The sequence below is a fragment of the Manis javanica genome, chromosome 2 (assembly GCF_040802235.1).
Source record: "Manis javanica isolate MJ-LG chromosome 2, MJ_LKY, whole genome shotgun sequence".
Taxonomy (NCBI): Eukaryota; Metazoa; Chordata; class Mammalia; order Pholidota; family Manidae; genus Manis; species Manis javanica.
In genome coordinates, this window is record NC_133157.1 from 120,176,352 (window position 1) to 120,388,567 (window position 212,216).

Below are 212,216 nucleotides of genomic sequence, written 5' to 3' on the forward strand. Positions count from 1 at the left end.
CAGAGAAAGTCTGCATGCAGCAAGCCAGTCTCTGCCTGCCTCTGGGCCTCTCTGCCTACAGAGTCATCCCACACAACCTTTCTCTGGGCCTCTGTCCTTGGCGCTGCCACCACTCCAGCCTCTGCTCTGCTCTCATGCAGCCTTGCAGCTGTGCCACCGTGTCACCCAGAGCACTGGGCGGAGCTCTTTATATAGAGTCAATATCAATGTATTGCCCACATGTGTGTAGTGAGCTAGGCGAGAATCCTGGACACAGGAACTTTCATTTTATCCACAATCTGGATAAAGAAACTGAGACTCAGGAACACTGAAAAATGAAACCCAAAACAGGGATGGGATAACAGTAAATAAACAAAATAAGCCAAGCATGCACATCCTATCTCTGTCTGGTACAGATTTAAAATCTAAAACAGATATTCTAGGATCAACAAAATTGCAAAGGACCAATAGAATAGTATCAATAATCAACTAAAGTATGTATATCAATATAGAGTCCAAACTCCACTAGTTATAGTATTAGGAGAAACATAAACCAGATCAGAAAAACCAGTTCAAATTCTGAGTGCAAAACAAATGGCAAAGATAAGCAATGACTGAAAGGACTTATAATCAAAGTGGTGATTTTATAATCTTGTTCTAGAAGCCACCATACCCCTAATACCTCTCATTTTCATCAATGACGGAATTTCCATCAACTTGGGAAAGATAGTAACAGATCTTTTTTAGTTACTAACAGTTTGGCATCATCATGTGAATCTTCACATTCCTTAAGAAAAAGGTATCATTAATCCAGTTTTATAGATGAACAAGTCAACATTCAGGAATTAAGTAGCTTGAACCCAGGTCTGCCTGACTCCAAAGCCCATGTCCTATTTTTTTTAATTAAAATATTATTACATATAACACTGAGTTTAAGGTATAAACATGTTGGTTTTACATGTTTATATATTGCAATATGATTACCATGATAGCATTAGCTAACATGTCTACCACATCACATAATTATTTCTTTTTTGTAGTCAGAACAATTAAGATCTAGTCTCCTAGCAACTTTGAAGTTTATAATACAGTATTGTTGACTGTAATCACTATGCCATGCATTAGCTCTCCAGGACTCATTAATCTACTAGTTGCAAGTAAGTACCCTTAAACAGCATCTCCCCAATTCCCCCACCCCTAGACCCTGATATCACCTTTCTACTCTGTTTTTACTAATTAGCTTTTTTAGATTTCACATGTAAGTGATACCATACAGTATTTGTCTTTCTCTGTCTGACTTAATCCCATTTAGTATAATGCCTTCAAGGTCCATCCATATTGTTGCCAATGGCTGGGTTTCCTTCTTCTCATGACTAAGTAATATTATGTGTATGTATATATATACATATATATATATATATGTATATATACCTCATCTTCTTTATCTCTTTACAGACATTTTAGGTTCCTAATTTCCATATCATGCCTCTTGTAATAATGCTGTAGTGAACATGGGAATACAGGTGTCTTTTCAATAATCTGTTTTTATTTCCTTTGGATACATACTCAGAAGTTGAATTGCAGGATCATATGGTAGTTCCATTTTTAATTATTTGAGTAATCTCCATAGTATTTTCCATAGTTAAAGCCCATGCTCTTAATCACCGTCCTAAATTGTCCTGTAGCCTAGGTTGCTGGGTGACATCTACAGCTCAATGTGGTCAATCTTACAACAGTCCCCTAAGAGTTGAGAATTGGTCTATCATCTGATACTGATTTATTGTCTGTCTTTGTCTTGTTACTGGATCTAAGGAAAGGGGATACTGACAGTTGCCCTTCTTCACTGAATAATTGAGAGATAGAAGTGAAATAATATTTGTAATTTTGTAATTCCATCAGTCTGTTTTTTACAGATACTAGGTATCTTATCACCTAGTACTAGGTACATGGGGGTCAGAAATATAAATCATGACCCTTTTATTCTAGCTAAAGAGGCCAGAGACAGGCATCATATTAGTGATTGCTAAACAGTTTGATGTGGCCTGTGAATCCTCTGCTCTTCCACTAGAAAGCAGGGTCCACAAAAGCTTATTCACTGCTTCTCCCCAGAACCTTGAATGGAGCCAGGCATGAATCAAGCCTCCATAAGAATTTGTTAAATGAATAGTAATGAATTAGTCTATTCAGCCTAGAGCTAATGCACTTTGGGGACAAAATGCTATTGAAGTTTATTTTTAGAATCTAAAAACAAAGCATTGCTTTTAATGTGTATCATTTCCCATGTATATTTCTACATTTATAAATACTACACTATGAAAAATGGTATTATCTCATGAACCAAAAAAACAGCTACAGCCATCTTTGCTTGTCCTTCCCACATCTAATCACAGAATCAGAATATTGAAGATGGAGGAAATCAAACAGATACTTTGGTCAAATCTTCATTTGACATATGAGAAAACTGATCCAAAGAGAGCAAGCAGTTTGCCAACGGTCTCACCAGTTGCAGAACGAAAGCTTGAGTTCATGTGTTTAATGCCCAATTCAGTATGTTTTCCACAATATTCTGTCTCTCCACTTCCACATGCTATATTGTTCTTTCCAAAACATTACTCCCTCATCTCCTTTTAAGGTGACTTCATCCAGCCCCTTGCCGTCTTCTTGGGATTATGGCTGATTCTCTCTCTCTGCTTCCAGAACACCAATGCCGTTTCATTCAGGTGATGATTGCAACAAGCTCAATCATGTTGATGCCTTTTATGGAACAGTGTCAGTTGCCAGACTGTTTTCTGAGAACTTGACCTTCACTATCTGCAGTCCTGCTGCAGACAACCTCATACTTACCCTACATATTCATGCACACATACACACACACATACACTACTTTGCTACCACCCAATGATCCCAACCTCCAAGTAACTTTAGACTCCACTGATTCTTGCTCACATTTCCCCATACTTGACCCTTTATGATCAGACTCTCCTCATTTATTTCCTCTATTTATAGATAAGCTTTAAGAAGTCCATGGTGCCCATAATCATACATGCATCAGAATTAAAAATATATATACCCAAGTTGTAGAACTTCATCTTCTGAAAATACGGTGTGGGCAAGATAGCCTGAAACCTTCACACTAAAAATAGGTCATTATTTTTTAATCATCCTTTTAAGTGCAAAAATGAAATTAACAGGATAGAGAGATAAATTTTCAAGACAAGGAACAAAGCAGGAACACAAATGCATTTAGGGAAATTGGATATTGAAGCCACCTGTTACTTTGGGACACCTACTGATAACAGGTGACCCAGAGCAGAGATGAGTGACAAAGCCAGGAGCTCAGTCAGAGCAGGAAGTCAGATCACAGCCTTCTCCTGTCCTCCTCACAGATCATGCAGTGCTATAGCTTCAGAGAAAAGCATCAGTTTAGAAAAGGCATTGTCCTGGTAGGGGCAATCTCGAGGAAACATGACTGTGAGTGTAAGGAAGGAGGTGGCTTTCTGATCATTGTGTCCCCAGGAAGCCCTACACAAAGGTCTGGGACATAAATTTACTTCATTTGCAGCCTGGGAAACCACAAGCCATGAATTTCCTTCTAAACAGGCCCCAGCAGACTCGAGCAATTCCTCTGGAGGGCTGAAGCCTCAAACCATTTCGTTTTACAAGTAGGGTAACTTGCTCCAATGGATTAGATCTTCCAGTGTGGCTTGAACCACGGCAGAACTCATTTGGCCATGGTTGACCACCCTAGATCTCTTGAAAAAACACAGAGACAACTGGACCCCAAGATGGAAGGGGTTTTTCTTAATTCTTTGGATTCTAGAAGAATTGCCGGTGGCAACCATCACTTTGCATGCAAGTTGCTATCTCCTGAGGGCTCTGCAATTCTCATATATTTATACACAGATCTATTTACATTCAGTGCTTTAAAAATCAAGTTACATCATTAAATGTGTCCTGTCTGTCCAGTCAAAATTTGTACCTGGGTAGCCCAACCCCTGTGGGAGCAGCCTGCAGTCACCCTGCTGTCTGTCTGGGCTGCAGCAAGTTTGTTCAATTTAGGGAAGTAACAGCAAGAATTCTGCTTGGCCACGGGTCCAAGCACAGCAGTAACACTCATACAAGATTCCCAGCCTTCTCCTGTGTATATTCTAATTTTAGAGCCCAGAGGAGAGAGTGGTGTCATTAATTGGGTCCTTCAATCCCATTCATAGAAATAACTCAAAATTATAAACATCAGAGAACATATGAACAGAATGTTTATACTATGAATGGAGGAAAAGGCAGAGCATGGAGGAAGAGAGAGCAGTGGGCTAATCCCTAAGAAGATTGTCTTCTGGCAAATTCTTGAGGCTTTCCCTGTGGGACCAAAAGAAACTGCTTTGTGATAATTCAGTCCTTTCCCCTGTCTTCCCTTGCTTTTTCCCTCCTCCCCCAGATACACAGGGTATTTCTTAGAGTTCTGGTTGTGATCATTTCTCCCTGGGAGATATGGAAAGAACAAATGGTCAATTTTTAAAATGCACTTAATATATTATGAATCAAAAACATGAAATTTAACCCAACTTTACTGGTCATTGCTGACCTGCTGAAGAAGTGTTTCAGTTCTCAAAATTAATGTATTTTCTCTTAATCAAGATAAAACTGTTGTCCTTTATTATTATCAATATTATCATTAAAAGAAGAGTATGAGAAGAAGGCAAAAATGAAATATGACTTTATTTCTAATATTGGACATAAACTTTTGACAAACAGGCCCCTATTTACTATACTTACCATAAAAATAACATATTCCCATTATAAAAACAAATGTTAAAAAAGATGGAAGATTGTTAAAAATCCCACCATCCAGAGATAACTACCATAACACATTACACATTGCACATGCACATGCATGCATACACTTTTTTTCTGTAGATTATTATTTTTAGAATATGGAATTATACAAAAATTACTATTTTGAAAATGTTTCACTTAACATTACAGTTACCATTCTATGCAACCAAGATAAATTATAGCATAGTTTTAATGCCTGCATAGTATTTCATGATACAATTATACCATAATGTATTTAAACAATCTCAACAGAGCTTCATGTCATAGCACTGTTTGCAACAGTAAACATTGTACAGTGAATATTGCTGTGCTGAACATCCTAGACTTGTTTTATTATCATTTGGGGGTGAGTTCCTGAGAGAGGAAGAGTTGAAGTCTACATACTTTCTTTGAAGCATAGATACATGTTGTCAAGCTGTATGTATCTTTTCACATCAAAAAATACATTTCCACTGTCATATTAATGTCTTCATAGTATTCCATTGTATGGGAATATCACAATTTATTTTAATCAATACAATATTTAACTTATAGACAATGTTTTTGCTTTGCTATTGTAAGCAAAGCTGTAGAAACATCCTGGACTTGACTGATTACTTTTGCAGGAATTCCTGAGTGAAATTACAGGACCAAGAGTAAACGATTTTTTAAAAATACATGCACACAAGTGTTTAATGCCCTTAAAATGTTGTTCCAATTTATTCTCTCTTTGAAGGTAATTAGCCATTTGCAAATCCAGCATTTCCGGCCTCATGGCTTGTCAACACTGTGTATCTCTTGTAGGATCAGCCTCTGGATCTCTCTGAAGCACCCACCCCTTCACATGCCAATTTTCTTGTGATTCATAAAGAAAGTTCAAGTTTTCTTCCACTGCCAATGCCTGACACCTCTGCAGTTTCCAGAATTAGCAGCAGGTATCAAGGCGGAAGCCTGTAGCTCCTCTCTGGGAAGCAGCTTTCAAAAACTAAAGTACAGCAAGTTTCATATTGGTTTCCTGGTCTGCTATTACTTGGGTTCATTTTGTTTCCATTTTTAGCTTTATACCTGCCAGGATCAGAATCTTGAGTTATATATTGCCTGTTGACACAGAATTTAGGAAATTATTTCTAGCCAAGGTTCTTAATCCTGCTCCCAGAGTATTCACTTGCTTACTTTTTGCTTCTGTTTAACAGTGAAGCCAGAAAGCACAGGACACCCAACTCAGGAGCCTCCAGAGGCTTTATGAAATCATAGTAAGTCTTCCTGTTATCCAAGAAATGCATGGAAAATTGCTGCAAGTCACATTACTCTGTTGTACAAACTAATGCTGGATTGCTTGACTTTGTTTTAGATTTCTAAATGTCTTTCCCCTCTATTACCTACTACTCACCCAGAACTAATCTGAGGCTATTAGCCTTGGGCCAGAGGTTTGAGTGGGTGGGTTTGGTATAGAGGACCTTTGCCACAGAAGCTGTGTGGGAGGCATCACCTGGGGAGAAAACCCTGGTACTCAGAAGCATCTCTGCTTCCTGTCACCAGCCTATGAGTCAAGAGTTATACACTTAATATTTGTTGACTTCAGGAATTCATTTCCCATCCTCTCAAAATCTCTCTTCAGGTTATCTCCTGTTACTAGTGAATGAAAGCAGGAATCAAATGTGACTCATAGCAGGTAGGGGTTCATCACTTTTTTAATTGTGGCAAAATACACAACATAAAATTTATCATCGTAACCATTTTTAAGTGTACAGATTAAGTACGTTCGCATTGCTGTGCTACCATTACCAGCATCCATCCACAGGACTCTTCATATTGCAAAACAAAAATCCATACCCATGAAACAACACTCCCTGTTGCCCTTCTCTGGTGCATGTGGGTTTTCAGCCTAGGCAGCTGGAAGAATGGTGGGGCCCTTCCTTTCCTCTGCACTTACCATTGCCACTCATCTTTTGATGACAACCCCTTTGGTTTGTCCACACCATACTTCAATGCTTATTTTAACCTCATATTACAAATATTGTTATTTGGGGTCAGACATGGCGGTTTCTCTGTGACAGCCACCTCCAGACAACCCACTGTGATTTATCTAGTTTCAGAATTTTCCAAAGCCTACCTCAGGAAAGTAGTGTTTCTAATCCCCCAATAGCCAAAATTTAGGGTCATCTAAATTAAGCACTTAAATTTACTCTAAAAGTCATGACACCTATGGGCATGACCCAAAGGAGGACAAAGGAAATTGAAATATTAAGGAGTTTACTGTCACTGGTGTTTGTTTAGAGCAAAGTGCTTTGTTTTCATACATAGTCCCATTTCATCACCTCATCAGCCCCATCGGGTAGTTGCCATTATTGTCCCATTTTTCAGAAATGAGAAAACTCAAGTCTGAAAGGTAAAGCAACTTGGCAAATGTCAGGCAAATAGTCACAGTGTCTATCTCCAATTCTAAGAAAAAAATTCTTAAAGTTTTAGAAACCCCAAGTGTTGTAATTACTTCCTTGAAAAATAATTCCCATTGTACCAACCAGTTGTGCTTTGGCTACTATTTTGATTTGGTTGGAAGAGGTTTTAACCTAAATCTCTTTTCCAAAATTTATTTGCTTGGCTATTTGAATGACTGAAATCTTGAAACCTTGCTTAAACACTCTCATTTCTTCTTATATTGTTTTCATTATCTTACCATAACTCAGTATATATCTTCATCTTTGTTCCTATGCACAAATTTAACTGCTTGTTCAGCCATGGAAAACTGGATGTTCTTTTTCCCCTTAAATGATCCTAACTCCTTTCAGACCTGCTCTGGCTTATCTGCTTCTTTCTGCATTTCTGGGACAGCAATAATAAATGAAATACTGTATATTAAAGTGGTCAAATCTCATTCTGCCCTTTTTCCTCTACAGACTTTCCTCCAGCCCCTTCTGTTTATAACTGCCCCCCTTTCAGCACTTAGGACCTCAGCACATATGGTTACTGTAGGGACAAGTCAAAATTATAGAAAAAGTTTTGTTTTTATCTCTCACCTTTGCTTAACCCTACTTTTAACATTGACCAGCTAAGCATGACGACTTTTTCTAAAGTTTGCTCCTGGTAAGCTGGACCCCAGCATCCCTCATTGGGATCGGTCTGTGGCAGCTCCTCAGCCATGAGGCCTCCCTTGTCTTTCACAGGGACAGATGGCACACTCAGTGGGGGAGGAACAGAGCAGATGTGAGCAGCTATGTTCAGGTTGTGGGGGAGAGGCAGGAGGCCTGTGCTCCAGGAAAGCAGAAAACATCTGATTTCAAATTCCAGACTCCACTCATCTACTCAAGGGCCACACTGCAAACATCCTGTGAAACGCAGAATTCTGGAGTCTTGTGGAGAGAGGTGGTTCTCTCCTTATTTCCTGCTCACCTCATGTGGCATTAACTTTGTGAAATACTGTATTGAGGAGAAGAGCCTTGAGTCTTTGTAAAATCATGTGGAAATCTTCTGTCCACTTTAAACTGAATCCTTTTAAGTTATTACAGGTCTCAGTACTATTTAAGTCTTTGGAGAAGTGTGCATTTTCTTTTTGGTTTCTGAATAAGTTGTCTGACTCTGTAATTCACAAGGAGGAATGATTCCTCTACTTTCTGCTTCCCTCTGCTCATCCCTACTTTCTCCACATAGGATCCTCCTCTGCATGCATTTTTTTCAATCATTAAAGCTCTTTGACATGTATTATCACCAGCATGTTGGTACACCTACCTGCAGATCTCAGTGTAATGTTATAACCATATACTTTGCCATTGTATGTGATAAACTCTATAGATAACAGATCTGCATAGTTTTTTATCCCTTCCCCCAGACGTGGGCTGAAACCCCACCAGGGATTAAATTTGTGACTTGGCTTTTCTTCAGTGCTTAACATTCAGTCCTGCTGTGAGTCTCCCATTCTGCTCGTGTTCCTGGTTCTTAGCTGATAAGCTCTTCCTTCCCCTGTAATAGAAGCTTTGGAGACAGGAAAAATAGCAGTTTCCTGTTCCGCCTGAACTGTTTATTATGTTTAATTAACTCTTCTATGGTGATTTCTATTTCTGTTGGCCAGGACAACAGTCATTTAAAAAACTTAGCTTTCGGTGATGGATGACTTCTAAATTATTTACCAAATCAGGTCTGGCTTCGTGATTTACCCCACAAAAAAGACTGCTACCCAGTTACCCAGGAGGCCCCCATGGGTGGTGGTGGACTGAGTAGTTGGGCATCAAAGAGAGTTAAGTTCCCACTGTGGGAGTGAAAAGGCAGATGTGTTGCTGGCAGTGTCTGTGAGGCATACTTATGTGTGACAAACAGAAAGAAAAAATGGTGGTAGGCTGGTTAAGTGTCAAAGCATCATAAAAATGTAGGATATAATCCACAAAGAATTACCATGTTTTTAGGGACTTTCTTCACCTAATGTGAAATGAGATTTAAAGAAGAGATTGGCCAGCACATGCAGACTTTCTGATGTTGTTCCTGTATGTCTCTCTTATTCTTATCCACCTGGGAAATATCCTAAAAGTGCCTTCCTGAGAAAGTCTAGTCTTCTGGAAAATTGTTCTTCACTGTGGTAACAACCACAGACAGTGGGCATTGGAAAGTTAGGTAAACACCAGCTCTCCCGAGTACAAGGTAGAACCATGTGACAGGCCCAGGAGTGAGTCCAGGGATTACTGGTTTCTACCCTCATCAAGGAGGCATTAGCTTCCTTCATTCCTGGCGTGCAGGAATCCACGCAGCATCCACAGTCCAACAGAAGATGCTGAGGCACATGAATGACTGTCATGGAAAGAACAGCAGTTGAAGCCACCTCCACTTCATTTGAAAAGTTGAAACCTGCAGCATCCAAGGGCACCCCCGATAAGCACCACACAGGGCAGGTTTTAGTCAAAGCCCGCTGCTGCCCAAGAACCTTGTAGCCTTCAGAACAAGTCTAGTTCTGCAGTGGAGTAATGAGCACTACACAGAGAGCTGCTAGCACAGCAGGCTCTGTCACTGAATCCACACAACAACCCTAGGAGAGAAGTACTACTATTTTCATCCTCATTTTGCAAAAGAACACACTAAGGCAAGGAACATGAACTAACTCACCGAGGGTCGCATTGCTGGGGCCCAAGCCCCATCAGCCTGGAGTCAGCGCTCAGGCATGCCCCTACACCACCTGCCTCCACATCAAGAGGGCTTGTTGTGTATGGGCAGATACCAAAGAGCCTCCCAGTAAGGCTCCCGGGTGATGCATCATAATTTTAGAAAGGTATTGATTTGGGGATGGGTGAAAAAAGGAGTCTCTAGGTTGTGGGCTCTTATGCTCTGATGTTATCTGTAAACTTAGGAATCTTCTTTTATGCTACTATTGGACACTTTCCCACCAGGGTTCCTAGGAGTCAGCTGTCAGTGTGGACAGAGAAAGGACGTGGGCTCTTCCATGCAGACTGTGCTCTCAACCCTTTCCCCCTTCCCAACCCTTTCCTGACTCATGACTAAGTTTCTCTAGGTTCCTATTTCCCATTATTCCTTTCCAGCACAAACCATCCTCCTCAGGGAAATATACCCAGGACCACTGCTCATAAATCTACCAAAACCCTCACCTTAGGTGAGGGCAGATCTTTGAGAGGAGGGGTTGAGCAGATGGAGCGGGGAAACAATGCCTAACTCTCGCAAAGTGTTGACTCAAGAAGTTTTTATTTGGAAAGAAAATATTTTTATTTAGGCAAAAATGTTGCTGCTATGTAACAACTTTATTTAAAAATAATTGAGAGAATAACTTTTGAATATGTGCACCAAATCTAGTATTCCATGTAACAATTTACATTTCCTCTGAATTATTTCCAATCAACCAAATCTATTTATACAGCCAGTAGGTAACTTACTGTCATTGTTGAAAGTCAATTCTGAGCAAGGCATCGTTAGAATCCTGAGGCAGCCATGAAGATGTAGAAGAGGACATTCCTTCAAAGCACTTGCCCTCTGGGAAGAGAAGCTATTGCTGTGGGAAAGATGTCATCCTCAGACTTGAGATTTACTATTTTGAGTTTATTTTAAATGACTGAAGGATACCCTCTTTTGAGGAGAGGATTCTGGAGATTAGTGTACTTTCAGAGGTCAGAAGTTTACACAAACATTCCCGGACAGCAGTGCCAGATGTTGCGGTTTTTACTACTACAGACAGACTGCGGGCACTTTGGGCAGTGCAGACCAATTCACTTCAGAATCTGGCTTCTCACCTTTTCTATACATGGCCTAACTTACATGGATAAGGCAGTTGTTTCCAACACATGCTAACATGTAATTATAATAACTACCTCTATAAAGTAGTTAATGAATGGAGTGAGCCTTAGCTGTCAGAGAGCACTATGGGCTGTTGAGGTCACAGCAGAGGTAGGACTTGAACCTCCTCTTGAAGCGCTAGAAGGAATGGGAGGGTCAGCATTCACAAAGGTCCCAGGGTGGGAAGGCTCAAGCTCAGCTCAGGATCCAGGGAGTGCTGCCTGCCTGTCTGAAGTGGAATCTCTGAAGACTAGTGGTGGGAGGGAAACAAACTCAGAAGGGATAAGGGCAGATTGGAGAAGGTCTTGAGTTACCTTCTTCAACCTGGAGCGTGTAGTGAGGACTCAGTAAATCCTTGCTAATTTATTAATTAATCCAGTATAGCAGAGATATGTTTGGATTAATTGGAAGGAATTATTTCTTTAAGGTAAGACATGATTTTCTGCTTTGGTCAGTATATACTGAGCACCTGCTTTGTGGCAATATTTTTTCTACATCTGGGAATATGGCAGTGAGCTGGACAAAAGCCCCATTCTCATGGAACTCCTATTTTAGTGAGTTGGGTTAACAGATGGTAAGAAGCTGAATAACTCAGTATTAAGATCATCTTAGATAGCAATAGATGTTAGGAAGACAATAAAATATGGACAAAAACTTGGAGGAAGAGGGATATTTCAGATAGAGGGCAGTCAGAAGGACCTGTGATTAGGTGACATGACCAAGAACATGAAACACAGAATTGGTTCTGCACATATGCGTCCTCAGGATGCCTTTGCTCCTCTGTGGGGTTCACCTGTCCACCCAAACCTCCAGTACTAAGCGTGGAGGTGCCCTCTCTTGTACCTTCCTCACTTCTGCCAAGGTAATCTGTCTTACCCAGCCTAGTTGGGTGACAGGCTGGCCTATCCTGCTGTAGTTTTCTGCATTCTTATCTGTGAGACAGGATGGACTAGTTCTTTCATGGTCTCCGTCCAAACCGGGAGTTCTAGCATCCCATCATTTCCACGACTGCATTTCATGTTCAAAACTGCAGAAAAGATATTGGAACCATTTTAAAGGGTCCACTGGACATTTTTAGCTATTCTTGAACCTAGAACTGGAGTGATAGAACACGTAACTGCCAAGTTCAAGGGCTCTGAGTTGACATGGTAAATTGGCATCAGCACCTCCTTCTTCTAGTATGCTCTCATACATTCTAGAAGTTAGATTTTTTTTAATGACATTTCCAGACTTCCTCACAGCTAGGCTTCTGGGTGTGAGTTAGGTTATCCCAGTTAGATGCTCTTGGTGGAGATTTGGAAGGCAAAAGTGAGGCAGGTCTGTCTCTCTGCTGTTGGCAGCACTGGCCTGGAAGTTCTGGGCTATTCTGCAGCAGAGCTTCCTTGTGTCTAGACAGGACACTGACAGGAGAGCAGGGGAATCCCTGCTTCCTGACCCCTGGACCCAACAGCAGTGTGGGTTCCTGACTGAGGCAGAGGGACAGGGACACTGTCCTGGAAGCCTCATCTGGAGCCCCACCTCCAGCCCTTCCATGGATTTCATGAGGACCTAGTTCCCTTTAAAACATCTGCTTAAAAAGTTGGAGAGTTTTCTCTTCCCATGAACTGAGCCCTTACGGATGGAGACTCTCAACTATGATCAGAAGAAGGAAAAGCTCTTTCATGTCATGGCTACTAAAGTTTTTATTTTATTACATCTTTATTTCCAAATCAGTACAAGACCCATAGTTCCAACTGTATTATCAAGGTTCTCCAGAGACATACAACAAATACAGTAGATAGATAGGTATAGATAAAACAGTTTATTGTGAGGGATTGGCTCACACGATCATGGGAGCCTGAGAAGTCCCACGACCTGGAAGCGGGAGGACCAGGAAAGTTGGTGGCATGGCTCCCGTCCAAACCGGAAGGCCTGGGAACCAGGGGGCTGATGGTGCAAGTCCTGGTCTGGAGTCCAAAGGCCCAAGAACAAGGAGCACTGATGTCTCAGGGCAGAAGATGGATGTCCCAGCTCAGAGAGCAAATTCCTCCTCCACTACTTTTTCTACTCCAGCACTCAAAGGATTTGATGATGCCCACCCACATTGGTGAGGGCCATCTGCTTTACTCAGTTCACCAGTTCAAATGCTACTCCCTTCCCAAAACACCCTCAGACACACCCAGAAATAATGCTTACCAGCTTTCTGGATGTCCTTAGCTCAGTCAAGTTGACACATGAAAACAGCCATCACACTGAGAGCCCCAGCTCCCTAAGTAAAGAACCCTTTACCTCTGTCACTCCCATTACCCTTAGGGTTAAATACTCTCTTAGCAAGAGTATAGATAGGGTTCAGGAATATTTAGATTGGAATTATTTGCTCTGCATTTGTACACATTACTGGACAGAGGGATTAACAACCAGAATTTATAACATTAAGTGAGAATGCCACTGACTTAACAAATACACATTTGTGACACAAAATCTATTTATGAAAACAAGGACTCTTGTATTTGGACATAAAACCAGACCTTTCAAGGATTATGAAGGAATGATTTTTTCCCCTCCTTTTTGAAGAAAATCATTGGTTTTTCATCCAGTACTTTCCAAACAAAAAAGTTGAGAGTTTGAGCTGATTTTTGTTTGTTTGTTTTGAGTGAGGGTCTCTTTTTTGGTTTACTTTCTGAAGATTTCAGAAGAATACAACTGTAAAATATTAAAATTTTCATGAAACTTTAAAATATATACCTGTGAATTTCCTTGTCCACAAAAGTTTCCATGTTTAGAAGATGACAGTAGAATTGAATACCAGCAGCCAAATGCACTCCTGGTTAAGACTCATCAGAGGGGAATTTCAGAGGCAGACAGGGCAATACAATCTTTCAACCCTTTCATTCTATACAGAAAATGATTTAAGGCCATATTCAATGTAAATGAATCTAAACCTATTGCGTATTATTTGCCCAGAAAAATCACCCCACCCCCATTTCATGTCCATGGGGCCTGTAATGAAGATGACTATCGGTGGGAGAGACCCTTTATTTAATAATTAAATAGGACTAGGACATTAAGAGAAATGTCCTAGCTTTGGGTCAAGAGCCTCAAAATTAAACAGAGGGAAATGAAGAGGAAGGAAAAGGAAAAGAAAAGAATAAGAAAGTACCACTCAAAGAGTTAGCCTGAAAATGGACCAGAGATTGGGGGAATCTTAGGCCTCTAGCACAGCAAAGCTTTCCTTCCTGTTTCAGGGACAGAGTAAGCAGCAATACAAGAGTGCAATTAATGCTAATTACCCTCCCCATCTTCTCCATTATCTTCCTGTCTTTTCACTAACTCTAAATAAGTTTTCTATGAAAAAAAAAAGAATTCTATTTTCTGCCTTGTTGGATGTCCCTTCAAGTCTCTGAGGGTAGATCCAGTAGTCACAGACATTTCTTCCAGTTAGAACATAGAAGCTCACTGTCCTACTCTCCTTGAGCTCCCCTAGTCTATGTGACAATAATTCAGTGGACCAGCAAAGGGATGAGCTGGAAACGTCTTGCTCTAATGCAACAAGCTCGCCAAAAGAGAACATTGATCTAAAATGTATTGCTGAGCAACCAAATTCCCAGCCGCTAGTCAAGAGTTTTTGAATATTCTTTCCAACAGCCAAAACCTATTGAAGTGTCCTGGCCTCCTTTGGTCACTATGGGGCATTCAAAGCAGGTGTGATCGGATATTATGCGCCCAGAGATGCAGTCTGACAGGCTAATGTACATTTGCAACACCAGAATCTGACACCAGACATTCATTTATGGATTGACATATGGCTACTGAGCCACAAAAAGACAGGAAAGTGGGAGTGCGGGGTAAAGTGGAACATCAATTTCTTTTCAGTAATTTCTTCTGTTTTTTTTTCTTTTTCAAATGAATAGCAAATGAGTTCTGAAAAAACTCTGAGCCCTTACAATGTCCACCAATGGCTACATTTTATCTAATAAAAGCAACCACAAACAGAAGTAGGAATGTCCATGACACACTTCCTGATCTGTACAAACCTCATAGTAAGCATTGTTCACAGGCAGCTTTCTCCTCAGGGGCAGATGGGGGAGGCAGGCAAGGGACAGGGTGTAAAAGGGGAGAAGGAAGGACAGTATTTCTTGAAATAAATTCAGGCAATCAAAATCCCCCCACATAGGCACCAACATCAGGAAAGATTTCAACGTATTAAATAATCTTGGGCTAGGAAACCTTGACATAGAGCCTCTGAAATCAAGGTCTCTGGAAAATTCAGGCAGGAAAGGTTCTGTATCACAGAGGACTCGGAAATTGAAATCAAATGCTGCAGTCAGGCAACTTCTAAGCAATTTCAACTAAGTACAGTCATAATTCATCTTTAGTCAAACTGTGAGATCTTAATAGAAGTAACAGGAAAAGTTCTAGAAGGAAATAACACTTCTAATTTCCATTGTTCTGCAAGCATTCCTCTCAAGCTATGATTCCCAACCCCCCCACAGTTACTAAGTGGGAGTCTTATTGTTGGAACATGAAAAAAAGTAAACCCTATTCTTTTATTCTGGTAGAGCAAAAATGAGATTATTCAGTTCTTACATAACTCTGGGCAGATGATATGCAAGTGTACTTGTTGATTGAGCAGAATTTGTGCTTTCTTTGCCTCCCACCCAGTCACTGATGAGGGAATATACAGGTGATGAGGGAATGCTCATGGCCCTGACTCTTTTCTTGACTTTGAGACTAGCTTGCAAGGTGCACTGTTTGAAGAATTTAACTTTTCTGTTTCACAGTGGGCATCTGCAAAATGGGTGGAGGGTAGTGGTTCTGGAACTATTTATATAAGCCTTAGTGTTGCTATAAAGGTACACAAACATAAACTGCTACACCATCCACATAAATTTTTTTACACACACAGTAATAACCATTATACCTGAGCACCTACAATCATGATTGTGACCCAAACTTGATTTCTGTCTAAGACTCCTACTCTTAAAAGTTCTAGAACTCTATACTAGGATCACAAACACCAGTGTTTTGAGTAAAACAAAAAAAAACTTCAGAAAGAGTGGTATAGAACAGGGGTTTTGCTTTTTCTAAACTTCTTATTTTGGAATAATTAAGACTCATAAGTTGTTATAAAAATAGTGCAAAGTGGTCCCTTACACACTTACCTAGGCTCCCCCAGAACCTCAACTGAATATTTTATGTAACTGTAGTACATCAAACCAGGAAGTTAACATTTGGCACAGTACTATTCACTAGATACTGTTAACTAGATTCAGACTTTACTGGGATTAGAACAGGTTTTTAAGACCATATGGACACAACTGAAGGTAACTTGATTCATTTGCACAATTTATTCTTGGAGATGACATGGTACAGAGAATTTGAGTTTGCTGTTTTCAGACCTGGATATTTTGGGCAAATTGTTTATTGTCACTGAGTATCAGTTTGTTCATCTGTAAAATAGGAATACTAATACTCCCTAAGTACATTCTTATGAGAGATGATGCACCTATATGTCAGGCATATATTAGGAACCTCAAAAATAATAGTTTCCTTCATTGCCTCACGAAACCCTCATTCCCAACACTTCAGCAACCACGATTTTGTAGGGGTCCCAGGTAACCTCCTTATAATCAACCTGGTTCTTTTGTAGTTGTTGTTCAGTCTGGGCCTATCTCTTAAAATCCAACATCTCTGACAAAGGCCCATCAAAATATTTGAAGTGAGACATTTCAATTCTGGGATGGGCTTAATGCCACTTCTCTTAGAAGCAGTGAAACAAGAAAGTGCATAGACTTGAAAACTTTGGGGCCACACTGCTTGTGAAGCCACCCTCCACCCAACAGTTGTGTTTTGGATTCTTTGTGTTCCTACGGACTGGCACCCAAGGCTGAGCTCGCTGGTGATTGCATTCACTTCCCTCCCCAGGTTCTGAGGTGGACCCTGGAATGATAATAAGGCTTTCACAATGGGAGTCAGACGGAGGAGGGATCAGGCAATCTCTAATTGGGGGTTTTCTTTCTGCTTTCCTGTCTACCTGCCACCCTGTGCAGGTGTGCAATTTGTACTAATAGTAACATTGGTTTTGAGGATGCTGATAAAACCCATTTGGGCTTCTCTACTTCTTTGTTCTTATTGTATCTCACACTTACTTGTCTATCATAAGCCAACTGGGCAAGTGCCATCCTTCATTTGCTTTTTGGTACAGTGCCTGCCATGCCTTAATGCCCAATTAATAAAATTACAATAATAACCCTCCTATGGCCTAGTGTTCTGGAGGCAGGACAGGGCTGCTGGTGAGTCTGGAGTGGATTTCCTTAAAGCCTGGGTTCCCCACGGAGGTCCCAGGATCACTGCAGTGCTGGTTGAGAGATGGGGTGGAGTCAGGGGGAACATGAGGGTTGTATGGAGGAAGGCACAGACAGGAGATCCTTCCCAGTTGAGGAGGGAAGGTTGGAGTGGGGGGCTGGGAGAACATAACTACGCTTAAAGGAAGCCTGAGGTTTTTGTGAAGAGCTTTAACCTTGAGCCAGATGGACTGTTCTGTCTCAACCTTGGCTCAGCTACTGAACAGTTGAGTGCTTTGGACAAATTCCTTAACCCTCTGTTGCCTCTATCTTCTCATCTGTAAATGGGGATAACACTACCTCTTAGTATCATATACTGCGAAGACCAAAAGTGAAAAAAAGAAAGTACTAAAAAAGTACCCAGCATTTCAATAAATACAAGCTTCCTCCTTAACCTAACCTTAGAAATATCCGAGCACAATTCAACCTGGAGATATTCATCCGTCAGCACTTAGGCAGTGAAGGCCTACTGCAGCTTTTCCGGATTTAGGGATTCTGTTCCCGCTCACCTCCTTTAACGCTGGGTGCTGTGTGTTAAAACTACCTTAGGGCACACAGGCATTTGGGACGTGAAAGGTTGAAGGAGGGCGTTATACTGAAGAAACCAGGCAGGTCACGCCCTGAGATACGAATGCCACCTGAGGACCTTCAGTTAACCAGGTGCCAAAGCCTCAGTCTCGGAAGGCAGTTGATGCTTCTCCCAAGCTGCTGGAATGGGGCACCTGGCGCTGTTTCGGAACAGAAGGTGGCGTTCCCGCTGGCAGGGAGACGCGCGCGCGGGGCGGAAGTGGGGGGCGTCGCTCGCTGGCGGGAGCGGGGCTCGGGGACGCGCGGCCCCTACACCCGCGTGGCGCCGCGGCCGCCAGGTGGCACTACGGCCCGGGGCCTGGGCGCCGCCCGCGGGCGGGGCGCGAAGGGGTTAAAGAGTTGGCGGAGCCGCCGTCACCGCTCTTCGGGGAAACCCACCGGGGCGCGCGGAGGAGGGAGCGGTCGTGGGCTGCGGAGCCCGGCGCCGCGGGCGCGCGGCCAACCGAGCGGCGGGCCCGGCGCGCGCGTAGCCAGGCAACACAGAGAGAGACGCGACGCCCGGCCGCCCCTGACGCGCCGCTCCGTCCCGGTGGTCGGCGAGCGGGAGCCGCCCGGGGCCCTGTGGCACGGAGATGAGCAGGTCTGCGGCGCTCCTGCTCTGCTTGCTGTGCTGCAACGTCTGGAAGGCGGTGACCAAGACGCTGCGGGAGCCCGGCGCGGGAGTCCAAGGTGCGTGTCCCGGGGCCGTGGGCCGGCGGGCTTTGTGTCGCCCACGGGCCTGCGGCAGCGGCGGCGCGGGCGGGGAGGCACTCGGGCCGCATTGTGTCGGCGGCGGCCGGGGCCGGAGCCCCAGCCGCAACCGCAGCTCGGAGGCCTGCAGCCTCCGCGCCGCGCTCCCGAGGGGGCGGCGGCGCCCGGGGTCGTCGAGTGCCCGGGGCAGATGCGCCCTTAAGGGCCGGGGCCGGGACCCGGGGTGGGAGGTGCGGGTGGCTCCAGCTGTGGCTGCTTCGGATGGTTCATTTGGATGCAACCGAAGGTCCTTTCTTTTATGCCGTTAACACGGAAGCACGGATCCATCTCCGCCGCCGCCGCCCCCGCGAGAGTGGCTGCCCTGGGGTTGCCGCCGCCCGCTCCTCCCGGGATTCGGGTCCTAGAAGCCCGAGCGCGAAAGCTGTGTTCCGCCCTTTTGTTGTGGCGGGCGAGGGGGTGGCCGCCGCCCCTGGGGTGCTCCCAGTGCCCCGGGACCGCGAGGTCCACAGCCGCTGCCCGCCACCAGTCTGCCGCAGTTTGGGAAAGTTTCGGGGTCTCCTCTTCCTCCCTTTCTAACAGTATCTTTGCCAGTCCTTAAGGGATTTTCTCAGCGGCCCAGGAGTCACCCCCAAAAGGGGAGAAGGAATTGGAACTGGGAGGCCTTAAGCACTTAAAAAAAAATCATTTCCAGGTCATGTCGCTAGCTCATGCCTTTTGTCTAATATTTGGCCTCCGCAATTCTGCTTTCCAGCCCTGGGAGTAAGGTGATTGCCTCTGAAAATGGCCACAAGCCTGTCTTTTGTTTTTAAAACAAGAGTTTATTTTAAGGAAACCCTGAAGCTTCCTTTGCACGCGTTTGTGGGGACAAAATCTAGTGTTTCCCAGTTGCTTGCCTTTAAAAAAAGGTGAGGGAGGCCCCCCAGATGAGCATCTGCATCCACCCAGGACACCGCTGCTGGGCCTCTTAGATCTCTCAGGAAGGTTGCCCCGCGGCCACATAGACTCCCAGACTCCTTGCTGGTGACCTGTGCATGGCCTATAAAGTCTGCCCTGCAGAGGAATGTTCCATCCCAGCTCCATCTTCTTACTTGGTCCCTGACTTACCCCCTATCCACATCCTAAACCTCTGTAGGTGCCTGGGAGCAGAGATCCCTGGATGGACTTCCATTCCTGATGTTGTGACAGGGAAGATAGGGTCTGTCTACCCACAGTCTGCTGGTTTAGTTTGTTACCTACATGTTGAATTAAAGATTTTCATATTCATTACTTGCCATACATATCTTTTGCTGACATCTCTTTCATGCATTGCTTTTTCTATAGCTATGGCATAACAGGACTATTATGAATTGGTTATAAATTTAGTAATGTATATTACAGAAAGAGGGACATTGACAAGGTAAAAAAAGAGCCATGTCTCTTCATGTAGGAAGTGAGTGTTTGGGACATTAGACCATCAGTGTTGAATTATAGCCTCTCTCATTAATACTCTTCTGCGCTTTGAATCAGCTACTTTAAGGAATATGATATTTGTGTTTCAGTTAGGCCATTAATTCCAAAGAACAGGTTGAATTTTTGGTTTTGCACTTGAAATAGGAATATATAGAAACATTAAATTCATGTACTTAAAAAATAGAGAAAACCTACTAGGTTTAGGTCAAATAACACATTTCAAAGAGATCTTGGTGTACTAAAATCAGATTGGGTAACTAAATTCTCAGAATGGAATACTCTATGAAGTGGGTGAGAAGTGGTCAACCTGTGAGGATATTCACACCATGGCTAGAAGTATCTTAGTACATGGTATGGTTTCAGTGGAAGATCAAGTATCTTGGAATATTTTTTTCTCAAAGATTACTTCCTTGATTGGGTAGGATGGCTTTTTAAAGAGTTGAGCCCAGGACCTCTACTGGGTCTCACTACCTGGCATTTAGATTTTGAGCTAGTACCATTTTTAAGGGAATGGACAATTGCCCTTTCACATATAAAGATAATCTTTACCCCACTGAGTTCTTCATCTTGACACTTGTGACATATTTTTAAAATTCATGTCTTCTCTACTATCATGGATCACAAACAGTGGAGACAAATGCTACATCTGATTTCACTTTGCATTTTCCACAGCAGGTGGTAGATTGTTTTGTACATAGAGTTTAGGTGGTGCTGAGTGGATGAAGGGTTGAAGATAGCTAATCACGGTACGGTTTTACTATCTATCTTGCAACATGCATGCATTTTAAGAGGAAAACTTCAATGTTTATTTACCTTTTCCGAAAACTAATTAGTAGACTTTTGCTTTTACTGTAGAAATGTTACTTAAATCATATTTTGAACATGCATTGTGCACATGCAGATATTGCCTACCAACAGAATTTAGAAATTACAAAAAACCTGAAACACATAAATCATACACTACAGTATTCCCATTAGATTCCTGGAACTAAAATGACACCTTCTTTATTAAATGAATGTTACATCTTCAGAGGCAACTGATATATGCAAAATTTATTGGCATTCTTTGCTTTTTATATATTCAAGATAAAATTTAAGGTTAGGCTTCAGATTTTCTCTTCTTATTGTACCTTCTTTGAATCAGCAAAGGGATTTCAGAGGCAGTAGTTTTTTCAGTGAGGCCTTGATCGCTCATCATGAACTTGAACTAGTTCTACAATATGATTGTATGTTTTTATTGTTTTCATCTAAGTTTCTCTAAAGTGTTTATAGTGTCCAATTTTTTTCTGGGAATTTTACAGAAACTATTATTCAGAAGTATTGACTAATTTTGACTTTCTCCACCTCTGTAACAACTATGCACTGAGGCCAGCTTGATGGGGGCTCTCCTTGAAGAGCAGTAAGCTGTGCAGATGTACTCTGTAGAGACATATTTTTGAAACACAACTCTCACTCTCTGTGCCAAAAGAAAGGTCAGAGCTAGGTTAAGAGCTTTGTGCTCGGACTTATGTTGTATAATCTTTATTTTGCTGCTCATTATCTAATAGTAAGGTATTTTACAGTGATGTGCCAACTTATCGTTCATTTCAGAAAAGCTACAATTTGTCGTAACATTTGAGGTGAATGGTTGGCTGACCATCTTCTCTCTGAGAGGTCTGTTCTTTGCCAGACTCAAATTTCAGTTACTAGAACACCACAATCAGTTGAAAACCATGTTGGAATATAAGCTATCAGGGGGCTCATCCAACAAGCATGACTTATACTGACATTATATTAAGAGCATAACATCTACATAAAACCTATGGGTTCACATCCTGGGAAACTGCTGGACTTGGACTTGGACTCACAGAGGCTGCTGGGCTTCAATGCAAGCCAGGTGTGGGAACTCTCTGCAGAAGCAACAGCAATGTCAAGGGGATTTCTGGCAAAGCCTTTGAAAAGACATTATGAATTATTTTGTGTTCTATTTGTACTTGTCCTACAATAATACTTTGTAACTTACAATTTATTAGCTTAAAGTTCTAACCAAAAGAAAGAAATATTGCATGGATTTCTAAACTAATAGCTTGCAAATGAAAATACCTTCTAAGTTTTAATTAACTTCATTTTGAACAAATTACTGATATCTCTAAATCTAACTGCATGTTTAAAAAATATTAACTTAGTACTCTCAGTAAATACTACACACTAAAAAAGCACATGGAATAAGTTGTACAGACAACAGGCATGTATAATACTGTATATTGGGAAAAACTGGATAAAAAAAATTTCAGAAATCTAGATGGAAGATTTTTTCCTGTGCTAACACCTACCTTTTGTACTTCTTGTGAAACATTCCTAATGGAAATTTTCATATACTCCAATAATGCTATTATAGTTTGATCAAGTTACAGAGAAATATTGTAAACAAGTCATTTTCATTTGGTTTCACCAAATGTGACCTCAGGAGTTTTAAAGACCACAGTCCTGGCTAAATTATTCAGTCACAGGAAACACGGGACTGAATGTATTTTAACTGTATTTTTAAAATTAAGCTTTAGCACCCTAAATAGACCAGTTACTTGTATGAATAGTTTTTAAAGAAATTATGTAGGGTGACCCAAGAGTAGGCCTTATGTTAAGACAACACTATTTTTATAAAGTAAAACCTGTAAATAGGCAAGATTTGAGGCAATTAACCATTTTTAAAAGGGCTTCATAATAAATTTCCTTAAAATACACAGTTCAGTCAGAATATTTAAGATGACTCCATCTTCCTTTGATCAAGCCTGTGTTTGAAATGATTTGCCAGCCCCTCTTCCTCTTAGATTCCAGTCAGTCTGCAAATATTTGCTCTTTTTTCTTTCATTTACCCCTTACAGAACTTATTAATCAATGCAGATTCCAGTAATTAAACCCTTTTATGTGGGTGACTCCAACTTTTCTGTCTTTTGACTTGACCTGGTATCTTAGCTCTGTTTGTTTATACCCAAAAAAAGCAGCTAGATGTCTCCACTTCAGTGCACCAGGTGTACCTCAAACTCATTTTCCAATTTACTTCTCCAACCAAGCATACTTTAACTTTCCTGTTAGCTAGACCCCAAATCTGGATGTACCCTTGGATCCTTCCTCTATCTTGTAATCCACAGTCAGTGATCTTACAAGTGCATCCATATAGCACATTTATATAGATATCTTTAGATCAAGGTACGTCCATTTATATAGTATGGGGAGGATCTTGGAGGTTAAATTTATACTCTTTGTTTAGGAGACCAGGAAACCCAGACAAGAGAAGTTAGGTGACCTAAGATAACAGCATTCTCTCACCACACAGACCCTGTGGCAGGTAGAATAATGGCCCCCAGAGATGTCTATTTCCTTATCCCTGGAACCTGTGAATATATTACTTTACATGGCAGGAGGGACTTTGCAGAGCTATAAGGATCTTCAAATGGCAAGATTATTCTGGATCATTCTGGCAGGCAGATTGGAGTCAGAAAAGAGATGTGACAATGAAAACAGTTAAGGTCCAAGAGAGAATGAAGATGTTTCACTAATGGATATAAAAATGGAAGTAGGATTGTCTTAAGCCACTAAGATGTGGTAATTTGTTATAGTAGCAATAAGAAACGAATTCAGGCACATGTCAGAGGTTCTGTGGGTTTAGTTCCTGACCACTGCAGAAAAAGCTAGTCAGATGAATATTTCGGTTTCCCAGTGCATATCAAATTTCTGTTTACACTCTACTATAGTCTGTAAAATGTGCAATAGCTATGTATATACCTTAAAAACTATGTATATACCTTAATAAAATACTTTATTGCTAAAAAATGCTATCCATCATCTGAGCTTTTAGTGAGTCATGATCTTGACACCGATTTGAGCAAATGCTGTTGGAAAAGGGGCACCAATAGAGTTGCTTGATTCAGGGTTGTGACAAACCTTCAATTTGTAAAGTGAAAACACATTCAATAGAGTGAAACACAATGAAATGAGGTATGCCTGTACAGACACTGATGGCCAAAAACTGTGAAAAAAGATGTACTCATACAGTCAGGATAATGGTACAGTGAGGACCACTTTTGGGTACCAAGGTAATGAAGATAACATTTGGAGAAGTGCATGGAGTTTTTGCATCTGTTTAACAAAATTCAGCCAAATTGGAGCCATCTTGGGGATCCCCTCAAGGATGCTCCCCACCATCACCAAAATAACTTTTTTCTTCAGATAACTCCAGAGGGCTGTGACATTTACTTGTAAGCAAGGTGCATCAAATCCTCTGGGTTCCCCAGAGTTGGGATCATTCACACCCACAGGGAGAATATGTAGCTTCCCAACGCCCCCCCCCCCAACAAAAGCCACTTTTAGAAATCTTACTTGCTTTTAAATTTTTTCTAATTTTTTGTTGAAATGTATCTGTTGGTAACTAAATGATGTAAAAGAAAGTTGTGATTGAATGTCACCATAGGTCCCCAATGCCTTATATAGTCAAGTAATAGGGGACCCCTAGACCTAGAATGGCCTCCTAGGCTTTATCCAGAGGTGCAGGCACCTCCCCCCAACCCCCACCGCACTACTACTGTGACTCTCTTGGGCAAATAAGCCCCAAAAGTTTGTGCCTGGGACCATGTGAACAATTGAAGACACCCCAAAGCAGGCCAAGGGCAGGGTAGTGTGGAGACATCTGGGCAATTCTCGACACTGCACCTATTAAGGGGCACTGGAAGACTGAAACTGCTTGGTCACTGTTATTTCTCTCTCGCTGGGACCAAAAGTATTAGGTTCAGTAGAGCCCCTAGAGGGAAGCTCCGTGACATGTGGGCAGGTCCCAGAACAGCAGCTGAAAGGGTATCCCTGGCAGTTGGGTGGAATGGTGTGGGATGCAAACCTCGTGGACTGTGAGAAGAAGGGTGCTGAAGTGTCCTGGCTCAAGCCTTTGCCCAAAGGAACTGAACTCAAGAATGGGGAGAAGCTTGAACCTTCTCAATTTCAGGGCTTTGGTGGGAAAGTAGATAAATAATGGAGAAAGGAAGAGTTATTTTAAGACCTTACTTCCTGTTAACGTTTTGCACTTGTCTTCTTATCATAACCCATAAACATTCATTCAGTAAATCCTCTTTGCTTTCACCAAGCCTGCCTTAGCCCTCATCAGGCGCTTAGTGACAGCAACATGTCTTTATTTCTCTATTTTCATCTGTTTTTCCAAGTCAGGCACTCTCCACATGTCCACCTTCGAACACCATTTTATTCATGTTTCTCTCCTGCAGAGAAACATTTAATATTTTTCTGTTGCTTAAAGTATGAAGCCCAAATCACTACGTATAGACTTCACAACCTTCTTCCTTTCCTCACTTGCCTGTTCCAACTCTATCTCCTCTTCTTCTCCAGTTTAAGTCATTTTCTCCAGTTATCATCCCCTGGATGATTATTGTACATCCTCATTTCTCTTCACCTATAGCTGTGCTCCCCTTTTTTGCTCTTGAAATCCTAAATTTTGAGCATCTGCTGTATGAAGATGGTATGCTAAATACTTAATAGAGAAAAAAGGGTGGGGTAGGGGGAACAATGTAGTATTGGGTAAACTTGATTATTTAGAAGTCCTGATCCTCTGATATTTTATAATCCAAATGGAAAAGAAATGAAAAAAATAAGTAAGGACATCACTAAGATACTTTCTATGTAATTAGGCAAGAGTCTGTTGAGTAACATGAAACCCACTAATACTTGTATGACAAAGTCCAACTATAAGTTGTCTGTGATGTTTATGTCTAGATCTCTAAAGGATTTATCCACAGCAGGACATGGAAAGTTTAATTTTATAGAGCATAAATATATAGGACATCACTCAGTGCTCCTGAAAGTTAGAAGCTAGGTAAGAGATGTCCTTTTGATGATTAGATATTTAAGCAAGGACAGCATTGCTTGGACAATACTGGTGCTATAGTGATTTCCAGTGTTAATTGAAGCTCTTTGTAATAATTATAGGAAGTTAGGTAAAACTCATTATTTAAACAAGATAAGATGATCAGATATGCATTTGGTATGTTCATCAAATGTTTCAAACCCTTAATTTTATATAAAACATTTAAACACTAAAACATGAGAACTGTCAAGATCTTTTGAAATTGTGGGAAGTAGCAAATAGCATAGGAAAAGTGTGTGATTTGTTTTAAGCTGTACTCCACAGGGATAGAGAAATGTGGATTTATGAGGAGAGATAGCTATTTCCAAGTCAGATGAACATTTCACTTGCTTAGACTTACTTTTTTGAGCTCAGAATTTAAACAGAACATTTACTGAGTTTATAGTGAGTGGAATAATTTTTAATCCTGTTTTTAATGTAATTTTGACAGAGCTGAACTAAAGATAGTGAACTCATTTATTAAAACTATCATCAATCCATAAGGTAAGTCATATTAGGAAGACTACTGATTTCAAAGCAGTAAGTAGCAGCACATTCTCAATGGATGAGGTTCTTGTTTCTCTTCATACCAGTAGTATTAGTGTGTGGTTGTGGTTTGCTTCCTTTGTACAATTACAGCTTATATTTCTTGTCTTGGGGAGAAAGGTCAACAAGTAGCATTTTCTAAAAGAAATTTATCTTAACAGAGAATCAAAGCACATGTAACTTGGGTCTTAATATCTTATTCACAACATTTTATTTGCTAATTCCTAATGTGGTTGTTAATTATTATTTATAATTTTAGATGACTTTTAATAATATTTTATTAATTATTTGAATGAGTGCCATTATATTGATCATACTTCCTTACGAGGTAAAGGTGAGAAGGGATGCCTCAGTCCATTCAGGCTGCTAAGACAGAATACTATATAGACTGGGTGGCTTATAAATAACAGACATTTATTTCTTACAGCTTCAGTGGCTGGAAGTTCAAGATCAGGGTGCCAGCAGATTCAGTGAAAGCCCATTTTCTAGTTCATAGATGGTCACTTTTGCTGTGTCCTCACAAAGAAGAAGGCATAAGGGAGCTCTCTGGGGTGTCTTCTTAATAAGGACATTAATCCCATTCATAAGGTCTCCACTCTCATGACCTGTTAACCTCTCAAAGGCCCCATCTTCAAATACCATCACATTAAGGATTCGGTTTCACTATTTGAAATTTGGTGGGGGACACAAACATTCAGTATGTAGCAGGGGGATTATGAGATTTAGATGGGAAAAAAAAAACCTACAACAAAGCAAAACTCCCCATGGGCAGTAACTAGTGGTTAAAGTTAACAAAATGCAGAACGGAAACGAAGAACTGTATTTTTTTAATCATTGAGAAAAAGGCTTAGATCTCTTAAGTGACTGTAAGATTAGTCAAAAAGTGAGTGAAAAGTGACTTGGTTGCTAAAAGTGCTAGGGTTACCTGCCTTGATGAATGTGTGGTTTCCAGAAGGTGGGTTAGGACATAATCCTGCTATGTCTTGTGCTGGTCTGACCATTCTTGGAGAATTGTATTTGGTCCTAGACGCATTATTTAAGATTGCCTTTGACCCTCCAGAATACAGTCAAAGGAGAGCTTGAAATCAGGTTGCTTGGCTTACTATGCCGTAAGTATCCATACTACATGGTTATCCATCCATGATTCTAGCAAGTGCTGGGCTGGATCTGCAGGCTTCTGTGTTCACATCAGCAGACCCTCCTCCTGATTGGTCATCACAGGCTCACCCAGTAATAGCTGAACTGAGTTGACAGAGAGGAATGTCAGGCAAATTGTTGTTTTGTTTTTAAAAACCACGCAGCTAAATGGGTAGCTTCAGAGTCTTGTTTGTGAAAGATGGTTCAGTCCTCAAGAATATATGGTCTAGAGAAAAAGAAAGGTATAGGGAGACCTGTTGGGGAGCTTTGAATATATTAAGGCTATTGCATTAGTTTTCTATTGTTGCCTTCACAAATTATCCCAAATATAGCAGCTTAAAGCTGCACCCACTATTATCCTATAAGTACCATGGGTGGGAAATTTGGGTACAGCAAAGCTCCACTGAGTCTCTGTTTTGGGTCTCAAGAAGCCAAAATCAAAGCATCAGCAGGGCCATATTTGTTTTTGGAGGCTCTGGGGAAGAATTTGCTTCCAAACTCGGTCAGGTTGTAGTCCGAATTCAGTCTTTGCACAGGTAAGGCCGAGGTCCCTCTTTGCTGGCTGTCAGCCTGGCATCTTCTTATCTCTGTAAGGCCAACCTATAGCCTCTGTCACCTTGCTACTTCCACCCCTAAACTGGCATGTGGAGTCCTTGTCACACACCACATCTCTTGGATATCTACTCCTGCTGTGTCTCTCTGACCACAGCCAGAGAGGTCTCTGCTTTTAAGGGCTCATGTGATTAGATTAAGCCCTTCAGGTAATGCAGGAAATCTCCCTATCTAAAAGTCCATAACCCTAATTATGCCTGCAGGCCCCTTTGGCATTTAACATAACATATTTGCAGGTTTCAGGGGTGAGGGTGTGGATATTTTGGGGGGACTCATCCTATGTGTCACAGACATAATGTAGAGGGAAGGTCATGCCGTCTCCAGTGGGCACAGGGAAGGTCGAGGAGAGCGGGGAGAGGACTGCTCTCTCAGAGAGTCTCAGGACGGGTTCTGGATGAGTGACTTCTCTGTGCCGTCAGCCCTGAGACATTGGAACTCTGGCATGTGCAAGGAAAACCTAAGGCAGCTTATGCCATACCAAATGCTGTTGTTTAAAGTGGTCCTGAGTTTTTGTACTTTGACCCTGAAAACCTGGAAGGGATGTTTATTTCGATAGCTGTGATCCACTAAATTCTTTGAGTGGTACATAGTTACAGTATATCTGTTATACTAAATGTTAAGTCTGGGTAATATTGATGGACACTCTCCTGTTTTATTCGCTTAGACATGGAAAAATAATGATTAGCTGATGTGTACTGGGTGCTTATTCCATGCCAGTTATGCTGAGTACCTGAATGGATCATTTTATTTAATCTTCACATTAGTCCTGCAAGGTGTAAATATCAGTCTCATTTAAAAGAAGAGGAAAGTGACCAGCAAAGAAAGTCAAGCCAATTCATCCAAAGTCACATAAGTGGCAGGGTCCACTGTGTGGCAGGAGGCAGCCTGGCCTTCAGCCTCGGAGTGTGCTGCTTTATGACTCAGAGGATTAAATTATAATTTCACACAATTTTGATCCTCATGGCATTTCACCAGTAAATATAAGGGACCTGGTCATTTTTGTGAAGAAAGACAAAAATACCCCTTTGTGTGGTCCCTGTTTGCCTTGGAACCATGGAGAGCAACCTCGAGCAGTTGTTTACTGAGCAGCTCCTAAGGGCAAAGCTCTGTGTTTGGGATTGTGTGGGAACCAGATGTGAAGAAACGCTAAGGAGCTCACACAAATAACTTTCATGAACTCTCAAGAGAGGTCCAGTCGAGCAGGGTGGGATTTGGGGTTACTTCCAGCTGGGATTGGGGGAATCATCTGGTTTATGTTCAAAGCCCATTATATTTGGCAAACTTTTTCTATAATGAAAGAAACTTGTCAGAACCCAGCAGTTGGAGAATTGGGGGTAGGAAAGGATGTGGTTATTGTAAAACAGCCCTTCAGGTATGTTTGGGTTCATATAGCATAATGAGATGCCCTTATTCTCTTAGGGCAGCAAGTGAGACCTTTATTCACTCTTAAGTGCAAAATACCAGTATTTATTTGTTATTTGAACTTACTTGCAAAAGTTTAATCATTTTCACTCTTAAAAAAAAGAAGAAAAGCTTTCTAGTTCCTCTTTGCTTATACAAAGATCCTGAAAATAAATTTTTTAATGATGTTATTACAGGACTGTCACAGATTCATTCTGACTTATTTCATGGAAATATTCAACCATTCAAAAATTTTTAAGGGATTCTGCAGTGAATACCCATACTCACCACTTAGATTCTACAATTAACATTTGGTTATACTTGCTTTATTACTTACCTATCGATTCATTCATCCTTCTGTTCATCCATTGGCCCATCTTATTTTTTTATGCATTTTTGACACATTTTAAAGGTATCAGTTATCTAGTACCCTTTCTTCCAAATACTGCAGCATGCATATCATTAATTAGTGTTCAGTATCTTATGATTTTTCTTTTCTCATAGGAACATTTAAATACACAAATCTCAAGGGTTGACATGTGCAAACACTTGTGTAACCCCAAATCTCATCATGATGCAGAATGTTACCATCATTCCACAAAGTTTCCTCCTGTCCCTTCTCAGTAAATCCCAACAGGTATCCTTTAGAGGCAAGCACTGTTCTGATTTTTCCCACCATATAACTTTTTTGCCTGTTCTAGAACTTCACATGATTGGAATCATGCAGTATGTGCTGTGGCTTCTTTTATTCACCATAACATTTTTTGAGACCCATCAATTTGTTGCTTGTATCACTAGAGTTTATTTTTACGAATTAATAGTGTTCTGCTGGATGAACATTGAACAGTTTGTTTATCCATCTCCTGCTGATAGATGCACAAGTTGTTTCTGGTTTTTGGCTATTGTAAACACAGTTGCTGTAAACATTTTTATACAGTTCTGATGGACATGTGTTTTCATTGCTCTTGGGAAAATGTCTAGGAGATTGCTGGGTTATAGGGTAAGTGAATATGTTTAGTTTTGTAAGTGTTAGACCTTTTTCCAAACTGATTGTATCTTTCTATACTCCCACCAAAAGTATGCGAGAATTTCTGTTGCTCCATACTCTCACCAGTATTTGGTGGTGTCAGTGTTTTTAATTGTAGCCATTTTGTGGGTCTGTTTATGTATGATTGATAGATAGATGAACAGACAGGCAGATAGACAAACTATATAGTGCATACTTTTTATTTCCAAGCTGTAAATGGCTTTAGTTTTTGAAGATTGTTGGAGCACGTTTAGAAATCAAAGTTAAGGTTTCACCATTACACTTTTACTTACCTTCAACAATGTTTTAAGGGAGACTTTATTTTTATTTGATGTTTTATTAATTTATTAAAGTCTTTCACATGACCAAATTGTCTGCTCAATAAATATCCACCTGATCATACAGAATCACTTTATCATATACTTACCAGATCAGACATGGTACGTGTGTGTGTGTGTGTGTGTGTGTGTGTGTGTGTGTGTGTGTGAGTGAGGGAAGAGAAGGAATAGGAGAGAAAAACATTAACCCTTCCAGAGTCTAGATTTGCATATTGCCCATGAAAGATAGAGGTTATAAAGAACTGTTTTGATGCTTCTAGAAGTTACTTGGGACATTTCATTAACCTTTTGGAATAATTAGTGTATTGAGTCAATTCCTCAACATATTCTAATAGCCTTTTTTAAAAAAATGAAGTTAATAAAGTTCTAGACACTTCTGTTGACAGAAATCAGAAAATTTGAATCAGAATTGAGCATTCCAAGAGATAATCTACTATAAAAAGTGAAATTCCTTGAAGACTGAAAAAACTCACCTGAAGACTGAATATATAATTTGGAAATTTAGACAAGATAAGATTGTTACCTTATTTCCTCTGTGCCATGAACCTCTACAAATATACACTGGGCATTTCAAATGAATGTGCATGTCCACGCTGTGTAAACTTCATGGAACTGAGTTGTTGCAGAGATCCACGTCTGGGCTTGGGGAAGAAGTGGATGTTTGAGGCAGGTGCTCCTTTTTCAGTTACATTTCTTCTCTCATGTGGCCTTTCCTAACTTTTTCTGTTTCACAACCACTTGTCTTTAGGAACTATATCTGTGCAGAGAACAAAAATACCTGTGTACAGTTTCCCTGCTGTATGAACCATTGCCTTGTTAGTGGAGGTCTTTTCCCAAAGCCCTTTGTCTGGCTTCTTTGGACTTCTACACGGATAGACAGAGTTAGTGGCATAAATAGTCCTTTTGTTGTTTATCTTAAAATAGAGGTTCTATCAAGGTGAGGATTTTTGCCAATCTCAGAACATTTTCTTACTTCAGTGCCCATGAGATACATTTGTTCAGTCTGATTTCTGAATGTGGAACCTCAGAGTTTTTAGGGTGATGAATGTGGTGGAGTCATCCTGTGGGAACTGCTGTTCACTCTATTAGTTTGTCAGTACTTTTTGATATTAAGAAAATCTGTGATTATTTCAAGTCAGTAATAACAGAACAGTATTAGATAAATGCATCTATGTTACTCCAAATACTGTAATTCCAAAGGGCAGTATCTGCTTCTTAAGGGTGGCATAAAACGGGCTCCTTGTGTTTAATGTCATCTGATTATTTTAAAAAGTCCCATCTCATCAGAGGTTGGAGGTAAGTCGTTTAGATTCCTTGTTTAGAACAAAGTTTTTGACTTTTTGCCCGACTGGTCTAGCTCTTTCTTTGTTACCTACCATCTGCTGCCCATGTTTTTGAATGTGCAATAAAGCATGTGGAAAAGGATAGAAAAGTTAATGCATTCAACTGGTGAGGGTGGAGGACACAGTGTCTGCAGTCTGGTCAAGTTTATAGCCCATCTGCTGGAGCACAGGGAGCCCTTTTAAAATGTGGGTTTCCTCTCCAGGCTGTCTGTGTAGAGCCTCTTAGCCTCCAGATTGTCCAAATGTTAGTAGTGTGGCTGCAGGAAAATTGAGTCTCTCCTTCCCAAATGACTTCACTTGGCACACAGGGCATATACTCCATGCACATTTTTATGGATACATTTCTTCCTTTATGACAAATTTAAAGACTGGCCTAGTGAAATTAAACTCAGAAAGCTGATCCTTTTAGCTCACTCACCTCTTGGCAGAGCAAACTGTTAAAATGACTTTTAACAACACTTTGTATTTTCTTTAGAATTGATTTCTTGTGCTGTAACTTAGGTTTTTAGTTGTAGTTAAAATTGATAAAGGCCTCTGTTGTGTACTTTCCCTACTACTTTTTGCAAGTTTCTCTCTTTTTTTCTTACCACCTTGAACCTTGTTTGCCTTTGCAAATTTAAAAATAAAATCATTGCCTGTAATCACGTTTCTTTCAGTGTCTTGATGGAGATCTGTTAGATATGTTGCATTAGATATTAAACTTCTGCATTCATGTTAAAGTCCTAGACAAACGCTAAGTAAACAGGAGAAAAAAGTTAGTAGCTTTAGGACTGGGGATATTGTGTCTGTGTGCTCATTAGGTAGCATTTGGTTAACTAGGTAGGGCTCTTCCCTGCTCATATATTCCCATTTCTAAATTCAGAATCCTTACAGAGATGTTTACACGAGAGAATAGACTGGCAAGACTTGAAGATAGACATCCTGACCTTACTGTTTGCTGCTTCATGGCTGATGAGCTCTTCATGCTTCCACCCATCCACCATCCCACCATGCATCCATCTATATATCCATCCACCCTCCTTCCATCCAACAAAGAGTCTCTGCTTTCCTTACCTTTCACCACTGAAATGTTGATATTATTATCTGAAATTTGTATGTCTGTCATAGATTTTCAGGTGCTTCCAGATCCATTATCTGTTTTACTCATAATCCTGAGAGGTATTCTTGGATAAATTGTTGCTTTTTATATATGAAAAAAAAGTGTTACTTGAAGTCATGTGCTGGTACAGTGTGGGAGTGTTAAGGCCACACACACCTTCCTCCTCTCTCCCTTCAGCATGTCCCTTTCAGTTGTTCCAGGCGCTCACACTGTCTCAGCCACAGTTTCTGCACAGGCACACTCCAAGCTGAGCCACTGAGCCACCCAGTTTCTGGGCAGCATAACTGCTGCCCACCAAGCATAGCTCACTTATTTATAATGAAAATAGGCATTATCTGTCACTTCTTACAGTTCCAAGCTCTGGGGATCCAAAGATAATTCAGACCCAGTCCCTGCTTTTCAGGAACTGAAGTTCCTGTAGGGGAAGCACAGTTAAACAAAAACCATGGTAGGTAGGAGCAAAGTGTGTTGGGTGCAGAGGAGGCAATGATTAAGTGGGAAGTCAGGGAGGCCTCCCAGGGAAGTGGCTTTCCAGCCTGGGTTTGAAGGCTAAGAATTCACTGTGTAGAGAAAGGGAAAAAGGCCTTCCTTGGGCCACACTACCATCTGTGTGAATTGCAGCTTTATGGAAGGACAAGACAATAATGACATCACCCACAACTAAGCCTCCTGAGTTTATTTATAAAACATTTGAAATAGAGGTGTTTTTTTTCTTTTTGTGGCAGAATCATCAGTGGAGTTGCTGAGAGTGTGCTCATAAACTTACATCTCTTACATACCACAGGGTCATAATGAGGAGTGGGTATTATTCTGAATCTGTGGACTGGTTGCCATGTCTGATCTATCTTCCTCTCCCAGATCGTTATGAATCCTCCTTTATTCTGCTTGCTTGGTTAATCTTCAACCAGGTATTCCAACATCAAAGGGTCTGGCTTTTCTAGCGTAACTTCCCTCAACCCTACTTCTTCTGCCAGTCTCATGTAATTTATGTAGAACACAATTAGTCTCTGTTACTGACCTCCTCTATTGTCTTTCCTCACTCCTGTTCTTGCTTTTTCAATAGAATTAATAGAAAGTGTACACATCCAACCAAAAGGGTACAGAAAGTTCAACCTAGTTAAAATCAATTTCAGGAGAAGAAGGAAGAGACTTTGAAAATTGTTGAAAATAACCATTTAAACCCAGATCTAAGTTTATGTAGCGGTTATTGAATGTGCAGTGTTATTAATTTTTCCAAGTCCTAAAAGTATTCCAGGAAAGAAACTATTGTAGCTATGGTGTGGGAGCAATTCAGTTTCCATGGAAAGGGCCCCTCCAGGGGTCCTCCTGGGAGCCGTGGTAGAGATGTGTCAGTGTGTGGAGTGGCCTGTCGGCAATCAGGAATAGATTGGAGGTTCCTTCAGTAGTTGAAAGACAAGGGGCAGGGTGTTACAGGGAGAGCCTGGGCTTAAGTGCAGTTCATTAACTCACTTGCTCACAGTTTCTTATTCAATCCCTCCTACTATTTATATAAAATATATTCATGATCCCAGCTCTTCCTGAGTTACAATTTAGTGTATACAGTTAACTATTCAGTTACCAGGGCTGCTATGCCAGATGGAAACTATACTCAGGCCTGCTGCGGAACACCTGTCTAAGCACAACTGTGTGCATGCGGTCTTATTTTGTACCTTATATAGCTCCAACTTTGGCCCCTTCTGTATGTTCTAATTACATGTCATTTTTCTAGATAATGCTCTAAGTGACTTCCTCAATTGCTGTGAAAACACCAGTTTGCTAATGCATCAATTAACAGTTGTCACCAAAAGAGGGAAAAATTATATAATCATATCTGAAATTGAATATTTTCCATTTCCTCCTACCCTATTAGTGTATGTAATTTAAAGCTGACATTAGTTTAGATAGTATAAAGCCAAACTACTTGAAAAATTAAAACTTACGGATAAAGCAAAAGAAAACAGCTCTGGTATTTGAGAAAAAAGTTTAAATAAAACCAAAAAGTGTTATGAAATGAAATGTGATACAATGGAAAGTAGTACTTGAGATATATTTCCTGCGGCCACTTGCCTGGTCTCCATGTTACTTTTGGGTCTGGACTGACAACACAGGAAGCCAACCGATCTTGCTCATCCAGCCATTGCTTCCCACACTTCAGCTTGGATATGGATCCCTTGTAGGTCTCATTAAAAGCAGGGGTTTTTAACCTGGTTCAGTAGGTCTGCGGTGGCCCCTAAAATGGAGCAACTCCTGACTGTGATACTGATTTGTAGACCACACTTGGAGTAGGTTCCCCCCTGCGCATCTGATCCTCGTGTTCAGGGGCAGAGGGATGCCGACCCAGGAAGCCGCCTGTTGAATCTGGACTTTCATACACCTTGTCATGCTGCTGCTCCTGCCATCAGGGTATGAGCTGCTCTTTTTCCTTGGATTTTTAACTTCTCAGTTTAAGAAAGCTACTTAGAAAATTCATTCTCAGCTTATTCAAACCCTGGCTTCAAGGGAGGTAGCTGATTTAGTATATTCCCATGTTGGGGTGGAACACAAAGGACCTGGCAGGGATTGTGTCTTTTTCCGTGCAAGTATTCACTTGGTTACTTTATTCACACAATTAAAATGTTTATTTATTAAGTATGCATTATATACATAGTGAACTCTACATAGCTTCTAGTGATTCTAAGTGTAGGCTTTTGGCTTCCTTATCTTTGATCTGCCTGTAAGCAATACTGCGTGCATTTCTGACCTAATGGGGAACTAACAGGAAGCAACAGAAATATTGCTATTGCCTAGGTTCCAGTTTGCAGGTGATATTGAACTCCCTTTTTATAGTGTTTCTTTTTAAGTGGAGTGCAACTATTATAAACTGTAAAGCTTGCACATTTTTATTGATTTTATGTTCCTGATTTTTACTGTTGTGCAAACGGCATCTTGAACTAAGTCATTTATTGCCTGCTGTTTGGGGCCTCTTTAAAGAAATAATAGTTGATTATTGTTACTCAGACGGAGAGTGCCAGATTTTTTTTTCCATACTTTTTTAAAGGAGTTACAAATGACTAGATCTTTGAGTTGCTTGATTCAAAAGACATGGTTTTTGCACCACAGCTGGATAACTGCGGCAGGCTCTGCCAGCTGCCCCAAGCCGCCTTTTCCTCTTTGTCTCTGTGTGAAAGGTGGCTCAGGCACTGCTGAGGCAGCAGAATCGCCGAGTGACCTTTTCATAATTTGTTTCCCCGGAGATTCTTAGCTGCCTGCAGAGTCCCAGAAGACCTCAGAGGAGCCAGTAAAACAATGATATGTGCAAGTGCTTATATTTCTCAGTCATGGGGCTTTAATTTTTGTGTTGTGTTTTTAAATGAATGAGGTAGAGGTCAGTGCCCTGGTCCCTAACCCCTTGAAATGTTCATTTCCACTCGCCTAGATAAGAGCAAGCTGGGAGTTGGGGGCTCACAGAGGGATTATGAGGGAGAGGAAGCTGAGAAAAGGTGCCCCAGTCCTCTACACAGTGTTCCAGCTTTCAGGGCCCGGCCTGTGGCACCATCTCTTCATCTTAGGCAGACCCTGAGGCTTCTTCTACCGTAAGGACATCCCTGTGAAGCAGCCCTGGTGGCCCCAAAGCCTCCTCAACCTGCTTTATTTCTTTCATTCCATTGCCAGAAGGGTTGTTGTCTATTGCTCTGTCTCTCTACTTGCTCACCTCCCAAAGTCTTACCTTAATTAATCTCTGCTGGCTGTCCCCTGTTCCTCCCACTCACTCCACTGTTGCCAAACCCACTGGACATCCTGATTTGCTCTCCTTTGACACTGGTGCCTCCACCTCCATGATGTGCTGTTCTGACTTCCCTGGTGGCTGTCTCTCCAGTGTGTCACCTCCTGTGACCTGCCCTTTCTTAGTCCTTTGTGTCCCTCCTCTTCCTCTTGGGAGGAAGGTTTGACCCAGGGTTCCATCTCTCAACTCCTCAGAGCATCTGTGCTGCCCTTCAGCTTTAGTTTCCAGCTGTCTTCTTAATGGACTCCCAGGTCTCCATCCCCTCCATGCCCCAGGCTGAGCACAGGCCAGTTTGGTGGCTGGCTGTTGGGTGGCAGCCCAGTGCCATCACACTGATGTGCTTTTCACCAGCCACCCTTCCTGTCTGGAATGCTGCCTGCCTCACTTACTTCCCCTCCTCCTAAAGCATCAGGTGTCATCCCCTTTGGGTAGCCATCTCTGGTCCCCCTTCACTCCCAGGTCTGTGTACATGCCTCTGCTCTTTATTCAACATGTTTATTGAATGCTTCGGTGTTCCAGGCACTGTTCTAGGTGCTGAGGGGACAACAGGAAACTATCCCAAGCTTACAGTCCTATACTGAGCAGTTGTGTGCACACGTCCCTAATCCATCTGTCCTTCCATGAGGCCAGAAAGGCCTCCCCCTCATCTGGTCCTCAGCCTGTACTGAAAGAGCAAATCCGATTATGCCAATGTTCTTCCTTCTTTCTCCTTTTTCTACTATGTGTCTTTCTTCTATCTCTTGAAGGAGCAAAACAAGAAATAGAACTTCATAATTACAAGATTAGCCAGATAAAATTTCATCACTGTTTCTGGTTTCTACATAGAGTTTGTTGAAGTTTCTTGTGTGTGAGTGTGTGCGAGCTGAATACTTCCTTTGTTTGATAAATTTGCTCAGCTGCGGTCAACAACAAAATTCACTTCTGCTATGTCCTTTGTTCAGAACTGAAGAACTCAGTTCTTTGGAAAGTCACTGGGGGAAAGGGATATTCTCCTTATAGTTTATTCTAGATGGTCCCTATGCCTGTGGCTACCAAAGCATTTTGTTGGGAAGCAAACACAGGGCTTTCAAATTTTTTATCTTGTAATACCATCATCCCTTTCTTCCGAAAGAAAGCAGTACAATGCAGCAAAGCCAGACAGTTTGAGGCTATTACCAAGTACAGTAGCCAGAGAAAATATAGGACATTCAGTTAAGTGGCATTTCAGATAAGTAATGGGTAAATTTTTAGTATTAGTAAGCCCAAATATTGTATGGTACATAATTACACTAAAAAATGTTTTGTTTTTCTCTGAAATTCAAATGTAACTGGGTGTCGTGCATTTTTACTTGCTAAATCTGGCAACCTTTTTTACTGGCAGAAGGCAGTTGTTGGGATTAACCAATTTTAGCTCTCATTTGCAGTCATGGTGATACTTCAGAGGGACATCCCTGTATTTGGTGAAAGCTGCTGCTTCTGCCAACGTTAATGTCAGCCCCACTTCAGAGCACCTCTTTGCCCTCAGCTGGAGGATCAGCGAAGAGGCTTACTCCATAGCACCTCCAGGTGACACCCAGTTTAAGAGGGTGTTTGATCGAAAAGATGAGATCACAAATGGCAAGCCCGTCTTCCATCCTGGAGGTTGCTTGCCTGTTATAGAGGTGGAAGTTGTCTGGTAATGTAAATATATTCAGTTTAGTTAACCATTTATTAAGTGTTGCCTTTGTAAGGCAGAGTGGGGGAAACTGTGCCCACCTTCAAGGTACTCAGTCTCGGGAGGACCAAAGCATTCCCAATGGGGTCAATCCTGGATGGACATTATAATTACCTAGGAGCATTTTAAAGCAACATTGATGCCCAGGACGTACCCTAGAGATTCAAGTCAGGGGTCTGGTGTGGTCTCAACACTGGTAATTTTACCAAAGCTCTGTCTCTAATTTTGGTATTCAGCCATAGTTGAGACTTGCTTGTCTTAGCACCCTGTTCTGTCTTGAGGTACTCTCAGTGCCAGTGAGGAGGAGGAATAGCAAGTGACAAAGCCTTTGCTGTGGGCAAGCACATGGCAGATTCAATCCTGGGCCATGACTCAGAGGTGGAGCTTCCACGCTCTGCCAGTTGTGCCCCTAGGGGTCAGAACCCATGTGTGTGCCAATTGTGTTTTTAAAACCATTGATACGTGGGACTGGAAGAGGTCAGACTTGGCATACTGGAGTGCCTCAAATTGGAGTTCAGATTTTATGGAGATTTTTCCATGCATATTTTCCACTTGTCATTAATCCTTCATGCTGTGCAGTTTGTTGATGTAATTTTAGTGGCATTAACCTGGGATAGTTAAAGTGATGAATGTAACACTGAATATAATTAAGTACTAACTGATACAAGCCTGTCACAGTGACACTTGCTAACAGTTGCACAACACATGGACACACTAGGCTGCTGATTAGACCCTCTTCCAGTCAGGGTGCAGCCTGATTAAGTTAAACAGTTTGTCTTTTTGCTACAAGTGCTGAGGGGCGGCTGAGTCCCAGGGTGCAGTGGGCTGGGGTGGTCTGCAGATCGCCTGCGGTTTGTAGCCCCAAGGCAGGGTGGCTCCAGGTGTCCTCGAGTACTCCTGCATCTGAATCCTAGGGTGCTAGTTCAGTGTGCAGATTCCTGGGCTCTGCTGCACAGGGAGAGGGTCAGGATCCCTGGGGGAGGGCCTACAAATCCAGTAAATAACTACTCTGTGATTATGATACTGGGATCAAGGGGTTATTCCGAGCAGCATTTTAATGGTGGCAGACTGTGAAATCAGGCAGGGAGAGTCGCTGTTCCTCATCATCGTCATCACCCTCATTATTATTATTTCTGTGGCCCTCCCTGTATTTGGCACAGTGGGGTCTGACCTCTTTGCCTCTGCAGCAGGGTTCCTTTGCTGCCATGATGTGCTTGAGGGTATTGTGGGCATCCTCGGAAGTGCCACATGTCTCCTGCGTAATCTGCAGCGCTGCCAGCAACTCATGGTTTGGATACAGCTTGTCTGTCTGCTGTGCTGCCAGGGTATCACTTTTCCCTCTTTGGTACTTTTTTCCTATTGCTCTGAAAGCAGTTTGATTTTCTTAACTAACAGCAGAATCTTCCACATTGAACTCATAATTCCATGTATCTTGTCACAAATCTTCATTAACATAATAGAACTAAAAATAGTAGAGTGGCATTGCCAGCTATTGAAAAAAAATAAGGAAACTCTTGAATAAAGTTTTTAAAATTTATCTTGTGAAGCCTTTTTATTTTTTTGCCGATTTGGATCTTCTGGTGATTTAGAGAATGGTCTCTAACATATGGCCTTCCATCAGCTGAAAACAGGATTTCTTACACAAATTAGTAGTGTAAACCAGTTCTCAGATAGGTCTTTTTGTGAGCTAAGCAAAGGTGTTTTGATACCAAAACTGGAATATTTGGTATTATCTCCTGAATGGCTTCTCGTGGGCTCACTTGGCACTTCATACAGCCTCCAGTATGTCACCTGCCGTGTTTCAGAGGTAGATGCCCCTCACTGCTCAGTTCTCACTACCCAAATACACTCACCACCAAGACTTGCAGAAATGGTTATCCTAAATTCACTGGCCAGGCTGGGCACCCACTGATTGCATGCACCACTGTGTACACAGGTCTGTATGAGAGGTGCAAAGGTGGGTCCCAGGTCCACCATGTGTGTGATTTGATGCTTGCTCCAGGGTTTGGGCTTGAGGACAGAGGCAGGGATGGGCAGTAACACCAGCAGCTGGGCCTTTGGAGTAGTGGGTTCAGCACTTTTAGTTTGGTTGCTCAGACTGAGCCTGATGTTCTGCAACACATGGGACTTTGTAATGTTATTATGCAGATAGTTCAACATCGTGGTTATGAGCCTGGTGTGTGATAAGCCCCTTGTAGCTATGAGGGAAGCTAGCGACCCTCCTGTGTCCACATCAGCGGCCTCAGTCCTCCTTCCCTTTGCACATGCACAAGCAACAACAAAATTGCTTCCTGCCTCTTCCTCGAAATCACTTCTCAGTGTCTAGGAGTCCATTCTGATATGAATAATATACATGAGCGAGTGAATGAATGAGTGGGACAGAAGAGACAAATCTCCTTTAGAGAAGAATTCCAAATAAGCAATGTCAGTACTCCACCTTCAAGAGGCAAGAGGGGGAACATAACTCCCAACCCTTTAAGTGTGAACTGAGCAGAATGACTTTCAAAGAGGACAGTGGAAAGTGGGGTAAGTAACCTTACAGGCAGGCAGGTCCTCAAGGTCAGTGTCAACATTAAAAGCCATGTTAATAAAATGGCACCCTTGACAGGATGTGACAAGAAAGGCACTTCCACCTGTGGTCCTGCTCCCCAAACCCAGAATCCCCATCTAACCACAAGAAAACCCCCGTTTGAAGGACTGGCTATGAGATACCTGACCAGTACTCCTCAAAACGGTCCAGGAAAGAACAAGTCTGAAGAACTAACAGCCAGGAGGAGCCCGAGCAGACATGACCGCCAAATGTGGTGTCCTGGATGGATCCTGGATATGAGGGAAAAACCAAGGAAATCTGTGTAAAGGATGGGCTTAGGTTGATAGTAATGTATCCATCCATATTGGCTCATTAAATGTAACAAATGCACGTTCTAATGTAAGATGTTAGTAATGGGAAAAACTGGAGGAGAGGTATATGGGAACTTTCTCTACCATCTTTGCACTTTTTCTGTAACTGTAACACTGTTCTGAAATGAAAATGTACTAAATAATAAAATAATCCAAAGGAGGAAGGTAACTGTTGGTGCTGGGATGGAAGTGAAACAATTTTAGAAGGTGATGCTTACTAGGTAAAAAGACAAGTTTTATAGGAGGAAATATGTGTAAAGGATGGGCTTAGGTTGATAGTAATGTATCCATCCATATTGGCTCATTAAATGTAACAAATGCACGTTCTAATGTAAGATGTTAGTAATGGGAAAAACTGGAGGAGAGGTATATGGGAACTTTCTCTACCATCTTTGCACTTTTTCTGTAACTGTAACACTGTTCTGAAATGAAAATGTACTAAATAATAAAATAATCCAAAGGAGGAAGGTAACTGTTGGTGCTGGGATGGAAGTGAAACAATTTTAGAAGGTGATGCTTACTAGGTAAAAAGACAAGTTTTATAGGAGGAAATATGTGCCATATTTGAATTTCTGGGCTCTTAATACTCAGAATCTATTTCTCACAGATGTCATCAGTTTCCTTTTTTTAAAATTTCAGGTAAAATGGATATAAAATACTGGGTCTGCTTTATGAATTTATTTATGGGCATTAACAAGTATAATAATAAAAGCAAAAAATGTCAAAACAAACCATTAATCATGACAACAGAAGCAAAAGCAGCACCATAATTAATGACTTTTCTAATTACCATTTCCCATTCTTAATTCATTTTTTAGTCTGACATGCACATCATAAGCTTTTTTTATTTTTACACCTATTGTGAAAGAGCATACAAAACAGTGACTCTTCTACTCAACTGTTCCAGGGTTGAATTGGAATATGTTGAAATTCTACTAGTGTTTGAATAGATACCAGTTTTAAGAATACATTTTCTGTTACACATAATACTATTAACACTTCCCCTGTAGGAAATTTATTTTTTGAGTATCTGAGGCCCAGGTGAGCACACTTAATTTCTGTAGCTCTGAAACTCATGATCAGATCTCACTCATCTGCATCAGACCTCAGGATTAATTCCGAAGTATTTCAATGAAGATGTTTAATTGAATTGTTTGTATGGTATGCCTGCTAAGAAGAGTGTTTTGTTTTTTAAGTAAAAGCTTATCTAAAACCATGATGAATGAGCCATAACAATCTTGAAAGAGGATTTCTTTCAGCTAATTAAAGTGCCAGTTTTTTGTTTTTGTTTTTCCTATTTTCCAAAGGCTTTTGATGTATTTAAACTAAATACATCAGTTGAAGCCACCAAAAAGGGATCCAGTGACATGGAGTATAGTTTCGGAATCCCAGGGAAGTTTAAGGTACGAGTAAGAAGCTACAGATAAAATGGCATTTCTTACACACCTTCTTTAGGAGTTCATTATCCCTACTGACTCCATGAACCATAGACCTGAATTTTTTTGCATAGCTATATCATGTAATCTCACTGAAGGAAATACAGTTTATCAGATAACTTTGTGTTCTATTAAAAGATGAAAATTAAGTTTATTCATAGTCACCATTTTCTGGGTTGAGCATATTACATGTAACATTTCACTTTAAACACTAATAAAAGTCCACACAGTCCTTTTGCTAGCAAAACTCTGGTTTTGTTCAGGTGGCAGGGTAGGTGGGCTCAGCCTCAGGGCTGAGGTCAACCTGGCACAGGACTGGGTCTTGCTGGTAAGTGGCAGGCCGGGCCACCTCTTCCCTTCCTTTCTGCATGGCCGTTGTTGTGATGACCCACGTTCCAGCTTTGAGACTTTTGAGTAGGAATTGCTGGGACTTGATGCAGCTCCTACATCAAAACCCTTTGTACTTAACCTCTGATTAGTGCCTTTCCTCCAAGATAGGGCCATGAACCTCTGGAAGATAGCGGTGTCTGGAGCAAACCTGATCACAGATGAAGCTGTTTCAAAATTGCTGTGGGTGTAGTCTCTCTTCCCTTGCTTATAAAGCCAACTACCAATCCTGTCAGCTTAGGAGCCCACCCTTACGACCTCATTTAACCTCACCTCTTAAAAGCACTTATCTCCAATACATCCCATTGGGGGTTGGGGCTTCACCATAACATACATGACTTGAGGGAACAATTCCATTCATAGCACTCACCCACATGAGGTGACCCTGGGAAACCGAAAGCTTCGAGAATTCTAGCCAAGCCCAGTGCTGGCAGGTTGTCTGTGAGCTTAACACTTTGAAACCCAGCTGTGGCTCTGGCACCCAGACTCAGGCCCTTCCGGCCTGGCGCCCCCCTCGGGAGTACTCCTCAGATTGCTCATTGCTGACTTAGGAACCCCAGGATTTCAGCTCTCCTGGCAGCTGGCTGTCGGGCTTAAACATTGTATTTTCTTAAAGAAAATTCGGGAAGGTTTTATTTCCAGCATTAATTTCCACCTAGCCTGAGGATGTTGGGCCTAGACTTTTAGCAGTCGGTCCAGGCCAGTCCCCTGAGGAGGCCCGTGTTCTGCTCAGAGAGAACCCAGCCAGAGTGCAAATGAGTTATGGGTGTGAGAAAGCAGTTGTGATTTGTCAGTTCCCACCACATTTAGAAAATTCAACCCAGGACAGGGATCCCCAAATCCTTGAATTTGAAAGCCTATTTCTTACCAAAATGGCTTGTAGGTACCCCTTAACCATTGCATACACACTATCATTAAGTAGGGAAAATATGTTGGTCCTGTGATTGTTCTAACACTTTACATTTAATTGGATTTCATTAACTAAAATGGTATTTCTATAGAGCTGACAATAATGGGAAGGGGAGAGACAGTATTTTCTTGATTTTGAGGGACAGTGTTTCTTTGTTTTCTGACACTATCATATCACAGGCTCCCATTGATTATAAAACACCTGTTTCAGAAATACTAAAATAGGGTAGAAAAACTAAATCTTAAAATCAAGTAAATACATGTGACACAGGTTTTTCCGTCCACAGAAAGAGTTTCTGCATAGGACTCTTCACTCGTGCACACCCAAAGTGCTCTATGCTAGTGACCACCGATTTCAAGCATTCTCCCTCTTACATGTGGAAGGCAAATATATTTACTGATAAAACTGCCCTGTTTGTCCCCTTTTTCCTTCTTTTTTTTGGGTGGAGGGCTGAGTCTTTTTCAGGTTAGCCTTGCCTGGAGTGGCAATCAGAAAACACTTGGGGGTGACAGGTGCCCCCCAGATGGTGGCCTCGAATCCTAGTTCATCTCCGTGGGTTTCCCTCTGTCAGCTCTGTGTCTGAGGATACCACGCAGGTTGTCTCTGAGAACATCCTCTTTATATTCTGCCTTAGAATACTGCATTGTTGACTTGTGAATAAATTGAAGATTTCACAGTTGTCTGGTGTAAGGACCTCTGATAACAGACGCTCTACTAAGTTCCTGATTGTTGAGTAAGAATCTGAGGGCAATTGCAGAGATTACAAGAATTTCTATAACCAGTCAAGGTAAATAATGAAAGCTTAAACCAGTCAAAAACTTGAGTCTAGTAGAAGATAAACATGAACCTGACCTTTATTATCAGTCTTAGGAATTTATTTCTATTTCCTTCTTCTCTTTTTAATCTATATGAGAAGAAATAGCATCATATTTATAGATACCCACTTTCACTCCACCCTGGTGGAAACAGACATAAAGTACAGTTGTATGCAATCTTTGCTTTTGTTGAAAAGTTGGCACACACGCACAGGCCATTTTCTGGAGTCTCTAGCACAAATAAACGAAGATTGGGAAATCCCTTGTCACTTTCAGGCTGTGAATCAAATAAGTTTTTAAATTTTTTTCAAATCTCAATATTATTGCTATAAAGATTCTTGTAAATATTTAATGCTGTTTAAATTAAAATTTAGAAATGTCCCTTGGCCCACTTTTTGCTTTCTTTGTGTTTGAACATCCTGTTGAGGTACTTTAGGATCATGATTTTTAATTTATTTTCTAGTGACAAAATCTTTCCATTAAGCAAATAGATTTTTTGAAGCAGCATTTTTTTGTGTGTAAGTTAATTATTTTTAATTTTTTTCTTTTTATATTTTGACCCCCTTCACTCATTTCTCCCACTGTCCATTACCCCCAACCACTCATGGCTTGGTTTTGTTTTTGTTTTGTTTTGTTTTTTTGATTCCATGTATATATGAAATCATGCAGTATTTGTCTTTTTGTGTGACTTATTTCATTTAGCATAATGACTTCAAGGTCCATCCATTTTGTCACAAATGGCGAGATTTCATTTTTTTTTAACGGCTGAATAACATTTTGTGTATTTATATGTGTACGTATGTGTGTGTATATATATGTACACATGCACACACACCAGTTTCTTTTTTCCCTTTATCTACCAATGGACACTTAGGTTGTGTTTTTTAATTTATTTTTAATTGAGATATAATTGCTTTATAACAGATTAGTAGCCGTAGGTGGGCAACATAACAACTTGATATGTGTGTACCTGGTGAAATGATCACCACAGTAAGTCTGGTTAACATCCATCACCACCTGTATTTTTTTCTTGTGATGAGAACTTTAAAGATTTGTTCTCTTAACAACTGTCAAATATACAATACAGTATTGTTAGCTAGAGTCACCATGCTGTACATTACATCCCCAGGAGATATTCATCTTACAATTGGAAGTTTGTACCTTTTGACCACCTTCTCGCATTTTGCCCTCTCCTCCCTCCCCCTGCCTCAGCATTGACCAATCTGGTTTATTATTAGTCCAAACATTTTATGTTCTCCTCATAAAATAAATGAGAGCACTTTTAGAATGAGGTAATATGTTTGAGTGAGAAAGGACACATTTATGATAATTTAATGACACCGGTTATTTCAAGTTGGTAAGTTCTGTCTATGAAGTCTACAAAGACTTTATATTTGTATCATTTCCATGTGATAAGATTGGAGAACCATTTATGTGTGTATCATTCGAAAGCAAGCTTTGTGCAAGCAGTCCCCATATCAGAATCTATCCTTGTGTGGAAGAATGTAGCCTTGTCTCTTCTGCAGCCCAGCCAGCATTAAGAGAATAAAAACTCTGGCTTAAAAACATAAAAAGGAACTGTTCGGCACCACTGAAACTGAGGAAATGCTAAGTAAACCACATACTGTTTCTCATAACCTAGAAAGGAAAATACCGGATTGATCTTTGGTTATGTCTCTAAAAAGTGGAGCTTAAAATACGGATGCCTCAAAATGCTAGTACTAATTTTTAGGTACTCTGGGTAACAACATTTGAGCTCTTGACTCTTAATTGTAATTTAAAAAAATATGGAATCAGTGCTACTAATTAACAATGTACTTAACTTTTGAATGTGGGGAATCCCAGGTACCACCCAGAGACTTGTACCCTATGGATAAGACCTGGCTGCTGGAATGGAGAATAGCATGAAGGAGCTTATTCCTATAATTAGTTTTTAATATTCATGTATTGGTCATTCCATTTTTAGATCATGTAGAGGTCCTGTGTCTTAATCTTATGCTCTAATACAATATCTGAGGAAGACTTCTTTGGTCTCTACCTACCTGCTTTGATAGGCAGGAGATATTTCTTAAACTGGGAGAGACAAGGTGATAAAGTTTGGATTTGAGTTAAAAGACTGGGGTCTTCCACCTTCTGGCTCCTCCAGATTTTTAGTGAACTTGAGGAAATTACTCAGTTTTTCCAGAATTGTTTCTTCATTTGCAGTCATGCCTGATAATGCCTCCCGATCCACAGGAATATCATTGCATTCCTGTTGAGATCTTGCATGTGCAAATATGCTGCAGAGGCTTTCCCTACCACCATGAGTTCTTATGGAGTGCTTCTCAAGCAGTAGTGGAAAAGGTTTTAGTAGAAGGCCACCTATGGGTGGCATTTACATTTGTGCCGGAAGGAATTGACTGAAGGCTTTTGACTGGTGTACTGCTCTTGCCTTATTACTAGAGTGGTCTTATTAATAATGACTGAAAGACGTTTTAGTGCTTATCTGTGGAATCTGGATATCTGTTGCCTCGTCCCTGGACTGTTACGTAGAAGCTTTCTGGTTTGCCCATTTCATGGCCCCCAAAGAAATGGCTTTGTGTGCCTTTATAAACATTAGGGAATCCTGATCTTGACAACATAATAAAATAATGCAATCTGGAATAGATGAAGCCTGTTGTGTATACCAGCCATCTCTGAGGGGAAAAATATTTACCAAGCAAATTAAGCCTACAGACAATGTTTAGTGATATGCAGTGCCACCTATGCAATAAAAGGCTTATTTTAAATGCATCCTGTGGCAGGACTCTTTAGATTACAAGTAAAGAGAAATATTACTCAAGGATGGCTTAACCAATAAAGGTAGTATTGGTTTATGAAACTAAAAAGCCAAAAGGCATGGTGTGTACAGCAGGCAAATCTTGATATGACTTAGCAGTACCACTGCAGGTCCTGGTTCCTTTGCTCTGTCTGTTTTGTTTTCCATGGTGTCAGCTTTATTCTAAGCATCAAAGTGATCCCCAGATAGCTTCCTGTAGGTCTTAGGGCCTTATGTGCCCCCGTCCCAGCATCCCCTGAAGCTCTGCTCTTTATTATTACTGGATCTGCTCAGGTCACCTACCTAAGACAGAAATCGCAGTAGCAAAGGGGAATGGGCTGTGCTTGTTGCTGTAATGTATGACATGGATTATCACCCCTGGAGCCAAATAGAAACCCCAGCTTGAAATGGAAGATTCTAAGTCAAGAGAAGTCTTCCAACTGTCCCCATCTGCTCATTATGGCTGTTTGGTCAGGATTCCCATTGATAAACTCTTAGTTATTAGGTAGTTAGTATCATATTATAAACTCAGAAACAGGATACATATTCTGGGATTTAGCCATTCTTAAAGTTTAATTATACTCAATGGCTCCTGCAGAACACAGTAAGCTTTTGGAACCCCTGAGTCCCAGTAATACATGAAAAACCCTGAAGTAGACTAGAAGGATTTGGGGTACACAGTGTTGGGGGCAGAAGGGCCTGGAAAGAGGAAAAGAGAAGATGGAATGAGCCAGGCCTGGAAAAGAGGTGGGGGTTGGACCAACAGCAGAGAGAAAAGACCAGAAGGAGAGCTGGAGCCAAGGCACAGCCATCCAGGGGCAGTCAGGGAACCCGAAGTGGAGGTGGAAGGGGCAGAGTGCCCTGAGAGGAGTGGGAATGAGGCCAGCCGGGTCAGAGTCCTCACGGACCATGAGCCAAAGGAGGCAGCTCAGACTTAATGCAGACAACCAGTCAACTGTTGGGGGTCTTGAGCAGCAAGGTAATCTGCTAAGTTGTCTTGACTTTACCCTACAAAGTAGACAGTCATCCTCAGTTTACCAGCTGGTAGATTTGGGTGTCAGGAGCACTCCCAAGCCTGCCAGATTCACTAGTATTGCCAAACGGGACTTGAGGTTGGTGCCCAGGGTGGGCAGATGTATGGCCTCCAGGCCCCCCTGTCCACCATGCTGAGCTGCCCTGGATGCTGAATGCTTGTTTGGAGAATTTCCTTTTCAAACTGTTATCACCAGTGGAATTTGTAATGATCTGATTTTAATTCAATATTGCATAAACTATATAAGTGCAAAATGGAATTATCTTGTGAGACTAAATTGAAGCTTTGCAAAGATTCAGTAAAGACTAGCCATTGAAGAAAGGCATGTGTGTGACAACTGGAAAGGGGGGCAGTCATTAAAAGCAGAAGGATCCTGTGTGTCAGGTTGCTTTTCAACAGTTTTTTTCTTTTTGGTATCATTAATCTACAATTACATGAGGAACATTATGTTTACTAGACTCCCCCCTTCACCAAGTCCTCCCCACAAACCCCATTACAGTCACTGTCCATCAGTGTAGTAAGGTGCTGTAGAATCACTACTTGTCTTCTCTGTGTTGCACAGCCCTCCCCATGCCTCCCCCCCCACATTATACATGCTAATCGTGATGCCCCCTTTCTTTTCCTCCCCCCCTTATCCCTCCCTTACCACCCATCCTTCCCAGTCCCTTTCCCTTTGGTAACTGTTAGTCTGTTCTTGGGTTCTGTGAGTCTGCTACTGTTTTGTTCCTTCAGTTTTTTCTTTGTTCTTATACTCCACATATGAGTGAAATCATTTGGTACTTGTCTTTCTCCACCTGGCTTATTTCACTGAGCATAATACCCTCTAGCTCCATCCATGTTGTTGCAAATGGTAGGATTTGTTTTCTTCTTATGGCTGAATAATATTCCATTGTGTATATGTACCACATCTTCTTTATCCATTCATCTACCGATAGACACTTAGGTTGCTTCCATCTCTTGGCTATTGTAAATAGTCCTGTACTTTCTTTGTTTTGAAGTTTATTTTGTCTGATACAAGTACTGCAACACCTGCTTTTTTCTCCCTATTGTTTGCATGAAATATCTTTTTCCATCCCTTGACTTTTAGTCTGTGTATGTCTTTGGGTTTGAGGTGAGTCTCTTGTAAGCAGCATATAGATGGGTCTTGCTTTTTTATCCATTATGTTACTGTGTGTCTTTTGATTGGTGCATTCAGTCCATTTACATTTGGGGTGATTATTGAAAGATATGTACTTATTGCCATTGCAGGCGTTAGATTCATGGTTACCAAAGGTTCAAGGGAAGCTTCTGTACTATCTAGCCATCTAACTTACCTCTCTTATTAAGCTATTATAAACACAGTCTGATGATTCTTCATTTCTCTTCCTTCTTATTCTTCCTCCTCCATTCTTTATATGTCAGGTGTTCTATTCTGTACTCTTTTGTGTTTCCTTTGACTGCTTTTGTGAGTAGTTGATTTTATTTTTTGCCTGTAGTTAGTATTTGGTTGGTCTGCTTTCTTTGGTGGGATTTTATTTTCTCTGTTGACATCTATTTAGCCTTAGGAGTGCTTCTGTCTACAGCAGTCCCTTTAAGATATCCTGTAGAGGGGGGGAGGTTTGTGGGAGGCAAATTCCCTCAACTTTTGCTTGTCTGGGAATTGTTTAATCCCTCCTTCATATTTAAATGATAATCATGCTGGATACAGTATCCTTGGTTCAAGGCCCTTCTGTTTCATTGCATTAAATATATCATGCCATTCTCTTCTGGCCTGTTAAGGTTTCTGTTGAGAAGTCTGATGATAGCCTGATGGGTTTTCCTTTGTAGGTGACCTTTTTTCTCTCTCTGGCTGCCTTTAATGCTCTGCCCTTGTAGTTCTCACAGATGTAGACGTAGCCTGGCTGTTCTACTGTATCCACTGGTCTCTCTCTTAGGAATAATTGTATTTGTTGTATTATCAAAAATATATATGGTTTTGGGAGGAGATTTCTGCTGCCCTACTCATACCGCCATCTTGACTCCTCCCTTTTCACGGGTTTTTAAAAGTTCTCTCTTCACTTAAAGAGAACCTGGAAATTGTAGACAGTGCTTTCTGGGTACAGATTTTGCAAGAAAAGACATGGGGCTCCACCAGCTATTGAGGAAGAAAGAAAGGAGTGGAGAACACATCTTGTCTTTTAGTTTTAACAAGTTATTCCTGTTAGTTATTGATCATTAGCCAAATGTGTTACATGATATACCTCCAACTTTTCTCAAGTTTCATCACTTCCAGTGCTTTTCCATTTGTTGCAAGTGTTTGGATCTGAGGGACGAGTACTGGGTACAAGGCATCTACAGATGTTTTTAGTCAGAGAGCAGTTAGAAGTGCAAAGGCCTTTATTTAGTCCAGGTTGGCCTGCCTGTGATTTGTTATTAACTCCATGACTAAATTGTGGTTCCTATCACGACAGCAAGGAAATTGATGGGCTGGTTTGGTTTTTGTGCTTTTTTTATGGGTTCTTTTTTCCCCTCTCCCTTGCATCTAAGGCTTTAATAGACACTGGTGGTTAAGTAGATTTTAAGATTGTCAGTAGGAAACCTCTTAACCATTCCATGGGTAGATGTGTGTAATGTGAGTAAAACCACCAAAGAAACAAACAGTAAATCTCAGCTGAGTGTGCATGGTAGATGCATGGTGCATGAGGCGAAAGGTTGACTGGGATTAATGCCACCAGAAGTGCTTTAGTGCAGTGCAGCAATGCAGATTGCTGGAAGACTTTGGTTAAAATTTGAATATTAACAATAAATGTTACACTATGGTAATAAAGTATATTTTGTTACAATATATAAAGAACGTTTCCCCCAAAGGAGAAAGAGGATGAACCTCTTAAAGGTTAAAAACAAAACAAAACAAAACAAAAACCTTCTCTGAGAAAAGTATGGAAAAGAAATTGGGTCTCAGTTGGGCATGTGACAGATGCCTAGGTGTTAAATTCCCTGTTCATCAGAATCAGACATTATGCGTGTCAGTTACTGTCTCAAATCTTGCATATTTTGGAGTGGAGATTTAGACTCAGATCTGTCCTGCTTTCATTCATTTCATTTGCCACCTATTTATGAGGTTCAAGAATTTTAACTAGAAGCTACATGATACCACTCTTGCAAAACTAATTAATCACCAGCCTTCCCATTTTTGGTGCTCCATTTTGGTTTATGCTCTGTGTGGACTTTTTCACCATTATATTTTTAGCAGTACTGAATGTTGAAGCTTTTCCTGGCAAGTACATGGCTATTACTTTTAAAGAGTTTGCACTGGGTTGAAAGATTTTTTTAAATTGTTGAAACTACAGTAGGTACTATATCCCACAGAGATCTGAGTACCTTGTTCTTTTCTCCCAACTATATTAACTTCCCACTTACTTTAAGTAAAATTATAACACACAAGGTAGAAGTGCCTTTCAAAAGATTATTCTGATTGTGGAGGCATTTACATTGGGTTTATTTTAGCCTGATGCCATTATGCATTTTAAACTTATAGTCAGCTCTCCTTTTTCAAATCTGTAGGGTCCACCAAGTAAATTTCTGATTAAAAGTTGGCTTCTAGGGTTTGTCTACTTTCAAGGGGGAGAGCATCCTGTTATTGGATGAGTTATTGCCACCTTGAGGAGGTGCATTTTTCATTGCAAATTAAGATGGACATGCATTTTCATACATTAGGCTCTAGCAGCCTGGTAAAGGGGAGTCCATCTGGGGGCATAATCTCCATCAGCAAACCAGACCCAGACACTAAGACTAATTTCCCAGAATGACTCCACTCTGGGAGATTACTTAGTACCCAGCTTTCTTGTTACTTCTACCATCCTTATGCTTTTCACTGGAAACATTAATAATTGCTATTAAATGGTTTTGATAATAGTGTCTAATATTGTCAAGCAGGGATCAGTGTATTTGAATGAGTACAGTATCCTGTTGGAGGTAACTTATAGGTTGTATCTCCACCTGTGCCCTGCTGAAGTGTAGGTGAGTGGAATTAGCCTTAACCTTAATTAAAGCTATCTCCTTTAAATCCACTTGGGTGGAGCATGATGGAAAAAGTTAAAATAAGAATCATCTTTTTTAATGCACTTAAGATAAATAAGACTAGTCTGAGTGTTGGACAGCATTCTGGAAAAGAAAACCTGGTAGTGAACTAAATAGAAATCTCTTGGCAGCTGACTCTCTCTCCAGCTGTATTCAGTTATTGAACAGCTGTCAAAGAAAGCAAGGCATTATTTGTCCATTTAGAACAATTTCAGAAACTGTTTTTAACCCCCAGTGGTATTTTTCTGAGCCTTCTAATCTCTGCAAAGGTTTTAAAAGATCTAATAACCTATGCATGTATCAGGCCTGACATACCACCAGAGCATAAAGAAACACAGTTAGCATTCATGTAAAAGGAATTATAACCATTAGAGTTTTATTTCCTGCAAAATTTTGCACCATGGCACATAGTCATATGTAGCTGTCTTGGCTCATAGTCAGCAGCAGCATCTACTGTCTGTTTCTCAGCTACATGATAAATAATGTAAGATAAAAATCAGAGTAATATTTATTCCTTGCATAACTACAGAGCTGGCAACAACTATCCAGTCAATTCTATTCTAAACATTTCATCATTTGGAGGGGCTGGGTCTGTGTAGTTTTATGAGCTTATAATGATAAGAAATACAGTCAACATGATCTGTCTTTTTGATTTGAGGCACAAACCACTCAAAAAACCATTTTGAAGCATCAATTTTTTTTCTCTCTGATTTCATTAAAGGGTTTAGGTATCTGACTGGGAATGCTAATATTTGAATATATCAAAATTTTAGACTTAGAAAAATCCAAAATATGTGTTTTTCTTTGTGATTTAATGTTTGCCTAAATGTTCTTATTTTAGTGGAAGTTGTACAAATTGTATGACTGACTGTGAAACTGGGTCATAGCTTATAGTGAGAAAAAGGTTTAGGTCTTTTCTAAAACTCTAAGTGGAAACTGTAGTTTTCTCATTGCTCTGTTAGTAAGAAGTAATTCAGAGAAATGTCCTTTCAGGAATATGAATGAGAGGACAGACAGCCTACCAGAAAAAAAGACTTTGTTTCTTAAGACCCTTGGACGAAAGTATGTGTTTATTTTTATAAATGATGGTCTGGGGTCTGCCCAATTCCCGTTACCCTCAATTCTCTAAGCAGAGATTATCCTGCTGGGAGATCATATGAGCTACCTTATCTCTTACTTAAAGCATTGAATATTGTGTTTTGAATATATTCAGAAGAGTATATGGTATCCAGATTACCTTTCCCAAGTAGCAGACTTGAACATGTGAGGAAATTCTTTTATATAGTCGGCCTGATTGAGTCACCCACAAAATGACCAATTGTAAAATAAACCAGTGTGATTCTGACAGTGAAGTGACTTTGAATGCCAAAATTCCATCACCATTAAACTCTCCTTTCAAAGATGTTATCTAGAAACCATTTGATTTAGACAGATTAAAACTTGGCTAAATTACCTAAAATCTTTCTTCCCTCTCTCACTAATAACTTCCAGTGCATCCCCTGCACAATATTGCTATCATGATTTAGGGAGAAGAGAAGGTGATTTCTTATGGGCATAACTGCTGTATGGTCTAAAATGGTCCATGTCCTATAAAAAGTGAAGTATTTTTACCTGCTGTTTTCATTTCTTTAATTAGAAGCACCAGAGACGGAGGACATTATAAAAGTTCTTTGTTCTGTGCCTTCTTTGTGTTCTTGGATGAAGAGATTGTTTTTGTTTTTGTTGGTTCCACACTCCCACTCCACTCTTGAGAAAGAATCTTCCCCCCATATGTGTTCAAAATCCCTGGTCATGTCTTAATCTTTAAATGGGGAGAGATGTATCTTTTTTCTTTTGTGGCAAACAAAGGCTCTCTGTTGGAAAGAGCAAGTGATGGAAAAGAGCTTCTGTGACTCAGATCAATGCCCGTCCCATCCACAGGTTTGCCTGTGGAAATGGGCACATGTGCCATGCTTCCGGGAGTCTCATCACCATCCTGTTGCATCTTTCTATCCCTCCAGACATGTCCCCACACTTCAGCCTCCCTGGGTGTTCTCTGAACACCACGATGGTCTCCTTTACACTAACAGGGGGATGGGGTACACAACCCACTGGTGACTTTCTGGGACTTGTTCTTCTCTACCTTTTGCCTTCTTGGAAGTATTTAATCCCACTTGAACCACCATCAAGAGGCCTCTGAATTTTCCTCTTGTGCCTGTCAAAATCAGGATGTCACTCCTTTCCCAGGTATAGTTTGGGACTGCTCATCTTTTGCTTTTAGTAAGAGAGAAAGTATAAGTGTGATCCCCAAATAGTAAGAGTTTCTGTACCCCCAGAGTAATGGCCAGGGAGCTGTGCTTCCACAGTATCTATGCATGGACCCCTGGAAAGTCCTAAAGGGATGGAAAGAGGAAAAGCACACTTACAGGAAGGGACAAAATTAAGCACACTCTAAGAGAGGAGAAATAAGACCGCGTATACCTGGAAACTCCTAAAAATAACAAGTTGATATTCTGAAGCCTCTGAGAGGAACCAGTTTTAGCCCTTGATAGGGGATTTGGTCTGAGATTCCTGTCCCCCAGAGAGTGTCCTGAGTGACAAGGATTGCTTGGAACAAAGCAAATGTATTTCTCTGCAGTAGCCTGGAATTAACTGCCTTTTTTCTGTTTCAGCATGCTACCCACAGATACATAACTAGTTTCATGGCACTTCTCTGTGTGGCAATGGATTTGGTCACGGATCTGAGTAGCTGCTCCCATCCCAGCAGGACCAAGCTGGACTTCAGCTCCACCCAGGAGGAGTCCCTGATCTCTTTCCTCCTCCAGGTTCAATTGCTCTGGGAATTAAGGAGAAGGAGCCTGGCACTCCTGGTGTCCTACCTAACAACAAATTTAATCATGCCACTTTCCTGCTGAGAAAATTCTAAGGTTCCCCATCGCCAGGATCATTTGTCTCTGCACTTCTTAGACTACATACCTCTAGCTAAATGGGGCATGTGCTCCTACTTATAAATGCTATGTCATATGTATCCATATTAAATATTAGTACAACTGGATTTCTTTTTTAGTTAGAAATGTACACAAGTGGTTTTCACGCTGCCCTTTGACCGACCACGACCTCACAGGGTGAACCCAAACCTCCTCTGTGGCATTTGGCTCCTCTGCTTCTGACACAGCCCTGTGTCTCCACCTGTGCAGCTTGGTTTCACTCTCGTCTCCAGACAATTCATTCGGGCCTCTGTTCAGGCCTTCCTGGCCCTGCCGTCCTCACTTGCCCATTTCATTTGAGCCTTTCTTTCTACACACGGTTCACTTTTTAGAACATAACCTTTCTCTCCCCTGCATCCTTGAACCTTAAAGGTTGGTTTTTCTTCACACAAATGTCTACACCTTGTAATTTTTTGTCATCTTCCCCCAGAAGATACCTGTTTAGACAACTCTCCTATTAGACACCAAGTATCTCAAATGTTGGTCGAATATTTTCTATGTGTATCACACAGGACTGCTTCAAGACCCCTGAGGGACAGGACATCTTTTCTTTTACATTGTGTCAGACAGTACACGAGTCTATCTGTGGAATAAATTCCTAAAAGTAGAATTGCTTATCAAAGCATATGTGCATTTGTGACTTTGATGGATATTGCCAAACTGCCCTCCAGAGGACTTAAACCTGGGGGGGACTTTATGTTCCCCCCAGGAATGAATGTTGAATGCCCATTTGACAGAGCTATGCCAACACAGCATATCATCAAGCTTTTTAATTTTTGCCAGTCAGACAGGTAGAAAAATGGTACCTCATGGAGTTTTTTCTGTGATTCTGCTTAAACCTCCCCTCTTGTTAAGGATTAGAAAAGAAAGTTACTTTCTTCAGAGGTAAAAAGGGCTCCTTTGGCTGGAGTTCTGCCCCTCAGTCGCTGAATGACTAAAAGCTAGAATGACTTCTCAGAGGACCAAATGCAGCAGGGCCATAAGAAGTCCATCACCTAACAAACACTAACTTTGCAGTTTGGAAGGACACCAAAGCATGTCCTTCCAACACATGGAGGGTGAATGGCTTGGTGAGAAACTACCTGGTGGTGAGCAAGGCAGCCACCCTATGCATACCAGAGACAGCCCAGACAGTCCAAACAAAAAACAGCTCCTCAATAAACCAAGGAATGCCTGTCATTCACAACTGGCAAATTATGTACAAGGGTACTCGTAGTATTATTTATAATAATGAAAAACTAGAAACAACCTACAAGTCCAAAATAGGGAAAAATTATATGAGACATCCATATGGTGGAATGTTATGTAATCTTTAACGTAACATTTTTAGTGGCAAGGGAAAATATTTACATGCTAAATGTAAGTTAAAATGTAAACATATACATATAATATAACCTACTTACTATGTAAAGAAAAGTGGCAAAAAATCAAAAACAAAAATTAAACCTGACAGGAAGTATGCCAAAATGTTAGATATAGTTGCCTCTGGGCAATGGGGTTGTATGTGTAGGATTTTTTTTCTTTTTACTTCTTCATATTTTTTCTTTATTAATTTCCTACTTATATTAATGGTCAGCAGGGAAAGGTACAAATCTCAGCCCCCTCCAGCCCCTCCCCATCACCAATAAAAAGGATATCAGACTTTCTTAAGGCCCGAGCTTGAGACTAAGCAGGACACCAGGTTAGTCTCAGGGAAACAAAGATGGGTTGCCAATGTAATCAAGATCTCAGTGAGCCCAACTAGTTAGAACATAGTAAACTCTTTTAGTTGAGAGATGTGTTTCCTGAGACCTTTGTGAATAAATCTGTATTTGCTGATGTACTAAGTCTAGTAGAGTAATGGAATGATGTGGTATTAAAAGGTGATTTCTCTGGGACCCTGTCCCATTAGAGAAATTCAGTCCCAGTGTAGGAAGCTCAGCCATTTCTTATAATGATGATGAAGAGGATGACAATAGTACCCACTGACACGTGTGGAAGGCAAACTGTATGTCAGGCACAAATGTAAATGCTCTGTACTTATCACACCGTATAATTCATGTCAAGTACAATGTTTTAAGTAGTGTCATTGTTCCCATTTGGTAGACGGAGAAATGGAGACAAAGAGAGATTAGATAACTCACCCCAGTTACACAGCTAGTAAATGGCAGAGCTGTATAGCTCCAGAGTAGAAACCATTCTGCCTTTCTTTATCAGATTCATCCAAAGGATCAAAACAGGCCACAGGACAAGGGGAGGTAATGGGAACGCACTATATTTATATGTGTCCTGGTGGTGGTTGCAAGGGTGTGTACATCCATCAGGATTCATCCCACAGTACACTAAAGATGGTGGACTTTTTGCATCTAAATTATACCTAAATCAAGTGATTAAATAAGAAAGCCTGAGGGTAACCTCTTTTCCTAATTGCAAACTGGAGTTGGAATTTACCATTGTGATGGGGGAAAGGCAAGGCCAGTCCACAGCACAGCTCTCCTCCAGAAAAGAGATGGGCCCAGAGAGCTGAATCAGCCTCTTCCTGCTACCAAAGCCTTGCAGGCCTGGGTGGTGGGGCAGCTCACAGGGGTTGCTTCTGTCGGGTCTTACCTGAGCTCATTCAGCAGGAACATTGCCCCACGTGCTCCCTAACCTTTCTCCAGGCATGCCAGGAAGATGGGCCATTTGGGAGCCAGCTCCCACTCTGTAGCATTGGGATAAAATGCCTTGATCTGCCCCAGGGATGGGAGGGGTGCCAGAGTCCCTTGAACTTTTTCTGCAGAAATCACTTGGTGCTTACAGAGAACTCAATGCCACGTTAAGCCTGTGGTATTGGGTAGTTGGCCAGATGGGCCCAAAGGCCATCTTTATACAGTGAGCATGATTCACACCACAGGCAAATTATAGTTTTTCCCACATTGCCGGCCTTAAAAAGATTTACAAATAGACAACACTACAAAAGTGAAAGTGCATTGCCCAGGTCTGCTGTGTTTTTTAAAATGAATGTTCGATTAGTCAGCTGAATTAAATAATTCTAAAACATGCCAAATGGATTTCTCTTCTTTTTGGTTTTTTGCCAGTAATGTCAAGATCTGCACGAAGCTGATGGTGTGCTAGTTTAGGCCTGTGTTTTTATACCATTGTCTGTGGCATCCCGTCTGAAATTCTTTCCAGTCACAGGGTGCTGGTTTGTCGCACCACATACCGTGTGATCAGACTCTTGGCACACCTCCCTTGCATCATCGGGTTTTGGCAGTGGAAGTTGGCTTCTCTGGGTCTGATCAGGGAAGCACATTGTCAACAGGAAATATCTGCCAGTGAGACTGAGAAGACTTCAGGAAAGGAGGAGAGGCCAGATCCCAGCATGTTGTTATGTTCAGCTCCAGATGAAGGATGGAGGACAGGAGCAGTTCCTACTTACTCAGAATGTGGATGTGAGGAAGTTCTGCTCTGTACTGGCAGGAAACCAGTCACTCTCTTTCTGGAATGTACAGGCTTGCTTTTCTCAGATCACACACTCCTATAAATCCTGAAGTAGCTTCCATAAATACATTGTATTTTTTTTTCCAGATTTAAGGATGACTGTGAATAGTGAATGGAGTTTTCCACCCAGGAGGGCTATATTTTTCTTTACCTTTAGAATGTGAATGTGCATTTCTTAAGTTTTCCTTTTAGTTTGGATATGCTTTATTATAAAAGACTTGGAAATATGCAAAACCACAGAAGTTAAAATCTGCAAGTGCCCATGTCTCCTGTGTTTTAAAAATGGCCAGTTCCTTATCATCATAAAGTTCACTTGTTAAAGTACAACTAATTGATTTAGAGGCAGTCTGTGGTTTGGATATTGTCATCTCCAAATTCTGGCTAGGGTCTTAAGGTGGGAGACTGTTAATCTTTGGCTTTTGAGGCCCCAGTTAGGATAGTGGAGAGAAAGAAGTTATAGAAGGGAGACTTTAAGGTCAGGAAAGAGAGATTCTCTAATACCCAAAGCTTTCCAGTCAAGGAATAGGCAGATGCCCAGGGCAGGGAAGGTAGTGGTATACGCTAGAGGCATTTCAGCCTGGGGTGCTGGAATTCTCCCTCCTGACGCTACTGGAGTCTCCCAGTTTCCTTTCTCCAGCTGCTGGGTTTGGAACAGAGAAGTTTTACTGCCACGAAGCACTGTAGAGGAGATGCTCCTTCTGTTCAGAGTTAGAGTTCCAGATGTGTTTCCATGGAGGAAGAGACCATTCTAATCAAGTGCTACTAGACTCCAGGTCTCCAGAATTCGTTGCCTAGATGGATGCTGTGTTTCTGGCATTCAGGGAGAGGCGCAGCTAGTGCCAAAATGAAATCAGTGCTCTGCTTACTGCATCAGGAATGTCTCACTAAAAATTTTTAAAGTGCTGAACTCAGAACAGTAGTTGATTTACATCCTGGTGCTAAATTTTTAAAAAGGAGCAGTTCAGTTTGCAGAGGCCACTTCTGTGAACCTCAGCCCGACAGGCACAGCCCTCCAGGTGTAGAGAAATGGGGGAGAGGTGCCGAGAGAGTGGAACTGCGGGCACTGTGGTGTCGCCAACTTTACCCCACTGGCTCTGTGTTTACTCAGCTTCAGCAAAGCATTGTACACAAGGGGTTTTAGGGCCAAACAGTACTAGAAACCTCTCCACATAGCAACAGACTGATATCATATAGCTTAGCAGCGAAGTGGTAGTGAGATGACCTCCCTTTTGCCATTAAAAATGAGTAGTTTGTTTAAAGGAGGAAAATAAGGCATTTGTACAGAGAAGGCAAAGGTTACTTCATGCAGACAGAGACTTTAACCACCATTGGCTCCTTTTGCAGCAAACAGGTCATAATTAGAAAGGAATACAAATTTTAATTTTATTTTTTTCTATCTTATCCTCCATTCCAATTCATTGATATGGTAAATGTAAATGGAAAATGTTGAAATGATACATTGAGATTATACCTATGCTGGCAGAAAGCACACAAATGTCCCACATTGTGCTTATGAATATACAAGAAGTCTGCTCAGTCTTTTCAAACACAAATACTTAGACTCCAAGTGTAAAATAAGTGGACTTTTTTGAAAGTTATGAATGTGTATTGTTTGTAGGGATAGGGAGACCCATGTGGGCTCTAACTGCATGAAAACAGAGAAGAGGCTCAGAACTGGCATATGTCAGGGCAGCCCCTTCCTGCCTCCTTTGGGCGCCTGGCCCCTGTGCTGCATGTGCTCCGTTCCTTAGGAACTCTGTCCTTTGCTCCTGATGGTTAAGGTCCAGCTTGCCACAGCGCTGCTGCCCTGGCTTCCAGGCATAGGGAGGTAGAGAGAGAGGATCCTATGGAGGGTCGATGATTCACCCAACAGGTCTTTATACAGGAAGTAAGTTTTAAAGACAAGTCAGCTGGGGAGAGCTTTCAGTGCAGGTTGTAGCTGAGAGGGAGTGGCTCCTGCCTCTCTGCCAAGCGAGCCCAGGCAGGTCACACTGTAGTGCACAGCTAGGCCACACAACCAGACCAGTTTGCATGTCAATGCTGCCACCCCTAGGGTGTTTTTCAACTTCTTAGGCAAGGACATTACCTGTTTTATGTCAGGAGATCACTTCTCAGATCAAAAAGTAGAATGTATATGATAATTATTTGGAAACTATAATATCCTGTGCATATGTAAGACTTTTTAAAAAAAATCAATTTTGTTACGCTTTCCCAACAGAGTCCTCCCTCACCCAAGTTCTTTCCCTCAATACACACCCACCCCCATGCAGCATGTCAACAAATATTGGAAACTGGTCATACTTCTACACATTTGGTTGTTCAGGGTCAGAAAGAAAATTTATCAAGTACAATTGGCTAGTGAAGCTCAACTCTGGTAGATCCTAGAGCTGAAAGACAACATATCTGTTGCTGAAGAACAAATTCCAAAGACTTGCAAAGTTAGAGGTCAGAGTTTAGACATTAAATATATTTTTATGTTCTTTCCTCCTAATTAAATGTTTATCCTATCCTAAAGCACCATAATTTAATGATCACTGAAAGTTTTCTACATTAAAATATCAGCATTTTCCTGTGTTTTTTAACTAATAAAGACATAGAAAATGTAGATTTCCTTTAAGTCCTAAAGCAAGCATTCAGAAGATAGATTCTTCACCTCCAAGTATTTAGTTTTCTTCGTGGATTTAAATTCACATGCTATTGAGCATCTCATTTCTAATTTGGGCAAATTGTCAGCCAAGACTTTGTATGTTGTAGTTTGCTTTTGGTAGCTTTTAAATTGTGAGTTGTGAGCACATGTTCAGCTTAACTTGAATACTGATTATTTCAGTATATATGTGCATTAGAAAATAAGATAAACTTGCTTTGTGCTTGGCTTTGATCTGTGTCATATTCATGTTCAAGCTATCTATATTCATTAATTTATTATTTATAAATTATATAATAAGAAACAAGGAAAAAGACAGGATGTTCAGAGTTTAAAGTAAGACTAGGTTTTCAACAAGAAATAGTTGTTTGTGTTAAGATTATATTTGTTTTTTTAAAGTTGAAAAACTGGAGCAGTTATTTATGGAAATACTGATCAAAATAGACTTTGTCAAGATAACATATCTGAGCTGTTCCATATCTTTAAAAACTTTTTGCTTTTAAAAACTTAATGTTAGCAGATGCTTGTCTATTTACAAGACTTTCTCTTAAGAACCTGTCCCCCACCACCAGCAGTTACTAACTTTCACAATGAGGTAAAATTTTTGGTTTCCAGTTTATTACATTACATGCCCTTTCTAAGTAAATTTTGTGTACTCTGACTGTATGCTTGGATGTGGAGTACAATGTATGGCATTTGGTTTATTTGCATAACCACTGATTTTGAAAGATTAATTTATGAATATTGCCATCATGAAAATGACAAAATGTTTTATTCTTCTCTAATACTTAAAAATTTTCATTTCCCCACCTTGTCTCTGTGCTCCTAAATAAATACTAACTATTCACTGGTTGTTTGGAAAGGACACCTTGTCACAGTATTGGAAGAATGTATTCATGCGTTGTTGATGGTGGATGTTACTGTTTGGATGGGTCTTCCTCAAATTGTTTCCTATTTTAAGATGAAATCATAATTATTTAAGCCTGTGTGTGGCCTCTTATTCAAGCTCTTAAGAACCCCATATGTGTTCCACCAACGTCGTGAATTCAGTCCTCAAATGGCAGCCAACGGCACCAGGCGAGCAAGTGGGAAGTTGGAGGGTTTGTGCTGACTCACAACAGCCTGAAACACAAGTCAGGTACTGCCTGTTGAGGATACGTGAGTTTGTCATCCTTACGATGCAAGTTAGCATGTGAGAGCAGGAATAAGATCACCCAATGGAGACCATCTCAAAAGTACACTGGATCTAAGGGATCGTCTACACCCACTTCGCTGTCACAATCCAAAGGCCTGAAGAGAAACTGAGGTTCCCTCCAGAATTACTGTGGCCTGATGGAAAGCCTTGTTATTGAAGCTTGACCTGTAGAAGTGTTAGCCATAATGGACGTTTGCTGAATTTAGTTCCCATGAGAAGGTGGATAGGACCTAACTGAGCACAAGAATAGGAATCCAGAAGTAATTGCTGGTTCTCTGTGTGCAGGCTGTTGTATTTAGGATGCAGTTCTCTGCCATGCACTCATTTCTGTTTTGGGGTCATTCTTGAGAGTCTTCACCCCAAATCAGAGATAGTCTTGACATTCAACTTCAAGAGAACATCTCATCCTACAAAAGCTGAATAAATTACTCTAAATATACTGGTCTTGATTACAGGATGATTTACACATTTTTCCTCTGTATGATTTTAATATTTCAGTGTGACTTTTCCAAAGGAAAACCAAAATATTTCATGTTTTAGTCTCCATGAAACACCAAACATAAATCCATAACTGAAGATATTTTTTAGTCAAATGATTGAAAAATAAATGTGCTTCTGAGTATGAAGATAGGGATCAGCCCCCTGCAAGAAATACTCTGTAAGGTTGCTCACTAAAGTGATACCCATGACATGTTTCTCATTCTGTACCTGGTCTATGCTCTGCCTAGGTGGTTCTTTTGCCCAACAGTGTCCATGCTGTCAGGCCCCTCCCTTACGGTGTTTTGGTATCCATTCTACTAAGAAAGAGCATAGGCCTCTCTCCTCACCAGTGTTGAGAGAGGGTCTGTTCAAGTTCAGTTCTATCCCTCTTCCTATTTCCCTCTTCACCATCAGGCACATGCACATATGCACTAGCAGACCTCTCTGTAATCTCAGGGCCTGGAGTCATTACTCCTGCCGCCTACAGTCTCCCTCTGTTGCAGTCCACTTTGCATATTGTTTTAAAAGTCACTCTAATGCTCAGAAACCTTCAGTGATTTCTGCAGTTGAAAGTCTGCAGATTCACATTCACTGCCCAGATACATTTGGAAGTTTTACCTGTCCGAGAGTCTGGAAGGTTACTTGGAGGTTCATAAGGTCCGATCCTGAGGCCTCTATTATGCCTCTTTGAACAGTCATTTTCTCCTGTAACTGCTCGAGTATGTTCTGTGATATGGAACATACTGCTTATTCATGCAGCCAAGATTTTTAGAAAGGTCTTCCTCACAGCAAGTATGACTATAACTAGTTCTGTACCAGTGCTCTGTTCGTGACTTATTCTCAGCCAGGAAAACTTTGAGTCATCTACTGCTTTAAAACATAGATTTTATTATTATTCAGGTATACTGAGGCCAACAGATCAGGAGGTGATTGCCATTGGAAAGATAATTTGTTCCCAAGAGGAAGGGGCATAGCATGCCACAGGGAGAGGGCACATGAGGAAGCACCAGGGTCAGTTCGGGGCAGAGGGAGTGAGGGGAGGATGTGGAAAAGAGCCTGTACGGTGATTTTGGGGGCAAGGGATGGGTGAGGCAGAGTAAGCAGGCTGGGCAGGGTTAGGATTGGTTAGTTTGAATAATTTTAGCAGGCTCTGGGGCATAGGGGCTTCCTCTGGTTGTCTGATGTCTGGCCCCAGGGTGCTTAGGGCAGGCGGATGGGGACCTGAAGTGTGAGGTGGAGGAGGACAGGTTTGGGCTCTGGGTGGGCTAATTTGCAGGCAGGTGCTGGGAGACAGTAGTTTGCTATTTTAGGCATGATTGGCCCTGGGAAGGGCGGTCTCTCCAGGGTTATCAAAGCCCCAGGATGTCAAAGCATCGAAAACACAGACTAAAACAACACGGTTATTACACCTATTCACCTTTACAATCCACCTCAGTCACAGACTAGCTATGTAACCTTGAATGAGAACCTCACATTCCTCATCTATAAAATGAAGGATTAAAGATGATAGCTGGGAGCCCACTGTTTCCTCTGTGGGGATGAGGCCTCTGACACTTCCCATCACTTCCCCCACTGCCGGATTCTTTCAGTTCATGTTCCCAGTGAAAAGTGCACTAACCAGCACTCTCTCCCTGGCTAGTGCTCAAGGGAGGCTGGTCAGCAGTGGGAACAGCACTTTAAGCTCTTTCACAGGGTGGACTGTTCCGCCTAAACTGGTGTTCCTACTCCTTTGGCTGATGGGCTCTCTTTGGGATGTGATCATTGGCCTGCCACTCTCATAACTTTTGAATTCTTGGTCTGAGCCAAATGATTATTCAGTGTAGAATATACATCTGTGTCCCATTTGGCAGGTGACATTTAATAATGCCTTGTGAAGGAGAGCTAAAAAAAAATCGACTTCCAAGTATAAGACAAACTGTGGCAGCCATTGTATACTGCAACTTGGAAAAATAAATCTTTTTATGTTGCAGAATTATTAATTGAGTTGGTAGTGAACAGGAGTGTGAACTCTTATTTTTCAAGGCAAGAGTGGAAAATAAAATCCCTTTCTTGACATTGATGCCAATACATGAGCTATAAAGGGTAGAAAATGACATTTTAATCCATTTGGCCCAAATTAAGGATCATTCTATAAACTTAAACTGTATGGAAAATATTGTAGGTTGATGTTCACGATGGAAAAAAGTCACAAGGACCACTACGTTTTTGCTCAGAATAGTTAAGTTTTTTCCCCTCAGATGAAGCAGGAAATTTAAATTATGTTGTGAAAAGTTTTTAATTTCTTGGGAAACCACTCTAAATTGAATTTCATAAATGTTAATCAAAATATTATAAGGTTTTGTAATATGGAGGAGCAAACAAAACTTCCAGTGCTGTCTCATTAGTACAGAATTTATTCAAACATGTAAAAAGTAGAAGTGATATTTCACCAAACAAATGTACATTTTCAAATGTTAAGTGAATAGTGACTAGCAACTAATTAGCGTGGAATTTTAATTCTCCTCATGAGTTATTGCATGTGATGACCTAAATAAGGTTTGCCAACTCTTAAAGTGTAGAGGAAACTAAAATAAAATGATCAGTGCTTTAGAAACAAATAAAACACCCACCAGTGCTTGGAGCAGAACCTTCAGATTCTGCTGCTTCCCCGGTTTCCCATGGGGAGGCTGGGATACTGGAATGATCATGTTAAGCCAGGGGAGCAGAGTGGCAGGTAGATGCAATAGGTGCACTGGGAGGGGTGGTAGTGGTGAGATTTTGCCAAGCGAAAAGGGCAACTTTAGTCATCCCTGACAGGGTTATTCAAGAATTTGAAAAGCCATTGGTGAAAAAGCACCTTCGTAAGCTAAGAGGCTTTGCCCAAAACCTTGGACTGTCTTGTGTCTTGTTTTTCCTCTGGCTCTCCCGGCCCCTCTCCCAGGACCCTAGCCCAGTCCTTTTCTGCTTCAGTGCCTCCATAAACTGTAGACTTCCTTGGGTTCCTTAGAGGCTGTCAAAAGTCGTGAAGGGTCTGATATTCTGCCCTGCTTGGAAGCTGTTTAAGTCAGCCTGGTTTATAGGTGCTGATGGAAGACCCAGTACTTCCGGGTTTGAGGTGAAGGGCTTAGTATCACTCATGGTAGCAGTAGCCAGAGTATCAGTGTTCCTGAGCCCCATTCCCCACAGGGCAAGAGGGCTCATGGCACCTGCCCACACAATGGTGAGATAAATCATTACAGAAGAGAACCCTGAGCTTGGAACCCAAATCTTTTAGAATGGGCAGCAGGTATGCCTGCCCTCTGCTTGGAGGGCAACACTATTTATCTTACATGGCTGTTCACTAAGCAAATGTCCTTGAAGAGATAGTCCAGAACAAAGACTAGTCAGTGGCTTGCTCCCAAGAAATGCAGAAATATGAGAGCCTTGGAGAACTTCCTCATAACAATGGCTGCTCTGCTTGAATTCCTCCAGCTCCTTCTGACCTTGGGGATGTGAGTGGTGACTTGGAAGATGCATCTTCCATGAGCCTTCTCAGGAAGTCTTTCACAGACTTTCTAAAGACCATGATGATCCTCATTCAAGAGTACGATGTTGGGAAACAAAATGCTAATTATAAAAATCGCTAACTGAAGCCTCCCTGTGTGCTGTGCAATATGCTAATAAGCACTTTACCTGTATTGTCTCACTATTTGGCTATGAACATGCAGTCAGTACATACTTCCCTCCCCATCTAGTAGCCATGGATGTCATATCAAAGACCTGAAAGTGCCCTAACATAGTAAAGCTTCTTCTGAAACAGGAAATTTTAATAATAGGTTCACTGTAGTTTGTTGAGTATCTCTATTTCTTTGGAAAAATAAGCACATGTATATAATCACTGCATTGATTCAACTTAAGCTGCTTTAAGGACCTTTATCTTTCTTTCATAAAACTTCAAGTGCCAGAAAGCCTCACACACAGACTTGGGCCATTCACAGCCTTCCAGCAAGCCACTTCAGCTTGCCTTTTTTGCCACTTTTTTAAATTCTGAAAATGATTAATGAGTCAGCTTCCTTACCCACTGATTACTGCTCTTTCCCACTGAACATTTTCTAACTGGTCTCTTCTTAGAGAAATGACTTACTAAAAAAATATTTTTTAAAAAATAAGAAACATCTGAAGGCTTCTTTATTCAAAATAAATCATGTAATTTTTCTCTTGACCTAGACATAGACAAAAAACTATTAAGAATGCATATCTGTAGATAAAAGGAGATCTGGAAACACATAATGCACACAGAATTTTTCCTCCACCACATTCCCTTGGCAACCATTCTACTGGCATCTTCCAGCACATATTTAAAGCTTGGCTAAGGTGTGTATGTTAATTTTATAAACATGCTTAATATTGCTCATTAACTTCACACTTCTCAGATCCTTCCAGATTCTCCTGAGGGGACGTGGTGCCTTTGTGAAAATTTTAAACCACCAACAGAAGCCTTTTCAAGTGGTTTCTTATAGTGGTTTCCTTAGAGATACTTGTATGTCCTCTTGTCACCACAGTATTATATCATTATGATTCTCTTACTTCATTATGAATAATACTTTGCAACTTATAAACACATTCATTGTATTTACATTTCCATGTTATAGTTATATATATATATATATCTCTTTCCCATATAGATGACTAAAAATGGGGCTATTGTTAGGTTTATATATATGCATTGATATCTGTGGAAAAGTTCTTAATAGTTAGAACCACAGCCTTTTAATTTTTTAGCTATATTTGGGATTGTTCTGGTGTTTAATAACTGTTTCAGTTCTGTTTCTTTTGACCAGTTAAAGCATTGTTTTATTCTAAACTGGTTTGAATTTTTCTAAAGACACTTCCCCCAAGAAAAATAATCCTATTTTCATACTACTTTAAAGCTACATCTAAATGATCCCTACTATCACAAGAGAGGATTGCGATTGTGTCAGTTTAGTTCGTTCTCAAATAACTTGATAGGTGAGATTATAGGAACATTTTGAAATTATTTTGCTTGAGTCCACTTGTTTATATATGCCAGTTGTACAGTTGAATCAGAGAGATACAGCAATAGTTTTCAGATTATCCCAGGATATTTACCTGAATAACCCTTGATTAGTTGCAAGATTGTAGTTGCTTTATAATTGCTTTTTATAGCATAAACCTGCATGTGGAACCAGACCCTTGAAAGCCTCATTTTGTAGCTTGTGCAATATCAGAGAATGACTTCTGCCATTTAATGTATTGGTGAATGGAAAAACTTAACGGATCCTTATCCAAAAAGTTGTAAGAGGTTGGTTGTATTTGAGTATTACATTTTCTAGTTCCATTATATAGTGTTTCAGGTCAGGGGAAAACGGCATTCTGTCACTTGAAAACAGTGGGAAGTCAATGTCATACATGCATATATCATTTATTCTATATGTGTATATCATAGCTTCTTTAACTGCTGTACTTCTGTGAATGTCTATTGTGTATTTCAATATTCTTGGCAACTTGGTAACGTTGTTTAGAAAGTGTTGTTAATGGGATGATCATCATTTTGATCCTCATAGAGATTTCTTATGTGAGGAAGGAGAGCTGCACTCATTTATGGCCCAGAGATATCCTGGCAACCTCGCCAGGACAGAAGTATATGTACAGGAGGGACAGGCAGACAAGAGGGTAGAGGTGAGAGAATGTGTTGTGTGCAGAGCTTGTTGAGACTGTGATAGGGAGTAAGCCTGAAGCACATGCCCTGCAGAAGGTGGGCAGCTCATGTAAACAGCACTTTCTGGCTTCATGCGCAGATCTCTCCTCCTCCTTACTCCAAACTGAAGCTGTAACTCTTGAGTCTACAACGTAGCCATCTTCTCATGAAGTTCAGAATATGAGTCAGTTGCCAGAGACTGTTGAACACAAAAAGGCACAAAAAGGGATTCTAACTTCCCAAGGTCTGCAGCAGCAAATGTATCTCTTATATGCCTTTTCAAGTGAGGAGAAATTCAAAGGGGAAGGACAGAGATCATAATCCTCCACTGAAATTATGGGACACATTTCTAAGGAAACTGTCTGATGGGTGGGAATTCTGTATCAGATCTTGTGACCTCAGAATAATAGAGCAGTATTAGTGCAGCTCTGGGTACAGTCAATAGCAAATGGTGTCTGAGTAGAGAAGGGCTGCCGAGGGGATGGCCGTAGAACCAGGAGGGCCCAGTGCCCAGTGGAGGTGACCTCTGAAATATGCCGGCATTGTCCTATCTCTTCTTGATGATGGAATAGAAGTCTTGGTCTTTGCAAAACACCAAAAGACTATACTTTTAGAACTAAACACACAAGAACTGCCAGATTCTTTACTGCAGCTAGAAATTGGATGTAGGGGAGACCTGGGATGTACAAGTTGTAGCAGATTTTTATTGAGCTATGTTATGTTACATATAATAAGTAACATATTGCATATAATTATTATGTGATGTATAAGATATATTACATATAATATATACTGTTACATAATATGTTATATATAATACAGAATATGATATACATAATATAGAATATGTTCATATATAATAATATAACATAGTGTATATTAATATAGTAGAAAGAAAAATTGAATAACGTAAGGCACATACATACTGTGTGAAACTGAAGAAAATTTAAGAAAACTCTAGTGTAACCAAGTGCATTCTAATTCCATTAGATTACAAAGTAAGATAAACCTTTCACGTTTAGAAGAGAAATAAATGACTAGAAAGTGGACCCTTAACACGTTGGCCATCCTAGGATGTGCCTGTAATTGCTGTATAAAGACATGGAAATTCTGTAAATATACTGATACTGTAAAATGTCAGCACAAAGTAAAACAGGGCAAAATCTCTTAGAGCAAAGGTCTAGTAACATTCTAAAAATAACCTCTCATTTGGAAAATGTTTTTCAATAGTCAAGTAATTTTTTTTGTTTTATATAAGAGATGAAAAGCCATTTTTACTACCCTGAATTTGGATTAGATATATAGCTAATTATAGTGCTGGAAGCTGAAGTGGACTGAGTTGGTTTTCCATGCTTTCCCAGCCACATTTTTTTTCCGAGTAACTTGGAATAAAAGACTTTGCTTGACCTGCTGATGAGAATGTACTTCTTTCTGCAGGGCCGTATGGCCAACTCAGCAAACACTGGGTTCCCAACTGGGTGGGTTGCTGTGGGAACCAGCAGCTCTAAAAATTAAAAGCCCAGAATAAAGGCCAATTTGAGGGGATGTAAAAGGGAATGAAAAACAGTCAGAGGAGCCAACAATGTCATAGAAACAAACCAAAAAAAAAAAAAAAAGATGGAGTCCACAAACTGCACAATCCCTTCCAAGATGAAGCCAGGTTGTTAGAACAGGGAGGTTCAAACTGAAAATATAAGCAGTTCAAAGAGCAGGTGAAAGGTGTGCTCCTAGCTTTGTTTCCAGTGAAAACCACAAAGAACTTCATGATCTGGAGTGGTACCTGTTACCTTGTGATTGCCAGAGAGGGATTGAGAATGCTCATTTTGGAGTCTGTGTGAGAAGTTGTAAAATAAATGCAGAATTGGAACTCAGTCATTTGTAGAAAAATAACTCAAGGTATAAATTATTATTTGAAGACAAGGGGGGAGAAGGATAAACAAGGCATATGCTCTGCATGGCCTCTCAATGTTTGCAGGCAGGTTTGTTAAACACTGGTTGAGGGTTCTTCCTCGTACCTGTGAAGTATGGACCATCACTCCTTCCTCTTGTCCCTGCCATTACATTTGCACTAAATGTGCTACTTATGGGGCCCTCTCTCGAGCCAGCGATTTGAAGCAGCTTAAATCCAAAGCAGATAGAAAGGAAATGAGTAAAGACAATTCTGGACTAAAAGATAATGTTTCATTTTCTACCCACAAAGCAGATGCCCTTTGTACTATTTAAAATGGACTAGTTTGTGCCCACAAAGCCAAACTCTTGTTTTGGCCAAGAGCAAATTGTGATGGAGGAAGAATTCCTGCATGCTTGCTTCTTTCTTCTTGATTCTGCCACTGGCTGATGAAAATTTGAAATGAATGCTCTAGAGGCAGTGACTGAATTCCTGATAATGAAGTGATTTGCTGAGTAGGAGTGTGAAGCAAGAAGAGGCCTGAGCACACACTCCTGGGGCCTGCCCACTCTGAGCAGGCAGAATTGGAACCCAGGATGGGTACTGTGTCAGGGTTCTCCAGAGAAACAGAAGCAATTGGATGTGCGTATGTGTAGAAAGAGCTTTACTGAATAGAACTGGCTCACGAAATTATGGAGTTAGGCAAGTCCCAAGATCTACAAGGTGAGTTAGCAATCCCGAGACCCAGGAGACTGGACGGTGTAGTTCTCCAAAGACTGGCAGGCTTGAGACCTAGGAAGAGCCAATGTTTCCTTCGAATCTGAAAGCAGTAATTAGCCAAAGTCCCAGCTCAAAGGCTGGCAGACAGGGGGACCGTCTCCTTTACCTGGAAGAAGTTCAGCCTTTTTGTTCTATTCAGGCCTTCAACTGATTGGATGAGGCCCACCCATACTAGGGTGAGTGGCCTGCTTTACTCAGTCTACTGATTTAAATGTTACTCATCCAAAAACACCCCCACAGAAACACTCAGAATAATGCTTGACCAAATATCTGGGCACCCCATGACCCAGTAAGGTAGACATGTAAAATTAACCATCATAGACACTGAGAAGGAAGGCCAGAGGGTGGGTGGAGGACAAGCTGGGTACAGTTTCTAGGGGTAGTCCTCAGCCATAGAGTGTCGTACCAGGACACACTGAACCTAAGGAGTACAAACACTGTCAACCACTTAGCTAGTTCATCTAGAAAAGACATTCACTGAAGCTTTTAGGTAGCTTACAGAACTGTGGGGACAACAAGACTAGCAGCCAGGACAAGGCCCAGGCCATATGGATAGACTGAGCCAGGGACACCCCCCTGCCCTCCTGCATTGAGACAGGGCAGCTTGGTCTGTGGGCCCCAAACCAGGTGCCTCCTTCGTGTCCCTTTGATCAAAAGAAGGACCTGCTTCTTTATGTTTTCTGTCTTCTAAGTGAGAACCCAACAGGAGGGCATCAGATTAGCAGAGACAAAGTCCATTCCTCCATCTTAGCTTACAGGAAAGCCGGAAAAACAAGTTTCTGGCTCTGCCTTAGGCCAGAGGTGTGGTAGGGAAGCACCCTCAGATGGAGGAGGGCTGCTCAGAAGATGCTGGGGTGGCCACAAGGCCCAGCTGCCCGTGCCTCTCTCCTAGGCAGCAGTCCCCCAGAGCTCGATAAGCTGTGGTCACGCAGGACATTCCTGTACAGGCAGTGCCCATTCCAGCTGAACAGTATGGTCCATGGGTACCCCCTTTAATGTCACCCCTACATCACCTCTACCTCTATAGGTACTTCCAGATTGTTTTTCTTTCTCAGTTTAATTTTTGTTTTAAACCTCATTAGTCTCTTCTGTGCTATATTTTCTACCCTGTTTTACCCAGTCTCATCCTTTTTGCTCTCCGGCACATGGGTGTGCCCACTCCCCTCAAAAACTGTACACTCCTTAAAAACAGAGTCACATTCTGATGTATCTTCTTTGGAATTTGTTGAACTATTCAGATACCCTAAATTTCTTTACTCAGGTTCTGAGATGCGAGTTTGTAGTACCTAATCAACGCCATCTGATAGAACTTTCTGCAATGATGGAAATGTTCTGTCTGTGCTGTCCAGTACCAGAGACCCTACTCACATGTGGCTGTTGATAACTTGAATTGTGCCTGGTGGGATCAAGGAGCTCAAATTCTAATTTATGTTTCTTTTAATTAATTTAAACTTAAATTTACATGCTTGTATGTGGCTGGTGGCTCCCATATTGGACAGTATTAGGAGAGTATTAGGTGCAGTATTAGGAGATGCTTACTTGCATCCTGGCCTTTCCCTCCTCACTGGTGTTCGTTCAGCTCAAGCAACCAGGTCATCCTCAGCTCCGGGCATCCAGAGCTCTGACTCACCTTTGCTGGGCTGGCTCCTGCATGTCCGCCTGGCCTGAACTTCAGTGACACCTCCTCCAAAGGCCTTCCCTGACCCCCCGCACCTGACACTGAAAGTAGGCTCCCCTCCATATGCCTTCACATGGTACCCAGTTTTCCTTTGAGGCACTTATCTTAGTTCATAATTATACTTGGTATTTATTCAAAATCTAAAGCAGAAAGTCCCTTAAAGCTGGAGGTCTGATCACTATTGTCTACCCGTGTATTCAGCCCATAAAAAAACTGACTGGAATGACTGGAATGGAAACAGAGAAGGGTCAGTGTCCATGTGTACAGTTTTGGGGGAGAGGTGAGTAGCCTGCAACCCTGTTGGGGGAGGGATTGGTGATATGTCAGGAGTAGCTTCTCCAATAAGCCTTAACTAGGATTTTCAGAGGATAACTAGGAAAAGCAACATGAATCAAGTTGCAGAAAGGCCTTTCCTCCAAGGATGAGAAGCAGCAGCAAGAAGGAAGGAACAGAAGCAGTCTGGGAGTGCACAGGGCCTGTGAGCTGTGTGGGGATCAGGTGGGGCCTGTGTGCCCAGGATGTGAGGTCAGCGGTTGGCTGATTTTTTTCTTTAAAGCGCCAAAGTAAATAGTTAAGGCTTTGCAGGCCATCAAGTCTCTGTCAAAACTTCTGAACTCCACCACTGAATACAAAAACAGCCTTGGACAATATGTAAGTTGGTGTGGTTGTGTTTCAGTAAAACTTCATTTACAGACATGAATTTGAATTCCAGATAATTTTCATGAAGGGAGACCAGAAGTGTCAGTTCAGTATTTCAGGTAGCTTCCCCTGGCTTCAATAAGGTTTTGGGGACAGGTCTGTAGACAGTGGCAGTTTCTGTTAAGAGGCTGAGTAGCAGTCTGGTTGATAGATGGCAAAGGCCTGAAATAGGACAGTGTTCATGAGAAGGGGGGGTCCTGCTTTGAGACATACATTGTAGAATCAAAACCTGCAGAATCTGGTGATGGATGTTCAGGGTAAGGAGGAAAAGAATGATGTCCCAGCTTCAATTAAGTACTCAGATGTCCCATCTGAGCAGGCTCCATAAGCTCTCACTGACCAACATCATGCTTCTTAATGCATGTTTAGGTCTGGAGCCATTTAGAAGGTCTTGCTTTAATTTGCAAAATTAGAGTCATATTAGTAAATATGCCTCTCCTCGTTTTAAAATGACTCCCCTGATAGGAATAATTTTGTTTGTTGTTGAATGGATAACCTAATTCTAAATGTTACTCTAGAAAAATGATACCCCAGTGGTCTGTAATAATTACCTAACCATATTGACATTTTTCCCCATCCTGTCATGTCAAAAAAAATAGCTAAATTATCTCTTTCAAAATATATATAATAGCAGAACATAAACTAGGCCTCCTATATTAGAATAAATTCAAGTAGTAGGATCTAGGACATTGGATATAACAAAACCCCTTTCCTGTAGCTTTTTCCAAATCTCAGCTGCTCATGCCTTCTCAGAAAACTGAAAAGAGAGCAGAAACCTTGCAATCCCAGTTGTTGGTAAATGTTGCATTACCATAAAATTACATAAACCATCAATGCAGCCCTACAAAGCCACCTTCCCTCTTGCCCTGTTGTAGAGGATTTCTGCTATGTGAATATTAATGAAAGCTGAATAATTTTATGTTGTAATTGTGCATGCCACCTGAGGATAAAAAGAGTGAGTTAAATAAGAAAACCTGAGTGTGGTGTACAATCTGCATATCTGTCATGAGTGACCTTCCCTACTTTCCATTCTAGCACCGTCTCTCCCTGGGCTTCATACCCCTCACACTCCATCCAGCTTTCAGAATCTCTTTCCATTTCTTCAGGAAACATGGCTTTTTCTTGCCTCTGAGCCTTTGCACATGCCATTCCATCAGTGCTGCTCTGTGCCTGCAGTCAACACCACCCAGGCATAGATAAACACTTGCCTATCTACTAACTTTTATTCACCCTCTGCTGTAGTTGCACAATTACTCACAGTTCTAGGCATAGAGGAGCACTCAGTAAACATATCTTGCATGAATAAATGATAATTACACAATCCATTTAAATTTTTTAACATAAATTTGGATCTATTTCCCACATTCATTATCTGTTTTTGCCATTATTATTATCTCAACTTTATCTTTTCAAGCATTTCCTTTTCCTGTTTTTACTTCTTCTATCCTTCTCTTCTCCCACTCTTGGGGTCCTTCCTTTTAAAGATACTTTGGATTACTTTTCAATCTAGTCTTCATGATTACCAGCACAACGATCCTGGCTTACTCATATTCATGTTCAGCAGGCCCACAGAAGAATATGGCTGCAATTCTTACAGCCTGCAGGGTACTTCTGTAGCTGCCTGAGCCTTGTTTAGGCTGCTTGCCAGCAGTTTGAGCTGGGAAGCATGAAAGAGTATTGTGTTGATCACACCATGTTTTAAAGGGATAGAATTTCTCTCTCAATTATTTGTTGGTATAGGCAGAGGAGCAAAAAGGAAAGCAGTTTGTAATGAGCAGTGGTTTTGAAAAAATAGGAAATCTTATAAAGAATAAAGATATCTTAAGAAGAAAATGTTTCCTGGTTAAAATGATTCATACTTTGGAGATAGCTCTAGATGTTCTTAGCATATTCTACTTTCCCACTCCTCTTGCAATTAAAGCTTAATTGCTGTTAAAGTTGCCCAGTTAGAGTTACTGTTCTTTGTTGCTTTTTCCTATTCCAGAGGTCACGCTAAAGGTCCATGTCAGTGATGCTAGCACCCATCAGCCTGTCCCAGATGCGCTCATCGAGATTTTCACCAATCAGGTCTCTATCGCCTCTGGCACTGCGGGGACAGATGGTGTTGCCTTCATCAAGTTCCAGTATAAGCTGGGCAATCAGTTGATCGTCACGGCCACAAAGCACGCTTATGTGCCAAACTCAGCCCCGTGGAAGCCCATCCGGTTACCCGGTAAGGTAGTCTTAACCATTCTCTAAAACAGCTCATGGTACAGGCTAGTGATGGAATCATACACAGAAACAACTTTGAAAGTGGAAGTCAGGAAAATAATTGTTTAGTCTCTGGCTTTACTTGTTGGGGTCCCTTAAGTGAAAGAAGGGCAGAATCCCCGTATGAAGATAGTTGGGGCTCTCACTTATTATACACACATGACAGAATCAAAAGCTTAAGAGTTTCTGCTTGTTTCCCCAACATTCTGGTTTGTTCCTTATTGATACAAGCAGCAGGATAGCATTGGAGCAGTGCTCTGGAATGGAGCCTCCTCTTTCTGCTTCACTGAGAGCAAAGCTGGCCAAAGAGGTAGGGAATGCCAGGTAGCTGCCTTCTCTTTCCCCCTGCTCATCTGCTAAGGGACAGCACAGTCCCGTGTGCTCCTCACTCCAGTACTCTCCTTCACTGCTGGCACTTCTGATCACCAGACCTGTGGGATTTTTCCCACACATCCAGCAACTCTCAAATTCTCTGACACCAGTTGTGTGTTCCACAGTTTAACTCAATTCTGACACTGTTTACCTGAAGATAGTGTCAGATCCCTCAGTCTCACATGCAGCCCCCCTTCAGATTCCAGTCATAGGTCCAGGTTGTCACCTGTACTTCTGACCAACTGGCTAAAAATCAGATTCCCATGACCCCCTCCTGTGTTCCCTTAATATGTTGGAGCAGCTCATAGAACTCAGAGAAACCTTTTAACTTACTAGATCCCTGGTTTATTATGAAAGGATGTAAGTCAGGAATAGCCAGATGGAAGACATGTATAGGGCATACATAGGAGAAGGGGTGCAGAGCTTCCGTGCCCCTCAGGCCTGCTGCTGCCCCAGAATTTGCCATCCTGGCCGCAAACCACTTCCTTTTGGGTTTTATGGAGGTGTCATTACATAGGCACAACCAGTTAACTCATCAGCCTCCAGGCACCCCCTGTCCCTGGCTGGTCAGCCTCACATGGTTGGTTCTCAGGCAACCAGTGCCTACTCTTAGGTTACCTAGGGGCTTTGGAAATATCACCTCAGTAACTGAAACTGTTGAAAGGGGCATGCTGTGAATAACAAAACACACCTTTAGGACTCTTAGAACTTAGGAAATTCCAAGGATCTTAGTAGCCCTAAGCCAGAACCAAATGCTTATTTCTTACTACAAATCATAGTATCACAATATTACCAGTCGCCAGTTCAGTCTCCCACAAGGGGTGAGGATGGTGCCTGACACAGATTCAGTTTGGGGTGGGGTAGATGGAGAACAGCACAAGGCCCCCCTTCTGTCTGCTCACCTCAGGCTCCAACTGGTGCCGGACCACATTGTCTGTCTGTAACAGAGCAGGTACTGCCTGAGTATTGGTTCTGGCAGACCACCTGCTTCTGGCTCTCAGCCTGTGTCTGAGCCTCTCTAGCTTTGATGCCAGTCTCTATAAGTGGGGCTAATACCACCTTGTAGAGTCATTCTGATCAAAAACCATCTTACAGTGACTGAAACACAGTAGAGGCTCCGTGAGTGTGTGTCATCTAGCACAATACCTGGCAAAACACCAATGTGAGTGCTCATCTCTGTGTCGTAGCACCTCCAGATACTCCCCAATGGGGACCCCGCCACCTCGGGACCCATGGGAGCTAAGTAAAGGTGGCTGTACCTGTCTGTTAAAGCCCCCGTGTCTACCCTCATTCACAAAATTCTCTTTAGTTCAGTTTGCATTTATTAAGTACCTGCTCTGTGCCAGGTACCATCCTGGCCACTGAGAATAAGATCTGGAGATACAGAACTTGCCCCTCGGGAGTCTGTAATTTACTTATGAAGTCAACTACAGACGCCATTTCTGTCTACTGGGGCAGGTGCTCTGATAGATTCATGTGTATATGTATGTAAGGGATCCTCCGGGAGGGCAGTTAAACAGCCCAGGTGAGTGAATGAAGGTTTCCCAGAGGGGAAGAGAGGGAAGCTGAGTCTTGAGCATGAATACATAGAGCATCAGAAGGTGCTCGTAAAAACGTACAGATTCCGGGACTCAACCTTTTCACGTGGGAACGCTGACTAGGAATTTGCAGTATAACAAGCAACCTCCCTGCCCCCAGATCATTGTGGATTAAAGTGTTCACTAAAGGTTGAGGCCACTGCTTTGCGAGCTATGAAAAGTGGATTTGATGTAGGTGTAGGGAAAATGTAAGAAATGTTTAGCAGGCAAAATCCAGAAAGTCTTGGAGAATGGAAATAAAGGAAAGGACGAGATGGAAGAAATGCAAGTTGGAAGGATCCGGCTGGCAATGGTGCAGATAGAACGCGTGGGTAGTGGGCTGGGAGACATGCCGCATTGCGCTTCCCTGGTGCTGGAACCCGGACTGAAGGACCGCCTTTTTTAATAAGCCCACCTACCCTCTCCAAGAGACCTATGTGTCATCTTACCCAGGCTGTAAGCATTCTCCAGAGGACATATCAGCAAGCTACAAGCCCACTTTTTCCCTGACCCATCCCCTAAAAAAGCCCACCAAAGAACCTAGCCGTAAAAAGCTTCTTAGCCTGTAAGAGATGTCTTCTTGTTCTGCTGGCCAGAAGGGAGGGGTCCCTCTCAGGTTTAGCAATAAATCTGCTTGGACTGTTGAGTTGGCGTCCCTTCTTTTCCTTTTACCTGGAGTCGACTCAGTTGGTGAGGTGGGTTAAAGAAGCACCTTCCTCCCTCCCTCTGTGCATCCTTTCCTCAGCCATGGGGCTCAGGCACAGGTGAGGGGAGGGAGGGAGGCAAGGAATGCTAAGTTGGGGTCATAGCTGATGATAACTACTATGCAGTGGCCAGTGACAAGTATGGCAGCACTTGGTTTTTCCCAGAAAGTCACTTTACTGTTCTAGACCCTGCTTTCATCCTCTTTAAACTTAGAGACATGGACTGGATGAAGTTCAGGGGGCCTTTGGATTTGAGTCTTTGCAGCACAGCTGTTGAGGACAGGCTCCAGAGTTCAAATCCTGGCTCAGTGTTTACCAGCTGTGGGATGTTGGACAAGTTAATTCCATATGTGTAGACCTGTTTCCTTATCTGTTAAATATTATACCTATTTCACAGAATTGTTTGGGGATTTAAATAAATTACCAACATTAAAACACTTAGTATGATGTCTGGCATATTAGTAAGGGTTCAGTAATAACAGTTATACTTGTTATTCCATAATACATTTATTTGTCTTCTGAATGCACATTCTGCCCAGAACCTTGTAGGCTTTGTGCAGTCAAGGCCCTTAAGTTGTAGTTTTAACATAGCACGAATTCTATCATCTGATTAGTTCTCAGAATGGGGGTGGGGGAATATTCTTTTATCATGAGGCACCCATTAGCCTGAGTAAGCATATTTTGAAAGTCTGTCTTTATGTTAATACTGATTTTACATATTTTACATTCATATAGCATGTGTGTACTTTAATATATTCCTAATGTGAAGAGGTTCACATGCTTTACTAAAAACTTATAATGGTTAAAACTTTGTTGGCTATTGTAGGACAGGCAGTTGTTATATGAGAGATGGTAGCCCTCCTGTGGCTTTTGAAAGTCTTCTGCTAATCACACTTAAAGGGGTAACTGTTTCCTCTGCTCACAATACTTCTGACACCAAATGAGTGGAGTTTTTTCTCAAAGCAACCAATCCTCTAACTCTCTGGACAACTAGGTGTCCTAAATTCAATTCAGTTCTGACATTAACCACCCAGAGTTAGTGCATACCCCACAAGTTAAGTGTTCAGTCCCACAGAACTGCCCCATTTCAGACAGCAGTTCCGGCTGCCATCTGTACTTCTGAACTGGCTGTGAGTCAGGGGTTCCCACGTCCCCTTCCTGAGGTTCAGTAATAAGCTATAATGGCTCACAGAACTCAGGGACATACTTATGTTTGCTATTTTATTGTAAAGGGTATTTTCAGGGGTACAGATAAACAGCCAGATGAAGAGGTACATAGAGTAAGGTCTAGAAGGTCTCGAGCAAGGGAGGCTCTGTCCCCTGCAGTTGGGGTGTGCCACTCTCCTGCCGCAGAGACCTGTCCATCCACCCAGAGTCTCCCAAACCTTGTATGTTTGGAGTTTTCTTGGAGGCTTCATCATGTATGTATGACTGATTATTATTAACCCAGTCTCCCCTCCCTGGAGGTAGGAGTGATAGGATTGAAAATTCCAAGCTTCTAGTCATGGCTTGCTCTTCCTGGGGACCACCAGGAGCCATCTGGGATCCCCCCACCCCACCCCCCGAGTCACCTCATTAGAACAAAAAACACTGCCACCACCCAGGAAATTACAAGGGATTTAAGAGCTGTGTGTCAAGAAGCTGGGGCAGAGACCAAATATATATTTTTGATTGTGTCACAACACTAAAAATCAATATTATGGAGTGATTTGAAATCAGAGAATACAAAATGCAGAGCACCCAAACAATTGGAATGGACATTGATTTAAATGTCAGAATTCCTTTATATCCATTTTTTTTTCTACAGTGTTTTCTTCCCTGAGCCTTGGCTTGCTTCCAGAACGATCTGCTACTCTAATGGTATATGAAGATGTTGTCCAAATAGTATCAGGATTCCAAGGTATGTTGAATATTTAAAGAGAGAAGCAACGGTAGCTTTTGGACCAACTTATTAGGGATGGCTTGTTGTCGGGTAGTGATGGCAGTGACTTTATCCAGAGCTGAACATAACATCTACTGTTCCTATGAGGGCACAACACATTTGAATTTTGATTAAACCCATTGGCTATCATCTTATTCTTTTAGGGTTAGCTTTTAAGTGTTGGGGAATAAAAAGAAGGGGCTCCTCCACACTGTGTACCACATTTCCCTCTTCTCCAAAGGAGAGAGAACATTCATCTACTGGGTTCAGAGCCCAGGACCCTGTGTAGGCCTCCTTAAGCAGAGAGAGGTTCATAAGAATTTAAGAGTGTAGATTCAGTTTTGCATATGACAAAAATGTTCTGGAAATCTGTTGTGCAATAATGTCAGTATAGTTAACACTACTGAACTGTACAGTTAGAAGTGGTTACAGTGGTAAATTTAATGTCATGGCTTTTTACCCAATAAAAAAATTCCCCCTAAGAAAACACAGGTTGATAGGCATGCCTATGTGGCCTTTCTCTTTCTTGCCCATCATTTTCTCAGTCCATCTCACACAAAGTGATTTGTGTAAATGTGACCTCACCCCTTCTAATTTCTCCTGCAGAGATGCTGGTGTGTAAAGCTTGTGTGTACTTTAAACATATTGGGGGGACTTGCCTTAGTCCGTGTTCAGGTTGGAATAGGGAGTCAAATGTATTTCTGTGCCAAGAAGAGCAGTTTCTTCCATCTGCATCCTGGGCCTGAGAATGATATTTCCTGGCTCTTGATATTTCCTCCATTTAGCTTTTTATTTCCTTTATCGTTATATCATTTTTCACCAATCATTTTCTGTCTAGCCACATTCATGTGCCATTTGCAAATGATTTGAAATCATTTATCCTTTTTTGTATTGAGTGCTGTGAGGAACATGCAGAGGTGAACATGTAGTCACTGCTTTTAGAAGGTGTGTCTGAAAAGAAAATAAGTGGGAACATCTAGCAGTATATGTGACTCACGTTTGGAGAGAAAGCAAGAATAGAAATACAGATTTTCATACCAGTTGCACAGTGAAATTCATCATCCTTTTCCCCCCGCTAAGAGCAAGCAGAGCTGAACCTGGACCCTAGCAGCCTCTCACGTGAGAACCATACCTTGGGCTTAAGCCCATGGGCCTTGGTACCTCCAATTGTTCTTTGATTAGCTTTGCTCATAATTGTTAGTTACACTTTTCCCTGTCTCAGTAGAGCTGAGGCATGGCAATAATAGTACTGGATGCTTCTGTTTCAAGCTTCTTTACCAGCTGGAAGGAAAGGCACATGAAGGTAATTTGGGGTCTTTGCAGTTCTGTTCTATCAAATCAATATAAAACTGGATTTCTAAATGATATGTTAAATTTGTGTTGTCAAACTGGTCAAGTGTAGATATATATTTTTTTATGGCTTCAGAAAAGAGAAAAAAATAAGTTCATGCCTGACAAGAGCTGTAAGTCAGTTCAATTTTAGTGTATCACTTGGATGTTAGAATACGTCAGACTTTCCTGAGAAAAGGCAGGTAGTGTGCTAACATTTCAGTGATGTAGCTCCACACACATTCTGTGCATAGTTTTGGGTGATGCCTCATTGTTTGGTTTTAGGTGACACTAGAGTAAAAGATTTGAAGGAATGGAGGCCACTGGGTGAGGGATGGAGACGGGACAGGAGAGAAAGGAGTCCACTGTTCTCATTAGCCAGATGCTTAATCCCTCAGCTGAAGTTTTGGTTTGAAATGTTTACAACCACATAAAATAGAATAAACTCAGGGTTAATGAGAGTTTTCCTTGAAAAAAGACTGCCCATTTGTTTTCTTCTGTGTAGGTACAGTAACTATTTAAATTCTGACCATCCACACCCAAAAACTGTTCTCTCATCAGACGAGGTGGGGTTATGTTAGAATGCCTTCAGACATACAAGGTGCATGATAAATGCCTATTTCCAGTGGGATTGGACTGCGGTCAGTGGCCTTTCCTTCTGAAAATAAGGAATGGGACTGTGCTGTTACTGTTGACTTTGTTTTATAAAGAAAGCCTGGAGCCGTCTTAGGATAACAGTGTGGTGAGGGGAAGAGCCAGCCTAGTGGTTGGTTAACTATAAGGAATTCCCAGCATATAGACTATATCTGAAAATGTGCTTATTGTAGAAGTCTTGCAAATTGCTTTTAAAGTCTGTAGTGAGATGGAAAGCGAGAACACTGGTCTATTATTGTGTAAGAATTATTTTCTTTGAGAGTGTTTTGCACTTTGCTGAGGAGCACATTCACACCAAAGTCATGTGGGGAGGAGTTTGGTGGTGAGTCCAAAATTTAAATTTCAAGATGATCAATGATACGGTAAAGCAGGCATTGTTGGGATTTGGGGGATGAGACTGTGGCTGGCAGCCTGCAGCTCTGGCTCCCAAAGTACATGGCAGACCTTCATGCCGTCTCAGGAGAAACAGGCATTTTGTCACCTCAGAATGTGGTGACAGTAAATAAGAAGGTGCCATAAAGATGCTGCACTGTCGTCACCCCTGTCTCTTGTCACAGCTGCCATCACCAGCAGCCCCACCCCTTCAGGGTCTCTGTCTGCTGCCTGGGCCCCTTCCTGCTCTCCTTTCTGCTCCCAGAGCAGCTGCTGGGACCTCTCCCACCACACGCTCACACCCCACCCCACCTGTAAGCCCTCCTCTTGACAATGACCTTGTTTCACAGAGAAAGTGGAGGCCATCAGGGCAGAATGCCTCCGGTGGCCCCTTTCTGTTCCTCTTCTAAGGGGACATTGCACCACCTCCCTGTGCTTCCTCCTGCATCTCAAGCCCTTCCCACACCTGCAGAACCCACTCCTCCTTCCTTCTCAACCTCCCTCTGTGCACAATATTCCATCTTTCCCATTTAGTCCTTTCTCAGCTCCCAAATTATGAAGTCTACCTTCTGGAGAAGCCCTTCTTAACCCCCATCTCTCCTTAAAGTTCCGGGCTCCTCACTTTAATTCCCCCCAAACTTTGGAAATGTCTTCCCTCAAGCAGTGTACCCCTTAACTCCCTCTTACTTTGCCTCGGCCGTTCTCTGGAACTTTCCCTGCTGAGTTGCCGGTCTGCTTCCCCTGCTGCTGTCCTTCCCTCCTTGCTCCCTTCCCTGTAGCCCTCACCATGCTCACTCCCTCCTGCCTCTCAGGCTCCTCCAGGGCTCTTCCTTCCCCTCCTCTCCCATAGTCCAAAAAATGGCTTTGAACTCCAGCCACCTTTTCCACTTGAGTCCCCAGGCCCAACTGCCTCTGTGGCACATTGTCATTTCTTACGGTAACCCCTTCATAACAACCTCCTGGAGGACCCACACCCTCCCATCTGCTACCATAATTGGATAAAAACAAACACGCCTACTGGGCTCCCATAACAGGAACCCCCGCAGACTGTCCTGTGCAGGCCTCCTCAAGCCCAGACCCTTGAGCAGGAGGCCCTTCACCCTGCACAACACCTCGTCTCTCTGAAGACCCACACACCTGCCCACACTGGACCTGCTCTCAGGTGTCCGCGTCTTCCCGTCTGCCTCCACAGAGCCTCAAGACACAGGACACAGATGGCGCTTGGAAACTTCCTTTCTCTTGGGCAGCTGGTGGCTCTCTTGGAGTTTCTCCCAGGCTTTTAGTGTAGCTCTCTTTTTTTAACACTTAGAAGCCTATGGTGATTAGGCCATTTCCACCACTGCCTGCTTCCTCCTGAGCCCCAGGACAGCAGAGCCTTGGACATTTTCCTTTTCACATATCCTGTGCCCACTACGTAGGAAATGGCGTATCACCTGGGTCATTGTGAGCATGCTCAGATACTCTTGTGCTGTGTTTCTCTGTCAGGGATGATTTTGTCCCCCAGGGACATTTGGCATTGTCACAACTTGGGAATTACTCCTGGCACCTGGTGGGCAGAGGTCAGGGGTGTTGTTAGACACGCTCTAGTGCACAGTACAGCCTGCCTCGCCCAACAGAGGATTCCTGGCCTGAAATGTTAGTAGTGCCAAGACAGAGGAACCTAGACCTAGTCAGAATTGAGACAGACCATTATCAGGACATAGTGAGTTACCCAGTATAATGTGACATGCAGATCTGTATAGTACCAGCTATACACAGGACACAGTGTGATGTGTTTGACAGAATGCCAGCTTTCAAGGAGCTTCAGCCTAAAGGGGAGAGGAGATGGGGAATTAATGCTTATCCTGACCCTGTTAGGTACCAAGGCAACGGGAGGGTCTGTGAAGCATCATACATATGTGTTCTGATCTAGTGTCAGAACAGCCTGTATTATGAGATAGGCATGAGTCTTTCCCATTTTAAAGATAGAGAACCTGAGGCCCAAAGTCACTCGAACAGAAAGTGGTAGAGGGAAGATTGACATGTACAGCTAAGCGATCCCACCGCCCATGTTCTCTTCTCATGATGCCTCTGCTCAGGGAGATGTACAAATACACAAATAAACATAATACAAGGCACAGAAAGATCAGTGCTATGGAAAGCTACAAGTGGAGTTTAGAGCTTGGGTGGGATCAAGAAGGCTGCATAGAAGAGAGGGCATTTGAGACGCCTCCTGGATGATGTGCAGCAGAGGTGATGGAGAAGGGGCCTGAGCATTTCTGCCAGTCAGACTGTGCAGCCCTGCATGGCCAGAGGCTGAGAGCCTGTTGGTGATCCATGGAGCATCTGTTCTCAGATAGGATGGTGACTAGGAAGGGATGCAGAAGTTAGAATTAAGAGAATTCATTTCAGCCTCTTAGAAAACAGAATGACTTTGGCAAAGTCACTTAACCTCTCTGGGCCTCCGTTTCCCTACCCATAAAGAGAGGATTTCTTCCTTCTTCATATGATTGTTGTAAATATTAAGTGAAATAATATGTATATAAGAACTTTGTAAATTCTAAAGCACTGAGCTACACCTTGTGTTTACTAAGACAGGTGTAATAGCAGTTTGGGTCTGTAATTGTCACCATTATTGTTAATGTGGTAAGTAGTGGAGATCTCTTGGAGGTTTCTGGAGAGGGAAAGGATGTGATCAGAGTGGAATTTTAGAAAAGTCAATGTTTCAATAGATGAGGTGGAAAAGGTGTGAGGCTGAAGCTGTTAAGGGCCAATAAAGAGATGTTTGCAGTAATTAAGGTGAGGGGTAATGTGGGGGAGGTGGGATGGAGACAGAAAGGAAGAAGATGCTGAGGAAATGTTGGTGAGGGAAGATTGGCCAGTCCTGGTACTTCATGAATGTGCAGAACAGCAGAAAGGGAAAATGATGGAATCAAACCTGGGTGTCTGGGGGAATAGGATGCTATTAAGTGGGAGAAAAGGGAGATGAAGATAGCAAAGTGCCTGGTGGGCATCAGGGTTGAGATGTCCAGAAGGCAGAGAGAAATGTAGGCATGGGCAAGGAGGTACCAGCTAAGGTTGCAGCAGAAGAGGCAAGTCAGTAAGGAGAGAATCCAGAAGCAGCAGAAGCAACTGAAGACAGCCCTTTAGGAATTTTTTTTTTCTGGAGGCAGGAGGAGAAAAAAGCACTTGCAGAGGAAAAAGCAGGCTGACTCTGGAGAGACCAGCATGCAGGACATGAATGCCAAGCAGGATGGGTTCCTGGGCGGGGGCAGGGAACAGTGTTGGCCATTGTGAAGGGGTCAGCAAGGATGAAGACCGAGAAATAGTCATGGGGTTTGCAGATTACACAGTCATCAGTTGACATTTCCAAGGGCAGCATGTGTCGTGGGGAAAAGCCACATCACTGGGGGTTGGATGGAAGGAGAGAAGACATTCACTTACAGAGGCAACAGAAGTAAAGTCATGTTCTATTGTTATTTTCCTAAAAGAGGAAAAAATCAGTATATTTTTGGGGGAGGAAGAGCCTGTAGAGAAAGATTATTGACAAAGGCAAGAATAGTTGGTAGAGCCAAGTCTTACAATAAAACAAGCAAAAGTTAGGATAGAGGTTTGGGTGGATGTCAGCAGAGAGCAGAGACAGAGGAAGAAGGAGACTGTGAGGCAAGGAGATGTGGTGGTCCCAGGGCTTTCCGCAAAGTAGGGCCTGAGCCTTTGGGGGAATAGGATGCAGCCCCGAGTGTGAGAGGCAGAGGAAACAGCTGCTGAAAGGGGTATGAACGAGTGGTGCCCAGAGAAGACCAGCAGACCTGTCCACTCTCCATCCTCCCATCACCCACTCACATCCCTTCCTGGGATTGTGGAAATTTAGCAGCTTTCATATGTGAAAATTGGTCTAAGGACATAAACCAAACCATATGCTTTGGGTTTCATTTACACCACGGCTTTGAATAGCTTGTCCCTGAGGTCTTTTCAGCAGGCAGGGAGGTCCGGCCTTTGCTCAACAGTGGGGACGTGTTTGCTCCCTCAGCTGAGACATCCATGTTGTGCTGGTCGCAGCGTGTGTCACATAAGCCGGACAGGCCACAGCCCCTTCCACTACACCTCCCCTGGGCGTGGCCCATCTGGGCCCCCTCCTGCCAGCCACAGCACATAGACTGCAGGTGTCTGGCGAGGGACCAAGTTCTCCTCACAAAAAAGGGAAAGGAGGCCGCAGCTGGGGGGGAGAGAGATGCATCTGCTATGGAAATGCTTAATATGCCTGAGAATAAGAGAAGGTACTAGTGAGACAGAGACAGACAGACAGACAGAATCAGGACGAGCTGCCCCGTGGCCCCTGAGAGTTGGGCCCAGCAGTGGATTGTTGTCTGCAGGTTCCCATTAGAACTGCTGTCCTTGGGTTCAGCCTGACTCCCCCTCCCGCCTTTTCCTTTGGTCTAGCATGAGTGGGTTTCTGTTCCTTGCCGCCAGAGGAGTCTTCCCAACAGTCTTGGCCTTCTCACCTCCCAGGGGCTGTTCCTGAAGGGGGCACGTACCCCACCTGTTCTAAGGTAACCACGCTGGATTCTGTTCTCTGCCCTAATCCTTATGAGGGCAAGCCCCCCTTTGCCCTATCACATGTCACACATCTTTCCTATTAGCAAGTTCTTGCTCCCCGACTGTGTGAGACCCAGACATCAGCAGCATTATGGAGATGGAAGGAAGTGGAGAAACGGAAACAAAGTATCAGAAAGTTAACTATCTCTGGGGAAAAAGAAATAGGAGCAGCAAATGCCGTGATGTAGCTGGACGTGAGGAGCTGGAAAGGAAGGGCTGACTTTGACCTTCCATCTCTGAGGGCAGCCCAGGGAAGAATAAAGAAGCAAACAGCAAGAATGGCGAAGGTAGGAGAGGAATCAGGAGAAGCAGACACTTCTGGCTGGGTTGGATCACCCCCCGAGGGTACAAGGCCCCCTGAACTTGATGCAGACCCAGGAGGTGACAGGAGGAAGCTACCAAGTGTTCTGTGAAATCAAAGACAGTCACCAGACCAGGAAGAGCCGGGAGTGAAAAGATACAGATAGTGGGTGTGTTAGCAGACTGCTGTAGGTTTGTTTGGGTGATAAAGAAAGGGCACTAGGGAGCTGAATTGAGACTGGTGTGCATGTCCAGTTGGGTTCAGAGGCAATGACTGGAGTTAGATAGGATGGTCATGACTTTGAGCTCCTGGCTTCCAGGGGCCCTACACCTGGGCCTGTGTTTCATGGAGTGGAGAACTAGTCATCTGTGAAACCTAACTAGTGATTTCTAGAAAGTAGAGGATTATCGTGACTCTCTACCACCTCAGTCATACACAGTCAAGCCCACCTACCCCAGACTTACATCTCTATTGGCTGTCAGTCTGTTGGGCCTTTGTGGCCTATCAGTAGGAAGAGAGACATGGATCCTTTGAGCTCTGAAACTCTCTTATTCTAGAACACTTTGAGATAGGCCTATGTCCCCCTTAAAATTTCCTGATCCAGGGTTAAGAGGAACCCTGAGGTTGGCATAAAGACCATTGGCTCTGGCAGGGCTGTTGTGCCAGACAGCCATTGATTGGGCAGAAGGAGCCTGGCCACGCACAGGGGAAATAGCCTGCTCCATGCCTCGGGTTGGGTTTGTGATGACCAGATCAGGGCAGACCATCACTTTTAAGGAACCACTATTTTAATCTGGCAAAATGTGTATTTTGGTTGGTAAATGTTGCAACTCCCCTTTCTATTAGTTTTTGGCTGGATAATGTTTTTGCTGGGTTTGTGCAAAATGACTTAGCACCTCTACGTCTTGTGACTGTCACTACATTAGGTAAGAACATGTTGAGATTTTATAATCAAAACAACATCTGGCACACTAAATGCAGATGAGGTCTGAATGGGGCCCCACCCATCCTTCTGCACATCATTTCAAGATGTTATCATAAAATCGCAACATAATCTGTTGCAAATAGGATGCACCCCACCAGAAGAGACTGGAGCCAAACGGTGCTGCCACAGAAGGGAAAGGGTACATTACAGTCGGGCTCTTGTTTGCAATTCTTGTCCAGACTGCATATTTAATTCCCTTGTTCTGCTTCAGTTTGGTCTGTAGTGTTAAACCAGATTTTACCAGGAAGAAAAAGGATATGTTTTTTAACAGTGTCAAAGAGTATCTCTTGCCTTATTTGTATAGGGAGGTGAACTGTTATCTATTTGTTTCCCTTACATGGACTTCCGTTCCCAAAATATTACCCCATCCATAGGCAAGTGCTGTGCAGTGAAAAGACTGCTCACAAATAGAACTTGGAAAGCTTTTTGTTAAAAAACCTAAATAACATCCTGTGTCAAAACAAATGTGACAATGGGCTATTATTTCTATCCCCATAATACCATGTTGTCACATCTTTGTGTCCTGCATGAGTGGGGGATGGGAGGAGATGTGGGAAAGGGGAGGGGTGAGGGAGGCATGCTGACACTGGAGAGAAGCACTTCCTGGTTTTGCATTTTCTAAAAACAGAAACTGCTCCTTTGGGAATTAACTCAGAGGTTAATTTCTGCAGGTGCCCGGCCACAGCCTCGTGTGCATTTCCAGAGAAGAGCTCTGCGATTGCCTGAGAACACCAGCTACAGTGACCTGACGGCTTTTCTCACGGCCGCCAGTTCCCCCTCAGAGGTGGACAGTTTTCCTTTTTTGCGAGGATTAGATGGAAATGAAACAGGTAATTTGAGTCTCTTTTCTTTCTGGCTGGGGCTTCTGGGTTTGAGTCTTTCTACATGGCTTGGAAGGGTTAGTATTAAAAGGGAGAGCTGGAGCGAAGTTGCAGCCAGGGTGTTCCATCTACAAGTTCAAGTGTACCGAAGCCGGGTTACTTAAGGAATTCAGTCTGCACCACGGCAGGGTTGAATTTTACTGCATATGTCTCCTTGAGCCTTTCTACTGGTACCAGTTGCTTTAGGTACCTTCTCTGAGCTCTCTTTTGGTGGACTAAATATATTTAATTCAGAGGAGTTCTTTTAATTGAAATTGTGTTTTTTTTAAGTGAAAGATCAGAGTTACAGGCTTTTTGCCCTTCTGTCCTCAGCCTGTCCCACTGGCCCTGGAGCATGTCTTTGGTGGAGTAGCCTGCCTCGGTGCCCTGGCAGAGATGTGTAGCCCTTGCACCCACGTGTCACAGCTGGGAGGGGAAGGGGTGGCACTGGTTCAGAGATGAGCAAACCAATGCTCTCCACCCCCTGCCACATGGAGCACTGAGGAGTGGGGGCCTCTGCTGCCCATTGTCCAGTCCATCAGCATTTTCTCACATCTTCCCTTTCTCTTTGCTGCTCTCCCTGCCTTCACTCGGCAAATTGTAGTCAGGCTTTGAGGCTGATTCTGAATCCTCACCTGGCAGACCTCTGAATAAGCTCAGTCATTATCACCCTATTCTGGCATGACATACAGAGCTAAAAGATCAGAGAAATTAAAGCCACCAGCCAGAAAATATATAATAATCCCTTATCAGTAAAAGACTGGAGACATGTACCTTTCACCTCCATTCACAGCCAACAGCTTGCTGGCCCATTCCTCCTGGTGAATGGAGAATGGCGGATTCTGTAGTCCTGAATCATTTTCTTGTCTCCTCTTCCCTGACACTTAAAAGAGTAGTCACAGCATAAACTTGAAAACCAGAGGCTGTTCTGGGTTAAATCGTTAGTGCATTTCCCAGGGCCACTACTGTTGAATTTCACTTCATGGTCCAGTGCTTTACATATACGGATCATTCTGGAAAAGCCTGAAGACCTGCAATACATTTTGTAGGATGCTTATGAGTTCCTCATTACTGATCAAGGCGACCTTATTGTTTGTTATTTGCTCTTCTTCCCTCTGTAGTACGTGTTTTCAGAAATGTTTCTTCTTTAATTTTTGGGTGACCACGATGTGATTAACATTTGTAACTGGCCATGGGAATGGTGCAGGATATTCATCTACAGTAAACATCATTGGGAAAAAATATGGACTTACACTTCAAAGGTACAGGCCAGGGAGAAAAGTAGCATTTTGGGGAACACAATAAAGTACATTCTGAGACTATGATGAAACCTGCACCCAGGCTCCCTGACAAACTGGTGCACCATCATAAAACCCTGACTTGGAGGGGCAACCTCATTCCTCAGCTCTCATTAATTTTTCCATGCTCCACTTCCAAGAGCTCTTGAATAAATGATGAAGTCCGAGTCAACAGGGGAAGAACACAAAGATGTAGGACTATTGATTTTAGGGGAGTTTGTCCTATTTTAAAATCACTCTGTTATTTTAGAGAAAAGAGAGAAGGTCTTTGGAAGGTTACATTCAACTTCTTTACCACTGAAATAACTAATCAGTTAACCTAGGAAGAATCAGACCTTCTCTGAGGTCTGCCAGGAAAGGCGGCCCCCAGGGGTATGTGTGCCACTGCAAGGGCAGGGAGCATTCAGCACCCGCCAGCTCATCTCCAGTCTCTCTGTGCATGGCTTCTCTTCTGCCCATAATTGTTGACCACCTATTTTATAAAACCCATCTAAGAGATTTGAGCTAGTGTAGCCCCTGGACCACACATACCTGTGTGAGAGGACAGGTCGTAAATGGAGTTCAGGGAGGATGACCAGAATCACAAATGTGACTGGAAAGTGCTCCAAAGGAGGTTCCCTAGGAATATTCTAAGGGACATTATGTTCATTGAGAGGGAGTTTCCAGGGTTATAAATAGAGAATTGCAGCCACGAGGAACTTCAGGCCACTTCCTCACTTTTGCTTATTCCCATCTCTCTGCTCTGTAGTTTCCTGGTGTTACAGTGGGCAGCCTGCCTCTGCCCCCCAGATATTCCGCGACACTGCACCTTCACAGCATCACACCCTCCCCTTAGGTTGCTAGGAAAGCATAGAACAGTTCTGTGATGGTTCCATGGGGTTTTATATCTTCCACAAGTAACTCCAGGAAGACAGAGAGGAGTCAGTAAAATGACTAATGTGCAAGGCTTTCCTGCAGTTCAGAAATGGTAATAAAAGGCAAAGCCAAACAGAATCCTACATGCTTTCTGAGGAAAACCCCCTCAAGCGATAAATCAGAGACCCCTATGCTGCTTTTGCCTGATACCTGCCTTTATTCCGACAGGACAGGAGCCAGGTAACATCAAGATGGAACAGGAAGGAAAGCTTGTTATGAAGGAACTTAGTGTTTTGTATTGAGTTACAGTCTCATAACAAGCACTGAAAGGAAAAATACAATTTAGCCCTTCAAAATATGAATTGTTCCTGAATTTAAAAAGTGGGAGGGTCGAGGGAGAGCCCTTTGGAAGGCATGGAGTAGGAGCAGACATTTAGCGGAGCCCTGAAAAAAGAAAGGGGCCTCAAGAAAGCAAATATAATTGCCTGCAGTGCTGCAAGCAGAGAACTCTTGAAAGAACATTGAATCATGTGCACCTAATGCACATTGCTCTGAGATAAAATGCCCTTTTCTGCAGCGCTGTACTCCTGAATGTTTATGGCTGAGTCTGGTTCTTTTCACAGACTCATAGGAAAGCATCTAGTTCAACCTTCTTAGTTTGCAGATAAGAAAAGCAAATCCCAGCGGAGTGAAGGAACTTGCCTGAGGCCACAGAAGCAGTCAGTGATGGGCCTGGTACCCGAAGCTTGGCAGGAATGTGCAGGATCCTAGAAAGGGAGAATCTGGTGATGAGTGGAGATGCCATTGCTAGGAACTAGGAGTCAGAGTTCAATGGAGGAAAGGATGGATGGAGATCTGGACTGCTTGTGTGTTGCCTGCTGTGACCCCACCCTGAAATCCTGGCACAGGTTTGATGGAAGTAGCAGCATTGCCTACTTACCAACAGTGGCTCAAAGTCACATAAACAGAGTCTAGCACAGTTCCCTTAATTTCTCTTTGTTCTAGGTTCTCTCTCATCTAGAGTCTGCTAGCACCTTGAGAAGTACTTTGTAGGCCTGGCTTTACTCCAGGGTTGCCTTTGGGCAACTGGCCCATTTAGTTCTCAATCCACAAAATATGTTGGCCAGAAATGGTCTGGTAAATTCCAGGTTTTGGCTTTTTTCATCCTAAAAAGAAATGGCCAGACTAAAAGATTTTGGAACTTGAGTTATAATTCCACTGTGGACCATTTGGTGAATACCAATTTCCATGTCTTTTCCTTCATTGAGAAGCAAAGATGGGCATAAATCATAGAGGTAGTGCTGTATAGAAATTGTTCTGCAAAGGGCTTAGCTGTAACTTGTTGACATTTACTAGATTTGCTTTAAGTGTCTAAATTTATCCTAATTGGAGGCTTCTGTTTGCTCAGGTTTGTTGATGGATAGGTTAGTATATAAGTAGTTTGATAAGAAATCCCATCGATTGTGTTCTAATATAGCTTACATTTTGTATCACTGTGTTTTCATCATTGTGTCCAAGGAAAGATTGAAAATTATAACAATACATTTTGTTTGATATTTTATTTCACTGGAGAAAAATTTTTCTAAAATGGATTGCTTAACTGTATAAATATCGCTGTCATAAGCATTCTCTAATTTATCTGTAAAGTAGACAGTCATTAAAGCACTGGGTTGGATAAAAGTCCTCTAATGTAGAATAATTGGTATATTAAGTTCCTTTTAAATAGATCAAAATAACAGTGGCAACTAAAATAACTCATAAATATTTCAAGTCCAAGTTTTTAATAGTGTACTTTTAGTAGAGGTAAGTTAATATCTTGAAGCACTCTTTGAAGAAATTCACTTTTTTTTAGTCTCTAATCTAAAACATTTGGTTGCATTATGGTGATCTGCCAAGTACTTAACAGGTGCCCGGGGCTCACTTTGCATAGGAGCCAATTTAAGGTGCTACACACATACCCTCCTCTCGTATTATAGACCAGTCCTTTTCTTCAGAGGCCCTTTTGGAAAACAAAGCACAGGAGTTAGAAACAACAAACCTGAGCTTGAATCCCAGCCCTGCCACAAACTAGTGTACACCCTTAGGCCAGTTCCCACCATTGCCCTCTCTGAGCCTGTTACTTTGTGTGTAAAATGTGGATTTTACCTACTTTATTAGGTCATGGTGAGGATTATGTATGTAAAGTGCATAATATAGTCACTGGCATATAGGAGGCTTGGTACTCAGTAAATGGTAGCTGTTAGTATTTCTTGGTAAATGGTTTCCACAGCCTCACTTGGGTCCTTGTGTGCATGTGACGGAAAACACCTCTTGGTTTGCAGGAAACGGCACCAGGTACGACCTGACGCCAGTCACAGCCGTCAGTGTCCACTTGCTCGGCAGTGATGGAACAGCAGTGCTGGTGGATGGGCCCATTTATGTCACCGTGCCCCTGGCCACACAGAGCAGTCTGAGGCACAATGCCTATGTCGCAGCATGGCGGTTTGACCAGAAGCTGGGTAAGTAGGACTCCTGTGCCAATGATCAGTTAACAGACGACTTCATTATTTGATTTTCCTTTTAAGAAGCCCATGCAAGTCTCCTCTCCGTGAAGTTACTGAACGCTGCTGCTCACAGGGTTTGACATGGGTTCTGGTGGGCCAAGCTTGCTTGCCGTGCCATCTGTGCATGCTCTTTGGAGTTGTTATTTGTTTTTGTTTTTGTTTTGCACATTTAACCTTATTTACTTGAAAATGATCTTTTAAAGGTTATTAAGAGCTATAATTTGCTCTCCTTGTGTATCCTTTTATTCTTTAGAAGGTCATATTATCTCTCTTGGTCACGTGGCTTTTCCTGTTTTCTGAAAAAGGAGAAACATTGCCAACATTGTACAAGAAAATAAAATAAAAAATAACAATAATCCCACCAACTAGAGAAGACCACTGATCATATTTTGGATTATATCTTTCCAGTTATTTCACTATGCATGTATGTATTGGTTATCTTTTGCTGCATAACAAATCACCCTAAAATGAAGTAGCTTTAGATAACAGTGAAATATGTTATATCTCAGTTTTGGAGGGTCAGAAATGCAGGCCACAGCCTAACTGTGGGGTTCTGCATCAGGATCTCTAATGAAGCTGCAGTAAGACTGTCATCCAGAGTTCTGTTCATCCCAAGGCTCATCTGGGGCTATCAAACACTCCAGTGTCACTCACATGGTTGTTGCAGGCTCAGCTCCTCACTGGCTATTGGCCAGAGGCTTCAATTCCTTACCATGGGGGCCTCTCAGTGGGGCTGCTTACAACATGGCAGCTATCTTCCACTGGAGCAAGTGATCCATGAGAAAATAAACTAAATAAAAATACCAAAGTACAAGTGGGCAAAGTGGGAGTCACAGTCTTTTTATTTATTTATTTATTTATGTATGTATTTTATCTTTAATCTACAGTTACATGAAGAACATGTTTACTATGCTCCCCCCTTCACCAAGTCCCCCACACACACCCCATTACAGTCACTGTCCATCAGCTTAGTAAGATGCTGTAGAATCACTACTTGTCTTCTCTGTGTTGCACAGCCCTCCCCGTGCCATGCTAATCATAATGCCCCCTTTTTTTTTCCCTGCCCTTATCCCTCCCTTCCCACCTGTTCTCCCCAGTCCCTTTCCCTTTGGTAACTGTTAGTCCATTCTTGGGTTCTGTGAGTTTGCTGCTGTTTTGTCCCTTCAGTTTTCCTTTGTTCTTATACTCCACATATGAGTGAAATCATTTGGTACTTGTCTTTCTCTGCCTGGCTTATTTCACTGAGCATAATACCCTCTAGCTCCATCCATGTTGTTGCAAATGGTAGGATTTGTTTTCTTCTTATGGCTGAATAATATTCCATTGTGTATATGTACCACATCTTCTTTATCCATTCATCTATTGATGGACACTTAGGTTGCTTCCATTTCTTGGCTATTGTAAATAGTGCTGCGATAAACATAGGGGTACATCTGTCTTTTTCAAACTGGGCTGCTGCATTCTTAGGATAAAATTAACACACAGAAATTTGTGGCTTTCCTATACACTAACAATGAACTAATAGAGAAATCAGGAAAACAATTCCATTCACAATTGCATCAAAAAGAATAAAATACCTAGGAATAAACCTAACCAAGGAAGTGAAAGACCTATACCCTGAAAACTATAAGACACTCTTAAGAGAAATTAAAGAGGTCACTAACAAATGGAAACTCATCCCATGCTCTTGGCTAGGAAGAATTAATATCGTCAAAATGGCCATCCTGCCCAAAGCAATATACAGATTTGATGCAATCCCTATCAAATTACCAACAACATTCTTCAATGAACTGGAACAAACAGTTCAAAAATTCATATGGAAACACCAAAGACCCCGAATAGTCAAAGCAATCCTGAGAAGGAAGAATAAAGTGTGGTGGATCTTGCTCCCCAACTTCAAGCTCTACCACAAAGGCACAGTAATCAAGACAGTTTGGTACTGGCACAAGAACAGAGCCACAGATCACAGTCTTTTATAACCTAATGTCAACATGGCAAACCATCACTTCTTTCCATATGCTGTGGTCACAGAGCCCAACACTGGTACAGTGTGGGGGTGGACTGCACAGGTGTGTGGACACAGAAGGGTGTGGATCACTGGGACATTCTTAGAGGCCACCTTCCACAGAATACATATTTAACAGAAATGTCATTATATGCTATGCCCTGTTCTATAACTTGCTTTTAAAAATCATTTGTAAATCATGCACACCTTTCCATAGCATTAACTGTTGTTTTGTAACGTCAGTATTAGTGATTGCATAGTATTCCATTATGTGGATATGTCACAATTTAGTTGTTTAATACCCTAAAATTAGGAAAAACATGACTCTTCTTTCCCATGCTGTGATTAATATCTTTGTAGATATTTATGAATAGGCATGATTATTTCCTTAGAATAAATTTTTTTTAGAAGTGGAATTGCTGGATTAAAAATGTACAGAATTCTAAAGCTTTTAATACATACTTACAAATTTCCCTGCAGGAAGTTTTGCAGTTGACACTCATATTAACAATATGGATGAATGTGCTTGTGCTTAGGGTTTTCATAGCATGTGGGTTCCTCTGCCCCATTGGTTCCCTATCCTGTGAAAGTCAAGCTTGAAATTACCAGTTGTCAAATAATTCAATTCAGAATTTTAAACTGTTAGATCATGCATCAAGATTATTGGGAGGTTTTTTTTTTTTATGTCAGATGTGTTTCTAAAGATCCTAGTTCCTCGACTAGTCAAATTATAGTTTTAGGAATTTATATTTGGAAATAGATGTCTTTGGTCTTCCTGGAGTTTGGGGGCTTTTGTTTTATTTTTTGGTTTGTTTTGTTTCACTTCCCAAATAGTCACCAATAGGCTCCATAATTATTTGTGACAAATCATTGATTTTACCAGATATACTAACTTGGCATTGTTAGGTGGATTGTGCTGTGTGTCACCATATCCTGCACTAAGGCCCGCGTTCTCTACAGCTCAGTGCTTTTTTGAGGCATTGTGGTCCTGATCACAGGTGCCCTGTGATCATAAGGTACCCTGGGTCTCCCAGGAGAAAACACCTTGAGAGGAACATGAGAGAGAAACTCAGAAGAACATGGGAATTCTGAAGGGAGGAAAGGACATGGACAAAGAAGAATAGAGAGCAAGTGAGAAGGAAAAGGAAAAACCTTTCATTTTTGAATCCTGAAAACCTGGGTCTGCTACTTATAAAGCTCTAAGTCCCACCTTGGGCAAATCACTGGTGCCTGTTCTCTCATTTGTACAAGAGAAGCATTGGTTGACGCTGTCATTCCCTTGTATGTTCTGCCTTTCTGCATTGACCCTCCCGCTTGGTTCCCGCATGCCCAGCTCAGTGCTCCAGAGCAGCAGCATAGCAGGTGGTTAAGAGCAGGGACTCTGGGTTTGGAATTCTACCCACTGGCTGTGTGGTCCTAGCTAAGTTACTTAACCTCTCTGTGTCACAGTTTCCTCAGCTGTGAAATGGGGGCTAATAATAGTACTTAATGTTGCTACAAAGAGTGTATTTACTGAAACTATTTAACCGTCCTTGAATGTGCTGAGATCTCCCCCAGAGCTTGTCCCGGTGTGTGAGCAGGATCTCTCCAGTCTCCTTCTCCATCCCCTAAATGATAATTTAGCCCTTCCTGAGAAGCTAAATTGTACATACTGTACATAGTGTAGTGACACTGGAAATACATAAGGACATGGTCTTGCAGTTTCCTAGTTATCAAGGCAGTTTAAGATATTACAATGTAATACTTGTGCTTAAGATGACTATATACATAGAATTTATCTTCACTTATATATGTTTAATAAGCAGATGATGTTTTGAGCTCTAATCCAAAGAAGTTATATTGAATTTTCTACATCCTAGAGCTTCTTCTATTTCTGCTGCTGTTATTCTTCTACTCCTTCTTGCCTCTTTTTTGAATGAATATATTTGAATATGGATGAATAGGGCAGCAGGTATAAAAGATTAAATTCCTGATACGATAAAGCTTTCTCTATGGAGTCGTACATAAATATGTGATAACAATATGGCATAGGTCTATAGAAGCAGCATCCTTGCTCTCACTGGTTTTATTTTGTAGACAGCTCACAAACATCAAAATCTATGTAGATTTTTTTATACATATGTGGCTGGGTGACTAATGGCGCCTCCAGTATCTCCACATCCTAATCCCTGGGCCCTGTGAATATTTCCTTACATGGGAAAAGGGCTTTGCAGATGTGATTAGGAATCTTGAGATGGGGAATTCTGCGTTATGCATATGGACCCACTGTCATCTCAATGGCCCTTCTAGTAGGGGCGCAGGAGGAGTCAGATTCAGAGGAGATCGCAACGTGACAACAGAGCAGAAACTGCTGGAGTGCTGTGCTTTGGAAATGGAGGGGAGGGGCCCCAGCCAGGGAATACAGACAGACACAGGAGCCTGGGAGAGATGAGGAAGTGGCTTCTCCCGTCAGAGCCTCCAGAGGGAGCCAGCCCAGGTGACACCTTGTCTTTAGCTCAGTGAAACTGACTTTGGACTTTGACTTCTGAACCCTGAGAAGATAAATTTGTGTTGTTGTTAAGCCCCTAAATTTGCAGTACTTTATTACTACAATAGGAAATTAACACAAGACAGGAATCAGTGGAAACAAAGAAATGTAGTTTATTATGAAGCCTCTAAATGTAAATTATCTAATTCTGTATTTCTCTCTAGAAGTAATCTCCATGGAGTTGAGCCTTTTGCCATTGAGAATCTCCGTGGTGTAGTTGATCTATTTCCATTTAAATGGTCTTTTTAAATTAACATCTACTGTGAAAAATGTTATTGCCAAATTCCTGGCTATAAAAGATTGTACGTGTACAGAGAAAAGCTAACATTTGGAAAGTCATTCAAAAACAATCAAATGAATTAAAATACATTTTTCTGAAAACTTTAAGATTTAAATCTTTAAGACTGGATGGACATTTTAAAGAAAGCATATGCTCTTTAACTTCTTAAACTCAATAGAAGGCTACATTTTTTCATAAGGTCTTTCTACTGTTACTGTACTTAATCAATAATATCATTGTTTAAGTAGAAATTATTTCAGTTAAGTGAAAAGTTCCAAGATCGTTTTGTCAGATCAGGAAAAAAAATAGGTATATGTCTTCAGGATATATCACTATTTACTGATAAATGGTTATTTATGATTAATTCTAATACAATAATCACTTCAAAACAGTTTTAACACTTTAAATTACCTACTTTAGAGTTGAATCAACAGTAATTGCAATTCCAAAGTATTTAACAGTTGGATATAGCAATCTGTGACTGCATTAAGAAATTTTCACCTAAACCTGAGTCAGCAAACTGTGTGGCCCAAAAGCTTAAAATGGTTTTTACATTTTTAAATGGTTGAAGAAAGAATAAAAAGAAGACTGTCTCATGACACATGAAAGTTATATGAAATTCAAATATAAATATCCCTAAATAAAGTTTTATTGATTGCTATGGACTGAATGTTTGTATCCCCCCACTAGAGTTCATATGTTGAAATCCTAACCCCCAGTATCTTAGGAGTTGGGGCCTTCAGAAGGTGAGTAGATCACAAGGCAGAGCCCTCATGAATGGAATTAGTGCTCTTATTAAAGAGACCCCAGAGAGCTCTCTGGACCCTCCCACCATGTGAGGAACACAGTGAGAAAATGCCATCTGTGAACTAAGTTCATAAGCTTCCTAGTTCATGTGTTTTGGGTTTCTTTTTACCAGCCTGAAGAGACTGTTGGAACACAGTCGTGCCCATTTGCTTGCTTTTGGCCTGTATGAGAGCTTTCTCACTACACCAGCAGAGCTGAGTAGTTGTACCGGAGACTGTATATCCCCACAGACTGAAAATATTTGCCATCCAGCCTATTACAGAAAAAATTTGTGATCCCTGATCCAAAATGCATTCAACAAGGTCTCTCTTACCATTCTAGTATTAAGCTGCAAGTATACTCTATACTCTGCAGCACCAAACCAGGGTGCCTTATAGAGTCACAGTCTGCGCTTGCTGTTTTGCGGGTCACCCTCCAGGGTTTTGCCAGGAATGACTGTTGATGCTCAGAGTGATAACACCCTTGTTATAGGGCAAGACTTCAAACTCCATAAAGAAAGATGAAATCCTTTTTTAGTTCCATAGAACTTTTATTTGAAAAATAAGTCCACATTTTAACTCTAGCTCAAATACTTCAGTCCACGACTGCCAGGTAATTGAAATTTTACTCTTACGAGAAAGACCTACAGGTGCTTCATTTCAAACACCGGAGTGTGGAGTCAATTATTGATGCTGTGACTTATTACTACTGTCTTTTTTTAATAGTTACAGTTGTCTTTTAAATTTTTCTTTTGGAACAGGCAAAAAATTTCTCATAAAAATAAGTACCTCCTTATTTCAATCCCCATGCACATCAGAAGTGACCTAATAGATTAACACTCCCTTAGAGCATAAGCAAAGTTGGATTTTGTTTAGTATGTTACAACAGTATGAATTGGCTTATTGTTATGAGTACTCTCGGTACACATTTAAAAAATGATTTTTTTAAAGATGTACAACTTGCATGTACTAGAATTGAAACCTTTGCTGAATTTATGTGCAGTGCTAAGCCATCATGTTAAAATGCCACTTGATGTATGGGGTAAGGGAGGACTCTAGTGAATATAAGTCTTTTCCTTTGAGAAATTAGCTGATTTGTTGAACTGATGATCTTCTAATGGTGTTCTCTCACTGGAAGAGCAGCACAGTGCCTGTCTCCTAGGTGCCAAGTTGTATCTGAGGGGATGGGACAAAGTGGACATACATACCTTCTTATCAATCATGTGCAGTGGGACAGCTTCACCTTTGAAAGAAGCAGTTTTCCTTCCCAGGTCCAGCAGACAAAGTTTTATTGGTCAGAGCATCTTAGCTGAGGCTTTCTGAACAGTAAGAGATAATTATGTCAGCTCGCCTTTACAGGCATTTACTCTCTTATCCTGTAACTGGGACAGCAGATGCCTGTTCCATGTTCTGGGTTGACAGACTGTGATATGACTTGTTGCCCTGGGGAATGGTCACTTACAAACATGCAAACCAGGTCAGTGGTTTGAATTTACAGTGACCGACTGACAGTGAGTGGCAAACAAATCAAGATTTAAGATTCTGCATGTGATAAGTTTCTGCTGTTTAATGATAACCTAGGTTACTTGCTTTGAATCTCTCATTCTAATGCAACTACAGAAATAAAAGCATATTCTAAGTGAAACTACATTGTAGAATCCAGTTCTAACTGCCTTCCCAAAACACAGTCTGCAGTGTGTGTATGGGTTGCTATAGAAATGGTGGTTACTGAACCAGCTTCCTATCATGCATGTATGGTATGTACGTAACAGGCACTCAGGAATGTCCACTTATCATTGGTCTGCAGTGCATCTATCTCCGCTTCAGAGGGTGAACGCTATTACTGAAGCTGTGCTCAATGAACTAGTCTTTTTAGGTAAGTCATGGCAAGCCTGCCTTTGAAGCTGGAGCTTGATTTAAAATATAGACCTAAGATTTTTTTCCATTTCATTTTTTTTTTGAGGTGGGTGGGTGGGGAGAAGGAAGAGATGGGAGTTCGTAAAGCACTGAATTATGCTTGTAACTTTAAGAAAATAAAGAATAATATTACAGGCTTTTCTTTTTCTCTGTATATCATAAGCCACATTTCCAAATGGAAGGTAAAATACTGAAGTGTAGTGATTGAATTACCAGGATGAACCATATTAAATTGGGTGGGCAAAGTTAAAATACAAGAAGGGAGTTCATGTTTCTAACAAGTATGCATTTACATATGTGATGTTAATTTTAGAACTGTACCTATCAACTTTTTTTTTTTTTTAAAGAACAGACTCAGTCATTAAGGGTATAAAACAAAGAAAGCAGCGGACTTACCTTTCTAAGTGTAATGCCAACATATCCTTAAGAAAGATGATCTGAAATAGGTCTTCTCACAGTGAAGGCTGTTTCTTAGAAACAAAACAGTAACTCTCAGGAAAAGAGTCTCTATTTTCCCAGATGTTAAAATTGTCCATAATGAATCAGGCTTCTATTAGATACAGAGGAGAAAAGAAGGTAACTTACCTTCAAAGAAAGCTGAGTAAAGTGATGTTACAGGTATGAGAAGACACCGGAGGCCCCTGTGGGACTTACTCAGGCAAACAGTGACAGTCCAGTGAAAATTTTTTCTTACCAGAGAGCTCGGCTGCCAGGAGGCCAACAAACCATGATTTGTATTTGAGACATGATTTGTATCTTTTGCACTGCAGACCATTCGTGTCATGGTTGAGATGTTCCGCTCCTGCTGTCTGAGTGGAGTGGAGTTGGGCTGCCTCACACGTGCACTGCCCTCAGGGAGAATGCATGCTGAGTGATCTCAGAACATGGACATTTGTTTTTCAGTGTTGCTTAGCAACTCCAAAAAACAATTTAGTGATATCAATCCAGCCCTAAAAATTGCTAAGCCTTTTGTGTTTGTAACCCCTCCCCCCCAAATTGAGAATTTTCAGAGAATAATACCATCACATTATCTATACTGTAGTTGTGGTTCAGGGCCACTTTTGTTTTGAAACCCTATTCCTAGAGACTTCATTTTCCTAACTGGCATTTTATATAGAGCTAAAACTTCCCATGCTTGACTTCAACTGAAACAATTTTTGTCAAGCTTTACAAATAACTGTTGCTCACTTTGTGGTCTCAAAGTGTATAGATCATTATGTTCCTTCTGAAACATAATGTGTCTTATGTTATATTACAGTCAACTCTTAATAACCACTTATAGAGTATTCTCTTTGTGGATTATCTATGGAAAGTGTATATCCTCCTCTTAGCTTCCCCACCACCTGGAAGCCTCAGAGCCTTCTTGCTTTGCTGCCACTGGCCTGAATTTTAAGCACTGCATCTAACATGCTTAATCTAAAATCAGCCTGGGTGTGAAATAATTGGAAAGGTAAAACTGCCAAAATTTATTTCAAAACCAAATAATTTGTCAGTGTCAGTGTTTTCAATGATCTCTACTGAAAAGGATAATTGGAAGGTAAAAGTATTTTTGGTAGAACTGAATACCATACTGTTTGTACAGTGTACAGCAGGCGTTACAGAGCATGGGCAGCATGTAGCCCAGCAATTGAGACAGCCCAGACTTGAGTACTGGCTCCTTCTCAGGTTACTAGTTCTCTGATCTTGAGCAAGTCTCTAGCCTCCCTGGGCCTCAGTTTTCCCCCTCTATAATATAGGGATAATAATAGTCATTGTTCCCACCTCATACAACTGTTATAAATGGAGAATGTGTACAACAGTACTTGGCGCTCAATGAAGAGATCTATACCTGTTAGCCATTTTAATTTTTTTTCTAGATAACATATTTGTTAAAGTAATAAGACATAACAATTTAAGCTTTCAAATTACATTCAAAATATTTTTATATGTTTCAGTTGTCCATTATAATTCAACATCTATATATACTACAAAGTGATCACCCAAAAGTCTAGTTGCCATCACCATACATTTGACCCCTTGGCTTCTGGTAACTGCTGATCGGTTCTCTACCTATGAGTTTGTTTTTGTTTTGTTTTGTTTGTTCATTTGTTTTTAGATTCCACATATGAATGAAATCATATGGTATTTGTCTTTCTCCTTCTGACTTATTTCACTCAGCATAATACTCTCAAGATCCCTCCATGTTGTCACAAATGATAAGATTCCATTCTTTTTATGGCTGAGTAATATTCCTTTGTATACCCCATCTTCTTTATCCATTCATCTATTGACGTTGTTTCCATAGCTTGGCCCTTGTAAATAATGCTTCAGTGAATGTGGGGGTACAGATCTCCTTTTGAGTTAGTGTTTTCATTTTCATCAGATAAATACCCACTAGTGGAATAGCTGGATCATGTGGTTGTTCTAGTCTTAGTTTTTTGAGGAACCTCCATACTCTTTCCCAAGTGCCTTCACCAATTTATATTCCCACCAACAGCGCATAAGGGTTGCCTTTTCTCCACACATCCTCACTAATATGTATTATTTCTTGTCTTTTATATAATAGCCATTCTGATGTGTATGAGGTGATATCTCATTAGCCATGATTATTATAATCATAATTTCTATTACTTAGTCAATAAATAGTGTATACATTTTTTGGTAAAGAATGATATAAGAAAGGACAGGTACAATGATGTCCTGGTGTGTTTAAATTTAATACCCCTGTCTCAGCCAAGGCTGTCATCTAGCTGATATGCCCCAGGTATCATCTGGTTGGTTGGTACCCATGCTCTACCAGTTGTTCCATATTTTGAATGTCATTCCTATTTCCCTATTTCCAAATGACTCTTAAAGTTCAGGATACGTAATGCTTTCTAATTTGAGTAAAGTAGGAATACAAATCCTCTGGGGTGCACAGCAAGTGTTGGATCAGGGAGCCAGCCTGGCTGGCTGCCTGGCATTGAAACTTTAACCCAGCCCTGCTCTTCTCCTTTCTTACAAGTTGGCTCCCTTGCTCTTCGCAGCAGACTATGTTGTTGTCCTCACTTCTGGGACTTGAGATTGATGAAAATCCCAGATGTCCAGAATTCCCTGAGTAAGATTCCAAAGTTTCTCAAACAGGAACCTATCAACCTGGATGGCTTCTTTGGGGTCTCGGAATTTTCTGCAAGGATTTTAAAATCTGGGGTTGGTTTTGGTAATAACCTTTCAAAACTTAACATGAAAATTATTCTGTATCATCTGGATTGAATATGGCATTAAAACTAGATGCTGTTATTGCCTGAGTTTAATGTTTATGAATAGACTGTTAGAACTAAGGAAACAGACCTGAACAAGGGTAAATGTAATACATAAAGGACCGACCTTTATGTATTAAGGAAAAGTAAAATAAAAGTTTGTTGAAACAGGAACATTCCATGGTAAGTTAAGTTAGAGAAAGGTGGCAGGAGAATCGAATCATAGACACACAAGTCAAACAAAACATCCCCCAGCCATCCATGTCATGTTTATGTTGCAAGTGAGAAGTTCCCTTCTGTCATTAGGTAATATGTTGTTGGTTTTTATTTGAATTTTATTTTCAAAGTTTATAGCCTATTTCTGTTTCTTTTATGAACTTATTTTGGATTTATACTTTTGTATGAGCTATACTATTATATATTAGGACATATTTAACACATTGTGATTTTTTAAATAAGGTCAACACATTGTATGAGAATATCTTTTTGTTTTTAAAGTGGTTTTTTGCATTAATAAGATCTGGAAGTCATTGGTAAGATAGTCCTGATCTGATATCTGCTTTAGGCAAAACCTCATCAACACGTGAGATTTAATTTTGGAAAAATATACATTATTGGGAAAACCTTCTAGATACATCATTTTATCTTTTGGAACAAAATTCTACCTGTTAGTAGTTCTACCCCTGGGGCAGTGCCACCTGAGACTGAGCAAGAGGGACCCTTGCCCTAAGCCCCTCCTCTTTAGGGGACTCTGCTCTGGCCTTCATCCACCTACATCCTTTCCCCATGGAAACAGACATCCACTGACCCAAAGGAATGTGGCCACCTGGAATCTCAGCCCCCTTCTAGAACACCTTCCTACTACCTTAGACCCCAGAATTCCTTCCCAAACAGGCCTAAGCAGGCTTCCAGGCCCTCTTGCCCAGGTCCATCACCCGGGGGCAGACCTCTGCACTCACATATACTCACCATGTGCCCGCCCTCAGGCAGAGCAGTCACCAAGGAGGGGCTGCTGGCTGGGGCATGAGCTTGGACATGGGAGTTGGTAGTCCACGTCCATGTGCACAGGGCTGGGGTACAAAGGAGTGTTGCTCACAGACTAGCTGTCCTGTGCTGCTTATTTCAGTATGTAATTCTTTAGGTTATTAATAAGTTATAATGGTGGGGGGACAAGACATTTATTTTACAGTGTGATACTTGCCTTACAACTTTTAAATATTAAGATACGTTGTATACGGACCTCCTTTTATACCCTTGCTTAATTTCTGCAAATGTTAGGAGTAGGCCTGTCCTTAGGCGAATCACTAACTTCTCCAAACCTGAAGTTTCTAACCTCAAAAGTGAGATACAGACACCTAGCTTTCAATGTTGTATAAGACTGAAGAGAGATAATGTCCATAAAGCACCTAGTCCATTGCCAGGCATGTATGAAGTTCTTAGTATCTTGATTCATTTTTCCCTTCTCTTGAATCACCCCTGTAAAATTTTGTATGCACACATGTGCACATGCAGACACAGAACACACCCAGCTGGCCCAGAATGCACTTAAAGATTTGCACAGAAACATTCTTGCTTACTCTGCACTATGGTGCGTAGCATAGTTGTGCCATGGCAGCCCAGCCATTTCAAATGTGCAGTTTGAAGTGTGCCTAAATTGAAAAGGGAGGAAAATAGGATCATTGGAGAGAAGAATTTTTTTGTCTCATTCTTAGCTGAACATATCCATTTGGCAATGCAGGTATTACTATAAACCAACATTTTTTCATCACTATTCTCAAAGCAGCCTTGGAGGTGAAGGGTGGGGATGTGTATGCTGCCATCTTAATTAGCAGGAAGTGAAAACTCAGCACAGGTAAGTACTCAAGATACATGCACAGCACCCTAGGGAGTGCAAAGGGGAATGCAAAACACAGTTTCCTTTGAACTTCAAATTCCCTTCCTTTTCTCATATGCTGGATTGTTGGCATTCTCGCTTCTATGCCAAAATTTATAACATGGCTTAATAGAATAATGGGCTATATTTTGGGATGCACAACACCCATTCCCAGGTGTGTTTTACTTGGCCCTGGGCCCATAGAATTGGTTCGGAGGCCTTTGTTTGTTTGTTGTGTTTTAATTTACTTCCAACGTACATAAATTGAAAGAATTCCCATGGAGTTCTGTTCTGGGCTTCTCTTTTAAAAAATTGAAGAATTCATTCATTTCAGCAAATATTTATGGAACATCTTCCTTCTGCCACACATTCATCTGTTCTAGGCTTTTGGGAGAAAGCAATGACAGAACAAGTTAGGGAGGGTCCTTATAATTGTGATGCTTTTGTTCTATATGAAGGAGACAGTGAACCAGTTTGCTTCATATGGCCTAAGAACTATAAGACAGTTAAGCAGAGTGATGTCAGAGTGCATGATTGGCTGGTTAGAGCTTTTGGAGAAGCAACATTTCTGCTGAGATCCTACAGACACCCAGGAGCCTGACATGGAAATATCTTGGGGGCAGGACATTCTGGGCAGGAAAAACAGTCAGTGCAAAGGTCTCAAGGTTGGGACCAGTTTAACCACACCTGTGGCAACCAGATCACTAAGAGCCCTGCTCTTTCAAGCAAGAGCACAGCAGCATCTGTAGACATCTGAGCCTGCCAGCTCCTGGCCAGTAGTCTGACATGCGAGTATACTACTTCTTAAATATATGAGAAATATTTCTGAAGTTGCTTCAAGCACTGACTGCCCAGTTGATACACCACAGCCATGCTGTGGGAAATGGCATCAACATTTTCTCAAGGAAATCACAACAAAAGTATAAATAATTTAGAGCTTTGCTACTTAAAGTGTGGATCCACATATAGGGAGCTTTTTAAAACTGCAGAATGTCATGCTTCCCTCTGAATCCACTGAATCAGAGCCTGTATTTTAACAATACTGCAGTTGTCATGAGCTATTTAAGAAGCATTGGTTTAGAGCATCTTACATCTGCCCAGGTGTTTGTAAGCTGTTATCTGTCACTCTGAGTGAGCTTTCTAATGCTGGAGGTTAGTGACTGTGCTTCCTGTAATCTTGGTTGGCTTCCCCCACCCAGTCTCTTCTGACATGTAATTGAACAAAATTTTTCTCCATATGGGCCTGATTAGACTGTACTCTGACACTACTTTCTGGAAATTTATATATACCTATTCTAAATTCAAAATTCTCTCATTAAATTTTATTAATGCTATTATGTATCCTAACACTTCTGGCTAACCATTTAAGGCATAAGCTTTCTCTAACTCTGCCAGAATCTTTATGGTTTCCCATTACTGCTCTTTACTAAAACTTGTTTCAGTAAGTCTTAAGATAGCTTAGCTAAAGCCTAAAGGGAAAATATTAGCTGCTTAGATTAAATTTGTTTTTAAGACTCTGTTTCTCAATTACCCTAAAAATACCCTGGAAACATGTTATATCTGAATACAGATTTATTTCTTGTTTTAATTTCTAATAATTCAACATATCTGAGATTTTAGGCTTTGAACAGAAGGTTGTTGTTTATAGTAAGTTGCCCTTAATTTTAATTCTTGTTTAAACTAGTCCTGAAATGTGCTTGCCCGAAGCTATAAGAATCCAATCATCTGTACATAACTTTTATTCTTCAGTTTGATTGCTTTCAACAAGAACAGTTGGATAATTGACCACCAGGTAAATACTTTACTATGTAATTAATAAGGGATGTTTCCTCCTCACAGATTACATGGAAAATTAATTCCAAAAAGGAAACACAGCTATTCAAAGTCATAGACATTAATTTGGAAAAAAAAGGAAGTGTGTTCCACAATATCATAAAAGTAGAAATCATCAGTGTTTCTGCTCTATTAATGAATGTGACTTAGGGCTGATGGATTCTTATATTCTGATTGTAGTGAGTATTCCTGTCCCAGTTTTGTTAAAGCCTGCAGTAAAAGACTTAGGCTTTGATATGTACGGCTGATAGAAAAGTACAGTAGAGGTTATGGCTTAAGGTAATGCAGATGAAAGCCCTGAGCAGTCAGTAATCTGGTTTCTAGAGAAATCCAGCATATTCAGGCATCAAAAGAGCTCCTAAATAGGACCAGCAGTAAGAAGCAACAGTGCATGTGCTAGGACCTGAGAGGTGTGTACCTTCTAAGAAGATTGTTCCTCGAGTGAGCCAGTGCCTGTGCCATGCTGGTTATGCAGTGAGAGCCACGCCAGCTCATCTGGGGAGGTGGTGGTTGGCTGCAGCTGAGAGCAAGACAGCCTAGGTTCCTGCCGTCCAAGGTCATGCCTTTGTCCTGTATATATGTGTCTCACCTCTCACCATAAATATTCCCAAATATTTCACAGTGAAATTTAGAAATAGGAGTAGAAATGGCTACATTTCACAGTGTGAATATTCAGTATTCACCTTTTGATTGATAGAACTTTTTTGAGATGGATTTTCTCGGTGGCTGTGGAATTTCCTGAGTCCCACCTTATGAACTTAGAAGAACTCACTCCAGCCTCTTTCAGGAAAAATATATCAGTCTGAATATGTTCACTGCATGAGGTAGAATACCTAACCGCAGACGCTTCACTGGGGAGGCTTATATGACAAAAGGACCGTGAGCCAGCCGGCTCCAGGATTGCTTCCAGGGCTCAGTGATGTCACCAGGGACCTCTGCTCCTCTGCTGCACCATCCTCAGCATGCCCACAGTTCACAGCTAGAAAATGGCAAAGCTTGAGACTATTCAGGATTATCTTATGCTGGGAAGTCATCCATGCAGGCAGTTGGCTCCTATAATGCTGGGCTTTCATTTGTCCAGTGTTGTATGGTCTGATATGGTAACAGGTCTTCACATAGTGCAGTGACTTCTATCTCTGCACATTGGCTAATGTGCAAGGTGTCAACTTCAGTTTGTAATCAAAGTGTAGGTTTGCACTTATAGTTACCTTTTCAAAATCAATAGCATTCCTAATATCAGGTTTTTCTGCTTGTTCCCCAATGCTGAGATGAGCCAGCATGGCTGCCGAAATAGGGTCTTCCAGGCATAGTGAATGTGCCAGGCAAGAGAAGCAAGGTAAATCTGAACTCTATAGGTTGTAATCAAATTAGACATGTGATTGGGGCCCTTTTTCATACTTCAGAATTCTTTCCCCTTTAGATAGCCATTTGTTACATCTTTGAACTCACTTTTCTTTATGTTTTGCAAACAAAAGCTTGTTTTATCACTGTTTGGTAACCAAGTAAAAAAACAGCACCCTTGGTGATTCCTGAGAGACCCCATCAGATCGTACAGGCAAGCTTAAGGCATGTGTTTTTCTGCCTGTCAATATAATAATCATTGTAGTTCAGTGTACCCTTCAAGTTAAGAACTTTATACACAATGACCTTTGTCAGCTGAATACACAACTTACTCATTTTCAGAAGATTAGGATGGTTTTTCAATGAAGTATTCTTGAAAACATCTCTAACTCTTTCCATTGTGTAAGATTTAACTCTAGAGAATGATCATTCAGAAATTGGTAGGAAGGTGTAGTGGTGAAGGAAAAAACATACTGAACTTGAATGCAGTCTGTTGATACCTGGTTCTGTTCTCCAGTCCTCTGCCCTGCTTGTGGACATTACTCCAGATGCAGCTTTAATTAGGTGGGTTATCTAGTTCCCAATAACACACTGCCCCAAGTGGAGAGCTGGGGGTTGGTGGTGGTGAGAGCAGAGCTGATAACAGATAACACTGGTTTACAGCACATGGGAAACAAGGGGAAACCAGCATTGCTGTGGGTGGTGGGTATGTGATATAAGAGCAAATTTACCTTGGTAGGGACCTGAGGACATCAGTATTTTAGAACTTTGCCTTATAGTTGATCATAATCATGACCCTGAGTTATCAGGAAAAATCAAAACTGTATTGAGCTTTATAAAGGAGTAAGTGATGCTTTATAGAATTTTATAAAACTGCTGTTTCAAATTTTGGAAAATAAAACCCAACTTTTATAGAAGAACTTCCAAACCATGTTCTGGAGATTTCCTGGGGGTTACAATGGGGAGAGGGAGGTGGTCCTCTCCTTCATGCAAAGAATCCTATCTTTAATCTGTTTTGTTTATTAATTTCTGCTAAGATTCCTTTAAAGAGAAGAGAGAGTTCAAATATTTAAAAACTATTTGGAAATTGCCAAGCTAAAAATTTCAGTAATGCATAATTTCATTCCTTGGTTATGCCAGAGGGATCATGAAATAGTATTCACACACTTAACAGTCCCAGCAGTAGGCATGCCACAGGCCGTGGTCAGAGCACAGAGGTGCGCATGGCCACCAGCCTACTGCTGACAGACCATTGAATGGTGGTCCGCCCACTCCTGCAGTAGCAGCTGTGCATGAAGGTGGCCCCATGGGGGCAGTCATGCCTGCACACCTTTCTTGGCCAGGTGACCATCCTGGACACTCTGCATGTCCCAGAAATTGCTTTGACTTTTGAGGAGGACCCTGAGAGACTCATTAGCCAGTCATCCAAAGGAGGTAAGGGAAAGAGGCTAGAAGGAATAGGTTGGAGCAGAAGAAAGAGAAGCACAGGAGTGAAGTGGGTCTGAGGCAGCCACTGTGCCAGGCTGCTGTGATGACCACAGGGGCTGCGCCGTGTCTGGACCATCTCAGCCAGGACAGCACCCCAGGAGGTGTACTGACGTGGGAGTATTGGAGGCTGCCCATCCAGGAGCAGGTGGTGGGCTGGAGGAGAACAAGAAGGAGGCCTTACACTTGGAGCTTTCCTTTGTCCACATAGCAAGAGCAGCCTGGCCTGTCCCCTGTTCTGTCTGAGGCCGGCCAGGGCAAGAGGGGCTCCCTACGAGCACCGTGGTCATGGGTTCTGATGGTCACATAACCATACTCAACAGAAGAGACATGCAGAGGCCTGTTCGTGCTGCTGTCCCACATCAGCAGTGAGGATTCCTGCACTTGCTCCGTCCGGGCCTGGAGCACCAGTCTATTACGTGTGCCTGCTCCTCTGGTGGGAACATAGCCTCAGCATGCGACATCAGGATTTCAGTAACGAGAAGCATATGTTTCTAGTACACAATTCATTAATCCTTGAATTCTCTGTAGCTTATTTTCTCCCACAAAAGATAGAAAGCTTGAAAATGATTTTTACCAATAACAACATATTTGTTGAATCCCAAGACAGTGCCACCCTTTGTTCACTGAAGATGTGTATGTTTTACAGGAAATGCAGGCTAAAATCAGTGTCTCTTTCATAGCTGGCTTTGCTCCCTCTAGCCTGAAAGGGTAAAATTTCCCAATTTTAAAGATATCTTTTCAGACAACTGTACCCAGCTTTACACAGGGGTGGTCACCTGATACTATTTTGGGTCACATGCATGTCTAGATTCACTCATTCTCAAGTACTGAGGATATTTCTAGGTGCTGAGAAGAAGACAAAAGGACACTATAACATGGCCCCAAACTCACAGAGCCCACAGTCTGAAAGAGGAGGTAAGACGCAAGACGACAGGTCAGCACTGGAGATGATGTATGTTTTTGGAAAACTGGCAGGGCAGCACCCCGTGCACTTGAGTACCCAGACAAGGAGGATCGTGAGTGCTGGAGGGATTCGGGATAAACACGTGACGGAACTTGAATCTTCAAAGATGGGTAGATTTTTGGAAGAGAGGAAAACTGTGAGGTTGCAGTGACAGTTGCTGAAATAGTCACAGACTTAGGTTAAAAGTGTGCCCTATGTAGACTGGCCTGGCGGGGTCTAAGGGGACTGTGGTAGAGGACAGGCAGAGGTAGAAGCTCTGACCACACCGTGCTTCCATTTACAGGGCCCAGTGGCCTCCCACTGTGAAAGGTATTGGAAGCCCTTCCCAGGTTGACTCTGAACTTCCCAGCCCCAAAGCAGTCCTGCCCTTCTGTCAGATCTCAGCTCATCCCAAGCATCCTCCTCCCACCATGGAGGGCGCTCTTTCCTCACTGTGCTCCCAGAGCGGCTATGTTAGTCCCTGTCCTTTCTGCTGCCTGCGTCTTCACCAGCCTCACCACCACTGCCGGACCGTGGACCCTCCAGGCTGCACTTGGGGACTTGTCTGTAGCAGGGGATGTGTGTGTGTGTGTCTCCACTGATAGGATTGCCCCCAGTGTAACTGGGAGGTCTTTTGAAAGACAGCTTCCAGTTGATGTGCTTGTGTTCTAGAAAGCAAAGGCAACTTAGTGATCAAGATAGATTGAATGCCTTGAGTGAACAGGAATTAGGACTCAGCTTCCTACTCTTTCCCTCTGGGTCCCCTTTAACCTGACTTTGTATCTGCTCCATTTGAAAAGCAGTGACTCAAGAGTCTAATCTGGGGAAAACTGATAACCAAAGAATGCATGGCCACTTCCTGGCTAGTGGGGAGCTCCTCGCAGGCTTGTGTTGTGGGAGAGTGTGTGTGGGAGGGGGAATGTGGTGTGTAAGCCATGAGCTAAACAGCATGGGGTCCCACAGGGAAAACTGGCAGCCTTCACAAATAATCCATTCTCTACCTCCAGGGAAACTTTCTAACCAAAGATAGAAGCCCTTTAGCTGCATGTGTGTAGTTTCCTGTGTTTCCATTTCTTGAGTAGCTCCATAGATACATGAAGCTCTGAGTGGCTCAGTCATCTCTGAGTTGGTGTTCTTCAGCAAATGAAGCCTGAATTGGGGCTCCTTATTCTCATACTCATTTTAGGAACCTTCCAGCTTATATTCTCATGCAATTTGAATCAGATCATCAGGACCTGTGATTTAGCCTGTTGCATGGGGAGGTCCGACAATGCAAGGCACCTGCTGACACCTGGCCTGCCATCTTCCTCCTTTAACAGCTGTGTGCACAGAGGGAGCAGGATGGGAGGCATCGCCACGGCACCTTTCCACCCACTGCTTCTGATGTTGCTATGGCAACTGATAGGCCCTAGAAGCAGCACCAAGTATTGTTTGTTTCTTCAGTAGGGGGTGGAGGGATCCACTATTGCCACCTCAGTGATGTGTGTTCACAGAAAATTTGAAGATTTGGAGACAGGCAGGTGGAGTGTTTTGTGCATGGTTCGTGCATTTAGGTCTCAAGGGGACAGGGTTACACACGTGGCCATTTCAGGTGGTGGATGATTATAGGAGGAAGTGAGCAGTGGGGACCATGGAACCAGGAGCCCTGCAAACATGTCAGTGTCTCTGTGCTGGTGGGTGTGTGGGAAGGCACAGGTTGTTGGAGGATGGGTCAGCAATCTCCCTGGCCTTCTGATACCAGCTGCCATCACAGGCTGCAAAGCAAGGTTCTCTGCAGGTGAGACAGGTGACAGCCACAGTGCCTTAGGCAGTGGGTCTGTTCCTGGAAACCTTACAAAATGAGAAGGTTACCCAACCTGGAAAGATTTATGGGAGATGCGGCAGTGAAGAGCCGAGGAAATCGCACCACCCTTGAAAACATACAGACAGATGCTACTGCTGTGCGCCACTGGGATGCCTTGGAAGGGTTACACAGCTCACCCATCTTCAGTGTCCTCACCCAGAAAGGGAGTATAGGTCTCACTCTGTAGGATTGTCATGAGGATTATAGATACTGTGTATAAAGCCCGTCTGCTGTGACCAGCCAGCACACAGGAAGTGCTTGTACACTACTAGTTAGAGTAATAACTAAAAGGCAGCACACCCTGGGGCTTACTAGTATTTCCCAGTATCAGAACCAATTGGGAACTTTTTAAAATGCTCAAGTACGCCTGACTTACTGGGTCAGAATTTGCAAGTGGGGCCCAAGAATCCATATATTTCTTTAACTTCCCTAAGTAATTCTGATAAAACCAGTCCATGATTCCCGGTAGGAAATTTGCTGACCTGCCTGAGGATGAAGAATATAAACAGTGCTTGCTTTTCCTCCCCTTCCTTCTGCTTCACCAACCTGTATCATGCTATCTTGATTCTACTTCTAAATTCCAAAGGTTTCTGCTAAAACCTTTGGAAGCAGGAATATTTGATAAAGTGGTTGAAAGTAATTGAATCAGGAAGACAAAGAAAAACTAAAGTTCACCTCTTTCCTGAAAGGAGTTGAAAAGAATCTCTACAGAAAGCTGTATGTAGGCCCTAGATGACAAGTGGACCACCATCTTGACTATCTAATGAATGATAAACATGACATTTAAGGTCACTTGTATTGCACTTAAGCCTTAAGTAGGAGTTCAGCATACATATAACTCAAGCTTGTTTCTGCATCCCACAGGAACGTGGCTGAAGAGTGGTCTAGGCCTTGTCCACCAGGAAGGCAGCCAACTGACGTGGACATACATTGCCCCTCAGTTGGGGTACTGGGTGGCAGCCATGTCTCCCCCCAACCCAGGTAACATGAAGTCAACACCTGCAATGATGGGGATTGGTTTCTTTGGGGGTTTGAGCTAAGTATGCTTTTGAAAATAACTTCAGCAGGGAGATAAAATTCTGATCTTACTCAAAAATGGTTGAAAGTCTGAAAATCAAATGGCAAAACTAAGGAATTTCATAGGGGTGGGGAGGTTCTGATTGGAGCCCTTCCATCTGGGATAAGAATAATATGTAGAAAATAGTCCTGTCTCATGTCTCTGTTTTGCTCAGACAGCTGCCAGAGGGAATTCTTAATCTAAAGCCCGCAGAGGGTGTTTAGACCTCCTCCCTAATTCCTGAAACAGCTGTGGCCTGGTGTCAGAGAACATGCAAGGAAGGGCACTCAGAGAGGGTCTAGCAGAAAGCTACCATTGGAGGCTTTTTGGGGCAAAAAGTTTGATTTAGCATTTCTGAAAGACTAAAAAGGAAACCAATTGCTTTGTGTCTAAAAGAATATTCATCTCCATTTAGCATATATGAATTAACTAATATTTTTCAAAACATACCTAAAAGTTTATTTTTTAAAACCTACATGCCCTAATTTATCCCAGTGAGCATTCCAGAATTGTTTTTTAGAATAGCCATCTTAAGAGAATTCTTTCCACTGGTGGCTTCCACTACTCAAAATGCCTTTAGAATCTGTGTCACTTAACACTGCAATCATTAGTAAAGCTCTTCATTGTGATGAGTCTTTATGTTCAGAGGGTCCCTTTGATTTTTCTTAGACACATCTAAAAGTCTTGCACATCCAAAACAGGTAAATAAAATAGGTAATTGAACTAGGTCAGAATGTGCTATGATATTGTCTCTTGTCAATTAATAGTGACAGGAGACAAATGGGAGTCCAAAATAATTTAGCAATGAAATTATTGGAATGAGCACTTAGACTCCCTAAGTAACTAATTTGATAGGAGCCATGCCTAGCTGGGTATTGAAAAAACCTGTCACATACACTTTACATTCCCATACAGAGCAAATGTGCCCTTCACATCTGTGCTTTAAGAGTGTACTTCCCTTTGTGAGATTGTTCTTGTAGTAATACAGGCATGAACCAGCTGCAGAAATGCCCCAATTTCCAAATCTGAAATATCTAGAAAATAACTAAGAGGAAGGAAGGAAAGAAAACAAATGCTTTAAGTACCACACTAGAGGCCACAAAGCACATGCATTAAGTTAACTTTTATTTTAAATGAACTTCAAACAACCACAGTGCTCAGTTTTCCCATCATAGGACAGATTAATTGATACTTTGTAAAGAGGGGAGAAAACTGTTAGATGTAGGTCCACTGAAGCTTCCTAGGTAGAGACAAAAGGCTTTATAAAACATACATAGCACACACAGCCTGATGGCATTTAATGTAGAAACATGCTGGTAAACTGTAGCCATCGCTTTTACTGAAACTAACAGTGGTGCTGGGACTCCAGCCGAAAACCAAAAAGAAAACAATTAGGGTGTTTTCTTTAATTCTCTGGGTAAGAGGGAAACAGAAGTATGGCTGTGAATGTTATAAAGATTCCCCATGGCAGAAGCTGAGATAATAACATTTTAATTTATAATTTCAGTTAGTTATTTGGAAATGATTTTTGTATACTGTAGATATTTTGGCAACTCCCGCCGAAGCATTAACCTATATTGGAGGGGTGGTTGTCTTTTGTAAAAAAAAAATGTTTCGATGAACGATTATGGCAGTATATAGTTGTCAGTTATATTTTCCAGTTTTCATAAATATTCACCTTCCTACCCAATTGAAGTAAATTCCATTTGGTAGAGAATGGCTTATCTTTTTATCTTTTTAATTTAAGTTAATGTCGCAATTTTCAAAAACTAGTAAACCTCCTTGGGTGTATCTAGCTCTTAAGAGATTTGTCTCCTTTAAAAGATTTTTGAAGAAATCTGTCCCTTAGAATATTGAAAATCAGCAAGTAAATGGGTGTTGATGGCATCCAGTAATCCTAACTGTGCTGCCCTGACATCATGTAAAGCCATGGTCCTTCCTTCCCATCGATCAGTGAGGTGCAGGACACCTGGACACCAGTAAGTGCCCAAATATAATTTGGAGAGGTTTTCATTGTCTATCTGTTGTCAGTGAGATTAAGACAGAGTCTTGCTTCTTGAACACAAAGAGTCTAATCTACCTTTTGGGATTCTTTACAATGTAAATTACAAAGAAAATACATTTGTCTCTGACAAACTCGTTTATAAATTCTGAAGAGGTCTGTGGCTACAAACAGCACTTGGAAAGGTATTATAGAGGAAGATTCTATTTTTAAAAACAAGGCATTTTAGAAACATTTGACAACCCTATAATCTGTGGAATTTTTTAAAACATAGTAAACTTATTTCTTATATTTCAATGGATTGATTTAGGCAAAGAGCTCTTCACACAGTAATAAACTGCCGAGGGAAATTGAGAATAAAATCTTGCCATTTTTTTTGTCTCTCCTACAATATAAAATCCCCAGATATTCAGGCCACCTCTCTGAGTGTAAGAGTGCCTCTCATTATATTATTATGCATCCATTTTCTTTTATTAAAGATCACGTATTTAGAATGCTGAACATGCCACCAGATGTGGCTATCTTCTCGGCTGAGGAGGGACCCTTGACACTGCATTGAGTATTTGAGTGTTCATTGTGCTCCTGGCCACAGCTGCTCCAGTGATGGTCGTGGTGATCCCTTTTCACTGAGTGAAAGTAAGATGATGCCACAGGTCTAAAGATGCTACATCATCCAAAGGGTATTTGCATCTGGCCCCTGCCCCACACCCAGCCAACAGGAGTAAGAGAAACATTACGCTCTCAGTTCATTATCCCTCTTTTTATGTAAAGGTTTTCACAAATCTAAAATGCCCTTTTCTGAACTTCTAGGTCCCGTTGTCACACAGGACATTACCACGTATCACACGGTGTTTCTTTTGGCCATTTTAGGAGGAATGGCTTTCATACTTTTGGTTTTGCTGTGTCTCCTTTTATATTATTGCAGGTAAAGTTCTACCATTTTGGCAATATATTTTTAAATTGGAATTGCTTGTGGAAGCATTGGTATGGAGGTCTTTTTCTTTTTCTGAATCAAGGTCCTTTTTCTTTCAGGAAAAAATATCTAAGAACTGAACATGCTTGTGTCCTTTGAGCTGTAAACCAGTGAGCGGATGCGTGAGGCATGTTGTGTATAGTTGCTTAGAAGAGGTGTTAGCAAAAAAAAATTTGATGATTGTCATGATTTATTCAGAATATTCCTAAATGCTGATTACGAGATGATATTCTCAAGGACAAAGCAGAACTATTCTTATTTCGATGCCTCATCTGTTTGGCTTGTGAGAATGTTTATTGGGTAGCTACTTTTGAATGAATAACCTGGATGCACATATAGAATCCTAAGGCAGGAATCTGCAGATTGTGCTGCTCTGAATCAAAATAAGGCCAAGGGTGAGGGGCAAGAAGGCCTCTAGCTGCGGGTTTGTTATTTTGTCTTGTTTCTTCCTGTGGAGATTGAGAATTAGGATTTTACTTGCAATGTTACTGTTTTGAGAATTTTTAATCTTTGGGTTTGGATCGTATCTTTGATTGCAGGCGGAAGTGCTTAAAACCCCGTCAGCACAGCAGAAAACTGCAGCTTCCTGCCACCCTGGGGAGTTCCAAAAGAGATCAGTCAACCTCCATGTCCCACATCAACTTGTTGTTTTCCCGGCGTGAGTCGGAATTCCCAGGCCCGCTCTCTGTCACCAGCCACGGCTGCCCAGATACCCCAGGCACAAAGGAGCTGATGAGTGGAGTCCACTTAGAAATGATGTCTCCCAGCGGAGAGGGGGACATGCGCACCCCCATGCTAAAGCTTTCCTACAGTACCTCACAAGAATTCAGCTCCCGGGAAGAATTTATGACTCATAAGGAAGAGGACAAAAGCCAAATCTCCTTTGAGAACCTGACGCCAAGTGGGACGTTGGGAAAAGACTACTGTAAGTCTGTGGAGAGTTTCCCCTTAAAGTCCAGAAAATCTGTGGAAAGAGAAGGCTACGCGTCCTCTGGCAACAGTGACTACAGGAGGAGTTACAATGCCATGCTGTCACAGCCTTTATTTGAAAAGCAAGACAGAGACAGCCAGGCCTCGGGGAACCATATTTCCACTGGAAGTAAGCTCACTGTTCAGGAACACATGTACCCTACACCCTCATCTCCTGAAAAAGAACAGCTGCTGGACCGCAGACCTACGGAATGTATGATGTCGAGATCAGTAGACCACCTGGAAAGACCCACATCCTTTCCACGTCCTGGACAGTTGATCTGCTGCAGTTCTGTTGACCAGGTCAATGACAGCGTTTACAGAAAGGTGTTGCCTGCGTTGGTCATCCCTGCTCACTACATGAAACTCCCAGGGGACCATTCCTATGTCGGCCAGCCCCTGGTCGTCCCGGCTGACCAGCAGCTTGAGATCGAAAGGCTGCAGGCAGAGCTGTCCAGTCCTCATGCAGGGATCTTCCCTCACCCCGCCTCCCAGATCCAGGCCCAGCCCCTGTCCTGCCAGGCAATCTCTCAGCAGCACTTGCAGGATGCAGGTACCCGGGAGTGGACCCCGCAGAACGCATCCATGTCAGAGTCCCTCTCCATCCCAGCATCCCTGAATGATGCGGCCTTGGCTCAGATGAACAGCGAGGTCCAGCTCCTGACTGAAAAGGCTCTGATGGAGCTTGGGGGTGGGAAGCCACTCCCACACCCCCGGGCGTGGTTTGTCTCCCTGGATGGCAGGTCCAACGCGCATGTTAGACATTCCTACATTGACCTCCAAAGAGCTGGGAGGAACGGAAGTAATGATGCCAGTTTGGATTCTGGTGTGGATATGAATGAACCAAAATCTGCCCGGAAGGGAAGAGGAGACCCCTTGTCTCTTCCACAGAACCACCCCGCTGTCCAGGAGCATCCACAGAAAGAGTCTAGGGCTGCGGACAGCACGTCCTACACGCAGCTTGTGTACCTGGATGACATGGACCAAAGTGGCAGTGAGTGTGGCACCACTGTCTGCACCCCCGAGGACAGTGCCCTGAGATGCCTGCTGGATGGCTCTGGTCGGAGAAGTGGCAGCCAGCTGCCCAGCCTGCAGGAGGAGACGACAAAACGAACTTCAGATGTTCCCCAGGAGCCACTGGCCAGTCCGCGACAGAGGTCTGCTCAGGAGGACGAGGAGGAGGAAGAGGATGAGGATGACCAGGGAGAAGACAAGAAGAGCCCCTGGCAGAAACGGGAGGAGAGGCCCCTGATGGCATTTAACATTAAGTGAACTTTCACAGAGCCACCCACCAGGGGAATATAATAAAATTGCCAAAAATTGTTTCTTAAGGAAGCACTTACCTGTGCAGAGGAAGTTGAACAACAGCAACGGTGTAAGTGGACTTCTCCTGCATCACTGTTTGCTGTGTAAATGTTAGAAGGTAATTAAAGTTATTACTCAGAGGAAAGGACGATGTTAATGGATGTCTCACCTCCAGGGAGATGGCCAAATGTAGTGTCTGAATGTCGTCCCACGTACTTGATGTCCACCCAGGACACTGAGAAACCACACATGACATTTAGGTTCTTATGATGACCTCAGTTCTCCCTCAGATTCCGGGAACAGATGAAACTCTTTTTGCATTGCTTGAATCAATTTTATCATGATAATGCTCCTGTGAAATTATTGAGAAATTAGCTTGGTGTAGTGAGGTGTGCATTATCTCAGAAGAAGCTGTACATCGCTGCTTTGTGCTCTTGCTTTGCTTAGGTTATTGCTTTGGTTAGACTTCCTTTCAGGTTTGCTTTTTTTAAAACACAATTTGATTATAAGTGTTTTAGTCCTTTGTTCTTGTATGTTCTGCTTCTCTGCTTCTCTATTCCATGTTCTTCGTTCTTCATTCTTGTATGTTCTGCTTCTCTGCTTCTCTATTCCATGTTTCCTTTCAGGAACTCCTGAGTGTCATCTCTAAACATCCGAGGCTTTTAATGAAATCATTCTGAAGTTTTTATCAGCTGAGAGTCCTTCAATTCTGGTCCCATTAACTCCAAGTGCCTTTTTTACAGTGACAACAGACAGTCCCCTCACTTTTCTGTTTTTCTTAACTCCTTTAATTGAGCTGCCTGAATTTTATAAAGCTGTTAAATGATACCCCTTTTCTTTAAAATGCATGCTGCCAAGTGCCCATTGTGCCCAGAATTCCCATTTCAGCGCAGTGTTCTCTCTAGTCCTCATGTGTGATGTGGATTCTGTTTAGCTAAGGTAGACTAGAGGATGCTTTAGAGATCCCCTGCCTGCCTCCATCCTTTGGCCACTAGCCACTGTTATGGTTTCGTTGGCTGTTTGTATATATGGTTACTATTAACTCTGGAATCCTATGGGCTGAGCTTGCTCACCAAACATGGAGTATGGACTGAGCAAGTGAACTGAATGTGATTATTAAAAAAAATCGTATGTACTATACAGAAGTGCCAGAATGACTCTTCTGTGCATTCTCCTTAAAGAGCTGCTTGGTTATCCAAAAATGAAAATTCAAAATAAACTCTGAAGAAAAAAAACGGTCTTGTAGTCCTTTCTGTCCATTCTGAGCCACTGTTTGTGTCAAAGTTGCTGTTAAGACTTTGCTCTTCATTCCTTGGCAGTCTAAAATGCCAGTTGTTGAACTTATATTCAACAACTAACTATAGCATAGACACTTAGGAATTTACACTGTGGTTAAAATCCTTAAAATCCTGTGTTTAGTTTCATTCATTAATACAAACTAACATCTTGTGTTTCAGATAGGGAGAGATGTCTGTGCTTCACAAGAAACTGATGTTTTCTTTTATGTTCAGTATTGATCCACCTTGGAATAGCTTCAGAAAGATTTCATTACAATGGCCTGAACTATCCCAGATGTGTGAAACTATTAATCAAAATCATAAATGGAGACATGATAACATAGATCAAGTTGGTGGGAATAAATAAGCTAACTGTTAACAGTACATGAATCTTAGAAAATCTTTATTCTTGAATTCCATGCAGGCAGAAAACTAATCAAGCTAATCTTTATTATTTTAATTCTCAAATGGTCATGTTTAGTATTTTGCTTCTAGGGAGGAAAGCAGTTGAGAGACTCCCCGGCAATGTTGGAATGGCTGAATGGATGGGTGGAAGTCTATAGTTTAACAAGCGAGGGACTGTTTAGGATGAACATGCTCACCAGTAGGGGGCAGGTGAACCCTTGCAGACTCACGAAGACTCCAGCTAAGGGCCATTTGTCATGTATCTTCTAAAGAAAAAGTAAGTGGCCTCTCCAAAAATACCCCGGACCAGATATAAGGGACTAGAAAAATGCTGGGGATCCCCAACCCTTTGCAGCCCTACCTAAGGGTGCTGCCAATGCAATTGCCTCCTTAAAACATCAGTTCCAGAAGAGTCTTGTTTACAATGCATATTACTTGGAAAAAGTAGGTAACCATTACCTGCCAGTGCTTACTGTGGGAAATTTAGCAGGGTGACTTGGGGGGAGGGGAGCCTTTCTGACTCCTCATTAGGCAGGACATACTTGGGTCGGCCATGATCATGGAAAGACTGTGGGTCAGAAGATCCTATGTCCCTAGGAAGACAAGTGTGTTTGCCAAAGGGAAATTGGTTCTGCCAAAAATGAAGCTTAACTCGTTTTACACTTGTTCAAAAAGAGGCTCAGAGGTTAACATTTTTGCTCAGGGTGTCAACATTATCACCAGACTAGAATTGTCTGGACAGCACTGTGACTGCTACTTTAAGCTATCTGCTCTCTAGCCTGGCAAGGATAAAATATGTCACCGTATTCAAAATTACATTGTCTGAAGACATAAAGCCTTCAAAGGCATCTTGCTTCTGCCACCTAGCGGTGAGTTTTTGCCTGCCAGTGAGGCAGAGAGTTCTCCAGGGCCAACTCTGCGAAGATTGGGAAACTGCACAGGATGGCTCAAACGCTGGTCCTTTCCTCCAGGTGAGGAGTGAACTGGTGGGGACTGATACTTGCTGACCATATACCCTGGAAACAATAATGCATTCAATTCTCAAAGTCTTCTGCACAAGGTATGTTTATTCTTTGTTGTACACCTAACAAGATTGAGGGTTGGGGATTAAGTAGTTAATGGTCACTCAGCTAGAATTAGTGGTATGTTGTGTGAGCAACCAACCCTGTGAAAGTGAATGCACTTAAGTTATAAGTGTTCCTGATAATGGACTTATAAGATACAACTTAAAAAGCATAAAAAAATACATGTTTGTAAATTCCATTTAACCATTGATTCTCATAGAATACTTTTGTTGATTTTTGTCATGGCCAACCTGTTGTTGCAATTCATGAAAAGGTATAGTCTGACATGAACATTTGTTGGGTTTTTAAAAAAATATTAGTGATTAGGATGAAACTGAAACAATGAAGAACATCCCCCCAATCATGCAATGATATCTTTGCTAAATCAGGTAATAAGTTTGAATACTGGAATATTTCCTAAATTTTTTGTGCTACTTGCAATATAATCGCTCCAGGCATGATACAGTTTTAGGTTTCATCTGCATTAACATTTCCCATCACTTCCTTAAATCTAGACAGTCAACAAATCAAGCCTAGATTTGTGGCATTTGCCAATTTTCATGGTGTAACTACTCCCAGGTGGCCAATTTCAGGCAACAACAGTGATGTCAGTGCACATAAGAACTGGGCAGAGATGCACAGCAGCACACAGTTATATTGATTGGTAACCCCAAAATCAGTCTTCACTGTGTGTTCATGATCATTCACAGACATGTACAGAGCAAGGAGAAGTGGGAGCTGCTCAACACGCACGTTCCAGCTGAGGCCAAACCAGGCAATGCGCTGCCTTCTCGTGTCAGGCCTTATGCCGTAAGCAAGTGCCCCTCTTTTGCAATCCATTTATTGCCTCATTTTGTGCATTTTTGTGGTTTCTGTTGGTGATTTTGCTGTTTGAAATGACCCCCACACCCAGTGCCAAAGAACTGCATAGTGGTCCTAAGGGCAAGAAGGCTGATATGCCTAACAGAGAGAAACCCTATGTTAGATAAGCTTTGTTCAGGCATGAGTTATAGTGCTGTTGACCATTGATTTAGTGTTAGGGTATCAGTAGTACATATACAGTAATATATCTTTGAACAGAAATACACATAATACAAGAGTATGTATGGATTGGTTGATGAAAATCTTGTGAACAGAGGCTTACAGGAACCTAACGCTGTTGTTTTCCTTAAGAACAGTGGCTCTGGCATTGTAGTCACCATTCAGTGTTTGAGGCAACTTAATAGAACATAACTACCACAAATAACAGGAATAGACTACAGTAAATAATTAGGAAGTGATGAACTTCAAGTAATTATTACCTTGTGTTTTTAATTGTATTTTAATTTAATTATCTATTGTTCTTAATTAAGTTCTCATTTCAGTATAAACTTGTAAAATACAATTTTTAATAATGGCTTTGTCTAACAACTAACGTGCAAAGTTCCTGACATTTCAAGTCATCCTTCATAAGTCCACTCTGGCATACCACTAGCCAGAAGGTAGCACCTTAGGAACAAAGGTCTGCCTGACTCTAAAACCTGGTCTCTTGCTTCTTGAAGCTTCACATGGAAACCTCTAATTAGGACAGAAAAATCCAGGTGCAGCTGTTTACAACGCATTAGGTGTAACTCAAGGTGTAAGATGGGCAGTGTTTCCTGGAAAGAGAACCACATACCCTCTCATGGTTCAAGTCTGGCTGTAGGACTTGGGAGGAATTTATGAAAGAGTGTGCCCTATACCAAGCCAGGAGACACAACATAATTAACTGGCAGAGACTCTGTGCTTTCAGAACTTTGTTTAGTATAAACTAACAGATAAATGCTAAAACAATTATGATAGAGCACCTAAGAAAATGAGATCAGAACCAAAAAGGAAATAGATCATGAAACCTAAAAATTATCAGGCCACAAGTATGATAAACTCTGTTCATTTTCTTGTGTTCATCCTCTTTTTACTTTTGCAGACCTCTGTATTTGGAGGACAAATGGATAAAAATAAGTACAGTTATAGATAGAAATGTATGGTAGTTTTTCAACTATTTTTAAATTCTTTTCAGAAAATAAAAAGATTTCTTTTTTTGTCGTTAGGGGTTTCTTTGAGGCATAATTCGCATATAGTGTATTAGTTTCAAGTGTACAACACAATGATTCGATATTTGCATGTCTTTTGAAATGATCACAGTAAGTCTAGTTAACACCCATCACCACACAGTTACAGACCTTTTTTTCTTGTAATAAGAACTTTAAGGGTTACTCTCTTAGCAACTTCCAAATATGCAATACAGTATTATTAACTATTGTCACCAATGTATATTATATCCCCACAGCTAATTTTTTTTATAACTGGAACTTTGTACCTTTCCCACAATTTCTTGTTTGCTGTTTTGACACTACAAAGCAAGTGACAATTGTGTTTTGGACTTTCTTGGCAACCCTTGATATCATGGAGAACCTGTGGAAGTGGGTATGATGGCTGTCAAGGTCCAAGGAATAGGAGAAGAGGGTGGGCAATGGAGGAGGAGTGATTGCCATAACAGATGTGGGAGAGATGCACCTAAGCTCTTTAGGTGAAGGAGAAATTGCAAACCTTATTTTCCCTCCCTGAAAACTATTTTCAAAGCTGTGGATAGAAATACCAAAGTCCCTGGTAAATATTTTGTCATTCCTTACAACAGTTGTGACTTGTTTAATGCTGGTATTCTGACACTTGAAGAGTGGCTAATAATTCCTATAAGACCATTTATTTACACCTCAGCAGGATGAACAGATTAGAGTACTGGAGAGTGTGGAACATGAAAGAGCCTTAATAATCTCACACAGGAGGAAATTGAAGCCAAAAGTGCTGACATGACTGCCCCATGCAGTTAGTGAGTGACTGCATAGAGGGTCTTAGTCGATTCAGGCTGCTGTAACAAAAATACCATAGACTAGGTGGCTTACAAACAAGCATTTGTTTCTCAAAGTTATGGAGTCCAGCAGTTCAGAATCAGGGCACGAGCATGGCCAGGTGAGGGCCCTTTTCTTGGTTCATAGCTGGCACCTTCTTGTTGTGTCCCCACACTGTGGAAGGTGGTGGGGAGCTCTGTGGGACCTCTTCTATAAGGGCACTGATCCCATTCATGAGGGCTCCACCTTCAGGACCTGATCATCTTCCAAAGGCCCCACTTCCTAACATCACGTTAGGCAGTAGGATTCCAACATATGAATTTGGGGAAAACAAATATTCAGGCCATAGCATGGGACAAGGCCCCATCTGAGAGCTGGCCCTGTATATGTCCACCTCCTCAGCTTATTCATCCTTTGCTTTTTCTGGCTGGCTCAGAAAGGGTATGGAAGCTCCCTCTCCCTTTTCCAATACATTTCCCCATGCATCTCTTCCATCTGGCTGTTCCTGAGTTTTATCCTTTTATAACGAACTGGTGATCTAGTAAGAAAAATGTTTCTATGAATTCTGTAAGCCCCTCAAACAAATTAATGGGACCCACGGAGGGGTTGTGGAAACCTGTGATTTATAGCCAATCGGTCAGAAGCACAGGTGACAGCCAGGACTTGTGATTGGGGTCCAAAGTGGTGGGATGGGAGGCAGTCATGTAGGACTGAGCCCTTAACCTCTGGGATCTGATGCTGTCTCCAAGTAGTGTCAGAATTGAGTTAAACTGTTAGGACAACTAGCTGGTGTCAAAATTGTTCGGTGTTTGGAAAACCCATATATCAGATTTGTCAGAACTGTACGAGGGAACCAAACCACAAAAGACAAAATAATAATAACCCCCTGAAGGTTTTCATGTTTATAGGCTAGTTTCCTAATGCTTTATTTTGTTTTGATTCTCACAACTTCCCTGTTGTATAGCTAAAGCAGGTGATGTTATGCCTCCTTTGTGTGCAAAGACACTGAAACTAAGTGTATTGCCCTAACAGTGATAATGACTCAGGGTTTGACCAGAAGCCCAGATGCTTTGTCCCAAAGTGGGGTATTTTCCCCTCTGCACCCAGCCGCCCCACAGAGATTAATCCCGGTGATGTAACAGCACCCCTGCTGAGCACGCCTCTAAGCCCTTCCCTTGGGTCTGCTCATCTCATCCTCCCCAGGGCCTGTGAGGTCATGACTTCTGTCATTTCACCGACAAGAAACTAAGAGAAGCAGAGCAGCTGGCCTCATGGACCTAAGCTCTCTGCCATTCTGCACGCTTATGAAATAGTGCTTTTTCCTTACAGAAAGTTTAAAGTTTTCTTGCCCAGAGTGCTAACAATTTGATAAATAGTTAAAACATGACAATAGATTCCTCCAGGAAATGTGGTAGTTACTAAGGTCTTAAGTAATGTGTGAGCCTTAGTAGGATAACTTGCCACTAACTCCCCAAGGTGGGAGGTTTTGGAGTCCCATGATGTCACCTTGAAAGGCCAGCCATGATGGGAAATAGGTCGAAATGAGATCAAATGCCCAGTAGTGGAAAATTACATCTTGGTATCAGGAGGCACACAAAAGGGTATAATGATGACAGATATAAAAGAACTTAGAGGATAGCTCAAATTGCACTGGGGAACAATTCCAGTTTTCATGCAAGGAGACCAGGAAGAGAGATTTTCATCTTGTTGAGTGAGAGAAGAGAAATGTAAAGTATTTCTCAGGGAGGAGGCTTGGCTTTTTCTGAATTAGAGGGTGAAAGGAAGCTGGAAAGAGGCATCTTCAGAGACGATTCTTGGCCAGAGAGCATTTGGCAGAGTCTCAGATCAAAGGCAGTTGCTTTGTAAGAGGTTATCACCCTACTGAATCTAGCCCCTCTCAAGCCAGTATTGAATAGGACAGAGTATCAACAAATAAATAGCCAAGGATGTCATCCTGAGTGGCAATGGAACTTTAAGTTACATGAGTACCTGCTGTCCTTTAAAATGAACTAGAACAACGGCCATTCCTTCTAGCCTTAATACAATACCCTATCTTAAACAACTTTTTCATTGGGCTAATAGAAAAAAATTTGAACTGTAAGGAAAATCATATAGCTGGAAAAGGTATGTATCCTTCCAGAGACACATGTATTGATTAATGATAGGGGCTTTTCAAGTAAACTTTAGTGCACTGAAGGTGGGAATCGAGGGAAAGAGGAAATGTCACTGCTTCTAAGAATAGAAGCCTGATCTTTCATTCACTTTTGTATCCTGTGACTTGCACAGTGTGTGTGTGTGTGTGTGTGTGTGTGTGTGTGTGTGTGTGTGTGTGTGTGTGTGTGTAAAAGAAGAGAAGTAGTTACAAAAGCTCAGAAGAAACACTGGCTGAGAAATGAACTTAGTAGAAAATTGTAAAAACAAAGTTACTGAACCATGTAGTGATTTTTGGTGTTTCCTCTATTTATAAAACAAGTCACTTGGCAGATGAAAAGCTGTTAAGTTTTCTCAATAATCCTTTTCCCTTTACATTCTTAAAGTACCAAAATGACATTTTTCCTCATGTATCTAAAGAGGTGTTTTCTGTGCCTCCTTCTGGCTAATAATTCCTTTTTCTCTGGAAATGATGCCCAGTAGACAGGGTGGAACTCAATGCCTAGATCTCCACTACAGGGTAGAGTGACTGGTGTACAACCACAGTGATTGACCCAGGTAGGAACCAATCAGAGTTCTTTTTTAAACTAGCACTGGGAAAGGAAGGGGTAGTGGTAGAGCTACTGTATATGAACCTCTGAAGCTGTTAACAGTCATATTCCTTTCATCAACTGAGCCACCCCACCAGTTTCCCTCTGAAGTCCTCATTTTCCCTAAGACAGCCAGACCACAATAAGAGAGAATGAGCTTGACACACACACACACGGAAGAGCTGGGAGGAAAGTCCTGGTGATGCTCAGGACTCTAATTCTAGCGGCTTCCAAAGCTCAGCTGTATCACCATCATTCCCATAATGTTATAATTCATCCCTTTCCTTCCATTATTCAAAATATTCCAATACCCTTCCAACAAATTCCCCTTTGTTCAAGTTTGTTGTCACTAGCATCTCACGGAGCCCAGACATAAAGCATCCTACTGGCCAGAAGTAGCCAAATAAACTGAGGAGTCCTGCTCTAGTTTAAAGACCTGGGTGGTTTTTTTCAGGTCTAACCATTGGCAATTACAAAGCCTTGCTGGGCAGGTGCCCCTGGGGAGACTGCCTTTCCGCATTGGACTTGGTGTACCGCCATAGCCCAGCAGGATCTGAGGGGAGTTGCAGTCAGGATCTCAGGCACCCGAGCCACTGGGTCCCTGAAATGGCATGCACCTCTCGTTCCAGCCTCTGTGGTGAGATGATCCCCATGTGGGTAAGCTTGATCCACTAACCGGACTGGCACCATTCCGGCAGGAAACAGGACCCTGGGGGAGCTGGCACTTCAACCTCTTGCTTATACTATTGCAGTGAGTGATTAAAGACCTGACTGTTACTTTCAGTTTGGCATGTTGCCTTCACTGAGCACGTGGACACCTGGCAATGCAGCTCTTGAAATCAACTAGTCAGTGAACTTAGGATATCTGTTTGCATTAAGTTATGCAAATATATTAGGGCTAAGCCATTTGAAGACATGCATGTGCTTGAAAAGGTAACAACTTGAATATTGAAAATATTTATATTTATGTTAAATATGTATATATGTAAACTTCTAGAAGTTTTTCATCTGACTTCTATGGAAGTATATGAAAATTTTCATCATGAAGTACTAGATAACTCATACTACCCAGTCATAAACTCATAAGTCACCACAGGAGCAATCATAAGTCACCATGACAAAACAACAGATTCTCATTCTATTGCATTTAGGTGCTCTCCACTCTACCAAGAGAGCTAGAGCATTCCCCTCCCTCTGCATGCTAGTATTTCCCGTGATAGACACAGAGAAGGTAGTAAAGAATCATAAATTAGTGAATGGTAATCAAAATCATTCTCAAACATGGCTCACAAAAAACACACTTCTCTGCTCTTGAAATTGAAGGAGAGCAAAGACAGTCATCAAAGCTAAGATGCCGACATTGCCGGGTGAACAGAGGGAGTTTTTTAATTAATTTACTTGTCTTGTAAACCCCATGTTTGTGTTGGTTTGTTTTTAATTAATTCTTTAAATCTCCTTTTTTTCTTAACTAAGCTTTTTCATTTCTTTTAAGCCCCACATCAAATGTTCTATATACCTTGGCGGGTCCATTTAGAACTTGCATAAAGATAAATCTATTTGTGACTGACTTTATGATTGCATGTTGCCTTAATGTGCACCCATAATATGAGCCCAAAGCCCAGAAAATACACAACCAACTCTCCTGACCAGGGCTCTTATGTCAATGTCAATCACAGCTCTCAATTTAGGAATAGGTATCTTTTCTGCTGAGAAAAAGCCCAGAATTGGCTTAACCAGAATTTAAAGGTAAAATAGATAAGGACTGGGATGATAAGGAGAGTCTGGAGGGTGATTAACCTGGGAAGGTCCAAGGAAAAGATAAAACTTGCACTGGGTTTAGAAAGTCTGTGAAAGTTTTCAGAGAAAATAGGAGAGGAAGCAGCAGGAACCAAGGGTAGGATGAGGTTGGCTTACCATTTTATTTACCAGGGCTCGGCTACCTAAATCCCAAGATGTACTTCTTTGGATGTTTATTCCTTCTGCCTGTGACGCAAGGTAGATGTACCTAGAAGATGGTATAAACAGACTGCCACACATCTTGAATTTTTCAACTATACCTTAATTATTTGTTTTAATTAAATAAAAAAATGTAATCCTCCCATTTGCAGCTACATGGGTGGACCTTGAGGGTATTATCCTAAGTGAAGTAAGCCAGACAGACAAAGACAAATAAATACTCCATGGCACACTTACATGAAAGCTTTAAAAAAAAGTCAAATTCATAGAAACAGAGAGTAGAAAAGTGGTTGCCAGGAGCTGGGGCATGGGGGAAATAGGGAGAGGCTGATAAGAGGGTATGAGCTTCCAGCAATGAGATAAATAAGGTCTGAGGGTCACAAAAGGGTGACCATAGTTGGTAACACTATTATATCATTAAAATTTGCTAAGAGAGCAGAACTGGAATGTTCACACACTCACACACACACACCCCAAGGTAAATATGTAAGGTGATGGATGCATTAACTAAATGGTGGGAATTCTTTCACAAAAAAATTTGTTTAACTTCATCCTTGGGGGCTTCAGATGTCAGGTGATGGCATCTATTGTGAGTCAGAATCTCTTGGTTTTCAGGAATACCATAGTAACAATGATTATTTTCATTTGAGAATAACATTTGGAATAATTAGAAAAATGCCTTAGTGTGACTCAGTAATATTTCTTCTCCCTTTGTCCTCTGAAGCCTGTAACATTGATGTGCCCTAGGGCATCAGGATTCCAGAAACCCAAAATGAATTAAGTCACCACATTCTCTGTGAGTTACTCACAGGTATGATTATCTGTTATCTGTTTCCTTTGATAAAGTCACTGTTAATCTACTGATAAAATTTCATCATTGCACATCTGTCACCTATTCATAGCCTAACATGCTGATAACTGAGATAACAGCAGGATAGTGACTGACTCCTTCCTTCCAAGTGTCATCAGCCCCAATATAAAAACTTTTTAAAGTTGTTTAAAATGGATATGATCAGGAAATTTGTGTCCTTGCTTCAGGTTTTGGAACTCCTGACCAGTCCAAAGACCCCCAAATTCTGCAGCCACAGCATTTGCTCTGTGTGAGGTTTTCCAGCCACTTGACCCATAAAACTGCTGGGATTCAAGAGAAATAGGTCCTTCCAGTAGAATGCAGGGCTCTCACCTTGATTCTCCTAATAAACTTACCATTTTGCTAAGAAAACACATATATATATATTTGAGAGATTAACAGTACCAGTAAACAGGATGTAAGACTTTGATGCCTATGTATGGGACTCTCCCACCCCGAAAGATGACTGAGTTTAAGCTATTTCCCACAGGAAAGCTAAAGGGAGAGGGCAGTCTAAGTTTCACACAGGATTGGAGCCCTGAAACCGCAGAAGGTTGTGGGAATAGTTAATAGGTTAATAGGTATAGTCAACCTACTTCCCCTTAGAACTGTCCAAGATCTTAAGTTTGTGATCAGAGCACCTTTGAAAGACAAATTCCATTAGAGAAAACAATGCCCTAGAATTATTTAAAGCAAAAACATCAGCTACCTCCATGTGGAATTGGCCACATAGCACAGAACAGAGACACTTCCTGTGTAATCATGTTGCAGCCACACATGGCAGAGTTCAGAGATATCAGAAGGTAAGGTGCAGATTAATCTACAAACTGCAGCCTTCACTTTTGTGTGAATGAGTCAGTCCTGCAAAGAATGCTTTGAATGAATCAGAAAGAGAAAGGACTTTGCCAGAAGTTGATGCTGGTGTAGCAGAGCATTGGTGTGCAGAACTTATGAAGAAAATATCTGAGAACTGGTCCCATAATTCTCAGCCCACATATAAAAGGGTCATGAGAGAAAGTGGGAGCATTTTGGACGATCTCCTCTGACAGAACAGCACTGTAAACTCCAGCCTCCCCCACTTTGCACCCAGGGCCAGAGCAGAGGGAGGTGCAGAAGCCTCTGTGAACAAAAAGGGACCAGACTAAGAGGGAGGGGCACTGGCCACAGCCCCACTCTCGGACCACATGCTCACTCCCTGGGAGGAAAAGATTTAATGCCAAAACAAGCAGAACTTTTGATTGTTTATACGACTGAGCATTCAGATTAATGGATCGAAACATGTTTTATCACCTAATGGTCTGTAAGACAGTTGTTTCTTGAGAGCCACAAGAAATGTCACCAACCTGACAGTTGTCAATGGATGGACAAGGAAATTTCCCCTGCCCCCATCAAAGAACAGCGAGAGGGAAGACAAAGTTTAAACTGTGTTTGATTCTGTGACAAGTCAGACTTGTTTGACACCTGGTTACACTGGTGTGGAATTTTCTTCTTCAGTCTTCTCTAATCATGTAGCAGAATCTATTCCATTCCTGTGGTTCACATTCACATCTAGGTTCACATCTCGTATAAAAGCATCTGCTAAGAGTACCTTTGACAGTCATAAGAAGGAGTGATATTTGTAGGGACTAGAAGATGGACAGTAGAGAAAAGGGCTGTGGGAGGCTGAACCTGTAAGGCAGGGATGGCTGGGGGTATGTGGAAGGATGCTGGGTCCTGAGCACGCAGCTCTGACTCCAGCTGCACAGAGTGGCCAGTCTTGCCCAAGATGCCCCTGCACTAGCTACTCTTGGAGGCAGCAGAGCCACTGTACCAAGAGGAGCCACACTGACCTGGACCACGAGAGCCCAGCAGCCCCCATGAGCAAAGTACTCCAGAGGAGTTCCCACTTGGTATCTCAGTGCACTGGTGCCAGTGGAGACACTTGGGCATCTTTGTACATCCTTAAGTGAGAAAAGGTGATCTGGTGACGTCTGAGATTGAATTTCCCACTAATCCAGGGGCCTGGGTCTCAGAATCACACCCAAGTTCCCTCAAAAATAAAGAACTGGATGTTCCTTCTCTAAGTTTGTGGACTGAGATCTGTGCCCATCACAATAGAAAGAAAACATTTGGCTTTAAGGTCATATGGGCAACCAAAGAAATGATCAGCAGACAACAGACTGAGATTTTCAACAATTTTTTATTTTCAATTTCCAAGATTTATTTTTTTGTACTATTTAACAGATTTTCTTTTTCTTTCCCAGAATTTGTTTCCACAGTAATAGTAAGTACCTAAGCAGATTGGCAGACAGTATTTTAAGGTGACCTTTAGGAAAAGCAGGAGAATGTGTTTTTTCTTGTTGTAGTGAACACTGCTGGGACTGCCTGCCAGGCCTGCTCTTTGGAAACTGTTCTCTCATCCCACCCCATCCCTAAGCCCCAGGAGTGGGCTATGTGCAGACACATTTGTAGAATACAACACGGTCTCCCGCAGCTGATTCATACACAGATTCTCCAAACGGTGTAGTTCACATGACTGGCGGCCTTCCACCTTCTCTTCCTCCCTGACCCTGTTGCAAAGCAGCTGTGCAGCTTGGGTAGGATTGACTGTAGATTAGGCTCCTCAACATAAACCCATCCTTCTTGCCCAGTGATTGGTTGAACAGTGAGCACATGGTCTAAATTGGCCTAATTAGAGTGAAATTGAAGACTCTTGTTCACACATCTGAGGAAAAAAGAAAGTCTCTCTTCTAAAATGAAAGCTGAAACTGCTAGTGATTTTTCTACCATAAAGAAAGTCAGAGGATGCAACTGATTAAAAACACCAGAGCTAGCCAAAAGAATGACAGAGAAACTAAATTGGAGCCCTGATCAAACAAACCTAAAGCCTTCCAATATCACTGGACTTTTGAAATATAATTAATAAATTCCTCTTATTATTTAAGTCTGTTTAAATTCTGTTTTCTGCTCCATCCTGACATGTGAAATTTGATTCCAAGAAGAGGGGAATTACAAGTAACAGAACTCAACATGTGAAATTGGCTAAGTGAATTAAGTAGAGTGGAAAATAGCTCTATACTAGGCTAGGAAGTTGGTGGTCCTTTTATGTAGTGGCAGTAAAGTGGGACTCAGCAGATGTGCCTCCCAAGATCTAATACAGATTGATAGAAAAATTAAGGTGTTGGAGTATATTAATTGCTTATTGCAGGTTCCCGGTTTCATTGATTCTTTCTGTTTTATTCTTCTCAATTTTATTTACTTCTGCTCTGATCTTTATTATGTCCCTCCTTCTACTGACTTTGGGCCTCATTTGTTCTTTTTCTAGTTTCATTAACTGTGAGTTTAGACTGTTCATTTGGGATTGTTCTTCTTTCTTGAGGTAAGCTGTATTATGCAGCTTCCCGTAGATTATACAAGAAAGAGACATTCTCAGGCTTCCAGAAAAAGAAAATACTTATTTTGCTAAAACATGCTGTTAGCAAATGTCTTAACAGAGCTCCAATTAAAGATCTCTGAGAGTATCAAAATCTGGAGTCTGACATGTTGAAAAAGCCAAACTCTTTACTTCAGATCAGCAGAGGAAAATCTTGCAGGTGCTATGAGCAGGGCTCAAGGGATGCATGACTCATCCTGCTAAGCATAGAGACAATGCCTCTGGTTGCACAGATGATGGATTGCAGCACAGAAAAAGAGAACAGAGTAACTGTCTCTCCCCAGTCTAAGTCATTATTTTGAATTTCCGTGAAGCAGAAACCTAGACAGAAACATGGTCATTAACTAGAGCTAGTAATAGATGAAGTGTAGCTAGCAGAAAGATAGTAGCAGATCTAAAGATCACAGGAGACATCCTATCTGGCTTTGCTTACAAGCACTTGAAGTTGACCATATTGTTGTACTTAAGGAGTTTGTTTCTTTAATTTTAGCCTTGTGCTATATGAAGTTCATCTTTCTTTTAACTGGATCTAGCCCTGGTAAAGAGAGAACTTCTGTGCGACTCAGTTTTGGGCTCCCTACCCCATATTTTTTTTTCTGTATTTGATTGACCCAGGTTATAGTGCCTCCATAAATATGAATGGGAAAATAACCCAAAGAAAGCTCTCTTAAAAGCAAGCCTAATTAGTCTTCGTTTTAGCATAGATTTGTAATATCTAGGGGAGCAGGTAGAGTGTTTTTACTGGTGCTTATTTTTTCACATAAATTGTTTCTTCAGTATCCTAAGCAAATGGTTTTAAAGTTATTCTAAAGTATACCAGGGTTCTGTGAGGTAAGAAGCTAGGTAAGAATCTTTTAACCTTTACTGATGTATATATTAGGGACTTTGTATAATTACTTTTTCTAAAATGATTGTACTTTTTATAAAGTTAGTAATACCGTTTGAAAGCTGTTGTCCTAGACTATGGTAACAAGTGCTTGTTCTTAGCAAGTAGCTGTGCTGTTATGCTTTAAAAAAAAATACAGGAGGAGAGAACTGGGTGGAGAGGGAAGCAGAAGCGGAGGGGCAGCAGCACTCCCCAAAGAGGAGGACATTTCCCTGCAGACGAGCAGGTGCCCACAGCCAGGAGAAAGTAGGAGCCTGCATCGCTGAGTCTTCTGGGGTGATAGCCAGGTTTTTACACTGGTTCTCAAGGTAAGGATTAGGGAGAACAGGAGCTGCTAAGATTGAGCCATTAAAAGGATTTGAAAAATTAACCTCACAACTACCCTCAACACTGTAACTCAGAGGAAAAGGGAGAAAATACGCAGAGAGAGAGAGAGAGATGGTTGCTGCTTCCAGATCTAGTCTGCTAGTCCGATGTCATCACAGAATGACCCAGAAGGCCCTCAGGGGTCTCCTGCTCCAATCACCCTCTTTGCAGATTTAATGAAAGATTAGACTGAGGCTAGTTTCACTGTTCATATATAGGCAACAGGCAGCTTTGAAAGGCAATAGTGGCCCGCCAGCCCTTTAAAAATGGATATCCTATTTTAAAGGTAGAATTATCTGAGGGCCTTCAAATACAATACATGAGGAACCAGATATAACTGGTGAATTCTTTCCCATGCTCTTTGCCCTCCATCCGATTCCCTGGCATAAGCTATTCAATACCCACATTATTTGGGCGAGTAATGACTGAAAAATAACTATGCATAAATTTCACGTTGCTATCTTTAAAGTAAGTTCGTGTTAACTATTCCCTATTCCCTTCTCTGTTGGAGAAGGTGTATAAATTCTGTTAAGCAGTACTTCCCTGTTGAAATAAGAGTTAGATTTAGTTCTCCTTTGTGTTTCCTCTTGCACATAACACTCATCCTTGAAGCCTGAAGTGGTGGGGGATAAACCCTCTAATGACAGTGTGTGGTGTTTCATGCGGTCTCACTTGCTACATGCAGTTACTTCTCAAGTGCCAGCTATGTATGCAGTAAGCACTAAACAAAGTTCTGGGGAGCAGGTAAACATGGCAGGGTTCTGGCCACAAAGCTCACTAACCCAGTTGTGCTGTCCAAGCAAAACTGATCATTTTTCGGTTCTTTTTCTGATTATTTCACCTGTGAGATCCATAACAGGTAACACAGTTTTCCTGTATGTTGGGGCTTTTCCTATTGTAGATTGCAATGCCCATGCTCATGTCAGGGTTCAGAGAGAAATGTTTTAAGACATTCCATGGGAAGCTCTGAGGGACCTGGGAGAGGAGTTGAATCAATGGGCTGAGCCATGTAGGGCTCGTTCAGGTGATAGCTTGAGACTGGCCCTTCCAGACCCTCCCTAAGAACAAAAAAAGCCACTGAGCATGGAGGCCTAGGGCCAGCCAAATCCTGGCTTAAGAAAGTCTTTGACGTTTTTGTGTCCTACTAAATCTCCCCAGAGAAGAAATATTCAGCCCTTTACAACCTTCTATGTGGGACCACCGGTTATGAAATTAGAATTGGGCCAATGTTTTCACTTGCTATTTTTATCTTTTCCTTTTGTTTTGCAAACTCATAAATAGACTTTATTTTTCTGAAGCCTGGTGTTAAAGAATGCTTCATTTGATTCAGTCACTTGGTGTTTGAGAGAGAACTGAAATTGAATGTCTGTAAATTATTAACAGGAGCCTCCAGAAGTCACCCCTAATGCATTATAACCCTGAGAAATGCCACAGTAGAGGCATGCAGAACATGCTATATGATAGCTCACATTGTCACAGCTATTTAAAAAGAAAGTGAGCTATCAGTACAACAGGTAATTCAGAAAATTTTGATGAAAGGAAACCTTCTTTCCTCATCTCTATGCACAACACAAAGGATGTGTTCTATTCACAGGCAGACATGAGAAACACTCTCTGCCTCATAGAAGAGAGAGGAATTGAAAAGAAGGAATACAGAGCTCATGGATGCTGGAGGTGAGACTCTGATATCCCTTCCCTAGCAATCAGCTGAAGGAAAGGCATCATGACTAGATTTTCACAAAGGTGGAAGCTGTACTTAAATTTCATACTTAGTAGCAATGACTACAGGTTTGAGTCCTGGTTAGATGTTTTTAATTCTTAGAAGAATCATTTAAGTTGTGTGTAAATGTAAGGCAAGTGGCATCCACTGACCTGGGAAAAGGTTCTAACAGGAACTTTTATCTTTGGCTTGGCAAAATTGTCCTCCTGGGGAGCAGTCCCTTCTATGTAAGGTTTTACGGCCATTTGGGAAGGGAGACTCCCACTCCAAGCCCTTCTCTGCAGTTTTTAAAGTTAGGGAAGCCTGTGCAAGTCCCCTCAGCTATGGGAAAACACACACAGTAATAAAGATTCCTCTGAAATGCAATAACCAGGAGGGTTGAAAGAAAGGGAACCAGTGAGTATGCACTGCAGAATCTCTTCAGGGGGCAGGCTGACACAGCATGGGAGGGGTTGTCTGGGAGAATCTCCAGTGCAGACCCTTCCTGTATGCAGCAGGAGTGGGGAACAGATTTCCCTCAGGGCACCTGTGGGAGCAGAGGCCTGTTTAAAGAAACCAACTTCTGAGAGATGTTGAACATTCTCCTGCTCCATATCTGCATGCCCTTCAGCATGGTGGGGCAGGGCAGTCAGGTCAGGTCCTGAGATTCCTAGCTGCAGTGAGTCATGAAGGGCTTACAGAGGGACAGATTAGACCTTGTCTTGCTGATCATGTCATGGGGGTGCAGGACCGTGGGGACACTGTGCACTGGAGAGCAGATTTTGTAAGGCTGAATTGAAATAAAAGTCTTCTGGGACTCTAAGATTTGGGAGGGTAGTAATACTCCCTCTGATGGAATCCAAGGATGGAACTCCAGGGTACCGGGAGCAGGAAAGGGCCAGTGCAGGCTCAAGCTGTTCCTTCTTTGCATAAGCGTAAATCTGGGGGCACAAGCAAGGAGAGCTACTGTTTACAACTCTGGACACCAACCTGGAAACAGAAAGATGGCCTCATAGCCAATGCCACCTCGCAGGTTGCAGGCATTCTGCCTCCTTGACAGGTTCTCTCTGCCCAGATGATGTTGATAGTTCTGGGCCTTCCAATCCCCAGCCACAGGCTCACTGGGTACCTTGTACAGCCTGCAACCAGGTACAGCCACTTATGGGGCGATGACCTCAAGGAACTAAGGAGACTGGAACCTAAGAGCAAAACTGCATCTGCTCAGACACATCCCATAGCCAACCGCAGAGCAAGCTGAGCACCTTGTACCTTCCAAGGACCTTGTGATGTTTCCAAGCCCCGTCCTGTCAGATACCAAAATTGAGAATTCAGAACAGCAGGAGGATAAATCTAGGCTGAAATAGCAGAAGGAAGGCAGCAGTGTCAGGCTCTGAAATCCAGAACCAAAGTTACATGCAAGACACCAGATAAGGGTAAACTAAGAAGCAAGCATCTCAGAGCCAGGAATTAAATGATTCTGACTTCATCCACTTGCCTTAGGTGTCAGGTCAAAGCCAGAGTCTGGTTAGGACATGTGCAAGCCAGCATTTGCATCTATCCTCACTCCAGCTTACCCAAGAATGAAGGATGGCTCAACCAAAGTGTGAATGGAAACTAGAAATTCAGCCTTCCTGAAACCTAAACATGATCTTCTTTGTCCCTTCCATCAAATGAATCTTTGTTGAAAGCAGAAGCAGGACTTAACAGGTACCAGGCTGTTCTTCCCCTGGGATACGCTGGAGCAGCCAGAGGCTCTCGGCCCCAACAGAAGAAGCCATAGAAGAACCGAACAAAGCCCTAGCTTCACCGGCCAAAGTGACCTTTAGTGTCTGTTATACTCTCTGCCCTCCAGGGAGACCTAGTTCTGAAAATTTCTAAAAAGCAGAAAGATAACTGTCATCTTTTTTTTTTTTACATTACCCAAAGGGAGAGAAAGAAGGAGGAGGCTACAGGCAAAGACTGGCAGGGCAACTGTATGCCCATTTGAATGAGGAAGACTGAAAGCAAGGAAAGGTTGACATAAAGTAATGTGATGTAGAGAGTTTAATCCAAAATTATTAAACTTAACATTGAGGGGGATTTAGCTTCTTGCCTTTATAGTCCAATAGCTGTTCTATGCCCCATTGACCCAAACAAAGTTGGGATGATGGTGTGCATTCCAATGTTGAAAGAATAATTGGAAGATGAATGTACCAACAAATTAATTGAATATGGAAAGGTGTATGCCATCAGCCAAAGAAACAATCTTAAAGCAGTGTAAAAAATTCAAAAGCTGACTTCTCTTAGCATTGTACCATTAAAAAGAGTCACAGATATACACATACCCATATAGAAGAACTTTTCTCAAATGCCCACACTTCCTAAAAGCATCTGGCTTACTTAAATTTTTATTAAAGACTTGAAATGTCTCATCAATAATTTTCAAACATTGCTGTCTCCATGGGCAGAACCAAGGTGGGGTTCCAGGGGACAAATACCACAACACATTGTGAATAGTGGCAGGTAGAAGTGCAGTGGCCTTCAGACTTTGAGCATTTAGACATCAGTTCATTTTATCACACTCTCAATATTTTCCCACGAATAGGCATGGTTTTCAAAAGTTTTGCTAAGGATTGCATGTAGTTGAACATGAAAACTTGCATGTTACTCTTGTTTTGAAAAATATAACATTATTGGAGTTTTCTTGAAAACTCTGAAAAACATGTATTCCAGAGTCAGGCTTCATCTCTGAAAGATTTCCATGACTTCCCTTGTCCCAAACAATAAATAATTTTAGAAAAATGAAGTACAGATTAAAGCATAAAGCATGGCTTCAGGTGTTATACAATCCTATATACTGGTTGAAAATATATACATAAAAAGATACACTTAGCTGTATAAAGAATTCACTTATGATTTCATCATGAATTTTGGATGCAAGCATAACTTCAAAATAGTAGCATCTTCTGCATGACCACCTCAATAATCCATGGGATAAAAAAAATTTTCCCAAACTATTCACCATTAATTAGCATAGCCATGAAATCATTTTACTGAGGAAAGGATTACATTTTCTAGTAACTTTTAAATCACTGCTTAAAATATCAAGACTATTGTTCTGACTAGAGATTACTTTATACCACCCTGTTGTTTGGAATCTTCCAAATCTTTGTGCTACTGTCTGGCTCCTCCTATACTTCTGTCTCAGCCCAGCTGGTCTCCTCACTACACCCTGTCCTGTGTGCGGAATCTCAGACCTTGGTCCAGGGTCTCAGGGCTTAAGGTTCTGGAAACAAGTGCCCTTCCTTCCCTTCCCCTCTATTCCCTGAAGTCCCAAAGTGAACCAGCCTCTTAGGGTCAACTCATGTCCCACCCCGTACTTTCCAACTGGCCTGCTCACCATGGCACAATGCTTCACAACATAACATTTCAGTTGTATGGCCTGGCAACGTATGAACACAAAGCTCCCAGAGACAAGCCATGTCCTATTCCTCCTTTAACCCCCTGTAGGTGTCCAGGTATGAAGCCCAGCATTTGATTTGGTGATTGGAAGACATGATTTCTAATCCCTGCTCTGTCATGATGTCCCTCAACTAGCCTTTATCAACACACTGGTATGTTGGGACTGTGCTCTGATGGGAGATTAACAGCTTAGTTAGGCATGACTACCACTTTCAGGGCACTGTGGCCCAAATTATGTCCCCTGACACATTAATATATTGAAGACCTCATGTTCAATACATCTGTATGTGGAAACGGGGCTCTGAGGACATAGTTAGGGTTCCCTGAGGTCCTAAGGATGGGGCAAAGAAACGGCCTGGCCCTGAAAGTGGAGAGGAAGGCTTAGGCTACCTGAGCTCCCTGAGTCTCAGGCCTGGAGCTGCGCTGGCCTCGGCATCAGTCAGATCTCAGGGATTTCCTAGAATCCAAGGTCTTCCAGAAGCCCTGGAACCCAAGGCCTGCTTTCCTAAGCTTCTCAACGCCGATAAAACAAACAACAGAGCTGACATATATCAACAATACACTCAGTGTGAGCTCCCTTAGCCTGCTCACCACTCAGCCAGTTCCCCCTGAAACTAAAAATGAAATTGAGGACCGAGGATCCCTAGCAGCAGCAGTTAGCTGAGGCTGGAGCGGCTGCCCCACGCCTGTCCATAGAATGCGGAGAGAGCGAGGATGCTGGGCTTGCTGTGGCCTCTCACCTCTGGTCACCCCACTCATCCTCCTCTGTGGGCAGGAGCTTCTGCGTGGATATTCACGGGATACAGCTCTGCCTCGATGACGTGACTCAGCTTTTCTCTTAGCCTCAGGTTTTCTTTCTTTTAAAGTTGTTCCCTTCCCTGCTAAATGAACAACCATCTCCCTAGAGCTCCGGGTCAAATTCCCAAAAGAGAGAATCTGATTTGTTCTTCAAACCCTCCTTTGGGGGATGCTTTCCTGCAGCACCCCATGCCAGAAGAGTAGTTGGCAGCCGTTCAATTAATGCATCACACGTTAAGATTCCCACAACAGCCCCCAGGGGGCGTCGTTATGTCTCTTTGACAAGTAGGTCATGGCACCACCACCTGTAGCTGACGTGGGCAGAACTAAGTGTCTGGCCTTTGCAGTTTTGACGGGCAAGTGGCTGCTAATGACAGGTGAGGGTGGCGCGTTGTGTAGCAAGCATCTGCTCTAACAGAAAACGGAAACTGCCACGTAGTGCTGCAAGTGCTGTAGAATTTGCTGAGACACTATTTTTGGTAAGTTCGATGGCCTCTTTGAGGCTCAGATATCTCAAGGGAAAAATGAGGCTAATATCTACATGACAGAGCTGCTGTAGAGATTCATATGGAGTGATGTATAAGAAAGTCTCTGTGACGGGTAAGATTCCTCAAGGGAGGAACAACCTAAGACAGGCACAGTCGCAGGGGGACCATCAGGTGAGAAATTGGGGATCAACAGAGGTGAGGCTTAGAACCTCACCTCCCCCCCAAGTTTTGAGAGAAATATTCTGCATCCGTGGATGTTTTATTGTCCTTGTCTAGCTTGGATTAATACTTAGTCTATAGGCACAGACCTGATCATCTATATTTGCCCTCTTACAGCACTAAATAACGTTTTCTACCTTCATCTTGCATCTACCTACCACTTAAGCATTTTATTTAAAAATAATAATAATAATAATAATAATAATAAGGGAGAAATGTGGGATTCACATATAAATCAAGTCTAAAAATCAAATGAATAATCATATCTGACTTGATTGTTTATAGTTCATGATGCGTGATCAAAACTGAAAGTTTCTGTGATATGACTGCCCTCGCACTGTTCACCATGTAAGAACTTATTCACTATGTAAGAAGTTCACCATGTAAGAAGTTGTTTGTTATGCTTCAGAAGATTGGAGACTGTTGAGAATTAGGCTTGGGGTTGATTAATGATTGTGCATTGAGTCCCCTATACAGAATTTTATTGTTGTTAACAACCATTTGATCAATAAATATGAGAGATGCCCTCTCAAAAAAAAAAAAGTCTGTTTCCATGCCTAACTTACAGCATATACACATTTGTTTCTTCCTCCCCTTCACCTACAGAAGAAATACACAATAAATGCTTGTTAACCAAATAAAACATTGCTTACCTGGAACATTATCCTCTTGAATTCTGTTAGCTATTTGTTGCAAACAAAATCAATTGACCTGCAAGGTAAAAGTAAACCTAAAACATGCAAAGGCTGGTATAGAATTAATTTAAAATGTAATCATGCTCTTGTATTTACAAGAAAGCTTGATAACTACATTTAGGCACTTCACACATTTTTCCCTAGATCATCTGATTACCCACTGTCACTGTCCTTCAGGCAGGAATCTCTGAATAATCTCCCATTCCTTCCTGCAACTGGCTCAGTTAGGGGTCATTTCTCATCTGAAAGAAATCACACTAACTGGAAGTTTTGCCTCCAGACTGTTCCTTACAAGAGATTCTAGACACTGTAGGTAAATCGGTTTCTCCCACCTGCATCTTTGACAACATAATCAGTGGGTGCTTCTGCAGTGGATTCAGTTTTTTCACATTTGATTTCAAGACTCTTTATCAAATTATCTTACTTGTATCACTTCCCAGTTCCACGCGCCAATCCTTTTCCTGCCAGCTATGCAAAAGACATTTGGTTTCCTTCTTTCTCCTTCAACACATCACCAGAGGCTCCTGCTCTCCACCCAAGATCTATGCATGCTTCCTTTTGTTCAGAATGCATTTTGAAGCCCACCTCCTTCAGCAAACTCTCACCAGCAATGCTGTGAAGTCATATCTGTCTCACTAAACAAGACAACTTTGAACGTTTGGCCATCAACAGGGCTGGAAAACAAATAGACAGTGATAAACTGGCAGTCTTGTTCACTGGACTGAATTCTGCCATGCCTACTATGACACCTAGCCTGTAGTGACTACACACCCATGTTGTGCTTGGAAATCTCCACCACACTTTCTCTAGCACCACTTCCTGCATGAACTGGACAGCCTCACAACAACCACATGGTGCAGGCAAGGTAGAAATTATTGCTCCATTTTGTGGCTAAGATGAGTGACACTCCACAGGAGTGAGCCTTGCCAGGGTCACACAGCTGTAGGGGCTAAGTCTTGAATGCCCTGGACCTCCACCAGGGAGTCCAGCACTCTCTCTGCCTACCCCAGCTGTCCCTTGTGGTATATGCGTGGGCCAAGAAGTGTCTGCCAACTCACTGTATTCCGCTGTATTTCTTATTTATTTTTCTGAGAATGGCTTATCAACCATGAGAGGAATGAGGAGCAACACTTGGATTCTTTAATTTCCTTTTTTAGAGCCCATTATAGTGATTTCCACTCCCATACACTTATTGATCAGCACCCTGCTACATGTGATGTATTCATTTCCTAGGGATGCCATAAGAAGTCACCACAAAGTTGGTGGCTTAAGCCAATAGAAGTTTGTTCTCTCACTAGTTCTGAGGGTGGAAATCCAAAATCAGTGTCATCAGGGTCACACTCCCCTTGGGCACTATTCATGGCAATGTAAAATGGTGCAGCTGCTGTGCAAAACATGGTACTCCCTAAAGAAATTAAAAAAAAGAATTACCATATGACCCAGCAATTCTACTTCTGGGTATATACCCAAAAGAATTAAAAGCAGGACTATGAACAGATTTTGGGACACCCATGTTTACACCCTTGCCAAAAGGTGAAAGGTCAAGGGCCATCAGTGAAGGAAAAGATAAACAAAATGTAATATTACTTTTTCCTCTCTTAAGAGGAAGGAAATTCTGATACATATTACAACATAGATGAACCTTAAAGACATTATGCTAAGTGAAATAAACTAGACACAAAAGGATAAATACTGCATGATTCCACTTATATAAGTACCTAGTGTAGTCAAATTCATAGGGACAGAAGGAATAATGGTGGTTGCCAGGAGTTAGAAGGGGAGGAATGGGGAGTTAGTGTTTGATGGGGACAGTTTCAGTTTGCAAGATGAAAAGACTTCCTGAGACGGATGGTGGTGATGGCTGCACAACAGTGTGAATGTGCTTAATACCACTGAATCACCCACTTAAAAATAGTTAAAATGACAGATTTCATGTTATGTGCATTTTCCCACAATTAAATTTTTTCAATTAATAAAAAAATTGGTTCTCTAGCTAAGCTCAGGATTCTTCTTCTGAGAAGTATACTCTTGAGAGAACAGCCAGCCATCCGCCTCACCTGCGTGCTGAGCTCTGAGACAAAGTCTTTTGTTTCTGACCCAAGAATCTCATGTCTTCTAGTAGCAGTAAAACTGTGATGAGCTAATTATTCTCTTGCAAGTCAGGTAACATCTCAGGCCCCTCACAGTTCTTGACACAGCACTTTCGCATCTCACTCATCAATGGAAGCAAACTGTGTGTGGAGCCACAAAGCCTATGCTCTAGCCCTGGAACACTCAGAAAGTTGTGCATGTGGATCTTGGGAAAGACCACTATAGTGAAGGGAAGTAAAATTCAATGCCACTCATCAAAATTTCATTACATACCTACTGTATGCCAGGCCCTCTCTAAGACACTGTAGATGACTGACAATGGGTCTTGCTCTGAAGCAACATACTGTCCAGAGGAGATGCAGACACAGGATAAATAATAGATCACATTAAATTATCACATTATGTGATTATCATTATGTGGTAATCACAATATATACCAAGTCCAGACACAGCACAGTAGAGAGTGACAACTCTGGGAGGAAAATCAAGGAGGATTTCACAGAGGAAGTGATTTTAGGAGCTAGCTTTTGAAGGATTTTTAAATTGTGAATGTCGCCAGGGTCATGGTGGACATATTCTGGGCACAGTGAAAATCGTGCTGAGATTCTGAGCTGGGAAACCATGTGGAATGCTCGTCCAAGATAGAAACACAGGGAGAGTCAACACGAAATAAACACTGAAGGTAGCTGAGAATTAAAGAATTTGTTTACCAAGCTGCAGAGTTTGGATTTTACCCTGTAAGCCATGGTGAACCATTGAAGGATTTAAGGAAGGGAGTAAAATGGTCAAAGTTAGAGTCATTTGGAGAGCAGATTGGATGGAAATGAGGCAGGCAAGAAAGGATGGGAGTCCAATGGAGGGCAGTTGCATTAGGTATGGAACGAAAATACATTTGAGAGATTGAGGAGGAGGCTCCGTAAGACACAGTAGGTGGTTGGATGTAGGGAGTGAAGGAAGCCATGCAGCAAAGAGGAGCCAGTTTCCTAGTTAACTGACCAGGTAGACAGTGATTCTGTCACACCTGGTAGCCAATGTAGCTAGACAATGGAGAGGACAAAGGAAACAATGTTCTCTTCCGGGTAGCTGGCTGGGATTGGCACGTTAGTGTACCCAGTTCTTGGACATGTTGGTGTAGGTCTCTATAGGATGTTGAGAATGAGAGAGGCTTATGTGAGAAGAGATGAGTTTAAGTGTGTTAGATCAGTGGACAGATGGAGAAGGTTGTCAAAGAGGTGGGCTTGATTGGGGAGGGATGTAGAATTTGAATGGAAGAGGGCCAAGCCCTGATGGATACATGCATTCACAGGGTGGCAAAGGAAGAAGGGACGAGGAGGACTTCGGGGTGAGTGCACCCATCCCCACCATTCCTTCCTCCCCTGGGGCTGTTTCTGCTGGGCTGGAGCCCCACCCACCTTCTCTCAGCCCTCTCCCCACCCTGTCTCCTGGGCCTCACCATCTCCCACCCAACTTGCTCCTTCTCCATTACCCTGTTAACATGTTCAAGTATGTTGTCACTCAGCCCCACCTTTCCATCTCCACCTTGTAGAATTCTCACCTCCAAGCGACTCTACTCCACTGTGGTCTGGCCTTTGCTTCAACACTGTTCTGAAAATGCTCCCAGTAGATCCAGCATTTACCTCCCACTTTGCTCTTCTCTTCTCCACTGACAGGCTAGTCCTTCCCAGATATTCTCTTCCCTAGGTTATACAGCACTTTCCTGGTTCTCTGGTATCTACCTGAGTTCTTACTGTTTCCCTCCCAGAACACCTCTGCCCACCCTTTCACTGGGGGCTCCCAGTGTTGCATGGTTCCTCTTCCCTCTCTTAACCACTATCATAGATTCTGTTGAGAAAATAATACGAATGTCATACGGACAGCCAGTGTTTATGTCTGTAAAGGAGGCTTAATAATTCTATCACCCTCTCATTCTTCTCAAGGTAAAAATCTCTGTGAATGGTCATACATTTCACAGTGACTATCCTTTGCTTATTTTTATGTCCCAGACAGATGTTTTAGAATATGGTTATCTTCCACATCCTTACATTAGGAACCTGCCCCACTGATAAGGAAAACTCAGGTAACTAACTTCTTTGAGAACACATGAATGCTTTTGCCAACTGCTGGGTTTGTAAATCTTGGAATATTGAAAGGTAAGACTTCTTGTATTTGATCAGGTTTGATTGGAAAAGCAGAATCCCTAAGAGTGGTATCTAAATGGAGATTTAATATATATATAGGAGTTGGACCTTACATAGTTGTGAATGCTGAATGGTGGGGGAGAAATCTCTGCAAGATCTTGGCTACAGGTCAGTCAGCCCTGCAATTGGGATGGATGGCAGATGGGTGAGGGCCAGGACATCTGGAATCTGTGAGGAAGAACTAGACCCCTGAGGGAAACCTCCCTTTCCCCACCCACATCTAATATACCATGAAAATGAGCTGGGATAAACATTTGTCCCTAACCCACTCTAATCTTGCTGCTCAGGGTAACCTGCAGGAGAAGCTGGTGCCTTTCCTGCAGAGCTGCACATGTTTGTGACCCAGAACAGGGAGAAGCTGCAGGGGGAGACTTGGCCAGAGTGGGAGAAGCTGAGGGCCTGGGTGCTTTGCCCATCTGGGCTGGAAGGTGAGTGAGTGTGCACAGGCTGCCCTAGCAAATGGTGCCCTGCATCCACATTTGGAGAGTAAGAATTATGACTGCAGCTTTACTTCCACCTTCCAAGTTTCATAAAAAATATCTCTTGGAGTCTGTGCCAGCCAGAACTATATGGAAAGGGAAATCTAGGAAATGCAATTCCAGCTTAGCTAAATTGACTCAGTATAAAGCTACTTGCAAATAAAATAACCCTGGGAGTCTTGCTTCCTCCCTTTTCCCACCCATATCTAATATACCAGCAAGTTCTGTTGGATTTACTGACACATAGATAGTGCTCAGTTATGTATAAATGTTAGCAATCATTAGCTTTTATGTTTTTAAGAAACGTAAGCACAGAGAAGTTAGGTATCTTTTCTGCACACAGCTAATAAGCAGCTGGGCCAGAATTTACAGCAGACTCACGTGCTCAGTCACTACCCTACAATGCCTGAGAAAGGCGTTGTTTATTCTGACATACAATTGCTAAATAAAGATTTGAAGTCGAACAATATTGTTCCTTCATGAGCTACTTTAACTAAGCCCAATTTGTAGGAAGCAAGGGAACTGTGTTAAATGAGAGATCATGGAGGAAGAAAACAATATAGAAGCATGACATTGTAATTTTTCTTTCTGTAATTACTTGAGCTTAAAACCATGGCTCTTTATGTCCAGAAGGTGATACAGGGCAAGACTTTTAGGACAATCAGATACTCTTCAACCATTCTCCTGACATGATCTCTACTGTAGTGCAGACATCCCTGTGCATTTGATTTTACTTCCAGTCTCTCTGTCTTCTTGGTACTATTTACTATTATTCCTGAAAGTTAACTCTGTTCAGTACCGATGGACTCTGTCAAGTACAGGGTCACAGATATGCCAAGGATGTCCAATCTGGAGTTGGTATTAGGCAGTGCCTTGCAAAAGAGAAATGTACTCTCTCCTGTGCATAGCACAACATTTAAAGAAACATTCACTAATATGGGATCTACAATAATGTGACCAGACTCCACTCCTGTTGACCTTTGTTGCCAAGAGGAAGAAACGAGGACTGCAGATGTGGAAGAATACAGAACAGGAGAATACAGACACCTTTAATTCGGAACAGGATTTTCAGTTTTTTGCCTCATTTGGTTCTTCTTCTATAAGCTAGGTTCTGGGAGCAAAACAGCTCCAACATTACAGACTGGCTTCTCTCAAGGGTCAGATCAGTTTAGTCTGTTGGTAGCAAAGGCTGTATCTCCAACAGGCAAGATTTCAGTTGCCTTAAAGGAGGAGGATGGAGACAAAGGAAGCTGAGAGAACATGGTTGGATCAGCACCAATCTATTTCCACCACAGAGAAACAACCAACGTACCTGTCCTTCGAGTGGGGCAAGAAAAGTAATGTTAAGAAATCTTGATGGGTGAATGGCTGTGTCTAATAGAAAAGTATCATTTAAAACAAATCACTTTCTATAAATTTCTGTAAAAACATTCTCAAATTCGGAGTTCTTACAAATTCAGCCAGGCTGTAACTCTCAACCAATTCCAATACTGAGGTTTACATTATGTGGCCTGTGGGAATCTTCCTTGGCCATAAATGCAAATAGGAAAGTGCAGAGCTCTGAATAGATATATAGTTTCTTCTTAAAAGAATGGTACCATTTTTGCTTGGAGATGCCACTTACAGATAAAATGATATATAGGTAGTTTTTTTGTGCTTTGTTTTTGTAAAATAGAATGGTTGTATTCTTTCTTCAGTGACTGCTTTCAGCCATGCTCTTTCAAAACTCCCTTCCCTCAGCCAAAGTGATACATTCTGGGAAACTTCCAAAGCTTTCAGGCACTTTAGGTATTAAAAAGTTCCCTCCAGTCACACTGAGTTTAAATCTTTAATCTCATGTCCAATGCCAACTCCATCCTCACCCTCAGTCTGGCATTTCACTTAACACTCCAGGGCTCCAGTTCCTCCGGAGTCCAGATGGTAGGGAAGAGGGATTAGAGGAAAATGGTGTAACCTTTTTTACATAAATGGTGCAGATATAATCTTCTCTTGGTCATTGGTGCCTGCTGTGTGGCAGGTGTCCAAATGGTGTTTCTTTCATGGTTTTTGCACAGATCCTTTGGATGACCCACAAGTTTCCTGGCCAGCCGACTGCTAATCTCTTCCACCAGCTCCTGTACCTGGCCATATACTTCAAACTTCTTATCGCTGGGGTCCCTCTAGCTGAATGGCTACCCTTTTGGACATGGTACCAGCAGGACCACTCAAATCCAGCTACTGTTCCTGGTCTGCATGACCCTTAGGACATACACACAACAAGATTGCTCCAGCAAGTTTTTCATTTCCAAATTACCCAGGCAAGAAGCAAGAACTGGTCTCAATCTTTATCTGTTCCCAAACTTCTGAGGAAATATCGTTGGTTTTTCCAAGAACTCTCTTACCAAATTCTGCAACAACAGAGGTGCCTGTGTGGGTCCATGAGTTTCTGCGTCTCAGCTAGATGTCAGCCTTCCCTCCCCACAGACACAGTTGGTCTCCAGGGAGGTTCTCTGCACCCTGACTCATTTGGCAGTAGGGGAGGGAAGTGAGTAGCTCTCACCTTGAACATTGAAGTTTAGGGTGATTCTAACTCCTGCACTTCTGTTCATATAAACTAGAGGGGGAAGAACAGTATTGGCCACTGAACCAGTCCTGCCAACTGGTCCTTCAAATATAGGTGATTAACACCTATTATTCTCAGCTTTGAGGCTGTAGCCTCACTTCCAAGCAACTTGAGATATCTCTTTAACATCCTGTCACTCAATGTTGCAATGCATATCCTTGCACATTTATCTTTATAAGATTTTGAGCATATGTCCAAAGGGTAAATTTCAGCATGGGATTTTGTCTTTTAACAGATATTTCCAAATTGTTCCCCAGAAAGGCTGGACTAGTTTGTACTTCCACCAGTAGTTCAGGAATATATCTGTGTCTCTACATCCTCACCAGCACCAGTTAGATATTTCCCAGTGTTTTTTTTAAAAAATGGTATTGAGGAATAACTGACAAATATAATTGTATATATTTAAAGTATACAATTGTGATGATTTGATAGACATATACATTTCCTTTCCCTCCACAAGGCTCCCCAACATCTCATCTAAATCATGGCATCAGATTCAAAGTGCAGGACCTTGATACCGACATTAGTTTAAAGGCAGCTCCATTGGTCATCCAAGAGCAGGATAACCACATAGATACTTACATTCAAAATGGAAGGATACAAATAGCAGCCACTAAACCATAATACTCTAAACTGTCTGGTCATGTCACTCTGTTCCAAGTACATGGAACATTCCCTTGATTAGGCATTGTTTCTGCTCCCTGGAAATGGCCACACAGCTCACTGTGTTCCATGGTTCCTGGCTCCAATGGGGCATCCTTTCTTTCAATCCCACTCTCTCCCTGCTTCTAAAATGGATCTTATTGGCAGCTTAGGAACTTCCTATGCTGTTTCCTGCCCATGTAAGTTTCTAAGACCGGAAACCTAGAATTTGATAAATCTCAGTTTTAAAGTCAAAAAGTTATAATAGTTTAAATAAAACAAGACCAATTATATAACTATGGTCTTACATCTGTAATAGGAGATGAGTCAGCAGGATAGGAAATTCCCAAGGGCCTCTTTTAACATACCTTGCAGTCTCTTCCCTCAGATAAATCCTGAATCTGTGAGATTCTAGAAGATGTTTCTTGGTTTCAATTCCCCACACTCTGGGATTAAACCAGGGAAATAAATATTTTAAGAAACAGTGAGTTTCTACACGTGACAACTGGGTTAAGGATCTCCTGGGTGACCTGCAAACTTTGTCCTCCTTCAAATGATTAATGATGACAAACATTTATATTATATAATATCTCCATCAAGTCCCAGATGACTGGGCCAAATTCTTTCCATTCTGGGAGAACAGATGTTCTTGTTTGTCATTGTTTTCTACTGTAATGGTTTTTGATGCCCTCATTTCATTTCTCTAGGATTATTTGTTTTCTTATTCTTTTTTGAGAGGTTTTTAGTCAAAGCTTCTTGAAAATTCAAATAAATATATGTCTGCCGAGTTTCTTTTGCTTTGTATTTAAAAAATCTTTTAGAGAATCTTTCTGATAGGCTTGCTCTTGGTCAGAGTTCCGCTGCTTACCCAACCAGGTTACAGTTACCCAGCTCTTCATGTTCACAAGGGGGAGCCACAGCAAAGGGAGAGAACTATATTTGTCCTTATCCTCCAGTTTGGAGCCAGAGGCCACATGTGACTTTGCCACAGAAATAGTTGCCATTGGGAAATAGAGTACTGTATTTCCTTCGTGTTTTGGCCTCATTTTGCATTTCTTGCAGAACCTCAGCAGGCTCAACATTGCTCAGTCTGAAAGACTGGTGGGCTCTGAAATCGCTTTGCAATTTCTGTCTTTAGATACTTCCTATCTTATTGCATTTTAAGGGCATAGTCTCCCTTGGGAAAAAAACACCACCAATTGCTCTCACTACCTTTTGCACAAAAAGGACCCACACCAGAAATTTCAGGTGGTTTTTAAGGTCCAATTTCCCACAATGAACAGTTTTAACTCTCTTTCCACTGCCTTTGTGAAACCTTCCCGTGGCCTGGCAGGACCTTTGAACACTACCCATTACAGGAAAGCAAAGGAAGGGCTGCTGTGTACAAACTGAAACAGCAAGTTAAGAGTCTGAACTTCACCTGCCTTTATTGAGCAACCGTGGAGTGCTTCCTTTGCCTCCTCCATTCACCAGGAGAGAGAACATTTCAACCTAGAAGGCCACCCACTTTTGCTTAGAGGTCTAGGTCATGCCTTTGACTTGGGGAAGCCAGAGTGGCCTAACTGTCCAATCCCCCAGCCTCAAGGACAGTGTCCCCAGGATGGTTCTGGTCTAGGCCAACTGTGGTGTCCGTGGAAAATATAATTTTTCTGTCAAGAATATTAGGGCTCCTAGTCCCGTTGCAATGCAGAAGGGAAGGTTGGCTGCACTGTTTTGACTTGAATTTTGTAGTGTATCAGACAGATACGTGAAATGGAATTTTTTAAAAGTCTATGTATTTGGTGGTGGGAGGAGGGTTCTGGAAATCACGGGCCTTGGCATGCCTACTTCTGAGTAAAAAATCCCTGCATAGGTTAAAAGCGCTTCTTCACATGTAGGGATGTAATCGCGCGGCCTGTGTTCCAAAAATGGTGATCACAGGACGCGAGCCTGCACGTTGCGGTGTTCTGCGAGGAGCACGGGGCCGGAGCGACCGCCGGTATCGGGTCCAGGCTGCGTTCCCGCCCAGGCGACGCGCGGCGCACTCGCACCCCCCACCCCCACCCCCGCGCGGCCGGCCCGGCAGCGGTGGGCGGGCCCAGGCCGGGCGGGCGCGGCGCCCCGGCTCTCTCGGAGGAGGCGGCCGGCGGCACTAGAGGGAGCTGCTCGCGCCGCCGCCGCCGCGCCCCCCCCCCCCCGCGGCCCCCCCCCCCCCGGCCCGAGCGCCGCCCCCCAGCCGCGCCGCCGCGATGGCGGAGGACAGCGAGTCCGCGGCCAGCCAGCAGAGCTTGGAGCTGGACGACCAGGACACGTGCGGCATAGACGGGGACAATGAGGAGGAGACGGAGCACGCCAAGGGGTAGGCGCCCGCCGCGGGCTCCGCTCGCTCGGACGCCGGCCCGGGGGCGCGGCGGGCCCGGCGGCCGCTCGGAGGGGCGCGGTTGGCCCCCGTGTGGGCCGGCCGGGCTCCGAGACCGCGGCGAGGTGCGGAGCAAGCGGCGGAGGCGAGGCTGCAGGGTGGGCGGGAAGTGTGGGGCCCGACGCGGGGGCCCGCGCTGTCACCTGCCGCGCGGCTGGCGCTTGCCCGGTTCCGGCCTGCGGCGCGACGTGCAGCCTCGGCCAGCGTGTGCCTCGGTGGGACCGAGGGGAGGCGCGGCACCCTTCCCTTTGTGGCGGCCCCGTGGGGGTGGGGGCCCTCCTCCGCTCGCTGTCATCCTCCCTCAAGCCGTTGTAGATCCACCCCTCCCCCGGCCGCCGCCACCCACAGAGGAAAGCAGCGCCCAAGGTGGGCAGCGGGTAGAGATTGCGCCCGGCGCTCCGGCGCTGCTGATGGGGAACTGCGGAAAGTTGTGCGCCCCCGGCCCGCCCGCGTGGAGCCGGGCCGGGAGCGCGGGGGCCGGGACGCAGGCTTGCCGCCGCCGAGCAGTCCGCGGAGCTCTCAGGAGCGGGTCCGACGTCCCAAGCGCGGCTCCCTTGTGGGGCAGCTCCCTCAGACCGGGCCGATCCTGCTGGCAGACGGTGCTGGAGCTGCCAGGCCAGACGCGCCGACACCTGGCCGGCGACTTACCCCGTTTCACTGCTCCCATGCCTCCCCCTTGACTTGCTCTCCCCTTGGAGAAAAGATTGCTTCTGGTTACGGATGGTATTCAAGTTCTGATTTTAGAGGCAGGGGTTCATTTTAGAGACTGGTGTCTTTAAAGGTGGTGCTTACATTGCCTCTTACCCCGTTGGATTCAGACTGCGCTGGCACACACCGCTGTTGCTGCCCCTTAGAAGTGAGAATTTGCAAACCATGGTGACTGAAGAATTGGGTCAGCTTAAAAACATGATAGGGAGGGCCTTAGTCACAGATGGCTTATTTATTCAGTTCATGGAGATGATTCTTTAAATGATTGATGATTTAAACTGTAAAGCATTTGCATTCTATTTAACGTCTCCTTGAAGATGTATTTAAGAAAGGAACTTTTACTGAGCTTTGATGTGTTATAAAATATTAAGAGAGATCAAGGAAAAGAAAAGCTGACTAAATGTTTCTCCCATTTATTTGCAGGTTGCCTTTTTTATTTCTGCAGTGAATACTTCACTGACAGCTCCAAGTACCCAATGTTGTAATTCAAGTCTAGGATATTTTATTAAAAGAGAGGAAAGGAAATTCTACAGCATTCTGAGCCTGAGTTCTGTTTATGCAGTGCTATGGCTGCAGTGATAGAAATTTGCCTGTGATTGATAGCTAAATATAAATATGTTTTTGAAATAATAAGCCATGGGCGCAGGCGCAAATGGGAGGAATTACCCAAATAACTTAAGAACTCGCCCCTTATCTTTCTGGGGAGGCCCTGCGCACTTCTCTCTTCATTGTAATTTCAGTTTATTATTCATTTTTTTTGAAGCTTTGATTTTTTTTTTGCTTTCACAGTCAGGAATGTCCATGATACAAAGAATTATTCAGTGTGCCCATTGATCTGGGCCGGTCCTGAGAACCTGATGAAGTTCTCGGATTAGCACCCAAAGGCATCTCCATGCCCTCTTCAGAGGTTTTCAGTTTTGTGTGTGACCACACTACTTATATGTTAGCATGGCTACTCAAAATTTAGAGACACCCAGTGGACTGAAATGTTTTAACCAAGAGCCAGTAATGTAAGTTTCTAATGGGAAGAGATTGATATAATGGATTTACTGTAGTCTATTAAAACATTATTAGGAGATTAAAAATCCCAGTTGCTGCAATTGTTGGACTGCTTTTTTGGATTTGAGTTTAGATAATGTGTGCCAAATTTGGGGGAATAATTGTATTTTATTTGGCATGTGGACTGATGATACGGCTTAGTAGAAACCTGGATTTTTTTCTCAAGTAGATTGAGTATGTAAATGTTAAAATTTAAATGGCTCCTCTTTTCTATGCTTGGTCTCTTCATTCCCCACCAATTTAAGTGAAAACCTTTGGAAGAATGAGTAGGTAAAGTGCTTTACTTTTTAAAGGTGAATTAGCACATTGAGGCTGCAAGGCATGAGTCAGTACACCAAAGAAACAATTTGCTCAATAGTGCCCTTGTAGTCAAAAAGAATTAAAATACCCAACAATTGAGTATAATGTATTCATTAGTTGTTTGAGACATATTTAACTGAAACTAGAGCCTCAGATAAAAGGGAAATACCAAATAAGATTATTTTGCACCAAAATGTAAATACTATTATGGATGCTTTTCTTTTATTTTCATAGAATTTTCTTTATGGACAAAAAAGAGTATTTCATTTTTGTGGATGATGCTGAATGTCCACAGATGAAATATATTTTCTGTTCAATTAAATGTAGTGGCTTTTATGTTTAATTAAAAGCAGTAAAATACTTGAATCTCCCAATTTCTATCCTATTTTTCATGGAAAATTTGCTGTTGAACTTTTTGGTCCACCCAAGTATGAAAATGGCATATCATTATATAAATATCATGAATTCAAAAAAACCTCGGGGAAGGGAAGGATTATCAGTTTTCCTCAGTTAGACTATATTCAAATCATGTTGTTTATTTTTGTCAACAAAATAGAATTAGACTAATAAAGGATTACCTAGAAAGATCCTTCAAATAACTGTCTTTAATTAATGATTGACAATGAGGGGAAGTAACCAGGTCTTTAAGAGCTTAAGGGAACTTGAAAACTTTCAAGCAATTCAAAGTTCTAAGGTAATCTTGTTTACACTACTATTTTCTTTTTCAAGCAAAGACTTTCTACATAAATGAAAATTAACTTCAATCCTGCTTCCTGTGTGAATTATTAGAAATGGTCTAGAGTACTGAAGGTCTCTGTTCTACAGTGGGTGGCCATGATACTGAAGAGGTTATCTATAGTGTGACTGCCTAGGAGCTTAGGCAGGTGGGGCCTGAGGTTAGGTAGGATCTTTAGAACTCCTCTAAATTTGATGTATACATGCCTTCTTTTACTTTCTTCTGAAGGTATCTGGGGAAACCATTGAAGACAGGGCAAACTGTTGAAGAATTGACTAACCTTGTCTTATCCATGCCCCGCTGACAAGCATCTCTTTTTGTAAACTATGCTGGGTAGTGGTCATTCTGTTTTGCAGCTCACCACCTCATGTTAAGCATAGTTCTTGTCCACTGTTAGAAAAAGGTCACACAGTTGGTCCCAAATAAAATTAGTGTTTAAGTGGGCAACAAAAGCAAATCTCTCTCCTTGCTTTATCAACACTGACTTTCAGAATGCATATTTCCTAGACAAATGGATGTTTTTCATTTCTTCCTACCAAGTGAGCTTTTACCTCCATATTCATTATGGTGGGATAGGAGGCAGCTACCAAGAATATTTATGTAAGGGACAAAATAAGTACATATGAATGTGCCTTTGTTGGTGGATAAATGACTAAGTTATCCCTTGGGGTAACTATGAAATACCTAAGTGTTTGGGGGTTATTCCCAGACATTTTTAAGAAAGTTTTTTCCCTAGAAAAATTAAAGATCTAGTATTTGGCAAAGATTAAAACTTTAGAATTCTTTTAACAAAGAACATAACCTCTCTTCTTCTACCCCCAACATGGGAAAAATTGAATAATCTGTGCAGTATATTGTCCCTTCTGGGACTGTACCTGTGTATTGTTGATATTGGGAACTTCTCCTAGTTAACTATATGAGATCAATGGGGAAATGCAAAAAATTACCATTGGTAAGTCTCAATAGATTTTTGTCATTGAAAATTTAAGGGATGAGAATTTAAGCTTCCCTTTCTCAAATTTGATCGGTTATCAACTGTATAAATCTAAATGGAAAGGTGTGTTAACAGCCTTTGCCTAAGGAACCACCTCAGTTCAAGAAATACAGTTCGAAATTATCAAGTATCTGCTGAGACTTGCATATGAAATGGTGATATCACCCTTGGGCCCAGAAGAATTTTTTTCTGGAGTTTGCCTAACTGTAGAAAATATCTAAATACAACACATATTTTGTTGTGAAATTGCTTATTAACACGAGTGTACATAATATATGTATGCTATAGTCCAGCTAACTCAGTTAACTCAGTTTGAAACCAAGTTATGTACCATGTTCAAGAAAGAGGTTGGTTGAGTGGCTGGTTCATTGTTATGCCATTTGAACATAGGTTATAAGTTTTATTCACTTATTGTAAGAGTAAAATATGCTTATTAAAGATTCAAACAGTAAAGTGTACAGAGAGTGAAAGCACCACGGTCATCTTATATCCTAGAGTCCCTGCTAATGGACAGTTTAGTCAGCTCACATTTTAATAAATATAAAAAAGTGCATATTTAACATACATAGGATCATAGTTTACATGGATTCGTTTCCTAGTATTTTTCACTATTAGTGTTGTCTGCTAGAACTTTCTGTAGTGATAGAAATGCCCAGTACAGAGACTGTTAGCCACATTTCAAGTGGCTAGTATGACAAAGGGACTGAATTTTAAATTTTATTCAATCTTAATTAATTTAAATTTAAATAGCACTTTCTGGGTAGTGGCTATCTTATCGAACAGCTCAGATCATATCCTGCCTTTGAATTTTATAAGTTTTTGTAGTACTCAAAATACTTCTTTACTCTTTTCTTGTCTTTTACAGAATGTCATTTTCATTCGTCCTCTTTTTTCCTCCAGTGGTTTAGAAGTTCTGTGTCTTAGTTTTCTTCTTCTGGGAATGATCTTTAAATTTTTAATAAGCGTGTTTTTATTTGTATTTCTCTATCAATGTCAAGAATTAACCATTATCTAAAATAGTCTACCATGGAACAAGACAAAATGGGTAGGACTTTTGACTTCTTTCTTTTCATTTCCTAGGTTTTGTTGAAGTAATCTGAAATTTTAATTCCATGTGGCTTCTTTTATTTTTGCTCTTGTATCCCATTGAATTTTAATAATTACTTTATATTCATATCCATATTATCAAAAATGTCTTAGCCTTTCCTCACAGCTTTCCTGATTTTCCTTGTAAACCATACCCTCTCCTTTTCCTGAGCAATTTCTCTTTTTTTTGACTGTATGCATGATATATTTTCTGAGTTCTTATACTTCTGAAGATGCCTTTCTTTTTCCTTCACACATAAACCATAGTCTGGGTGTAATTCTATGATAACAGTCATTTTCTCCCAACTCCATAAACTTTGTTTCAGTATCTTCCAGCATTTGGTGACGCAGATGTTTCTCTGCCAGTCTGCTTCTCTTTCTTATATAGGAAACCTTATTCTTTTGCTTTGCTTTGGCCTGTTTTTAGTCTGGAAGCTTCTGGGATTTTCTCCCTATCTTTCTAGCCCAAAGGTTTCCATGTTCTTTTAGCTTCTGGGATTACCCTTTTCTGTAGTATCTGAAAGTGACTCAGGCTCGTACATGCTGCTGGGGATTCTGTGGGGGGAAGTTTTCATGGTCCTCCGGCATATCCATGCTGCCTCCTCCTCCCCATCCATAGCTCCTAAAGCTTTGGGCTCCTTCCGCGTTTCTCCTCAGACCCCTGACCTTGGGTGGAGTACAGTTAGCTCTTTTTCACTCCCCACCAACCCCAGGAACCACTAATATAAGGCTGTTGTGCACAACATTTCCTGGAGGTTTTGTGAAAAATAAAGGGAGGGGTTTGATTATACCATAGGTAGAAAACTACTTCAGATTCAGCGTCAGATATCAGCTGATTTATTCCTGGCATTTGCCTCCATAGACCTCCACTTCCCACATGTTCTTGGGAGGCCTCTGTCCACTGAGAATGTTGTCTTAATCTTCCCACATGTGCCTCATCTCTAAATTCAAGGTTCAGCTCCAATGTCCTTTCTTTCATGGGCCTTCTGTGATCATTATAACCAAAAGCGATCACCCTGCCAAGGCCCTTTCTGCCCTGGTGAGATCTTTGGTCAGAGGTCATTTTCGGAGGAGATAGTACATAAGGCTGCACCTCTGAACATGTCTGCAGCCCATGAACATGCGTCTGCCTGTCTGCTCACAGGTAGCCAGAGTTCGAAGATGATGCTTGTGGTCTCTGATCTTTGCAACAGCTAGTATATGGAATACATTGGGAGCTTCATAAAGATTTGTTGAATGGGTTCCAGTGGTTCTTACTCCCCATTGACAAATTGGTTCCTAAGTTAAAAAATTTCCTCCTGTGAGCATTCAGAATATGTGAAGGATTTCCTGTTCTTAATTGTAATTGACAGGATTGGGCCTGTAGAATTTCTAGCTGTGTTCTATGCTGTATAGGACCAGGCATGATAAAATAATAGCTAAGTGAGCTCCTGCTATTTGCTTCCTACTTTGTATACACACTTTTTTCTTACTGAATCATGACAGCATCATTACAACAACAGAAGAGGAGACTGAGGCTTATCCAAGTTTAGGTAACTTGCCCAGACCATATCAGATTCAGGCTTCAGTCCTGGGCCTCTTGCATCTGACTGTTAACTTTTTGCTTTCATTGTAAACTTCATGGTTCTCATAAACATAAATAAATAAAATAAAGAGTAATTTGTTTAGTAATGTTTGAGCTTGTCTCTCCATAAGTCATAGATTACCAGCTTGAGTGCCCCTGGAGTCAAAATTCACCAGTGGAATGGTGCCCTAAATGTCAATGAATTTAAAAATAAATGAATATGTTTCCTTGTTTAAAAAAATACTGTAACTTGATTACAGAGAACCCTTTTGAGTTTCTCTTCAGGGCTCTTAAAGGACTTCTAATTGCAGCATCATGATAATTTGCAATGAGATCTGTCTTTTATGCTTCTTTCATCGCTGTCTCATCTTTCTGAATCAAGTGCTGTCACTGCCCCCCTGAGGCCTCCTACGCATTAGCGTCCTTTCGCTGGTGGCCCTGCCCACAGCGCTGCATTCCCCAGGCCTCCAGGGTCAGTCTCCTTCAAGAAGGCAGGCTGGCATGGGAGTCGGTTATGGAGGTTCTCTGGGCGCAGCAGTGCTGTGGGAAGCCATCTCAGCTCGCCATTCTGGCTCTGCAGCTGGCCTGTTGAACAATTGAGACAGGGGTGCTTTTGGGGGTGCTTGGAGGTCTGAAAAGTAGTGGCCCGTTTCACTCTCCCATCATCTACAGGAGAAAATCTCGTGTACAAGTCACCTGGTGGGTGACCCAAACAGAGGTGGGCTTTTAAGTTTACAGTTTCTGGTTTTTAGCACTATGCACTTCTATTAGTGGCTTAAACACAAACACACCAGGGAATGTGGGCTGCTTTATTCCAGCAGCTGTGTTCACTCAGTATTCAGGTTGGTGATTCAGTTAATATGATAACTTCCCATAGTTTTCTTCATTTAGTTTCTTTTTTGGAAGGGGGGCATACTTACTCTTTACTATCTTTAGATATTTTTTAACATTTTATAGAAACCAAAGAAAGAACAAGTGAAAGCAAAGTTCTTTTTTGTTTTTTCCAAATGAAGTTCTTAAAAAATTCTTTTTGCAAAAGCACATCATTTGCCACACCCTGTAACCACAGAGATCTCATCTGCATATGGAATGTGCCTAATGAAAGAATTGACTAGGTCCATCCTCAGCATTCAGTTACAGAAAAGGCAAAAATGAAAATTTGATATGCAAAGGAATTTAGAAATAGGAATGGGATTTCAAAAGCACATCAGATTACTAACTTTGATGACACGTTAATATTATTAAATATAATAAATATAATATATTAAATATAAATATTAAATAATATATTTAATATTATATTAAATATAATAATGCTAATACAATATTGAAATGAATCTGAGCCAGATTTTTTTTTTTACTTGTTCACTGTGTACCTTTAATACTCTGAAAGGCCCAGAAATGAGAATAGTCATTTAAGTAGGAGCTAGTGTGTATCAGCCATTCTATCAGAAAAACATTTGTGAGTATGGGTAAGAAAAGGCTATCAGAAATAGGGTAATTTTTCACTAATTTAGACTATTTTGAAGGACGTGCTCTGCAACTCCCTTGAACCTTTTTAAAAAAATCTGATCTTTCTACTTGTTCATCATTTCGTTAGAATGGTTTCACCCAAGAGGCAGAGAAGTAAGCCTTCAGGAAATTTGTTGAATAGCTGAACAATTTGCAGTTAGTCTTTCAATTACATGTCATAATCTTAAAGATACATGAAAAATTTTTGTTTTGCATTCTAAATATTTCCTTCTTTCTTCTGAACTTGGACTGTCTGCAAAGACAGGTCTTACTTCACAAACTAAAACTCATACCAGATTAGTTTCTGGCCAGTGAGTATTAATAAACTTTTATTGTAATTTAACATTAATTCATATCAGAATTGGGTTTTTATGGGAGGTAGACCCCAGAATTGTTTTCTAATAATAAAATAATTGTGGAAAGAAGACAGAAAGCCAGCAAATGGAGTCATGCAGGTCCTTCTACTGCAGCTAGGCTTGAATTGAATCCAGGGCTTGTTGAAGCCACTGCCCAGAGCCAGCTGCCCTCTGCTGCGAACACCCGTGTAAATACTGAAATTGCTGGCTGGCCCCACTGTGACCTCTTTCCAGCATTTTGGCCTTAGTAGTTACAGCCACCTCCTTCCTGGAAGATCTTTATAATGACCTCTGACCTTCACTGGCCATAAATTTCTGGGACAGCTTTGAGCTCTGAGCCTTCTGAGGGCTTGTCTGTGACATACTTTGACCAGAGATGATGTGGCTTTGAAGAACCTCTGATGTATATTACCTACATCAGTCCAAACAGGAGAAGGACCATGCTGGGGTGCGGCTACCTGACTGATGAGGTGGCTGAAATCTTCAGGTCAGGCCATAGCAAAACTAGGTGATGAGAGCTGGAAAGTTGGCTTCTTGCTCTGGACAGTGATTATACTTGGGGAGAGAAAGGGTGAAGAAGTCATTGCTGGAATTGCAGGGAATGAGCCACTGACACAACAGGCTTGTTTATGTTTCTTGAACTGGGTGGCCACATGGTCACCTTATGTGGGATGGGGGCCCCTGACGAGCAGTAGGACAGAGCTGTGAACAGTACTTGGGAGAATTTGACCCTGCCCCAGCCAGCTTCCAATGGCTGCGGGCATGCATTCTCTTCTAGCAGCAGGGCGGGAACACCTTTGGTTACCTGTACTGCTTTTTCATAAAACTGCACCAAGATCTATATTTTCTCATACTCACTCACACACACACACACACACACACACACACACACACACACACACACACACACACACACAGTCTAAAGATCTGTTAAAATTCGTTAAAAACAAATAGGTTGATTAAAAAATACTCAGAGGTATTAATAGACAGGTCACAAAAGAAGACCTAAATAATATCAATAAATATCTAAGAAGATGTTCAGCTAGTGGAAATGTGTAAATGAGAGGCAATATATGTAGTAATTACATGGATTCTGGAGCCAGATTGGCTGGATTTCAGTCCTGGCTTTGCCATTGTTGGCCCTGGACTTTCATCAAGGGACTTACACTCTCTATATTTTAGTTCCTTCTTCTGTAAATTGGGAAGAACAGTAATAGTACTTACCTCACAAAGCTGTAAAAGTTTACAGTGTTGACATCTGTATGGCGCTTAGCCTGACTTAGCTTAGCGCCTAAGTACGCCGAAGTGTTAGCTGCTGTGATGGTGGTGGGGGCCATGCCAGATTGTTTTCCAAAGTGGTTGTATCCATTTCACTTCACCATCAGTCTATGAGCTATATTCTTCCAATATTACTAGACAGACGTAAAGGTGTTTGGCAAATCAATGGATAAGAAGAAGAATGTGGGGTTGTTTTATTTTCATTTTCCTCACTGCCAGTAAAGTGGATCATCTTTTCATAACCTTCTTGGCTATTACAGTTTTCTCCCTCATGAAGTGCTTATTCATATCCTCAGCCCATTCTTCTGTCAGTCTTCTGTCTTTCTCTTAGTGATTTTTTTTTATTGATTTCTCTTTCATCCAGGAAGTACTTTTCATTTATGGAGTACCTTCTATATGTCAGACGCTGTTTTAGGTGCTAAGAATAGAATGGAAAAGATATTTTATGAATTTTATGTTCTGGTTAGAGGAAGACAAATAAATAATACAATTTTAGATAGCAATGAGTTACATAAAGAGAGAGCAGGACAATCATAATAGCTAACACTGAGTGATTTCAGTGTGCAAACTACTATGCCAAGCTCTTATATGTATTAATTCATTTTATTCTCACAGTTTTTCTAATCCTATTTATTGAAAACTTCATCCCTTTACAGCTATGGAGACTGAAGACCAGGCAGATTAAGTAATGAACTACAAGTCACACTGCTACCAATTCTAGTGGAGCCAGAATTCAAAGAGGTGGTCAGACACTTAACAAGTGCCTGCATTCCTGGCCAGGCTATTATGTTACTTTCTACATTATACTGGAGATAAAATGTAAAGGAGAAAAGAGCTTTTTGTATATTCTGGCTTTTAATAATACTTTATCATGTGATTTATTCTGTTGTATTTTTTAAATGCCTTGATTCTGTTTTAAAATTTTCTTAATAATCACTTGCCGCAAAATATTTAAGTCTGATAAGTTATCGCCTTTCATTTGTGGTTTGTGTTTTTGGGTCCTTGTTTAAGGAATTCTTTCCTTCACCAGCATTAAGAAGTTATTGTCTTATTCTTTGAGTTATACATGCAAAAGATATTTACTGAAGCATCTACTATATGCCATACACTATTTTAGGCACTGGGTAGATGTTAACTGACAAAAATCACTGCCTTTAGGTTTAAGGTTTTATTTTCTGTTTGGCTCTTGAACTCAATTGGAATTTGTTTTTGGAATTTGTGGGCAGTAGCAAATTAAATTTATTTTTCTCCAAAAACAAGCCAGTTTTTCTGGTACTATTTATTAATAAGCTAATTTTTTCTGGTTCTTTTCAGGATGTAACTGTCATATATCATGTTCCTGTATACCACGGGTTATTACTGCTCTGTCTGTTCTATTTCATTGATCTGTTCATCTGCTCTTGAGCTCTGTTCTAATTTTTAAATGTCTTACTTACAAAAGCATTGTGATTATTTTTTTCCAGTAATTGTCTTCATATTTATTCCTTTTTTTATTGAAGACTCATTCATGTACAACATAGTGATTTGATATTTATATGCATTACAAAATGACCACTGCAGTAAGCCTAGTTACTGCCCTTCACCATGCAAAGTTACTACGGTGTTATTGATTATACTTCCTGTGCTGTACATTGCATCCCCATGTCTTACTTATTTTATAACTGGAAGATTGTGCCTCTTAATCCTCTTCACCTATTTAGTCCATCTGACACTCCCTCCCATCTGGCAACCATCAGTTTGTTCTCTGTATCAATGAGTCTGTTTCTCTTTTATTTTGTTTGTTTCTTGGTTGGTTTTGTTTTGTTAGATTCCACATATAAAATGAAATCATACAGTATTTGTCTTTCTCTGTCTTATTTCACTTAGCATCATGCCCTCTAGGTCCATCCATATTGTTGCGAATGGCAAGATTTCATTCTTTTTATGGCTAATATTTCATTGTATGTCTACATACACATCTTCTTTACCCATTTTCAGTAGGCACTTAGGTTGTTCCCATCTCTTGGCTGTTGTAAATAATGCTGCTGTGAACCTAGGGGTGCAGATTAGTGTTTTTGTTTTGTTTTGCTTTTCAGATAAATACCCAGAAGGGGAATTGCTGGTATGATATTTCTGTTTTGAAATTTTTGAGAAACTTCCATATCATTTTCCATAGTATCTGCACCAGTTTACATCCCCACTAACAGTGTGCCATAATTCCCTTTTCTTCACATCTTCACTAACACTAGTTATTTCTCGTCTTTTTTGTAGTAGCCATTCTGACAAGTGTGAGGTGTTATCTCATGGTGGTTTTGCTTTGCATTTTCTTGATGGTTAATGATGTTGAGCATTTTCATGTACCTGTTGGCATTTGTATGTCTTCTTTGGAGAAATGTCTGTTCAGATCTCTGTTCATTTTTTAATCAGATTTTTTGGGTTTTTTAATACTGAGTTTTTAGAGTTCTTTATGTATTTTGGATATTAATCCCTTATTGTATATTTTTTTGTGAATGTCTTCTTTCCTCTAGTAGGTTGCCTTTTTGTTTTGTTGATAGTTTCCTTCTCTGTGCAAAAGCTCTTTAATTTGATGTAGTCCCAGCTTGTTTATTTTCATTTTTGTTGTTCTTGATTGAGGAGACAGATTCCAAATATATTGCTAAGAACAGTAACAAAGACCTTACTGCTTATGTTTTCTTCCGTAGGTTCAGGTCTTCTATTTGTCTTTAATCCATTTTCAGTTTATTTTTTATGTGGTGTAAGACAGTGGTCAAGTTTCATTCTTTTGTATATAGCAGTTCAGTTTTCCAAATACCATTTATTGAAGATAACCATTTATTAAAGATGAAAAATATCTACTGTCTTTTCCTCATTGTGCATTCTAGCCTTATTTGTCGTAAATTATTTGATCAAATATTTGTGGATTTATTTCTAGGATCTCCATTTTGTCTCATCTGTCTGTCCATTTTTGTGTTATACCATGTTGTTTTAATTACTATAGCTTTGTAGTATAGTTTCAAATCAGGGCATGTGATGCCTCCAGGTTTGTTCTTCTTTCTCAAGACTGCTTTGGCTATTTGGTGTCTTTTGTGGTTCCATACAAATTTTAGGATTATTCATTCTAGATCCTTGAAAAATGACATTGGTATTTTGCCTTGAATCTGTAGATTGCTTTAGGTAGTATGGACATTTTAACAGTATTGATTCTTCCAACTCATGAGCGTGGTATATCTTACCAGTGTTGTTTTCAGTGTCTTTCATCAGTGTCTTTCAGTGATTAACTTATAGATCTTTTACCTCCTTGGTTCATTTTATTCCTAGTTATTTTATTCTTTTTGATGCAATTATAGATGGGATTGTTTTCTTAATTTTTCTTTCTGCTAGTTTGTTATTAGTATGCAGAAACGCAATAGGTATATGTATATTGATTTTGTATCCTACAACTTTACTGAATTAATTCTAATAGTGTTTAGGTGGAGACTTTAGAGTTTTCTCTATATAATATCATGTCATTCTTGAATAGTGACAATTTTACTTCTTCTTTCCCAATTTGAATGCCTTTTATTTCCTTTTCTGGCCTAATTTCTGTGTCTGAGACCTCCAATACTGTGTTGAATAAAAGTGGCAAGAGTGTGCATCCTTGTTTCTGATCTTAGAGGGAAAGCTTTCAACTTTTCACCATTGAGTATGATGTTAGCTGTGGTTTTGTTATATATGGCCTTTTTTTTATTGAGGTACACTCATTTTATACACTTTTTTGAGAATTTTTATCAAATGGATGTGAAATTTTGTCAAATGCTTTTTCTGCATCTACTGAAATGATCATATGACTTTTACCATATTTTTATTCTGCTGTTTTGGGATGGAATATTATGTCTGTATCTGTTAAGTCCATCTAGTCTATTGAGTGGTTTAAGGCCAGTGCTTCTGTATTAATTATCTGCTGGATGTTCTATTGATGGAAATAGAATAGTTAAGTCCCTAGTAATAATTGTAGTACTGTCAATTTCTCCCTTTATGTTTCTTAAGTTTGTTAATAATTCATGTCTGTTAATATATTTAGGTCCTTCTGTATTGGATGCATTAATATTTACAGTTGTTACATGCTCTTGTTGGATTGATCCCTTTAACTCTATGTAATGTCCTTCTTTGTCTCCTGTTATGGCCTTTGTTTTAAAGTCTATTGTATCTGATACACGTATTGCTACCCTAACTCCTTTTCCTTTCATTTTGCATGGAATATCTTTTTGCATCCATTCACTTTCAGTGTCTTTGTGTGTCTTAATGAGCAGCAATGAAAGGATTGAGGCAGGAGAGGGCTAATTCCAGGGTTGTAAAGCCAAGGGCGTGTCCTTGATGCCTTTAGTTACCACCACCACTCCCCGCTGCCCACCAACCCCCACACCCAGCACATGCAGATCACATAGAGGATGTTCAGTAAATACGTGATAATTGGCTTTACCATCCACACAAGGAGAATTGCAGCTTTTAGAGATATTTTACTGCTCAGCAATATGTGATTGGTGCCACCTCAAGTTCCAGAATTATTTCCTCATTCAGTAAGCATTTGTCATAAAAATCTACTAGTGTCATGCATTGAAGCATTTGTCCCTTAGGGATGCAAATAGAAAACGCTTTCTTCTGTACTCCCCATACTGACACAAATGCGCTCACAAATCACACAATCACAGTGCAGCACGCTCACTACTCTACAAGGTGCCAGCCGTGGAAACACTGGGGGAGGAAAGTCTGTACAGACTCCAGAGTTAGAGAATGTACAAAACCATACTTACCAGTGGCATATTTCTAGCTCCAGTGAGGATCTGTGATACGTTTGTTTAAGCCCAATTGCTAGTCAGATATTTATGGGAGTCCTTAACTGCCAGATGATTTTAAATATACACATTGCAATAGTATAAATATGATTCTACTCAAATTTGATTCAAATAAACTGCTCACTTTGAGGTGGGAATGCATTACTGTTTTTAGACCACCAGGGCACCATTTGGCAGAGTCTTAATGTATCCCCAAAAAGGAGCACTACTTTCTATTTTAGGATTACCAACAGGGAACTGTGAATCTATAGCTCAAGAACTTTTCTCTTAAACAGTTTTTGTCCCTGTTGAACATACCTGTCATTTTTTGACTTTACAGAGGACTGAATTATCCATTTTAAATTTAAAAGTTTATGATTTTAATAGATGAATAACTGATGGAAGGAGGAGTTCCTTTATGACCAAGATATTGGGGGATACAGCTAGCACTTTGTATCGGTGAGAATACTTCAAATGGGAAGTATTAAGTGGGAAAAACAACCCCACAATTCTGTAGCCTAAGTCAGCAAAGGTTTGTCTCCTGCCCACACTGCATGCAGATCGGGGCCACCACTCCAAATTTCTGTTCCAGTTTTATTGCTGCATAACAAATCGTCACAAAGCTAGTGACATAAAACAATGGTCACTTTATTATGCTTGCAGATTCTGTGGGCAAGGAAGTTAGCAAAGCATCTTCTCACTTGGGGTCTCTTGTACAGTGCAGTTGCAGCCAGATGTGGCCTCCTGCAGACATGAGCGAGCTGATCACCCGGGAGAGACCCTCCTGTGGGTGCTGTCCACTGCATGGGGTTCAGATGAACTGTCTACCAGCCCAGTGGTCAAAGGGCAGTTGGACCTCTTACAACTTCCTGGCTGCCCCCAGAATGAGCATCTTAAGAGAACGGGTTGGGAACTGCATGGGCTTTTGTGACTTAGCCTCAAAAGTAACATAGTGTCACTTCTGCCCCATTAAGAACAAACGACTGGCCTACCCAGATTCAAGGGAAGGGGAAGAGACCCACCTCTTGTAAAGAAATTTCAGACATGTTTTTAAATTGCCTGCACCTGGAGCAGTAGCTGGCAGAAGGGAGCTCACTATGGAATCACACCCAACAGTCCGGCACGCTGGCATCTCTCGTCAGTCTTTGAGCGATACGGTCTGACCCCAGTAATGACAAGTTATGTTGGAATGAGGCCTCCTGTACTTGCTATGTATTTCTTACAAATAAGGACACAGTACTTCACATGGTACAACTTTTATTTTAAGTGAATTAGGAAGCTAAACATTTTCCCCCAAAGTCATACAATTAATAGAGAAAAAAATACAGGGTATTTATGTAGTTTTGAATTGGGGAAGGCCTTTCTAAACAAGATTTAAAAGCCAAGAAGCCACAAGAGACATATTTTAAATATTAGACTCCATAAAACTTTTAAATGTGTGTATAGGAAAAGATACCATAAATAAAGCTGAAAGCTAAAAAATAAAGTGGGTAAAGCATTTGCCATCTAAATAACAGACAACAAGTCAGCAGAGTAATATAAGCATAAAATAGTATGTATCTAATAGGACTGTTGCAAGGATTAAATGAGATTAAAGTACCCAAAGTAAAAATGCTTAATAACTGATAGGTTCTATCCATGCTTTTATAAAACGCACCTACAGATAATTTTTTTTAAATACAGCTAATAGAAAAAGGATATGAATGAGCAATTCATGGAAAAATATAAATGGCCAATAAACATATGAAAAGATATGTGGCCTCACTCTTGATTAAATACAGAAGAATTTACAATGAGATTTTTTTCTACCTTTAAGACTGTCAGTGTTGAAAAAAAATGCAATATTTCTGTGCAGGCAAAGAAGTAGGGAAATTGACATTCTTATTTACTGTTCTTTGTTCCTTGATAGGTAAGGCATTTTTTCCCCTCTGGGTTCTTTCAGGATTTTTTTCCTTATCTTTGATTTTCTGTAGTTTGAAAATTATGAGCCAAAGTATAATCTTTTTTGGCAGTTATCTTGCTTGGTGTTTTCTGAATGTCCTGGATCTCTGGTTTGGCGCCAGGCATTAATTTGAGGAAATCCTTCATCATTATTGTTTCAAATATTTCCTCTCTTCCTTTTCTAGTTTTTCTTCTGTATTACACTATCACACCTTGTAGCTGTCCCCAGTCTTTGGATATTCTGTTTTGTTTTTCAGTCTCTGCTCATTTCAGATTGGAGTTTCTCTTACGGTTCCCACTGCTGTATCTTCCAACTCAAATTTTCTTTCCTCAGCTATGTCCTGTCTACTCATAAGTCCGTCAAAGGCTTTCTTCATTTCTGTTACAGCGTTTTTTATCTCTGTCATTTCTTTGTGGTTCTTCCTTGGGATTTCCATCTCTTTACTTACATCACCTTTCCTTACATGGTGTTCTACTTCATCAGAATCCTTAGTATATTAATATAGTTGTTTTAAATTCCTGGTCTTATAATTCTAACATCCCTGCCATGTCTGGTTCTGATGCTTGCTGTCTTTTCTAGCTGTGGTTTTGGCTTTTAGTATGCCTTGTAATATTTTCTTGATAGCCAGACATGATGTACTGAGTAAAAGGAGCTGCTGTACACAGGCCTTTAGTGATGGTGTGGCTAGGTGTACAGGGAATGTATCGTAGTATCCTGTCAGGTCCTAGTTCTTGGGGAGCCAGTGCCTCTCTGGACTGTGAGCTCACACATGCCTCTCAGCTTGTCAGTTAGGCTCTGATAGCACCCAGCAGGTTAGGCCTGGGTAGGCTAGTCTCCCCCCAGGGCCCACCTTGTTAAGGGGAACAGAGTACTTTGAAGAACTTCAGAATTCCTCTTCCTCTCCCACTTCCAGAAGCAGGGGGGAATTTTCCCCAATATTCACTATGGGGGTCTGATTTGGCTCTTGCAGGTAAAGCTCACAAAGTGTGGGAGTACCCTATGACTGGGTCCCCCTGGAGCATTTCAGTCAGATGTGTCCACACCCAGCCTCCAGCACCTCACTAACTGCAGTCAGGTTTCTTACCTGAGCCTTGGGTTTCCATCCTTAAGTCTCTGCTCTGGGAAGCCACAACTCCCTGTAGTCACGTCTCTGTCTCTCCAGCCTTGGGGGCAGCAGTCCTGTGTCCTCGCTTCTCTTACGGATCCAAGGAGAACTGTTGATTTTTCAGTCTGTTAGGATAGAGTGGTGACTTCCAAGCTCCTTATGTACAGAACAGGAAACTGTCTTACTATTGGTGGAGTGGAAATTGGTGCCATATTTAATATGACTCTTTTTACTTTATATTACTTCTTCATATTTAATGATCTACTAAAACTAAACATCTACATGTCCTTTAACCTAGCATTTCCCCCTTTTATACTGGCATGAATGCACAAAGATGTAATTATCAGAATTTTTTTGCAGCTACATTTTTAGTATAATAATAGTTAAATAAAAGATGATATATTTGTATGATAGAATGCTATCCAGTTGCTAAAAAGAAGTGAGGTAGCTCAGTATATCCTGATTGCTCAGTATATCCAAGATACATTATTAAATGGCAGGAGAAAAAAACAAAAAGGAATTTCAAAATGGTATGTGTAAGATTCAGTTTTTGTTTAAAACTTATTCATAGTAAAAATGAAAGCATGTTTAGAGAAGTAAGACAGTTTTAGAGGAATGTATACCAGAAAATCTATTGATTGCCTTTGAAGGGCAATGTTATAAGGCTGTTAGCATATATATTAATGACTTTGGTGTCTTTGGTGATGAATATGTATTTGATAATTAGGTGAAAATCTAAGAAAGAAAATAAGGAGGGACAAGCAAAGCTAATTGAGAATAATAGCATGGAACCAGTTGTTTCCATCACTTTTCCCTACATCAGGCAATAATGCAATACTTTCTGACTCTAAATATTAATTTACCTTCTGAGAATAAGGTGGTAGAGTGGGCTCAAATAGCTGGAAGACTTAAATCTTCTTATGTCTCTTGCTCCTTCAGCAGATGACAGCCATTAAGATGACAAGGGTTCCAAACAGAAATGTTTTACCAGTGAAATTTTTTTCACTTAGAGTTTTTTATTGTTAATCTAATAAAAATCTTTATTAGAAAAACTTTCCCCCTCTGCAGAGAAGCACTTCTTTGATTCTGTTGTGTCAGAATTAATGGTTTGTTTTACCCCAGAGATGTTTTACAACATTTATCTCTTCCATAAAAGGCTGACTAAAAATTAGATTAGTGGAACAGTGATAATGGTGAAAGTTATTTGACTCTGTTTATAAAATATGGTGTGTATCTACACTTTTCCTGCTTAAATAAATCTAATACACTCTGCAATATGGGCGAGTATAGACTAATAATTCTTCAGAGTTACCTGTTCTGTTAACTTCCTAATGTGACTAAATTCCATTTTCCAGTTACATCCTATTTTGGGTTTCTGGACCCAATCCCAGCATTGGGGTGGGGCAGGGCTTTCCCACACAATACAAAGCAGTTCTCCGACTCTAGCAGAGCATCTGAGAATTCAACTCAATTCTGACACTGTCTACCCAGAGATAGCATCAGATTGCACAGATAGGGGTCAGTCCTATAAGACTGCCTCCAAGCCACTCCCTGCCCTCCCACTTCAAGATGCCAGGCAAAAGCACGGTTGTTACCTGTGTTTCTGACCCACCAGCTACTGACTGGAGGGTCCTGTGACCCACTCCTTGGACTTCAGATGCTAATTCAAGTCCAGGCTGTCACCTGTGCTTCTGGCTGACAGGCTGTAAATCAGAGGTTCCCTGGGTTCTATTAAGTTGGTAGAGTGGCTCACAGAACTCAGAGAAACATTGTATCTACTGGATCACCAGTTGATTATAAAAGGATGTAACTCAGGAACAGCCAGATAGAAGAGATGCATGGGGTAAGGCATGCGGGAAGACAGGCAGCTTCCACTCTCCCCGAATCCCCACAGGTCCAACTGGAAACTCTCCAGAAGTTTTGGGTTTTAATGGAGGAGTCACTACGTAGACAAGACTGATTAACTCTTTGTCCAGACCCCTGCCGCTCTCCTCTCTGGAGGCCAGCGAGTGGGACTGAAAGTCCGAGCCCTCTAATCACATGGTTGGCTTCTGGCAATCAGCCCCATCCTGAGGGCTTTGTCACCCTTTGTCACCTCATTCACATAAGGTAAGACAACTTTAAGCTCTCATCACTTAGGAAATTCCAAGGGTTTTAGGAGCTGTCGGGCAGGAACCATGATCAAAAACAGAATCTATACAAGAAGTACATATTGGGTCATCTCAGTGAGCAAATAGATTGATATCTCTTATAAATCATTACATTATACATCCTAACATAGTTTTTTCTTCCCATGTATAATATGTTTTTCTAAGTGATTAATTTTATATAATAAATTTTTCTTGTTTTATCCTCTGCATTTTGTAACAGGAGTCCTGGAGGGGACTTGGGTACCAAAAAGAAAAAGAAGAAACAGAAGAGAAAAAAGGAGAAACCAAATTCCAGAGGCACCAAATCAGACTCTGCATCTGACTCCCAGGAGATTAAAATTCAGCATCCTTCAAAAGTGAGACCCCTGTTTGGTGTTCCCCCATGTGGTCCTCATGCATGTGAGTGGGTTTGCACCCTTAGTGTCCTATGCACCAGTGGTGTAGCTCTGGTTTGTTGTGACTGGGCCCTGAGTGGCACTGGTAACCGGAGGGTATTTGCAGCCTTCCTGAAACTGGCATGCTGTGCTCTCTGTATATATGGATTCTGCCTGCATTTTCTCCTTTCTCAGCAAATTAGTATGTGGGTTGTAGTCAGAGAGGAAAGTCAATGTGAGCCTTTAGGTTTTTTTTGAAGTTATGCTCAATATTTGATTATTTCAGTTCAGAAGACATTCACATTTTAATTTTTCTGGGTGTCTATCTAATTACCTGAATAGCACATCACCATCTTGCAGCAGATCTCAGCAGGAGCAGCTCCGGCTAAGTTCTACCATGACTCTGAATCCGACCAGTCTGCAGTGGCTCTTCTTAATTCCATTGCCAAATAGCTACTAATGATCCCCCTACAGAAACACCCATTTGAGACCAAACCAGAAGTTGTCCAGCTGAGCCCTGAGTGGGCAGAATGCTGGCCTCCTGTGTGTCTGGTGGCACAGATGGCAGGCATCTCTTTCTGTGGGGCCAACCTAGTCCTCCTGGCAGTAAACACAGGCCTTGTGTGCTGAGCCCAGGAAAGCACAGGGCCCTCTTAATGCAGGAAACTCATAGCAAAAAGAGGTAGAATAAGAAGTACAATGAAATAATGATTTTGAAGTTTGTAGCTCCAAATAACTTGTTACGGGTGATATGTGGTGTAAGGGAAAGGGCTCAGGATGCCAGGTGGGAGACCCGGGCTCGGTCCTGCTCACAAGCTGTGTGCCTTTGCACCATGTGTGCACCCATGTCCTCATCTGCAGAATGGGGGTGGTGCCTTCTCCCCAGCACAGGGTTGTTAGGAGGTTAGAGTTAGATCATTTTTATTAAATGGTTTGTATATTATAAAGCACTATATATACAGCAGTTATCACCACCACACAAGTTTTGTGGGGTTTAGATTTCTTATATAAATTTTACATTGTATTGCCTGAAGTGAGTCTGGCAGGCAGTTTTTGTTATTACCTGTTTTACATAAAGACCAGGAACCATTGAGAGGAAAGTCACTTGCTCCAGTTTTTCCCTAACTGCCCTTGTGGGGTGAGAAGAAAATGAAGTCTTTCCCTCTAGCTTTTCCACTGGGTTCTAGGTAGCAAGTGTTCTACCCATGCATAATTTCCAAGGTATCTCATGCAAGATACCCCATAAACTTGCAAGGTGTTTTTTCCACTTCTAAGTGTTGCTTTATTGGATAAGTGCGGTGTTATGTATGTGCTGTTATACTGCTTCCACCATGGCTTCCAGCTTCTGCCCTTCTCTGAGCCCAGTGACCTTGAGCTCTTACTCCGCTTGCTCTGACCACTTACAAGTAATCAGAGCTAGCCAAGGCAGGAGAACAGTTAGCATTATAGGGTAAAGGAGTCCTTTTCTTTTTTAACTGAGAATAAGTCATAGTCATTCAAATATGGGCTTTTCTCCGTCGCATTTTTTAAAACGGTCTCCTTTCCCTCAAGCTGAAGGCAGCCCTAGATGGCACTGTGGGTGATACTGGATTGTGCTTAGAGAATATTATGGTCTGCACTCAAGAACCAGAATGAAATCTCTGTCTGGATTCTTACAGACTTCTCAGTGGTAGAGGACTTAGACATTTTTTCCAGGGTATTACATTTGGAAAATAATGGGGAAAGAGTACAGCTGATGTTTAGTATTCCACAAGGAGCAGGTATGGAGGAAAAGAGGTGTGTCTGACTCTCACCTAAGGAACATAATAGTGGGAAGCTAATGCAGGGTTGAAATACATTCTCACTTTTCCTAACACAAACATTTCTCCCAAGTGGTTATCACTTTGGGAGGTGAATGGAGAGGTTTAAGAATTTATCTTAGATGAGTTTCCTTACTGCTTTGTCAACATGGATTTGAAAATTATGCTCACTTGAATCTGCTTTAGGAAAGTATTTAAATAGTGAGATTTCAGGTATAAATATTTCATGAATAGTCATTTTACGTAAAGACTGCTGAGTAGGTAGGGCTTCTTCTTGGAGTTAGGATACCATTGGCTCTTTTGGAACAAAAATGCTGATTAGTATTGGTTGCCAGATAACTTGAGCTTGATATGTTAGTGATAGAGGGTTTAATTCAAATATCAGGAAAGAAGAATTACCATGACAAATTCAGTGCAGGCACTGTAAGTACATTTTTGTGACACTGGGTTCTACTTTGCCTTTTTAAAGATAAATGGATGCCCATTCAAGCATTATTAGTTGAAATTCACTGTACTCTCAGTTCTTATTTAAGCTGCAGGTCTCCTAATAGATTGGTTTGTTGAGGGTTCAAATGGATGTAAATGTCATCTTGCTAAGAATCAGTTACTTTCATGTTAAGATTCAAATGAGACCCAAGTAAGAGAAATCTAAAAATACAATAAATTATAAACAATAATTTGTTAAATTAATATGTGTAACTGAGATATATGACCCTATGATTTATACCTCTATCAGAATTTAAAATAAAAGCCTATAAAATGTGTGATAGTCCTTAAATTTGTAAGTGGAGACGTGAAGACTCTAACGTGCCTCTAGTTAGGCTCTAGTACTTCATCCTTTAATCATTTTCATGGCAAGAATCCTCAGGAAACCCAGTGAGTAGAGCAACCACAGGACGGTCTATATGAAAGAAACCCATTTTGTACTGTGTCAAATGGGTACGCCTCCCAGGTGAAAGGATTTCCTCCAGAGCACAGACATCAGATTCAAAGTTGAGCCAGTTCTAGAGCTGCTGTTTATAAACCATTGAGGGGCAGTGGTACCTTTCCTTGATACCAATGGTGGTTTCACATACAGGAAAACCAGAGGGCCCTGGAATTCCTGCTAACCACTCTTGAACCACGTGAAGAGCATTCTTTGTGTGGCATCACAATCGTAAAACTTAACATTTTGCATAGTGAAAAAACTCAGGAGTTTCTATGTTCACTCCTATGTACTGTCATTTCAGATATAGTCTCATTTGCCATGTAGTATTATATTACTTGAAGTGTTTTCCCAAAAAATAGCTGGGCCATCTTCAGAGATGACAGGAATATTGCTTTGAGGAAAGAACTTTAGAATTCAAAGGTATTTTCAATTTTACAGACTGAGATTACGTTTTATTTGAAAGGAGGTTGGTTTCCACACTTGGGTAGAGAGAACAGTTCTGGGTCCTGAGAGTGTGAATTCATGAGGGAAACTGCTTGTTCTCATTGGAAGGTTTGTCTCTGGAGGGCATCAGGTCTCAGGGGAAGGCAGGCTGTGGTCTGGGAGGAAGGCATTCTTAGAGGTTTCTGTTCTTGATAAACTTCCTTCCCAGCTCAGCACTAAATTCAGATTTCTTTCTTTCTTCCTTTTTATTAATGAGCTAAAAATTCTCTTGTCTGCCTGGTTTCCATTCGAGAGGTTATTTCATTTGTCTCCCAATTGCTGCTGCAGAGCTCCACCCCTAACAATGAACCAAGGCAGGTAGCTGGCTGGCTGCTGTGTGACAGTGATGCATGTGTTGCATGCCACCCCTTTCTGCTGCTCTGCCCAGTGAGTAACGGTGAAGACCATTTGCAGATGGGTGAGAAGCTGAAGCAAAGGGTGGCCCGATTTACCTGAAACTCCCCAGACTATCAGATTCCTATTAAAACCAAAGAGTTTTGTATCTTTAACCTGATGTGTTTGCTCCTATTTTATAGGCTAGCATACTTGAGCCCAAGGCCCTGACCAGGCACAGAGGAGGACTGTTCGTCTTCCTGTGTCATCGTCTCCCAGGCAGATTCACGGGATCTGCCTGAGGGCCTGGAGTGGCGGCAGCCTCTCCATGTTACGTGACTATATGTCTTTGCTGTTACAGAATCCCACCATCCCAATGCAGAAGTTGCAGGATATCCAGAGAGCAATGGAGCTGTTATCCGCATGCCAGGGCCCTGCCAGGAATATTGATGAGGCCACCAAGCACAGATACCAGTTTTGGGACACACAGCCAGTACCCAAATTAAGTAAGCTTTTCTTCCTTTTTCCCCCCTTCAAAATACAAAGCTAGGTTAACAACAAACAAAACAACTACAAAAGAGACTTTACTTCACTTGTATAATTTGTTTATACATGTGATTAGATTAGAAATTTACCCCGAAGTGTTGTTTTTCTTCTTAAAAATATTGGGTAGTGACATAGGCTTTCAGAGACAACAATTTTAGTCTAATTCCTATCCCTGTAATAAATCCAGTTCCCCACACTCAAAACATTAGTGTATTAAAAATACATATAAAAGAGGGAGTATCCCTCACCCTTTCTTTTTTGCTTCTGAGCTTCAGAGTTGTTTTTCCTATACATAAATTTTTAGCAATCTCACATGTCAGTTATGCCAAAAGACAGAAAATTTGCCCTGTTAAATCACTGAAATAGAAAATTTTGTGCTATAAGATTTGAAACATTTGCCAGCAGTGTTAAATATTAGCAGCTCCATAGCATTCCAGTATAAAAAGGGAATCGGGACACCACATGAAGGCCTTTGTAAGGACCTTGGGTCACGCAGGCCTCATCCTCAGAGCTTTGCCTACTTGTCACATCTCACTGAGACTTTTACCACTTACGTGTCTGTCAGCATCATTTAATTGTTCCTCTTTCACGTTCTTTCACATTATTCAAAAAGAGATGATGCTTTAAGAGCCACAAAAATGTTTATGTAAATGTCTGACAAGCTAAACCCTCTGTTTTGTATTATGTTTGTAAAAATAGATCATATAATTATTTCTATGTTTTTATTTTTTGGTTATTCAGGTTTCCAGAAGCTGTATAATTTAAAGGATTAATTTGCCACCTGAAACTCTTACTAACCAATAACATACAAATAATCAATTTTATCACATAAATCATGGAACAGTCCTCCCTGTGCCTTCAAATAATGACTTTCCAGACTTTTTTGAAGTTACCCCCTCACCTCCCACCCATGCCCACCTCAAGCAGCTTAAAAAGCATGAGCTTCTAAGTGTGAAAGAAAAGAGTTAAACTTTTTCAGGCTCGAGAAAATGTGTTTGGTAGTGGAGGAAGACTCTCTGGAATGAGTTTACAGGATTTCAGATGACATCAAATTGTATGACCGTTATTTACAGGGATGTAGATTTATTGATCTGAATGCACTGGGTTTAACTGAATTCTGTTGGCAGGCTGCCCTGGGGACAAGAGAGCCACCTCTAGCTGGCACCTGACTCCAAGGTACCTCTTCAGGAGTTAGGACAGGTGCTCACCAAGTTTTGACCCCTCCCCTAAATCCTGGCAGGATTCTCCAGTTCCCAGAATAGCCATCCGCATCTCAGTTAAGGCAACACCCAGGTTAGTGGGGAAGAGGGAACTTGAGGTTGGGGAGACCACCTCTCTCTTTGTTCCAGAGCAGTGTCCCACTTCAGTAAACACATCCAGCTGTTCATTTCTGTGAGAGGGGCTGGTCCTCTTACGTGCTGCTAGCAAGTCCTTGAGCAAAGATCCAAAGGGACAGGGACCCTAAGGGAGCAGCTGGAAGTCGGGCTACTGGGGTGTCTTGAGGAAGCCTAAGATATTCATATGGAGATGAGCTGGTAGAGTAGAGGTTAAGTGCCAGTATAAAGGCAGGGATCAGAAAGAGAACAAGAGTCCCCTTGGAGTGGTACAAGCCCTGTGACTTCCACCTTGTAAAGAGGTCTGTGATGGGGAGAAACTGTACCAGGGTCATCTATTCAGCAGATATTGGGTTTTTTTTTTCCTTTCTGGATTTATTCATTCATCTGTTCATTTAATTGAGATATAACCGGCATACATTATATTAGTTTCTGGTATATAGCACAGTGACTCAATATGTGTATATCTTGTGAAATGATCACTACAATAAATCTAGTTAACATCCATCACTATGCAGTTACAGGATGTTTTTCCTGTGATCAAAACTTTAAAGATCAACTCTCAGCAACTTTCAAAGTTGCAGTACAGCATTATTAGTCACATGCTGTGTGTTACACCCCCAGTACTTATTTATCTTGTAACTGGAAGTTTGTACCTTTTGATCACCTTCACCCATTTCACTCACCTTGCACCCCTTACCTCTCTCTGACAACCACCAGTTTGTTCTTTATATCTGTAAGTTATTTTTTGTTTTTCATTTTTTTATAATGCCACATTTAAGTGAAATCATGCTGTGTTTATCTTTCTCTGTCTGACTTTATTTCACTTAGCATAATGCACTGAAGGTCCATCCATGTTGTTAAAAATGGCAAGATTTCATTCTCTTTTTATGGCTAAGTAGTATTTAGCAGACATTCACTGAGTGCCTATTATTACGCTCCAGCCCTTGGGTGGGGTACTGGGGAAGCAGTGGTGGAAAAGTAGGATAAATGGTGGCCAGGTAGACGGTAGAGAGGACATATTCCAGTCAGGGAAAAGCTGTAGTCAGGGAAAGATTTGAAAAAATTAATGTGTGAGCTCATACCTGAAAAAATGCAGGTGGCCAGCCACATGACAAGCAGGGCCATGCAAAGGGGACAAGGGCCTTGAGAGCAGAGGAGAGCCCCAAACTGGCCCTGAGCTGGGGCCAGCCTGCGGGAGGTGTGGGTGGTGGGAACCTGGGGAGCAGGGCAGGGTGGCTGTGCCGAGGCCAAGGTCAGGAACCTGGGTTTATCCCAATCACCTTGGGAAGCTGTGGAGAAGGAATCAGAAAAGGCCATCTTTGTGGAAATCACTAGAAACATTGATGACTTGACCTGCACAGACAGCAGTCCTGGTTGAGAAAAGTGGACAGTCCTGAAATTAATTTTAGATTTTGCTGGGAGGGGTGGAGGTCACTGCAGCCCTTTCTGCCCAGTTTGTTGAAATGCCAGATGCAAAATTTACATCCCTTAGGCTGTCCTCAAGCCTACATTATCTACAGTTGTGCTGCATTAATAATCTGTGATAACAGTGATTCTCCCCCATGACCTCGCTACCCAGACATGTCTGAAACCCAGAGGTATTTCACTCCAGAGGTGGCTGAAACAGTAGCATGTTTTAAAGATTACATTAAACCCAAGGGCCCAAAAGATTATTTTGTTTAATGTAAGAGACCATTTGGGATTATCAGAATGCTTTGTAATTGAATATTCTCTCTTTTTGTTTCTTCTTGACTTTTTCTCTCTCTCCAGATGAAGTAATAACATCTCATGGTGCAATTGAAGCAGATAAAGACAATGTGCGCCAGGAGCCATATTCCTTGCCACAGGGTTTTATGTGGGACACTTTGGATTTGGGTAATGCTGAAGTGGTAAGTAACACCTTCAGTTCAACACCTGGGTTCCCACAAAATTTTTTTTTTGGCTTCTGAGTTGGTTCTGAGCACCATAGATAGGACACTTGTTTGGTCTTGTAGCTCAAGGAGTTATACACATTGTTAAATGAGAATTATGTGGAGGACGATGACAACATGTTCCGGTTTGACTACTCACCCGAGTTCCTGTTGTGGTGAGTCTTGCCAGCCACATGTGCTGTGGGTGGGGGTGGCTGGGTTGACACGTGTGTGTGTCCCTCTATTCTGGACACTAACTGGTGCCTGTTTTCCTTGCCTACGTTGACTGCAGGGCTCTGCGTCCCCCAGGCTGGTTTCTTCAGTGGCACTGTGGGGTCAGAGTATCTTCAAACAAAAAACTAGTAGGGTTCATAAGTGCCATCCCAGCAAATATTAGGATTTATGACAGGTACGTATTAAAGCTTGCCCATGTCAGTTTTGATGTCTCACTTTTCCAAGAACTTCCGTTATAATAGGCTTTTTAAAGTGGCTTGATGCAGGCTGTTGATAGCGGTTGTATGAGTGTGAGGTGTATATGGGAACTCCCTGTACTTTCTGATCAGTTTTGCTGTAAAAACAATTAATTTTAAAAAGTTGGTCTTTGAACAACAACAAAAAAAGGGCAACTCTCTTTATCTCTGTCTACCTATATCTCTTTTTCTCTCTCTGCCTCTCATCTCATACATGTACACAAGTACATTTTATGTACATATATGCACACACACATACTCATGTATATATGTGTGTATCAGAATAAATCTATAGGCAGATATTTCATATTTATTTTTGGGATAAGAAAATCACTTAAAAAAATTTAGGAGGAATTTTTTTAAATCTTTCAATCCATAGGTTAAGTATGTTACATTTTTGCTCTGTATCTCTAGCCCAGGAAGTCCAAGACACAGCTATGAAAGTCAAGGACTAACACATCATAGATCTGTTTACCTTCCAGTATACTGGGTTAGCTTATTTGCTGCTAAAAAGCATTTGATGTGAAAGATGCCTCGTGCCAAACAAAATGCGTGCCTGTTTGGTCCCAGAGCAGGAGATGGACTTTGATGCTCTGAAGTTTCAGTTTACCTCAGAAAGGCACCAGCTTGGGGCTGGTCAAGGCACGTCTCAGGGATCCTGGGGATTGTATTGTATTCCTAACAACATCTTATTTGATACTGCATCTGAGTGACCCAGTTATTGCCATAATTGTATACATTACAGGAAAAAATTTTTTAGAAACTTTGAGGCACATATAATCCAGTTTCTAAACTGAAAACTTAACAAAAGAACAAAGTCCTAAGATTTACCTAATGAGGGAGTTGGTATCTCCATGTGCTCATGTTATAAGCATCATTTTGGGGAAGTGTGGGGAACAGTATATCAATCTCAATGTGTGAATGTCTAAGTGATAGAAATTCATTTTTAAGTATTGTGTTAAAGGAGGTCTTTCAGTTTCTTATACTTTGAAATTTACGGGTGTTATTTTTTTTAGTGTTTTCATCTTACATTCTAATTTTTGATGGCTTTCTCAGTGTGAAGAAGATGGTTGAAATCAACTTTCTTTGTGTTCATAAGAAATTGAGATCAAAACGGGTAGCCCCAGTGTTAATTCGAGAAATAACTAGAAGAGTGAACCTGGAAGGGATTTTTCAGGCTGTTTATACCGCCGGAGTAGTTCTTCCTAAGCCAGTGGCCACGTGCAGGTAACAGCACCACATCCTCACCCCACATCTACCTTCCCCTGGCCCGTGGAGCCTCTCTGCCAGGTCCCCAGGAGTGTGACTCTCCCCACAGATCTTGGGGATTGTGGCTTAGCCACAATTACGTTGTTGTGGGTAGCAGAGACAAGAACCAAGCACCACAGCCCAGTGTTCTTTGAGTACCGTACAGCCCCTCGGTGATAAAGGCTTTTCACGTCTTCCTGCTAATGGGCTGGATCTGTATTTCTGTGTCTCTCCCATTTGAAAGGCCAGAGCTGTCACTAACCTGGGGCGCCCAGGGCACTGTGGTCTTGAAACGTCCAGTGCAGTGCATCTTCCTTCCTCCCTCCCTTGCATGTGGAGCACTGTTTTGTACCACAGTCTAGGTGCTAACCAGGAACTGCTCCAAAAGCTTAATGGCATCGGTTGAAAGGCCCCAATGAACTTATTTGCCAAAGTAAGAAGAAGGCTTAGACACTGTTTTTATGTCGTCATCTGCTCTTGTCAAGCTTTAAAACGTTAATCCAGTGAGAAAATGGTTTATCAGATGGTCGCTTGACTAACCTTTTTGTAAAGTATCAAAAAGAGTTTATCTCCCTCCACTATTTTTGACTCAAATAGAATGAAACTTCAGTTTAACATAATATGAAAAATAAAGCTGTAAAATTACTATCTCCTATTAACTTTTTCATAAATAAATAGAATAAGATTGCACAGGTATATTTTCATGTAAATCAGTCATCCCAGTACCTAAACTGAAATCACTCTAAGAAATTCAAACTAATTTCTCAAAAAGTTGTTTTCTTTGGTGTGCATTATATAAAAGAGAAGGCTTCTCATTCAGGAGGAATGTTTTCCTGCTTTTAAACTTTTTTATTTGCCTCTGTAGAATCAGCGATAGTCATGCAATAACTTGCAAACTGGGTATTATTAATACTTATTTGCAATTTTAAGATTCCTCTTTTCTGAAAGAGATAAAAGGTCACAAAGTGCCTAGGACCATAAGTAGGAATGCAGGACCGATTTTAGACATAAAAACAGCTGATAAAATAATTGCATAGGAAGAGAGCAGCATCCTCACTGCACCATGCCCAATGTAAGGGTTCATTAAATGCTTCTGACATAGCTGAGCTAAGACAAAGAGTGAAAGCTTGTAGAGTTAGAAACCAATCAGATTTTAAAACCTTTCTTGTATTCCAGATACTGGCATCGATCACTAAACCCCAGGAAATTAGTAGAAGTGAAATTTTCTCACTTGAGTAGAAATATGACTTTACAGAGAACGTTGAAGCTATACAGACTTCCTGATGTAAGTAAGAATGATTTGTAATTTTTCAAAGTTGTAATGATAGAATCTTATAATGTAGAAAAGAAGTATTTGCAGAATCTTAAAAACTGGCTCACATGCCTAAGGATGTGAATACGTAGCTAAAAAGACTGCAAAGAGCTGCTGGGCAAGAGAGTAGGGGAGCTCATTTGAAAATACAAGTTTGGGGTTTTTTTTTAAAGACTTCTCAAGTTCTTCAGTTGCAGTTGGATGAGATTAAACTCAAGACATGTACATTTGAAATTTTGACTATTTAGGTCTGTTACAGAAGATGGAAGAAAAGTTCAGGCTTCCAAAGATATTTTAACACAGTGGAACTCAGGAATATGGTTTAGTAGACAGACCCAGGGAGAAGAAATAATGTCTCATTAAATTATTATATTTGTAAACAAGCAAACTCCCAACATGGACAGTTGTCTCTTAATAGGGGAAAAGTTAAATATGCTTACCAGTCTTACTCTTCTTTGGGGCTTGGATAATATATTAGTTACTTATTGTTGTGTAACAGACTACCATAGACTCAGCATCTGAAAACACACATTCATTATCTCCCAAGTTCTGTGGGTCAGGAATCAAAGGGAAGCTTACTTGAGGCCTCTGGTTCTCATGAAGTTGCCATCAGGGTGTCAGCCAGGGCTGGGTCTCTTCTAAAAATGTGACTGGGTGGATCCACTCCCAAGTTCACATGGCTGTTGGTGGGCTTGAGTTTGTGCAGGCAGTTGGGCTCGGGGCTTTAGTACCTTGCTGGCTGCTGGCCAGACGCCTCCCTCAGTTCTTTGCCACACAGGATTCTCCACAGGGCTACTCACAACATGGCAGCTAGCATCATCAAAGCTAGGGACGAGAGTCTACAGAGAGAATCTGCCAGCAAGATGGAAGTTAGAACCTTATGTCATCAGTTCATGAAAGTAACATCCAGACCCTGTTGGCATATATCACTGGTTCAAAGCAGCTCACAGGCCCCACCCACACTCTAGAGGAGTGATCACAAGGGTGTGGACGCCAGGAGGCAGCACCACTGGGGCCCATCTTAGAATCTGTCTGCCGTACGTGGGGTCTTCTGTTTGAAGTTTTGATTTCATCAGAGCTGTTCTTCCTTATAGGTTGTTAGAAAGTAGTTTTAGTAAATTAAAAAAAAATTTTTATTAAGGTGTTATTGATATACACTCAGATGAAGGTTTCACATGAAAAGACAATGTGGTTACTACATTTATCCATATTATCAAGTCATCACCCATACTCCAAAGCAGGCACTGTCCATCAGTGTAGTAAGATGTGACAGACTCACTATTTGCCTTCTCTGAGCCACACTGTTTTCCCCGTGATCCCCCACACCATGTGTACTAAACATAATACACCTCAATTTCCTTCTCCCTCCCTCCCCACCTGCCCTCCCACACTCCTACCCTCTGGTAACCACTAGTTCCTTCTTGGAGTCTCAGAGTCTGCAGCTATTTTGTTCCTTCAGTTTTGCTTCATTGTTATACTCCACAAATGAAGGAAATCATTTGGCACTTGTCTTTCTCCACCTGGCTTATTTCACTGAGCATAATGTCCTCCAGCTCCATCCGTGTTGTTGTAAATGGTAGGATTTGTTTCTTTCTTATGGTTGAATAGTATTCCATTGTGTATATGAACCACATCTTCTTTATCCATTCATCTACTGATGGACACTTGGGTTGCTTCCCTATCTTAGCTATTGTAAAAAGTGGTGCAATAAATATAGGAATGCATATGTCTTTTTGAATCTGAGAAGTTGTATTCTTTGGTAAATTCCAAGGAGTGGAATTCCCAGGTCAAATGGTATTTCTATTTTTAGTTTTTTGAGAAACTTCCATATTGCTTTCCACAATGGTTGAACTAGCTTACATTCCCATCAGCCGTGTAGGAGGGTTCCCCTTTCTCCACATCTTCACCAGCATTTGTTGTTCTTAGTCTTTTCTATGCTGGCCATCCTTACTGGTGTGAGGTGATATCTTAATGTGGTTTTAATTTGGATTTCCCTGATGATTAGTGATGTGGCGCATCTTTTCACGTGTCTGTTGGCCATCTGAATTTCTTCTTTGGAGACCTGTCTCTTTATATCCTCTGCCCATTTGTTAATCGGGTTATTTGCTTTCTGGGTGTTGAAGTGTGTAAGTTCTTCATGTATTTTGGATGTTAACCCCTTGTCAGATATGTCATGTACAAATATATTCTCCCATACTGTAGAATGCATTTTTGTTCTGCTGACGGTATCCTTTGCCTTACAGAAAGTTTTTAGTTTGATGTAGTCCCATGAGTTCATTTTTGCTTTTGTTTCCCTTTCTCAAGAAGATGCATTCAGGAAGAAGTTGCTCATGCTTATATTCAGGAGACTTTTGCCTATGTTGTCTTCTAAGAGTTTTATGGTTTCATGACTTACATTCATGTCTTTAATCCATTTCGGGTTTACTTTTGTGTATGGAGTTAAACAATAGTCCATTTTCATTCTCTTTCATGTAGCTGTCCAGTTTTGCCAACACCAGTTGTTGAAGAGGTTGTCATTTCCCCATTGTATGTCCATGGCTCCTTTACCATATATTAATTGACCATATATGGTTGGGTTTATATCAGGGCTCTCTAGTCTGTTCCATTGGTTGATGGGTCTGTTCTTGTGCCAGTACCAAATTGTCTTGATCACTGTGGCTTTGTAGTAGAGCTTGAAGTTGGGGAGCATAATCCCCCCAGCTTTATTCTTCTTTCTCAGGATTGCTTTGGCTATTTTGGGTCTTCTGTGGTTCCATGTGAATTTTAGAAATATTTTCTCCAGTTCGTTGAATGTTTTTGGTATATTGATAGCAATTGCATTGAATCTGTAGAATGCTTTAGGCAGGATGGCCATTTTGACAATATTAATTCTTCCTATCCGTGAACACAGGATGTGTTTCCATTTATTGGTATCTTCTTTTATTTCACTTCCTTGGTTAGGTTTATCCCTATGTATTTTATTATTTTTGATGGAACTGTGAATGGAATTGTTTTCCTGATTTCTCTCTCTGCTAGTTCATTGTTAGTGTATAGGAATGCCACAGATTTCTGCTTATTAACTTTGTATCCTGCAACTTTGCTGAATTCAGATATTAGTTCTAGTAATTTTGGAGTGGAGTCTTTAGGGTTTTTTATGTACAGTATCATGTCATCTGAACACAGTGACAGTTTCGTTTCTTCCTTACCAATCTGGCTGCCTTTTATTTCTTTGTGTTCTTTGTGTTCTTTATTGCCGTGGCTAGGAACTCCAGTAGTATGTTGAATAGAGGTGGGGAGAGTGGGCATCCGTGTCTTGTTCCTGATCTTAAAGGAAAAGCTTTCAGCTTCTTGCTATTAAGTATAATGTTGGCTGTGGGTTTGTCATATATGGCCTTTATTATGTTGAGGTACTTGCCCTCTGTACCCATTTTGTTGAGCATTTTTATCATTAATGGATGTTGAGTTTTGTTAAATGCTTTTTCAGCATCTATGGAGATGATCATGTGGTTTTTGTCCTTCTTTTTGTTGATGTGATAGATGATGTTGATGGATTTTTGAATGTTGTACCATCCTTGCATCCCTGGAATAAATGCTACTTGATCATGATAGATGATCTTTTTGATATATTTTTTTAATCATTTTGCTAGTGTTTGTTGAGTATTTTTGCATAAATGTTCGTCAGGGATATTGGTATGTAATTTTCTTTTTTTGTGGTGTCTTTGCCTTGTTTTGGTATTAGAGTGAGCTGGCCTCATAGTTTTAGTAAATATTTTAACTTGATTAAGGGACTTGTGTGGAATGTAGCCATGTTCCTCTAGGCACAGTAAACTCTAGTTCCTTTTGTCCTTTGTCCAAATGTGTGTTTCTGAAATGCATGTAATCAGTAACTGTGAATTGATGTACTTTTTCAATGACAGGCAAGAATCAACTGATTGCTGATCTTAGGCAGAACTTAATAAGAGTATAATGAAGAAGTGAAGGAAAACAGATGTTGGAAATGTCAGGATCATTATTCTTGGGCCTCACAACCTGACAGAAGGATGTCAGACACTCTCTTCCCTCTGTCGTAACTGGCTGACATTCAGGGCTCAGACCTATGAACATATGCCTCTGACGCCATGGAGGGAGGAGATAAAGGTCAGAACAGAGGAAAATAAAAACCACAGGCAATGTGAGGAAGGAGGTCCTGCATGACCAGGGAAGAAGGAACAGCCATAGGGCCAAAAACAAAGGGAAATGGATAAAGGTGGGTGCACTGAAAATGGAGAAGCAGGAAAACGTTTGGAGAAGTCATGCTGTCAGTGCAATGATTCGTATTTACTGGCCGGTGCTCTCTAAGGCTGACTGCCAAAACCCAGAGCAACTGAGGGAGAGGCACACAGAAGCCATGAGACAGCGAGGAAAGGGGCACGGGACACAGCTAAAGGGGAAATAGCCCTGCAGTCCCCACTCATCCTCACTGTCCTCCTCACCTGTGTGAAAACATTCCGCTGTCTGGGAGCTGAAATAAAGACTTCCAGGAAGCCCACTATGTTCCCTACAGGCTAATGCTATCCTTCTCTGGTACCCAGGTTTCAGCTTATTGCACCTAAAGCCGTCTGGCTTCTGTGTAAGCACCCAATTCCATGCAGGTAGCCTAAAATGGAATGAAGAATAAGGAGTTTTAAATACCTATCATCATAGGTTTATTCAAGTTGACTAGCATTTGAGCTACTAAGAGTCTTGATTTGACTTTGCCCATCATTCTTGATGTTTTTGTACAAAGACCAGTGAACTCAGTTGTAACAAGTCGGTAATGTATCACTGGTCAGGCATTAGGTTTTCTCTCCCAATAAATTGAAGTTTATAAAGTACTCTCCTATATATTATACAATATATTCTCACAACAGCCTTTTGAACTTGGTATTTCTTACCCACATTTTACAGGTGCAAAGACCAAGGTTCATACAGGTTGACACTTAGGACAAGGGCCTCACTAATAAGTGGAGGACTTGGGATGCCAGCCCAGACTCCACGTGTCCCTGTTAGATCCCTGTTCTTCAGCCATCACCTCTGGCATGCCCCAGGGGTCACTACAGCCTGCCGATGACTCACTGTGCAGTCCTCAGAGTGTAAATGAAGGCAGGGAAGGATAATTGTTGAGGTCCAGATGGCTCTCACTTGCCTGTTCCAGCCTCCCTCCCACCTTTAGGTCAAAGGGGCAGAAAGGAAAATGAAGAGTAAATTAATGAAAAAAAAAGTGGGTAGAAGAGATGCAAGTACAGATATTAGAAATAGGAAGTGCACACCACAGTCACCTGGAAATCTGCTCTTGAGTTAGGAGCCGCACAATGCAGCATTTACCAGACCACCTCCTCCTCTCATGAGGGTCCAGATGGATGATAGCACCACTGGCAATCACTCTATTTAAGAACATTTTTGTACCATGAAGTGTAAAAAGAGCCTTACTGAACACCACTCTTGCTCTGTGGATCCATTCATTTTCTGATTCATCATTACGATTTCTGCTTACAACACCTGCTTCACATCTTCTGCAGAGACTTCTGAATATGAGTTAACATTTATTGTAGCCAGCGTCATGCTAGACATTGGACATCTGTATCTCATTTTTTATTCATAACAATCATAGGAGGATAGTCGTTATCCCCATTTCACAGAAGACGACATTGAACGCAAGTCTTTTAATCAGGACAGAACCATGCTGGAGCCCATACCATTAGCTACTGCTACCTAAATTACTAAGGTTTTCCAAGAGTGACACAGTTTCCTACCCTTTAAATCTTTGATTTGTTTCTAATTAGATGTTGAGCTTCCAAACAAACTTGGGATTTTTCTTCTCAGTACTCTTAAAGGTGAAGGAAGTTGAAGTAAATAAAAAGCGAGGGTCAGATTACTCTGCCAGCATCTTCCCTTGGTTGCAAGACTCACCTGTGAAGACATGGTAAGACACACAGGATGTTCTGGACTTAGGAGTAGTAGAAGGTTTCTTCAATCTTTAGCATCCTACTGCTCCTTTTATAATCAAATAAATAACCATGATCATTGCTCTCATCTCTACTCTGGAATCTTGGCTCTAAAACAGTTCACATCATGTAGTTTGGCAGAGAACAACATTGCTTGTGTCTTTTAACCAAGCTCTTGGATTTATTTCCTTATGCACTTCTAAGCAGATTTTACACAGACTTCAGTGTACAGAGTCTGAATTAGTTCACATTAGTTGAATCATGGGAGAGCAAGTCTGATCAAGATACAGTTTGCTTATGAAATTTTAATATTTTCTCAGTTACTGGAAATGTTACTTTGCTTTTTACTGAACTCTCAGAAAACATTACATCATTCTTTCTCATTATACCAAAGCTTACCATTTTTATCTAAGCTTAATGTCCTTCCCACCCCTTCCTGAAGACAACAACAGGTATAATTTGAGTGTTAATTTTACATTGTAACATTTATTGCATGCTTCTGTAGATTATTTTGGAGCATATGTGATCTGACTTCATGATGTTAGAAGCAAGTTTAAACCTTGAGATACATAAGCCATTGTTAGTCAGCAAAAGTAAATATTCTTCCCCTGTTTTCTGGGACCTTATATTTTTATAGTTGATGGAGTGTGATGTTCTTTTTTGCTTTAATGCTTATGTAAAAACTTGTTTGAAGTGCTTATAAATTGCCAGTTTATATACTTTATCCCTGCCTATTTGTCCAAATATGATTTGTTTTCTTCTTATGGCTGAATAATATTCCATTGTGTACCACTTCTTCTTTATGCATTCATCTTCCTTTATCTAAATTCTACTAACCATTATTCTGACCTCCAGAGACCCGAGATAGCAATTCTCAGAGTGTGGGTACAGAAACCCCTGGAAATCTGAGTCCCATTCAGGGGTTTGTGAAGTCAACACTGTTTTTATAATAACACTGAAACGTCATTTGCATTTCTCACTTTCATTATCTTAAAATGTATATGGAATTTGTGCTCATACATTTTTTTATTAAGGTATCATTGGCGTACGCTCTTATGAAGGTTTCACATGAAAAACAATGTGGTTACTACATTCACCCATATTATCAAGTACCTCCTACACTCCATTATAGTCACTGTCCATCAGCATAGTAAGATGCCACAGTCTCTACTTGTCTTCTCTGTGCTACTGTCTTCCTTGTGACCCACACACACACCATGGGTGCCAATCATAATGCTCCTCAATCCCCTTCTCCCGCCCTCCCCACCTGCCCTCCCCAACCCACTTTCCCTTTGGTAACCGCTAGTCCATTCTTAGAGTCTGTGAGTCTACTGCTGTTTTGTCCCTTCAGTTTTTCTTCTCTGTTATACTCCACAAATGACTGAAAGAAATCTCTTGTCTTTCTCTGCCTGGCTTATTTCACTGAACATAATACCCTCTAGCTCCATCCATATTGTTGCAAATGGTAGGATTTGTTTTCTTCTTATGACTGAATAATATTCCATTGTGTGTATGTACCACTTCTTGTTTATCCATTCATCATCTACTGATGGACACTTAGGTTGCTTCCATTTCTTCGCTATTGTAAATAGTGCTGCTATAAACATAGGGGTGCATATTTCTTTTTGAATCAGGGATCTTGCTTTCTTTGGGTAAATTCCTAAGAGTGGAATTCCTGGGTCAAATGGTATTTCTATTTTTAGTTTTTTGAGGAACCTCCATATTGCTTTCCACAATGTTTGAACTAATTTACATTCTCACCAATAGTGTAGGAGAGTTCCCCTTTCTCCGCCTCCTTGCCAGCATTTGTTGTTCTTTGCGTTTTGGATTTTGGCCATCCTAACTGGTTGAGGTGATACCTTATTGTGGTTTCAATTTGCATTTCCCTGATAATTAGCGGTGTGGAGCATCTTTTCATTCGCCTGTTGGCCATCTGAATTTCTTCTTTGGAGAAGTGTCTGTTCATATCCTCTGCCCATTTTTTATTCAGGTTATTTGCTTTTTGGGTGTTGAGGTGGATGAGTTCTTTATATATTTTGGATGTTAACTCCTTGTTGAATATGTCATTTTCAGATATATTTTCCCATACTGTGGGATGCCTTTTTGTTCTTCTGATGGTGTCCTTTGCTCTACAGAAGCTTTTTACTTTGATGTAGTCCCATTTTGTGTTCATTTTTTATTTTGTTTCCCTTGCCTGAAGAAATGTGTATGGAAAAAAGTTGCTTATGTTTATATTCAAGAGATTTTTGCCTCCTAAGAGTTTTATGGTTTCATGACTTACATTCAGGTCTTTGATCCATTTCGAGTTTACTTTTGTGTATAGAGTTAGACATTAATCCAGTTTCATTGTCTTACATGTAGCTGTCCAGTTTTGCCAATACCAGTTGTTGAAGAGGCTGTCATTCCCCATTGTATAGCCATGGTTGCTTTATCATATATTAATTGACCATATATGCTTCAGTTTATATCTGAGCTGTCAATTCTGTTCCATTGATCTATGGGTCTTTTCTTGTGCCAGTAACAAATTATCTTGATTACTGTGGCTTTGTAGTAGAGCTTGAAGTCGGGATGCATAATCCCCCCCAGCTTTATTCTTCCCTCTCAGGATTGCTTTGGCTGTTCGGGGTCTTTTGTGGTCCCATATGAATTTTAGAACTATTTTAGTTCGTTGAAGAATGCCATTGGTATTTTAATAGGAATTGCATTGAATCTGTAGATTGCTTTGAATCTGTAGGCATTGCATTGAATCTGTAGGCAGAATGGCCATTTTCACAATATTAATTCTTCCTACCCAAAAGCATGGAATGTGTTTCCATTTATTGGTATCTTCTTTAACTTCTCTCATGAGTGTCTTATAGTTTTCAGAGTATAGGTCTTTCACTTCCTTGGTTAGGTTTATTCCTAGGTATTGTATTCTTTTTGATGTAATTTTGAATAGAATTGTTTTTCCTGATTCCTCTTTCTGCTAGTTCATCATTCATATATAGGAATGCAACAGATTTATGTGTATTTATTTTGTATATTGAACTTTAATGAATTCAGTTATTCTAGTAGTTTCAGGGTGGATTCTTTAGGGTTTTTTTTATGTACAGCATCATGTCATCTGTAAACAATGACAGTTTGACTTCTTCCTTACCAATATGATGCCTTTTATTTCTTTGTGTTGTCTGATTACTGTGACTAGGACGTCCAGTACTATATTGAATCAAAGTGGGAAGAATGGGCATCCTTGTCTTGTTCCTGATCTTAAAGGAAAAACTTTCAGCTTCTCACTGTTAAGTATGATGTTGACTGTGGGTTTGTCATATATGGCCTTTATTTTGTTGAGGTACTTGCCCTCTATACCCATTTTGTTGAAAGTTTTTATCATGAATGGGTGTTGAATTTTGTCAAATGCTTTTTCAGCAACTATGGAGATGATAATATGATTTTTGTCCTTTTTATTGTTATAGTGGATGATGTTAGTGGATTTTTTAATGTTGTACCATCCTTGAATCCCTGGGATGAATCCCACTTGATCATTGTATATGATCCTTTTGATGTATTTTTGAATTCGGTTTGCTAATATATTGTTGAGTATTTTTGCATCTGTGTTCTTCAGGGATATTGGTCTGTAGTTTTCCCTTTTTGTGGTGTCTATGCCTGTTTTTGGTATTAGAATGATGCTGGCTTCATAGAATGAGTTTGGACGTATTCCCTCCTCTTCTATTTTTTGGAAAACTTTAAGGAGAATGGTTACTGTGTCTTCTCTAAATGTCTGATAAAATTCAGCAGTGGGGCCATCTGGTCTGGGACTTTTGTTCTTGCATAGTTTTTGGTTACCCATTCAATTTCATTGATGGTAATTCATCTGTTCAGATTTTCTGCTTCTTCCTGGGTCAGTCTTGGAAGGTTGTATTTTTTAGAAACTTGTCCATTTCTTCTAAGTTATCCAGTTTGTTAGCATATAATTTTTCATAGTAATCTCTAATAATTCTTTGTATTTCTGTGGTGTCTGTGGTGATTTTTCCTTTCTCATTTCTGATTCTGTTTCTGTGTGTAGACTCTCTTTTTTTCTTGATAAGTCTGGCCAGGGGCTTATCTATTGTGTTAATTTTCTCAAAGAACCAGCTCCTGCTTTCACTGATTCTTTCTACTGTTTTATTCTTCTCGAGTTTATTTATTTCTGCTCTAATCTTTATTATGTCCCTCCTTCTACTGACTTTGGGACTCATTTGTTCTTCTTTTTCTAGTTTTGTTAATTGTGAGTTTAGACTGTTCATATGGGATTGTTCTTCTTTCCTGAGGTAAGCCTCTATTGTTGTATACTTCCCTCTTAGCACAGCCTTCACTGCATCCCACAGATTTTGCAGTGTTGAGTTATTGTTTTTATTCATCTCCATATATTGTTTAATCTCTTTTTATTTGTTCATTGAAGCATTGGTTATTTAGGAACATGTTGTTCAGCCTCCATGTGTTTGTGAGCTTTTTGTTTTCTTTGTACAATTTATTTGTAGTTTCATACCTTTGTGGTCTGAGAAGCTGGTTGGTAAAATTTCAATCCTTCTGAATTTACTGAGGCTCTTTTTGTGGTCTAGTATACAATCTATTTTGTAAAATGTTCCATGGCACTTGAGAAGAATGTGTATCCTGCTGCATTTGGATGGAGTGTACTATAGATGTCTGTTAGGTCCATCTGTTCTAATGTGTTGTTCAGTGCCTCTGTGTCCTTACTTATTTTCTGTCTGGTTGATCTGTCCTTTGGAGTGAGTGGTGTGTTGGAAGTCTCCTAAAATGAATGCATTGCATTCTATTTCCCCTTTTAATTCTGTTAGTATTTGTTTCACATATGTAGGTGCTCCTGTGTTGGGTGCATAGATACTTGTAATGATTATATCCTCTTGTTGGACTGACCCCTTTATCATTATGTAATATCCATCTCTGTCTCTTGTTACTTTGTTTTGAAGTCTATTTTGTCTGATACAAGTACTGCAACTCCTGTTTTTTTCTCCCTATTGCATTAAATATCTTTTTCCATTCCTTCACTTTTAGTCTGTGTATGTCTTTGGGTTTGAGGTGAGTCTCTTGTAGGCAGCCTATAGCTTGCTTTTTTATCCATTCTGTAACTCTGTTGTCTCTTGATTGGTGCATTCAGTCCATTTACATTTAGGGTGATTATCAATAAGTATGTACTTATTGCCATTACAGGCTTTAGATTCACGGATACCAAAGGTTAGAGGGTAGTTTCTTTACTATCTAACAGTCTAACTTAACTCACTTAAGTTGAAATACATTATTTCAAACACAATCTAAAGGTTTTTTTTTTCTCCCTTCCTTTTCTTCCTCCTCCACTCTTTATTTATTAGGTATCATATTTTGTACTCTTTATGTATCCCTTGACTGACTTTGGGGGTAGTTGATATAATTTTGCATTTCCTTAGTACTTAATTGGTTTAATTCCTTTACTGTGGTTTTATTTTCTCTGGTGACAGCTATTTAGCCTTAGGAAGACTTTCATCTAGAGAAGTCTCTCCACAATACACTGTAGAGTATCTAGAAATCGTTTGATCCCTCCTTCAATTTTTTTTTTGGTATCATTAATCTACAAGTACATGAGCGACATTATGGTTACTAGACTACCCCCATCATCAAGTCCCCACCACATACCCTATTACAGTCACTGTGCATCAGTGTAGTAAGATGCTGTAGAATCACTACTTGTCTTTCTGTGTTATACAGCTCTCCCCATGCCCCCCACTACATAATGTCCACTAATCGTAAGACCCCCTTTCCTCCCTTGTCCCTTCCTTCTCACCCATCCTTCCCAGTCCCTTTCCCTTTGATAACTGTTAGTCCACTCTTGGGTTCTGTGAGTCTGCTGCTGTTTTGTTCCTTCAGTTTTTTTCTTTGTTCTTATACTCCACATATGAGTGAAATCATTTGGTACTTGGCTTTCTCCACCTGGCTTATTTCACTGAGCGTAATGCCCTCTAGCTCCATCCATGTTGTTGCAAATGATAGGATTTGTTTTCTTCTTATGGCTGAATAATATTCCATTGTGTATATGTACCACATCTTCTTTATCCATTCATCTACTGATGGACATTTAGGTTGCTTCCATTTCTTGGCAATTGTAAATAGTGCTGTGATAAACATAGAGGTGCATATGTCTTTTTCAAACTGGGCTGCTGCATTCTTAGGGTAAATTCCTAGGAGTGTAATTCCTAGGTCAAATGGTATTTCTATTTTTGGTTTTCCCACCTTCAAATTTAAATGATAATCTTGTTGGATAGAGTGTTCTTGGTTAAGGCCCTTCTGTTTCATTGCATTAAATATATCATGCCACTTCCTCTGGCCTGTAAGTTTTCTGCTGAAAAGTCTGATGATAGCCTGATCAGTTTTCCTTTGTATGTGATATTTTTTCTTTCTCTGACTGCTTTTAATACTCTGTCTTTCTTCTTGATCTTTGTCATTTTAATTATTTATATGTCTTGGTGTTGTCTTCCTTGGGTTGCTTGTGTTAGGAGATCTGTGCACCTCCATGGTCTGAGACTGGGGAAGTTTTCTGCAGTTACCTTCTCAAAGACACTTTCTATCCCTTTTTCTCTTCTGCTTCTCGTACCCCTATAATGCTAATATTGTTCTGTTTGGTTTGGTCACACAGTTCTCTCAATGTTCCTTCATTCCTACAGATCCCTTTTTCTCTCTGTGCCTCAGCTTCTTTGTATTTCTATTCTCCTATGTCTGTTTCATTTACCATCTCCTCCACTTCATCTAATCTGCTTTTAAATCCCACCACTGTATGTTTTATTTTGGATACTGTATTTTTCAGAATTTCTCTTTCTTGAATTCCTCCCTGAAATATTGACTATTTTTCTGTGTTTGTGAGCTTTTTGTTTTCTTTGTACAATTTATCTGTAGTTTTATACCTTTGTGGTCTGAGAAGCTGGTTGGTAAAATTTCAATCCTTCTGAATTTACTGAGGCTCTTTTTGTGGTCTAGTATACAATCTATTTTGTAAAATGTTCCATGGCACTTGAGAAGAATGTGTATCCTGCTGCATTTGGATGGAGTGTACTATAGCATATAATTTTTCATAGTAATCTCTATGAAATCTCTATGAAAATCTCTATGAAAATAATCTTTTTATGATTTTTATTTTGAAATCTCTTTCAGAAAGACTTGTGACTTCAGTTTCAGTTGGCCCTCTTTCTGGGATTTTGGTTTGAAGCAGGTTCCTTTGACATTTCATATTTGTAAGTGGCGCTCTCTAGTGCCCAGATGCTCTACTCTCTGGAGCTGCTCAGCCCCTGGAGCAATGACAGGGGTCACAGGCAACCAGCACTGGTGCCTGCCAGAAGGAAAGAGCTCTTTCCTGCCTCCTGGCTGCAGTGCATGCCTCCACTGCCAGGGCCAGTGGGCCAAACACACAGGAAGGAGCCTCCGTTCTACTCCCTTCTCACTGCCATAGGCGGGGCCACCGTTCTGCTGGCCTGGCACAATGGCGTGGGCAACAGATCTGCGAACCGGTGCCAGCTGGGAGGAAGGAGTGGCAGGCCGCGTATCACAGTGGTGGGGCCTCAGATCTACATTGCCAGCCAGGGGAATGGAACACCTGAAGCTCCTGAAAGTTCCCAGTCTGCTCGGCTGAGTGTGTTAAACACTTTTGTCCACCTGTCCTTTTCCTGAGCAGCAAGCTCTGCTCAATCCTTGCCCCTTTAGCAGTCCTCTCACTCTTGGGAAGTCTTGCAGACTGCCCGCCTTTCTTTTGTTCTAGAGCAGCCAGTTGTAGGTAGCTGTTCTCCACAAGCAGCTGGAATCTCAGTCTCTCTGAGTATTCTGCCTCTTTTAGCTCTCCAACCCCACTAATCTCCAGAGCACCATGTAATGTAGGTTCATGCCCCCAGAGCAGATCTCCAGAGCTGGGTGTTCAGCAGTCCTAGCCTTCCACCCGCTTCCTGCTCTGTTTCTCTTCCTCCCACTGGTGAGCCAGGGTGAGGGAAGGGCCTGCATCCCACTGGATCATGGCTTTGGTACTTTACCCTTTTCTGTAAGGTCTCCTCTTTTCTGCAGATGTAATATAGGCAGTCTGTCATAGCATTCTTTCCTGTTATTCTGTCAGGATTAGTTGTATTTACTATATTTTCATAATATACGTGACTTTGGGAGGAGGTTTCTGTCTCATCTCTACGCTACCATCTTTAAGCCCATACATTCTTTTGTTTATTAAGGTTTCTCAGTTTCAATTTCTAGTACAATAAATATGGGATGATAATGCACATAAACATAAAGCTCTTTGGAGATACTTGATAATTTTTAAGAGTGTATAGGGGTCCCAGACCAAAATGAGAGCTGCTTCTTTAAGGATGTCTGCTGGGAAAAAGACAGTTTATTATTGATTTACATTGTCTCAGTGAAAGGGAAGTGTACAGCACAACAATATTTTGCTCAAGAAAGAAGTTGGCAAGTTCTTTCTTCCTGAATGTTCTCTATTAACAAATATCATGTACCCTATTGCTTTTATTAACTAATCTAATTGCTTGATACTGTTACTGAACCAGTAACAAAAGAAAAACAATCTAATATTGAGAAAAGCTATTCCAAATTTGTCAAGGTCATGCTCACAGCAGAAAATAATCTTTTTGAATATTGCTCTATCCATTCTGTATGGTTTTGATCCTCCTACAGCATTTAGAAGAGTATATTTATTACACTTAACAGTATTTGGGAATCACATAGATTCCTTCTTCCCATGAGTTTCAGTGAAGAAATGCTACAAAATATTAAAATTGGCTTAGGAGAAAGAAACAAAAAAAAAGACTTTAATGCCTGGCTTGCACATTTATATGCCAGGCCATAAAGGTGTCATCTTTTCAGAGCTGACAGTAACTTTTTTTTCATGTCTTCAGCTTTTGCCTCACCTTATTGGGTAAATCACTGTGGTACGAAACATGCATTCATTCATTTGTACAACACATATCCGGGCTGTTACTGCCGAGCTTGCCTGAGGGGGTTAAGCCTTGGATGGAAGCCGGACCTGGAGATTTCTTGTCCTTTGGCTTTGAGATCCATGGAAAGGCTAGATTTATGAGTTCTCTTTTAAGTGTTAAGGACTTAAATTCTCTTAATTTAAACTACTAAACTGCATTTTATCTGCATTACTGTCTTTATAGATTATATAGATCATAACTGAGTGGCACATAAAATACTCAGCTAAGGACCATTGGGTCTGTAAATACGAAGAACGCATCTCCCATCTCCTCCAAATAACTACTCAGTAAGCAGTCAGCATTCTTTGTCACAGGACTTTAGAAACCACAGCCCAATTGCTAACATTGAACAGAGCTGGCACTCGAGATGAGAACCTATCTTCCACCTTGGGCTTCTACTTTGCTACCAGTCTGGGGGCATGCAGGAATTGTAGTGATCTAATTTTAGAGGCAGTTTTTAATTTTAAAATATTTAGAAATAATTTAGGACAGAAAAGATAGAGTACAATATTTATAAACAGGTTATTTATTGCTTAAAATGTATACAGTATTACTTCAAGAAAAAAATGAAGTTAACTGGAAAAATGATATTGTATTTCTCAGTCTTTGATATTTTGTTCATGCAAACAAGCAAATGTACTGGGTTTTCTCACATGTCCTGGTGTCTGGACAGAGAGCCAAGAGATGTTTGGATCTCTTTTGAGGACAGGCAGTTATACAAATCCAAATGGGGACCTGTCCTGTCCTTTAGGTTATTTTGTTCATATGACCTAATGTAAAACTTCTGATGCTCTGAAATGATGGATTCAAATACCAACCTTTTAATCAAAAGATAGCATGAGAGGCCAGTGCCAGTACTTGGCAGCCAGCCATTTGCTTTTAGAAAATACTTGGCTGTTAAAATGCTTGCCTTCCCATTCTGACCAATATAATTTACTTTTATTTCATTTCTGTTGCTCATGAGGACAAAACAGCTACATCCTATTCTGGGCCACTGGATAAAATGAGCATCTCAACTGTTTCAGTTGTGCTTTCAAAATGTCAGACAGGGCAGCCCTAAAGGCCAACTCTACAGAACACATGCTAACATTGTTCTGCCCTGTGGTAGGTTGTTAAAATGCCTACCATTGGTACACAGATCCACTTACAGTGTTCTTTTTGATTTTGTTTGGGTTGTGGGCAATACTGACTGAAGATCTGATGCACAGAGATAAGACAGCACATTGTCTAGCCTGTATCCTAATTTAGTGCTTCTCAAACTTTAATGTGTGTACTGATCACCAGGGAATCTTGTTAAGCTGCAGATTCTGACAGGGATCTGGGTTGGTGCCAAGATTCTGCAGCTATAACAAGCACCTGTGTGATACTCATACAGCTGGTCTGCAGGTCGCATTTCAGCACAAAGTACTTTTACCCCTTATATTTAAATTTCCTAATTTGTTTTGTTTTCACAAGGCTACAAAGACGTCAGGCTTGAGACCAATGGAACCAAGAGATATCAAAGCAGTTCAAGAATTAACCAACAGTTACCTAAAGCAGTTTCATCTAGCCCCAGTGATGGATGAAGAAGAAGTAGCCCACTGGTTCCTGCCCCAGGAGCACATTATTGACACATTTGTAGTGGAGGTAAAGATGAGGTGATATGATAATGGGCAAGTATGAAAATGCCATGCTGTTTAGCCTGCTGCCCAGAAATCCCATAGAATGCCTATCTCTTTCCTCCTCCTCCATGACTTACTGCTTCTATACCAGATCTCTGTTCACACTGACAGAACGTTTTCTTTTTATAATTTCCATCCCTGGATAAGAGCACACTCTTACTACTTATCAGTGGGAAATCAGTATACCTTTATGTTGTTATCTGTGTAATTGTTTCTCTCAGTTTTGAAAAAGCCAGTTTTGGTGACCTCATCTGAGGTAGATACATTCCAAAGTTTAATGTTCCTTTGGTTGTGCAAAGCTGTTTGGAACTGAACTGCCTTTGGTTGAGACGGCATAATCAGCCCTTGTTCAAGGAACAGAAGGAAAAGTAACAGTCTGGATTTTCTGGTTATTGGTTAGATGCATTTAACATAGTGCTTTTAAAACCTTTGAAAAAAATGCTTGGAACTTACTGTTCAGATGATGTTTCACTTAGAAGCTCCTTTGGTTGAAGTGAGGGGGAGTTTGGTTGAGGGACTGAGATTTAATCTGGTGAGCACCTGGAGTAGAGGAGAGCGAGGAGGCCAGTGAAGCTGCTGTTGCGGTACATTCACCACGCAGGGAGCTTTGAGCTGAAGGGGGTTTTCAGCATTGTCAGGCCTTATCTGGATGTAGGATTATGGCTGAGTTAGGGCAGTAATGGTGGGAGCAGACAGGTGAATTTAAAGGATGTTTTTGGAGAACTACTGAGCAGTCTTTGTTTTTACATTTTTACTTCTAAAATAATGCTTAAGTGGACATGTTTGTGCCCAAATCTTTATGTATGCTTCTCTCGGACAGCAGTTCTCAAAGTTGTTGATCTCAGGACCTCTTCACTCTCTTAGGAATTACTAAGGATCCCAAAGAGCTTTTATCTTTATGGGTTATATCTACAGACATTTACTGTATTCTTAATACTGTTATTTTATAACTCAGACAGAGAAAGCCAAATACTGTATGATCTCCCTTTATATATAGAAATATTAAAACAAAGGATGGGTACAGGGCAGGGGAACCAAACTCATAGATTCAGAGAACAGACCAATGGTTGTGGGGGGTGGGGGTTGTGCACAGGCATGCAGCAACAGGCATAAACTTCCGGTTTTAAAAATAAAAAACAACTGGGGATGAAGTCCAGCATGTGACTGTAGTTAATACTATATTGTATATTTGAAAGTTGCTAAGAGAGTAGATCTTAAAAGTTTTATCACAAGAAAAGAATCTTGTAACTGTGTGGTGATGGATGTCAACTATTAACTAGACTTACTGTGGTGATCATTTTGCAGTGTACACAAATATCAAATCATTATGGTGTACACTGAAATGAATATGTTACATGCCAATTACATCTAAGTTAAAGAAAGAAAAATTGAAAAAATTTATTAATAACAACATAACAATGGTAAACCCATTACATGTTACCTAAATAACATATTTGATATGAAAAATAACTATTTTCCAAAATAACACATTTAGTGTAAAGAATAGTATTACTTTATATTTTTGCAAATCCCTTTTGACTTAATAGAAGACAACTTATGTTCTCACATCTGCTTCTGCATGTGATCTATTGTTTTGGTTGAAGTATTTTTAAAAAATGCTTCATATGAACTATTGAAGATATTAAAAAGAATGAGCCTTATAATAGCCTTTTCAAATAATTGTGTTGAAATCATACAAAGTGTATTCTCCAACCATAATGGGATGAAACTAGAAATCAATAGGAAATCCCTAAGCATGCCAAAATTGAACAACAGAATTCTAAATAAGCTGTGGATCAAAGAGAACATCTCAAGAGAAATCTAAAAATACACAAAATGGAATGAAAATGAAAATACGTCATACCAAAATGTGTAGAATGAAGCTAAAGCAGTATAGAGAGGCATTTACAGAACTTAATGCTTACCTTGTAATGGAAAGGTCTCAGTAATCTAAGTACCTCCTTAAAGGAAAGAGAAAAAGAATAGCAAAATTAAAGCAACAAAAGGAAAGAAATAATAAACATATGAACAGAAATCAATGACAGACTCAACAAATGAGAGGAAAAAGATGGTGGTGGGAGTAGTATAGCAGAAATCTCCTCCCAAAACCACATATATTTTGAAAATACAGCAAATACAACTATTCCTAAAAAAGTGACCAGAAGTAACAGTACACCAGCCAGTCTACATCTGGGAGAAATCAACATCTCATGGAAAAGGGTAAAGTAAAAAGCCACGACCCAGTGGAACCTGTGCACTTCCCACAACCCCAGCTCACCAGGAGGAAAAGAATCAGAGCAGGGAGGTAGTAGAAGCACAGGACTGTTAAATCCCCGGCCCTAGAAATCTACCCCAGAAGCACAGACCCACATTGCATGATGCTCTGGATATTAAAGGGGCTGAAAAGAAAATTCGGAGATTAAGACTGTGAACAGGTTCCCACAACCGGCTGCCCTGGGACAAAAGAAAAGCAAGCACTTTAAAAGTCTTAAAGGGGTGAGGAGAAGAAACAGGTGGACAAAATGGTCCTGACACACTCAGCCCAGCAGCTTGGGAACTTTCAGGAGCTTCAGGCACCCTGTCCCCTGGTTGGCAAGACAGCCCCAAGTCCCCTCACTGCAATAAGCAGCTTGCCACTCCTTCCTCCCCGCCGGCATGAGTACGCAAACCGGCTGTCCCCACCATTGCTGCAGACAAGCTGAAGGGCAGCCCCGCCTACAGCAACTACACAGCTTAACACAGAGGCTTCTTCCTGCATGCGCCTAACCAGCCCAGACCCAGAGGCTGCTCCCTGCATGCGGTTGACCGGCACAGACAGCAGAGACAGGCGCTGAGACCAGGAGCCACAAAGGGGCTTTGTTCTCATGGCAGAACCTGTGCTGCTCACCTGCGACCCCCACCAGCAGTCCATCCCGAGGGCCACCCACCCATGGCAGTTTAGGGGATTAACCCAGAGGCTACTCCCTGTGCACGATTAACTAGAACAGAGAGCGGAAACAGGTACAGCGATCAGAAAGCAGGAAGGAACTTTGAGCTCCCAGCTGACACCCATGCCACTCTCTGGTGACCATTCCCATCGCTCCAGGACTATGAAAAGGCAGAAAGTCAAAGACCCCACCAAAAAAGAAAATTACAATATCCCTGATGAACAGAGATGCAAAAATACTCAACAAAATATTAGCAAACCAAATTCAAAAATACATCAAGAGGATCATACATCATGATCAAGTTGGATTCACCCCAGGGATGCAACAATGGTACAACATTTGAAAATCCACTAACATCATCCAATATATCAATAAAAAGGACAAAAATCACATTATTATCTCCATAGATGCTGAAAACACATTTGGCAAAATTCAACACCCATTCATGATAAAAATTCTCAACAAAATAGAGGGCAAGTACCTCAACAAAATAAAGACCATATATGACAACCCCACAGCCAACATCATACTTAACAGCGAGAAGCTGAAAGCTTTTCCTTTAAGATCAGGAACAAGACAAGGGGAACCCTCCTACACTGCTGGTGGGAATGTAAATTAGTTCAACTATTGTGGAAAGCAGTATGGAGGCTCCTCAAATAACTCAAAATAGAAATACTATTTGACCCAGGAATTCCACTCCTAGGAATTTACCCTAAGAATGCAGGAGCCCAGTTTGAAAAAGACATATGTACCCCTACGTTTATTGCAGCACTATTTACAATAGCCAAGAAATGGAAGCAACCTTAGTGTCCATCAGTAGATGAATGGGTAAAGAAGATTTGGTACATATACACAATGGAATATTATTCAGCCATAGAAGAAAACAAATCCTACCATTTGCAGTACCATGGATGGAGCTAGAGGGTATTATGCTCAGTGAAATAAGCCAGGTGGAAAAAGACAAGTATCAAATGATTTCACTCGTATGTGGTGTGTACGAACAAAGAAAAAAACTGAAAGAACAAAACAGCAGCAGAGTCACAGAACCCAAGAGTGGACTAACAGTTACCAAAGGGAAAGGGACCGGGGAGGATGTGTGGGGAGGGAGGGACAAGGGGGGAAAAGTGGTATTACGATTAGCAGACTTAATGTAGGGGGTTGGGAGCATGGGGAGGGCTGTACAACACAGAGAAGACAAGTAGTTATTCTACAGCATCTTAGTACACTGATAGACAGTGACTATAATGGGGTATGTGGTGGGGACTTGATGATGGGGGGAGTCTAGTAACCATAATGTCACTCATGTAATTGTAGATTAATGACACCAAAATAAAAAAATAAAAAATAAAAAAAGAAGAAAACAAATCCTACCATTTGCAACAACATGGATGGAGCTAAAGGATATTATGCTCAGTGAAATAAGCCAGGCAGGGAAAGACAAGTACCAAATTGTTTCACTCATCTGTGGAGCATAACAACAAAGTGCAAACTGAAGGAACAAAACAGCAGCAGACTCACAGAACCTAAGAATGGACTAACAGTTACCAAAGGGAAATAGACTTGGCAGGGTGGGTGGGAAGGGAGGTATAAGGGGATTAAGGGGCATTATGATTAGCACACAGAATGTAGGAGGGGGCACAGGAAGGCAGTATAGCACTAAGACACATAGTGACTCTATAGCATCCTACTATGCTGACGGACAGTGATTGCAATGGAGTATGTGGTGGGTACTTGATAGCTTGATAACCACAGTGTTGCTCATGTGATTGTATATTAATGATATCATAATAAAAAATGTTAATAAAAGTAATTGAAAGATTAAAAAAAGAAATCAGTGACATTAAAAATAGGAAAGCAATAGATAAAATCAATGAACAAAAGCCTGGTTCTTTGGGGGGTGGGGAGGAAATCAATAAAACTTACAAAACACAAGCAAGACTGACAAAAATAGAAGATATGAATCACCAAATCAGCAATGAAGTGATGTTACTATAGATCCTACATCCGAATCCTTGTTAGCCTATTAAAAGGATAACAAATAATTGTGAATAATTTTACTCTTATAAATTTTACAGTTTAGGAGAAATTGGCCAATTTCTTAAAAACCACAAACTATTTCATCTCAACCAAGATGAAATAGATAATCTAAATAGGCCTATACCATTAAAGAAATTGATTTTAACAAAAAGTAATTTTCTTAAGGTCACATGCTTTCAACTGCCAAATTCTAGCAAATATTTAAAGTATTTTCACCAATTCTATACAATCTCTTTGAGGTCAGTATTACTCTGATCCAAAACCAGACAAAGACAGTACAAGATAAACTGCGACCAAGATCTCTCCTGAACTCCACAAATAATATTAGTAGCAAAAATCCAACAATGTATAAAAGGATTTATACACCATAATCAAGTGGATTTTTTCTAGGAATGCAAGGGTAGTCAAACATGCAAAAATCAATGTAGTATACCATATTAACAGAGTAAAGAAGAAAAATCATATGGTTTTTGGCTTATATATTCTACCTTGGTAAATGTTCTATGTGCATGTGGAAATGTATATTCTGTGGTTTTTAGGTGGAGCATTATATATATGCCAGTTATATCCTATCAATTGTGTTATTCAGATTTTCTATATGCTTGCTGATTTTCTTTCTGGTATTCTGCCAGTTGATGAGAAGGGTATGAAATTTGCCAAAGGTAACTGTGGATTTGTCTATTTCGCCTTCGAGCTCTATCAGTTTTTCATGGTGTACTTTGAGGGTCTTGTTTAGAACTTACACATATAGGACCTCTCTGTCTTCTTAGTGGATCATTCTTTTTGTCATCATGTCATCCCCTCTTTGTCTCTAGTCATTTACTTTGCTCTGAAGTCTACTTTATTGAATATTAATATAGCTACTGCTACTTTTTAAAAAATGTTTTCACAGTATTTCTTTTTTAGTCCTTTTACTTCCAGTTTTTCTGTGTCAATTTCAAGTGAGTTTCTTGTAAACAGCATATAGTTGGGACATGTTTCTTTAACCACTCTGCCAGATATTTTTTATTGTTGTATTTAGACCATTTACATTCAGTAAATACTGATATGTTGGAACTTAAGTCTGCCATTTTATAGGTTTCTGTTTTTTCCCATTGTTTCTTGTTCCTCTGTTTCTTTTTTCCTTGTCTTCCTGTGAGTCACTTGAAATTTATTTTAGGATTTTGTCTTGATTTATTTATAGTGCCTTTGAGTGTATTTGTGTAGTTTTCCTGAAGACTACTGTGGGTATTACACTATGTAACTTATAGCAGTCTACTGGCATCACAATATTGTACTATTTCAAGTGACCTTACTTCCACTTGGGTCCCTTTACCTTCTTGACTTTTGAATAGCATTGTCTTGAGTATCAAATGTTGTTATAGTTTTTGTTTCGGTCATCAAGTAGATTTGTAAAATTCATGAGAAGCATGTTGCTAGTGTGTACCAAAATTTCTGCTTTTTCTATCATTTTATTTTCCATCCTGGTGCTCCAAGAGCCCTTTTATTATTTCCTTTCTATTTAAAGAATTTCTATTGGCCAATCTTAAAGTATGTCTGTTAGCAACAAATTATTTTCATTTTCACTTGTCTGGGAATGTCTTTATTTCTCCTTTATTCTTCAAGGGTAGTTTTACCAGATACAGAATTCATGGTTGATGGTTCTTTTCTTTGAGCACTTAAAAGTGTTGTGCCACTTCCTTCTGGCCTCTGGTTTCCTCTGAGAAATCTGATGTCATTTGAATTGATTCTCCCAGAGGGATTTGTTCCTCTTTGGCTACTTTGAAGATTTTTCTGTCTTTAGTTTTCATAAATTTGAGTATGATATGTCTTGGAGTGGATTTTGGGTTTACCTGTTAAAGTTCACTCAGCTTCCTTGAAACTATTGTGTGTGTTTTGCCAAATTTGGGAAGTTTTCAGCCATTATTCCACTATTTCCTCAAATACACTTTCAGCCCCACATTTTCTCCTTCCCTTCTTGGACTCCAATTATATGAATGTTGGATATTTTGTTACTGACCCACACATCCCTGAAACTGGATTCATTTTTTTTTCAGTCTCTCGTTTGTTCAGATTGGATAAATTCTGACTTGTTCAGATTCAATGATTTGTATCCTGTCAGTCCACTCTACTATTGAGCCCATCCAATAGGTTTTTTTTTCTTTTCTTTAAAAATTTATTGTATTTTTCAAGTTGAAAAAATTTTATTTAAGCTGAAAGTTTAGGTCTTTAATTCATCTCTAATACTTAGCTGTTAATACAGAGCAGTAGAGAATCACATTAGCTTAATGTCTTCAATTTCTTAATGTCTGAAAAAAAGTTTAATGATCAGAAGCATTGAAAAAACCAGATAATCCATTCCTACAGAATGTTATTTTCTGCTGAAAGAAACACAGGCAGTGGCATGCACGTGGTCTAGCCTCCTCAGCTGTATAATTCAGATGCACCCTAGATGCATAGCATAGGCCACCACGGCTAATTAAAGCAACCCGAACAATACCAGCTGATGTCTTGTATTGAAAGGTGTACCAGTGATGATGATATCAGTACCATCTTTTGCATCCCTTTTGATTTCTAATAGCTTTAGATTTTCTCAAGTAATATCTATGCATATTTTGGTGCAGTACCAGTCCTTTCATAAGCTTCTAAAAACAGCTTCTAAACTCTGTCCAATTTTGCTTTAAACCAATAAAATTCTTGCCTTGTGCCAAGATGTTAGATATTATACACTATCTTTTATTTAGAGAAAGCAGCCTTTTTTAATCCCTAGAGCTCTTTTGCAAAAACAGTGAAAATCTGCTTTTATCACTGTTCCACAAGACTAGAGAGACTCATTAGTCAACCCAAGGGAAGCCTGCCTTTTAGACCATTCTACTGAAGAACTTTGTGCAAATCAGCAATCAGCAGTTAGGTTGAGGAGTTCCATGCCCTTCTCAGGCTCTACTCAATATATTTTGAGGGGCTTCACATCAGACTGCTGAAAGAGAAGTGTGAGTTGTTGCTTTTTTTCTAACAAAGTCAAGGGGCAAGTCAAAAATCAAAAAGTTAGCTAAAATGCATGGATGAAATTTGTTTCAGGAGATATTTATGTGCCATTACCTTTGTTCTTTAGAACTCCAGTGGTAAACTAACTGACTTCCTGAGCTTCTACACACTCCCCTCCACAGTCATGCACCACCCAGCTCACAAGAGCCTCAAAGCCGCCTACTCTTTCTACAACATCCACACCGAAACGCCGCTGCTGGACCTAATGAATGACGCACTCATCATAGCGAAGTTGGTAAGTGGGTTCACTCCTTTTTCTCCTGGGTTTTGTCCAGATGTATGTCAAAGAATGTAAAACATCTTACTGTATTTTCTTACATACATGGAATTGATTTGAGATATGTTTACTGTTGACTGTCAAAGAATTTTGGTTAGAGTTTCTTTTAAAACTTTAGTGGCTCGTGTCATCATTAATTCTGTCCCAACTTAAGCAAAAAGATATTTTGTACAAATTGGAAACCTTAAACCCTTATATAAGAATACGTAAGCCCATAATAGAAAAAGTCTAAGAAAAACACATGATCCTGTATAAGGAAGATACAGAAGTGTTTGTGTTGCAAGTTTTTTGATTCAAGCAAATAGTCTCCAAATGTTTTAATTAAAGGAATTTAATTTTTAAATTAAAGGTATTTAAAATGAAGGTTTATTTTGAAATATGCCTTACTATATTTGTTATTTTTCTTTCTTCTTAGTGTAATAGGATAACTATTAAATTCTTGTCACAAAAATTTTTTTCCTTTGAAAAGAAATTGAAATCAGGTAACGTACATTTTGATGTAATTATTGAATGTGAGAAAATAGGAACAACACATCAAAAGTATCTTCCTTGCCTTTATCTAGTATTTGATAATTGAAAATATATTTTTTTAATCTGTTAGTCTTGGGTCCCCAAATCAGCATCATCCTCTGATTCTTTGATCCTATTGCACATTTTCAATTACTTCCCCAAAAAGGCCAGTAATAAGTTACTTAAGGTAAAAACTCTTAAGAAATAGAAATTTAGGTGCTTCATCTGTGCCATGTTTTACATAGGATTAGCATCTAACATATTAAATAAATTTGATTTTTACTATTAAAATTTTACTAAATTTATTTCCCAGTACCAGCCCAAGACAATATAATATTTAAAGTCTTAAAACTTTGGTTTCTTGTCTGTAGCTTCAGTCAAGTCATAAGTTTTAGAAAGCCAATAACAAACAGTTCTGAAGATAGAGCCATCTAGGCAACTGTTCCTTCTAAAAAAGGGAAAAAATATTTCCTGAAAACTAAATAGATTATGTCAGTGTTAGCAAACATACCACATGTTTTTATTCAGCATTTCTAGATTATCTTTCTGACTCCCTCAGGTATACTATTAGATTTTTAGGATAATTTTGAACTGAATTCTTAACCTGTATACTATATATTGCATGCATTAAACCTCATAAATGCATACTCAAGCTGTTAGTAGACGAATTAAATGTTATACTGAAATATATAACATAGAAAACCCTCTAGTCCTTCGAGATTTTACATTTTAAATCCCTTTTTCATTGGCAGAAAGGATTTGATGTATTCAATGCACTAGATTTGATGGAAAATAAGACATTCTTGGAAAAACTCAAGTTTGGTATAGGAGATGGCAATTTACAGTATTACTTGTACAATTGGAGGTGTCCAGGAACAGATTCTGAAAAGGTAAGTGAAGTTAATGTACCCTTTATAAACTTAATAAATTTGCCTAAGAAATCCCATGCTTGCTTTCCTTAGGATTAAGTGTTTTTTTAGTAACTTTTTAATATATCATAATTTAATTTTTCTTGCTAACTTGTTCTTACTATTCCATTTCTTCCCTCCCTTTAGGTTGGACTTGTATTACAATAGGTGGATATATTTCTAGAACTCTGATAATTTGTCAATATTCTATTTAGTGATTCCTGGAACTGCCATTCCAAAGAAGAGTAAAAAGCACAACTTAAGTGAAATTGATGTGGTCGATACCCCAATCAGAAAAGATGAAAAAATCCATATGTGAACAATAGTAAACATTTCTAGCTAGAACATTAACATTCATCCTTTTTTTCACTGTTGACCCATTTG

The 212,216-nt window shown here is 41.2% G+C and overlaps 2 protein-coding genes and 1 long non-coding RNA gene across 7 annotated transcripts in view; 2 read left to right on the forward strand and 1 right to left on the reverse strand.

The window, feature by feature from the left end:
• The first annotated feature begins 18,287 nt into the window (after nucleotides 1-18,287).
• Nucleotides 18,288-122,819, forward strand: FAM171A1 (family with sequence similarity 171 member A1). Of its 2 annotated transcripts, XM_037001678.2 has the most exons (8): nucleotides 18,290-18,635; nucleotides 76,713-76,940; nucleotides 81,439-81,531; nucleotides 90,440-90,598; nucleotides 95,103-95,279; nucleotides 116,242-116,358; nucleotides 119,247-119,361; nucleotides 119,949-122,819. In XM_037001678.2, exons 1-8 carry the CDS (start codon nucleotides 18,539-18,541, stop codon nucleotides 121,648-121,650), a joined length of 2,688 nt encoding a protein of 895 aa, XP_036857573.2. In that variant the 5' UTR covers nucleotides 18,290-18,538; the 3' UTR covers nucleotides 121,651-122,819. The 2 variants fall into 2 exon arrangements, with proteins under 2 accessions (XP_036857574.2, XP_036857573.2); XM_037001679.2 differs by lacking the exons at nucleotides 76,713-76,940; nucleotides 81,439-81,531 and having other exon boundaries at nucleotides 18,288-18,635.
• Nucleotides 95,286-113,705, reverse strand: LOC108387513 (uncharacterized). Of its 3 annotated transcripts, XR_012128047.1 has the most exons (4): nucleotides 103,235-113,705; nucleotides 102,130-102,240; nucleotides 97,796-97,910; nucleotides 95,286-95,620 (listed from the first exon to the last, which is right to left on the reverse strand). It is a non-coding gene; the product is annotated as an uncharacterized lncRNA (long non-coding RNA). The 3 variants fall into 3 exon arrangements; XR_012128048.1 differs by lacking the exon at nucleotides 97,796-97,910; XR_012128049.1 differs by lacking the exons at nucleotides 95,286-95,620; nucleotides 97,796-97,910 and adding an exon at nucleotides 95,638-96,114.
• Nucleotides 122,820-155,033: 32,214 nt separating the features above from the next.
• The window catches only part of NMT2 (N-myristoyltransferase 2), a 58,379-nt gene continuing 1,196 nt past the window's right edge, over nucleotides 155,034-212,216 (forward strand). Inside the window, exons 1-12 of one of the 2 annotated variants that reach the window (XM_037001686.2) lie at nucleotides 155,037-155,197; nucleotides 175,058-175,193; nucleotides 179,116-179,260; nucleotides 182,408-182,526; nucleotides 182,632-182,723; nucleotides 182,840-182,956; nucleotides 184,074-184,244; nucleotides 185,442-185,550; nucleotides 201,944-202,114; nucleotides 210,205-210,372; nucleotides 211,677-211,814; nucleotides 211,980-212,216. The exon at nucleotides 211,980-212,216 is cut by the window's right edge and continues 1,196 nt beyond it. In XM_037001686.2, the coding sequence (XP_036857581.1) occupies nucleotides 155,088-155,197; nucleotides 175,058-175,193; nucleotides 179,116-179,260; nucleotides 182,408-182,526; nucleotides 182,632-182,723; nucleotides 182,840-182,956; nucleotides 184,074-184,244; nucleotides 185,442-185,550; nucleotides 201,944-202,114; nucleotides 210,205-210,372; nucleotides 211,677-211,814; nucleotides 211,980-212,000 (1,497 nt within the window). In that variant the 5' untranslated portion in view covers nucleotides 155,037-155,087 and the 3' untranslated portion in view covers nucleotides 212,001-212,216. Of the gene's footprint in view, nucleotides 155,198-175,057; nucleotides 175,194-179,115; nucleotides 179,261-182,407; nucleotides 182,527-182,631; nucleotides 182,724-182,839; nucleotides 182,957-184,073; nucleotides 184,245-185,441; nucleotides 185,551-201,943; nucleotides 202,115-210,204; nucleotides 210,373-211,676; nucleotides 211,815-211,979 lie in introns of both variants that reach the window. The other variant, XM_037001687.2, reaches the window with a different exon arrangement.

What these genes read in the sequence shown, in the direction of transcription:
- FAM171A1 (XM_037001678.2), top strand. Translation starts at nt 18,539, where the DNA reads ATGAGCAGGTCTGCGGCGCTCCTGCTCTGCTTGCTGTGCTGCAACGTC. An exon ending in GCCCGGCGCGGGAGTCCAAG is followed by an intron (nt 18,636 to 76,712) that starts GTGCGTGTCCCG and finishes TTCCTATTCCAG; the next exon opens with AGGTCACGCTAAAGGTCCAT. An exon ending in AATAGTATCAGGATTCCAAG is followed by an intron (nt 81,532 to 90,439) that starts GTATGTTGAATA and finishes TAATTTCTGCAG; the next exon opens with GTGCCCGGCCACAGCCTCGT.